Source organism: Calonectris borealis, chromosome 2 (assembly GCF_964195595.1).
Source record: "Calonectris borealis chromosome 2, bCalBor7.hap1.2, whole genome shotgun sequence".
NCBI lineage: Eukaryota > Metazoa > Chordata > Aves > Procellariiformes > Procellariidae > Calonectris > Calonectris borealis.
Window position 1 is genome coordinate 10,481,408 of NC_134313.1, and position 288,358 is coordinate 10,769,765.

The 288,358-nt window shown below is 41.4% G+C and overlaps 1 protein-coding gene across 1 annotated transcript; it reads left to right on the top strand.

Moving 5' to 3' along the window:
• Nucleotides 1-33,904: 33,904 nt before the first annotated feature.
• ADCY8 (adenylate cyclase 8) lies at nt 33,905-165,964 on the top strand. Its single transcript, XM_075141155.1, is given in 18 exon segments — nt 33,905-34,837; nt 63,911-64,060; nt 84,262-84,392; nt 87,016-87,127; nt 98,153-98,280; nt 109,858-110,016; nt 114,059-114,329; nt 120,528-120,725; nt 127,422-127,522; nt 135,515-135,716; nt 139,031-139,120; nt 140,484-140,662; nt 143,591-143,672; nt 149,848-150,006; nt 153,624-153,770; nt 159,776-159,868; nt 162,203-162,317; nt 163,822-165,964. Coding segments are annotated over 18 exon segments (3,738 nt in total). The 3' UTR covers nt 164,310-165,964.
• The last annotated feature ends 122,394 nt before the right edge of the window (nt 165,965-288,358 follow it).

Sequence of the window (288,358 nt, forward strand, 5' to 3'; positions counted from 1 at the left end):
CACTAAGAAAATTACTGTTATAAAGAGATGCACAGGCAGTGTCACTGAGCACTTTACAAGCAGCTGCAGGTATCAAAGTGCAGCCATCGTGGTCAGACCTTGCTAATCCTTTCCTATCCTTTAGCTCAGTACTGGGTTAAAGGTGCATTGAAGCTGGAAGGGGAACAGCTGGAGCATGTGGCCAAAAATAGAAAATATCTACAAGCTGCCAAGGGTGAGGTGGCAGCACACACGGCCACGTGCCTTCAGCCAGTGCAGCTGGGATGTGCTTTTGGCAGTGCAGGCAGAGGACAGGCTCCTCGCAGCGCTTCCCTTGTGCTGCACTGACCTGCAGTCTGCAGCATGGTGGTTTCCTTATGGAGGAGGAATCTAGAGGTTGGAACCTGTGAGAGGATGAATGTCTCCCTCCTGTGCCTCCCATGGTGGCTGCACAGACTGCATGCGCTCATCCTGGAGGTGACCATGTCTTTCCTTGTGCTCCTGCTCCAAACCTCTGCTTCTGCCTTTGCAAACCAGATTGCTGCTTAGCTTGGTGGGTTGTCATGAAGCTATATTAATCAGTCTACCAAAGCACCTTCTGATTCTGAGCAGGCAGGTGTTAGAATGATGCCCATGACAAAAAAAAACAACATAGGAAGGCCTGGAAAAACCATGCTCTGTTGGCAGGAGCTGAGTGTTCTCTAAACCAGGAGCTTTCTCCTAAACCATGCTCACTGAGAGCTTCTATCTCAGGAGTTTTGCTCTTTGCACAGCACAGGCTTTACCTTTGGTGACAAATGAACAGGTTTCAGGGGAGTAGAGGATGCCTCAGCATCTGTTGTCTGTAGCCATGAATTAAATTCTCAGCATCTGTTGTCTGTAGCCATGAATTAACTTCTCGATGGTGCTGTTGATAGGCTTGGCACACTCACATACTAGGAACAAAGCAATGGCTATTGGCAACAGCAGTATGCTCATTTATCCTGGATTTTCCCAGCTGTAAATGGGCATCTGGTCATTCAGCCTGGGAGACTGATATCCCTGTTACTCTCCTCTGTGCCACTGGATGCAGGAAACAGGCACACTTTCCATCTGCTTGGACTGCCTGGCCACCAAGCCTCAGGCTGCCATTTGCTATGGAGGTATCAAATTTCGGTGACCGTTTTTGTGCTAAACCAGTACAAGGACAAGGTGAATGACAGTTTTCTCTTCAAATACAAATGGATGAGACAAACAGCAATTCAGAGAAGGCTGAGAAAATAAAGACGCACTCTATTTTTAGCTGCTGGTGAAGCACTATCGCACCTAAATCCCTGTATGGCTGTAAGCCTATCAGACAAGATTTACAGTGGTATCTAGACCTCTAAAGATAAAGAGGTGTCAAGGGAGAGCTGTTACAGCATTCAAATGAGTTTCCCCTTTACCTTCTTTGAGATTTAATGTCTTACCTGGATGGATATTTTCTGCAAGTCATCCAGACATCTTTAAGGCACTTAAAGACTCGAGAGTCCTACAGGAAGGTCCCATTTTAAAATCAGGCGCAGTGCCCAGGCCCTACGCACAGCAGCGGGTCGCTTCTTTCAGGAGTGCTTATACCCATGGGGCATATTTCGGTGGATCCCTGTATGTAGCTGGCAGCTAACTTAGGGTTTTGTAGGCACCTGTGTGCTGGCTATATGTAATATACTGGTCCCCTGCATTGTACCTAAAATAGCCATATGGTGTGAGTATTGCCCTCCATCCCAGACAAAATGTCTACCTTGTTATCCTTATCACTTATGGCAGAAGCTAGAGGTAGGATACATCACACCTAACTTCAGCCAACTAAAAGCTAAATATTCTTTTTAAGTTTTTCTAACTTTCCTTGAGAGTGAGAAGAAAAATCATTCAAAAAAGCAATTCATCCCTGTTATAATACTTCACTCTTAAGATGGCCTGGGTCACCCACCAGAGCTAGTTAGTTGTCTCCAACAAGTAAAGAGGAGGCAAGATGTTGATCTCAGACAGTGAGTCAGGCTTTTTAGAAGATCTCAATTTTCTTTTATTTTAGCATTAGATTCTGTTAGAAAAAGAGAAAGCTTATAGACACACAGACCCTTGACCTGAAGAAAGGCTGGTGTACCCGCAAACTTGTCTGGGTTCTTTTTTGTTTGTTTTTCCAGTTTTATTAGTTAATCTAATGAAAGTTATAATATTTTTTTGACATGGTCATGTCTATACACCATAATGGCTATACTATCAATTTAGAATAGATAGCTGATAGATAGAATAGATAGCTATTTAGAATAGAGAGCTGAACAAGAGCTTGTACAGAACGAGTGTATGTTGTGTCAAATCACAGTTAACTTCATGTTACAAGAGAGGAGCTGCAACTGTGGTGGGTTGACCTTGGCCAGCACCCAGATGCCCACCCAGCTGCTCTGTCATTCCCCCTGCTCAGGAAGACAGGAGAGAAAATAGGATAAAAAGCTCATGAGTTAAGATAAAGACAGGGAGATCTCCTACCAGTTACCATTGCAGGCCAAACAGACTCAACTTGGGGAAAATAAATTTAATTCATTGCAATTTAAAATAGATTCAGGTAGTGAGAAAAAAAGACAAACATGAAAATGACACCTTCATAACCACCCCCCGACTGTTCCCCGGTTCCACCTTCCCCCCCCGACTCCCGACCCCTCTCCCCCCGAGGGGCGCAGGGGGTGGGGATGGGGGTTGCGGTCGGTCCCCCCCAGCCCCTCTCGGCCGCTCCTCCCTCCTCCCCCGTCTCCCTGCTCCAGCGCGGGCCCTTCCCGGGCTGCAGCCCTTCAGGGACAACCTGCTCCCGCCGGGGCTCCCCACGGCCGCAGCTCCCGCAGGAAATATCCCCCTGCTGCGGCCTGGGGCCCTCCCCGGGCTGCAGGGCGGGTCTCTGCTCCCGCGGGCTCTCTCCAGGGCTGCCGGGGATCCCTGCCCCGGGCCTGCAGCCCCTCCTGCCCTCCTCCTCCTCCGGCCTCGGGCTCCCTCTGCTGCTGCTCCCTCCTGGGCTTCCTCTTCCTCTGCCTGTGCCGCCCGTGGCCCTTTCGGAAACCTGTTTTCCCCCCGGCGCCCCGGCTTGGCTGAGGGGCTCAGCTGTGCCCTGCGGTGGGGCCGCTGGAGCCGGCCGGGACCGGCTGGGACCGGCTGTGTCCGGCACGGGGCAGCCCGGCCTCTCCCCACAGAGGCCCCTGCAGCCCCCACTGCAGTGCCTGGGCACGGACACCCCAAACAGCGACACAGACCACTGAAGGAATTGCTCACAGCGATGTGGAGACAGGACCAGACCCCCACTCCGCGAGGCACCTGCCTGCTCCCCCAGCCCAGCCCTGGGGATGCAGCAGGAAAGGTGAACAGCTCACCAAGGCAGAGCAATGCTCGGCAAGCATTGACGCCTGATGGACCCGCACGGTCCTTCACTCCAGCCTGGAGCTTCTCTGTTCGCAGCAGATGAACAGTTCAAGCTGTCTCAGTGTTTGAAATGGCGTCTCTCCCTGTAGCAGCGTCAGCAGGGATTTTCTTCCCCTTTTGTCTTGGTAACTCAACACAGAAATCCCCAGACATCGTGGGGAACGCGGGATATTCCTTCCTTTTTGTACCTTGCCCAAGGGCCACAGGCAAACATAGTCAGTGGTGCAGGCAGTGTTGAAAAAAAACAAACAAGTTGAAAGAGATGTTGGAAGGCAGTTGTCCACACAGGCAGGATGTCACTGGAGGTTCTGGATGTCACCTGTCAGCTCATGCAGTCGCGTGACCCGCGGAAGGTCCTTCTCTCCACCACACCTTCCTCCAGGCTGGCCCCAACCTCACTCCTGTTTATTAAGAGAGCGATTTTACATGAATGCCTAATATTACTCAGGCTTTCCAGCGCACATCCCACCTGAAGTCATTATCCTCTGTCTGAGCCTTCCTAATCACTATTCCACAGCAATCAATTAGGAGGTAACTAACAAACAATTAGGACTTCAGGAGGGTGGATAAACACTCCAGACATTAAGATCTGGCTTCGTGTAAGTATGCTTTGCAATCAAGAATGAAATCAAAGAACAACAAAACGTTCCAAAACCAGAATCAGTCCTCAAATAGAGCAGCACAAGATAGATGAATATGGCCTCTTGCTGGTACACAGGAAGGTGTCATCTCTGCCCACAGCCTCTTTCCAGGGCTGTCAGTAATGGGCTGAAAGAGAAAAGTTGCTCGTGGAGTCATACCTAAGGTGGTTTTAAAACCAGGAGATTCTTAGCCCTGTAGCAACAGCAAGAGGGAAAACAGCTTAACCTGGGTCCAGCACAGTTGAGGAGCCGATTAATACCATAGTGGCTGGCCAGCCTCCACTGCTATTTTAAAGGCGACCCAGGTGCATCTGTGTAAACAAGCTTCATTTGGTACATCCCCACGGCCATGAGGTACAACTTTTCAGTTTTCCTGGGCTGTGGCAGGTCAACCCAGCCATCAGCCCCTTGGCTGTATGACGGAGGTGAAAGTTGTGTTCCTTCTTCTCAGAGACAGGAAAAAGGGCTTAGCTGGTTATGTTATTTGGCAAAAAAAAAACCCCAAAACTCACCAGGACTCAGTTGAAGGAAATTATTTGCAAATTTAACCTAAATTCTGCCAACTAACATTAATTGGGGAAAGCAATGAAAACGAAAATTAAACTGTTGATGCTTCTGGGCCTGCTGATTTTTCATAGACAGCATTTGATATTTGGCATTTGGCAGTGGCATTTCTAGACACAATGGACCTACCTTTATCTGGGGGGGGGGAAGGGAAAATCAACCAACCAAAAAAAGTATCCAGGCAATCTTTTTAATGATTATTATTATGTTGGCTTGATGACTGAATCAAAGATGGAATCGCTTGCATATTGTTATCATTTTCATTCTTTCCCTCTCTGTTTTTTTTTAGGATAATATGTACCCTTTTGGACTTCAGGAAAGGGAACATCCTTGGGGTAAAGCTCCCAGCTGCCTCAGTCCTTTGTGTGGGGTGTGCTTTGAGTGGGCCAAGTGGCCTCTGTGAGCATCTGGGTAAATACCAAACAATCTGACCCTTATTTCACTGCAGTCCACTGTAAAGGATCAGGCCCAGGAGAAGTGAGGATCCTAAGAATGAACAATTTCATCAGCTCTTTGCAGGAGATAGCTCACTAAATATCTTTTGGGGATGTTTCCTTTAGTGACCTCCTGAGGTTTCAGGGCTGTGGAAGCAGCTGTCCCTACAGGGATCCTTCTTCTCTGAGAAAGCTCTCCTCTGAAATTAACAGATGGGGACACAGAATGAAGCTGGAATAAAAGTTCAACTATTTGTAAATTGTGAGTTTGTTTTTGTTTTGTTTTCTTTTGTTTTCTTTTGTTTTGTTTTATTTTGTTATTTTAGTGGATGGCCCAGAACCCTGGTTCTTCTGGCAGTAAATCATCTACCGAGAGCAAATAGCATGGGAAAACCTAGATGCAAAGCAAGTGTCAGGGAGGTTTAAGGCAATGTGTCAGCCAGAAGAATGGAGAGTTTGTTTCAAGCGTGAGAAAAGGTCTGGCACAGAGAAGGTCCCAGGTGGAAGAGAGAGAAAGAAAGACTGTGAGAAGAAGAAATTATTTTTTCCAAACTCTCTAAAGAGATAAAACAGGGAGAATACTGGATTTGATATTGAATAGAAATGGAAATGATTTCTACATGCAATGTGTTCGGAAAGTACAGGTAGTGCTGGATTCTCTCTAACAATAATTTCTCTTCTAGCCAGTGGTAATAGTAATAGACTAAACCTTGTGTTTGTACCAATAATTTCACAATAACCAGACTCTTGGTTGGAGTTTTCATCCTGACTTATTATTAGAGGAAGAGATTTGCTAAAACAGAAAATCGTGAAAGGATATTGCGAATGGAGAATCTCAGTTTGGAGGGTTCAAAAGACCCAGAGCCATGTCAGCAGGGTTTTATGGAGTGATATTCTGTTTGATTGCTCACTGAAGAAAAGCAAGGTCTGAAATCCAAGAAGATTTTACATTCAGTTGGAGGATTAATGGGTACCAGAGACTTCATCCCCAGATTTCACTGCAGAAGAACCAGGGTCTTAACCTTCACAAATCAGAAAGAGGTACAAGTTCATGGGCTTTGTATCTGCCTTAGTGGATGTGGCTGAACTGCAGGTGTTTTTCCTCATACAGGATAGGTAACAAACCTACAATGTGGGTGCAGGGTTAACAACTGCAGTGATTAACTGCCAGCCTCACAATATCTTGTATTTCCTGAAGCCCTAATTCCTAGAATTATTTTTTTCTCTTTTCTTTTTGTAATAGAAGGGACCTTCTGAATATAGAAGTGTGTTGTATATTTCTAAGACCAGAAGAGGAATTAAAATCTCAATACTCTTACTTTTCCTTCCGTTTCAAAATACCTTGCTGCTTCAAGCAGTCTTGTATTTTCCCACTGTCTGTCTCCTGATTCCTGGATGCCAAGCAGGAGGACAAGGAAGGGATGAGCCATCACACAGGGTGTCCACAGAGTACTAAAATAGGAGTAGGCTACTCCAGTGCTTGCCCCACTCCTACTCTCCACTTCTTTCCTCCAACGCAAAGTATCAGGCATCACTTAGTTCTGCTCCTGCCTGCCCTCTTCTCTAAACCAAAGTCACTTTGGGAGCAGAGAATTGAAGAGATTTAACCTTCTTCCCTCCCTGCAGCTAACAGGGGGCTCTGACAGTCCAGACACTTTTCTCATTGGAAAAGGCACTTAGCCTTGCCCTGTGTCTCTTCACCCACCTAGAAAATGAAAGCAGTGGACTCCAGCATGAGCAGTGATTGTATTGGTATTACTATTATTATCGATATTTTCCTGTCAGACTATCCGACAGATGTCTCTTCTCTCCATCATTTTGGTTCTAAAACACATAGGCCATTTGAACCAGAAGAACCAAAATGATTGCTAAAACAAGGAAAATTAAACCAAAAGTCAAGAGGTTATTGTTAGCTTCGATTCAGCTTGGTGCTGTTACAGTCATGCTCCTTTTTGTTCATTCAAAGTACAGGACAAAACTTGTTTGCCCAAATGTGAACTGTGGCATTAAGATATTCCTGAGCTTAATGGGCTAGTGAAGTGAAGGCATACCGTTTTCTGTTGTTGATGACATACAAAGAATAGCTAGGCACTTCCAATGGCACTAAACCACTGGGTTATCCACCCTAATGTAGGTCAGCTGGAGGCAGCCTTTAATACAAATCTGGAGACTTACTAGAAATTGTGCCTCTGTAGCAAGGGTCACGTAAATGAAAATCTTACTTAGCTTTCAGCTTTTCCTATGTATTTCTTGCAATGTTGATAATAAACTCCAGTTAATAAGTCAGCAGTTTGTATGAACATTCAATTTTCTTTGCCTGTCTGAGGCAAGATTGATCTTGCTGCCAGTCTGGATGGTGTCTGGGTTTGCGTTCTATTTTTAGATTAAAAAGGTATACTTTAAAATTGAGTTTGATAGTAGAAATGTTGAACAGTGAACGCTTCCACTGAGCACACCTGCTTAAACTATTTTTGAGCACTTAAAATATACTGGACCATGACTTCCTGAGCTCAAACTTCACTGAGTCCGTACATTTCCCAACTCCCATGGGAAAGAAAGGAAACACAAAGCCCCACATTCACCCTGGCTAACTGCAGGCACCAGGCAGAGATGCCCACATCAGGGAACTGTCAATCTAAATCTCCCATATATTCTGGAGAGAGAGACATGTATCTCCACGAAAGCAGTGTTGTCTACCTACCTTGTATATAAGGGACTCCATCTCTCTCCATGAGGAAAAATGGGGCCATCTCAGCTCCTGCTTTACATTAAATCACTCAGTTAAGTGCCTACTAGCTGTAACGAATCTGGACCAAGGAAAGTGGAGTTTGTTGGAGACAGCAAAAAACCCTCAAAGGCTTAGGCTACTTGCCTAATAAATTAAACAGAATGAGGGAACATCAATGGGTACCAGACCCAGACTGTATGTATTGCTGTATTCTTCAAACCGTCATAGTTTTGGTCTGGGACACCTAGCACTTCCCCTAGGACCTAGCAGAGGCAGAAACTACTCTCAGTAGCCAGTCTGCACACAGTCACCCTTTAGAGAGCAAGAAAAGTTAACAGTATGGACATGGGCTGTTCTGTGCCAGTCAGCCAGAGTACCAAAGGATGATTTTGGACATGGGTAGTTTACTAGGGTAGATGTAGCTGGGGCTTGGATCAGTCCCAGCTGCCTCCAGACATCCCCTAACCAATGCCAGATGCAGAAATTTTCAAGCTTCTCTTTTGTTAAAATATCACTGCCCATAAATCCATACTATAACAGCATCTCATTTGAAAAATGTGGGCAGCACTTTTCCATTACCTTGTCACCAGGTTATGATCTGCTTGTGATTTAAATGTTCTGATTGTTTTTATTCAAACCAAACAATTTACGTCTCTCTCTGTGACCCTGCCAACGTAAACATGTCAGGGATGAGGAAGGGTCACAGTGTGACAGACCTGCTTGCATGGACCAGACAAACATGACTTAGAGAATCATTTGCTTTTAATCAAATGGAAGCCTGCACTGGAAAAACAGAGCTTGCTGCTTAATAAAATGTCTGAAATAGAAAGGAAAATAATAAAGAATGCCCTGGGCTATTCTTCAGGGAATAGTATCACCAATCCATCATCATCAAAGGAACACCAGGTGTCCCAAGAACCTCTGACACTATCGCAGAATGGAAAATGTAAACTAACAATGAATGAAATCAGGTGTATCTTCTTTTTTTCTTTTTTATTCTTTTTTTTGTGTGTGTGTATGCATGTTCACATTGTCCACAATGAACACATTTAGAGAAAGCAAACTTATTTTCCCAAATTCTATAAAAATACAAATGAAATTCTGTATTTTCAGACAGGTGATCTGTCTCTGTACCATATACGAGTCAATGTATGAATGTAAGTCAAAATGAGTATTGCCATTGAGCTCAGTGGGAGTATGGCCATGAGCATTCTGGACTTTTAAGAACACTAAGAAAGGTCATGGGTCAAACATTCAAAACTGTTTTATTTTGTTTTTTGTTGTTTTTTTTTTTAATTATTATTTCTGATGCCACAGTGTCTGTGACCTACAGTTTAGACATGCAAGGTCAAATTCCAATACTGTTCAAGCACTCACATCAGGTAGGATCTTTAACTCTGAAAATTGTATCTTAACTAAGAATCACTTGAAACATATGCATCCGAAATTGAAGATAATTTTTTAAAATAATGGCTTTACTTTTTCCAATTATCCCATGTAAAATAAGGATGAAAGTTAGCAAATTCCTGCTCTGTTACTCAGATATCTAGATCTTATCTCTTTCCCCACATCACGTTAGTATCTATCTCATATTCAGATTGCTGGATTTGTTTGTGCTTACTCTCAAGATTATTCAGTAATGTTCACTAGAGTAATCTCTTAAAAAACACAGACATAGAAAGTCTCCTCTAATTTTTGAAACTGCACAAGTTTCTCTGACATGTCAAAAGAAAAAAAAACCTCAAATCAAAATTGTAATGACTTTTTGATATTGAGAAATTCAGCCAGTTTTGTAGCTCTTTCATTTATTTTTCCCAAAAATTGTCAGTTGACCTTTTCAGGCTATTACGATTAAAACTTCATTATTATTGTTTTATTATGAGTAATGTTCTTGTAACCATAACTGCAGAAGGTTTTGTTTGCCTTAGAACTTGTTTATTTTTTCCAAGAGTATCAGTTGAAATAACAAAAAGAGACTCCTTTTTTTCTGTAAACCTTGCTTTTTTGTTGTTTTTGTAATGAACTATCTCGTCAGCAGCTCAAATATCAGAGAATTCCAGGCAGACCTCATTTCATATGCAAATTAATTTGTCTGATCTTCATTTATTTCAAGTCATTTTTTAATAAAAATCTTGGGAAGAACTGAAGCAGAATCTTACTGTCTTGTTTCTAGGCTTCACATAGCTTTTAATTTATGCCTTTCAAGCAGCCTACAGACTAAGCAAAGTATAATCATATGTTTTATTTGCATCCTGAATTGCATAATATTCTTACTACTCTAGTAGACTTTCCTGTATTTTACCTAACGATTGTTACTACAGAAACATAAGCAATAAAACACAGAAGTCGTTTTTGGGAATTAGGAGCAGAACCAAGTTTTTCCCCCTCCCCAGTTGTGTGCAACAGCCACAATACCACAATTATGTCCTCATTTGTGTGGTTTTTCTAGGCCCAGAGGCCGCTTTTTGGAAGGATGGGGAGAATGCACTTCCTTAGCAAGGCTTGACTGGCTGGTAACTTCCAAACCTTTAAGGTGGAGGAGAAAATGCAAGCTGAACCTCCCTGGTTCTGTGCCGACTCCTCTAATCATTCGACTTCTACATAAAAGGAGCCAAGGAGCTCCATGATGGGCACCACTGTTGGTTCACTAGGGAACAAAAACCGAGAAACATCCTCTTCTGAGAGTCCCAGTTGGGTTGAGGCCCTTACTGATTGCAAAGTTGTCCATAGGGTTTAGGAACCTACAGGCTTTGGTCCATGGACTTCACAACATTAATTCCACCACTTTTTTACTATCTTGTACAACGTGCTTATGAATTTCCAAAGATACTAAGGAATGTAACATCTTCTGTGCCTGGACACCCCCAATTTTAGACAGAAAAGCCCCTCTTTTTACCTTTTATCAATTAGTTTCATCTGATTCCACTGAGTGACTCACTGTTGCCTCAAGGGCATCTATGCAAAACCTGACACAGCACTGGTCTTTCCTGGCTCCTGAGGAAAGGAAAAGCTCTTTCCCTTTCCCAGCGACATGCAGTTGCATTGATGCTGTGCCGAGGCAGCACCAGCTCCGTTCATGCCCAAGAGCTGCATACACTTCTTGGTGATATGGGTTTAAGACGTGCCCCCATATTTTCCACCCACTTTATAAAACCTTTTTACTAATGTACAGGGGTGTAGGCCTCAAAAGACAACCTCTAAATGTAAAAAGAGGTGTTTGAGGCCTGAATTTCTTCTTGGACTCGGTTCAGGACTTCCTACTTTGCATAGCCAAAACTCTGCAAGGGTTCAAATTAAATGATTGAATGACCTTTTCTGCATTTCAGTACTAAATGGAAAAAAACACGCTAGGATAAGAACACAATCATGGAAAACCTTAGGCTAGAAAGGACTTCTTGAAATGTCTAGTCTCACCCCCCTGCTCAAAGCAAGGCTAGCTTCACATTTGGATGAGGCAGCTCAGAGCCTGATTTAGGGTTCAGTCAAGGTCTGAACATCCCCAAGGATGGAGCTTCCACCATCTCTGTGGGCCTTTCTTCCAGTGGTTAACTACTCTCATAGTGATTATTTTTTTCTTTATGTTCTCATGTTCCTTATATCCTAACTGAAGGACAAAGAGTTCCCAATGATCAGGAAAACAAGTGGGGTTCATGAGGAGAGGCTGATTAGAGAAATCAGGTAAATGGGGTGCAGAGAGAAGGCTTGAAGTGCTGCTTGCCAAGGGAAGCAGTCATTCGTATCAGCACTCTGGGATCCTGAAAGGACTGGCAAAGGAAGAATGAGAGCAGTGGAGGACTCGGGGAATAATCCTGCTCATCAGTAGGCCATGAGCCAAGTTCTTCAGATGAAAAGCTTGATCACAAGGTGAGCTTTGCAAAGCTTTCATGCTTCTCACTCTCACAATAATGCTCCAATTATCAGAATCTTAATTACCAAAACAAACTACAGGGATTCCATTTTTAGCTGCAGCCAGCTGCAGCTGGGCATGAGTATAATAGCAATGATTAGTTGCCCATGGAAATTACAATGATGTTTGTGAATAAACTTCCACAAGTTTGTATTGAGAGATTATTAAAAACAATATGGTCGGTTGCTTAGTGGGGCCAAGCATTTAGAGGTTCCCTACAGGTGGCTTCCCAGACTCTCAGCCATGTTTTTAAAAAGCAATAATTTTATTGCTTCTCATCATCTGCTAATGCTGTGGACTCACATGAGCTCTTCAGACATAGCCAAATGATCTTCACTTTTCTACTTATTCTCTTTATGGCACATGGATTTCATTTGGTATTTCAGAGAGTATTTTCAACAGACATCCAAACACAGCTGAAATGTTATTGAAATCTTTCCCTCCTGCAATACAGAGAATAACTATCAACCCAGCACGTCAGTGTCATTTAGATTGCTGGTGAGACACTTCAAACTGCTAGGTCTGTGGAGAAGCTTGCATTAATCTGTAATGCAGAGGACTTCAGGGAGACTATTTTAATGTGGCACGACCAATTAATTAACAACAGAATGACCTTAACAATTCACATTACACCGGGATAATTGAGTGCATGAGATCATGCCTCTGAAGTGATATAAAAGCATAGCTTGGACATACTGCGTGACAGCAGAAGCGCAGAGACATCACCATAAACTGATCTACAGGTGAAAGTTGCATCAGTACAGCTGCTAATGTGGAGTCACACCTGGATCATTAAAGTAATCCCAAAGGCTGTGTGAGTACATATTTCAGCAGCAGGATTGCTTACTTTAGACTATCTTATGACTGGGTCTAAAAGGCGTAAGCTGTTTGCCAGAGCTATTTTTGGAATAACTCTTGCACTAAAGCTATCCCAAAATAAAAATCTCCATCATGATACAAACCAAACTCTGCATCACACTCCTTTAGTCCCTTTTAAACACTGCTGTCAGGCAATCAACACTCTTTCTTTCACTTCTGTCAAGGTACAGCTGCTCGGGAACTCGGTCTCGCTCTCTCAGCCACACTTACACCTCCAAGAAACTCCTCCGGGAAGCTTTTGACCAGCTGCTGAGGAAAGTGATGTAAAAGAGCTTTGTCAAAATGAAGGATTGCTTATTTACTCAAACAGCTGCCAGAGAAGAGAGTTAGCCCAAGAGCAAAGCTTCATCAAGTCTAACTAAAGTTCACAATCTCCTCACAAATTTAGGATGCCCCTGCTTAACTCGAACAGCCAGGCTCATTGCCCAGAGCTCTCTGGTCCTCCTCTGCCTCTCTTGGTCTCACTCCTGCAACATCTTCCTCACATAGTTTTTTTGCTGCCTCACTTAATCCCTTACGCGAGCTCCTGCTTCCGCCCAAACTGTCTATAGAAATGATTTGTAAGACTTCACTTGTTTTTTGATCTTAGACCCCAACATTGGAAAAAAACCCATGCCTGTGTACTTGGCTGCGGCCAGATAAATAGGCACTTCCCCTAAGCGTCCTCTGTTCTTTTAAGGCCTTCTGATATTTTCTTTGAAGATATTTTATCTCTGCCCTTGTTTCATTTCTGACTGCTCTTACCAACAGCCCTTTGTCTTTAGTTCCTTGTAGCAATATAAACAATACCAAGTAGGTAAATTGAAGGATGTACACAATAGTTAAAAATGAAACAGACAACTCCATCATCTATGAACTCTTTTACAAGATACTATTCCAAAAGCTGGCTCTGGGCTGAAATAATTACGGTACTTTGAAAACAAAGTAATTATTTCCAATTAAATCACTTTTTACTGTGCAATTAGAGTGCCATATGGAAGAGTTTTTGTTTTCAGAACAGCTAGAAGTCATCTGAAGGATTGTAAAGAGGCTGGTCCATTCCCCCTATGGAGGCAGGAAGAAAGTTCCTCGGGAACAAACCTAACTCATCTGCTCACTGACTTTTGCAGCCTCAGGTGGCAGTTCAATTGTGATGAATTAAAATCTGGTTCAAACTCATTAGCACTTCCTTTAAGCTCCTTGAGAGAAAAATCACAACTCCTTATTGCAATGTTACCAACTTCCAGACTGCTTTAAGACACTAATGACAGAAAATAACCTGACATGTACTTCTGACTGGTAAAAGGTGAGTAGGAGTCTGACAATTTTTTCATTCTACAACTGGAGAGGTTAAGAATAGAAATCCCGAAAAAAAGAGGATCTGGCATGTACAAAACTAATAAGCTTTACTGTCCATTTCTAAGAAGAATGAGAAAAAAACACCACCAGTGTTGACACGAATAGGCAAGAGTGAAGGCAGGAGAAATAATGAAAAAGCACCCCCTCCCCACTCCCAGATTAGGTAATTTCAATGCTAACTGTTTCCAGGCTTTGTCTTTTGCCGCAGATGTTGACTGTGCAGGGGGAGCAGAGCAGCAAGCTCTGGTGTGGCAGCTCGGAGGGACGGCTGTGAACTTTAGGGGCCGGTCCGTGATGGGAAGGAGCTATCTCACATCAAAGCAGCTGTGTCCTGCCGTGCAGCTGTTTCAGTCCAATTAGTCTGCTCTTCCTTGCATTTCCTAGGTAAATATCTGAGGTTCTTCTAGACTTGTTTTTATCCTGCAGGATCTTAACTGAAGAGACCATTAAAACTAATGACCTAAAATCTGGACTACAGCTGCTTCTATATCTTATTAGATGTGTAATGGCAGAAATTACAAAGGGTTTTTCCTGCCCTTTGACAGACATTTGGGTGAAGCCTTGTTGGCTCTACCAGTGTACAGCTTACAGATTGTATAGTGCAAATGCAATTTGTTTGTATGCACCTACGTACATTGAGCATGTGGCATCAGACATGTTGAGCTGCCAGTATAGCTTCATCAAAAGCAAGCACCAAAATCTGTGATCAATTTTTATCCCTTCTCCAGTGCTGTAAACTGCTTAGAACTGCTTTTTGACATTTTCCAGCCTTGCTCCAGAAAAGCCAACAAGTTATATTACATGCTTCCAATTCATTATTGCAGACAACTTTTTTTTTTTTCCCCATACATGTTCGTCTTTCAAGGTTTATCAGGAAGAGATTCTAAAATTCCAGGCTTCGCTAATACAGTTGCCTCCTCAGTAGAGCATCTTCTTATGGTTCTTAACAAGACTGTTCTTTTTCCCTGCATCTAAAATAAGCTTTAACAAAGAGGGACCAAAACCAGTCATGCTCTACAAAAACTTTCATCAAGGGAAAACCAAATGAAACCTTTGCATGCTTTTTTTTTTAAAGTGTTTAGCTTTGGCATAATTTTGTTCCCACTGATTAGACCAGTTTTTTAATCTCATCTTTACCTTTTCCTGATGTTAAAATTTTGAAAGAATCATCTTAAACAAGATTATTCCAAGTGCTAGCTGAAAAATTTTCGTCAAAACTACCTAGTAGAAGAAAATTTGGACTACCAAGGAAATTATTATTTTTATGATGTCTGGTTTCTGCAGAACATTCTGGCTTTTTACTGAAAATGGAGCACAAGTCAAAATACTTCCCTTGGTTCTAAAATGCTGCTGTAGTGACTCATGATGATTATAGTTTAAGTGCACTGCTCTCCTTTCTGGACAAGCTTATCTGTCAACATCCCAGCTTCCATAGTCAAGGATGTGCTGCCAATGTAACAAAGCTGGTTCTGAAATGAGGATTAGAGCTATAGCATGGAGGCAAGCATGGGGCTGGAGCTCATATAACTTAGGAGGAAAGAAGAGGATTGAATCAAAGAGTTTCCAGGACAAACATGGTCTTCTTCCCCACCCACTGACCATGTTCCTATAAAATCCCTGTCCTAGTTTGAGTTCAGTGGATGGTTTGTCCATGTGGTGAAAGGAGAGGGAAAAGGAAGAACATGAATCATCTGCCAAAATCATTATGAGATAGGGATTTCCAGGGCTAAGCATAACAGGCAAAAAAAGATAAGACTATTATATCAACCTGGAAAGTTCTCATCTCCATATTGAGTTTGTCAGACAACTCATCCATAGTGCCTAAAATGCACTTAGATAGTGGCTATAGGCATCTAAATTGAATGTTATGAACTGTTCAGCTCAGTATGTCTGCAACAGCCTAACAACATAACTGTCTAACAGGGATGCCTGGGGCCAGCTGAGTTGCCCGAGGGATTCCCACCTGGCCTACAGCACTTCAGAGATGTGCACATGGTCTCCAGCCAGCTCCCTGTACACATTTTAGATATCCTTATGTGTGGCCAATAACCTATGGCCTATGTTTAGACAGATTTATTAATGCACCCTTGGTGCATATCAGCTCTAATGGAGCTTGGACAACTACCACACATGCACATGGATAAGAACATTTAGGTGCCTTAATTTTCAATCAGTTGCCACCCTGAGTAGATGAGTGTCAGAGCCCTGAGAGCACTAATAAGCATAAATGCCACTGACCAGCCTCAGTTGGGGTCTCTGCCTGTATCCTCTGTCCATGGACCCAGGATCCCCATTTCAGCTCAGCCCTGGACCTTCAGTCCCTGCTTGTGCTCTATCATAGGAGTACCAGTCTCTAGCCTGTCTCTGGGCCTGACTCCTGGATGGACCTTCAACCTACACTGTAGGTAGCTTCCCTCCTGGATGGACCCAACCCCTAAGATGTATGCTGAACTTGTCCCTAGCCCTGTCTTTAGTGCCCTCTACTGGATGGACTCAGGAGTTCAATCCTGTGGTAGCCCAGCCTCCAGTCCTGTCCCTTGCTCCATCACCTTCTGCTCATCACTGAAACTCCTGCATGAACATTGGCTCTCGTTCATCATTTGCCATGTCTGGGACTGCCAATGGACCCTGTTACCAGCACCCAACTCTGTCCACCATGTCAAGGCCTTGCGGGACTCTGAATTATTAGTGATGGCACTGCCTGCTCAAGGATCACCCTTGGGTCCTGTCTCTCTCTCCCTTAGGGAACAGCCAGCCCTCACCACTCCCTGACAGCAGACCGCGTTTGATTGGTGTTGTAGGTGCTATTCACCTCATGGACCTATGGCAGATGCAGAATCTGGCTAAATATATATAAATTGGAGTACACAGTGGGATCACAGACAGCAATGAGATATCTTCCTCCCATAAAGCAACATAAAGGGGGTGTAATTAGTGTGTGAGAAGCTTTATAAGTGTTCTCCAAAACCCTGCATTCTGAAAGGTTGCACTGACAACTTTCAAAACATCAGGCAGAAAATACTCAATCTGTCCGAGACTACAGAAAGCCAGGAATAACATATCTGAAGGAAGAAAAGTATTTAGCACCTGTGGGCCAGCATATCTTCACGAATACTCAGTGCCAACATGTGCTATTCTGCTGTTTGCATGACATGAGAGGAGAAAAAACTTTTTCGCAACACAATAGCACGTCAAAGTTAGCTTAAGTATTCCAATATGGGAAGAAGGAAAGGCTTTAGAAGAGTACCTGGCAGGAGGAGACATGGAAAATTAAGCTGTTGTTAACATACAACACAACTGTGGGGAGTCATCATCGGTTTTCGTGACATACATGAGCCAAGATTTCCAATATCAAGAAAGCACTGCCCACTGGGAAGTTCAGCATTTGTTAAATCCTAAATTAGACAATAAAAAAGCACGTGTATGAAAAATTTAACACAACAACCTCCACACGCGGCGGGAGCCTGAGAGACTACGAAAGTATAGCACTGTGGCTAGCAGAGTGATAGGGTTCCTGTCATCCTCAGTGAGACATAAGTTTTAAATTACATGCAAGACTGCATGTAAAAGGCAACTGAATCTGAACACCCTCATGGGCTAGTAAAACTTTACATTTTGGAAATCCACATTGCCTCAGCTGCAGGAGTTCATGGAGCTGTCCTGAAGAAGTGACTTGTCCTGGTCTGTTACTTCTGGACCTACTGTGACTTACTCTAATCAGAAAAACAAATAAATAGAGCCACAACAATGGGATAAAGATATAGTGCATCTTTGATAAAATACTTGCTTGAACTATTGACGACTTCTCTTTCTAGATGCTGCCAATGCGTCTGAGACACAACCTACAGTTCAAAACATTATAGATTCTAATCAAATTTATTCAGCTTTCATCCTTATCCTTGGCAATTATATTAGAGGTATAGTTATCCCAAGAAACCTCTGTTTTGGAGGCAAGAGAATTAGAAATACAATGTTGTGTACACACAAGCTGTTCTTTTCCCAACCTTGAAACTCCTTCCACCTGCTCTGCTGCATACTGAGGAGACTGTTGAAAAGGCAGAGGGTGTCTCTAAATTGGAGGGTCTTTTTGGTAGCCCTGTCAGGGAAATAATTAAATCTATCCTGTGTATTCTAATGCTCAAGGCATTTGCTCTTTAACAGACTTTTAGGATCTTGAAGAATGTGTGGGGCTCAAAGCCAGGGAATATGCCTACTGAAGCAAGTTAAAGAAACAAAAGACGGGGGGTTGTACTATGTAAAACAAACAAACAAACAACAAAACTGAAGAGGTGGTGTATTACTTGATCAAAGATAGGTAAATACACAGGAGACAAAAATATCTGTTATTTTGTTCTGGAGAGGGAAGAACAAGAGTTATTTTATGGTGGAGGAAGAGAAATAGAAGATATAGAAGGACACAGAGCAAAAATACCTGTAGATTGACCTCTAAGAAATAGACTAATGGTAATGTCTGTAAGCTGGAGAGAAACATGCCCATGGTAGGCAGCGCTTCATTTTAGTCATTGAAAACTGGGCAAAACAGAACAAAAAGTCAATCTTGTATAAGCAGAGAAATGGAGGAGGTTACCGAATATCAAAACTTTCCCTTCAGTCTTATCTCTGACTTGAAAATATGACAGACAGTCAGGAATGAAGCTGTAGAACAATACGAGCTAAGTTTCATTGTCTTCGGAAGGATGTGTGTGGGATTGATTTTCTATTTGGCAACTGGAAACAGAATCTTATTCAAAGAGAAGAAATAAAGAGCATGGATAATTTTTTGATTGCAGCTGAGTCAGAAAAGTCTCTAGATCTCAGTCAAAACAGACCTGTTAAAGGCACTGCAATAGCTGCTGCTAAAGTTGGTAAAAGCCTGGAGACATATCAGCCCATCTCTCTGCCAGTCTGAGTTTCATCCTCAGGTATACTTGTAGGACTGTGTTCCCCAGTTTAGTCATGGAGGCTGATAACAGGGCTTCTGGACTTATCCCTGTCAGCTCAGGCTGCACATCATTACTGACTAAAGAAGAAGAGAAACTTTCAATAAGCAGCTGCAGAGAAATGTTTGGATAGTTTGGGCTGAGCGAGTGTTTCTGTCACTTAAAATTCAATCATTGTGGTATCCTTAACCCTTCACAGTAGTGAACTTCGTGATTGCTGAGCTGCTCCTTGTTTTCTCTGGGTTTCTCTGTCCCTGCCCACTAGATGGCCTGATTGGGGCAGATGAGAGAGATTGCTCCAGCCTTGCAAAGGGAGTTGGAAACTGTGCTGAGGGAGGTCCTGACAATGTTTCTGCCATGGCGGATGGCACACCAGCATGTCACCACACATCAGCTGCCATCAGCAAGACACCCAGAAAGCGGCAGAGTCAAGTAAATGATGTTCCAGACCTAACAGCCCATTCATAGACACAGCTCCAAGCAGCTCCAAGCAGCTCTGACAGAACCCAAGAGAGAGAGGAGCAAGAAAGCATCCCTTAGAATAAATTTCTCCTAGCTATGTGTCATGGAGCATTCAACCAAGATATCCCCTTGCTCCTGCCTTCTTTGTGTGGCACTTCTTTACCCAGACACTTCCCACTCTTCTTCTGTGCTCCCGGGCCTTTCTAAGGGCGGGCAGCCTTCCTCCCCTAATTGCTCTTCTTAACACAGAGGGCCCTCTTACCCTATTGGCAGTCTCATTTCTCTGAATAGAGAAACATCACCCTTCTTTTCCTTAAAAGTACGAGGCAGAAATGCAAGAAACTCACTCCATTCTCCCTGGACACTCAATTAATCCTCATAGCCTACTTCCCAGCACTTCAGTGTAGTTTTCACCTCCAACCCATCAGCTATGGAGGAGCTATATAAGTTCAGATCTCATTTAGGCAAAAGATCTCTTGAGTGTGTCCTCTGCCTTGGCAGTTGAGATCTTAGCCACCAGCCCTCCTCAAATAAATGGGAGAATTTAACTGTGACATAGATAATGATCTTTTATTTTTCTAATCTGCTGACTTGAAACTCTGCCTGGTGTTTTTAGGATCCCACAGCTCTGCTGAAACCACCTGTTTTCAGCCTAGATCATTCTGCACATTTACTGCTCATCCAACTAAAGTGATTATTATTCAAATATTAGAAATATTTGTTTGCATTTCACCCTCTTCATTGCACTGAAATCAAAGGCCTAATACAATACAGCTCCAGCCTTCCAAATTGTTGTGAGGACGGCAAACACCTCTAATGTCAAAGCGTATATTTTAGGGAAGACATTGCAGGTATATATCATCCCTGTTGTTTTTACAAAGTTTAATGGCACGAACCATCCAAATTGTACTATCTCCAGCCCATCCAGCATTCCTCTGGCTGCACTGTACTTTTAGGGGGAAAAAACCATAAAGGTCATTCTGTTTTTCTGAGGCAGCTACTCTAATATAAATGGAAAAATTGTGAGGGTGCCCAGCAGGTTTTCCTGCATCCAAAGGACTCAGAGAGTGAAGCGGTTTCAAATAAGATTTTATCAAAATTATCTTGGTAATCCTGACTAAATGTATGACGTGAATCAAGATTATCTAGAATTATCAAGATTATCTAGAATCTAGATTATCTGGACGAGGGGATCGAGTGCTCCCTCAGTAAGTTTGCAGACGACACCAAGTTGGGCGGGAGTGTTGATCTGCTGGAGGGTAGGAAGGCTCTGCAGAGGGACCTGGACAGGCTGGATCGATGGGCCGAGGCCAAATGTATGAGGTTCAACAAGGCCAAGTGCCGGGTCCTGCACTTCGGCCACAACAACCCCAGGCAACGCTACAGGCTTGGGGAAGAGTGGCTGGAAAGCTGCCCAGAGGAAAAGGACCTGGGGGTGCTGATTGACAGCCGGCTGAACATGAGCCGGCAGTGTGCTCAGGTGGCCAAGAAGGCCAACAGCATCCTGGCCTGTATCAGAAATAGTGTGGCCAGCAGGAGTAGGGAGGTGATCGTGCCCCTGTACTCGGCACTGGTGAGGCCGCACCTCGAATCCTGTGTTCAGTTTTGGGCCCCTCACTACAAGAAGGACATGGAGGTGCTGGAGCGTGTCCAGAGAAGGGCAACGAAGCTGGTGAAGGGCCTGGAGCACAAGTCTGATGAGGAGCGGCTGAGGGAACTGGGGTTGTTTAGCCTGGAGAAGAGGAGGCTGAGGGGAGACCTCATCGCGCTCTACAACTACCTGAAGGGAGGTTGTAGCGAGGTGGGTGTTGGTCTCTTCTGCCAAGTAACTAGCGATAGGACAAGAGGAAATGGCCTCAAGTTGCGCCAAGGGAGGTTTAGATTGAACATTAGAAAAAATTTCTTTACTGAAAGAGTGGTCAGGCCTTTGAACAGGCTGCCCAGGGAAGTGGTGGAGTCACCATCCCTGGAGGTACTTAAAAGACGTGTAGATGTGGCGCTTAGGGACATGGTGTAGTGGGCATGGTGGTGTTGGGTTGACGGTTGGACACGATGATCTTAGAGGTCTTTTCCAACCTGTATGATTCTATGATTCTATGATTCTAAGTGCTTAGGTGAATGAAGCCTGCATGCCAAGGGGCAGAGTGAATGACATTGCAGTATCCCCCTACAACTCCTGGTACCAAGTACTTCAGTGTGAGGCACAGTGACGGTTAGTTGGGAAAGAGTGGAGTCACTCTGGGTGGGTCAGTTTCCTGCTCCTGTTCAAGCAGTTCTCCTTTGGATAAATGGTTCCACGCTCAGTGGGTCAGACAAAGATTGTCCCAGCACCTGTGTGATGAGTGACCCACAAGACATCTGAAGATGTAACTTCAAATCCTGCTCTGCATAAGACAGAATAGGAGTTGGAAGATGAATTTCCCTTATTTCAGATGAGTATCTGAACCGCTAGATCTCTGCTAGGAATATCTTTGAAAGCCTTTCTCATTTTGACAAGAAATGCCAACAAACATTTCCTTGGTAGGGTTTTGTGGGAAAAAAAAATCTTCGGTCAAACATGCCTGACTATGCTATGACTAGCGCTGAGTAAAACACCAGCACTGTTCTTTGGTGCTATCTCAGGCTCCTGCCTTGGGCCATACCTGTCATATACTTCTCTGATATTTCCTCACTTAAATTTTGCATCTCCTTTCAATGGTTTGAACCACACCTTCTTCAAATTCCTCTCCTAGAAAAAGGACAGCAGAGTCTGGAGTTTTTCCTTTGGGCTCTTCACTTCATGTAACGTGCCACAAGTGCATAGTGCTGACCTTCTCTCATGAATGTCTTAACACTGGCCCCTCGCAAGGGACAAAGATCTTCCCAAGCTGGCAGCTCCTCCGTCTTCCTAGGTCCTATCACTGCTATTCTCTTTCTCTCCTTTTCTGGACTCACGCTATAATCGTTGTGTGACTCAGGAGACCACTGGAGTGAGAATTTCCCTGTGTGCTTTGGTCTCGCCACACCATCAGCTTCTGAACAGCCATGACAAAGGAAAGTAACATCCACCACATGATCCTGGGGGGATCTAGGAGAAGTTCATTGGGAATGCACCTCCTCAGTATACTTTCTCTGTGTGAAATGTCATTCTGCATTAAAAAGGAGGAGCCAAAATGGAAGTTCTATCCTAGATTAAGATTTACCCCAGTGGGTCATTCCCTGAGTGTCCTCAGCTGGTGTATAGCGAGGAGCCAGGCTGAAACACAGACGCACAAATTGTAGGCGTTCCCTGATGTCACACTTCAGAATATGTGGAAGAATTGACTCTGCTTCCTACTTTGCAAAGAGGCAGCAAAAGCTCTGCAATGACCTATCTTTGAAATGCCCTTTTGTTTGGTTATAGGCAGTAAGTCCCATTCCACAGTGTCCACGTAAAGGAATTTCAGAGCATAGAGTGTCAGTAAAGGCATCAATCCCTCAATGATATCAATGTCAGAATTTTATAGCTTCAGGCATCTGGAGTTCAGCATAGCACTGATACCCCATGGCTATATAAAAATAAATTGGGAGACAAGCTGGCAAGGTGGAATAGATTGACTCTTTGGGTGAAAATAGTACTTCTCAGGAGAGTGCAGCAAAGCAAGATGCTTGCAAGCATTTATGTACCAAGGAGACCAGAACAGGTGTCAGGGGAGCTGGCTTGGGAACAAATGAGTTCAGAACAACTAAAGGATTCAGTGCTGGCATTCAGCAGCCGTTGTTCTGCCATTCCCAAGGAACCGTTACAGCAAATGAGAGGTATTAAAAGGAGGTCCAGCTGAATGGTCATTCATCCTGCTACACCGCTGCTCTAAGATACAGTGAGAAATAAAATACATATAGACACACACTCCACCCCGAAGGATGAATCCTGCCTTCTGGGGATTAGTCTCCTTTCAGGGATGGGCGACTATGTCGGGTCTGGCCCTATGCCAAACACAGAACTGGAGAGAAGTAGTTGGACTTGTGCCAACCTCTCTCTGCTGAGTCAAGAGAGTCTCAATGGAATGAGAACATGGCCTTGTATGTTCAGCTCATACAAAATACTGAGGTCTGCAAAAATACAAAGCGTTATGAAAGTAAATGTACAAGCATCTATGACTCTGAGCTATTGAAATAATGAAAGATGAATAGCTACATTTCAACAGTTAATAGACCATTAAGGATAAAAAAAGAATTCCTCCCTGTGCTGCAGAAATTGTTAAAATTGAGCTGCTACAAGCTGATGTTTCTTTAAAAGGAAATTCTTAACTTGTCCCCTTCCCATACTACTGTATGTACAATTTAAATTAACACAGAGTAAACAAAGTTTTGAAATGCAAAGGTGAATATGAGTTAAGAATACATTATGCATAAAGTTTACATATGGTGATGACAAGTGTCATCACATCTAATAACATCCATCGCAGTCTTCAGAAAATTACTAATGCAGTTTGAATGCCTTCTTTCTTTAGTGAAATATGTATGTCAGATAGAAATATCTAAATAACAATATCCTCTACAGTTATAAAACATTAATACTTCCTTTGTGTTGCTTTACTTCTTTACTATTCTTATAATACTGTTCTTTAATTTTATTAGCACACAACATTTGAAGGTAACACCAGAACACAGCCAAACAAGTGTTCCTTTCAAACTTTCCTGCTGGTTACATTTCCTACATCTCAGTTCACGCTTTTCTTAACTCTTTCTGGAAGGTCCAGTATTTCTTGATGTGCACTTTCCAAAACTGGTGTCTGGCCCCTGAGGGCACCAACAGCTCTTTACTGGCCCTGATCCACCTCACCCAGGGCCTCCCCCACCCCTGCCCATGGCCCAGGACCCCATCACAGCCCATCCCAGGGCCATCAGTCCCTGCCCCAGCAATGCCATAGGATGCAGGTCCCCAGCTCCGCAGGCTGGTGTCTCAGCCTCAGCCCGTCTCTGTCCCCACAGAGGTGCCCGATGACCTGGGCTGGGCCCCCACGGCCTCACCAGGGGAGCGTCCCCCGTACCCATCCCCCAGAGAGTCTCCGACCCTTGCTGTACAACTGGACAGGTTCCAGCTATGACCTTACCAGTATTGAACAGAGTGGAAGGATTATTTCACAAGCCTTAAAAGACTACCTTTCTGCTTATGCACCACAATGTTTGTTTTTCCTGCAACAGCATGACATTGTTGGCTCAATTTCAATAACCCCCAGATCATTTCTTGCAGAACTGCTATTTAAGCAGCTGTTCCCCATCATGTGCTAGTGTAACCAATTATTTCTGCCTATATACAGTACCTTCCACTTGCCCCTAGTGAATTGCATCTTCTGTTCTTTTCTTTGTTTTTCTAGACCATATCTTGAATTAGCCAAAATTATTTTTAAATCTGGTTGTGTCCTTCAACTACTGGTGCTCCTGCTTGGCCTGGTACTTAGTAAGAACAGCACTTATTCCATCATCCAGGCTGGTAGATATTTTAAAGTGTAAAATAGATATTTTACCCCTGGTAGATATTTTAAAGTGTAAAATAATGCAATGCTACTGAAGTTAGATAAAGTCAATGATCTATGATGACAGACAAAATGGTCCACCAGGGTGTTTGTTAAGAGTTCCCGCTTTGAGCTGGCAAAAACATACAAGCTGAATGATCAGGGGTATATTTACTGCTGCAGTGGTTTTGGACAACTCTCAGTTCTAATCTGGAGAAAGACTTCAATTTTCTATCCTGAATTTGTGGCACTAAAGCTTCACCACTTTGCCAGCCTTTTGCTAAGACTCTGTCAGCTTCTGTAAAAATGAGGAAAGCTATCATCTTGCCCCCTAAATATTTAAATACTTCCCTGCCATAATTCCTGCAGAAATCTCAAAAGAGGTCAACTGCTATGTAAAGGTCATTGCTTACTGCAGTGGTCATAACTGCTCCCACAGATACTTCTCTTGTTCTCTACAATTCCATACTGTTCTTCACTACATCTACGTGCTGTGTCCCATCCTGGGCTGCAAATCCATTGGAACCAGAAATGTTTCGTTGTTATACATTTGCAGAGAGAGTTATGCAATGGGGTTGTAGTCACAATTTGAGACTGTAATTCAAAGAAAAAAAATATGCAAAAGCTTAGAGCAATCAAAACCACACTGGGCTTTCATTTCAGAGGCATCTCTCATATATTATGATGTGAATTGTATGGGAGTAACACTTGGGATCAACAGGCGGTAGTACCATAGAGTTCTTTTATTGCTAAAACAAAATGTCTGAGCTGCTGCATGCTGAAAACATCCACTGGACATGTCTTGATTAGAGAGATACCAAAAAACTTACAGCAGAGTGTAGTGTAATGTGGAGCTTCCTCCTTACAAAGCACTGGAATTTAAGATATTTTGTCTCCCTTTATGATTCCAGAACAAATAATTTTGTTTGCTTCCCCGTACAACTGAGAGCAGCCACAACCATCCTCTGTATAAATTATTCATGTTGTCATTATAAATAGTATTAATCACAATAACCGTACTTGTGGTTTGATTCTCATATGAAGCTATTTAACCTGGCTTTAGAGCCCTATAGGTGTCATAGGCGTTCTCGACGCCTATTTCCTGGAAGAGGCTTTTGGATGTTCTGTAGATCCCTGTGTGACCTGGAAATGAGATGATATTCTCCTTGGCTCTTAGTAACCTCACGATGTTGAAAACAGAGTAGACGCCACCTTTAAGGCTGACATTGCCTTTTCTAGTCATGTAAGAGAATATCAAATTGATCTCATGCGTAGAGTAGACCACCTACAGGCCAGTTTTAAATCTTCGTCTGGAGCACCAACAACCTGCCATTGCTATCAAAAGGAGACCAGACTTAATCTGCTACAGCAAATCCTGCAACACTAGAAAATGACAGGTTTTGGTGATTTAGAGAAATGCAATACAAATAGATTGCTCAAACATTAATCTGTTATCCTCCCCCTATGCCAAGGAAGATGTTACTGAATGTAAAAACAAGATAATAGAATGGAGAAACAAGTACTCTGCTGATCCCATACACATTAATAGTATCATTTCAGAGAATGACTAAAGATTGCCATGAGTCAACGATTCCTCCTAAACATTTTGTCTAAGAACACCTACCATCCCCAGCTTGACTGACAATGAGCGGATTAACATGCTTCAGTTATGATGGGAGCTCAGTTTGAAATAAATCACTGTTAGTATCAGCACACCAGGCGTAAGTGCTCTCTCTGTGATACAGCAAGTCACTTAAAGGGTTATTTTACATTCTATCCATTTTCTAATGCAAGAAACCTTCGTATAGAAGATAGGAGAGGGGGGGCAAGAGTTTTGTTGCTGGGGAAAAGTACTGCCTAGGAACCCAGATGAATTAAACCTTGGGCTTATCTACAGGCCAGAAAAACACAGTCGTACACATTTGCATATGCAAAGTATCTGATGAAGCAATGTTTCAGAAACATAAGCCAGGTTCTTTCAAAAACCTGCCTGGCATCCTGTCAGCTCCGTAAACAGCTGCTTGAGAACTCAACTGAGGGGCTCTGCATCTAAGATGACATGGTGCAAGTCTTTTTTGGCCCAGACTCCCAGCGTTTCTGTAGCTTTTACCATCCTCACAACCCCAACATCCCTGGAAGCCCAAGCTACAGTCCCAGGGCTTCCCTTCTTTCGTGAAAGAAATAGGGATGCAAAGAAAGGAGTTCCCAGGAGCCAAAAAGTTGGCTTCATACTTTATTTAAAAATTGAATAGAATTATTTTCCCCCAGGCAGAAGAAGAAGGAGAAGAAACAAAAAGGAATTTCCTTTCCCTTGGAAACATGAACGTTTCTAGGTTTTGTTCCTGTTCCAAGGTTTAATACACACACATAAGCACATGCATACACAACCCTAGCAGACTTTCCCCCCTTTGATCTGGCTGACAGGGGGATTTCCTCTTAGGATATGTCTTATACTGCAGTAACTGCAGGATACTGATCTGGATGGATTTAAAATCTCATACAATATAACAGCTCCCTATTTGCAGCTTAATTAGATTTATTGTATACATCCACAGGAAACATCTCCATCCTGTAACAAAAAAAGCACTTTGAGATCTGCTTGTGAAAACCTCTACATAGAGCTAAGAATTATTATTCCAAGTGAAAAAGTTATACAGAATAGCCTTACGTGTGCTTTTTTAGGTTTTTAGTTTCTTTTGAATGTCTCAAATTCAAGTCTCCTTTCTAGTATTAATTTCAATTGTAGCTTCACCCATCAGGCTATCACTCCTGCCACTTGCTGCTTCAGATAGCAAATCAAGAATAAAATGCTTGTGAAAGGTTTTTCTACTGTAGATTATAAAGATTTCACTTGTAGTGCATTGAGAGGTGAATTTAATAGTTCATTTCCTTTTAACTTCTATTCCAATTAACATGCAAGTTAAAAGTCTTTTGTAGTAAAAGAAAAAAAACCTCTTCTTCAAAGGAATCCCATAAAGTATCAAGAACTCTCTACTGCTTTGTAAAAAGGATTATTCATTCAGCAGTGCAGGTGCTCCAGGGATTCACGAGTCTTAACCACATTACAGGAGAGTGATGGCATGCGTAGAGGAGAGAGACAAGTGAAGAAACAGTTACTGTCTGAAACCTGGTTGGAAAAGGGTGAAAGGGTGGCCCAGAGAGCAACGCGAAGGACAGCAGTTCTGTTTTGGGAAGTGTTTTCAAATTATTGAAACTGCACTTGGTTTTGAATTAGGATAAACCCTCCTTTCCCAATGAAGAAGAATGGTCTTCTTTTCTAATCAATCTTGTTTGCTTTAAGGACTCCATCACATTTCATCTCTGATTCTGAAAAAAAACTATCATCCACAATGAAAAATTAAAAGAATCATTTGAAAATGGGAAACTTAAATTCACTGTTTTAATTTTTTTTTTTCTAAGAGTTGAAAATTTCCATCATGTTAATGCCTTTCAGAAGGTTAATTTTCAGGGAAACCGCAACAATTGCTTGAATAGACAGACCAATATTTTTCAGTACAAAGCAGCCTGGCTAATATATTCCTGGTCAGCACCAGTGCCTACAAACTCATAAGTAAAAGACTTGCGATGGTCACAGCTGCTAATCCATTTTAAAAACTGGAGTAATAGCTGGGTGAATGAGAAAGAAGTAAACCTGGAAGAGAGAGGGGGAAAACACAGCTCCACCCATTAGTTAAAAGATGAATTATTCATCTCCAGCCCCTTATCTCCCTCCATGAAATCCACATGCTTAGACTATCTTCTGACCCTTGTATGTGGGTATGTGTATCTGTGAAAGGAGGGAGAGAGAAGAAGAAATTCATTTGCATATGAGAGAACTGCTGCTTCACAACATGGAGAAGCAATAGCATGCACAGGAAAAAGAAAAACTAAAAGTAAAAAAAAAAAGTAAAAATCATCTTTTCAAATATAGACATTAAAATTTACATTTCTTGCTACCTCTTTATACTATAACTAACCTAAAATATTTTCCCTTTCTTTTTTTGGTCCTTTTTTTCTTTCTTTTTTCTTTTTCTTTTTTTTTTTACCTCTGCCATATGGTACCCTTGAGGTATGCAATAATTTAGTTTCATTGCCTGCAAACTTTTAAATATTTCATTGATACTTTCACTGTACTGAGAAAAATCATCTGCAAACCCCAGCAAATGTTGATTGTTTCCATCATCTGTTAAGCTATGTGTCCTCGTCCTCTTTCTCTCTGATCTTTCAGTCCATGAAGCCTTGCTTTTCTTTTACCACGGCTTTCATTAATCAGTCTGAGTGCTTTTACTAGCTAGCGTTACAATTTTTAATCCATTCCCTTATGCCCTTTGCTTGCTTTCATACAGACATCATACTGAGATATGCATTCATTCGAGAAAAAATGATAGACAGGTTTTAAAAAAAGAGACTCAATCAATACCAGAAGTTCTTCTTTTTTTCATTATTATTAGAATGTCTAAATTGTTGCCAAGGAGAAAAGAAAAAAAAGAGAGAGTTATAGGGGAAAAAAAACCACAAACGAGTAAGGAGGAAATCAAAGTTAATTTGCTCATAGTCTATCCTTTCCATCATTCCTGAAGTTTCACATTTCATGTGTGCATGGAGAGGTAGATAGGCTATATGTCGATTGTTCACTTTTCCTTTTTTTAATTATTCTGTGAAATCTGTATTTAAATAAAGAAGATGTATAGTAACACAAGTGTTCCTTCATAATGTGTTAGATATTGAGGCTACTTTTATTGGAGAACCCTGGAGTGCTTTGCAGAGCACAGTGCCAGGCTTGCAATCCTGAGGACATAAATAGTCCCACTAAAGTGAATGAGATCATTATTTGCATGATTAAATACCATAACATTAAACTGTACATAAATGTTACTGCTGTGGGTAGAGAGGGGGAAGGAGGAGAGGAGTGTGACATAAACTTTCAGGTGACAGAAGAGGAATGAGTTCTGCCTGATTTCATCCTTCAAAAGCCTTCTAGTGACAGTATTATTTTTAAATGGCTTTTAGTGATTTTGTGACACTGCCAAGTCATTTAGCTCTATTAAAAAAAAAAAATCCAATAGCAACAAAGATTGAATAATGCGGTACTAATCTAGGGCCAACTGAGCCCTATCAGGACTTACAGGACTCAGGAGGTATGTGTGAAATTACCTTGTTGGACCCCCAGCTCTTCCACCCTTCAGTGGCAGCCAGGGTTTTGGCAGTCTGATCCCGCTCGGCTCCCCAGGATGGTCAGCCTTCCTTCCCCCTTGCTCCGCAGAGCCCAGAGCCTTGCTGCAATGGGTCCCTGTGCTCAGAAAGATCTTGTCCCCTCTTGGTAGCCCTGCACAAAGGTGTCCAGTACTTCTGAGGTTGAGATTCAGAAATAGACACAAGAAATGTGCACACTGACTGTTACCTCAATGCCCTGCACTACTTTGCCATCACTGCTGAAGAGGGAGTGGGCTCACCAAGCACACAGATGGCACAGAGCTGGGGAGGACTGCTGGCATGGAGGAGGGCAGGTTTAGTATTCAACATGTTCTAAGCAAATAGAGGATGGAAAAACTACAATGCATTTTAGCGAGGGCAAATGCAAGATACTTCATGTAGGCTGTTATGCACATATGGAGCAAGTAACACCTGCCCAGGCCTTGAGGACAGTAAAGAAGTTTCAGTAGGTCATCAGTTGTGGAGAAGCCTGTGATGGGAGGAAGGCAGACATCTCACAGGATGTATAAATAGGAGTGCAGGTCATAAGACATAGTTCTTAGACATAAGACATCTTTCCACTGTAGAACCGAGTTGAGTTGTGGGCATCTCACAGAGGGGAAAAAGAAAATAAAATCATGAACCAAGTGTACAGAATCCAGAACAAACCAAAAAGAACAATCAGAGACCTAGAAAATGTGACCCGTGGGGAAAAAGATGACAGAAATTAGGTTGTTTAGCCTAAGACATTAGAAGGGAAAGAGGGAACGGATGGAAGAGACATTCATTAAATATGTATAGACTACTGCCAGGATAATCTGTTCTCCCTGTCCGTGGTGGACAGGACAAGAAGTGATGTGCTTAGTGAATGCTGCAAGGAAAATTCAGGTTAGATATGAAAATGCTAAGGATGGAGAAGCATAGAAATAGACTCCCTGGGGAGGTATAGAGCCTCCATTGCAGGAACAACACTGAGGGTAGAGCTCACTCTGCCATGGGGCCCAAGGACCCTTCCAGCACTGTGATTGAGTGATTACAGCAACATTAGAGAACTGAGAACTCCCTATCTTCGCTTCATCTTATCTCTTTTGAATGTGTGTCTCCTTAAGCTGCATTATATATTTGTCTCCTTTTCCTTTGATTTAGCATGATTTGTGTTGAGCCATCTGAACGAGCAAGATGCTTGCTTTCTGTGCTCTGGGGTAATACCACTAATAATTATAATTTCTTTTATAAAAGAAATATATGTCTTTTTATAAGACTTCCCCACTCATAGTAAGATTTTAATCTTCAAGTAGTGCTGTGATTTCCATGGGATTTATCTAGGAGTAAGGATGTGTGTCTCTATTATTATAGTGAAACTAATATTAACCCTTTCCAGGTTAGCAGGGTCATGCTGAACCACAGGAAAGACCCATCCCTGTTCACAAAAGCACCACTCATTCCTTATCTGGGCTCTCGAGAACAAGAATTTCCTCTGCTTATATCTGTACAAAACCTGCCTCACACATGGGACACAGACTTGGCTGGAGTCCCCAAATCCATTGTAGTGCACAGAAATAATCAGTGAAATCCTTCCTATTTCTCCATGCCTTCCTTACAATAATAATAAAAGGTGAATTAAATAATGACGGTTGGAGGGGTGTTCATGGAGGCTCAGACCCACTGAAAGTCAAGCATCACATGCTATGTTCAAGCACCCGGACTCCCAACAGAAGCCAGAGCTCCAAGCTGCGTAGCACAGCTCCCTTCCAGGCAGTGCCTCTGTCCATGCACATCCTCACTGCCGACAGAAGGCAGCTGCACATTTATCTCAAAGAATTCAGCAGACATCACTCTTGTCTTTTGAAACACAAAGAAAACACCTCTCCCTTTATTTGCAATAGTCTAATGTGTAGACTATTTCTGTTTCAGCTGATTCTAGCAGCAGGGTTTCAGCTCCAAAACTGCCTTGCCCCCAGGACAGGGTTCAGCCACTTTAGCAAGGTTTATTCTGGGCAGAGGAGGGATGGGAGAGGTAAAGACGGATGCCTCCTACCCCTCTTCTCCAGGCTGTGCCACCGTGCACAAAGCATCCAGGTTCGCTGGCACAGACAGAGCCCAGAAGCAGAGGAGCAGGGACAATGTCATCTGCCAACATGGGCGAGTGAGGAGCAGCTCTAACTCCAGTCTCTATGCACGGGACAGTTTCTGTTCTTTATCCGGTGGCTTTAACGTAAATAGGCTGAGAGGATAGGAGCCATCAAATATACAAACACGCTCACTTAACACAGGGTGGTTAGAGCCACAGCCCTGGCAACCACAGCACCTTTCTGAGAGGGTCTGAGCTGGCCCAGGCAGAGGTGGAGTGGTTCCCAAGGCTCCTCACCCTGGGCAAGAGCGCTAACTCCCAAGCAAGGCCCGACGCGGCTCTCCCTTGTGCCTAGGCAGAGGGATACCCGACTTCAGCATCAGCTCTCGCTTAGCGTAATGGATGGACGAATCTGCTAGGCACTGCGGGTCAGTCCGGGGCACCTATAGAAGCGCAGCTTGCAGAAACCGAAGTGACCCACGGAGGAGCCTCCTGGGACCAGGGAACCTGCCCCGGCCCCGGCCCCCGCCCCGAGCCGCCGCCCGCTGTCCCCCTCCCGGCGCCGCGGCTGCGGCTGCTTTAACCGGGCAGGGGGGGTGCGGGCAGCCCCGCCGACGTCGTGGGCATCAGCTGACCGCGCCGGGCTCTGCCTCCTCCCGGGCCGCCCGCCCGCAGCACCACTCCGGCGGCGGCGGCGGCGGCGGCGGCTGGCGGCTCCGCCGTGCCGGTCCCCGCGGCTCCCGGGGCAGCACCCGCCGCCGGCTCCCCGCAGCCCCGCAGCCGCCGCGCTCCCTGCGCGCCTGCCCCTCGCCCCTTCCTCCTCCTCCTCCTCCCTGCTGCCGGGGGAAGCCCCAGAGCCGGAGCCCTCCCTGCCCTGACCCGCGGAGAAGTTGGGATGCTCCCAGCGGTCTTCCCAGAGCTCTGAGTTTAGGGCGGGATTTTCGTTCCCCGCTCTTTCGCTTTTTTTAGGCTTGGGTTTTGGTGGGATTTTTTTTTTTCTCCTTTCTTTCTTTCTTTCCCTCCTTTTTCCTCGTTACCGAGTAAGCCGAGCGTCTGCGATGGATGGCAGCCCCGAGCCCCCCCCGGGCAGAGGCGCCCCGTGAGCCAGGGCGGCGCGCCCGGCGGGGCATGCCCCGCCGCCGGGGGGATGCGGGCGGGCAGCCCCCGGCCGGCGGCTCCGGCGCCGTGACCGAGGATGCCCGCGACCTGGCCGCCTCTCCCCTCCCGCCCGAGCTCGCAGGGCCCCCGCTGACCGCAGCCGCGGGGATTACAGCAGCTCCCGGGCACCAGACCTCGGAGCGGAGCCCCGGGATCCCCGGAGGGAGGAGCTGCCCGCTGTGAACGGCTCTCTGCAAGGCGGCTCCCCCCACCCCTCCGCGCCTCCAGCCTCCGGATGGGGCCAAGGATCGCCCGCCGGGCAGCGGGGCTGCGCCCGTAGATGCTCCGCTCCTCCCTCCTCCTCTCCGGACCCGCGGCTCGGCTCCCTCCCTGCTCACCGCCCCGAGGAGGGCGCGCACCCAGCCCGCCGGGGCCCCGGGGCCGCGCCGCAGCCGGGCTCCGCGGGATGCGGCTCCGCGGGGCTCCGCGGGAGCGGGCGCGGACGCGGGGCGAGGGCCGCCTGCGCTGAGCCGGCGCGGCCGCCCCGCGGACCCCAACGGCCAACCAGCCCCGCCGCCAGCCAAACCGCCGGACCCAGAGACCTGCCTATAAATGTGATCCCCTCACCGCCACCCCGCCGCCGCCACCCGCCCTGCTCCATCCCCTCCCTCCTCTCCCGCGGCTCCATCCCTCCCCCTGCTCCCCTCCCCAAAGACGGTGTCCCCCCCCGCCCCGCGCCGCCGGTGCTCTGCCCCCCGCCAGTCACCGCCATGGAGCTCTCGGAGGTGCGGTGCCTGAGCGACAGCGATGAACTTTACACCATCAACAGGACCCCCCCCGGCAGCGGCAGACCCCAGCGCCTGCTGTGGCAGACGGCCGTGCGCCACATCACCGAGCAGCGCTTCATCCAGGAGCACAGCAGCAGCAGCGGGGGCAGCAGCAGCGGTGGGGGCAAGGGCTTCAGTTCCGAGGAGACCTGCTGCCCTAACCACCACCCTCACCCGCCGCACCACCACCACCACCACCTCCGGCGACAGTCGGCTGGCCGGAGTTTGGGCGGCGAGCGCCACAACAACGGAGGCACCAAAGTCTTCCCGGAGCGCACGAGCAGCAGCGGGGACCTGGGCTTTCTGCCCCTGGACTGTGCCCCCAGCAACTCCGACTTCTTCCTCAACTGGGGCTATACCTATCGCGGGGTGATCTTCCCCACTCTCCGCAACTCCTTCAAGTCTCGGGACTTGGAGCGCCTTTACCAGCGCTACTTCTTGGGCCAGCGGCGCAAATCCGAGGTGGTCATGAACATCCTGGACGTGCTGACCAAGCTGACCTTGCTGTTCCTCCACTTGACCCTGGCCTCTGCTCCCATGGACCCCATTAAGGGCATCCTTTTGGGCTTCTTCACCGGCATCGAGGTGGTGATCTGTGCCTTAGTGGTGGTCAGGAAGGACACGACCTCGTACACCTACCTGCAGTACAGCGGTGTGGTCACTTGGGTGGCCATGGCCACACAGATCCTGGCGGCCGGCCTGGGCTGTGGCCTCCTTGGGGACGGCATTGGCTACGTACTCTTCACGCTTTTTGCAACCTACAGCATGCTCCCGCTGCCACTCACCTGGGCCATTCTGGCTGGGCTGGTCACCTCTGTCCTGCAGCTCGTCATGCAGCTGGTTATCCCCAGGTTGGCCGTGACTTCCCTCAACCAGGTACCGTGGTGAGGAAAGGGTGGGAACCCTCCTCGTTCTCCATCACTCTGGGTGAGAGGAGGTGTGGGGTGTCCCAAGAGGTCCTCTCCCTTTTAGTCAGGTTCTCAGAGGTTCGTTACCTGGAGGGGAGACCATAGGCAAAATGCAACCTTCTCCTCTCCCCCTCCTCAGTCCCCCACTGCCTATCCCAAGGTTTCACCTCAAGCTGGGGATGGGGACACTTCCTGACCACTCTGTCCCCTCTCTGAAGTGTACATTCACTTCACTGTTATCCCTTGAAATAGCTTTGAGGAAGGGAGCTCCTGGGGCAAGTGGGGAGGATGGGTCATTTATCATTCCCCTCCCTTACTTCCAGCAGTGGTCCATGGCATGAGATGACTCTGTCTTGGCCAAACTCTCCCACTGCTCATCTCTCATTTTACTTGCTCGTGTTTTGTCGTTGGACTCGATGATCTTAAAGGTCTCTTCCAGCAGAAATGATTCTATGATTCTGTGATTCTATGCCTTTTAGCTCTGGATCTACTGGGAGGACTAGTACTTTCCTATGTGCAGCACAGCTTGATCTGGGCTATGGGAAAACAGGAGCAAAGCATGCTGCTCTTTTGCCAGGACAGCAAAGCAATGCCCCAGTGAAATCAGGGAAAAGCTCCCCTTGGAGGTTTGGTGTGAGATCCTAGGCTGTCTTTGGAGGGCACCAAGAAGCTTCTTCTGCTAGTGGTCATGGGGCAAACATTGTTGTGCTGCATCCTGACAAGTGATGTCTAGGACGGAGTACTGGTTACATGGGGGAGTGGTGGTGCAGTGCAAACTGCTGAGAGGCGCCGGGCAAGTGTCTCAAATGGGTCTGAGGAGTTAAAACCAGGACTAACCTGGCTTCACATTCATCTGGCTTTTTCCACATGAAAGTGAGAATGCACCGAACTCCCGACATCCCTGCAAGGCAAGAAAACGTTGCCTTTCTAGGGCAACTTAATCCTGGAGATTCTTGCTACTCCCTTTCCCCCTGCTTCCCAGACTGTCACAGCTCTGTGCTACCAATATTTCACAGCAGATTATCATCTCCATTTGGCCGGCTCTGGGGAGTAGGGGAGAAGGGGGTGGAGGCAGTAGCAAATAATCCCCTCCTTTGGGGAGGGTGCAGAGGAATGTGATGTTGGTGGCACGTTGTTTATATGAATGCTGGGAAGTGGCTGATCTTGCACCTGGATGTTTTGATGATGATGGTCCTTGGGACACATCTACCTCCCTCAGACCCCTGCCCACCCCTGTCCATCCCCTTCCTCCACGCACTTGTTAGCTGTGGGCTGCCTGATCTCACTTCCCAGAGGCCAGGCTCATCCTGTTTTGGGAAAAGTGCCTGGATGAGCCCTATGGATGTGAGACAATTAGACTGCGCAGAGTTGTTCCCCAGTTCTTGGTATCGTGCTGATGAATGAACTGCAGCTGCGCGCCATGTCCCACTCCCATGCGCTGCTGGTGCTGGGTCAAAAGCTGTGTGAGTTATGCTGATTTCTTAATTTACTTCCATGTCCTACCCTAGAGCTATGAGTAATGCACTGCTATCTTATTATGCACAGGTATCACGGCTGTTTAGCCGGTCCACACACGCATTTCCCACAGACATTCCTAACAAAGACATTTCTCAGGAGAGATACTAATATCTTCATTTTGCAGGCCGGTACCTTGCCAATTGTGTGAATGAACTGCCTTTGAGCGGTGCATAATGAGAGATTACCAGGCAGATGATTGCCTTCATGAACTACGTATATAAATCTCCTTAACAGGATCCGCACAGCTTGCCACACGTCGGTGTTGATTTACACCGCTCCCGCCTTCCCAGAGCCCACTTAACGTCGCCTAATTACGCTCCGCTTCGGCCCTTTGCCTCCGACTCCCCGTGGGAGAGGCCGGATCCTCCCCTGCCCTGGGCTTTGCTCCCCGCCCCGAGCCGAGGGGGAGCTCGGAGGGGGACGGGGACCCGCTCCCTCCCGCGCAGCCCCAGCCAAGGCACCGCGGCCAGATGCGCGGGGCGCGGAGCGCGGCCGCCCGGGCGCTGTCCGCCGGCGCGGTGCTGAAGCCGGCGCGGCGCTGCGCGGCGCTGCGCGGCCCGGGGGCTCCCTCCAGCGGCCCCGGCGGGAGCCTGCCCGCCGCCTCCCGCGCCTGGCCGCGGTCCCGCCGGCTGCGCCCCCGCGCAGCCCCTGCGCAACCTCTGCGCCTGCCGGCGGCGGGAGCCGCGTCCTCACCGCGCGGCCACCCCTCGGGCGAGGGGCCCCGCGGCAGCCGAGCCTGGCGCCCAGGGGGAGGCGCAGCCCTGCTTAGTTATTTGTGGTGTTGCACCATTTTTCTACTTTTCCCAGAGAATTGCAGAGCGCTTTCAGGTGTTAGGGAATGAGGGCTTTTACGGCTGATGAAGGGATGTAACTATTGCTTTACAGGTGAACACAGAGAATTTAAATGACTGTGTCAAGGTTATATAGGAAATCTTTGGGACAGCACAGATTTCTTGATCTTGCAGGCAAAGCACTCTCTTTTATCACAGGGCTTATTTTCCCAGGTAAAATACTGCATCTTCCCTTCAGAGAAGCCTTACAAGACTAAATGAACTATTTCATTATGTAGCAATACCTGTGACCGTCTTGCTATGCCTCAGGATGCAGACAGCTGCTTACACTGGGCCAAAACCAGGAATTAAAGAAAAAAACAGAGGGCAAAACTCTGATCGTGGTACAGATAGTGGGTTTTCCACTGATTTTTATGAGATCAGGATTTCATGCAGAGAAAATACTGAATTCAATTCTGAACAGAAAGAATTGTCTACCCTGGAGTCAGTTTATTACTGTACCCAATAGTATCCATGGGCACAATTGTTCTGATCCTCTTCTCAGTCACACATAAATCAATTATAAGTCTATTTGAACTCATAAAGTTGCAACAGTTTATACAAGAGGAAAATCAAGTGCTGTGATCTGTTTTCCCTTAATCTCTTAATTAATCTTAGTTTTCATTGATAAATATGTTCAAATCATTAGTAATGCTGAACACAAGCATGCAGTACTACGGCCTGATTCAGCTATTTGTTGAAGTTAACAAAGTATGCATTATCATGTATACAAATAATGCCCACTGTTCACCATTTTTTCTTGCAGTAACACTTAAGAGGTCATCTGATTTTTCTTCCCTTGCATCTCAAAATTAATTTGAACCATCATCCTAGGTAAAGGTGAAGGAGAAAGTCTGTCTTGAAGTTAGTTTTTTTTTTAAAAAAAACAAACACAACAAAGCTAAGGTAGACTCACTAGTTTGAATCCTGCCAACTGCTCAGTGCTTCTGGGGAGCACTACAGCTAAACCCAGCTGACCCCAGCCTGAAATGCTGAGCAATGTGCTGCTGCTCAACCAGGGGAGAGCCGTGAAAAAGGACCTGACACCATGATTTAGGTAAAGGCAACACTGGTACTGACTTGACTAAAGATTCCCTCAGAAAACAAATGAGAAATGCAAGATCCTGCTGGTAAACAAGTAAAGTGCATTGATTTATGTGCCTGGTCAGATACCGTGCTGGGGGTGGTGTTTGCCTCTGACATTCCCCAGAATGAAAGCTTCATTTGTGTTGCATTCATTCTTACTTTTTCCTTGGTGATAATGTGGTATACAATCCCAAATTTCTAAGACCATATATGTGTTTCAGGCATATGGGGAAGAACAAACAACTCAGAGCTCCTTAGTGTTATGTAACATAGGCAGATGATAATATGAATATGAATTTTGACAGGCTTGGAATTATGTAAGCTACAAACATACTCTGGATTTTAATCCTTTGTGCACTCTTCACTCACGTGTGTAAATTCCACTGGAGTCAGTAAGCCTACTCTTGTGAGTAAGTCACCTGCATAAGGGATACCTTGAAGGATCAAGTCCTAAATTACACATATTAAATAAAACTTTAAAAATACATTTAGAAATAACTTTGAAGTGGGTAATACCAAGACTGGGGAAAGTAATTTTTTTCTCTCTGTTAACATCTGTCTTTCTAAGTCTAGGCAGTTCTGTGAATTAATATAGCGATTTTTGCTTGCTTGTTTTTTTTCCCCACACCCTCTCTCAGGGTTATTAGCAGAGGAAAAGGCAGAATTCATGAAGTCACAAGGAGTCCTCTAGAGATAAATCTGTATAACTCTACAATGGCAATTGACAGGTTTTACATGCATATTTCAGCTACCTGTTTTCCAAAATCTGATCATAGATATCAGTATATGAGTATGTACAAAACGCATTAATCTCTTCAAAATTTCTGTCAAATGCTTGTGGAGTATCTGTTAAATCTGTAAGGTATAAGGATATTTCAAAGTTGACTACCATTTGAGGATCAGAATCAAAACACTCCACCTTTATTACTATGGTTGCTTTCGTAGCATTACTTATTATTCGTTTTTCTGCCATAGTCCGTTATGGGTGACTTATAACCTGATTGTGTGATTTTAGACTGGATTATGATCTGGTTTCCTTTTATATCCTGTAATATCACCTGACCAGTGTCAGTGGGTCACAGCATAATTAGATTAGAATTGGATACACTTTTCTCAGAAGCAGCTGCACCATTGTTTTGCTAAGTAGGGCAAATGCATTAGTTATATTTACAATTTGATGATTAATTACCTTCAGAGAGTTTCCTCCAAAATGGAGGAACTTAGGCAGAAACATGAATGAAACCTTTTATCAGTGAGTTTCAGCCTACAACAGTTAGTACACTTGTTCTCAGTGAAAGTTACTTTGCTAGATTTGATGTGACATTTTTTCTGCTGTCAGAACACTTCTGGGTTGGTTTTAAGGTTTTGTTTATTGCTTGCTTGTTGTTTTCATGGCCTATAGAAAGGTATATGCTCTAAAACAGGAGCATCTAATGCAAAATAATCACAGACCAGAGCAGCGCACTTACAGCTGACAGTTAACAACAGATCATGCTGGAATGATCCTTATTAGCCTGTACAGAAGATTGAAGGGGATAAACATCTCCATTCCATCCTCTTACTGCACTTCTTAACCCTGTCAATGATGTGATCTGAACGGGAAATAGAAGAGCACAAAACTAGAACTGTTTAACGGATTCTTCTCTTTCCAGAGGGCAGAGAAGGTGGGGAGTGGAAGGACTCCTTCCTCCATTTTCCTTATTTCCAGAATATCTGCCTAAGCACAACAAAAACTAGAGTGTTTTCATGTAAAAGGTGAATTTTAGTAAACAGAAAGGAATTAAGCTTTTAAAGTGATGCTTAGGCTGATGGAAACTCCAAACCCAAACCCCCTTACTCAGCTGCTGCCTAGCACCCCATCCCTGCAGGCACCTTGTTAACATCACATTTCTTTAAGTGCAGTCTTCTTGCACTTAACTGCACTTCTGTTTCTGAGCATCCCGTCAAGTGCCTCAATGACTCAACGTTCAAGTTGCCCTTCCGCCTAGCCAGAATCCAAACACTGTTCTAGTGGGAACACATTTTGGGGTTGTACTACACACAAAGTGCCTGCCTGATGGCAAAGCCAGATGAGAAGGGGATTGTGCTCTTCCTCTGTGTAACAAATGTGGTGATGAAGATGTTCCTCGGATGTGACAGACCAAGGTTTAAGTCCCTTTTTCCCCAGAGGGAAATGAAATCCTCCTCTCTTACCTCACCAGAGAGTTTCCAAAGTAAACCTTCCCCTTTTCCTAGCACAGCTGTTCTTCTGGGAAGATAAAAGTGAGCCAAAAAAAGAAAGAACAAACAATCCTGACTCTGTAACCAACTGATTAAGGAATTCATCTCTGGTGGTGTCCTTGCTGAACATTTTAGTGTTTTATATAACGCTATTAAGTCATTCCCTCAAGCCCGTGTCCCAACCAGCAGACTGTACAGTCTGGTCGCCTCTCTCTGACCTGATGAATCTTGAATCTCTTTTTCAGAGTGATGCAGCTTCCCTAGTGAACTTCTCTCCCTCTTTATCTGCTGCCCCTCCAGCTCCTCAAAAGCAAATACAGCCTACAGGGAGGCATGTCCTAGGGAGGCAGGAGATACTGAATAAGGGGTGAGCCTCCAGTCATTGAGCTGCTATACAGAAGATATATAGCTATTTTAAAAGACAATAATAGGCTCTGTTCAGTGTTTGAACAAAAAAATATAGGCAGTGTCCTCCGGGGGGGAAGGGAAGTGGGCATGGGGCTGAGAAGCCCAAACATAGGGGAAAAACTTCACAGTGCATCTCTAAATTCTGGGGAAAAACTAGGTTTAAAACATACTCCCTGTCTTTGATCGTTCCCACCTAGCTAGCTCTCCTCCCATTCATCACACTGGCTATTTTGTATTCAATCTGAGACATTAGATTCTTTTTACATGTTGTGTAAGGACCCGTAAGAGCGTGGTGGCGTTCAACATAGGCTTCTGGCTTAAACTCTAGTAGTCACGTGTCTGCAAATGAGGTGCACAAGGACCTTGCTTTGGGACTTCTGAGCCTTTTTTTTTTTTCCATCTAGCCCTTCCTTCAGAGACAAACTCTGTTTCACTTTCTCTGTTCCTGGTGCAGTGCAGCTTGTACCCGTTCCCAGCGCAGAAGGGACGGTAGAGTTGCAACCTGTCCCGAGGAGGGAGATGAATGCAAATGGCCGAGGTAGTGGTGCAGTGAATCTTCAGCATTTTAGTACCAACCTTGTGCATTCAAACCAGAGATAAAAGAGACCTGGCTGGTCAAAAGGGATCAAGCACAAAAAGTACAGAGTACTTAGCATTTCTTGGAACTAAGGATCTTACTTAGGGATCTTATTAGGGACTGACTCAGAGACTCCCAACAGCTTGATTTAGGGACCTTATTTAAAGTCCACAGAGTGTAATATAAAGAATCCCACAGACATTAGGATTTTTAGGTGAAGCAAGAAGATCACTTCTCGGGACTCTCTTTAGGGAAAACGTTGCTCTGAATCCACCTGTCTTCTGAAAGAGAACACAAAAGTGGTCATCCAGCTCCTTCAGGAATCTCTTGGAGTGAGCCCTGTCACTCTTATCTCTCCAAACCCCCAGGTCTGCAGACAGAGGTACGAGTGTGGTGCTGCTTAATCTAGAACAAAAAATATCAGGAAACGTACACAGGGTGAACTGCAAAGCCAGGCAGCTATTGGCTGGAAGAGTAATATTTCATCAGGCGAGTTTTGTTTATTGCCAACTATTTTAAGAAGTGCTGCTATTTCATTTGCCAACTTCTGCTGCTGCAAGGTTTCACGCAGTTAGCCCTAGAGGAGAGGGGAAGGTTGCTGACTTCATTAATTAACCATTGCTGCAGTCTGAGAAACAGCTGAAGCATATCAGTGTAAAAAATAAAGCAAAACTAACCCAAGCCAATTTTTTTTTTCACAACCCCAATTGTACTTCTCCCAAACAGTCTGATGATGATGTTATAATTTTATATGATGCTCTTAGTTTTAATCTAGAGAACAGTTGCCCCCAGTATAAACGAAAGACTATTTGAATGAGTTTAATGATTTAATTCTTTTACCTACTCAATTTTCTTTTTCAATTTTGTTTTAATCATTACTTTACAGTTTTGGATTTTTCTGTATCTTCACTTTCTTTTGTTTTAACAGCAGAGTCCCTTAAAAATAAAATGCAGAAATCCCTCTTCACTGAAATCAATGGAAGCATTCAACAGCGCCAGAATGCTAATTAGGAAAACCAGTTTGTTTCTTTGGAGAGATCTGGTCTCCAGGCACTTTATTGTTTCTCCTTTGTTAAAACTCTGCTCCTTCTTTTACCTGGGAGCTACTCAGGGATGGAGCTATCTATTCTGTGCTGCATGCTTTAGGTCTACCACAGTAGGAGCCTCATCCATCAATCCAGAAGAACGCAATGCAAATAAGGAATAATAATAATCAAGAAAATCAATCAACACAGAAGAACTGCATGATATTATACTGTGTACCAGGTGTTTTATAACTCTGGAGTAAGGATCTTAGATAAAGAAATTAGTTAGATCTCATGGCAGTTACTCAAAGAACTGTACAAGATCTAGATACACACATTCTTTTATTCTATGATTCTCTGTCGTATGTGAAAGTATCTCTAATGCTTATTAGTATTAATAATCTTCATAAGCATACTAGATAGGGTTATAATTGACATAGAAATCATCCCATACGTGCTCAGTATGGATCTAATTTAATGTGCCAGATATGCATATTCTTTTAGAGGAAGGAGTGATATTCACCACAGATTTCAGCTAGGGGCTGGGAATGAGGATCATTCCCATTTCATCACTAAATTTATCATTGGCCTGCGCTGACCCTCACACACCACTTTATGTTTCTGTGCTTCATTTGATTTGAAAATTTGCCTTTCTCAGTTGCTGTAATATGTGACGAATAGATTCAATTGCTTTGAGGTTTTTGTGCAAAACATGCCCGACACCTTCCATGATGCATCAAAAGAGGAATACTGTTCTGACTTCTGTCAGCCACACACATTTTTTGTTAAATAGTGAATACATTGAATGTAGTGGGAATGTTTGCATATAACTTTACTCTTTTTTAGAAGACCACATTCCACATAATTCTCTTAAGGGCTGGAAGGCAGGTCCTATGAGGAGCGGCTAAGGACTCTGGGTTTGTCTAATTTGGAGAAAAGGAGGCTGAGGGGGGACCTCATTGCTCTATGCAGCTTCCTGAGGAGGGGAAGTGCAGAGGGAGGTGCCAATCCGGTATCCAGTGACAGGACGCGTGGGAATGGTTCAAAGCTGCATCAGGGGAGGCTTAGACTGGACATCAGGAAGCATTTCTTTACTGAGAGAGTGGTCAAACACTGGAACAGGCTTCCTAGAGAGGTGGTTGGTGCCCCAAGCCTGTCAGTGTTTAAGAGGCATTTGGACAATGCCATTAATAACATGCTTTCACTTTTGGTCAGCCCTGAAGTGGTCAGGCAGTTGGACTAGATGATCGTTGTAGGTCCCTTCCAACTGAAACATTCTATTCTATTCTATTCTATTCTATTCTATTCTATTCTGTTCTGTTCTGTTCTGTTCTGTTCTGTTCTGTTCTATTCTACTTCAGCCCGATCATCAGTGACTCCAAGATTCCTTTACATTAGTCCGTCTATGCTGAGGGGACTTTAAAGTAGATGCCATATGGTTTATACAAGCCTGAGCTTGCAGCACTGGGCTACAGAGCCAGCCACCTCCTCAGCTGGCCTCCTTGTGACCCCATGCTTCTTGCTTTCACATCCATGCAATGGACCAGTTTCAGTGAGAGGAATGGAGAAGATTCACACCTTGATTAATTTGGTGCCTTAATAGGTCTCTTTCCTAGGATTGGGATCCATAGATTCAAACTGCCTCACCTAGAACTGAGGGAAAACCAGAATTCAAGTCCCGATCTTTGTGCAAATGCTGTAAGCTCTTGAGCAAGAAGAAATTCCATCCTTCCTGGGCACTGAGTGAAAAGATTGTAGGTCTCAGGTTGAGCTCTGTGCTGCCCAGAGAGTTAAGCAAAGATAGGACACATTTCAGGATTCAGTCCATCCCTCTCCTCAAAGGCTGTAGCTATATTAACTCCTCCCAGACAGGGTGCCTGCACCCAACCTGTGAGGTGGGAAAAGCAGGTCTATGATGACTGCCGAACTACACGTGGGAATTGCGGAGGGAGGGTTGGTTGACCGAGGCCAGAACAGTGCCTGCGACCGTTCTGGCAGTTTAGCAGCATAGATGGTTGCATTCCAAAGACGTTCTGTTTGGTGCACTGCAGGGATGCAGCCTCCCCGCCTGCCTGCCCTCCTCTGAATTGCAATGAAGCTGAGTGGGAGGTGTATACTTGTTTTGCCTGTTCAAGGTGCTAAGCGCATATAGTAGCCTATACTTGAAGCATTAAGGGAGCAGTGTATCTCAAAATGGACGGAGAGATTTATAGTAGATTCCTCCAAGATCTGAAGGTCCTTGAGAGCAGCCAGTGAAAATTGTTCTTTGAGACTTAGGCAGGACTTAAGTCTTATGAATCTTGCCCAAGAACGTTACTGTAAAATTTTTTTTGACATTTCCAGAATGTAGCTAAATGCCACTCTGACTGATACTATGATAATTTCCATGTTCTCCCCAATCCCTAGAGTAATAGCAGCTTGTTGACAATAATGGGAAGAGAAGAAGAATTTGTTGTATGTATTTCATTTGTGCTAATGTAATTGCTTTTGTCTGCTATGTTTCATTAGCCACCTGAGAGGCTACAAGAAATGGTAGAAGAACACATGAAGTGTTCCCATTTTCTACGCGATGGTACAGGACAACAGGGCCTCCAATAATCTTCTTATAATTTTAATAGCTCTTCATGCTTAGAAATGATTTTTCCAATGACTTGTCACTTTCTTTCCTGTAAAAATATACTTGTGTCTACTTCTGCTTAAGGGATAGTTATGTACATTATCTGATGACAGCCACTCTTCTTTACTATTCCTCCATAGTAGAATATCTAATGTAAGCATTCAGTTACTCCAACTCCCATCAACAATCAACACAATAACATTTAAAAGCTTTAAAGAGAGGACTGTCAGAGGTAATGTGACTTTGGAGAAGGAGTGTAAAAGAATGCATCTTGACATTATGCCAGTTATTTTAAATTAAAGAAAAACACTCATACGCATAAAGATGGGTATAAGTTTAAGTTGTTTGACGGCCTGAGGCCTTGAAACTTAGTACAAAGATTGTTAAGGTAACTGTTCTTTCCTCTTCAAGCAGCTAACAAAGCTTTTGCTGGACAGATTGCTTTCCATGGCACCAGAACATGCTAACTTCCTTATTAAATTTACAAGTCATCTATCCCAGTGTCGTTTATTAAAGAACACTTTTGATGATGTACAAGAAGGAAGAGTATTTGAGATCACTGCTCGTTTTCTTCTGCAACACAAGACTTCTGTAATTAAACTTGACATAGTTGAGTTTTTAAAATCCAAAAGCAACCAATATATCTAATAAAATTGAATAACCCATATTTAAATTTCTAAAGTTTCAAACCACTGATATGATAGATTTACATATATTTGTATTAGATAGATACAAATACCTAGCAAAGGCAATGCTGTGGAATTTATGCTTTATTCCTTTTTTTGTAACTTGCTTTCAGGTTCAGTAATTACATTTGCAAGTCAAAATAATATTTACTATGTTCCTGAAGTTTGTGTATATCTAAAGAGGGTTTATAGGTGCAATTTAAAAATGGAAAATACACACACCATTAATTAAAAGACATTTTTTTCTAATTACTATCATTAAAAACTCAAACTATAATCTAGAAATCAAACTGTCATCTTCTGGCTAACAGCAATATGGATTCAGCAGTTGCAGATTTGCAGAGAACTTGCAAGGTGCTTAGTCAGAACTTAGTGGCCTTTACGATATAATGACATTTCAAGGAGTCTCAGACAAAAAAAAAGAAAATGCTAGAGCATCCTACAAATAAGGAAAGGTTTAAAGATCCAAATCATAAACACACACATAAAAAAATTCTCACAGACTTTGTATGAACTCTGTGGTCTACAAAACATGGAAAGAGAGGTGGTCATAGCAATTATTCCCAGGATAGTCATCTGGCCTAGAGCCCATTTTTCAATGATGTGATCTAGGGACTTAAAAATACAGGGAGGTCGCAAGTGAGATTTTCAACACTCCACAAGCTAAGGGACTCCTTAAATCACTTAAGTGGTTATAAGAGTATCTCATGGGACTCTTTAAGTCCCAGTAACTCCCATCAAACTCAATAGAGTTAAGCAGTCTTACACAGTGCAGACAACACAAAACTGGGAGGAGTGGCTGATACACTGGATGATTGCACTGCCATTCGGAGGGACCTCGGTGGGCTGGAGAAATGGGCTGACAGGAACATCATGGAGTTCAACAGAAGGGAAATGCAAAGTTCTGCACCTGGGGAGGAATAACCCCGTGCACCAGTACAGACTGGCAGCGGACCAGCTGGAAAGCAGCTCTGCAGAGAAGGCCCTGTGGGTCCTGGTGGACACCAAATTGAACCAGCAATGTGAAGGCTAACAGCCTCCTGGGCTGCATTAGGCACAACATTCCCAGCGGGCTGAGGAAGGTGATCCTTCCCCTCTGCTCATCCCTAGTGAAACACATCTGAAGTGCTCTGCCCAGTGCCGGGCTAGCCAGTACAGGAGAGACATGGACATATTGGAGTGAGTCCAGAGAAGGGCTATGAAGGGCCATCTGACAAATGAGGAAAGGCTGAGACAGCTGGGACTGTTCAGCCTGGAGATGAGAGGGTCGGGCGGTGTGTGTGTATGGGGTAATCTGACTAAGTATGTATAAATACATACCGGGGGTAGTAAAGAAGACAGAGCCAAACTCTTCTCAGCAGTGCCCAGTGACAAGATGAGAGTCAATGGACACAAATTGAAACACAATAAGTTCCACTTAAACATAAAAATACCTTTTTTACTGTAAGGGTGATAGAACACAGTAACAGGTTGCCCAGAGATGTTGTGGAGTCTTCATCCTTGGAAATATTCAAAATCTGACTGGACAAGACCCTAGGCAACTTGCTTTAGGTGATCCTGCTCCGCGGAAGGAGGTTTGACTATATGATCTCCAGAAGTCCCTTCCAAACTCATTTATTCTGTGATTCTGTGATAGCAGTACATGTATTTTTTCAAGTAGACAGATCTGAAGATCTGCTGAGGATCTGGAGGGCAGAACTAACATCTCCAGATCCAGCCTGAAGCAAACACACAGCCAGCGCAGGGCACAGCTCCTGTGATCGCAGTGTGAGACCTGGTTTAATATACATGCCATGCATTCTGCACCCACTTCAGTCCATTCCAGCCTCGAGTCCTACTGTGGGAATTAACTGCAGGCCTGCATCATAGAATGATAGAATCATTTAGGTTGGAAAAGACCCTTAAGATCATCAAGTTCAACCCTAAACCTAACACTACCAAGTTCACCATTTGTCATCACCTGACTTGGCACATCACTTCTTCGTGGGAGTTGTTCTATGGGCTTATCACCATCATATGGTCCAAAGCTCAAAGCAGTATCCTTGCTTTCCCCATGCCCATCTGGTGACATCAGGCAATCCTGGAGCAACAGCTTATAGCAAACATCAGGCACACACACACTCTGTGCTTCTTTTGGGGAACAATTCTGTCTCCACCCGCTAGATCTCTGTGGTATGTGCAATATTACAGGTGGGAGAGCTTGAAGAATATCAGTAACACATGTCCTTTCTTTCCACCAGCAAAAAGAGCTCCTCCACCAGTACCAACCACTCAGTTTCAGATGATCAGATTCCTACATAAGTGTTAGGACATCTCTGATGAACCTGTGTGTGAACTGTGGTCTCACTATGGTTTTCTCAGCAGTCTTAGCTGCCAAAGAAAGCTAGAGGCAGGTGAACCCTTAGGCAGCCTACCAATGCCAGGACAATATTCTGAGCAACTGACACCATCCTTCTTTTAAAAAGCCAGAAACTAACCTTCTCCCAACAAAGCACTGATGGTCTTTAAACACACTGTTTTCAGTTGCAATGGATACTGCTCATTTTCACTACTTCTGTAGGAAGAGGATCGCTCTAGAGCAAAGGAAGCTGAAGGAAGACTGTGACAGCCTTCAAATATGGAAGGGGTTGCTACAGAGAGGAAGAAATTAATTGTTCTTTGTTTCACCTATAACTATCAAGAGATGATGGGCTTAAGTTATTATAAGGAACATTTACATTAGATAGTAGGAGAAACCTTGTAACCAATAACCTAATAACAATAACTTAAATAACCTCATTTTGCTTGGGAGGCTTTATCCTGAGGTATGATTAAGCAGTTTAGAGAGGCATTTTTTAAGGAGTGATTTTGATAATATCCAGGACCTGGAGCATAGGTTAAATGACCTGTCAAGGTCCCCTCATGCCCTACTTTCTATAATTAAATGATACTGGCTCCTAATTCCAACTATGATGCAAAGTGTTCTCAACCCCCAGTTTCCAACGAAGCAAACCATTTTGTATTTCTAATGGTTGCTACACTGAGGCTGATGGATTAGTCTGAACTCGCTTCATCTATGTAGCCTGAAATGCCACAGCTTCAAGGCTTTATATCTGTTGTTTGCTAAGGACATGTTGGATCAACCATTAGCCAATAATATTGCTGATGGTGCAAGAAAATGACAGAATCTAATCATGTCTTCCAAGAGGCTAACAACTGATGAAAGGACTGTATTGTTAATAAAGTCCTGTTGAAGGCAAAGAAACAGCAAAGAGAGAATCTGCTGAATAAGGAGGGGCCGTTTTTACACAGTGGAAAACATTTTTCAGGCCATCATCAGCTCATTTTAATTGACCTTCAATCTTCCTCCTCTTATGTTGTAAACCTGGTCTGATTTGTTTTATTTTTATATATATATAAAAAAATACATAAATATATTCAGAGGATCGTTGTTATTGTAGATTCTGTTCATTATATGTATTTGTGGTGCATATGCCACGTAATTACAAAGAATAAAAATTTTCCTGGTTTTTCCTGCTCTAAGCAAAGTATGTAAGTACCTGTGTACATTAAAAGATACAGATATTGTCTGTGAAATCTTTGGGACTACAGCTGACTTTAGAACTATTCTTAGATATATGGTACACATGAAAATAATGGAAACAATACAGGCATACAGTGCCATAAGTAAATATAGAGATTAGTTCATGCTTGCTGAGTAGCTGGAGCATTGTTAAGAGGTGGAAGAGTCCTGGCTCTTCCTTTGCATCTATATCCACCCTACGCACTGGGAAGCCTCATGGGACAGTTTGTCTCTTGCAAAGTTTCTCCATGTGTAACACCCACAATGGGTCCATTAGACCTGAGGCTGCTTTCTGTTGCTGGAGCAGCATAGCACCTTTCCTAGGGCCGAGCATCCCACCCTGCCGGAAAGCAGAGAATTGGGCTTTTACTTTTGAACAGACACAAAATGTTCCCTTCCTTCTCCAATAAATAAAAAGGCCTTAGCAGCACACAATTGTAATTCAGGGAACACGGTGGCTAATGTTCTCTTCAAGGGCAATAAACTCTGACCTTGCCAGGATATTTTAATCACGTTTTTCATGTTGTGAAGGGCAATTCAGTCTTTCAGCAAAATGCCTTTATTTCCAGACTACAAAATCAGCATCAGCAGTTCAGAGCAACTATAGAGAAACCTTTAATGAAAGATTTTTAGACAGCCATTTCTACTCCTGCTGGATACAGGAATCTCTTTGTAATGATGAATACTTTGCAAATTCATGCTGGGTTTTCTGTTCAAAGTAGAGGATGGCATAAAACACACATGTGCAGTACAGGTGTTCTTGTTCTTCGTAGTGAAAGTAGGGTGGTAGGTAGAGGTAGGTCATCCTGGGTTTTTTTATCGTTATATCATTTTGAAGACAGGCACATCGACAGTTTATGGATTAGGACATATTTTTCCAGAATGTCTGGATGATCCCATCCAAATCTAGCGGTACTGCTGTGTTCCTGCAAGTCCTGGACAGGGCTTGCCTCACAATTGCAAGTCCTGCAGATCAGCAATGTCCTGGACAGGGCTTGCCTCACAATTGCAAGTCCTGCAGATCAGCAATGTCCTGGACAGGGCTTGCCTCACAATTGGAAGTCCTGCAGATCAGCAATGTCTGCCTTTGTGATTCAGCAAAGAGTTTTTAGTGAATAAGTGATGGTCAGCAGGAGCCCCCATCTCCCAGAGGAGGGATTTTCCAACTCTGAGTGGTAATGACTATTCCATTTCAGTTTCCAGTTGAACTCAGTGAAAACCGGGAGCTGAGAGTTACTGTATGCTGCCCACATGCTATAGGTGTCTTCTGAATCTTAAATATCTCTGGGTAACCACATTTTCCCTTCTAGGTGCCACCAGAGTTGTACCAGCCTTAGAAAGGCATTTGTACACCTACAAGGCTGAGCTGCTCAGAAATGCAGTAGTTGCACCTCTTTGCTACTAACTAGAGAAAGAGAAAAAACTATGAGTGTTCTAGGTTTTTGTAGAATTTGCCAAGAACTGAAAATTTTAAAACACACACACAGACGCACATACTTTTTGGCTTTCATTAAAGAATTTTTTTAAAATAACCCTTCATTAAACTTTTCCAGTTATCCAAATTTGTCTTGCCTGTCTCCAGACATCGTTCCCAAATCTATTTTTTTTTTTTAATCTCATGAGGTATTTAGTCTGACTGGTGCTAATTTTTTAGTAATATTTTTCTCCTTAAAAAAAATAATTGGCATGAGGAGGGCAACATGAAGAAGTCATTTGAACTTGTTCTTGTTTTTACCCAGAATTTCATATAGGTTACACATGTGGTTTCTGTACAGTGTTGCCTATCAGATGTCAGCTTAATACCGACAACTAGCATGTTTGTAGTGCTGTCTGTAGACATGGGTTTAATTGCTTTCGGCACTGCACTGAACAAAAAGAAAAGAACTTGAACAGTGGGCCCTGGCTGGGGCCTTATTTTCCTTTAAGAACAGAAAAATCTCATGTTTTTGCCGTTTGAAACTTTTGTACGTACCTTGGAAAGGTACGCACTGACTGGCTGGGTGGCAAAAATTACACTCTAAGAACTGACTTCGTCCTTCTAGGGAAAAAAAATAATTCAAATTGTTATCAAGAAGGAGACATAAGCGATTCCCTAGGATATCTGAAATGCTTCATTTCACTTGTGTTCTGATAGCTATCAAACCAAGATCGTTGGAGGAAACTGCTTAAAAAGCCATCAGAGCCAGCAGGCATATCTCCATCAAACAGAACATGCTTTGGATCAAGCATTAAACACCAGAAAATGTCTCACCCAGTCATTAACTGTGTCCTTTCTCCTTGAGCCCTTCCATAGATTTAACTATTAGTGCTGTCTGGTTCCAAAAAACATCAACCAATTGGGCAGGTCCGTTTCTAAAACTGATTGTCTTTGGTTTTCTTTTTTAAAGCTCAGAAGTAATGTTCTCTCCACTGCCTGAAATTCCAGTAAGAAATCCACTTTGACAGCTGATTCTTGACTTAAATTCTGGCGTGGTTTTTGTGCCACGAAACACAGCATTGTCAGCCTTGGTATTCATACCCCAGCATGTCCAATCCACACACGATTTCTTTTCAAGCACTCATCTGCTGAGTGCTCCTAAGAGAGCAATGTTTACGTATCATGACTGCTGCTACATTGATCTAAACAGTAGACACATAAGCTAAATCCTCACTAAGACCAAACGCTGCTTTGCCCAAGCAAATTTCCCTTTCAAGCCAATGAGCTTGTGTGAGAGCCGGTTAAGACTGACCTTACTCCTGAGTGAGTGTCTTTAAACAACCTGAACTGCAAAAATGTGGACAGCATTCATGGCCGTGCATTGGATCAAACCCTGTATGGACTTGTACACAGCTGTGCTGATGTAGAACATCTGGGGGGCTTCTCTTGTTAGTTTATGTCCGTCAAGATTTAGTACTCTCCAGCAGCTCTCACTGGTATCAGCAGGATTCATTATTCAACGTCAGAGACAGCGGTTGTTTTGTCTTGTCTCATTTATTTAATATTCCATGAAGAGTTCAGTTTCTATTTCTCATGCTTACACAAGCAGTGAAAACAAAGGCATGGCTTGTATTGTCAGGCAAGGAGAATTTGGCCCATGGTAAATATCAGGGTTTGATGTTAATCCCATCCTTGTTTTATACCAGAATAAGCCACTGCCTTCAAAGGAACTAGTCCTAGGTCACACCAGTGTCAATGCAGAATGAATCCTGCGCTATGTCTCCTCTTCTAGCAAAGTGGCAGAAGAAACCTAATCCTTCATTATTTGTCTGTGGTGTATTCTGCCAGCCAAAAGGACTGAATCAACTTTTTCCCACAGCACACACTGTACTTTTGACGTCAGTCTGACTTCTTCTAGCTCACCACACTGAAGCATACACCGTGACTAATAGCAAAATAACACCCACAGGTTTCACAAAGGAAAATGTTTGTCCTCGCCTAACTCTCTGAGATAAAGTTTTAATCCAGCTGGTCTGGAATGCTGTAACCTCTCATGGCTTTTGTCTGGTACATTTCCACTTGCTCCCACGTCCCTTCCCTATTTTCTTTCCAGGATAGTTCCTAACTGAGAGTTAAAAAATTTGAGATAAAGCAGACTTAATAAGAATAGTGAGTAATGTTCGATAGTTATCAATAAAATTCCCATTTAACCTTGAGCAATTCATGTCTTCCACTGTGCCTACGCTGTGTTCAGCTCAGCTCTGGAGGACAAAGGCTCCTGGGCCCTGTTAGCCCATTCCCAACCATCCTAAAGTTTTCCTTGCAGCTTCATCCATATCTTCACGGGCTCTCTATTTCCTGCGGTCTCCCAAGGTCACATCAGCGCTGGTTCTCGGTGTGGTTAAGGATGCCTGAAATTCTGTGTACACTGAAGTCAGACTACAATCCACTACCTTTATGCTACCCAAGATTTCTCCAAAGCGAGGGCAGGCCTCAGGTGCTATGATCTGCCATGTTTACAGCCCAACGTTAGCGTCAGGGATAACTGAGAACGTAGATGTTCGGGTTTTTTGTTGATTTTTTTTTTTTATGTTTTGCTAGGAAAGGACTCTAAAAATGGCGTTGCTAAATTTTGTCTTTTCTTGGGTTTCAGAGGATCATCATAGTCAACAACAAAAGGAGATACTGAGGGAAAAAATAAACACAGGGGATATCAAATTGCTTTCATTAGCGTTTCCAGGTCATTTTTCCAAAAAAAATTTAAAATGGATACAGAGCAGCCAAAACAGAAAATTTGGAGAGAGGAGGTATTTTCCGTGTTACTTCTGGGCTAGCAAACCTACAGCCTGATCTGGGATCAGTAAGTCTACTCGTGTCGTCTCACACATCAATCAGCTGTAGATTCAGTGGCGAACTCCGTCTCTAATGACACCTGTGCAAAATGGCACAGGTGCAAGTGGGAAAAATTTTGGCCTTGCCATTGGCCTTTAGTTAAAAATGCTGATAATAAAGTCTAAAGAGCCTTTGTTTCCAGCACTGTTTTGGCTTTTTGGAGGCAAATAGTTTAAAAAAGGAACAGCTGTGGGGGGTGGTTTGTTTGCCAGCAGGTATAACTGATTAACAAAACCAGCTGATCAGCAAAGCTTCCCACCAGAGTAGAAGCAGGCTTTGAAGGACAAGGGTTGTTTGCAAAAGGACACTCAACACTATGATATCCCTCATCTATTTTTCATTACTAGTATTTTCAGTGCTATTTCAGTTAAACCAATTTACTTTTTAATAGGTATTAGTCTCACTCTCACCCGGACTGGAGTGGCTTTCATAAGGCTGTCTTTATTTCTTGGTAAAGAGTCCAAGAGTAATTTAAGATCATTATGTTTTGCTATTACTTTCTTTTTCCATTGCAATACCAAAGGGGAAAAAATGATTTGCAAAATCTTGCTTCTTTCCTCCACCTATTGCCACAGCTTGATAATTTAGAGGAAAACACACATGACCTGGCCTGACATAGCTAGGAAGAAAAATGAAAAGCTGCTCTTGTGCAGGCTGTTGTTACAACCCTGCAGAATGCACCAAATCAGGGTCACCACAAATCATGACGATTGCCAGTTCCATTGGGAAGAGACATGGAATACGTACTGCAGGTAATTGCTGGGATACGCATACATTTGATCAGATGAAAACAGCAATGAATTGTGTCAGAAAAGATGAACTGTTGTCAGCCCTACAAACATAATTATTTCTTGCTCAGTTTTGACATCCTACTTCGGATAAGAGCCATTATCTAGAACAATAAAAACAGCTGTGCAGAACACCACCCCAAACTCATTTAGCAGAAATGCAGACTACCTAATTCTGTTTTCCTTAAAATGTAGTTAAACTCTTTCCAACGCTGCAAAGCAGCTTTGATGATTTTTTTTTTCTACCATTACTTCTAATCAGTTGTATAATCTATTAAGGGAAGTACTAGGAGTTCTTCTGCCTTGGCTATCTTGCATTGACTTCGACAGAATTACTGTCGATAATTCGAGAAAAATTTCCAAAAGTGACTTTCACTTTAGACGTCCTAGTTTTAGGGTGTCCAGGCTCACCTTTACGCTCAGTGATGCTCTCAGACATTTCCAGACTGGGTGTCAGACGGAATTTTTTGTCACTGAGAAGTTATCTATGATGTCTGATGCCTGGTCCCCAAACACCAGTACATCTGAATTGGGAGACAGTTATTTACAATTCAGACATCCATGTATGTAATGCAAGGGGAAAAATTAACATTTGGTAAGGGTTGCTTCAAAAAAACCCCCAGGAATTATTTTTAATTCTTAATATCTAGGCTGTTGTGAGTGTGCTTTCCCATTTTAGATTATTTTCTCATAAATCTTTGTTTAGATGCTGTAACTTTTATTAGGAGTAATTTATTTCTCTAGTGGCTTTAAATAGAATGTGGCTGCTATTGAACATAATTACTTCAGTATTTGTTTTGAACAGTAAATGCGCAGCTTGTAAGGGAATCAGCTTCCACACTAAAAAACTGTAGGGAAATTTTCGTGAGCTTCGTGAGTCTGAAATATGGAAGTGCAGAAAGGGAAACCCCAAAGCTGCTTTACACTCCCTTCTGAGCAGTGAGCAGGGGAATACCATCAATTCAACAGTTTTCTAACCTACCCTGATTGCCATGGGCTGCTTCCAGGGTGTTCTCTTTTGCACAGGCTTTTGTGCTGTGCCTTGGTTTTTGCTGGTTTTTGTGGGTTGTTACAGGATCTACTCCTGGCTAGACAGCACAGGTAATTTAAAGTAACTCTTTAGTACATGTACTGTGGTTTCAAGGTTACGTATATTTGGAGAAGAAAATAGAGATTCCTATCCGAGCCTTTTACATTTACCTAAACACACCAAATGAGGTGAAGTTTTTGGACAATAAAATGATGACATCTGGAAGGTTTGGCTTTAGATTTCTCCTTGTAATTACCCTGCAATGCAGCTGTCTCAGAGTAGAGGGAGAAGGTACCTAACCAGCACACAGAAAACACTGAATAGGGGAGGTTGTTCATGTCAAAGGATAACATCGTTCATTCTAAATAAGAACATTTCAGCTATCTGTAATAGCATCCTGTGTGCAAAATGATGACAAAAGAGTGCTGTGCTGCTGAGTGAACAGGAGACGTGATCACCAGATTTCGTTGTATAGTTCAGGATCAGTTCCTAGATAAGGGTCCAGCAGAGTACCCTGTAGCCATGGAAAACAGTTACTAAAAACTGAAGATGATTTACCCGTGTCTGTCCTTTTGCCTGTATGCATGGGCTATGACCCTACTACTGACATTGTCCCAGCCATGCCTAGTCACTTTAACATCTATAAAAAGAAAAGCACCAAAAAAGGTTATCCAAAGTCCCAGAATAGATTTTTTTTTTAGTTAAGATTATGCCTGAATCCTAAATTTTAGACAAACTCAAGGGGAGTTAGAGGAGATATGCTGAAAATTATTTGCCATTTGGGGCTGCTTGATGGCACTAGCAGGGTTATGTATTTGCTTGACTGCCTCTATGCATCACTCAAGTTATGTCAGCCCTTATGTGTCTGATATGATATGATATGATATGATTTTTCTGAAAGATCTCTTGTACCACACCATGTTGCAGAAGTCTTGCCATAGTTGATACCTGACTTACTAAATTGTATGGTTTGAGCTACCTATGAACAACTTAATCAGACATTCAATTTTCCACATTTCTAGTGGATTCAATGAGAGGAGGAACAAGAAGGAAACAGCTATTTTTCTAACAGCAAATTAAACTCTTGTTCTGAACATTAAAGATACATATTTCTGAATTCTGTCTTGAACTAGAACAATTGATTTTATGCAAATGTATCATTGTTCAGAGGCAAAATGGTCTTTGTTTTCTAAATCATTAGCAGTGCAGGAGCAATAGGCATGTTGGGATATTCTGCAATAGGATGGAGAAAACCATGTCTGACACCAGTTACTTTCATTGAGGGTAATCTAGTAATTCCTTGGGGTACACCCTGTGTTTTGATAGGGCCAACCTGCCTTGCAGGCTACAGATTTCATGCACATTAAAGGTCAGACTGTGCCCCTAAGTACATAATGAAGTCCTCTAGTGCCTGCTCTGGAAGCAGCAAGACCAGCTTCTTAAAAGATCTCAGCTCTCCTAGAGGCATAAATGAGATCCGAGTTTTTGAAGAATCAGCCAATGTTTCCATGGGATCTGTGCACAACTGAACCACAAAACTCGGTTCTAAACACAAAATCAGGAGGTGATGCTGATACAAATGGCTACTTTCACTTTTAGCAAATCAGGGGTGGGTGGGGTAAAGCACTGCTCTTAACCATCATCGTCTGTGCTTGACTAAATTTACCATGAATAAACAATATACCTTTCTCCATCCCTGACTTCTCAGGTGTATGGTATATGCCTGTCTTTCAGTAAACTATGTATATGTAGATCAGATAAAGGAGTTAGGTCTCCTACTCCCAGGGTGAGTAGGAGTTAAACAGCTGTTGTACTTATGCATTGGACAATATAGAGGATCAGGGACAGATGAACTTTCTGGAAAGTCATGGCAGTAGTTTGGGCACCTTTGTGGGACAGTTGGTTTCTGATAAATGTTGATGAAGAAGCACCCACAATCTAAAACAAACAAAAAAACCTCTATCATGGCCATTGGCATTTAGCAGTTAGACCCAGGAGAAGTCAGAAGGAATGAACCTGGGGAATAAAAAAACTCCTTACAAGGTGATTTAACAATAAGGCAGCAATGATTTCAGCTTAATGAGTTGGCAGCAGTGCCAACTGTGAATGTTCACGTGCTTCCTCTCCCTGTGGAGGCTGTGCTGTGAACTCAATCAGACGGCTGCTCTAGATAGGAAAATCACTGCCAACGCCAAATGTTTGTTTTTTAAGTTGGCCAAGTTCCCTGATACAGTTCACAGTATGGTCCCACAAATAATGGATCTGGCACGACAAAGAGGAAGCTGTGCTGAGGGATCAAGGTGGGCAAGAGGCAGTACAGAGATACAGGTACTTACTAGTTCTGTTGCCAGGAGCTTTGATTCATAAAATCATGGTCTCAGCTGGAGATAGAGGCTTGCTGCAGCCCAGCAATGAGACAGTGGTAGAGTCTGTGCTGCCAGATGTTCATATTCTATACAAAGTAGAGCATTTTGGTCTCAAATCCCACACTTCTCATGCAACCCTCAGTTCATTCCTGGTGACCAGTTCTTACGAGACCATACGTTATTTTCCCTCGAAGTAACCCAAGCACGGGGGTGATGGAGAAGGGAGTCAGGGCAATGGGGTTTCTAAGACATTTTAGTTACAAAAAACAACCTTGTGGTGAGCTGCTATTTTTAGTTAAACAACTAATGATGAATCAAAATGCTTCTCCAAACCTAATTAACCAATAATAATTACCATAGCAACCAGTTCTTTATGTGGCACATGCTGAAAACACTCTTAAAGAAGCACAACAGCTTTACTTTTCCAGTTTTCCCAAAACAGACAAGAACTACTCTAATCTGTTGTTGAAGCCAATCCAAAATTAGAAAGCAAAATAGGAAAATAATTAAATAATTTCCCACAGGCTCATTTCAGGAATTAATGAAATTACTGCTCTTTAGGACTGATCTGCCTTGAGAATATCCAACTGGAGATTACATTGAAAACCATTTCTTTACTTTTCAGATGTGTTTTGGCGAGATCAGCCCCAGCACTGCTCTGTTTCTCACAGCAGAACAAAATTACCTGCTGAAGAGGTTAATAATAGGTTTCTTTCTGCAGACCACACTAGGGTTTCTTTCTGAAGGTAGTAACTACCTCAGAGTTCTTCCTGAGGTAGTAACGCACAAGTTCAGCGTCCCCCTGGATTTCAGAATTGATTCTAAATTTTTTCAGCTTTTTCTCCTCCACCTCCACTGTGCTTTCCGTGTGAATGTATGCTACCATTGGTTCAACTATTCATGAAGAAGATTGTCTGTGGCAATTACTATCTTTTAGGGCTAGCTATCAATCACCATATTTCCAATCTGCTGGGTTTGTTGAATGTTCCTAAATATTCACTTTTCCTCAGGTTATGGGCTGTTTGGAAGTGCTGAACTCAGTCAATCACTGTGCACTCCATAAATGTCTATTAATGGCAGGTGTTAAAAAGCACTGAATTAGGAGACTCTACAGCTGGCCTTATGGCTTTATGTTCTGTGATGGACAATTGCACCTTTTCAAAGAGGAAACTCGTGGCAAAATTAAAACACTTCAGTTATGATTTCTGAAGTTTTGAAACTTCTGGCATTTGCAAACCCTTCTTGAACTCACTCCCAGTTGTTCATAAACTCACAGGAATCTGTGTAAACTCCAAATCAAGGCAAACACAATTAGGTGCTCTTAGCAGAAATGCCTACAGATTGTTGTTATGCTTAGCCCAGCTCTGCTCTCAGTAACTCACCTGTACCCTTCTGAATTTCCTGTTTCCTGAGCTACATTCAGTTCTGTCTTGAAAAGCTGTCTGTGGCTGCTTCACCTACTGCTTCACAACAGACTTGTGAGCTACTTTACCGTCTTTTCAATTCATTTTCCTTTTCCTGTTCTCTTACATTACTATACTGTACCAACTTTAGTTGATACTTCTTCCTGACCAGCTGTGTCCAGAGCCTTTTAATTGTTTCTTTGGCTGAGAGCTGGTACTTCCCAAAACTACTCAAAATATCATCTTGGTTTCAGTTGTCCTGGCAAAGCCCTTTTTATACAATGAGTGACAGATAAAAATGAAATTATTTGAATCAATATGTGTACTATCAAATTTAAACTTAGTTTTCTTGTCTGACCTGCCTCCTCTCCTTTCATTGCCTTTGTTTTTGACTAGTTTTTATATTGACTTTGCAAAGGGCCCCGAGGCGCCTGCATGAAGGACACTTTATAAATGTAAATTTATTTGACAAATGATTTCTCTGTGAACTAAGCTCTTAATCACCTCCTGTGAGACATATGGGAAGCAGAGTTTTGGAGTAAAAATTTTAATGGCTGCTTCTAACTAGCTGCATGATCTTGTCAAGTAACTTTCTTTAGCTCTGTTCATCCTATTATGCCATTATGTGCAACTGCAGGTTCAGCGGGGACAGTGCTGCTCCTGTTACACAGATATTCCTGAGCAGCAGGTGATGGGTACCTTCTTGTCTGCATTTTTTAAATATTCGAGAAGCAGACCTCCCCAGAGCCCTATTTAAACACCAAAACCTATCAGTCATGGCTTTTTAAGATCACTTGCTGTCTCTGCTACAGTTGCTTATTTGAGTGCTGTGCAAGGTACAAATAGACTAAAGAGCTTATAAATGTGAAAAGATTTTCTTTTTTTCACGTTATACCTCAGCTTTCCTACTGTGTGAGCATTGATTATCTTCAGGTCAGTCAAAAAGAAATGAAACTCTGTACATCTTATAAAATCAGAGTCTGCCCTGACTTGTGGCCCTGATAAGTCAGTATAAAATCCTGCAAGGCTTCTGGAATTGGCCACAATAAGCTGTAGGAAAAAGGAGTGGCAATGAGAGACTCAAGTCTTATACGTCTTTTTTATTCTTTTATTAACAAGAGCCACAGATTAGTATCCTTGCAAGGCATAGTGCTTTACTTTTTAGATTAGTTTCAGTCAGACTACTATGTGTAAGAAAAACAGATTCTGCTTCTGAGTAAGCTGTTGTTTTACCTGTAACATGTTTTCCATAATTCCCTTTGTCCAAATCAAATTATGTGCTCCTGAAATCTAATTGAAGACCAAATTCTACTGCATTTGCTCTAAGGAGATCTACTGAAGTGAGTGGCACTAGTCCTGAGTATTAGCAGAGACCTGTGGCTGAACTGGGCTCATTAGGAACTTGCAATTGAATTTGCAATTAAAGGAGACCACCCTGCCACTGCTTTCACCATTGAAATGCACATTTCAAATGTTGTGAAAGGCTTTTCTTTTTTTTTTTTTCACCCTATACCCTAGCTTTCCTAGTGTGTGAGCTTTGATTATCTTCAAATCAGTCAAAAATGTATAAAAAGTTGACTCCTCCAGCCACCCACAGCTGATTTCAGTTGTCCTGCTGAACAACGTAATTCTGAACTGGTCTTATGTCAGCTCATCATATGCCTCTTAGTAGCCTGCACCTGAAAGGAGTTACCTCATGGGCTGAATTACTGCGTTCTCTCTTTTATCTTGGAGCAAAGGTGGAAAGTGTCTGGGGGAAGCTGGCTGGTCCGGGGGACCCTGTCTCCAGTAAAATTGGGTGAGGTAGATAGCAGGGAAAAAGCAGTAAGCACAGAGGTGGAATAGTGACGAATGCAGTGAGACTAAATAATCTCAAATTCCTCCCTTTTAAAAAATAAAAGGCTGAGGGGGGTAATGCTATAAGTCAGTAAAATCAGGAATGGTGAGAGGAAGATGAATTGGGAATGATTAGTCACTGTGTCTCATTATGAGCATGATGAGGCACTCAAAGAAAAGATAAGGCTGCGAATTAAAGCAAACAAAAGGAAACATTTTTATCACAAAGTGCCTAATTAAATTGTAGAAATCTGTCAGTGAATGCCATAGGGGCCAAAGGTACAATTAACTTCAGAAAAGTATATCAGAAAAAGTTAAGCAGACGGATAGAGTATGCCACCTCCAGCTCAGAGGTGCTGTAAACCACAGGATCCTGGAGGCCAGGAAGGTGCAAGGATCATGCTAATCATGCCCTATTTCCACAAGCTTTGCCTAGACGTCTGTTACTGGCAAAGGTTAAACCAAATTTCAGCTGGAGCCAGGATATGCATTCTTATCTAATCATGGCATATGAATTGTAAATAAATTCCCTGTACTATTGTAGAACAATACTCCAGATTCAGAAATATGGGAATATATAAAGCTGAAGTTTCTGCCAGATGCATTTGGTTTGATATCAAATCTCACTTTCAAACCCACGTGAATGTGAGGAGCGAGACCTGCAGATCTGAGGCACAGCATCACAATGAGATTAGGGAGTTTTGCTAAATGTTTTCTCTCTTCTATTAGGACAAGAAACACCTTGATTTTAGGGAGACTGATTAACAGATAATACTACAAAAATGCAACCTCTACCCCACAATGTTCCGCAACCGCAGATTGCTGGAGTGTTCAAGACTGTTTCGACAAAACATCACTGGATGCTGGCTTTATTCTTGTACTTGTATCTACTGTTTTATCCTTGTACTTCTATCAGGGCACTCTCTGTTGTCCACTATCAGAGGCAGGATCCGGAACAATGAACACTTGATCTGTCCTGGCATGGCTGTTCTGATGTTGTTATGATCCTGTGGGTATCACCCATAGCATTATGGTCCATAGGTGTCAGAGCCTGGGGACAGCTCTGCAGGGCAGGCAATGTGGCCACAGGGTAAGGTAGCCCCCGCCTGCTCCACGGCTGGTCTGCCACTGGGAGAGAGGTGTGATCCTGCAGGACAGGGTGCTCAGTGGGACCTCATCAGCACAGTGGCTGTGACTGGACCTTGGCAGGAAGATGAGGAGCTGCAGTTTACAGACTTCAGCTGGTTCACTGTGCCCTGATAGCTTCTCTAGCTAAGGTAGCAGTCAGAGCAGTTTTGCACTACATGCTGCATTTGAGGAATATTAATGACTTCTGGACTTATTTTTCACTCTTGACCCTCTCACAAATTAAAAAAAAAGCAGAATGAAGAATTTGGCATGTCCAAAGAAGATTAAAGCAGCTGGTGAAGGGTCTAGAGCACAAGTCTTATGAGGAGCAGCTGAGGGAACTGGGACTGTTTAGCCTGGAGAAAAGGAGGCTGAGGGGAGACCTCATCGCGCTCTACAACTACCTGAAAGGAGGTTGTAGTGAGGTGGGTGTTGGTCTCTTCTCCCAAGTAACAAGCGATAGGACGAGAGGAAATGGCCTCAAGTTGCACCAGGGGAGGTTTAGATTGGTTATGAGGAAAAATTTCTTCACCGAAAGGGTTGTCAAGCACTGGAACAGGCTGCCCAGGGAAGTGGTTGAGTCACCATCCCTGGAGGTATTTAAAAGACGTGTAGATGTGGCGCTTAGGGACATGGTGTAGTGGTGGACTTGGCAGTGCTAGGTTAACGGTTGGACTCCATGATCTTAAAGGTCTTTTCTGACCTAAATGATTCTATCATTCTATGATTCTAAGTAGGAATTGAGAGGAGTTTGTTACATACGGGAGGGATGAGGTGTTGGATAAAGCTGCTGAAACTGCAGGTCTGTGTTCTGTCTCTAGTGGAGGCAAATATTATGTTTCTTACTCGTTTCCCAAACAATCCTCACTTCAACGGCATTGATGTGCTCTGCCTTACAAACATAAAGAGCACAAAGAGGTATCAATGAAAGACAAATAAGCCACTGGAATTTATATTGTCCAAGGATTCACTCCCATTTGGCTCTTAAGTTCATATTGTAAAGGAAGAAGCTGTGATGCACCTTTTACAAGGAAAGAGGGCAGCTTTTACGTAGGCATCAGTGAAGAAAAGGTCTGTGTGCACAGGCACAGGCTATGCAAGCATTTGGTTATCCTTTCAGCTTCCCCTGTTGAAGGGTTCAGGATTCAGATTGTGCAAGCTTGTGCTTTGGCATCAGCTGCAAATGAATTCATTTAATTTGGTCAATAACAGCAGAATAACTATCACTGATATTAATTCTTAGCTAACTGACACTCTTTGTTTTCCTTAACATGGCTTTGTTCTCAAACTAAGCCATGGAACAAATCACAAAGTTGCTTTTACAGAAGAGGCAGTGCAAAAACAAATTGTTAATTATGTTTGTAATCATTCCTGACTAAAGCCCTATGAGTCAGTTCTTGGAAACATCATTTGTGGTTCAACTAGAGTTTAATGCCCCCAAATACTGCATATTTCTTCCTCAAGGCAGAGAGAATTTTACACGTTTCATGCCTCTAATTAAGATCCAAGAGATTCTTTTATGCAAACTTTCCTAACGGTTTAGTTTTACAGCCTACATGACTGCAGAGCATTCTCTCTCTCTCTCTTTCTCTTTTTAAACAGATATTTTTGCTTCTCTTGTCTGATCAAATCCTATTTGTTGTTCGTTGCAGATAGCGGCTCAGGCAGTGTTATTTATGTGTATGAACACCGCAGGAATCTTCATTAGCTACCTATCAGACAGAGCACAACGTCAAGCCTTCCTGGAGACCAGAAGATGTGTAGAAGCCAGACTGAGACTAGAGACAGAAAATCAGCGACAGGTATTGGAGAAACAATCCTATTTTTGTATTAACTGGAATTGGTAATTGGACGAGACCGGGCTTTTGTGGCCTCGCTGACTCCAATGTGATGTCACCTGATTTGTGCAGGTTAAGTGAGTTTCATGCTGTTATTTTCCTGGTGTGTATCGATCTGATACGACATCTTAAAGATTTTCGCTGGGAAACAGGATGAATAGAGAATGGCTGTTCATTGTCCTTTCCCACACAAGAAGAAGAGGCCATCAAATGAAATAGCAGTTGGCAGGTGTTTAAAAATGATTCTTTACACAAGAGGGGTTAAACTGGGGAACTTCATGTTTCAGAGTGTTGTGGATACTAAAACTTGGATCAGTCAAGTGAAAACTAATAAGTTCGTGGAGGAGAAATCTGTCTAGGGAGAGAAAATACTAAAACATCATTTCTAGCTCACAGATGAATATTTGGAGCTGGGAGGCCACTGCAGGGAAGTATCGCTGTATGCTTTCTCTGTTCTTAAACCATTCCCTAAAAATCTCCTTTTGGCTACTGTGCGCTATAGCATACTGGGCTGGGTGAACTTCCGATCCGAGCAGGCATGGTTGTTCTTAGATACAACCACCTTGCCAATCCAGAATAAAAGGCGGTGAACAAAAAGAAGTTTGCTGCTTATTATTTCGTACCAAGGCAACAGAACTGAGATGTAGCATGATATACATATTTTGCATTCCTACTGAAATATCAGAAGGTTCACCTGCTGTTTCAAAAGTTGCATTAAGATCAAAATACAGCCTGTATATATATACGTTACACTGCTATTTCATTCTCAAATAAGCTTAGCCATTCATTTTGTCCTGTTGTATAGATACATGTATTGCTTCTCAATTTTATTTCATTTACTTCTCGAATGCCTCTCGAATGCTCTTGTACAGAGATCTAGGAAGATGTCATATTCTAGACTTTACTGACTAATGACTCAGTATGAATGCATGACTGTGCTGAGTAATGCAAGTTACCTATGCCAGAATATCTCTCCGGCCATTGCTGACTGAAGAGGCTTTGAGGGATGCTATCTAAGATGCTGTGTTCTCATTTTAACAGTAGGACCACATTTTTATGGCTTTTGGGTTTTTTTTTTGTGAGTTTGGGGTATTTTGCATTTCTCTTCTTGTGTAATCTTTTATAAACTAATATTTTGTAAGCTTTACTTTGATCACTGTTGTGTAGAGTTCATTGTAAAAATCTTTATAAAATGCTAGTAAAAGATTCCCCTGTTCCAGATGATTCTGAGGATTTTCCATTAGAATTATTTTATTTTCTCATGGAAAATGAAATTTCTACAAAGACAATGGGTTTTTTTGAGAAATTAAATTTTGCTGAAATTTTATTTCCTATTAGGAAAATGAAGGCAGATTGTTTCCATTTGGGTGGGTTTAAAAAAAATCAGACTTTTTTTTGGTGAGGGGGAAAGTAGAGGTTGGATCTGAAATATTTGTTTCTAATCAATCAGTGTTGAACTGTGCATTTTGTCTTGGCCCAGTGCCTTGCAAGGCTTCAGGGCTGTGCTGTCCCCTGAAGGCAGAACTTCCTGGAGAGTTACCTCATTGCAGTTGAGCCTCACCTATAACCAAACAAAGTAGTGTGTCATAGGCATCATATGACTGGAAACGCATAAGGGAAAATGTATTCAGGCCAAGGAAAATGGCCACGAGAGAAAAATACAGACATCAGGACACCAAATGGAGATCTCTTCTAAAACTCAATTTAATGATAAACTAACCCAAATTTTAGGAACCAAATATTTTGAAATATTTCCTATTAATTCTGTTGGAACTTTGAAACTATGTTATTACGCACACCTATAAATATATGTACATATAAAAAATACTATAATATACTTTTCAGTTTTTCATTTGTTTTTGGGACAACAACAATGACAAAATATTCCAATACTGGAATGTCTTGAGGAATGGAGAGCCTGTTTCCCTCAGTCTTCTATTCTTTCTCTTTGCCTCTGGAGTAGCGGCTCATTTAAGCAATTTCTAAACATACCTTCTTTAACAAGACTGGCAATGTCACATTTTAGGTGACTGCTTTTCTTGAGCAGTTTATTCCTGCTCACTTCATCAGTATCCTCAGGAAGTAATCCAGTGACTACTAGCATTTTTCTATCTTGAAGACATATATTTCATGATACAGGGGATCTGTAGTTCACACAAATGTAAAAATCATATTACCTGTTAATGCATATCATGTTTTAAAAAGTAAGGATTAAATCCTGATGAAGTTTAATAACGTCATTCTATGACTTCCCAGAAAATAGCTCTGATATATGAAGGGGGGGGGGGGGGAAGTGCGTGGAGGCCAATAGTTGTGATGTGGCTTCTGAAAATTTCTAAAAATATGGCTGAAGAGCTAAAACTGTGCAGAGAAAATAGAGGAATAATTATTTGTGTAATTCTTCCAGATAATAATTCCAGGAATTCCAATTCTGTTCCACTTTGATTTCTTTCTCCTCCACTTCTCATAAACTGTGTAAACTTAAGGTTTCTTACAGCAGGGTCATGTTTTTTGTGGCTTTCAGTGGTGGTACTGCTACTTTTTATAGTAATGGATGAGAATTAAAATTTCTCAAGGTTTGTTTCCACGCTACACAGCTTCCACTTCTTAAACTGGAAATAATAAATAATTACAATGGGTAATTGTATTGACATGTCATATATATATTGCACGTCATATGAAGTATGACAGGGTGCCAGACAGGTCCCACAGGGTCTGGTGTTGTCCTTACTTTGTTTAAATCGGAAGACCAGTAAAATTGAAGTAAGAAAAAACAGCATGAGTTAAAAAGTGCAGCAAGGAATGGTATGCTTTTCCATAAGTAATTGCAGACTAAGACTCCAATTTTTTATAATTACAAAGGTTATATAAATGCTTCAGATATACTTTTGTTCACTACTGTACATTGTTAAAACTAAGAAATCAAGTTTTTGCACTCTCAAAATGACCCTTCCAATTTCTCAATATCCCTTATGTTTGTCATCTCTAATCATCCGTCATTCTAATAACTATAAATGCTATTGCTATCAGTATTCAGTAGTGCCTAAAAGAGCCAGTCATGGAAAGTCACCCAATTGTGAGCCAAACATTTTTTATTCTATGTTTTAGAGACAAGCAAGAGGTACCATCAGACATGTGGAGCTGTACAAGGAAACAATAATACTCATAAGTAAGGATCTGTTTGGGTTTTGGAGATTTTTTAGAATCCACTAATGAGTATTTGCAGATTTTCTGGAATATAAATATAAAGTTTCTACTGGATCAGCTTCTGTCTTGTAGTGGAAAGCAAGAGATGGTTCCGTATTTTCTGATAAATTTCATATAGATTAGCTGAATTTTTTTCAGTGAAAGCAGTTTCATTCATTCATTTGCCATCATACTTCTTTGTAGAGTGCGACGAAAACAGAAGGTAAAACCTCCAAAATCCCACTAGGAGGAAAAACCTCTTTTTTGTTGTTTGTGTTACTCTGAGCTGAAATTTGGACAGTTAGATGTGATAGTTTGTTTTCTAGATGTCGTTATTTTCCAGCAGTCTATGATCTCTTCCTTTTGTGAGGTTTTCAGGGTTTAAGGACTCCTTGCTCTATTTCAGTATTGCTATGGAGTTTTCCAGTTTGATAGTCAAACCCATTTTGCTCTGTTGAAATGTCTGTGTGCCGTGTTATGGTCTCAACTGAATAGCTGTAAATCTGAATTAGCCCCATTGGTTCATTGTCCACAGAAAATATCCTCAGGTGCAAGTTCAGCTTTTTGCTAATTGCAATTCATTCTCATACTGCACAGGAAGGAAGAGGTCGAAGTGCAGACCTGAACGATGGAAAAGACTTTAAGGAGCCTGGTCAAAGTTTTTCAAAGCTTTTAAGTGACTTAATTTCCAGTTTCTGTGTTTCCAAAACTCTATACAATTAAGCTCCTACATCTTTTTTCATCCGTCCTCCCCCAACACCATTTACTCTCAACAAGAGTTTTGAGTAAAATTTTTGGAAGTATTGCAGAAAGTTAGGATTTTAGTCGCATTTTCAAAAGTGACTCATTCATCAAGGACGTGACTTTTTTATTATTATTTTTTATTTTTAAGCACCTGGGGTCGTTAACAAGTACATATTAACATTTTCAATTGCAATGAATTTTCTATCTCTAATCACTCTATTAATGAAGTGAACAGTGCTGTGGATACAAGGGAGAACTACTCCAGCAGTCATTGCTAATGATGTTTATGCACTTAACTGTACGGTATTACCTGTGTGACACCATTTGGAAATCCCAGCACTCTGTGAAACGGAGGCAACATCTGTGTCTACTTCCTTCCTGATTTTCATTACAAAATTAGAATTTTGGTGAAGATCTAAAACATTTCAGAGCTTGGCTTAGTTAAATGAGACCCCACTGCTGATGAGTACCAGAAAAACTGTATCATAGAAAGATAGAAATATCAGAGAAGCAAGCTAGAGAAGGTAGCATAGTCAAAATAATATGTTGTAAAAACAGTCTCAGTTTACCAGTTATTGATCAAATCATTAATTTAAATATTTTCTAATGAAATATAGTTAGCTGCTTGTGCTTAATATATGTAGTTATATCAACCAACCAAAAATGACAGCCATAAAATGTCCTCCAGTTTTGTTTGCAACGCATTGTAATTATGAATAAACAACAAACACAAGGTTCTCAGCTTTCTTAAATCCATTTCATTCCAAGAATATCATCACTTTCCACTACCTGTTTGAAATTTTGGGTCAATATTTTGATTTGATATCTATATGTTTCAAAAAGGTTGACACCCCATGCTGTACTTTGTTAATAACCACTTCAAAAACACTGTCTTCCTTTTTACCTTGATTTTATTGTAAGTACACAGCAGGTAATTCTGCTTTCATCATATCTGGGCAATGAAAATAGAAAGTATAACTTACTTTCTTAATTAGCTACTGCAAAACTTTGAAAACAATGAATGTGTCATTTCCCTTATTGTGAAAATGCTGTGAAATTGCCCTCAATGAAGAGCAGGAACCTGCATTAAATTTCATTTTCATTTCTGTTTCTCATCATACAAAATCCCTAAGTTTTAAATGAATGACATATTAAATCCACACACATATTGAAATGATGACTTTATGAAGAATTTAATTTATAATATATCTCTGGTGTCCTTACCTGCTTTTTCTCCAGCAATTCAACTCTACTTGAAATTTGTCTAACATTTTAAACCATTTAATTATAAAGAGTCTCTCAGATAACTTTGTCGCTGTCATTTTACTCATAATTAAGAGACTTCTCTTATGTGATGGCCACACTTCTCTCCATCCAAGACGTCTCTAGACCAATGAAACTAATGAAGCCTGGGTAAAGCAATAGGGAAGTATGGGTGGGAGGCTGCTTTCAAGCTAAGCAAAGTTGTTAGACTGTATTCTACTAACGTGAATGACTAGTGTTCAAAAAAATAACATAAAGCCTCTCTGAAATATTTTATTTGCATTATCTCTGGTAGATTTAGAGCACCTGATGGTGTCTTCTGAAAGAAGGATCTACTTTGCAGTTGTTTGAGATGACAGGTGAAATCAGTCCAGATCTGTGTGATGCTTATATTCATCCTTTGGTGAGCTGTTTGTTCTTGTTCTCACTGTAGCAGGTCCTGCATCATTCATGAAAAGAAAACTCCCCAGCTGGTGCACGGAGCTCACCAGCAAAGCTGCGCTGCCGCTGCTATGCTAAGTTATTGGGACTAAAACTCAAATCAGAAAGAAATCCCCTAGTTTTTAAGCCCTGAGAAGCCAAATTGAGAACATTATTTACTATAACACTACATTTGTGCAGTTTCAGTGGAGTTAGCTAGTGCTAGAAGGTACTAAAGCCACAATGCATTAGTATCTCTAGCTGTATTTTTTACATCTCCCTCCAACACAGTCTTTAGCAAGCAGACCCCTTTCTCTGCAGGCATCATCTCAAATTCCACCAAGAGAAGGTCCTCTTATATGGAAATAAAACTCTTTCTCAATGTCTTCCCTAAGCCTTATGAATATTTTCGTGGGTGTCTAGCACATTGGCTGAGGAGATGGAGGTGAAGGTAGAAGAAGGAGCAATTAAGACAGAGAGTTGGTGGGGAACGACCACTGCCTGCCTCTTGTCTTGCAAGGAGTACTCAGGTGAGAAGGTCCAGGCTGGCATCATACCTGATCCACCCAGCTTCTAGGGATGCTTCCCATCAAGGTAGGGTGAAGACAGGCATCTGCAGGCATAATTATGGGTTTGGTCAGATTAGTGGGGAACAAGAAGAAAAACCTTTTCTTCATTAAATGGTCTAATGAGAAGAGTCCGCTATGAGAACACCCTAGCAGACATTTCCTCCCTGCAAGTCCTGCCACTGGCTTACTGGACACCTACTTTCCAGCTAATCTCTTTCTCATGGGGATTCGACAAATTCAATTAAAGCTCATTTTGAAAGTTAAAACAGTTGGGATATTATTTCATTCAATTTCCACAAAGGATTTGAGCTCAACCACCCTAAAGAACCATTTGTTCAGGTGAGAAGGGGGTTGTTTTGTTTTCTGGGTATGAACACACATTCTGTTTTCCCAGTGTAGGTATGAGGGCTGCAGAAGGAGACACCCCTTAGTCTTCAGAACAGCCTGCTGTTGGCATATTTAGTCTCTCCTGCCTATTATCTGTGGAAAAACTGTAATCCTGTCCTAATCTCTTTTTCCATTAGAAAACTGTTCTGTTTGACCATTTGTTTCCCTTCTACCTCTACTTCCAGAGGATTTTTTTCACACTTTCCTCTGCAACAATCTCTATTTCCTACAGCTTTAAGAAGCTCTCTGCAGATTAATGAACTCTGGGTTGTTTTTTTTTTTTAAAGAAGCTTATATGTTGTGTAGGTTTTATCAAGCTCTTACAGATCTAGATTTTAATCAACCATCAGTACTTTGCAACCTCTAAAGTAAGAGCAGATTGGACTGGGATTGGAAAGGACACTTTAAGAGGGTTAAACACTATAAAGTCATCTTTTTTGATATTGGCGCTAAGAATATGAAAATCCCTCTAAAGTGGCATGAGGATAAAGTTCAGATGTGGTTTAAAAAAGGAGTAATCTGAATTTTAGGGATCACATGACCTTCCTTTTTCATTGTAGAAGTAGTTTAAAATGCTTCATAAATAAAAATTTTGATCACAATATTTTTATTTTTAAAGGGCAAACAATAACTCCCCAATTGAAAATTCTGTGTAAACCTCTGGTTAGACACTGCATTTTAGCCAGCTTTCTTCTTGATAGGAAACAGTCTGTTGAATATAAGATGCTCAGAAAGGTTTCAGAGTTATCCAGATTTTCTTTCATCTTGGTGCCTTTCTTTAAAGAACCATGATCCCAATAGAAATTTGTTCTTGGAATTGCTCCTTTGGTACTTAGAGAATCATACTCAAAGTATAACATACTGGTTAATCCAACAAGCAAAGGAATATGCAAACTTTATATTATTCTTTACAATCCATATCCATATTGTGATTCAGAAGATGGTCTGTTTACTAAGTTCACTGACAGAGTTTTCTTATTTATTGGCATGGGGAGAAGCAATATTGACATGCAGTTATCCTTTTGTAGGTACCAGGGAACACATCACAGGATCAGCATGCACATTTTCTACATCTCTTTGACTCAAAACACCCCATCTGCTCAACCCACTTGCAGTAGGAAACACAACATTTTACATGTCAGATTTTAGATGCTGTTCCTTCACATTTGCTGCTGATGTTTGTTTCTTATTATCAGAGCATAACCTCCACATTTTGCTTTCAACTAGAAATCTAAGGTAAAATCAAGATAAAAAATCATCCTCTCTCTTCCCTCCCATTCCTTGCAAATCTGGGGTGGTCACATGGACTCAAACAGAATAATGAGGTTTACAGCCGAAGCTAGAGAAACAGACCCTGAACTGCAATTCATACAGGGGAAAAATAATCCCAAAGAGTGTCAGGACTTCAAGCATAGGGGCTTTCCCTAGAAGAAACTGGTGAGAAGGAAACCTCTGCTTCCCCTCCCTAGAAGATGGCTTTTGGATTCACTAGTGATAAAACTACTTTCTGAAAATCTGTGTGGGTTTTTTCACCTCTAAACCAGGCTGTTTAAATGCTGTGCTGGTCGATAGTGAATGGGACTGATTGATAGCTCGTTGATCAGGTTTTGGTGGCCTGTGCCTCCCATGTTCTCAGCTCCTTGCTAAAGAGAGAGGTTTCTAATAAAAAAAAAAAAAACCACAACACATTATCACAGCTGCCACTGACTAGCGACCCTTGCTGATTGTCTCAGGAAAGTGGAGAAAGATGAAATGAGTAAGGGGAATGAAATAGTTTCAGCCTCCTACAGTGATGAAACACTTCTGCCAGCTGGTCTGCAGTACAGTCATCTCTGCTTAAATAAAGAACTCCAGGGTCCAAATTCATCAGGCTAGTACCTTTCCTGAGCTCTGAACATACTTACTCATTTTAAGGTAATTTTTCTTTCTTGTTCAGGATCAGAATTTTTAGGGTACTAAGGAAAGTTTATACTGACTTTCCTTTGCACCCTGAAATGACTGTAGGAGGACTCTAAAAATGTCCTTACAAGATTCACAATTAATAGAGAGACTCTGTGGTCCAGATAATGGTTTTAAATTATCTGACCATGAGCAGTGCCAATTCTAAGCTAGCCAGAGTCAAGTCACTGATGCCATTGCTGAGATAATTTAAGGTAATATAAAATTTTTGGATTAACGTTTATGAAAAGGCTGAAGGTCTTTCACACCATCAGTATTTAAGTACCCACCTACAAGCCTATTAAAAGGGATTTGATTTTCAGAAAGTCACCATTACTCCCAGCTATAGAAACCTCCCAGGGGAAGTTTTATCCAGCTTGTGCTGATTAGTATTGGAGTCTTGTAAGTCTCTGACAAGGTGTATTCCTTGTTTTGACCAGAATAGATGAGCTCCCTACTCTTTTACATCTTGTTCTGCAGTGATTTAGTCATATGAAGCTGAAAAATAAATGACATGTGAGCTTGCTTTCTGCCATTTTCCATGTCATTAGCTGCAATAACTAGTACTGTTGAGAAATGTATATTTTGCTGACGTTGCCTAGTAATTTCTGAAACAGCAAAAAAGTAACAAAATGGAAAAAGAAACATCTAAATGAATAGAAAGTAGAAACAGTGCAATACAGTTACATGAAGATTCAACAGCAGACGAGTCAAAGCAGTCCTAGAGAAGTGAAAGTGTACCGGGGCATAGCACTACAGACGTTAAAGTCAGATGGGGCCATTCTGATATTTTAGAATAAAATTGAATTGTAGAAGCTGTTTTGCTCTCATTTTCTATTCCTGTAAAATAAGGAATGGCTTAAGGTTATGCCATTATGGAATCAAGTCTCCAGTAGATGTGTCTGTGTTTCTCCTGTTCTTAAGGTATGGTTCCATCCTTCCTGTCCAAACTATCTGGAATTTATTGCAGCAGTACACTAGAAGACAGTACAATGCTTTTTGTTGAGATATGTGTCTTATTTCCATATAAATGTTTTTCTTCTGGATATTTTTCTTCTCTACATTCGTTTAATGCAGAATAAATAAAAAAAAAAAATCATAACGAGATTTGGAAGAAACAAAATTACAAAACTATAAAATTTGCCTTTCCATGTATTAGATAAGTCTAATGGATCACTGTGGGGTTGGACGGTGTTACTTGTAAGCATAAATGTCCATGTAAACAAGGCAGAGTCATAATACAAATTGTTTTGTAACTCCTGCTTTTCACTGCATGTCTTTGTTACATGGTTGGGTTTCACAATGGAATGTAAGTCAGTCTAACGTGCTCTTCACTCAGGAGGTAAAAAATCATGTGTTAGGATCCAGAGGATCTGGGATTATTAACCTACTCCTACTCAATATAGACACTGGCACTGAATTTGAGACCTGTAGTTCCCATTGCCTAAGCTAAAAGACAGCTGAAATGACAAAGCAGTGTCAGGAGATTGTTTCATGATGTAGCCTAGCAGATCTAACAGCTGGCCACTGCTGTCAAGGAACGCAGACTTGCTGCCTGCGGCTCTTGTCCCCAGACATGTGCTCCCACCCACTCCCGTGCAAGTTAGTGGTGCTCACGGTGAGCTGATTTGCTGTGCCCGTTCCATACAGTGTAAGCATCGGCTGCACTTAGTTTCAAGGTTAATCATGTTACTTTTAAAAATAATTTTATAAATATTTTTGTAAGTATTTTATGGAGGAATACAATTTTTCACTTAAAAGATACACGCAGCAGCAGTAACAGGTACCACGTCAAAAAAATCGACAGGGAGGATGGTTCCACGGCTTCCAAACATGCCACAAGATGAGCTAAGTGTTTATGAAGCCAAAATGATACTGGGAAGGCATGAAAATACAAACTGGCAGCCGCAGAATCAGCCTTCTACTGCTCAGGAAGCACAGGGCACGCAGGCATTAAGATTGCAGTATTCTTACATAGCCAACTGGCTCGTGAGGAAGGCACCTCCTTTGACACCTGGCAATAGACTGGTAATCATCAAGCCCTGCCAAGATTTTGTTATGTGGCTTCAGGTACTTGAATCTTCAAACCATTCATTACCCAAACAAAGCAAAGGACCAGCAGTATCTTGCAGTCCTTCCCTTCAGCATGTGCTACATATCTACATTATCTCATGATGTTCTGGAAAATAGTATTGAGAAAACAATGGGATAAAATGTCCTTTCTACAAGAAGTGTGTGGAAGAAGCTTGTTTCTCCTCACATTACCACAAACTTTATATTACTTCTCAGTTAACAATTAATTAGGCACTATTGTAAAAAGTCATGGCTCATAAACACTGGGTTATCAGTTTGGATGAGACCCTAGTTATGTTTCATAGCCAATAGCTAAACAAAGGGAGATTCCAAAACCACCTGTGTGATCTGGCCTTGTTTCTCTCTGAGAACAGCAGATGCCTAAATAGCACATGCAGCCAAGGATGGGGTGAGTGGGAATGGTAACTGAATTCAAATAAAAGAAAGTTGATATAGCTCATATCGCATATTGCAGCAGTAAGTAGTAAAAGCTAACAGGCAACCTCATAACGCCACAAGTCTGAACATGTTAGATATTGCAGTTCCTTCCATATTTCTTAATTACTTGCCATTGTCTCAATAATGCACGAGAAAGAACAGCTGCAAATAGACTGTCCATTGTGCATTAAGTAAGAATGAAGGAATTTCTCTTCAGAGCTGTTCATCATAATGAGAGGTGCTAATTCCCATTTTCTAGAGTGGCATCTACAACAATTACATCTATTCTGAACATTGTCAGTTTTTCAGTAGAAAACAATACCATTTTTATCTACTTCCCTTAAAGTAACAAAAGCTTACGTGCTCTGGAAAGGCTAAAACCACTGCTCTGAACAGCCCTTTTCTCATCCTATTAAGTTCAGTGCTTAAGACAATAAAGCCTCTATGATATTAATTATAAATGTTGTTAAAGCCAAGCTTGACAGTTCTGGCAAAATGATTCTTAAAAATCAAGATGCAAAGTGTGGAGCAGTTTCTCTCAAGTCTACCAAGTTAAACATTTCTGGGGTATGTCCACTCCAGTCTTACAGAACTGTCTTGGGAATAGCCATAAACAACTTGTTACACAATCCAAAGACTTCCTCCCGCAAGATACATGTAGATTCACCCATCTGAAAGTATGTGTAGAGGAGGAAGAACAAAACCTGAACTGTCATTCAAGAGGGGCTTTTCATCCCTCGGCAAAGCCAACCCTGATAAAGATGTTGAGAAACAAAGGAACATCCCAGGGCAGTGGAGCAACATTTCATCATTTGCTGTGTACCATCTAAGGGGAGTTGGTGCAGGGAGCTTATGCAGACAGCAGACCCTGCAGGGGTGATGCCCTCACATGATCTGCAGGGAAACCTTGGGGAGTTTGACCTTCCTCTTGGAAACCTCCTGCAGGCCCCAGACTGCTTGTTGGTGTTTTGTGCTTGTTTGTATTTTGTTTTCTTTGATCAGCACCAGTGGAAAGGTCTCCAGTTCAGTTTTTATTCACAAGACTGAGACCTTGTGCACTGGTTAATTGACTCTTCTCAAAAATTGTTCCAAAGGTTGTTATTTACTCATCAAGGACATGTCCCACTTTTCCATGAATGTGCCTAGCTGTATTTGTGCAGTTGTAAGCACTGCTGATACTCCCTGATTTCAGTATGAGGCACACAAAGGATCGGTGCACACAGACCACAGAGAAGTTGTTCAACAAAGAATGACTATTGCAGATGCATAAAACAAAAAGTGGGCATTAGAGAAAGTATCAGTGTTACAGTCTTGGGACTTTAAACAGACATATGTGACTCATGAAGTCAATTTGCTTTATCACTGCAGGATTTATTTCACTGTTCCTAAATTTTCCTGAAGGAATAGATTGGGTAGGAGTCAGCTTAGACACCTCCTAAACTAGGTGACTACATGCTCTTTACACCTCTGAGCTCCCGCTAGAGTTAGCTGAGATCTAGTCAGTACAGACAATGGAGCCCAGAGAAACCTGTAGTGTCACCAAAGTAGTCATTTACACCTGATCTGTTGAGTATCTCTCCAGATTCACTGGATAAAATGGAAGCTTAGGCATACCTACCTTCTAGTCACCAAGAGACCTGAATTCTACCATCAGTTTGTTACATTTAGTGATTTCTACTGGTCTTTTTTCTTTTACTTGGTTGTTCTTTGGGTTAAAGGTTCTTTTTTCATTTATTTACTCTAAACGCTGACTGCTCCATCTTAAAGACTAGGGCTGATTCATGTCATGAATAGTTAATAGGAGAATAGGTCACCAGCTCTTTTATAACATCCTTTTGTTGCTATCTTCTTTCTTCTATGTCTTTTCTCTTGAACAAATATATCTCTGTTCCTTTTCAAACCACTTACCACTACTGCTGCTCACCTTTGAATTGTCTCCACTTAGCCAATTGCTCAACTAGCAAGCTTTCAACAAAGCTGGATAATGCAGTTTCCCTCACCCTGGAGTTCATGACACTTCTTTATTAGGCCTTTCTCTGAAAAAGAGAAGATTTTTTTTTCTCATGTCTTTCCCTCCCTCTCTGAAAATGCCTTCCAGGAGAGACTGACTAGAAATATGAGGACTCTATAATCATGTAAATAGTAAGGTACAGAAGACTATAAAAAAATTGCAATTTTCTTCTCTGTGATTTGCTACTGCTCTTTTGCACGTGACCTCCACACATTTGCACTGTTCTGTGCCACGGTATCTAAATCTGTGAAAGGGGAATAATAATATTTAACTAGTTTAAAGGGGAGTTATGTGGCAAGGATCTTTATAAGAAGGGGACGCTGACCTGACACTCATTCTTGGGTAATCGAAAACCTTTTTTAACTGCTGGATTGAAGCGAAGTGATGTGAAAGGCCTGTCAAGAGGGGCACATCCTGGTCCACAGAACAGTAGCATCAGCTGTAGGAAAAGAAAGGATGGACATGATCTACACTAGAGCCTGTCTCTCAGTGCTCAATATCTGGAAGGGGCCTGGTTCAGCATCCACCCCCCCTGTCAATCTGGCGTGGTGTAAGAGCAGTTTGGAACAGCAAAGGACGGTTGGAGCTCATAGAGGGAAAAATTTTCTGTCCTTTGACTGTTTCGGCACTAGGTGAATGCAAACACACTTACACGTTATTTTTCTTGTCATAGTTCCTCCATAGCATGACATACGTAATACAGAATAGTGACATGAGCTGCATATGTGCTTTCAGTTGTGATCCTGACAAAAGCTCTTCACATGCTACGGTATTAATAGAGGAGGACTGCAGCAGAGGCACACTAATTAACCTCTGTTTTTATGGATCATTGCCAGATCTTATGTGCAGCCAAGAACATTTAACTTACCTTAATGAGTAGCATGAAGGTTAAGATATCAAATGTGCCGGGCACATTTTCCTTGGCTTAGTGAACATGTGCCAAGTGAACTATGTTTTATTTTAAACAAACATGCTAAAGCCATTGCTTGATACCTTCTTAGGTGAATGCAAACAAGGAATGTAAGCTTTTCCTGTTGTGAAAAAAATACATTCTCCATTTTAGCCATATGTCTATGAAGAAATGGCCTTTTTTATGTTCTCTTATCATAGATTTCATAAGCAGTTCAATAATAACCAGGATTTCTGTTTGCTTGCTTTCTTTTATCTTATTTTCTTTTTGCATTTGTATTCCTATTTGTCTTCCTACAAGGATAAGGTAGGAAATAACATATTTCTTTTTACAGTAAAAAGATTTTGTGCTATTGTGAAAGTATCTTCACAGGAACTCATCGAACACTTTAATCATATGGCTCCCTGAAAGACTGATCTGATTTATTCAGAGGGTGGATTTATTATCTGGTCATATTGAGCAATGTATCTTAATAGTGAAAGAATAAGAGAATTTATAGCTAAGTGCCTTCTGTTATAGGAAGCTGAAGGACACAAAATATCAAAAATATTTCTGGTTCCTGGAATATCAATCAGCAGCTGTTCCCCAACACGCCATCTTAAGATGCCATGGGACATTTGCTTGAGAGTGAAACTACCTTAGGGCTAGACATTCCTGTGAAAACCTGGTTTTGCAGGAGTGTAAAGGACCTCCTGAGGGAATGGGTTTCTTCTTGCTATCACAAGCACCACATCAGAAGAAGCGTAGAGGATAGCAGAATTCCCATGTGGGAAGGGTGGAAAAAAATCAAGACAATGCAGATGTGCTAAAATTAGTACAACCTGTATGGGGAAACAGAAGGTCTGATCTGGGCTTTTTACCAGAATAAAGGATGAGGTCACTGCACGATAGCTCACTGCTCTATATCAGCTATCACTGCCTCACACCATTTTTTTTCTCTCCCTTCTGAAGGCAGCCCTTGGTTTAGTAAACCTTTGTAGAACAGGTGGATTAAAGATTGGTAGAGTCTCAATTCTCTCATCTTCTGTGTTAGCATGTTATGCAGGCAGGAGGCCAGGAGCAAGCTGCCATCTCAGGGTGGAGCGTTACCCACCTCCACTCCAGCAGAAGCTATTAGCAGTATGTGCTTTGTCTTCTCAAGTAAACGTACAGTTCACCTCAGCTGGGGCTGCCATCTAGACAAATGAAGGTGTTTATCCACAACAAGTTTTCATCGTAGCTGAGGATTGTTTACTAACTACTGACTAAGACTGTTCAGAATGGGAATCCTTCATGGTCTTCACTGTAAACGTTGTAAGTTAGAAACGATATTGCCTCCTACGAATGCTGGGGAGGGGTTCCTTCATTTTTTCAGATGTTTCATCTATGGCTACATTTCATCCACAACATCTAATCCTGCTGGCATCAGAAACAGCATTTTCATGATTGTTTTACCTTTCTCTCTCATTCTACCTATCATCCCTCTTTGCTTTGGCTTGTTCTCTCTGAATAGCTTTGTCCCCTCAGGAAGGCGCATACCCCCACAGCCTGGATAATATTAGTTCATGTTATATCTTCTTAATATCAAGTTGCCTCACAACAACCTCAACATCATTTTCTCTGGCAGAAAACAGAAAGTGTATATAGCATGTTTAATCTTCCACAAGAAAACTGATAGTACAGGGAGGAACTAAGGCCAGGACTCCTGGGTGCTACGCACTTTGGTACTTCTGAAGAGTGGCCCAGTCTTCATCCTTAAATATGGACTCACTGGAGTGTGCTTAAACAACCATGGGGGTAAGCAACTGCAGACAGAAAGAAAGCTAAGCAGTGCCAAGCTAGATGCCAAGATACCATTATGGTGATAGGAGAACCTGAAAGCTCAGAATCAAAACCCTTCGCTTTTGTAAGATTTAGGAGTTCAATGCCAAGAAGCATTGTATTGCCTGTGGAGTCTATTTTCACTTGTATTTACTCTGTGGTACTCAGTAGGGATGGTGCTCTCCTTACAGCTGGTACGAGAATTAACCATATTATTCTAAACCAACCTAAAATTGCTTTTTAACCTCATATTTCTCCTGAGTGTGACCAAAATAGACCTTTAGGAGACCAAAACTCTTCTGATGTCTGAGAGGTGAGGTACAAAAAGAAGAAAAGACTGCTCCTAATGTAAGGAATAAGTAAGAAATAAGCATAGAAAATGCAAATGCTGTATAAGTTAGGGTCTTCAGCCCAAGTTAAAGCAATAGGAATCAAAGAAAATGGCCATTACCAAGTAGTGATGGCAAGAATGAATTTTTCACTTGACTGGCTAGAACAGGACACAAAGCAAGACCAGGCTGGCTTAACTGACCAAAAAAAAATCAGAAATTAATGTTAAGATTTGAATCAAGCCTGCCTAGAAATGGTCATAAACAAAACATATCTATTTACCATGTGATAACTTAGCTTCATACTGGTAATTAGATTTTATAAGATGGGTCTGTCCTGAACCAAGGCTCCTCTGAAATTGAGCTTCTGTCCTACTTTGCAGCTCCTTCTCAGTTAAGAACTTCTTGACAATAGTGGTAATGAAACATTTGTTTCCTTACAGTTTAAAAGCTTGAGTAAGACTTAGCCCTAAAGAGCTGCAATCTATTAGAATTTCTGAACATCTTAAAACTTACAAGTCTATTTCCAGGACTCATGCTTTTTCTCATGAAATATTTATATGACATTATTTTGAATTGCTTATTTTATTCTATATTCATATTTTCAGTAAAGAGATTTTGAAACTTTTGGACATTTTCTTTTCTGAAACTGATTTCTTGATACTTTTTGCTCCCACTTCATGTCTAGGTTCAACACTGATCTCAATTCCCAAACTTGCAAAAGGCCTTTCTTAAAGTGTGATGGATGGGGTGGAGTGGGATGGAGAAAGGTTTTATGGAAATAGCTGCCTTTCCTAAGTATGAAAGGGAAGAGTTGATCTGGAAACCACCTCCACCCCCCCATTTGGCTTGGTACTATATAAGTGCTTTCTCCACAGTAGTATCACTAAACTTTAAAATACAAGAAGAGATTCACACTGCACTCTATTTCCTCTGTGGGCATTCCCTGGGAGGACTTTCTTCGTTGGTGTCTTCCACCTCTTTACATTCTCCATATGTGCCTGATTTGGAAGTTCACATCAGGTTCTACCTAGATCTATTCTATTCCGCAAAATGTCATCTGAAATTTGGCGATAAGTAGCTTACAGAACTGACATTCTTTTCTTTAGTTCAATAAGATTTCGCTTTTTGCAATCCTGTAAAGCAAAAAATGGTTAATAATTTGGAGCCAGTTCAGTGAAAAACTGCTAGCTTTACCTCAGAGTGATTTGAAGTGATCTATTCCAATACTGGACAAATCTGGTTAATCTAGAAAAGAAAGACTGAGGGCAAGAGGACACAATAACAGTATTTCAGTACAGAAAGATTGTTACAGAGAAGAAGGCAATCAATGATTATCCATATCCACTTTGAAAGGATAAAAAGAAAGCTTAATTTGCAGAGAAACACATTTGGGTGGGATACTTGCAAAATCTGCCAAAGCTGTCAAACTGATGAGTCACTGAAACAGGGACATTGTAAAATCTCTCAGGGGATGATCTAGGGCTTTTACGAAAGAATTCAATATTCTTTCAAGGGGTTGCCTGGCCCTGCTTAAATGTGGTTAGTCGTTATATTATGACAGGGCCTGGGAAACAGCACTTTTGTGTATACGTATATACATATATTATACATATATACATATATTATACACTAATACAATACATATATGTACACTAATATGCACTGATGTACTGTATATACACACTAGTAATAAACTAATGTACACTGATACTCTACTAATATACATTAATAATATACATTGTTAATAAATATGTGCATATATATAATTATGTCACTTCAACTTGTCTCAAATGTTTACTCTTCCTGAGTGTTCCTGAGACACAGACAAAGCTCATTAGAAGTGCTGAATATGTTCTCCAGTCTTCCTAGTAGAGAGGGCCAGTTTGAATGGCTTTATTTAAATTAATTTGCATTCTTCCTTACCTAAATCAGTCAGTCAAGAGACATGCTACCCCTGAGTCCTGGATGCACAATCTGCAAATGCCAGCTCAGGGAGCTCATGCACCTTCCTCCAGAGGCAGAGCACATGACTGGACCTATTGCACATGAACAGAAGAGTCAACCCTTCTCAGAACTGTATAACACATCTGCATGTGGAAAGAGCTAAGGGACTCAAAGTACAAGTATAATTAAAGAATTGATTTTCACAATTGTGGTCTAGCACCAGACACGTGTGTGTGTGCGTGTGTGTGTGCTTACACAGTAGACTTACGTCGCCAGTTCTCTGTGTAATCCAGCAGCTTCTTGCCTAGTCATCTGTATAGATGAGATAACAGACTGGTTGGACACAATGGACTAACTTGAAACCACCCTGAAAGCAGGAGATTGGCTGAACCTTCACAATTAAACATTGACAGACTCTTACAGGATCTGGGAAGTTTGGGCAGGTCTAGAAATTCACAGATGTAACTCCTGCTTTGTCTAGTCCCATTTACATGTTTAAGTGTATTAATTAATACTCTGGGTGGAGTGTCCCATCCAGGACCTTTTCTAGGTGATTCCTGCTACTGAAGTGATTAAATTGTGCATAGATAAGACATTTGTAAATACCTAATAGAAACTGTCCATGCAGAAATGGTCTATGGAACTAGTCTTTTGTAGGTAATTTAGATACTTAAGAAATGCTTAGTATGTGGTTAAAATATACCAATAGTGATGAATTATGCAGGGCTGGGGTTGTCACACGGGATCATGGGCCATCCAGGTTATAAGAACTGAGCAGAACAGTCATGAGAGGAATCTCTGCTGACCTAGCTGAAGACACTGACATGAGGACCCTTGCAATGGAGACTCCCTCCACCACCAGCAACCAACTGTCTGTTCTGGGAGATTTGAGACTGTATGCGAGCACCACCCTATGCAAACATCCCAATAAATTAGTTTCTTCTTTCTTGACAGGCCCTCTGCCATGTATGTCCATACAACGAATGAGTGAAAGCCTATATGCTCCCTTAGGGCCTAAAAGATGTCCAGGAGCAGACTGTCATCTGCAGAAAAACCCATTCTCCCCACTCCCACATGCCTTTGGGTGTAGGAGAAGGCTATATATTCCATGAACTATTCCAGTAGCTTCTGTTGTACAGTCCTTACTGTATGATGTGAACAGATGTGAATCCATTATGGGAGAGGGAGGTCGTACAAGGCCTTTGGGAAAAAGAACGATCAGCTCTGGGTCAGCAGAACAGCTCAGCCCACCATCTGTCCTGGGGGGATCTTCAAAAAAGAGGTGAAGTGGGCCACAAGCCAAATGAGTCATCCTGGAAACCTGCTTCACTGGCACATATCAATGCTTATTTCTGAGATTATATAGAGAGTTTTCAAGGAACTTTGAAACTCAGTCCCATTTGTCAAAATGATGTAAGCACTTCCTTGACACAGACTGTTGACAAGACTCTGAGATTCCCAAGTCTAAAACTTAGTTGCTGTTAACTATTGTAACCCTGTTAACATACAGACTAATCTATGGCTAAATCTTTCCCATAAAACATTTCTTAGGTGTGCATTAGTTTATATTATCCCTGTCTTTAATCCCTGAGAATACAACTAAGCTTTGTCTAAATGCTGTCCTTTTCACTAAATGAAGAAGAGTCAGGTTCCTCTGCATATTTTTTGCTTTATTTATTCTCCAACTTTATTATTAATTGTACAGTTTATGAATGTTAAACACAGTCTGTAAGTTCTGATAAATAAGCAACAATAAAAATCTGATCCTACTTGATGCTGAGGACTTTCAAATTCCTCTGACCTGTATGTGTTAATCAAGCTACCACTGCCTGAAATGCAGTGCTTGATATGTTCGTAAGTGATGTTTAGTGAGAAGCTTGTAATGGAGGTAATAAGTAGTATGGATCTTTAAATAATCAACAAGTAAGCTTAAAACATTAGAGGGAAGAATGTCCAGGAAGGGGAAAGAAGGGTCCATATTCTGCGCTCAGGCTGGCAATGTGAATTATCACAAATGGTCTGAGCTAGAATTTTTAGAGGGGAGGGTCACATCTTAAATTGCCGCTTATCCAGCTCTTTACATAGGGCAGAGCTCAATCAGTTTCCTGTGAAGTACTGACACTGACACTTTGGTTTCCTCTTTGTTTTAGGAACGGCTGGTGCTCTCTGTCTTACCACGGTTTGTAGTTCTGGAAATGATAAACGATATGACCAACGTAGAAGATGAACATTTGCAACACCAGTTTCATAAGATCTACATTCATCGTTATGAGAATGTCAGGTGGGTGTAGGAACCTCTCTTTAAAGTTTAAGGTCTCAGATGCTGCTAAGTCTCTTGTTTGAGAGTTTCCCTTTTGTCGCTGTATTCATTCATGAATTAGAAAATTAGTGTACCCTTGTTTAATCCCTGAACAGATAAGCACTTTGGTGCCTTCTTTTACTCATCAAGATGGCTGGATGCCTTTGCCATGGCAAGACCCGTTTGAACTGAACACTGGGCCTGGACCATATGTGGGTTTTTTCACTTTAATTAAGTGGTCGGGGTTGCACAGAAAGGGGAGCCCTGCCTGCATGTGAACACATATTCTGCCACAACCTTCTGGTTGACCCCATATGCTGAGAAATGAGATAGAGACTTGTAAGATGCTCTCAAAGATGTAGACATGTCATATAGTGAGGAGATGATAGTTATCCTATGAGCTGCCACTCAAGGTAATAAGTCCTAATTGTACATTTACACCAGAATGATCAGTTTCCACTCCATGATGTTACAGAATGTCTGATTTTATTGTGGTTCCCGACCATCAGAATATTTAGCTAAGCCAATAACATTTTCCATAAGTTTGTCCCAAACCACAAGGGCAAACGATTGAGTGGCCATCACTGAAGGAAGTGAAAAATAAGCATCCTTGGATATGATGGGAGATGGTTTGCTGGGAAAGCATGTACTTTGCCTTTCAATGAAACCCAAATATAACTTTGTCTGGACAAGTTCAACAAACATAATTTGAACTTCTGCAAAAGAGTAAATTGATTATCTGCTGCTTCTGTGGCCTTGCAGTAGCTCAGACATATTATTTTATTAAATCTGGTGGAAAGTATCAAGGACCCTTACAAAAGATTTGAATTGTACTAAATTAAAATGTCTTCCATTACCCTTTTTCATTCTCACATGTTGCTGTGGAAGAATCAATGTAGGGAGAAGGTGGCCCTCCTGTTTGAATGGAAAAGAGTTGTAGTCAGGGGTGAAAAGTCGAAACAAAATTTATGCTTGAAAGAAATTTAAAATTAAGTTTCTGTGTGCTTTAGAGCACAGATACTGGTTGGTTCGTATGCATGCTGCCAGGGACCAGATCTTTTCAAAACTGTGTTTCACCTTATTTTTTCCTAAATGTTGAGCACTGAACACTACCTAAACCAATGCTATATGAATCCCTAAAATTAGTATCTAGTTAGAGTTTTTTGTTGTTTTGATAATGAAAACTGTAGAAATTAGTTGTCTGAAAATCTTATTTTTATCAATTTAGGCTATTATTAATATTCATTCCTCTTCGGGTAGTTTGGTACTTTACCTTTTAATTTTGTTTTTTCTCACTGGTAAAAATCTTGCCCAGTTTGTTAGCCTCTTACTTAATCCTCACCCAAACATCTACCAGCCCGTACATTTGAAGATGAGCTTAATTATCATTAGTCATATTTTACTGTCCACCTGACCATTACTATAGTTATTATTGGTTACATTAGTGATTCTCAGACACTGTCAAATCATGATCTTGTTCAACACAAATGAAAGATCTTCAGCTACTCAGATTGTAACACCAATTATCAGTTGACTTTGAAGTGCTGATGAGGTTCATTTGCGTTATTTCCAGTCTGGGCCAGCATAATATGTGTCTTATTGAACATTACTACTTTTTAAAGTAGACAATACTTTCCTTTCTTCAGCTGCTAAGTACTGAGCTATTACATGCTTTGGTCTGGGTGATAGCTTGCACACCACAGACTTTGTGTGTGTGTGTGGGTGCGTGTGCGTGTGTCTGTGTGTGTTTCTCTATATTCACATGCGCTCATTGTAGACATAACGAACAGCCAAAGTTGCATGGCTAGATAATTCACTGGCTGCTGAAATATAGGTTAGAGCTCTGCTTGCAACTCGTTGACTAAGATCCTACCATAACATCAGGCACCCAATTTGATGCACCTAAACTGAAAGTATGATCACACCGGGCTCCCTGTGAAGTCAATGGAAAGGACAAGGACTCATACAAATAAAGATTCATACCTAAAATAGAGGGTACTATACTTCTAACTCAGGTACTTCTGTCAAGTCCCTAAAATTAGATGCAATAAATCTGGCCCGAACCTGATATATATCAAGACTGTCATGAGTCTGTCTGTTGCCTTAGAATTTGAGTCTTGTATGGCACATAGATAAGTAAAGCCTGAAAATCACACTAAAATTGAAATCGCTGGAGTCAAACCCACTGTAAAAAACAGTTATATATAAACCCACCCTCAAAGAACACTGTCAGATACTAACACACAGCTGGGTGCCAAGTCTAACTGATATATAGTCCTCTGTATTAAGGGTGCACTATGCCTCAGTCTTCTCACTGATAAATGGGAACAACTGTGCTTATTAAGGCTTAACTATATCTTCCTGAACGATTTGAAAATCCAAAATTGCATAACACACATTCTTGGCAAAACTCTTTCTCATACTTGGTAGTATTTTTTTAGTCCCTTCAATATTTATAGTCTGTACTCCAGAATCTCCAAAAGTCTAGAGCAAAGGTAGCATGACTTTAAAATGATCCTTCACTAGTAAATTACTAGATGGTAACTTAGGACATTCAGTTACCAAAGGAAATAGACTGCAATATTAATATCTTTTCTTTTTTTAGTATTCTTTTTGCAGATGTTAAAGGATTCACCAACCTCTCCACAACTCTGTCAGCGCAGGAGTTGGTCCGAATGCTGAATGAACTCTTTGCCAGATTTGATCGACTAGCACATGTGAGTTAAACACAGTTTATAAAAGGATATGAAATCAATGCTGTATTTAGGAGCTTTGGGAAATACCCTCTGATCACTTTGAACAATATTGATTCAGATTTTCCCCATTGGAATTTTATACAGCCATTAACATTGGAAGACACTGACAAGTTTTATCAAAAGCAATGAGTTCTGACAGCAAGTGAAAGCTCAGATAGTCATCAGAACTTTGTGCTTCTGTAGTGCTAGACCAAGAATGATATGAAAGCAGATCACCTACCACGGTTTCTAAGGAAGTTTTATAGTTCTGGTCCTTGCTGGAAAATGAATTTTTTAAAGACCATAGCTTTGTTTTGACTTTTCTTCTAAGAACCGAGGAAGGTTAAAAGACCTATTCATTTAAAGGTCATATAATCAGCCACCACAGTCATTGCAATGGTTAGTTACTATCAGGTTTTACAATCTTTAGGTTGTATTCTGTCCAACTCAACAATGAAATTAATTAAACACAGTAGAGGAATTTATTACTTTAGGCAAATTAGTTGTTACTTATTTAGTACTGATTAGAAAAAAAGCAAAGCACAGAAATAGAAGCAGAATACATGCTCAATTTTGCTAGGCTTGCATTTTCTTTTCTTTTTTATGTTTCTTTGGTGAAAGTTTCATTTCATGTGACTATCTTTAGGTGTCAACATCTGAGCTGGCTAATAAGGCTGCTAGTGTAGGCAATGATGTACGTTTAATGGAGTTTAGTTTACAATTTATCCAACCAAATGCAGGCACCTACTATGGGAAACCAGGAATTACATTCTGAATATCATTGACCATGCTCTCTATTTACTGTAAAGGGAGCCTAGAGTGACTTGGTCTGACGTACACATCTACATCCCTCAGTGATTTTTATACCTTTCTGGTTCAGGTATGGGTATGGGTATGGGTATTTGTTCACGTATTGCACAAGCATCAGTAAGACCCTTGGAGTCATCTCTTAGCTTGCAAATTAAAGTCAAGAAAGGCAAGACTTCCGTAATTATTCAAAGCTCTTTTGAGTCAGCTATTTTTATCTCAAATAGCAATGTGTTTTCTCATGTACAGAGTGATGCCATGACCCATTGCCTGGACACTGGCAAATTGGTAAATGTAATCTACAATATTCGTCTTGCAAATAAAAAAATCTCATCAACTCTGATCTACATTAAAAACCAAGCAGGGTGGAAAATTTACCTCAGTCCTGTCTTTTAGAAAGCTTGTAGGAGTAATGCCTGCTTTTGTGTGGCTTGACAAAAATAGCTACCCTAACTGAAGAAACATATTTTAAACCAAATTAAATGTATGTATGTCACAGAAGTATTTTAGGAAGAACACGTACACAATATGATTTATTGCCTTGCTTTACATTTCAATTTTCCCTAGCATTCTTGGTAGAATAGATTCTTCTTTCATGATCATTAACCATATTTTCTAATGATTCCATTCCAATGAACTATATTTAACCAATAGAGATTTTGTGTAGAAGAACTAGATGCAATAAAGGAGTTAAGAACAAGGAAGGCATTTACATCTAAAAGTGTAATCCAGAGAATCCTCTCTCACTTGCCACTTAACCCTGAAGACACTTCCCTGCTTGCTTTTAATAATTTATAGGAACTGAACATTTTGCTTCTTTAAATGCCCAGAGGTTTCCCCCTTCTTTGTGGTTTGTCATACATCTCCTACTTCAACCTTCTAGAAATCTTTCTGTTGCAGTCCTAAACTCATAAATCTTTATGGAGAACACTGAATGTGCCCACATAGGAGTGAGTATCACAAAAATGTAGGTGAGTTTATTTTAAAGAAACAGTAATAAATATACCAGTTTCCCTAACATAGCCAAGAATTTCTTACCCAGAAATTTGCAGAGTTTGGGATGAAGGAACTTCTCTGTCTGCGAAACTTCATCATCAGGACAGTCACCTCTCAAATGAATGTCCCAATCACTAAATTCAAGACTCTAGGCTGCTTCATGCATTTTCTTTCCTAGTCTGTGAATTTTCTTTTCTCTTCTACACATCATTGACTAGACTAACCCAGTTGTCTAGATCAATCCTCTGAAAGGTGGAAGACACAGAGAAGAATCACTGCAGAAATTGAACAGATTTGACTATAAAGATTAGAGTGATCTAACCATGACTAATTAAAATTTATTAAAAAGAAAGGCATTTTGATTGTGTTCCTTGTTTGTGGCTTCTGAGACCTGGATGTCATGATACCTGCCTGATGTCCTGACAATAGAGAAGCCCAACAGCCCTAGAGGGAAACAGAAGCTCTACATGGCTTTTGCTGTTTCTGTCCAACCCAAGGAGATGAACTCTCCCTCTGCACTTTACAGGAAACCAAGACTCCTCACTCAGGGTTCTGGACTCTTATGGAAGGGCCAGCTGCCTAAAATATAAGGGCCTAAATCTTGTATTGAATTTAACCTTTGCCTTTGGAAAATTTTGGAAGTGGACACTGACTGGTCCACGACCCAGATTTTAAGGACTTGTGATTTACATAGATCTGTCAACCTACCCAACAGATATTGTATGACGTTTTCACACCTGGCAAAGGTGTATCTTTTGGAAAAATGCCCAGTCTTCATCTGAAGGTCCCATGAGATGGAGAAATACTTGTGTATCTTGGGAATTTATTCCAGTGCCCTAACACTCTCACTGTTAATTCAGTATGGCTTGTTTCTCATTTGATTTTTTCTGACTTTGAATTACATCCATTGATACTTGCTATGACCTATTTTTCCTAGACGAAAGAACCATCTTGTAGCCACTGATTTTCTCCAGGAATACACTGGTGTGCTTTAATCAAGCCACTTTTCATGTTCCCTTTTGTCAAAAGAAACAGACCAAGCTCATTGTGAGGCTTTTTCTCTGTAAGATTTATTCCTTCAAATAATTTTTGGGACTAGGTTTCTGGACCACTTCCAATTTTTTAGAATCTTTTTTAAGGCATAGGTACTAGCACTGAAAGCAGTGTTCCTGGACTAATCTCCACTGTTGTGGTGGAGGCAAATCATCACCAGTCTTCCTATTCTCTCTTTCCTTGATCACTGTCCAAAGATCACGTTTCTGAACAGTGATGACACTATTGTACTGAAACATATTATTTAGATTTTTTACGATCTTGCTGTCTTGTTATGACCACCATGCCTGCATGGTAATTGATCATTCTACCAGTCTTATTCCTTCTGCAGATGTTATTAGCAATGGTTTCATACCTGCCTGTAAATCCTTGACAGGCCTTTTGGAAAGTGGTCCTTTCAAGACCTCCCTAGAAGGATCTTCCACTAATGAGGATTACACATTCACATCTAGATTTCAGATCTATCACTTAACTGGTCCTTAATCAGCTTAACTAGAGTTACTATAACTCTTTAAAATCGACATTATTACTCAAACTCTTGGGTTTTGCTAAGAATTATCATCAAAGCAAAGAGGTCAATTGCAGAAAGCTTGAGGCAGTTTCTTTAGATTTTAAGGAAAATCCTTATAAATCCTTATTTACTTCTAAATAAAAGTAGTATTATATAATCCCATGTAAAGGATTGTTTGATCTGCTCTATCGTCTTATATAAATCATATAATATTAAAGAAGACACTGTTTCGGTTTACTGAAGAATGTAATTCAGCTTAGTTTTTTGTTTCTCTTATTCAGCCTTCCTTTTTCTTGTGCAATGCAGAAGCAATGAGAGCTCTGAGATTTTTTTTAATCTTCAGTCAGTTACATCAAGTATCAAGTCATATGTTGATGCATATAATTAATAACAACAAATTTCGTAATATTTGTATCGTTACCACATAATATTATGTTATTACAGCTACTTTCCCTTTCTAATCACTCTATGATATTTGTAAAAGATTTATAGGTATTAAAGAGAAAAGTGACAGTTAGAAAGAAAGAAAAATAAGTTGGCATAAAACAGAACTGGAGAAAATATTTCCCTATACATCCATCTACTGAAAAGCCTAAACAGAAACTTAATTAATATTAATATTTTCCTTAGACAGAAAGTTTGAGGTGAGAAGGGAAATAAGATGACATTTGGTAAGATACTTAAGCCTAAAAATGGTCCTGCTTTGATGGAGCATTTGTTTTTCCTCTGCCTTCTCTGCAATGCTAGATGTCAGGTGATACTATGATTTAAATTGTTTGTTATATTTCTAAATGTGTGTAGATTCAGTTTCAGATATGACAAAGAAGAAAGAGTAAAACCCTAAAGAGAGGAGCAGACATCTGTAAGCTTTGTCACAACAGCAGCTGAGATGTAGTCCAATATCACTGAGACCTAAAGATAAAATCAAGCCACAGCATTTTAGTTTAGGCACGTACAAAAAGACAAACACACAGACAGTCTTAGATTTGAGTTTGGACTCATCCTTAATATGAAGCATTGATGTTGAAACAGAAATCTTCTCCTGAAAGATCAAAATCCATGGATTTCATGTAAGAATAAAATGACTGGCCTGTAAGACACTTAATCTCTTTACAGTCTCATCAGCTCTTATATGATAAACCAGGATAACAGTGCTTCTTACTCAGAGGAGCTGTAAATGCTGAATGGAAAATTCACACTTTAATATGAGCCTTTTTTCTCTTTATGTCACTAGCCTGGTGTTAGCAGGAGAGTTATTTATGTAACGTGAATAACAGGTTGCTTATTAAAGAACTGATAATTTTTTTTTTCTAAGAGAGGTGGCCTTTTTCTGTAACCTTGGTTAAATTCTCTCTTGGGAGATTGCAGACAACCTGCCAAAAATTCCTCCAACAGTGTATTACCAGTCTTACTTGTGACTAGCGTTTCCAGGGGTGGAAACCAGCCTAACTAGCAGGCTCCACAGGAATGCATCATCGCATAGCCCCAGCACAATACCTGCACCAGCTGGGATCAAAGCGGGAGGAGTGGAGGATGTTAAAGACTCTTTTGTCTCCTCAATAAAGACACTCCTGTTGCAGTGCTTTACTGTTCCCAGCCACATTTAACCTCTGAGCTGGCAGTGCTTTGTTCTTTTGTGAAATGATCTTCAAGCACATAACCCGCAGGACTCCAGAGACTCTCTAAAAAAACCTGTCTGTTTAAACATATATGCCAGTAAATAAAGGTGTGAATTTCTTCATGCGTATATGTATTAAGAAGCAGAGTTAACTGGATTATGAGTGTACATATGTGATATTTAGTTAATTATAAGGACATTGTATGAATTTATAGTAATGGGAGGGCGTGAATGCTCTTTTTCCAGTGCTTAATTCTACGGTGTTTTCCCTCCTCACCAGTGTCAATAATTAATTGTCTAATACTCATGAATAAACAACACTATTAAATGATGTTCTTAGTAAAGTTATAGTATTTCAGATGCTAAAGAACCCAGTAAATCATCAAAAGACCTGAACAGTCAAATAAAACCCCAGTCCACAAAACACTTTTAGAAGTGATAGTCTACAGGCATTTTATGAAAAAAGTCAGATGAAAATGACAGATTAAATAAAATTTCAGTTTCAAAATTTCTCAGTGATTTAGAAACTAAGAGTTAAGTAAATCCAAACGTAAAAAAAAAACCACCTCACTTTTTTTGACTAAATTGGGATTTGAGTGAGATTTAGGCTTCACAAGTGTATTCTTGAGAAATGTCCACCTCACCCTTTATGTATCTGCAGTCCTAGAAATTCCTAAGGGGCAGAATTTCCATGCAGAATTTCTCCTACCTTCCTAACAGGAAAGAAACACACCTTGAATCTTTCTAACAGGGATTTCTGTGCCTTAAAACACTTATGGCGTAATCTACTAATTAACACTAGCTGGCAAGGATGGTTGCTCACCAGACACAACAGCCACAGGTGTTTTTCTTCCACAGTATGGCAAGGGGCAGAAGTTTTGATATAATATATTAGAGAACTCATGCAGAAACGTGCCTCAGTTCCTTCTGCAGCATGAGAGACCCCAAACCCATATTTTCTGTCAGCCTGGAAAAGTCCTAACCACCCCACTATAGGTTATTCTGAAAAAAGAAAGAATTCCTTACATGATCTGTTAAACTATGTAAAAAGTATTTAATATAGGGCTATATTTAAGTATTCCCTGGTCCAGGCAGAGTGTGAAAGATTGACATATTTTTCCCTTTATGTGTACAAAAAATACAAATAGTCCTTGCAACTGTGACCCAAACCTGGTCCTCCTTTCTGCCTGCATCACAGGACTCGAGACCTTCCCTCCATCTGGCTCTGTCAACGTCCCAGCTCTGTTTTCCAAAGCAACAGAGCAGCAATAGGAGGAATTTGGATGGAACTCTTCTCCAGCCCACTCCAGAACAGCCTGCTGATTAAGAACTTTGGCCTAGACCCCATTCATGCTGAGAAAGGCCTTTTATCTGGGTTTCCTATACCTTTGGCAAATGTTTCAGGAACTGAGCTGTTGTACACAAAGGCCAAGTCCCTGCCTCCTCCCACTCTGGCCACCTTTTGAAAGGAGATTTATGTGTACGATCTCTTTGTTCTGCAGTTCAGCCTCAGTAATTTCTCATCCACAATATTCTACATTTTTAGCTTGAAATTATAAAAATTGCGAATGTGGACTTTTCTGTGGGCTGTTCGCTAGCCTATGGGATTCCCTTCAAAAGTAGGTGCAGTGATTAATTCACCACAGGCAGAATTGAAAAAGTGGTGTAAGTTATAAAACACAATCACTTTTTTTCCCCTCGCCAGGAATTTAGCCCAAGGAAACAAGAAATATTAATGAAGTTTCTGACTATGTCTTTCAGTAATTTGATATTTGAGCAACTCATTTCTTCAGCTCCACTCTATGCCAATTTGCTTTGCTCTCTTTCCAGTCACTAAAGGTGTATTTAATAAGCTTAAACATAAATCACTCACATGTATGAGGTAATTATTTATGAAAAATCTGCATATTTTCTTTTGCTCTGGATTAAGGTGATTTGGAAAAAGATTTCTTATCAATTGCCACTGAATTTATCTAGAATTATGATTATTAATAGTTGAGTGTTTGAATCTGCTCAATATCTCCAGGCAAAATTTCTACTCATTTCAATTGATCCTGGCAGAATCGGGCCCCTTAATCTTTCAATTGTAGCAAATAAGGAGCTGCAGATAAGGGGAAAAAAAAACCCCCTATTTGTGACATGCTGAGAAACTAATTGATACTTTGAGTAAGTGGCGTTAATAAGTGAGTATGGGGAGGAGTGTGAGGCTGGTGGATACTGATGTGAATGTCTGTATAATATGAGCTGTCATTTACATGCCCAAGGACAACTTCTGGAATTGCTTATGGGAAGGGGAAGAGGAATAAATAAAATAAAGAGAAGATCGCAACAGCCTCACAACAGTGTAAGGATTTAACACTGTAGTGTATATCTGCTGCATCAAAGTTCCTGTATGGCCATTTTCTTTTATTTGAATAATTTACTCATTTTATAAACACATGTTTATATTTTTCATTCATTTTCATTTAATATCAACTTGCAACTCCTAGATACTGTTGTGGTGAGACGGTTTTAGGAAGTGGGTTTGACCTCTAGAGTGTGAGGAAAATCTTGAATGCTATTATTATCATTTTATACCACTGAAAAGTAGGCAGGCCCTTACAAAACTCAGTCTCCTATTTACAGCTACATGGCTACCCACATTAGCCATGAATCTAACCTTAATGTACTAATACAACCAGCCTGACAAGGCATCTAGTCTAAACTGTAGATGTGATTAAACTACAGAGTCATCAGGGGGAACCTCAGGAGACCATGCAGTCCTCCTCTGCCAAAGGCAGATACCATTAGCCCTCTGTCCTTCCTGGCAGTTGCTGAATTATCTTCTTCTATCTGAAACATTTCCAGTGATAAAAAATCCACAGTTTACTTTTGAAATAGGTATGATGGGAATAATAAGGGGAAGAATAAAAAGGGTAAGGACAATATAGTCAGACTGTGAGAGAGTTCATGTTTAACAGTCATAATGATTCGACTAACAGGAAAAATAAGGAAGACAAGGAGTCATTTAAGTGCTCCTTGTGGCTTCTTGTGCCAATAGAGACACCCTGCTGGCCCTTGCACGGCTCCAGAGGGACATACGTCTTATGTCATGTCTGTTAGTCCTGTGTGGGTGCCTCACATACCCAGGGGTCTTACCAGAGCACCATAAGCTTATGTGTAGACAACTGAACTGAAGCCCAACCAACTGCTTTATCTGCGAGCTGAATCAGTACCTAGGCTTCACTGACTTCATTGCCTGGCTCTCCTTTGACTGTAATGGCAGCCTTGACTGCTGGCTGACATATGGACACTTATATATAGTCATCTCCGTTTGGATATCTCACTCCGTAGATGACTTCCTGAGCTTTGGCAAATGACAAAGAAATGTCGTGACAAGAAAAAGCATACATTCATGTGCAGCTGAATGGATTTCCTGTGTCACAGACATGCACTCACATTTGCATACATCAAACCCTCGTTAGCAGGTCTTGTTATGCATTAAGATTCTTCTTTCTTATTCTTATAAAAATCACATCTTTTTGAAGTGGCCTGCCTTGTTCTGATTTTCAGCAAATGAGGAGAGTGCAGCCAGGTGACAGAGGTCTCATCTGTCTTTAACGGAATCATCACTTCAGCCACTTTAAATGAGTCATTAAGAACCAAACAGCTGAGGTTTTTTTCTGTTGCAGACTATGTTTGCCAACTGTACTGAATTAGATGCTCGCTTAGTAGGGGATTCCCACATCATCAGATAGGCAGGTACTACAGGTGCAAGACTGCATGATAAATGTTGCATGTAAAAATGTAATTATAATACTAAAATATGATACTACTTGAGACTTGTCTTTCTTTCTTTCTTTCCTGGAAATTGACTGTTTTTTCCTTTTTTTTTTTCTATATTATACTATGAAGTTATCAGTTGTAATGTATTTGTAGTGGGTCTGGATGGAATTAAAGTGCTGCCACTCCACCTCAGTCAAACCGATATGACGTTATAAATGCTCCTTTTACTCTGTAAACGTAAAAGCAAATAGCAACTAGAATATGAATCAATTGAATGGCACTATTAGAAAAGTTAAAGAACTTTAGAATCTGTGTTTTACAATATCTTTATCTCTTTGCATTTTGTTTAACCAGGGAACACAGAGAGAAGCTTAAGGAAGCCCAGTAACAGTTTAACATGTACTGATTTATGCCATTGAGTCCTACTTGTTGATCAACTTTAACGTTTCCTAGTTTCACTCTACAGAAAAAAGAATTAGATGGAAAGTGTGGTAAAATAGAATCTCTCATTCTTTCCCTTGAGGAGGAAATGTGTAAAAAATGAATATTTTGGTGGATTTTAGGATGTACAATTTCAGTTGCAACCATATGAAAAATACCCAATGTTCGAGGGGTTGAAGAGAAGGGGACAAGGAAAGAGGAGAGTTACATATGAATGTTGACATTTTAGAAGCCTGACTTTAGTCTTGAGTTTCCTTGTGAAACTTGGGCAGCTAGGTGTTGCACTCTGAGAGCCAGCAATGGTATTAGCTGGAGACTTAGCCAAAGCTTCAAACACAGTCAGCTCCTACTGATGATTTGAGGAGATTTCAGGGTGAATCAGCTTACTTTGGCCCTGTGCCCAGAGCAGATTTTACCCTCGCTGGCATGCTTAAAGCTTCAACTTACTTCTGCAAAAGCTTTGGGTACAAGTGTTTAGGTTCACTTTGCCACTCTAGGATTTGTAGACTTGTCTGAGGTTGACTACAAAGCTTCATTCTTCCTAGGCAAAATCTTGAATAATAACCTGGAGTCCCATTCATTTGGCCAGTACTCAATTCCTGAGGCACAGTCAGCATTCACGTTTGCTCCTAGGTCCGACTTAAAGTTCTCACTTCCCCAGTGGGTTTAGTGTATCCCCACTCCTTTGATTAGTGCAGCCTCCACCACAGGTTGCCAGAGAGAAAGAGAAGAGAAAAATGGAAATAAATACCACAGGCCAAATTTTGCTATCATCTAAGAACCAGTTTTACAAATCATTATCCTACTCCCCAGTAACGACTGGTCTTCATTTTAATGTTCTGTCATCGCAGCCTTTACTGATCGAGCGCTAATACTGCACTTATTATTTCAATGATTCTCCATCATAAAAACACTTCCCTGACTCAGCTTGTAACACTGTCCACCCCTAGACACTTGCAGCTCTGTCCTCAGATTATTGCGCTCTCTGTTCCTGTGCATTGATTGTCCCCTGTGAGGGCCAAGCCAGCAGAACACATTGGGCAAGTTTACAGCTAATCTTGGGCTCTCTTGTTTCGCTTGCCTAGGAACTGCAAAAGTTTTGGCCACTCAGATACTTCTGCTCACGAGAAAAGGATCTTCTAAAATAATGATCCAATCACTCAGTAATATGTTGTTTCAGTCTACAAAGATACTGTTAATATGTCTTTAAGTAATGAAATTCAGTATTTGCTCCTAGGGTAAAGAATGTCTCTAGCTGGATGCCAAATAAATGTCATTTCTCCACAGTACAAGCCTAATGCAAGACACCTTCTTTGATATCTTCGGCTTGCAGATACTTGATCAGCTCCTGTAGGTGCTGGGAATGCTTCAGTGTGACAGTGGAAGCTTTAGGTGGGAAAGGATTATCAGTGGGAGGAAAGAACTTTTTCATTTATTTCCAGTGTAAAAAGGGGGTAGAAGGGATACTCTGGAGAAATACAGTCTGAAATGGGTTATTCATTATATCAGCTGGCATTTCTGAATCCTTGGCCTAGCTTCCAGCTTAACTCTGATGAAACCTTTCTCACTGTCAGCAGGGACATCTCTGACTAGCATGACACAAAAATCACCATGTCCTTTTCTACTGAAAATGTAAAGGTATTTTATTTCAAAAGTTCAATAAATCAAGATTGTACTAATCACAAGTAGGAAACATCCAGCAACAAGCTTTTAAAATCTTTTTTCAGTACTTTTTTCAACCATTTTCACATTCCTCTTAAAATCATGACAACATAACTGCAAATCTCTGCTTTCTCTTTGATACATTTACATATAGGAACATCATTGTCTCAGAATAAAGATCCTGGGGGACTGTTACTACTGCGTGTCGGGGCTCCCAGAACCTCGCCAGGACCATGCACACTGCTGCGTTGAAATGGGGCTCAGCATGATCAAAACTATCAGGTAATGTTGGGGTTTTTTCCTTTTTCTTCATCTTGTTTCATTGTTTCTGACAATGTGTTCAGTGTCCTGAACTTCTTATCTGAGAATGCTATTACTAGACAAGTAATTCCTATGGTGATTCAGAGACCTCAGGATTATCACTGTGAAAAGGGCAGGACTTCTTCAATCCATGTAATGCGTGGGAACAAATTCTAAATGCATTTTATTAACCTGTGCTGTTTCAGAGCAACACAATAGCTGTGTGTGCATTGAGGGCGATAGGTTTCACGGATCGTAACAGTTCTTACTTTGTACTGTTGTCATTTTTAAGAGGAGGTTGATGAGGAGGAGACTGAATCGCTTCCCATAATCCCTTTAATAAAATAAAACAACAATATAAACACTAACTAGACATCTGTGGCAATACTTTAGATTGGAAACTAGCTCATAGACAAACTCATAAGCACTAAGATTTGCCAAATGAGCAAATTTTACTTGTTAAATTAGGTTGGTGTTTAAATCCACAAGGGCTGGAGATGTTTTAAGTACGGGATGTGTTCCCATCATGTAAATATAGTCGTGTTGCTGATAGATTACTGTATTTTGATACAATCAGGATTAATAGTAACAATGTTTCAGCAGTCCATGTATAGAGCTTGTCCAATGAGTTACTGTGACAGTGGCCAACATCTAATGCTCTGAGAGAGGTTTTCTCCACCTTTTTTATCCTCTATATCAATGTTGCTGAGTTCCCCTTTTCCAAATCCCTCTTACATTGCTGTCTTCCCTAAAACAGTGCTGCCTAACCTGAGCACTCTCCTCTTTCCATGGACGTTTTGCTGTCCAATCTCTTTGTCTGCTTCTTTTCCAGATTGCTTTCCTCCTTTAATGTGAGTGTATCTCATTACATACCGCAGACAGTTAATGCGTACTGCAGCTACGTTACTGAGATCTTAATAGAAAAAGAACTTGACAAAAATTAATTAATGGAAAAAGTAACTGAATAATGATTATACAACAATGATCTCTAAGAAGATTGGATTCAATTATCACAGAATAAATGTTGCACAAAGTAATCAATATTTTGATTCTGGAATCCCCACAGTGAAAGTGAAACATGAATTAGAGAACATAAACAGATGAAAAAAGCTACCAGCATTCTTAAAAATTCTTGGAGACACACATCAAATCATTTGCATTTGCTTGATGATACTATCTGCAGCAAACCCATTGTAAGTCATTTTTCTTCTAAGACAGTAAACGTCTCTGAATCTCCTTACACGTGTGGAAGTCTCTAACACCCCGGTGCCCTTTTATGAAACCGGGTCTCAAAGGCAGTAATCCAGTAGAAATGGTACTGTAGTCTTAGTATTTTAAATGACAGTTATATTCGGTGAGAGCTGAGAAACCATTAGGACTTTGGTCATCCCAAGCTAATTCAGTTCAGATTGCCTCCAATTTATTTGATAATCTCAGTATCTGAATTTCTGGCCATTCAATGAACACGATTTTTTCCACAAGTTTTTCTGTCCAAAGTATAGGAGCCTTATGTTACTTATCTTAATGTGTACTCATACAGTTCACAGGGAGGACCAATGGTTCCATAGGATATTACAAATACTTCAGTCCACATTTCTAAGAGAATTTGGAGTTATCTGCAGTCTAACAATTAGAACTTAAATTAGTAGCTATCTTTCACAGTTAAAATGAAAAAAACCCCTTTCTTTAGAAAACTGAGTTTCTACTATATTGGTCACTGCAGAATTTGATCAGATCTGAAACCTGCTAGAAATGACATTTGATGATTATAAAATTTTTTGTCTTCATCTGAAGATTTCACAAAATAAATCTTTTCTATGTCCAAAATAACAGGGAGATGATCCAAGATATGAGAAACCATCATTCAGACTTCACAATTATATTGAAGTTACATAGACAAACTCAAAGCCTTCTTGCAAATCAGAGGATATTTACAGGAAATTTCCAAAAATTTCAGTACTCATAAAGCCTACATCAACAGTTGTTTCTCCTCCCTCTTGCGAAGCTACATCTTAGCTGTTAAATCTTAGCTATATTTTAGCTCAGGCACTTAGCCTAGCTTAAGAATTAGACATTGAAACAAAAACTGGTATTTATGCTACAACATCCCACCTATAATTGGGATTTAGATACCTAGATCGTGGAGAACAATCCAGGTACTTTTAGAACTCCTGATTCTTGTACCGGTTTAAATTCTTTATGCAATTAATGTAGAAGGAAGCATTACATTAGGCAAACCAGATTTCCCCCTGCAGGTCCCCCAAGATTCCTGTTCTCTCCACTGACAGCAGGTAGTTGGTAACATTGGTAGTTGGTAACATCAGTACCAACACTTCTGGTGAGGCAGTGCCCAAAAATTTAACATCTCAGGGTACCATTTCTGAATTTTCCTTCTAGTCGTCTTGATGACTGCATGGTCAGCAGGAATTGAACAAGAATTTCAAATCTATTCATTACACAACATGTAAAATAAATCTACATGGACAGATTGACTCACAAGGGACTTCTGACTGTTTTAATACAACTTGTATCCATACAGATATAGTGTTAAATTATTGTTAATTCAGACTCTACAACTGGATCTTAAGCTCATATACCAAGGATCTAGACTTGGTATATGCTGCTCCACTTCTCTCTTTGCAGATGTAAGGAACTGTTCGGAACACAACAAAACAATCCAAGATCATTATTTCCTCAGTAATGATTTTTTGCATCACGGTGTCTTGTTACAAATCTTAAAAAAGAAAAGCTATTACTGTTATTCTACTCTGTCTTCTTGTACATTGCTCCCTTAACCATGGAGCACAATTGAAATACAACTTTCAGCCATGGGAAGCTTCCATGAAATCTGATATTTACTCTAAAGCGGGGAAGCTTTGCTCCATCACATTTGTGCATGAGCAAGAATCCTAACTCTAGCTGTCTTGCAAAACCAAACCTCTTGTAAATTCTCTTTAGCTGCAGTTGGAAACGCAAATTGAAATAAAAACACCAAGCTCTTCACAATGGTTCATTTATTTAGCTGGTTCTCATATTTTTTTCACATGCAGCGTAATTCTTCCTCGTATTTAGTTTTATTGTATTAATGCCTGTCTGTACTGACAGTTGATAGAAATGAGATACTAGTGGAATGTTTAGTCATCAGATAATAATGTTTCATTTTAACAGTTATCACTCAAGCTAAATGGGTGTCAGAGATAACATTCAGGGAGACTAAATCTGCAACTCTCTTACCTACAAAAAAGAGCAGACATCTTATTTTTATCTTTATGTCTCTGTGGGGAGGGAAAGATTTGTAAGAAGAAAGCGGTCATCGACATTTTCATTGCGTGTTACTGAAATTCCAAAGCTGTGTTGGAGTGCCAGATGGATAGGATTATGGATGGGATTTGTGATAAAATTCAGGATGGAGATATCTATTTGCTGACAGTCAAATATGGAACATAGGCTTAAGACCTAACAATAAAATGAGGTTAGATTTGAGACAATTGCCTCCTCAAATATATTAAAATGGATGTAATATAGGTAAGAGAAAGATACAGAACATCATAAAAGTAATTCTGAACTGAGATAATTTCTAAATATCACATTATGCTCCTATCTCTTTCTATAGAAAGAGATTATTGGAGTTTTCAATTCTTTGGGTTGGGCTGTGAGGAGAGGAATAACAACGTAAAGCACAGTGAGGAAAGTTCAGAGGGAAAGTGAGGTAAAGGAGAAAGGAGAGGAAGCATGAAAGAAAGTGGAAGTAGAGGAAGGACTGTGAAGAAAATAATCATAAAGAAGATGAGAGAGTACTTCCAAACCAGAAATTATAGAGCATAGTCTGTCAATGTCAAGACGGAGATGAGAATAATGAATCTTGATGTGGTGGTCTCATTTTAAAAAGTTTGTTAAACATTTTTATAAAGGTTCAGGGAAAAGCCACAAAAATAATTTGTGAAGCAGAAGCACCTTTAAAATAAGAGAATTGAGAAGCTTGATCTGTTTAGCTGAGCAAATAAAAGGATTGAGAAGTTATTTGGTAACAGCACATAAAAAAAGTTATGGGGAGAAAACATTAGATTTAAAAATGGGTGATAGTATTACTAAGAGAAGCAATGGCTTTTGTGTCCCTCAGTGTTTTCAAATCAAAACTGAATTTCTTCCTAAAGTAAATACTTCCATCAGGCACAAGTTACTGGAATACAAACAAGCACGAATGGGTAAAATATACGAGCCTGTGTGGCACATGTCCTTATTCCTAAAATTCCTGTGATTGGGAAGAGCAGGGAAGGGAGGTTGTGTGAGGCCCAGCTCCTCAAGGACTCACTCACATGGTGTAACAATGGAAATCCAACAACAATACACATAACGGTGGAAATTCAAACAAACCTTTATGTCGTGGTTTACCCGGCAGGCAGCCAAACCCCACGCAGCCGCTTGCTCACTCCCACCCCCGCCAGTGGGACGGGGAGAGAATTGGAAGGGTAAGAGTGAGAAAATGGGGTATCTCATGGGTTGAGATAAAGACAGTTTAATAGAACAGAAAAGGAAGGCAAAATAATAATAATAATAATAACAACAACAACAACAACAACAACAACAACAATATACAAAACAACAAGGATATACAAAATGAGTGATGCACAATGCAATTGCTCATCACCCACGCTGACCGATAACCAAGTAGTGATCGCTACTTTCTGGAACACGCCTACCATTCATATACTGAGCATGACGTCACATGATATGGAATACCCTGTTGGCCAACTGGGCCAGCTGTCCCAGCTATGCTCCCTCCTTTCCAGAGCATGGAAGCTGAATGTCCTTGACTAGCAGGGCACTTAGCAACAGCTGAAAACATCAGTGTGTTATCAACATTCTTCTCATACTAAATCCAAAACACAGCACTAGGAAGAAATTTAACTCTATCCCAGTCGAAACCAGGACAGTATATTTGTTTGGTAAATCAAGGAGTTCTGAGTGACTTAATCTCTTGGATTATTTCCCACTAAAATACCAGAAAGAGTAATTATGACAGAAAAAATAGTCCCAGCATACAATGTAAGCTAAACTCCAGAAGTTAGATAACAGTTTGTCTCCATTAAAAGGCTGTAATTAACTACTAATATTAACATCCGTTCATGAGAGAGGAGAAAAAAAAACAACAACAACAACAAAAAAAAAACAAAAAACAAACTAACAAAACAAAACAAAACCTCCAAACCACCACAACTATTTTAGATTATCTCAGTGACCGACCTGGTAGGTTTCCTGCCTTTCGCAAGAAAAGATGTTTTTAACTTCATCTCTTGTGTACTAAAAAGAAATCATGAAGTGATCAATGTTTGTTAAAGAAGTTACTTAGTGAAACAGCCAGGAATTGCTTTCATACTCAACGACTAATAAATCATTATTTAATTATATAATTATATAATTGATCCAGTTCTTGATTCCTTCCACAAATTATTTCTTGTATAATGTATAAGGCTCAGCCTATGTTGTAATGAGCCCTGATTTACAGAAGACAGAATAATGCTTCACAAAACCAAAAACTATTGCTTACCTTCATTTCTGCATGGTGGTGGAAAGGGGCTTTGCAAGATATTCACAAGTTCAGCCAGCACTTTTCAGACAGGCCACAGCGTGAATAGGTTTCACACTGGGACTGGATCGCATCGTCACCTCCACGTATCCATTTCAGCCACTGACTGAGAATGAACAGAGCATCAGGACTGTATATCTTTCCCTGTTTTTGCTGTTGGGTGACTATATGAATTGACCTGAGTAGAGATTAATAGGTTCATGTACCTCTAAGACCTGTTTTTTTTGAGTGTACCACCAAATACAATCAAAGCTATGTTGGCAAGATGGCATAGGAGCGTATAACTTTTTATAGCTTTTTATAACATAGTTTTCAAATGAAAAAGCACACTTCTGATAATATTGTTTATAGTCCCTTGTGCTGTATTAGTTTCCTGCCTCTCAGAGCAGATAGACATAAGAAACAGGAATACAGCAGTGCTTTAATTCTGTCCATGTTGCTACTGCATCCATCTGAACTCAGAGCAAGTCAGTTATATCAATGATAAGTCTGATGATATGAAACTTCTCCAGATAATAGTTTCTGCTGACATTGGAATCTAGCTCTAATTCCAAGGCAAACTCACCCTGGAGCTATTTTAAACTGGCATTTTGGGATAATATCTACCTTAAATTGTAAATTCAATGCTATGTAAAGTCCATCTACAAAGTGTGATATCCTGTGAGTCATGGTACCTGAGCTGTATTCTTCGAATGTTCAGTAGTTTAGTACACCCTGTTACCTAGCTTTTTAAAAATAATGGATATCTCCTTCACAAGCATGACACAGTTCTCAGAATCACACCAAAAAAACCACTTACCTCTGTTCACCTACTACCGTCTCATGTCAGCACCAAAAAGCACTTGAGTTCATTGAGGAAAATTCCACGAATCTGTTGAGATCAACCAAGAAGTTGTCTATGTAATTGAACCTTAGGATCATAGGACAGTTCAGTTTAGAGGGGACATCAGGAGATTACTAGTCCCACCTTCTGCTCAAAGCAGGGTCATCTATGACCCTTATTTACTTCAACCAGAATACATAGATTTTCCTATTACATCTGCATGAGGATGATAGTGGCTATGTCTTGATGGGTAAATTACACAGCCCCAGGGAGTGTTAGCTGTCACCAAGAAAAAGTGGCACAGACTGACCAACTCCATTCTTCTAAACTATTTTTTTTCTTCCAAAACCAGGCAGTTGCATTCAAATTGCATACTGGAAATCGTCTTCGTCACATGCAAACTCCTGAACCTGGGGACAGGTTGTGAGAGAGCTAGTTGGCCAGGAAAAAACATTCTGGGACTGTTTTAAATATCTCAAAGCATAGACAGAATCTTGCACAATTAAACTGGCCAGCACAGATGTAGCCAGTGTGTCACTGTCTGAACCTGCAAGGCGTGAATTCCAAGGAATTCAGATTTTTGGCAGCTACCGGAAAGGTTGAAAAGCAGATTTCTGACTTTTGGCTCACCTCCTACATGCAAATAGGAAAACCTCTGATTAACAGCACAAAAATCAAATACCCATCAAAGAATGCTGGCCAGAAGGAAACGCCAAGATCCAATTAAAATCAATGAAATTTTTATCACTGACTTGACTGAAATGAGGTATGGCATGAGTGGCATCAGTCACAGTTGTCTCATACTGGATAAGATATCAAACAGCTTGTGAGGTAAACAGGGCTGCTTTATAGATTATCAATAATGCAACTTCATGAACGTGCTTTGTCAAAGTGTTTGCAGAGAGCCTGTAAAACAGTTGAAGCAAATACATTTTTTTAATTAGAACCTTCATTGATAGTTGAATAAATTTAAGAGGCAGAAGAACTAGGAAGATGTGGAACACCTGAGCTTATGCAAAATGAACACTCTTCATTTTTTCAGTATTTAGTACATGTTATTATTTATGAGAAGTTTTTTTCTGAATAAATGAGAACTATTCCTATTGATGAAGATGATCCGGTGTTCATTGTTTCGAAGTTTTCAATTGCTTTCTTCCTATAGCAGTATATAAACAAGACCTTTTAAAGTATGTGGTAGTCTGGCTATTAGGGAGATTGATTTGACCATGGTGAAATCCCCTTCTCTACATAATTCAGAAATCTGTTTCACGCCACATCACTCCAAATTTTAAAGAAAAAGAATAATTCCATAGCTTTTTACATACTAATCAATCACCTCACTTTTAAACTATGACCATTTATTCTTTATTCAGTGTAAAACCTTACAACAAAAGCTTAGTGAAAACTAATGTCTCCACAAACAGGTTCTCAACCGCTCTGCTCTCAGTCTTGTGTTGCAAATAATAAAGCAATGGGAGCAGGACCAGATCGCTGTTCTGCTTTGATTCATGTTCTGGATAGGGTCTGTTTAAATATGTCTCAGACTGCCTGTGGCTCGATTCAATCAGGTCCCCTCATGCAATTAGTTTCCTACCTATCAACATAAGAGCACATTGCTGTGAAGGGCGAGTAAGAGGAGGCTGTGAAGGTGGGGACCCTGCAGGTACACCAGCACCGCAGCAGACAGAAAAGGAGAACAGCCTTCAGTCAAAGGATGCAGGCAGGTAGCCAAATCCACACTGACCGCAGATGAAGAGCTGACATCAAATATCACCTGAGCAGCACACAGGAATAAGTTGCTGGGAGGTTGTGAAAGACAACAGATGAGGCAAGGGAGACAGGACCTTGATTAGGGTCTGGAGTGTCATGCAGGAGGCAGTGTGGGCAGCACAGCTATGTGAAGTTTTGAACAAATGCAGAAGTCCTATGTGGCTGATTGAGGTTGATGAAGCCTTTTCAGGTCATTATCACATGTTTATGACAAAGGAAAAGTTAAAATCCAGCAATCCTTAGTGAACACTCTGGAAACAGAGGGATGTATTGCTCGCTTGCACCGTCATTTGTACCTGGTCTCTCCAATGAAATCTTTGTGCATTAGTTCTCATACAGGGTACAAATACAAACCATAATTTAACTTAAAAGAATAGAATAGAATAGAATAGAATAGAATAGAATAGAATAGAATAGAATAGAATAGAATAGAATAGAATATTTCAGTTGGAAGGGACCTACAACGGTCATCTAGTCCAACTGCCTGACCACATCAGGGCTGACCAAAAGCTAAAGCATCTTATGAAGGGCATTGCCCAAATGTCTCTTAAACACTGACGGGCTTGAGGCATCGACCACCTCCCTAGGAAGCCTGTTCCAGTGTTTGACCACTCTCTCAGTAAAGAACTGCTTCCTAATGTCCGGTCTAAACCTCCCCTGGTACAGCTTTGAACCATGCCCACGTGTCCTGTCACTGGATACCAGGGAGAAGAGCTCAGCACCTCCCTCCTCACTTCCCCTCCTCGGGAAGCTGCAGAGAGCAATGAGGTCCCCCCTCAGCCTCCTTTTCTCCAAACTAGACAAACCCAGAGTCCTTAGCCACTGCTCATAGGACTTGCCTTCCAGCCCTTTCACCAGCTTCATTGCCCTCCTCTGGACGCATTCAAGGACCTTCACATCGTTCTTAAATTCTGGGGCCCAGAACTGCACACAGTACTCAAGGTGAGGCCGCACCAACACTGAATACAGCGGGACAATCACCTCTTGTGACCAGCTGGTGATGCTGTGTTTGGTGCACCTCAGACTGCGGTTTGCCCTCTTGGCTGCCAGGGCACCCTGCTGACCCATATTGATCTGCTGTCGACCAGCACCCCCAGATCCCTTTCTGCAGGGCTGCTCTCCAGCCGCTCCTCTCCCAATTTATACTTGTGCCCGGTGTTACTCTGTCTGGCATTTGGACTTGCTAAATTCCATGCCATTGATGATTGCCCAATGCTAGTATTTATCCAATGTTAAATACTAGTATTCATTACCAACTAAATACTATAGTACATAAAAGCTAAATTGGTCTAATAAGAGTGTGTGTGTGTATATATATGTAGAGAGAGATATTACATAGATATATGTTTTTAGACCATTTTATTAAACTTAAAGTCCTCTTATGGTGTCCATTTTTCAATGAAAAGCTTTTTGCTCAATTATTCCTCTGGATCCAATTAGCTTTTTATTTCAAGATAAGAAAATCAGACAAAATAAGAAATAATTATCTTAGTCTGAACAAAAGAAAAAGGCAGACTGGGGAAACGATTATGTTGGGAGTTGTGTGATAATTCCTCTGACAGTTATGAGTGTTAGTTTAGATATTTTTGTAGCATATCTATAAAATTCTTCAAAACACATTACAAATTGCAGTGCATTCACTTCTTTTAACTCTTCTCACATTTAAGGCAGTACTTCAGTGTGGAGTTGTTTTCATGTCCCATCTTCCAGAGACAGGTGATTGTTTGTTTAATTTCGATATTTCAAGCCCTCTTGCTTGCAAACCAGTAAAGCAATTTGTAAATGAAAACTATAAACTTGGAGTATCAGAATGCAGATAAATCCTTTCTTAAAGCTAAGTTTTTTTATTATTTTATGATTAACTTTTTAAAATTCCTTCCTTTTAGATATCTGAAATATGTTAGCTTCTTGATACGACGAACAGATCTTCTTGTAGGCAAAAAACTGCACTGGGACTTATCATATGCATGCTTTTCTCCAAGGTTTCAGAGTATGCAGGAAAGGGAAATATAAATGAATTGTTTATTTTCAATTCCTCATATTTTTATATGACTAGTTTCTCTCCATTTTAAAACTCTCATTTCTTTTTTTTTTTCCCCCGCAAACTGAACTGATGCCCTGTTGCAGCAACGAAAGGCCAAGTATTGAATGCAGTCAGCAATTTACCCTTTTCTCCTCTAGAGAGGGTCTGTCAAGGTCACGACTGAGGCATCTGAGGCAACAGTAGTTAGCTTCAGAGTTGTGAAATAGAGCTGTTTATTCTTTGCCTGCTCTGTTGTGTGATCTTGCTGTGCTGCTATTGACTTCAGTGACCGTAGAACTGGGTCTCTTTACAGAGAAACAGCAGCCTTGTTTGTAGACCAACAGTAGCAACGCGCTTTTCCTATCCTGAGCATGCTATTCAAATATTAATGAACGCTAGCTCTAATAGTATTTCTGGTGCAAATAATTGTTGCCACACAGGCAGAACTGGAAAAGTGCTCTCTTTGTCTTCCCAGTGGATACAGCTCCATTATTTTAGTTGTGAGCTTCTCACAGTGATGTGCTGGAGAATCTCAATACTGATTTGGAAGAAGCAGTCCTAGGTCTAAGACACTACTGAGGTGCCTGTGGCTATGAACAATATATGTTGTCTTGAATCAGAAGAAGAAGATACTATTTTAACACAGTAAAATTCCCTTTTACTATTCTATTTACCAATAGACATATTGGAAACAGTGCTGGGACAAAGTCCCTTTTTTGAGACTGTTAACAATATGCCCGCATGTGTTTACTTTTGAAGAGGTAAAATGGTCTTTGCCATCACACAGAATAGAAGAAACTGATTTTAGAATCACACCATTATCATAACAGAGCAAATGGTGTTCTGGCTAAATCTACTGAAAATAATTCGCCTTTAGACAAAGAGTAACTCTGGAAAATTTCAGCCAATAAAGTAACATTTTTGAAGTATTGAAAATTATTCCAAAACTACAATAGAATATAAAAGTATATGCAGGCTTGATGATAATAGTTTTTGTAATGTTGTTGAATGCTCTTTTATGATTCCAAGCTAAAGGACTCAATGAGTCCAGACACTTCACTCAGACATGTTTTTCTCTCCCTATCTTTCTCTTTCTGTCTGATAGGAATAATAACATGTGCCACTGAACCATGCATGCAATTAAGCACTTAATGATAATCTGGCTTTTAGAGTCATTTTATCACTACCTGTACTTTGCTACCTAGAAAGTTATCTCTTCATTCTACAGACTAAGTGGTTCTTTATAACAAATGGCATTGTATTTTACATCATACCCTTTTCTAAAAGATATGAAAAACCATGGCATATGCTTTCATGAGTCTGGTCTTTTTCCTTTTTCTTTGTTTTGTTTAACAGATATGTTAGGTCGAGAACGAAGCATGACATTGACATGAGAATAGGGATACATTCGGGATCGGTTCTGTGCGGAGTGCTGGGCCTGCGCAAGTGGCAGTTTGATGTCTGGTCATGGGACGTGGATATCGCAAACAAACTCGAGTCAGGTGGAATTCCTGGGTAAGGCAACGTGTATGTCCCACAGTCAGGAAACAATGCCAACAGAGTACACTGTTAACCTTGCCAACAGATTAACTGTCTTACATTATTTCATTGACTATGACATTGTTTTTTGTTTTGCTATTTTGCGGTTGGCAAGGATTTGTGAGGCTATAGTCAAAAAAGGTAGAAATGGTCAGCTTGCAGAGACATTGGAAAAGACAAAAATATTTCTTTTTCTTTGCCAGCTATGATTTCCTTAAAAAGGTCAGTGGTTGTATTCAGCCCATATAATACTCAGAGGTAGCCCAAATTTCCCAGTTAGGTGTTGACCATTCCTGAGTTTTCCCAGGCTTCATTCTCTCGTCCTTTGCATTCAAATGCTGTTGTGAGGCACAAGGCTGTAATTTATTTTCTTTCATAATGCACAGTGTGGGAAGAATTATATGTTTATAGGTCGTTACGCTAATAAGAAGGTGTTAGGGACAGCAGGCTCTCTAGGAAGTCTTTTAAATAATTTGACGCTTTAGTAAATGTTTTGAGACATTTATGTCAGCCTGTCTATATGTGAAAATATATGGTTTTCCATTAGGCTGCCTAGTTTTTCTTTGTCTGAGGTGGCTGATTCGCCTGGAAGACAGAATGTTATTTCTGCCTGACATGGTCTATATCTCACAGTATTTTGCAAGTTGCAGGTCCTAAATTTGAAGCAACAGTAGCAGTTGCAGGGATCCTCTGTTCACTGTCAGTTCCATCTTCCATTGATGAAAGATGTAGCAAAAGATCCCCAACAACAATTTGATTTTTGGCCATGGAACATAGAAGCAATAACAGTGGACATCTTTATGCAGAAAAAGTCTAAGTGATGCTGTCATCTTGAGTGAGAGAGGTTTTAAGTCATCAAATCTGAGTGATGTGCTGTACTCCCTACACACACGTCAGGATCTGTCAGAGCTGTCGTGTTCCCAGGAAGTTAGAAATTTGCTTTATATTGTATTTGCAAATGCAGACCCTTTCACCGTTCCCCATAGTAGACCTTTATACTAATATATATTCTTAGAATCAGCAGAAAATGAAACATTGCACGCTCTGAAAACAATTTCTATACTCTGCATGTGTCACCAGTGTATAAAACTGCAGAAAAAATTTTCCTTCCTTGCTGCTTATTCCACATGACAGCCCCAGATGACGAAGAAAGGTCACATGCTGCTTTGTTAACATGAGCAAATCAATCACCTAAGTTTCACCATCCGCACCTACAAAAAGTCTAGTTTATTGCTGTTAATGTGTGCAAGTAGTATGGCTATTAATGAATAACCTAGAGAATGCACCACCTTGCTGTTGCTGATAAAATGCCTGGCTAGGTTGCAGTCTACTGAAGCAGAGTGATTTCCACTCCTGTGTATCAGTTTGCCAACAGAGCAAAGCCTGTATGTGACAGCAATTCACTAAAAGTCTCTCAAAACAGTGATTTACACCAGGCTTTCCTAGTGCGCAGAGCAGATTTAACAGAGCGGTTAAGTTCACTTCAGCCTCTCCTTACTTCTCCTGCCGCCAGCATTGAAATCCCCCTTCCTGCCACAACACCGGGATCATTCCCATTCCCAAAGCTGCTCTGCTTTCCTCTGTTTTGTCAGAAAAGCTGCCCTGGGGTTATGAATGGTCCCGCTCCCCCAGTCTGGAGGCAGGAGAGAAGGGGCTCAGCTCTTCCCCTCGCCGGTGGCATGTCACCCGGACACCTCACAAGCCTGGGTGATGCAGGGACAGATTGCCCCCGAGTGAAGGAGTGTGAGCGGGCAGCCCAACTGTCGTGGAAGGAGGCACTCGGGAGCACTAAGAAAAAGCAATCATTTCTGGTTTTCTGAGAGGAAAAAAATGCATCCACAACACCTGAGAAGGAAACCATGTAAGATCCTACAGTGTTATTTCACAGACACTCTTCTGCCAGGACCCCATCTTCTAACAGTCTTCACCTAGTGTATCTAGGTATTAATCTATGCTATTGAATTGGCACAAAACCTAGCTAATAATTAGTTTTCCAGGATGTATCAATGACAGGTATCATCTAAAGCTTTGGGTCTGATATGTTTTCAACAGTAGGACAGGCTATATCTTTTTACTTCAATGCTCAGGTTCCTGATTTACTGCATTCATATAAAATTAGAAAGACATCTCTCCAATGTACATTTGAAGTTTTTTTAAGTAAGCTGTACATAAGTTGAAACCAGAAAATATTTTTAATCTACCAACTATTTATTAATATTTGGTCCATTTAAGGGTATTACATCAATAGCCAGCTCCACGCTCTAGTTAAAACTGTTATCATTTCCATTATAAAATCCATATGTCAGGGCTTTATAATGCAATCTTCCCAAATTATATTAGTGGAAACTCAGCACAAAGATAGTCACCCTGGCAACTAATGTATCATTTTCTTTTTCTTTCTTCTTTTTTTCTTTTTTTTTCTTTTTTCTTTTTTTTTTTTTTTTCATTAGTACTTTACTTAAATCAATTCAGTCTATTTGGGCTTCTAAGAGCTAGGAAATCCATTGTCTTTCTGAGAGATCATATGATCTAGTTTTAAAGTCCAGGCCAAAAGTTGCTTATATGTGGGAAACATTCTTACTGTTTTTTATTGTCAGTTTTACTGACATTTGACTACAAAAGAGTACTAATCTCTGTGGACATCATAACGGAATGGCTTCAGACAGTATAAGTTGTACAAAACCTGTGTTGACTTCAGAGGGAAGCTGAGACAGGTTAAAAATGGCTGAGATGATACAAATTTTTGATCTTTTAATTATACATTGACATTTAATACTCTACATAGACCCAGTTTGTGCCAAATTCTGATACTCCTGGGTATTTCACAATGCTTAAAGACAATCAGCACTTTATTTTCTGGCAATACATGCACATCATACACGTGCTTATAGCCTTTCTACTCCAGCAGTATTTTATCCAACTTAACTCTGTTGTGGCATCCTGTAAGTTCCAGAAGAAAGTTCCTAAGGGGCGTGCTAGGACCATTTCCTTCAGTGGAGACAAGCTAATTTGTGGTGCTTGAGAAAAATGCCTCAGCATGTGTCATTAAGAAATGATCAAGAATTTTAGCCGACTGAATTTTAGGAATCTGCCTGCAAGCCTGACTTTCAAAAAGTGCCATGCATGCAAATTTGAAAAATGAGCTGATTTTAAAGTATCTTAATGGAATTGCTACATTTATTTGCTTAACTATGAAGCTGCATTGTTTTAGAGGTGTCTGCAATTTACCCTACATGTAAGAAGTTGAAGATTTCTTAAAAAAAAGAAATAAAACCCACTTTTTCTCTCTTTTTTTTTTTTAACTTGAAATTTTTTCTGTCCTTCTCAAGCAGTCATAATTATGGTTACCAAGCACCTCCAGGTTTGGTTGGAAGACGTCCAAAGCCTTATCATGCTTTTGCAAAATTTGAGCTTTTTGTATCTTATCTCTTGGATTCAACTTCACTTTCGCAAAAGCTTTTTGAACTCGTCACTTAGTCTTACCAGAAATTATCCCCCCACCTGACTTTATATCGTTTCCCTATTTCCCTAATTCACTTCAGATGCAATCAGACCACTAATTTCAACTGTCTAAGCTACCTCAGGTAACTGAAGGAAATTAAAGAGCTTTCACACAAACTGCTGTAATGTATACCATATATTTTCCTCTCACTATATTTACCTGAAGTGGCAATTTTCATTCACTCTGAATAGTATTTTACTCAGGAAGGTCTCCCATTAAACTATTACTGTAAGCAAAAGTATCAGGTGTGAATATCAAAGTGTTTTTCCTGTGACAGGACTTTGTGCATTCATGAGATCCTATTGATATAAGCATGTCTTGAGAGTATTTGTCCCCAAATGAAGCTCATGTTTGTTGAATACACTATTTCATTTTCTTTATAGAAATCATCATTTACAATAGAAAATCTTCTATTTATCCATCATGTTAAAAATGATGCAGAGTTCATAAACTCCTTCTTATCTATGCATACTAGAGCACAATCAGTATTTGCTACTACTTATTTCACTTATGCAGGAGAATTCACATCTCCAAAGCCACTCTGGACTGTCTGAACGGGGATTATAAAGTTGAAGAAGGGCATGGCAAAGAGCGTAATGAATTCTTGAGGAAACATAACATTGAGACTTATTTAATTAAACAACCTGAGGAGAGTCTGTTGACTTTGCCTGAAGATATTGTGAAAGAGGCTATCAGCTCCTCCGACAGGAGAAACAGTGGAGCAACATTTACCGAAGGATCCTGGAGCCCTGAACTTCCATTTGATAACATAGTGGGAAAACAGAACGTAAGTCAAACTTCCTTTAATGTCATCAAGTATGAACGCATGCTTGAATGCATTTCAATAACGGAAGCCTCAGAGGAGACAAATTCATCTTTAACCTTTGTTCTAACACATACTGTAACAGCAGAGGACTAAAGAAATTGTTTCAGGGCAGAAATAAATCACATATCCAAACTGGGGAAATGCCAAGGGACCAGAGGTTTTGGGGTTTTTCCAACTGAAAGTAAATACTACACAGCTTAGTTTTAATTGAACCAGTCCATAAAGAAGTAAATTAAAAGTAAAGCTAACGTTACTAAACTAGCTGGAACATTCTAGTCAGAGTGTGTATCTCATTGCACAGCTTCACTGCACTGCCATCAAAGTAAAGGGATGACTGAATGGATGTTTTGCCAGAGGAAAAAGCATGGTGTAGGCTGTGGATATGTAAGGGAAAGAAAAAAGATCTGTCTTTAAAAAGCACCTTGTGAAAACAGTTTGTCCATTCCTTGCTTTTCTTTTTTTTTTTCTTTTTTTTTTCTTTTTTAATAAAAAACATTAAAACCTTAGATTCTGAGACATAATTAAGGTTCACTAGCAGGTGAGTTAGACTCTAAAGTCATGCATAGCTCAATAGAAATATGAGATAATAAAAATTGCTCCTTATCCGATCTTTTCCAAAAGCATTGCATGGCTAATTGCTAGCACCCTGGGAACCAGCAATTCTCGTACAGTCATAAAAATCACTTGTAAAATCTGCTGGCTTAGAGGAATTAAAGATGGAAAGGTTAAAATGCCCTCAGACACCACTCTCTTCACTGCATTTGAAAGATTGATGAGTCTTTATGAAACAAGGTCAGCTGGAGTTTTCTTCCATTTTTCTGAGGGATCTGCAATGACATGACATATCCTTTCTTCTGCTGCACATCCTTAGTCCTACTTGTCTGCACTGTCTGTTGAACTTCAAACATTGTTGTGTGGAGGTCTTGCTTTGTCAACCGTCTTCTGCTTACAAATCTGCTCAGAAGTGATAAACCTTCACAATCAATCAGCCCATGGTGGTCTCTTCGTCTCTTCAACCTGAATTGGAGCATGGCATAGTTTGCTGTTATATAAAACACCTGTTTTATATATGTTCTGTACATCTGTGTATCTGCATGTACGCTGCCTTTTAGTATTCACTGTAGTCTGTTGACCTGTCTCTATACTCTCATTTCATTAGGAATAGAGGTATGAGTGCATGCTGCTGTGAATATCTTCTGATCTCTGTTTCTTCTTCTTTCCCTTTAAGACATTCCAATTTCTGTAGTCCAAAAAATCTATGCAGACTAAGCTATCATTTAATTGATCATTTTCCCAGCTAAACCTGACCTTGATACTAACAAAGAGGAGGAATGAAATAAGAGACTAGTGTTTTTATTCTATTATTGAACAATCTCCACTCAATAAACTAGTAAAAAGTCCATAAATTTTTGAAATAGGTATAACTTAACAGTTGTTTTAAAGCAGATTTTTGTCTTATGACAATAAACAATCCATTTTTAGAATAGTTTCTTACTGTTTTTTAAGAACTTCTTGATCTACTGGAAGTAATTATAATTTTATATTACACAGCTTTACAGTAAGCTGTTTGGTGGAGACAAGATTTAAATAATCTGTTATTCCATGTGTGATTCCATTATTATGTAATTTACAATTTTAAAGTTGAGACAATAGGCATTACTGCTCATAAATAATGTATTTCATCTCAAAATTCAGATGATAGATTTAAATTATATTAGGATATAGTAGCTTTTTCCAGAGGTGTGTCAGCCTTGGACAGAATAAGCTTTTAATAACATTAATTATGCCACCTAAAGGTCACTGGCAGCAGCAGACGTTGAGAATTCAAGTAGCAGCAACCCAACAATTAATCACTCCGTATGTTTGAATATTTGCCAATACAATTTAAATAGTTTCTTTACCCAGTATAAGTTACAACAAAAATTGAGCAACTCTGATCACATGTGTCTTACTTTTAGCTGTAGTTATGTTAGGAAGAATATGAGATGGCAAAATCTCTTCTGAGTTTTCTTGCCAAATTCAAATTCATCACAATCCATATTCTTTACCTCAACCTCATTTTCTATGGGCAACCTAAGACAGTGAATTGAAGTTGTGTTGATATGAGTAAGGAACAGAATAACCACTCTTTATGTACATAGTCACAGACATTAACAAAAGCTGCATGTGTCTACGGCACAGTTAGCACCACATGTCTTAGCTCTGGTGGTGAGGTAAGCCAAGGATGCAAGTGTCTGCTCTGAAATTCAGACCATGCCCAATATGGATGGAGTTTTCTGTTTTTGAAACAGGTGTCTGGGCTTCTTTTCTAAAGTACAGGAAGTTGGACAAAAGTTATTTTATGTTAAGAGAGTGAAGGCCCATTTGCCCAGAGAGGTGGTAGATGCCCCATCCCTGGAAACATTCAAGGTCAGGTTGGACAGGGCTCTGAACAACCTGATCTAGATGAAGACGTCCCTGCCCATGGCAGGGGGGTTGGACTAGATGACCTTTAAAAGTCCCTTCCAACCCGAACCGTTCTATGATTCTACGACTCTATGATTCTAAGGCCTCCTCCTCTAAAATAAATTAATAGTTGATGAAGTTGGATTTCTTCTCCGGCCCTTCCAAAAGAAGTAGCTGAAGGTGTAATATGGTCACTGTATGTGATGCTAGAGGCACCTGATGGACCTGTAATGACGTGACTTAGGGAAAAAGCAAATTAAAATGTCTGTGTCTTGTATAAGGATATTCTAGTAATGGCTGCAATGACTCTTACCAGCTATCACAAAAATTATACTTAAAGACTGTCAAAATGACAGACAAGTATAAACAACATGGTGGAATTCAGTTCAAAACCAAGGCACCTGCATTTGTGTATCTACTGACTGTCCCAGGTGTCGATCTCCCACACAGCTCAGCTCCTAAACATAAGGGTCTAGTGCTATATACAGTTCTCTAGGGTGCCTAAGACATCCATATGACAAGGGGCCTATAAAAGATCACTGGACTATCGGTTAGAAGTCAAGTAAGAGACTCTGATGTCCCAAATAGTGCTGAACATCTGTGCTGAAACGTGCTGAGTAAGAGCTTGATTCAGCTTCTTAACCGTGGCTGTCTATTGCAGTTTGAGACACCCCAGCACAATCCAGCTGGTCCCCACCACCGCCCAGCAGCACATGGGGTACCTGTAGGTGTTGTGCCGTATCTCCTAGCTCCAGACTGTTGTCCAGGATACCCTAGGACACCTCAGCTGACCATAGCTGCATATGATTGGGCAACTGAAATTATCCAGGGTGTATATTGCCAGTAACAGAAGCTTAGACACCAAGCACGTAGACACCTTCATTTAGGTGTCTTCCTCTTGAACCAAATCCTATCTGTAACCTGTCTCTTTAAATATGTGACCTTGTATTTCCCTATTTCTGTCCAAGACTTGGTGTTTGGAGTACAAAAAAAATAATTTGAAGCCTTCCTAGAGTTTTCTAAATTAAAAATTTCCCTTCTTGTTAAGGTCAGGATGTTTGGAATTGTTGCATGAAAACTTTGTAGGAAGGAAGTAAAATCTAATCCCAGCTACCTTTTTAAAATCTCTATAAAATATCTCTAAAGTTGGCGTTTTATTATTTGTTTGTTTTAATTCATCCTATCTTTTAGTCTCTCATGCAAGTTTGGCTGGGCTTTTTCCTAACAGAACCTTGTATGTGTTCCTGTATGATGAATGGTTATTGTCAGCATCAGGGAAATTCAAAAGCCCATTGTAGGATTCATAACTGTATCTTCCATACAGCTGTTCACAAAAATGTAGGGGAGGTAATAGGGAGAACCAATATTTCTTTACGTTGGCATAACACAGTCTTAACAGATGCAGAGCAAAGAGGGGGAGACAGGGAGAAACTGTGGTTGGAACATATTCCTGGACAATAATTTGCATGATATTTTTCATTATTGTTATTACTAATTACAGGGAAGCCTTTTTCTTAAGTATGTGTAGGGGTGTGAGGGAGAAAAGACTCCACTAAACTAAAATATGAATTTCCTTGTTATCCTCTGAAAATAAATGCAACTTCAGAGTCCATTTTTGCACCAATACTACTGGCACCATTGCCATAGTGCTGATATTATGTCATGTTCATCTACCACGAATTGTAAACCACTTCGTACGTTCAGCAAGAAGACAGTTCTTCATATTAATCAAATTTTAAAATATAATTTAAAGCAAAATGTAGTCACTTACTAGGGGGAATTGAGATAGCTCTCCTTATGTAAATAAAACACAATGCCCAACTTAAACATTAAGGACTTTCTCCACTCTCACTTCCAGTGGAGATATAGCAATATGAACTAATTCTGAGGAATTAATGCACCGAACAGCATCTGATGTGATCTCGTCCTTCAACAGTGACTTCAGACCCACTCGTGTGATTTCAGCCACCACAAATTGATAATAACTTTTCTGTATATCTCAGTTTAAAAGAGTTAGGAACACCTAAACTGAAGTAGTGCCTTAGTGTTAGTAATACAGTATTTATCCAGTTGACTCAATGGATTGTTTTCCTGGGATTTGGCTTTAACCTTAGAGTTTCCACCTTAACTCCAAGACTAATATATGGATTCAGGCATATCTGAAACCTTAGTATGAGAAAAGTTTCCTTGATACTTTCTTTTCTCCAGATGTTGATGATATTGATTTTCTGGAGGGAAGATGGGGAGATTTTAGTAGAGTGGTTTGCCAAACCTTCTCTACTGAAGTCCTTTTTCTACTAAAGCAAACAGGAAGATTGCTTTTCACTTCAATAAACAGAAGATTTCAGTCCTGATATTCTTTTCTGCCTAAATATTGGACTCTTAAGTTACTCAACAAAAGATGGAATATGAGAAAACAAGATACTGTCTGTGACTACAGTGTCCTTGGACTTTATTTTAGGATTGTAAAGAAAGTTGTCACTTGGTGTTTGACAGTGGGTACTTGAGATCCACCCTGTGTTTTAACGTGCTCTCCAAGATTCGTTAGAATGCAATTGCTGACTATACTTTGAAAACAAACAAGGGAAACCTCCCTATATCTTTTGCTGTACGTAATGCCATGATCCAAAAGAATTGGCTTTCCAGAGAAATCTAGTGATAAATCCATTGCAAACTCCTGTTCCCAACAATGCCCAGTAGGAGATATAGCAGAAGATCTTTCCAGCAAGGACCTATGGGATAACTTTTCTCAAGCAGAAGTCTATTTCTTGTCTATAATAATTCTGAAATGTCTTGTGCTGTGATGTATGAAGGTTTATAGCCTTTCCATTCATTAACATTTATTAACCCTTGGGAATATCACAGGTAGTAGAGTTTATTTTCCCATTCAAGCGGGAAAGTGCTGCTTCACTCTGGTTTGTGTCATGAAATGATACCATGAAACTGCACTGAGTTATTGTCTTTATGAAAGCACACTCTACCTCTTTCCTGAAGGTGAAGCACCCTTCATACTATGTCCGCTAGCTTTCCTTTGCGGAGCTCTGCAAATTTTTTTTTCTTTCTTTTGATTAGTCAATGAAATACCAAAGGAATAATGCATTTGAGATAATATTTAAAATAATAATATGAATTGCAGTTAAATTAAATCATATAGCCTAACTGTAATCTAGACTGGCTGAAATATACCAGTAGTGAAGAAGAACATATTATTTGAACACCCGTGCTGAAGTAATCAGAAATGTCACCTTCTTCACTCCTGCCTAACTGATCTGTTCCTTAACTACACAAATTCAGTAACTTTAAGATCAAGAAAAACATCATTACTCCTGTTTTGTGACTTCTGTTTTCTGTAGCTTCTATTCTTAGTTGCTAAAACACGCCATTGAGTTAGATACCCTGCTGTGATTTTGGTGTGTACTCCCCTCATGCATGCTCTAATAATTAATTAGCAGAATCTGGAAAGGGGAATATATTCCTAGTGTTCAGTGCAGTAGCAAACCTCAAAGTGTATATAGAAGAGGGCATTAAAGTACTCCCCTTAATGTACTGTATGTGTTTAGTGGAACAGACTTATTATTTTACACTTCTATAGATTTCATTGAATGTATTGCATGGAATGCTGTAATGGTTTGCAATGCAACATGATCTAAAACATTGCATTTTTAACCCAAGGGGACCAGCAGGTTTATTCTGTTTGCATGTGCTTTCCCCTAGACTCTGGCTGCCCTAACAAGAAATTCAATAAATCTGCTTCCAAACCATCTTGCACAAGCTTTGCATGTCCAGTCTGGGCCTGAGGAAATTAACAAGAGAATAGAGCACACCATCGACTTACGGAGTGGCGATAAATTGAGAAGAGAGCATATCAAGCCTTTTTCACTGATGTTTAAAGACTCCAGCCTGGAGCATAAGGTAGCTGGGTCTTGGTAGCTGCATTATTCGCAACTCAAATTGTAATAAATGTCCACTGAAATAGAAAAGCTGTAGGTTCTAGCTTGCGTTGTTTGTTTTCTGGTTTTGTTTTTCATTTGTTTCAGTTTTCAGAAGTTGGGACCGAGCTAGAGGTCATAACAGACAGTGCCATGATGCAGGTGTTATAATGCTGCAATAATTACATTTCATTGTTGGAAAATGCCTACACTGAGCAAACTCTGCTTCTGAAAACAACAGCCATTTGCCAGGTTTCATTTGCTGTCTAGTACAAGCAGTTTTCTGTCAGATGACAGGTTGCTTTGGCACAAATGGTGATTGAGCATATTAATAAACTGACACTTCTATTCAAAGCATATATCTATATTTATATAGATATGTTTCCTTCATTCAGTGATAGGATCCACCTGACATCCTCTAGGCAGCTGTTATGTTTATTTCAAGTCAAAACGAATTTGTCAATTCTTTCTTTTAAACATCCTTTTTTTAACATCTGCTTCTAAGAGGTAAATATTGTTCATGTCTTTGCTGCTTCTCAACAGCAGTATGATCTCACTAATTTCTATTTCAGTCTACATCCAGATGTAAGTTATAAATTAAAAAAATAAGGCAATGGGAGACTTTTCCTTGCAAACTGATGACATGGGGCGGGGTTGCACATGATTTCATTAACTTGTATGCTATTACAATGCAGCAACAGCAGGTCTGTGATAAAATGTGCACTTGGACTGAAAAGAAAGAAAAATAATGGGGAATTGCAAGCATGGAGGCCCACTTCTCCATCATCACTTTAACCTCCACTGGAAAACAGACTTTTTTACTTGACTTATGGGAGACCAGGTGGTACCAGTGATGAGAGCTTAATGAAAACCACTGGAAAAGAAAAATTCTTCTTGAAGTATATTTAAGCCCTTATTTCACAAGCAATCCTGCAGAAGGAAAAGATTCAATTTCCCCATGAGGATATTTATGACACTGAGACACAAGGTAGAATCCCCAAACTTGAATTAGCCACTACTGCTGCAACAGAAGATATGAAGATATTTCTTTCAGTGCAATCATCATGCAAAGCTGACAGGGACCCAGAGGAAGTGAAATCCAAGATTTCTGATTTCCTGTGAATTACCATCTAAAGGCCCAAAAGTCATGAGTAATCTTTAATCATTTCAAGGCACAAGGTCAAAAAATAAGGTGAAAAAGTCTAGGCAAAATAGCATTTATCCTAGAAGGTGGGGGATGGTATATGAGAAATTTTTTGTGCAAAAGAGGAAACAGCCTGGTCATAAACAACTTGCTGAATGAGCAAGTTAATCAATGGTTCACTTGGTCTTACATTACTATTTAATAAAAATGAGGCCTGAACATGGGTTGGAGTAAAGGGACACTGCCCAGAATCAGATCCTGTATTCAGAATATAAACCTTCTTGTCATTTTAGACTTCACAATTAGCAGCCACAAGGAAAATCTATACAGAAAGGGTAGATTTTCATTTAAATGCAATTTAAACAAGAGGAGGAAAAAAAAAACCATGTTCTAATCCATCACATTACGTAGGTCAGATTTTAAATATTAATAACATTTTGAATTACATCTGGATGACAAAAAGTCTATTTAGAAGTCAACATTTTGAGCAGTTTTGATACATTTTCCTCTCAGTATGACATTTCCCATGCCAGCCTCTGCTGCAATGCTTAGAAAATGGTGCTTCATTCAATATTTCCTTAGGTGCTAGTCCCAACCAGTAAGCAAAGGCAATACAAACACAAAATCCTTTCTGTAAAGTGGACTGAATCGTCCTTCTGTCCTCTAAATCAGGCTGGTTTTTAGCATTACACAGGAGTATAGTTTTAAAAAATATCAGCACTGTTTTACTTGCTCTGGTTCATCTACCTCCAATAGCTGGATAGCTGCTGGTCAGCCACCTCCTTGCTTGTGTTCAGGGTGCCAGGCACCATAGGTGTGCTCAGAGAAGGATGGGGAATGCACCAGGATGCAACGGGATGATGTGGATTAAGGAAATATGAATCACAGTGTCCTCTTCATTATAGGTAGGGGCAACGTCTTGTGGGACAATGTGGGAAATGTCCCTTCCCCCCTTGTTTGCCTGTGCAGTAATTACAGGTTTGTCCTGGTAGCCTTAGTCCTAAACAATAGTCTACAGGCAGTCATGAAAAAAATAATGTGTGAACTGTTTTGCTACAGAAAGTAGCTATTTCCTCCATATTATCATATTTATCACTTTCTCCCTTCTTCCTGCCCATTTAGGAAACGAAACAAAACAAACTCAGATTTAAATTGGAGTCTCATAAAGTTATTTCAGAAGCCTTTTCCCTCTGCTCTCCCCACCCCTAACCTTTCAGTCTGGAATTATGCTTACTTCTCGTCATTAACATTTTGCAACTTCTTACATGACCTTCTACGTCAGCATCTTGAGCTGCTCCCTGCAGCGTTGCTGAGCAAGCAGACACTATATGTCTGTGGACCTCCTATCCCACACTACCACTTTCATTTGCTGCCATTCACCTTTTGTTCAGACCAGTGCAGCTTCAAGTCAGAGGTAGCTCTGAAGTAAAGTAACTTCTCCTGTGTAAAATCTTGTGCCCTCACATTTAGCCATCACACTTTCAGGCAGCACTGACATCTGCCTAATACTTATTTCTTTTATCTGTAAGTACTTCTCACCCCAGACTTTACAGTTATTCAGTAAGCAGAACAACCAGTACCCATAGCTGAGATTCTGATCAAGAAGTATTACGTTAACCTTGTTCAATGAGAATTGTGTTAATGCTCTGTACCTCAAACCACAGAGAAGGGAGTAACCATATGAACAATAAACTATATTTCTTCCTCCTGCATTAGTAACAGAACTACCATGCCGTGGGATCATGAATCTTTTGGGGTGACTTGAATAGATCTGAAATGTCATGCTGGACTTCTGTTTAAACAGTCTGGGTAATTTTGGGTTTTTTTCATCGTAAAACAGTTGCAGACAGCAGATTTGCGCTAGCAATGAAAGTGCTATTTTTCTTCTTTTAAATTTCAAAAGGTAAAAAAAAAATAATTTCTGGAATCAGCGTACCCAAAACTATCATGAGAACTAGTACAGCTCCTGGTCTGCAATGGTTTAAACGACTGGTATATCACAGAAGTTTAAGCCATTGGTACATCTTCCCTCTCCTCTCTTATCTCATTGCTGTATGTCCTTCTAGGTGATAGAATAAATGTAGATTCCACAGCAAGCAGTAACAGTTGCATTAGCGAATGGGTTATCTCCCTGAGGCAGTCTGTATATTTCTACATGAGTTTTTTAATACTTCATTTTTCAGAGGATTTGTGCAGGATCCCCACCTGCTATATTTTATGGACTCTTTACCCAAATGGACTAGTCATTACTAACCTGCATTTCACTCATTAGCACTTGATATCTCATTTAGAGACTAATTCACTCTCAATTTTGCTAGAGGTTATTTTCAAAAATAGGATGTAGGCAGATAGAGCAAAAGACTCATCACAGGAGAGTACTTCTAATGGTAGCATGAAAATACACTAAGGGTTTCCAAATATGTAATAGCTCATAAAGAAAATCTGATACTACTTCAGATGGTTTCCAATAATTAAAAGATATCATTATGATGCTCTACCTTAATAGCAGTGACTTGGAAATGTCAGTACCATGTACTTTCTTACAGGATAAAGCATAGTAACAGGGCAGAGGATTTTACATTCTGGTAGGGGTTTTGTTAAGGAAAGTTTCCAATGTAAAGATTTGTATAAAGATATTCTAAGTCTTCCTGCATGTTTGTATTTGGATCATAAATCAGGCTGGGCTTAGAAGTGTCTACATATTTTCTGTGAGGTGAGCACACTGAAAATATCAAAAGGGCTTTGAATTTCACAACACAGATTTTTCTAGGTCAAATATTAGACCTAAATATCCGAGTTTCTCTGTTTCAGAATATCTGATGGGTGAGATAAATAGAAATTAAATGAGTAGGAAATAAATTTTGCCCTTCCTGCATGCTGTATCCTTGCAGACATGGGCCTCACCTCTTTCCTTCAACCCAGAAACTTCCAGTGGCAAGAAGGTCTGCAAGAAACACTCTGGGCAAACACTGGGCCTGTTAAGCATCTTCTTTTCTGTCATTGGTCAACAACTACATCTTTGTCTACCCTTTGGTCTTCTCAGGAGTTCATCTATCTCTTCTCCTGCCTTGGGCTTCCTGATACATCTTCTTCTGTCCCTCCTCTGTACTGCAGAAGCTTTTCCAGTGGCACAAACACCATTTCTCTGAAGGAAAAAAAAAGGTCTCCCTTCTCATCCATAAGGTCCTACCTGAGTCAATGAGCAGCAGTGAGGATAAGACCAAAAAACTTCCCAGTGCACAAACACCTTCTCTAGGTGAACATGTAAAGCCTGTTGTATTCCTGGCACTCCCCTTTCAAAGAGACCTGGGAAAAGAGAGGAGAGGTGGGGAATAAACAGCATTACTTGACAGAGGAAACTTGGCCTTTCTTACACAAGCTCAGTTTCAGCTAGCCGGCTGGGCGTGCCGGTGGATAAATGTGCCCCCGCAACAGCGCAGGCAAATGGCTGGAGCCCCGTGGGAAGCAGGGTGAGCCTTCGCTACGCCATGAGCAAGTCACGCCAGCGTAGGTGGGTCTGTAGGATGTTGCAGCTAAGGTTGTCATTGCAGAGCAGGTCACATCACGATTCTTCCTGCCGCTCTACGTGACTCTAGTTGGCTACATGCCTCCCCATGCTTATGGAAGTGCCTTGGGGCTTGGTCTACTCTTCAATTACTTCTCCAAGTCATTAAGGGGTAGGCTGCTACAGAAGTGCTACATTTATCATTGGTGTTTGTGCTGCCTCAGAGATGCTAACAATTTCTCATCACAACATTGTTACTGATTAGACCACAGCATTCATCCTTTTGACATAATACTAGACACAGCAGGCAATTCCATGTTTGTCTTTCATTCAATTAGTTTGCTATAATTTCCCTAAGGAACAGTTAGGATTTCATGTTTTATTTTAAGGAACGTAACTTTCTTTTTCCCTTTGGTTCTTTCTGTGCTGCAACAAAAACAAGCCCTGGTCCATTATTTAAGCAAACTGATGCAGTTCTGTTTTCCTGCACATGAAATCAGGGTCAGTGACTCCGTGCTTCCAGCAGCAAAATGAAGTGGAGTTGCCTGTGAGCACCATCGAAAATCATGTCAAAGTGATACTGCTTCTGCCAACAGCAGACACAGGGTAAAATCACTGCAGAGGAGGATTGAAAATGAGGGGCACCTCATTTTGAATAACAAATAAACCCGTCTCTTACTCGTAACAAATGGGAGCTGGAAAGAGAGAAGCCTTTTTCCCATTTCAGGAGCTTGAGACTGTTTTAACCAGATGTTTATAACCAGATGTATGAAGTCCCTATCAAAGGTCACCAAAAGTGAATATAGTCTAAGTCTAGATAGGATCTTCTTTCAAGAGCAAATTAGCTATAAAATGCATGTTCCTGATAAATTTCTTAAACTTTTTTCATGTTTCTCAATTATAATGCTCTCCAGGCATTTATAACTGCAATTTGCCTTATTTTCAAATTGCTGGAGAAAGATTCTGATATCTGATATCTCTTTGACTCTGGTTTCCTTTCATTCTGCACATGTAACTCTTAGCTCCCTCAAAACTGAAAGAGATTAAATAAAACAGAGTTATTGTTCAGAGGAGGAAAAATGACCAGGGCAGGCATCCGTGGGATTTTTTATTAGGTGAAGAAAATTTAGTGGCATCAGTATAGGATAAAGAGATTTACAAAAATATGGCTATGGACCAATCTTCATCCGCTGTAAACAATTCGAGTTTAACTGAATTAACAGTGAAAAATACCAGCTGAGGACTTGGGTAACATTTCCACTTTAACTGATCCACTGTGATTCACCGATGTATCCATTACTCCTTTTCTTGGTAACTCCCATAAAAGGGGAACCTGCTAGCATCTTCAGTGGTTTGATATGCTGGAGAAAAATACTTTTGCAATAAATCATAATAATAATACCCCTCAAATGGTCTTTTACATAATAATACCTTCATTTTCTCCCTGGGAAATGTCCACATTGCCAAGCTTCTGCACAGCCTCTGGATAAGTTAGGATATAGAGATCATGACCCACATCCCAAATAGTCACAGAATGTCCCAAACTACATACTTTTCTCAAAAAAGAACAGTAAAAAAAAAAAAAAAACAGAATGGCCTCAATTTGGCAAGCATGGAGACACTCTGTAACGTCATGCATTCAGACAGTCACAGCTGACTTCAGCATTTGTCTTCAGGTGAAGAAACTCATGGTTCCGCTGGTTAAGCTATTAAGTGTTTAGTATTCTATTCAACAGCACAGGCCCCTAATATCTATCTGGAGATTTTAAAAGCAAATAATATTGAAAAAGAGGCAACCAAGTAAAACAACTTTGTATTGCAAATTACAGAGTTTTGCTGTCTTGGATAAAGTATTTTACCAGCTTATTAATGATTTATTTGTTGTGTTTCATTTTCAAAAACAAATTGAGTTTTATTGATTTATTAACTCGTCCTGCTAATTTCCACAAAGCCTCCTATATGCATCAATCTTTATGAATCCACTGCATGGGTTAACAGCTAATTTCTTCTTCTTTTTTTTTTTATTCTAGTATTCTCAAATGCGGGACGAAGTATTCAAATCAAACTTGGTGTGCGCATTTATTGTTCTTGTATTTATCACTGCTATCCAAAGCTTACTTCCTTCTTCCAGGTAAATACAGAAAGATATTGCTATATAACTGAAGGTGCTCTTGGGGAAACAGTGGGATAACATTTCTAAGACTGACATGGAATGAGCCAATAAAATCTGCTTGTCCTCCAAAATGTTTGAAATATTTTTGCACTTTTTTCCCATTGTTATCTATTTTTGTCATCACGTTATCTGCAGCTACATGTTTTCAGGTGAGACAGCAACATCTACTGACATTATGTTGTTATGTTTTTAAGCAGAACCCCCACTGAGATAAGTGGGAACCTTGGGTTACAAAAGTTTGACACGGTATGGCCTGCTGCTTCTAGTGCTGAAGTAAAACTTTATCCAGGCTTATAACAGTGCCTCTTTGCTAAATGACTGGTAATCACCTTCAGAATCAGTGACTGTTTTGGTTTTGTTTCTTACATGTTACCTAAGAAAATTGTACTGTTCTGCTTTGTTGGTAATGATATGTATTACCCAGCCGGGGAAAGCAATCTTGTGCCATTATGAAGAAGCAAGCAGGTGATCTGGTAGATCTTTTCCTACTTCTGCTTTTATCTGGGGCTGACCAAGAAACAACTTCTTATCAAGGTGACGAAAACGTGACATAGCTGTGATCTGTGTCCACATGTTTCACACAGTCAAACCCATCAACTGGTATTTTTGTCTACTATTTAATAATAACATAAGGTGTATACAAGGACTATGGTCAGTATTCTAGCATCATAGCAGAGCCAACAGAACATGACTGCTGCTAAAACATGTCCCTGGTCCCATCTGGTCTTTGGCAGAGCAAGTGCTAAAGTGGAAATGCCCAGATGAACATAATTCTCAGGTGGTTTCTAACATTCAGATGAACCTTAACTTATGGCTGCCTGTAGAATAACCTTGAAAATACAGTACTTGCATAAGAAATAGGATCTTTATTGTGTTACAGTAATGCAGCAATATTTCTTGGACCATTTTTGGAAGACCTGGTTCACCATGTTTATGTCTAAGAATACCAAAATGGTGATAAGATGCACTCTGCAGCAGTGGCGTCCCATGTAGAATCATAGAATCATAGAATATCTTAAGTTGGAAGGGACCCATGAGGATCGTTGAGTATAACTCCCTGCTCCTCGCAGGATTACCTAACACTAAACCATATGACTAAGAGCGTCATCCAAATGTTTCTTAAATTCTGACACGCTTGGTGCAGTGACTGCTTCCCTGGGGAGCCTGTTCCAGTGACTGACCACCCTCTTAGTGAAGAACCTTTTCCTAATGTCCAATCTGAACTTCCCCTGATGCAGCTTCATTCCATTTCCTTGTGTCCTATCGCTGGTCACCAGCACCTCCCCCTCCGCTGCCCCCCTTGAGGAAGTTGTAGACTGCGATGAGGTCACCCTCAGCCTTCTCTTCTCCAAGCTGAACAAGCCAGGTGACCTCAGCCACTCCTTGTAAGTCTTGCCCTTGAGGCCTTTCACTATCTTGGTCGCCCTCCTTTGGACACACTCTAATAGTTTGATGTCCTTCTTATATTGAGGCACCTAAAACTGCACACAGTAGTCGAGATGGGGCCACACCAGTGCAGCGTAGAGTGGGACAATCACCTCCCTCGACCAGCTAGCTATGCTGTGCTTGATGTACTCCAGGACATGGTCAGCCCTTTTGGCTGCCAGGGCACGCTGTTGACTCATAATCAACTTGCCATCAAGCCAAACCCCCAGATGTCTTTCCGTGGGGCTGCTTTCCAGCCTCTCATCCCTCAATATGTACATATAACCAGGATTACTGCATCCCAGGTGGAGAATCCAGCACTTGCTCTTGTTAAATTTCATACGGTTGGTGATTGCCCAGCCATGTATTTTGTAGTTGTTCTCAGCTGGGAACATGCCCATAGTATCTAACTTCCTGCTGTTCTTTATGAGCTCTATTGCTCTAAGACTAGTAAGTTTGTTTGCTTTTCTGAAGCCCTTCTCCCAAAACACATTTAAAATTTTTCACTTCTGGTAGCCGTTATTTTTATTTTTTTCTCAGTATGTACATGAAGATTTATGGATCTTATTAATGGAACCTGTTTTCCAAAAAGATTTCTGCTGCTATATCAATCACTGTTATACTAGCAAAAAAACCATGACATTTTTTCTATCTGCACAGATTCATCTCTGTTAATTCTTGTGAGGGTGTCTAGTGCCATCGGAATTAGGGGAGAAGGAGTCACATAACCACATTGCCTGCAGTTATCTCACTTTCTGGTTTCCCATCTTGCACAGTAGTCTTCTGTTTTTCCCTGCACTTTTTGTGGACTTTTTGTCACTGAATGTTAAAGAATAAATAGCTTCAAATAAAGATTAGATAAATTCCTACAATATAAGATCAGCAGAGGTTTTTAAACAAAATTATGGAACCTTGGCCTCAAGAATGCCCTTAAAGGTTGATTGCTGGAACCTGGGAAGATATTTAGGAAAAGAATATTTACCACTATCCCTTTTGAGAGAGAAGATTTGGAGCCACATGGGTGCTTTATGGCAGTTCTTATGTTCTTTCAGGAACTGAAGATCGCTGTCAAGATTTATGAAGGCAAATTTTGGTCTTTGATTTTCAAGTTCTGACACTCTGCTTCAAAAAATGTATTTCAGTTTTAAAAAACCAGGCCTGTCAAATGAGTAGTGGTCAACAGCTGAGCAACCCTAAAATAACAGAAAGAGGGGTTTTGAGTAAGAAGGTTTCAATATGCTTAAATATATTGAATGAGGAAATAATCTGGAAGTTCAAATTTCTTAAGTTCCAGTTCAAAAAATAATCCAAGGTGTGAGCACATAAACAAGCTTTCACAAAGTTAGGCAGGTTTTGGATTCAGAGAGTCTTGGAGATAACTGCATGCTCATCTGTTATACCTCCAGTAGGTATCAGAGAAGTAAACTACCACAGTGGAGGACCATGGACATAATTTCCATGGAACTAACAAACTATAACTCACACTCCTCATGGTAACCTACCCATTTCCTAACAACACATTTAAGTGTCTGTCAATGAATGTTTCAGAGCTCTGTTGAACAGGGATGGAATTTTGTATTTGCTTAAGTACATGTTTGAATATTTTTCTGAGCTGAGTCTTTTGGGGATTTCTGGAAACACAGTGAAAGAAAACATTATTTAAATCATCATAAAACATATCTTACTAAGGATCTTCAGGGACTTTCCCAGATAGGTTGCCTTAGTCTGTGTGTTAAAGAAGGGAATCATCTTTTTATTACTGCATCTACTTTATATGGGAGTTTCAGAATTTTATCTCAGTTTATATGTGTCTCCCGCAGGATAAATATTTGATCCATTCATACTTTTTCCTGACAGGGCAGGCACATCACTGAATTTAAAAATCTTTGCAATAGTTTTCATTCTTTGAAATATTGAGTTGAGGAAATTACTCTAAATGACATAAATTAATGCCATATTTCTGCTGTAATTATCCTCTATGAAGCCATTAAGTTACATTGCCAGCCTTCCAGTGATTCATCTTCTCCACCTGAGAGGCCTGGGAGTTTGATTTATTTCCTGCAATGAACTTTCTATATGCTCACATAGGCAATAGATCATACTAGAGTAAACTGCTGAACTACTCTTAGTTGTGTCAATTTTTCAGTGGGTTATTCTTGTGAGGGGAGAAAAACAGATTTCAAACTGTTGTTCATTTAAACATCTGCATCTTCTGTTTTACATAATTTTTCCTTCTGGCTCAACTCTTGATTTGCAGCTGTACATGAGGAAGAGGGAAGGCAAAAGCTCCATTTCAAACTTCACTTGATCTTGACAGTAAAGGAACCCCTAGAAAGAAAAGCATTTGGTCTTGAATCTCTTCTTGAATGAAGAGGGGATCCAACCTAGGTGTCCTAGTTCTGGGAGAAGTTCATGGACAGAAGAGTATTATAGCTGTTTGTTCCTATTTCTCTAACCTTGGCTGTGTCTTCTCCTGTACTTGATCCTATCAGCATGCTGCCAACAAAATCCTAGCACAGATACCGGATTGATCGTCTAGGAGGTCATAGGTGTGCAGACTTCAGTTTTGGTTTTATCTCAAGTGGGCTTAGACAAGAGACAAACACATTAATGTTCAACTGAACAGCTACAGTGGAAGAAAATTTCTTGCCTATATATTTGTTATGAACAAATACAAGGCCATGGTTTCTCAGGCACCTAAGCAGGTTATGCTGCATTTTGGATTGATATCCCAGACTTAGGTCCCTAGGTGCTCCCTTTATATTACCTTAATTCAATAGCACTGGGTCTTACATGTAGAGTTTGGCAGTCCAAAATAAGAACTCATGTTTAGTGTCCTCAGGTCTGACCTCTGGAGGCTTGACCCTAATCTTTTTGAAAGCCTTAATTTGGTTTCATTTAGAGCTGGGTCAGGCTAGGTCTGCAGAATCGGTAGGCTACATTTGCATATATCGACTGTCTATATATATCTGAGATATAGGTAGAAACTATCATTTCCAAAGAGGATCTCAGTCATTTGGTTTTGGAAAGCAAGAAGGCTATTTTAGAATGCTGCTGTGGTGTGGGAAACTGAAGGAATTAATCTCACATAACTATCTGTAACCCGGGTTCAAAGTATAGCCACTGGAGAACAGGTCAATCAGTGGATCTCAAGGTGCCTTCTATCTGAATAAATCTAAGAGATTGCTGTGCAGTGAGAGGAATTGTGTCCTAAACTACACAGCTCTCTTGATAAGTCCTTTTGACTCCCTTCACTAGTTCTCCATGAACATATTGTCCAGCTTTTCCCTGGCTTTATTGACTACCTATGTCTTGGCTTTCGGTGTATTTTCACAGACAGAAGCTGGTCTCAAGACATCGTTGCGTTGTGTCTCTACTTGGTAGTCTTGGGACTTTCAGCAAGTCCTGAGACTCTTCCCACAAAACTTTTAGTCGCACAGGATGAAATCTGTGGCTCCTGCTCCAATCTTTGTTTCTTCCCTTCATAATACAGTTTGTTTTTACTACAGTTTGTTTTGGCTACATTGTTCCCTCTTTCAAAAGCAAGCTTTATTTCTGGGTGAGCTTGCTGGAGAGGATGAGACTTTTTTCGGGAAGCTCCACTGTGTCCTGTATTCAACTCACACACAGAACTCTGACAAAGCTTGTGGAGTGAAATGCTGACCCAAGTGTAAGATAACATTTCATACCAATGGTACATCAACAGGACAATATCAAAGCTAATATTACCACATGGAAGGTCTCAAGGGAAGTTAATGTGTAATCCATCTTATTTCAGTTCATTAGGGAACAGAACTTCCATTTTGATATTTTTCACATCTTATTTCAAAATGTTTTGTAATATAATTTGGTACTATGAAAAAGTATCATCTTATGCATATATGTCTTACTTATAGCAGTTCAGACAAGTTCCAAAAGAAAAACTCTGTTAACCGCAGCCTCATCTTCTGTTTGTTATCTGTTTAACCCATTGTGTTTTCTGGAATCCTACACTGCAAGTCTCATTAATTTTGAGGTTCTGAGAGTAGGAGCTGTACATATAAAGCATAGCTGCATTACTGTAAATTATTCTGAGTCTTGCATGCTGTTTTCACAATCTTATACCTTGATCATACTTCTGTGCTAGCTTGATTAATTCTAGTAGGTGATAGGCAAAAAGTTTGAAGTAAATTGCATGTTATTCTGTCCTGATACTTTAAAGCAGTCATTGTCCCAGCAAGTTTGTTTGGATGATCAGAAAGGAATAATGTTTATGCAAATATTTTCTTCAAAACACCATGAGATTTAATGTATATGAAACTCTATTGTCACAGCTGAATTAGGACATTAAAAATCAAAACATTTTTGTAAAAGATAATATTTAAAATTAAGCAGGCTGAAGCATACAGGGGTACAGTTCGGCACTTAAATCTTTTTCAATTTGACACCTGTACCTCATATGTTATTTATATCTTTTCCCTCAACATGACCAACATTTCCCAAATGTACGCCTACTTTTTTCCAAAAAAATGTATTTCCTTTTGAACATAAACACTTTCATTTATCCTGTTTTCTGAAGGTGTTTTCTACAAACGTCAGTACTGTGAGGAAGATGTACTCACAGTTTTCACATAAACTACCCAGTGCATATTTGGTGTCTCCTTGGTGCAAATATTTTGGACTCTATCCATCAGCTGCAAACGTGGCCAGAGTTAAGAAATACCAGTTCTGACACAGACTGATTCTCAGGCTTGTCCTGCTATGTCCATGTATCCTCTCCTGCCATTATCTCAGTGTGGTTTCCTCTTCTCGTTGGCTACATACCTATTAGCTTATGGTGAAACTTTCTGGAGCAAAAGCTTTAGTTAATAGGCTCAAACCACAGATCTGAATTCACATCTGTATGGGTTTAGAATTTGCTCTTCTAAAGCTAAATTTGAATAGCCTGAAATTGAGAAGAATTTCAGGTAGGTTGAGATATAGTCCATTCACATTCAGGGAGTAGATCTGGCTGACCTACTGAAAAATGAGGAAAGAAAAGCTATGTTGATGTTTTCACTTCTATTTCCACCTTACACCCTTAAATTTGTCTTGCTGTAGGGCACAAGTATACAAATAGCGTTGCACCCTACCAAAAGAGAAGAGGAATAGGTAGAGGAGAGAAGACGTGTAGCAAAATCTGAAACTTCATGTTTTCAATAAGACAAAACCTACCTTTACAGAAGGCTTAATGAGCAGAGTACAGCTTACCTCCATTCAGCCACCTGGAAGTGCAGAAGCCTCCTTGGAGCACCCTGATAGTCCACTTTCAAAGATTTTTTTCTGTGGACATTATAATTAAATCACTATAGTGTGCTGGCATGTATACAACTAGATTACTAGAAATTGTAATTACTTAATTCAAAGCCTCGAGTTTAACCATTCTCCTTATAGCAAAAAGGCAAGGGAAAGCCAAATGAAGAGAGGAGAGGTTTGCAGGAGCAGTGGAGTTCCTTTTATTTTGCATGGGTTTGATCTTTGGGAAAAAAGACACAGAAAGACAATGACTGGCACAAATGGGGACAAAAAAACTTGACTTGTGAAGTGCTGAGTGCTTTCTTCTCAGTGCAGTAAAACAATTTACCGCATTTCCCAACCACGTCAGTTACTTGATTGACTTCAGGTCCCAGATTTAAGCAAGAAAAAGGAATAAATTTAGAAAAATATAATGGAAGTTGGACCAGAAAAACTTATGTTTTTTAATGGTTTATTCAAAGGAATTGAACTGTCTATTCTGTGTATGCACTTAACAATACTTGATTAAGGATCACCTTTGCAAGAACAAAGTTTATAGTGTATGCCAAATTATATGTTTTATTTAAACATGTTTGGATCATAAAACACCTTTTCATCTGCTTTACATCTTAAAGGACTTCCATGAAAACAGTAGATCAGTTCTCTTGCTTTTTTAGAAATCAATGAGATTCTTAGCTGCAGTTGATCTACTATTAATTAAAATGGGGGCAATCTTGCATTTCTGTAATTATTATATCCTGACTTACTCAAGAAAACAGGCCACATTATTGTACTCACTTTAGAGTCTATGACCCTCAGTATAGTGTGAATTTAAGACACCTGTGTTGTGCTGTATACAAAATAACACTCTACTAAACTGCCCCCAAACTAGCCTACTAGAGTGGGAACCAGCTTATACACCAGTGGCGTCAGGATCCTACAGGCTGAATAGATTTGCTCTGAAAGAAACTTAAGGAACAACTGAGTCCTGAAAGAAAAGACATTCCTGCCGCTCAGACTCTATATAGACAGATAGAGGCACTGGCAATGGTTTCCCTGGCTTGTTTCTTCAACAGCAACAAACCATGTGAAGCGATGACAGACCTATGGAACATGAACAAATCTTTGCTTTCTCTGGGTTTTTTCTAGACTAATTGTCTCAGATTTATGACAAATGGTTTTTCCTAGTCTTAACTGTTTACACATTTATTTTTATTAGCAGTGGTATTGTGTTGAGGTTTAATGCTGGGTTCTCTTTTTTTTTCTTCCCAGGGTGATACCAATGGTCATTCAGTTTTCTATTCTGATTATGCTGCACTCTGCTCTTGTGCTAATCACTACGGCAGAGGATTACAAATGTTTACCCTTAATGCTCCGGAAAACTTGCTGCTGGATTAATGAGACCTACTTGGCCAGGAATGTCATTATATTTGCATCCATTCTGATTAATTTTCTTGGAGCCATCATCAATATTGTAAGCTTATAGGGAACCAGGGAATATTACACAGGAAAAGATGATTTATGAATTATTAAGCTTGCTACAGGACTTGCTAACTAATGTGTTTATAAGCCAGCTGTGTTTTAAATATAAAAGGCGAAGTACCACAGCTTCAGGAAATTCAGTCTGTTGCTTAAACTATATATTTCTGAAATATCTAATTATTTCTTCCTCATAAGTATAATCTATTTTTAAAACCCTTTTGCTACTTTCTGTTCAATATATCTACCCTTTGAGGACCAGTTGTAATTTTGACATGATGATATACTTTCTAAAAGACTGTCAATCCAAGTAATGTTTATAGATATCAAATTCCTCATCTCATGGTTCTCTCATTAATTAGATTACCAAAAAAATTAAAAGTGTCAACGAACCCAGAAAATACCTTCAAAGAAAGGACAGAGCAGGTCAAGCTGAGCCAGTAACCACAGCATGTAAAAAGAAGATAAAAAGCATAAATTCTTATTGCTCCTTTAGTGGTTTGACAAACCCCTTTGGCCCGGATTCACCTTAGCTGAAGCACCAAACTATGGGCATAATCACTCTCAGCTTTCGTTACAGTCAGTGCAGAAAAACAGGCATCCCCAAAGATTTCTTTTGATCATACCGGACCCAAGAAAGAGATTTTTCTCTCTCCGCTGCCCCCACAGGGAGTTTAGTCTCATTTGACTCCTAATTTGTACATCTCCACCAAGACTCCAAAGTGTGACAAATCTAGAGCAAAGTTTATCTGTATATCTGTGATGAAAGACAGGTACCAAGCTTTGCTTAGCAGCTGTGGTTAGGTAAAAATATTGGTAATTGAATACCGTGGGCCTAGCTCTATACAATGTCACAGGGTAAAAGAGTGGGGTCTTGTATGCAAATACAATAGAGCCCTGGTTATCTGGATGCCTTCAGAAATATGAGACAGCTTTGCATAAATTAGGCACATTACCATGTCAGACAACGTGGCAGGCGTTGAAGCCTGAGCCAAGAAGGTGGTAAATATCTCACTGATAGATTAAAAGTAACATTTTCATAACTCTCTCCTCTCATAGAACACCTTTTGGCTGTGGATGTAGCAGTGCTTTTTCATCAGAATTTTATACTTTTTAAATACTTATTTCCTTCTAAATGAGACCAGTAAAACATTTAGTGACAGTAATAACAATAGCAACTATAACAACACAACAGCAACAATAATTATCCTGTAATAATTAATAATAATTATGATTATTATATCATTGGAGTAAGTATGCTGAAGTCTGATACTTCAAGGGTTTGCCTCATCTTTTGCTAACAGCTATGAGATTTTATTACATTCTATTGCTGTCATTCTTCCATGACTGAATTCAGGTTGCCAATATGCGAGGACTCGGCATCTGTCTGGGTTATTTAGTGATACCATGCAGTCACTGATAGGAGAGGTTAGTCGGAGAAAGAAGAATGTAGCCACTGATTTCTATCCTTACAGAGAACACACAAATACAGTAAATGACAGGAAGTTCAATAGGGCTGAAAACTTCCTGAAGATAAGGACGGTGGTACGTTATAGTACAGATCACTAAGCAGTGTTGTAGAATTTAGAGTTTTTTAAATCATGTTTGACAAATACCTGTCAGGAAAGATTTTGGTAGAATTAATCGTGGTCTTGAAACAAGATGATCTCTAACGGGCTATCCATACCCAATTTGCTATGGATATGATGATTTTTCCCTGACTTGTTGGGGATTATTTTTTAAGATTATGTCCACTGAAATCTTGTGGGATGGCTAATCCAAAAACAGTCAAAAGAAATATAATTCTTTTTACTGTCATACCAGTGGGTTTCTATAAAGCAGTAAACAGTTATAGTTATTGTCATATATTTAGAATGGCAATGACGTGAGTCACTGAGTCCTGACCTCTACAAGAAATCACAACATTCATATAACCGCATTATTTCATATGTCAAAATTCTGCCATAATAATAATTTGCTCAGGAGGGACCTGCCTGCATTTAAGAACAGGTAACGCAGCTCAGCCTTGCAGCTGTATACTTCCACTGTGTTCAAATGCACCCAGTCGGAGGGGACTAAGACCCAGATGCTTTCTAACAAGAGCCAAAAAGCTTTGGTTTCAGCAGGGGAGCAAATGAGTCTTGGGGTTCTTTACATCAAGTGCATTCTTATTGTTATAAAATCAGAATAAAGTTTCTGATCCTGAAGGTCTTTTAAAAAGACACCCAGAGTGGTTTTCACGGCACTCTGCCCTGCAGAGAGATGCTGTACACCTCATATGTTTTCAGAAGGTACCATTAACTATCTGTTGTCACGGAGGATTGCACAGACAACCCAGATAATGTTGCTGCATTGCAGAGGTGACTGAATTGCTGAAAGAACAAACGAGAGAGTTCCAAGTTCAAAATTCATTAGAATTTAATTATAAGAAATTGGGCCTCATTAAACAAACTCTCTAACTCTGTTGGAAAGAAAGACAGGGGAACTAGCTTGTACATACCAGGTTGATGAAATGACCTAGTATAAACATCCAGATTGGATTAATATATGTAACAGGAGACTCCATCTGCTTTGACTGTCAAAATACGAAACCATTAATGATTTTTTTCCTGTGTTCTAAGACCATGATGTCTTGCAACTCAACACTGCTGTTTTGTTTATAGTTAATACACTTGGTTTGAAATACCATTAAATGAGTGCAGTTCATAACAGCAAAAGACAGTATTACATTCTCAAAACCATTGTATCATGAATGAATTTTCATTCCCTTCCATTCTAGGTATCACAGTTGCAGTTCTGGGACCACATTATGTTTTGGCACAAGGCAATTCTGCATGAGGCCGTGGGAGTTTGTCCCACATCTAGAAGGATAACACTGTCCATAGCAACATAGCAGAAAAAAATCTGCTTGCAAACAAGTGCACAATGCAGTCTGATTTTATGCTCCCAATTTAATAATTTTCTCTACAGTTTATAACAAAATATAAACAATTTGAGAGGGTAATTCTTAAAAGTCCAACATCAGTCCTCTGAAACTCCTGCAGAAGCTCATCTTTCACCTTTGGCAACAAGAGAGCATAGGAAGGCTACTCAGATGCTGAATGTCTATAGTGTGAATAGCTCCCCCCTTTCCATTTCACCTCCACAGTATGTCTTCTTACTGTCCATTTAGTCCTTAGTGCCAGTTAGGGAGCTGGCATGGAGAGCAGCAGGTCAGCCAGTTCCACCCCTGAACCCAGCCAGCCAGCCGCACAAGCACTTAGTCACCAGTGCACAATATAGCCCTGATTTTGTTTTCTTTCTTCACAGCTATGGTGTGATTTTGACAAACCAGTCACCCTGAAGAACCAGACCTTCAATTCATCTGCATCTTTTACGGATATCTGTTCCTATCCTGAGGTATTTCTGAGGGTACTTTTGAATCTGAGGCACAGATCCTCAAGGGTTACATGGCAACCACTCCCTGGAATCAATGACCTGTGTACTGGTGGTGGAGCCAGGTGCCTCAACAACACTGTGAAGCTAAACCTTAGCATCTATCCATATGCTGATAGAAAAAGCAGAGGCGGGTTATAGAAGAAATTAATCTTATGGCCTAATGGGGCATTACAACCAAGTTTCAACCTTTGAGCTTCATACAGAACCTTTATGCTGGAAACATATCCAGCAATGATTCAATAAACCTAGTGCAATAAAACACACTACTTAATTCATATGAAGCTAATGGAGACGAATACTTCTTACATAGCAAAACCAGCAGTCATTCTGCTGTAGTTATTTTAAATTTACATTTGGAGCAAAAAAAAAATCCTCTCTATGATGAGCAAGCAAGCAACAAAATCAATGGGTTGATCATGTGTAGGTAAAAGAAGAATGTTGGTTAGAAAGTCATATGGCGCTGTCATGATACTGCCAGCAGCATGCCGGAAATTGTGGGGATGCAGCTTTCCTACAGAGGAACTGTATAAAGAAAACTGTACTCAGAAAAACAAATGCTATCTCTCCTAAAGCTGTATGATAGAAGTTAATTTAAACTACATTTGTACTGTGGGTGTTGACATTGCTATTTTAAATCTGAATAGCTCATAGCCGTGATTGTCTCTCTATATCCAGTATCAGCTGCATGGATTGCATTTGACAGATGACTAATCATTCAGAAAAATGAGACAATGAAGAGATTAGAAAATGAGATATGAATAAAACTTCCGGGCATCACATTTTAAGAGAGTAATGTAACTAAGCTAGACCTGTAATATTAAAAATTAAAAAAATAAAAATAAACCCCCAACAAAACCTGTGGCTTTATCCTCTCTTCAAGTAGCACGGGAAAAGGATAAAAGCAGGAATATGATTCTCCCATCCTGATTAATGTGGGTCTTGTGGAAGTTCAGAATCCAAAGGAATATAAATTAATTTCTCTCAGTTGACTTTCCATTAGCAAACTACTACATCTCTCCCTTTCCTCTTTTCACTATACAGGATGCCCTTTCCCTTCTAATACAATGAAAGGGCATAAAGGCTCAGAGGAGGATTTCTGCTAACATGGAGGTGGCGTGCAAAATGGGGAATTTGTAATTTCACGTTCTATTTTAGCAAAATCCTTATTTTCAAAGTACCCTGCACCCTAAGAAGACTTAGCTGAGCACTGAAATCCAGAGCAATGTTTTTATACTTCTGATCACCTGATCGTCTGTGTAGATATTTATGGAGTTAGTATGTGGTCACGGATTACCGAAAGTAACTACTACTGTTTTCTATTCAGTATTTTGTCTTCACTGGTGTGCTGGCAATGGTGACTTGTGCAGTCTTTCTTCGTCTCAACTCTGTCCTGAAGCTGGCAGTACTTCTCATCATGATTGCGATCTATTCTCTGCTGACTGAGACCATTTATGCTTCCCTTTTTCTGCAATACGACAACTTTAACCACAATGGAGAGTAAGTGTTCACAGCCCCCTCTAGGAACTGCTTTTTAATAAGGTAATAACTTGCCAGAGTATACACATATAGGATTGCACCATAGTTAAGTATGGAGTAATGGTTGCAAGAGGCAATGACTAATCCAAAAAAATTTACAATGTGATTCTTTCTCAGGCCTTTTTATTAAAATGTTCATTTCACGAAGACATTTAAATATTGAGCAGGCTTTGTCTTTTATGAGTCCTATAGTCTATCCATGTTGCTAAAAATATGCATTACAAGTGCATATACATTGGTTACTTCTATTCTTGAAAACTCCAGAGATAATGATTGAAACTCTCACCTCAATTTAAGAAAACAGGAGTGAACAATTGATTTTTAGGGGCAGGGTTTTAACTGAATAAAATTCAAACTATAACATGTAGTTGTGAAAGATACAAGGAATACAAGAATGATCCCATTTTGTAGGAGTGCATTTGAAGGACAGACTCGTCCCCCCAGGCTTCCTTACCAGCAAGAGGAGTTGAAGAGGAGAACAGAAGAGCCTCAGTAATTTGCAGAGTCAGAGGTGCACTAAGTGTTGCAATAACTGAATTTAGAGCAGCAGTGATTTAGCTAATTCAGAAAAACACTTATTCAATCTTTGATACTTGACCAATTTAGTATTGCGGTTGCTTGTGCTTGTAAGTGCGTGCCAGATTAAGATCCTCAGAATGACAGAAAAGCATAGATTTGCAGTACGATTCGTTCTCACAACAGCCACATCTTTACACATAGTAAGGCTCTGCATGCATATCTTTCCTTGCTAGCTTCTTATGGGTAGCAAGGTACTAAAGATTTAGGATGCAATTCCTTTTTCTAATGCTAGTTATGTTCCTACAGACTAATGATATGACATATAGCATATTCACGGCAGAGCCCAGCAAATATGACAAATGACAGTAAGCAATACTTTGGTTAAGTAACTAGAAGTAGAAATCATGATCATTGCCTTTAATTCTTGTCACTATTCAAGAAAGATTCTCCCTTATGTGAAAATCTTAGAGAATTCAGGGTAGTTTCTATTCCTTGTGTCAATGAAAGTCTTTAGTGACTTTCATCACGGAAGAGTAAGAAAAAGCCAGGAATATCCTCTAGAGTAGCCAACAGCCCAGGACATAGAGAACTCAGCTGAGATGCACAACGCTCAGGACAAGGACCTGAACTTCAGCTCTGACATCAGGGAGCATGAGGTCCAAGGCTGTGTGCCCAGAAACTTCTATGTTTTCTTAGCTATATCAATTAGTTGCATAAAAGGTTTTGCAACTCCCTACAAAACTCACTAGCTCATGTATTTGTGGCTATAGCTACATTACCACAATATGCAATAACAGATGAGTTCATAACTAAGACCCTTGAGGCTGTTGCCCTTAGCCAGTGTAGAAGGGGTCCTTCTGGAATGAAATCTTCGGGAGGTTGCATTTCAGACAACTTCAAAACGGGAAACATTTGAATTCCAAAATATTTGCAGATGACAAAGATGTACCCTGCCTTTTGTTCTGTACTGATGACTCATCCCATAGTGGTACGTTTCCTTGCAATAAATTCTTCGTTAGGCCCACAAAGTCAGTTCAGTTAGCTCTCTCACAAGAAAGTTTCCTTTTGGTTTAGTCTCCATCAAGGTCTGCTCTTTTCTCTCTAATTCCTCTGTCATAGGAGACCTCCTCTGACAAATATTACCTGATTTTTTTTTTCAAAATTACTATGGAAAACGGATTCAGGGTCTGGACTTTGCTTTATTCTTAGACCTCAGGGTAGACAGAAGAGTTTCCCAAAGTTTCTTCCAACTTCCGCTCTTTGTTTACTCCTCTATTAACTTTTTTCACAACTTCAACCTTTAAGCACCTCTTAACCATTTCCTCATCTTTCCTCATCTCCCTACAACAAAATAATTGCCAAGTATCCATGTTCAATTCACCTCCAAATTTAGTTCTTTCTCCCTTTTGTTTTACTATAAGATTGGCCCTACCAGTTCCCCAACCTCTTCATCTATGTCTTTTCCCCTGGGAAACACGCCTTTTTAAACCCCCCTGACATTGCAGAGATGATACTCACTTTCTTCAGTTTTGTCATCTTTCCACATAACTGTAATTTCTCCTCATATGTGAAACCCCCTTTAACTGCTCTGGATTCCTTTCACCTTATTTTGTCACACTTTCTTCATGCTCCACACACAGCATCTCAGCAATTTCATACAGCAGATTTCCTACAGTCAGTATCTTCTTGGCTCATCTTCTTTGCTTCCCTATTGTCTGCAAAAGTTTCCTTTACTTCCCCTGTCATAGGCAGACATTTCTTCTCTGTGGTCCTCCTTGTGGCTCAGTAAAACCAGTCCTAAGTACTGTTTGCCATTTTTTTTTGATTCCCCTTTGATCCACACCTCCTTCCTTAACTCACCTGTCATCTTCTCTGAACCTTTCTCAATATATGGGGCCGTTTAACTTCCAACACCTGCCTTGGGATCCATCTTTTATCTCCAGGCCCATTCACTGGGCTTTTACTTTTACAGTCTGGAAGTTTCCCTTTCCCAGCTCCAGGCTCAACCTTTCCCCATCCAGATCCCACCTCCTGTACTCCGCAGGGGCTGTGGTGTTCGTGGTTGTTTACCAAGCTCCAGGGAAAAGAGAACGACTGACACACAGCTTACATATCACATTTGAAAGAGAAAGATCATCACCTGTGTACCTACTGTAGGCTACAATTTAGTTGTTTAATACATTTGTCTCCAAACAGTGAGCACTCTAATTACACTCCTGTTCTCTTGAACTAATTATTGCTAAGTTAAATTTTCCAATACAGGGGATTTTTTAAAGAACAACAAAAAGTACTAGGGTGCATTATGAAATGAAACATCTGAACAATTACAACACTGACAAATCAATAACTGTATTTTACTTTGGATTTTTTTTCCAGCACAGACTTCCTGGGTACAAAGGAGGCATCTTTACTACTGATGGCAATGTTCCTTTTAGCTGTATTTTATCACGGTCAACAGGTAATGCAAACATTTGCTTTAACCATTCCCTATATTACTTGCAATTGCAGGATGTGACAATAATTACTTTCAAAATACCAACTGCCTTTTTATCCACTTGAGCATATGACCTTTAACAATTTAATAAACCATATGCAGAATCTGATTAAAGAAAGCCCACATCTGACACTGCCTAGCATTCTTAAAGAACATGTGCAATATTATATTCAGCAATACGCAAGTTATATTGCATTCTCTAATAGAAATTGAAGGAACAAACGGGACTTCATTTATCTTAGGTACATGTACAATTCAGTGGCATCTGACTGCCTCAGTGTACTTGAGTAGGCATAAAACCAAAATGAAGAAAGGGAATAACAAACAGTAAATAATAAAACTCCCACGAAAAAGCTTAGTATGTTCATAGCAGAAAAACACCAGATTTGAGGAAATGAGGAAAATTTGCGGTTAAGCACCAACAGTAACTTCTTTGGGTCATGGACCACTTGCAAGAATTCTTTCACGTGGACCTAGATCATAACCAGAATTTAGAGCTGTAGGATTGAAATCCTTAAGGAGGAACTGAGAAACTGAGTATTTCAAGAATCCATACACAGTGCCCAGGGAGAGTGAAGTATGACAAATTAAGATTTAAAACAACAAATGCATTGAGTAAAAGCCACCTAAAGCAGGATGTTTTCTCCACCGCTTCTGTCTGGCAACCTCTAGGCTGCTGTACGTCAAAAATGCTGACTTCAGGCAGTTCCTGTTCACATAAAGGTAAACGGGACCGCTGCATTAAAGGAAGCAGCAACCACATTGCCTTTAGACATTGTCTTGCATGTTCAACTTGCTTAAAGATTTTCCCTTCAAGAGCATTAGGCTGATTAACATCAGCATTTCTCGATCCTAATTTGAGTAAGGCAATAAGAGAGGAACGTTGCTGTGATGAACAACACAATATTATACACTTTATTACAACATTACAATAACTTTATAAGTTGTGCAGGTACCTACAGGCTCCATTCCTTCTATAGGAGGGCAAAAAGAAGGCAAGACCTAAGTATTCTAGTAATTTTCTTCCTTTTTTTCTTCTTTTTGAGGAAATGAGGAATGAGTGAGTAGGGGAAGCAAGGGATGAAATGCGCTTTGTGCCCAGACGTAAGTTTGACAGAAAACAATGTACTTTGACATATCTTTATCAAGACATAAAGCCCATTTAGGAAAAATATGCAACAAATAAGAACTGAACATCCCAAATTTGTGATAAACCTTATAATATTCCCAATGATTCTTAACATATGCAAAGATACATATCTAACGTTTGGGAATGGTCTAAAGTGAGAGTAAGTACTAAGAAAGAAAACACTAAAGGGGTTTAGGGAGAGCAAGGATCAGGCAGAATCCAAGCAATGCTCTTCAGAATTCTGAGTGTTAATGTCTGTCTTCTACATAAGCCAGATCTGGGATGTTTAAGAGTATTTTCCAGCCCAGAGGCCTGTTAGCACAACGCAGTCTTGTCCTGGTTTCGGCTGGGATAGAGTTAATTTTCTTCCTATTAGCTGGTACAGTGCTGTGTTTTAGATTTAGTATGAGAAGAATGTTGATAACACACTGATGTTTTCATTATTGCTAAGTAGTGTTCACATAGTCAAGGACTTTTCAGCTTCCCATGCTGTGCCAGATGCACAAGAAGCTGGGAGGGACCATAGCCAAGACAGCTGACCCAAACTGACCAACGGGGTATTCCATACCATATGACATCATGCTCAGCATATAAGCTGGGGGGAGTTGGCCGGGGAGCAGTGACCACTGCTCGAGAACTGGCTGGGCATCGGTCGGCGGGTGGTGAGCAATTGCATTGTGCATCACTCATTTTGTATATTCTATCAACATCATTATTATTATTATTTTCCCTTCCTTTTCTGTTCTATCAATCTGTCTTTATCTCAATCCACGAATTTTACTTTTTTTTTTGATTCTTTCCCCCATCCCACTGCAGGGCAGGGGAGTGAGCAAGCGGCTGTGTGGTGTTTGACTAGCTGCCGTGTTAAACCACAACAAGTATTTTTCCATCCTATTCATCTTCCTTCTTCCATAAAACAGGGTGGCTGCACTCAAACTACCCTTGGAAATGGTCCCTGAGATGTTCTCCTGCATGTTCTCCCAAACAATTCATAGGACCACTCTATCAATTTGACAATATCCAGTGGCAGTGTCCAGGAACATTTCTTGTATTGTTTAATTTCCTATTATAGAGTTAACGTAAAGGTTTCTGTATAAATACAAACTAAAAATATATATAAAAATTTTGTCCAGAGCACATTAAAAAAAAAAATCGCTTCAATAGTCTGAATTGATAGGGAGCACAGTAAATCCAATGAAGTTGTCCTCCAGCACAGTTTTGCTTCTCACAAACTGCAAAAGTATTCTGAAGAAGAATAGCTTAAAACTTGCCTCATTTTAGGTGGATTTACAAAAAAGATTACTTTTGTAAGATCAAGCTTATGGACCTTTAATTTCTGAACAGCTAACTATCGTTCTTTATCCATTGTGATTTAAAGTTAATCGCCACTTTTGCACCCAGAATTTTAAGTTAGATTCAAGAAAAAGTGTGTTCAAAATCAAACTCAGAACTTTCTTAAAATCTTACCTGTACTTCAGCCAATAAATCTTGAGGGTCTCTGGTGCTAAACCCATAATTAAAAGTAGTTGTGTTACTGTTACATGACATCAGGCTAAATAAACTAATTCCCTATTAGAAATTTAATTTCATCTAGAAGCACATCTTTTTAACACGAGTAATACATATTTTACAGCAGTTTCTGCAAACTAAACTTGAGAAAAAGCACATGACAGAAGTGTTGTGGATCATTTCGAGCCTAGACTTATTCTGTTCTAAAATGTGTTCATTTACTGCTTTATCTTTTTAATGAGTTAAATAGAACATTTTGTACGAACATAAACTATCCCTTAAAACCTTTTCAAAATACAATACCACATACAGTCTTCTTTACTAGAAATACATCTCTAGTGAAAACACACAATATAAATATCCTATTAACCTTGAGTGAAACCTTCTGCCATGGCTTTAAAAGGGAAGGTTTTAACAATTGCAAAGAGGGAATAAAACTGCCCACAGCAGACTCAGTCCTTCCTCTCCCTCCACCCCAATTAGACGTAAAAAGAGGTCGTATAAAACAGAAGGCAAAATCTTCTCTGGTTTCTTTTAGACTGTAGATCCGAGTGTAGATCTTGCCTACACTGGATGAGTGTTATTGAATTTTGACAGGGCAGGCACAGACAACTATGTACCTAATAACCTCTGGATGTCAGGGCTGTAGCTTAGCTCTACAGAGACTTGTGGGAAAGGAAGAAGGACTGATATCCCTACACAGCAATTTATCTGCAACAAACACAACACCCTGAATCTTCTTCATGCTCGGGAAAAAGGGGAGGAATGAGGAAATACAAAGAGGAGATTGTTCCAATTGAAAGAGAAAAGGAGAGGAAGAGTAATACCTAATTCTGGTATTATGCTTCAGGTCTCTTCATTATCCTTTCTATATTCAGATTTTAGCATAGTGAAGAAAGGATATTTGCTTGTTTTATCTGGAGTTAGACTTTTTTCAGTGGTTGAAAGTGTCCCTTTGGGATGTAAATCCTCTTTTCTCATTCTCTAAGAAAGAATATTCTGCCCCTCAAACACTGATCCTTACCTTGTGCTTTCCTTGTATGTGGCAATTGTCTGCAGAGAGGTTGGGTTGTACAGCATTTAGAGGACATAGGTAGCGTTAGGCTTTCTGTGTAATACATCTTCTCTATTTTCTTCACTCACTATTGGAATTAGGGGTGTTTTGTAGAGCTACATATTAGGTCGAGAAAACCTGGACATTTCAAGATCTATGCTGCAGTCATTTTTATTGGCACTACTGTGCCCAGGAACATTTCTTTACACAATCAAAAAATAAACCCAAAACTCAACCTTATAATTATGTTAGTTTTAACAAATATCAGAACTTAACAAAGCATTGTCTTAAAATATTCTATTTTCAAACCTCATATGTAGTATGCCTTTTATCTCTGAACCGACAGTGTCATCTCAGTTGTCCACTGATGATGCAAGAATATTTCATGATAAATAACCAGAATAATGTTATCTAAAATGTAAAGATTAGCTGCTGCTATTCTGAGCTAGGTTTAGAGATGTGAAATTTTCCTGTACAGCAGCATTAAAGATCAGCTGTGAAAAAAATGTACTACAGTTTTTTGCAAAGCTCTTATTTTAGTGACATTAAATGTCTGAAGCATCAAAGAACTCAGAATCCACTAGCAGCACCTGCTCCAAGCTAATACCTTTAGAACTCCTTGCAAAATTATAGTCAAAGTTGCCTTCACAGTCAGCTGGTAGAGATAAAAGTCAGTTATGATCTGGTATGGGCTCTGTCTTCTAGCACAAAAGGAAGGGGGAAGGAAACTGAAAAATCTTGGACAAAATTATTTTAAAATACTTTTTCCTAACAGGTTATTTTTGTGCAGTTAATTTAGGGAATTTATAGTCACAAGAAGATCTTCCACAAGAAGTGGAAGATCAAAATATTAGGACTAGAAAAGAGACTAATTGTTTATAAAGGTAGCAATAGCATCCAGAGGGCAAGTAAATCACTGCTAAAATGCATACAAGCTTTGGAAGTTTATATCAAGCCAGGGTGACTTTTAGCTGTTAGGAGAGAAAGCTCTCTGGAGTACACTCAACCTATAAGGCCCCTTGCAAGGTGCTTTGCATTTTTTTCTGAACAGTTTGCCATTGGTCACTGCTGGTGACGAAAAATGTGGACAAGATGAGTCACTAAACAATGTCTGAACCCCCTTTTAGTCACTCCCACCCACTGCAGGCTTGCCTTTTATTTCAGCTTGGTACATGAATTATATCCCAACCACTTCCTTAATTCCAGCACCTTTTGGCAAACCATTTGATGCCTCTCCCAATTTTAAAATGCATTTATTTGCTGGTATAATACGTTTCTCTGCTGGGTGTTTGATTATTATCTCTGATGAGAACATCTCAAGCCTCACAAATATATTTTCTTTTTCACTTTACTGCACACAGGTGGATTTCCATAATTTTCAATAAGGCTGTAGCTTAATAAGTCACCCCTTATGCAAGCTACAGTATCACCTGCCTTAAAAACTGATTAAAACTCTCCATCAGTGTAATGCACCCAAAAGTTCTGGCAGTGTTGGTCTTGTCCATCTGGCAGATGTGCCTCTCACGCAAACAACATGATGTTTCGACATGTTCCCCGCTTCAGCTAGCAGACAGTTGCCGTTTATGTATATGAATATGCATATTTATATATATATATATAAAAACAAATACAAAATACATATATATATGCATATATAAGCTGTGCTGTGCAGGAATCTTCCTTCTGTTCTGTACACACACAGCGCTGAAAACCATTTAACTTTGGTTTGTAGCTGAGGGTATCAGGCACTGCCACTGTGCACATACTAAATTGTGTCTGCAGACTGGATCCACAATACATCAGGGACAGAGTATTCGAGGGGGTATCAAAAAACATGTCTTTCACTATCTTTTAAAAGACTTAAGTTTCAAATAACTGCATGTCCCAACAGTAGGAATACCTCATTTTGGTGCCACAGATTTGAAAGTCCTCTTTGGGAGTGTGTTGGGCTGTTATATATAGTTTTGTTGAAAGACACTCATCCTTGAGAAGTAAACTACCTGTCTCTGAAAAGTGTTTAGAATGACCCTTGTGCTATTTTCTCATGAAACCCATTTAATTTGAAAACACATATGAAAAGGGGAACATATTTATTTCATACCAATACCAATATCTTCCAATACCTTATCTCCTGTCTGGCTCCATTACGTAACTAATAAAAAGGTGTTTAAAAGGAAAATAATTTTGTGACATTTTTTAGCCACTGACCGTAGCAGTAATATGACAAATATTATTTTACCAAGATTCCTCTGAGACAGTCACCATACAGAAGGCAAAGAAATAATCTGTGTTTCTGGCAAGGAAATAAAATTCTTTCAGTGTCAAAGATCTTCAGCAGCTCTGAAGGCGGTTACATGGCAGGAGCAGCCTGCCAGGATGACAATACAATGTTTACTCTTATCTTGTCAGGTTTTATTTTTGTCTTTTTTTTCTTTCTGGAACTACAGCTTGAATACACAGCAAGGCTGGATTTTCTTTGGCGTGTTCAAGCAAAAGAAGAAATCAATGAAATGAAGGAGTTAAGGGAGCACAATGAAAATATGCTACGGAATATTTTACCCAGTCACGTTGCCCGTCACTTCCTGGAGAAGGATCGGGATAATGAAGTATGTATCAGGTTTTTTTCTGATACTTTTGTCTAGTTAGCAAAAGAAAAGCAGATTTGTTAGGAAACTGTTAGAACTTAGCTCTTGATAAGATTCTTTACACAAATACTGCCAATATTTGGTAACTGGCCCACATTAAAAAAACATTCATGTTTTAAAGTAAAGGGTTCTGCACTTCTAGGACCACATCTGGAGTGGTGTTCCCGGGTTCAGGCTCACCAGTAGGAGACATGTTGACCTACCAGAACCAGTCTAGCGAAGGGCCACCAAGATGATTAGAGGCACATGGCATGACAGAGGAGAGGCTGAGAGAGCTGGGTTCATTCGAACTTAAGAGGAAAAGGCTGAAAGAGGATCTCATCATTGTCTTCAACCACCTAATGGCTGTTTATAGAGAAGACATAGCCAAACTCTTCTCCAATGTGTAAGTGGAAGGAAAAGAGGCAATGACACAAGTTGCAGGAAGAAAAATCCCTGTTAGATACAAGGCAGAAAAGATCCCTGAGAAAATGATCTTTGCATTTGGGTTCAGAGAGGTTGTGAAATCTCCAATCTTGGAGATATTCAACCCTCAACTGAACAAGGCCATGAGAAACTTGTCCTAATCCCCTAATGAGGGGGAACTGTATCAGATAACCTTCAGAGGTCCCTTCCAATCTATGAGTCTATGAAAATCTAGAATTCCTAAAAAAGATATGCAAATTTAACAGAATGCCTGTGCTACCTTAAGATAGCCCAGTGCTGCAGAAGTATTGTTACAGCCCTGCCAGTTATTATGGAAGGAATCTGTGCAACAGGCTGCAACAGACCTGAGCCTTTCACATCTTCAGACCCAAGAGAACATTTCTGCCATTTCAAATTGCCCCTGAATTGCCTCTTTGGGGCAGTTAACAAAATACCCATTTCAGAAACATAGTTTGTGGCTGTGTTCCTAAAGAGTGTTTGTAGTACACAAAGAAAAGCTTGATAATGGAGTCTCTGGATATTCCTAAGACAGAATTTGAAGAGAGGTTGCTGAAGGAATAAAGGAAAGTCCCGAATTCGTTTCTGAAAGCAGCAGTAAGTCACTTACTCCTTATCTGAAATAAAGCAAATATGTATTATAATATTATCTGTGAATAAAGGCCATTGCATGATGAAACAGGAATTTTCTCATGTAATGTTGGAATTATGTTTTATAATGAATAGGTTACAAATGTTGCAAGATTCAGGTTGCCAGCACTGACATATCTATTCATTGTGCAGCAAAAAGGAATCAAGGCTACCCTTTTCTGATTGTACATTGTGGAAATAGATGTAGCCAGATAAATTAAACTGCACAATGAGGAATCATTATGTTCTGAAGATATGATTTCAAATATCACCGAGGGAAGGACGACATAGTGAGAAGCTACAAGAAAAGGCACTTTAGAAATCAGCCTCTTGAGAAATTTTACACTCTGTGGGTATTAAACTGCCATAAAAACACTGCTCTGCACATGAGAAAATGTGTGTGTGAAATCAACCACGTTAAAATGCTTCATTGCAAATGGAGCAGGTCCCGATACCAACCATGAACGTGTTCTGGAATATCTGCATTATGGATTTTCAGGGAATACATGTCCTCTCTACACATTCATTCACATACACTCACATGCATAACAATCTTCAAAAGCAAACAGATGCCCCATGGATCACTGCTGATGCTTCAATAATTTGCCACTGAATTCAATTCCACTACCCCTGCTTTTTGTAAGGCAATTTCCAGGGTGACTATACTTGGGGATGATTTATGCATGAGCCGGCTGGCTGTAACATCTATCAGATTTCAGTACAATCAATCCTGCAGTTCATGTCTGGCCATTAAGTTAATTTCTCTGCTCTCAAAAAATGAATTCCCAAATGTGTACTGTAAGTGTTTTCTCGTGGATGTATTATTTCTGTCTTGATGCTTCTTACCAAAAATAGAAAAACTGAGCAGCTGAAGGCTCAGCCAGTTGTTTTCTGTCTTCACAGAAGACAGTCTGAGGAAAGAATACGCCTGAGTGTATATATGCTTCTCCTAGCACATATTGTCTAGTCTTCCATAAACATCCACGAACTAATGAGTGTATTACTTTTTTCTATACCTATGAAAGGGAATAAGAGTGTCCTTAGAGTACGGCTTCCATGACCCTGCAGACGTTCTTCAATGAAAGAAAGTGTAAGAGCAGGAAGGGAATCAATCATGTTTTTTCTCAATCAAAGCTTTGCAGTGTCCTTGGAAACCAGCAGAATTTTCCCGCTTTTTCTGTAGGACACATGATTAAAGAGTCTAGGTAAGTAGCAGCATTAGCAGCATATCAAAGTGCAGGGCAGGGGTTCAGGATGCTTTTCTAGGGAGAAGCAGGATGAAGGAAGAGGAGCCTGAGGTGTTCACATTAGATGTATGGCGTCCAGCAGTAAGTCCTTTCATCACGAGAGCAAAGCACTAAAATTTCCTAAAGCACACTAACAAGAACATTGAGAAGCAACTACTCCAGGTCAGAATATCATAACAGAAGTCCCAGAACAGAAATGAAAGTATCGGCCATTGGGTAAAACTACAGAAGTTGAAGCTAGAAAAAAATTAAACAAAAGAGAATGCATGTGCTTGTGGTATATTAGCCACTAGAAAAGCATACCACTGGCTACGTCCTTGGCATTTTTAAGTTGAAATTAGTCTTGTTCCTAAAAAATTGTTTAGGGTCAGAGAACTGACCGTATTTTCACATATATAATCACAAGAACCCATCCATAAATAAATCTGACATTCGGTACCAGAGTGAATTATATGAATAACATAAATGGAAGCTTATCCCAGGGCATACTTTATCCTAATAGCTTCCTGTGTCCGATCCCTTATAAGCTGCTTTCTGTCCTCAGTAACTCCATTATCACCCTCAGTTCTGTTTCTCCCTCCTTTCCAAGCCTAATAGCAGGAACCTCTCCCAGAGCCAGACAACCAAATGGCTGCAGAGTCACCAGGAGAACCACAGTTATTACAGAGTAAGGCTCTCTGCAAACCTGTGGGTAAACAAACTCGTAAAGAGCTGCAATAGTGTGAAGTATAAATTATCCACCAGAAAATGTGGTAACTGAGAGGACTCTTTACAAAGAGGTCATATTAGACATTTTAAATGGTCCCATCTGATTCCTGTTAATCAACAAATTTAGAAATATATTGTCAACTGCAAACATTTATGTGACAGACTTAAACAATAATAAATAATAAACATTAGGTTCCTTTTACTTGCCTAACAGTGTTTGATTCTCTGGTATTCATACTTGCAAATGAATTCTTCATATCTTAAAGTGGTTCCCCATATAAATCAAAATGAAAAATTCTATTTCATTTTTGCTGGTGTAGCCCCCTGACCTCAGATGCAGAAAGAGCAGGCTTACAAAGAAAGGGCAAACCCTGCATACAATCTGTGATAAAAACGTGAGAGGTGTCAGCCACCTCCTGTTGAACTTGGCTAACACTTAATATATGAATGCTCACCTCAGATATTAAGGTATTATGCATGGAAAAAATAAGAAACCTATTTTAATTGCAGCCAATTACGTTCTCTTCCCTATATTACCACTTAACTTGTTTTTCTTCATTGTTCTTTTAGGAATTATACTCCCAGTCCTATGATGCTGTTGGTGTGATGTTTGCCTCTATTCCTGGATTTGCTGACTTCTATTCCCAGACAGAGATGAATAACCAAGGAGTAGAATGTCTGCGCTTGCTGAATGAAATCATTGCAGACTTTGATGAGGTAATACCAGCTACCAGAGGAAATCTGATAGCGCTTAAACAACGAGTTCCCAAATACCAAATATGTCATCCTAAATTATCAAATTTAGTAACTGTTCTGCTTCCAATAATTGTCTGATTTTTTTACTCCAATTACTATTACAATTGTCTATTTTGCTTTTTTTGCACTTAGTCTTGCCAAACTTTGGTCTGAATGACCTAGTGAGATAGAGACTGAAATCAATAGTTAACTTGAGTATAAACATGCATAAATAAAAGCACAATCTGCTGCAGTGTATCTAGAAGAAGAACATGCCTTAATTCTGTAGGAGAAAGAAGGATGAACATATTTGCAACAGTTCTGGAAAGTAGTGCTCTAAATTCAAACAGATAAAGATACTCTTTTGAAGACATTGGTCGAATGGACTCAATGAATGTTAAAGGTAAAATGGTGTCAAATTAAATGTGAAGCACACAGCTCAGAATCAAATGTTGGGTAGAAGATTAACGGAGGAGACTTGGCTGGTCAGGTAGCTATGCAGAGGTAAAATGAAGTAAAGCTGCTTGCTTAACTGAGGAATTCATAGGTGAAGGGAAATTTTTTTAAAAATGGAAAGGACATAGAGAGGAAAAAGAATTTATTTAGGTGTCCTGTCCAGTTAATTTCAGGAAAGGAGTTGAGGAGGGGATAAGATAAACAGGAGAAGAAACGTCAGATCCCAAATGTACTATTGCCAGGTGAAAGCAAGGAAAAATTGGAAATTGAAGAAGAAGTCAGGAGCAAGTTGCATAGTTGGTATTGCATACTCTGCCAACGAGTTAGAAAAAAGACAAGAGGGCATACTTAGTCTTTGCATCTGGACCAGGATTCTGCTCATAGATTAAGCATACAGAAAACTTTTTTCCAGAAAAATAAAGCATTGGCAGAGTTCAGACCTCTCCAGGGTTTAGAATGCAGCTGAATAAAGATTTAAGAATCAGTGACATTTTTTTAAAAATTTATTTAGTTGTACCTCAGCCCTACTTTAAACACCTATCTCTCTTTGAGGATCTAGCCTAGAGTTTTTGTTTTGTTTTGGGATTTTTGCTTTGAAGATCAAGTGTCTCCAAGGGCTTCAGACGAAGGTACTGGAGGAAAAGATGAAAGTGGAAGGCATATGACTGAGAAAAAGAGATTAGGAAAAAAAAATTATTCTTTTCTCCCCCCCCCCCCCCATCCTGAGCAGCAAGTACCTAAGGCCTCTCACAAGTTTTGAAGAATTTATTTTCAATTTGCTCCTCTGGTAGAAGTTATGTTATATTCACTTCATAAGTGGAAAACAAAGCACCAAGGGGGAATTGACTTTCCTGCATTTTTTTGAAAACGAAGATACCTGTGCCCACGCAGAAGCTAGAACCTAAATATGAACCCAGATCAGGGTCTTAATTGCACCTCCATCATTCCTTTTTCTGGGCCTCTGCATGGGGAATGTTCATACAGTGGTAGCTCATAAAAACTGGACCAGGGTTAAGATTACCAAACTCTGAGAGACAATGAAATTGAGAGTTTATCCATATAATTGGTCAGATACCAAAATTACTAGTGGGAAATAGAAGAATTCACAGGGGATGCATCCCTGTGCGTTTTAGTAGGAAACAAAACTACTCTCCTATGAGAAGAGCTCTGTCACCTGCTAAGCTCCTGCACTGATTTCCCTACAGGTATAAATACCTGCTTCTTATCTCTGAGATCTTGCACAGCTGTCAGCATACTTCTTGATTAATAGTTTTGTTTTTCTTTCCAGACCTGATTAAAATTATTATGGCTCAAACTTAATGCAAAGCCTATTGCTATGAATTAATTTAAGATAGTTTGTCATGCACGTTCATATAATCTTCACAACAACATTCCGTTGCTGTCATGGTGATTACTGAAGACAAGGTTTTCATCAAAAGCCCTAACACAATATTACATTCAGGCCTTTAACACCTGCTCCGTAATTTATAAAGGACCTAATTAGGGACTGTATTATGTCCCAAACATGTTTAGTTGAATAATAGATATGTTCTTGGTACGGATAGTAAATGAAATTGTGTGATGCCCTGCTGACTGCTAACCTACTTCCAGCATGGTCATGCCATTTGTTTATTCTGTCTAAGCAATCTGAAAGATGATATGCCAGGCAGAATAACTGAGGTGAGTAATCCTACCCATGGAAAAGGAACCAGAAATAATTTCAGGTACGGAGTTTCAGGGCCAGTAATGTTTCCATGTAACTGTTGGCTGTAACATGACGTCACTATTCCTTCTTTTTCATGACGTTTCTTGCCAAGATTGTCTGCTGTCTCAATACAGCCCTGGGAGCAAAATGCAAATGTGCAGCTTGAGAGCAGAGCAGATCTGTTAGCTGTGGGAAAACTTTGCTCCTCAGCATCACGTGAACACCTCTGTAGAGATACCCAAATGTAGAAGTCTTAGCACAGGAGTGTAAGACATTGGTACCTAGTGCCATTTGAGATATCCTAGGTGATTTCAGTCACCCACGTGGGATCGCCAGATCCCATACTGCACCATCAGAAAACTCATGCTGTTCTGGAGCAAGCTATTGGAGGTTTTTCAGTTCCTAATCTCAAATCAGATTCTACACTGTGAGTCCCTTCCTCTCCTTACATAGATAATAGTAGAGGGATGCTGTGTCCATAGGGCCAGGAAGATGTTTCTGAATGAAAGTAGTGGTAAAAATACAAATTGACCTGGTTTGGAAAATGTGATAGGTGCACGAGAAGGAGATCTGGGTTATTTCTTTCTTCCTTTTAGAGGAGTTTCCTTGTTACTACAAAACAGAAAGCTTACAATCCAGATCTGTTATTTTGTTTTCCAGGTAATGGATCTATGTTAGAGTCAAAGCCAGTCAAATGAAAAATAGTAAACGGTGGAACAGAACCTGCCACCAACAACTGCACAGGGTAGGAGCCCACAGGAGTCACGTTGTGACTGGGTCTTTCTTAGGGAGCTGGGGGAACCTGGTCCGAAAGTCGGTCTTGGGGAGTAGGTGATTGACTCTTCTCAAAGCACAGGCCTTACTCAGGGCTTTTTTTTTCCCTGATGGCTCACAAATCTGTTGATTTCCAAATTATCCAGGCTTTCAGTCAACTGAGGCAGAATGGGAGGTGTTGGTTTCTGGACTAATAAAAGGAGATCTTTTTTTTTTTTTTAATTTGACATATAGCATCATTATAGAATACAGTTGTATATAATTTCCTATTTTGTACCCAAGCACAGAGGTGCTGACAGGAACAGTTCATACATCAAAAACCAAACATGAACATTGTGAATCTACTTTTATAATTACCTATTTTTTATATGACTGTAGTCTTAAGACACATACAGGGCTAAACTCCCATTCTCGGATATGTTGCACCAAAAAAATAATATTGGAACATTTCTCCTGAAGATTATGAGTCTTGAAGGAATTTTTTTTTTTAATGTAATATTCTTTCTAACCTTTTTAATCCATCATTTATGTATCTGAGTAATGTTACATTTGGGATTTGTGCTTTAATAAGAGCTTTCTAGTTCATGGGCTCTTTTTTCCCCCATTTTCTTTATCCTGCAGTGATTTACACGGTGTTTATGACAACAGATTTTAATATATTATGTTGCCACAAATAGAGGTTTTGGCAGAACTCAGGATCCTGCTTTCAGACTTCGCTGATTACTTTGCAATTGTGTGCCATGTCCTGGAACATTCTTTTTTGTACGACTTTGTACATATTTCATTGCATGTGTATATCCCAGGGTCTGACCTCCATATAACCTTGGCTGTACATGAATTGCGGCATCAAGCCATTACTTGCTTTTCAGAGACCAACCACATTCTAGTGTTTAAAAATGTTCCCTGGACTATCTTGGTAAATTAATAAGCCTATTTAAAATGTTGTAACAAATAGCAGCTTATTTAGGACTGAGTTGGAATATATTTCCCCAATATCAAAATCCATCATCCTGTCATAGTGTGGAGAAAGTAATTGGTAAATAAACCATTATTTGAAGAAGGAAAGAAGCTATCTAACAGACAGGATAAAGCAGGAAAAAAATAGAGATTTGGAAACAATAATGAATGAGAAGAAAAAAGATAACTTGAGATTATTTCTTCTAAATTGCCTCACAACTGATAGGTTCTTTCTCTCTTAAAAAGAGTCATTTTAGATATTTATCATACATTTTAAATTACTGTGCTGCTTGCTGTTGCTTTCAGTAACCATCTGGAAATGAAAATATAGACTGTTTTTAACCAAGGCCATTTTCTCCCCTTGCCCACACACCTGGTGAGCTCAGGCTGCTCACAAAAGCAGAGCTAAAAGAAATTATCTTTTTCTTTAAGAGAGCAGTTGGAAGAGCTGCCCTTGTAGGAGGGAAACATAGATAATGGGCTTTTCTGGCAGTCTGAAGAAAAAAAAGAAGCAGGTCAAGTTTCTGGACTTTCCTGACTTGGAAGGGAGCCATTAACCATATGGCTTTGTATTCCCTGCGCGCAATGCTGTGCAGCCTCCCATTAGAGACAGATGGTGCGATATCTGTACACGAACAGCAAAGCTTCCAAGACCCCGGCGCTCCGGCTGACGTACGCTGTGGTTAGTTCAATGGCAGGGGATATTTCGTGTTAGGCCTTTGGTATGTTTCTCCCTTTGAATGAAATAATCCCTCTAGTTTTTAATTGACAGGAAACTCAAACCCACAAGATGGAAAAAGAATGCATGACAGTGTATAAAAGAAGGGGGAAATGCTTTATTAAATTTTTGCCTGACCACAGCAATAATTTTTTTCATTTAAATCCCAACTAAGTTGAGCCTTTAGAACTGAAAGTTTTAAATTCCTTGTCTCTGTGAACTGTTTTTTTTTTTTCTTCCAGGACTGCCTAACCATATTGACACCTAAATTTATTAGATTCCATACTGCTTATCATGAAGTTTCCCGGGGTATTTTGGTATTAACATCAGCAATACACACATTTTTAAAGCCTGTGATGAGGTGATATGTGCCCATATCCCACATAAAGCTCTGTTGTCATTGATAGAGTTCACAACTTGAACTCTGCTTAGGTCTTTCAAGGAAGGTAAGGCTCTGGCTTCTATTTCATAGAAAGTCCTAAGAAGTTAAACTGTTAATATGGACTTGGAATAGGAACCAAACTGTCACTCCCACTCCACTCAGTGCTTTAGTCACTAGATTAAATTTATTCTTCCTCTTGCAGATTCTCAATCTGACAAGTTCTTTATGTCTACTTATCAACTATAGCTACCCCAAATAGATACAGGTGTTTACCACTTCCCATTAGTTCCCTGTATTTTTTGTAGAAGGGGAAAATCATAGAATCATAGAATCATTAAGGTTGGAAAATACATAACAAAAGTGCAGATTGAATGATACAATGGACATACCAGTGTCTGGTGTGACAGTAAATAGAGAAGCATGAGATGCAGGAGGACTTGATCTCTCATAAAAGTTCTTTGGAGGTATCTACCTCTATTCATTGACTGTGTAAGATGGTTAAAATGGTTATTCTAAGTGGACTGAATTCCCTTTAACACTGGTCTCATCACCTGAAATGTTGCTGTAGCAGCACTTAATTTGTAAACTGAGTTCCTCCAAAAGAGCTTTAGGAACACTTTTAAGTGATCAAGTCTTCTTGTATTCACACCTACATGTGCAGAGTGTTTGTCTTCACTAATTTGCAATGACTATGCCTCAGGAAATGCAAGACTCATCTGCATTTAAGTTAGGTTGGAATATGCATGTCTTGTATTATCCATTATGTGATTTACCAAACAGCTTTACAAGAGCACAGCAGGATTTAGTTTGAATGTTCTCTGTGAGTAGATGATGTTGCAAAGAGTCCCAGCTCAGTGTGCCCCAGAACCCAGAATGAACCGTGCACCATGACCAATTGGAAGATACCATGAGTGTAGTGATTCATTTCAATGTCTGTAGAAGCATTCTGCATTAAGAATTACAGAAGTAACTGTGGTTTTTTACATATGTATTAGTTACTAGGTGAAGAGAGATTTCAAGACATTGAAAAAATTAAAACGATTGGCAGCACATACATGGCTGTGTCAGGATTATCACCTGAAAAACAGGTAAGAGGATAGTTTTCTTTAAGAAGCAAAACTTTTGCTGTGTCCGACCACTCATGTTAGAGAATATTAATGTTATCTTTCTGATGTTCATAGAGCTGTGTTTGCTAAAAGAAAATAGACTTTTGGGGCTTCTGGCAGACAACAGCTGCACTTCTTGATGAATTGAAATGCCATCTTGTGCTCGGAACAAGAACCATATGGATTCTTTCCTCAAATTTAGGTTTATAGTAGAGAAAAATCAAGATCTCCTTTCAATCACACTGATGTGAATCTAGAGCAGGTCTATCTATATCTTCGGACATACTCTAAAGTTACCACTGTCACTCAGACCAGAATCTGGCTGACAGCTTCCGATAATCTATGAAGAGAGAGGATCTATTAACTGACAGCATACTTATGCAAGTGTAAGGTTACATTCATACATTTTTGTGATGATGTAGCTGTATATCTACAGACAGTGCAATAAACTATACATCAAAAAGAAAGTAGACCCATCAGTTCAACTGAAGAACATCACAAAGCCAGAAGTCTGCACGCTGCTCTCACTTGCAAAGTGCAAACCAAGCTGATGGAAAAATCACCCACGGAGGACACAGGCACAGTCACAGCCAGAAACCTCATATAAGTCAGCTGAGAGAAATCCATTCATAATTACACCCAAGAATATGCCTGGAAACGGGGTCTCCAAAGGAATAAGATGAGGCTCTAAAATACACCCAGCGAGAAGTTGGCTGTTGCTGAAATCTGTCTTGCTTGGCAACCGGTGCTTCTCCCCAAGGAAGAGCACCGCAGAAAAGGGTGTGCTGCCCCAGATCAACCACAGAGCGGGAATCAGATCTGCCCACGTTGACTGCCAGGAAAGCAGAAGCCAGATTAGTGTGAGCTTTATAAACTAGAAAATTTCCATTGTTTCTTTAGAATACATTATAAAACATGTGGAGTGTAACTAGCTGAGTATCTCCCACCTACAGAGTAACAAACGATACTGACAGCTAGAAATCCACAAAACTAGGCATGCATGAGATTTTTGCTTGTTCCAGCTCAAAACGCTTCTGTGCAGAGATGAGCAAAGAAGGACTGAACACCAGGGAGTGTCAGTCCCTGTAGTTATAGCTACACAGCTCCTAACCACTTCTTTTGACTCTTGATGTGGGTAAAAATTCAAAGGGAGAAAATCTTTGCTGCTTTTCCAAGACTCATCCTTTTTCTTGAATTCTAGTAGCCTAATGGAACTTTTATGTATGTTTTAAATATACTTATCTTCATATATAGATGTCTATCACCTTGTCAGCACCTAAGAGGTGAGGGCTGCTGAGAGAGGTTGGCATGCTGTGAACGGCATGAGGCTGAGGACAAGGTTCGAGCACGGTGTGAACAGAACAGGGTGATGCCAAGGAGATGCTTATGTTCAGGATGAAACACTGAGGATGACGAATATTGCAAAGGGCTGGACTGTATTTCCCAGGGGGAACCTTGCAATGCTTCATTCCTATGGACTGGAAATTTGTTTAATGAAAGAGTTACCCAGCTTCAGAATAGATGAGGTGACTCATACCATTATCAGGCCAAAACCACGGCTGGTCCTTACTCTGCTGCCCACTCAGAGAAACAATTAAGGATCTCCTCATCCTCCCTTGAGAATCTGCCCTACCATCTGTCTGTTGGTGTTCTGGGAAGACCAAAAGCCAATCCTGGTCCCCATCTGTATATTGACTGCCCTGGAGGAACGGGAACACAGGGGAAGGAGCAGGGAGTGACTTGACTCCTCTAAGCAGAGGCGATTAATGAACTACAGAATAGCCTTTTCTCTCTCACTTAACCAGTCCCAGGTCGCCTGGCTTGCCTTGTTGTTCCTGTCACTATTCCATCCCTCAGAGCACTGGAATTGGTGCTTTTCCTGGGTGACAGTTTCAGCAAAGGAGAATTATGTCTTTCACTTCTTTCGCTCTACTTCTTGCTTATGTGGGTCATCCCTGGTTCTCACCAGTTTTTCTCCCTTGCACCTAAGCTAGCTCAATCCTCTCCATACTTTCTTTCTCAGCCTTAGATGGATTTCAGATGACTTATTAATTCCCATGATTGCCTGTCAGATTATTGACAGGAAATTACTTTCTTTGGTACGTCATGCTAAGCTTCTCTGTATCCAGGTATACAAGTGTTGTAATATAAACAGGAAGCATTCCCATTAATAACACCCTACTTCTCTTGGATCTAGTGTGTTGAGACTGTTCTTACAAATTCTAAATTCAGATACTTCGTACTTGTTAGGCATGGGTGGGAGCTGGGCAAATTGCAAAACCTTTCTAACATATTGGTTTATAACGTACTCCTCAGCAATGTGAAGACAAGTGGGGGCATTTGTGTGCTCTGGCTGACTTCTCCATAGCTCTGAACGAAAGCATACAGGAGATCAACAAGCATTCATTTAACAACTTCGAACTCCGTATTGGTAAGCACAGTTCAAACAAGAGAATTAAAATGTGGTTTTGTCTGCAAGGATCTGACTCTGTAAGTGCACCCCAGGAGCATGGCAAAGACACGTACAATTTAAAAGCCTCCAAATACTGTACCCTCTGTTTCCAAATTGTCTTAATCCCAGGCAAAGTTAAAAATAAGAAATACTCTGTTTGCAGAATATGGGCCCTGATTTGGGGACTGCAGAAGTTCTAAGGCTTAGTGAAATGTAAATACATAATTAAGCTTCTATCTTTAGCAAGTCTAGCCAAGAGCCCATAGGTATAACACAAAAAGTGAACTGGGCAGCCCAGACCTAACCCCAAGCTTGATACTGGCTTGCCACAATCTCTAATTAATCTCCCTGTCTTAGATTTTTCTTCAGTAAAGGAGTAATAGTAGCTTATCCTAAACCCTGTGTGTAGTACTTTGGTTTTGCACAAAAATTGAATTCCAGTTCTGACCTGACCTGTCCCAGTGGCAGCAGCTCTGAATTGCTGTGATGGGGAACCTATTATCCTGGATGGGGTATCCTGGATGGCTAGTAAGATGGGACATGAAAAGATGGCCTGAATATATGGCATGTGGCAGGAGCAAATCTGATGGTTTTTCATGCTGACTGGATCACTGGCCAAAACCAAAAACCACCCGGAAGAAATATGTCCTTTATAGACAACCCTGCCATAAAAAAGCTGAAGTGTACTCATCAGTCACAGCATGGAGGGTCACAGCATCACTATCTGTGATCTGCACTTCCTAACAGTTTTGAACAGAAAACAGAAAAAAATCCCAAGATTTCTCAGGGAACATGCATCCACTCTTAGTAAGTGTGGATCACGTGCAAAGATTTCATAGAGCATGAATGCAACAGTATTTGGAAACCATTTCTATCACCAATTTAAAAAAATATTCTCTAAAAAAAATAATCTGAAAAACTAAGATCCTTTTCCCAAAGATGTGCCTTTCACTATCACTAAATGTATTCTTAAATCACTCTTGTAGAAAAAAATAGTCTCTTCTATATTATTGCTTGTCTTGAATTTATGCAACAACCTTACAAGATACAGTCTTTCTATAACTTCACAGAATACTTTCATATTTTCACTTCATGGAACATAAGAATGTAATTGCTTGACTGTATAGCACTAACAAGGTTGCCTTCAACAAGTGTAGACCCAGAAAGATCCTTCCAGAGAGATCTTTCCTACTACATAAGAATCAGTTTGCAGGAGCTTTGGCAATAGTGTGCAGAATACAGATGTTACGTAAGTACTGTGGTTCCCCTGTGACGGACGTCCTGTAAAATAACTCTGTGGATATCATTTTTCATGTTTTCTAGCTTTTCTGGCCTTTTTTTTCTTCCTTGCTTTGTATATACACGTCTTCCTTAAGCTTTGAGATGAATGTATCTGAACCAGGCTTCATCTGGTTCTTAAGTGGTTTTTAACCATTCTGGTCTAACTGGCTAGCTCTTCTCATTTTTTTTTTTTTTTTAATAGGGATTAGCCATGGCTCTGTCGTAGCAGGAGTTATCGGTGCTAAGAAACCCCAATATGATATCTGGGGCAAAACAGTTAATTTAGCAAGTCGAATGGACAGCACAGGTGTTAGTGACAGAATACAAGTGCCTGAAGAAACGTATCTGATCCTGAAGGACCGGGGATTTGCCTTCGACTACCGAGGAGAGATTTATGTCAAAGGTATCAGTGAACAGGAAGGAAAAATCAAAACATATTTTCTTCTAGGAAGAGTTCAACCAAATCCTTTAATCTTACAACCAAGAAAACTGACTGGACAGTATTCATTAGCAGCTGTTGTATTAGGACTTGTACAGTCTCTTAACAGGCAAAAACAGAAGCAAATCCTTAATGAGAACAATAACTCTGGAATCATAAAAGGACATTACAACCGGAGGACTTTGCTCACTCCCGGTGGATCTGAGGCAGCAGCCCAGGCAGAGGGGGCTGACAAAACTGAATTGCCATAATCAGCATTTTGTTTGTGTTCTTTTTTTTGTATTTCTTTTATATATAAAAATAAATATACAAATAAAAAGGGTTTAATTTTTTTAGAAGGTGTGATTATTTCTGTGAGATTCAAATTCCTACATTTTAATAAATGGTGCCAGCATCTCTCCCTCCAGCTGTGATTAACCTCTGAATGTCCAGACATAGTAGCTGTAGGCCACCACTCTGCTGTGCCAGCTACCTGCAGAAAGGGTGAAGAATAAACCTCTGACTGGAGGGATTTAGAACATAAATTGTGTAGGGGGTTAATGATGGAGAAAGGATGGAATACTGTCCACACTTTTTGGATAAAAGCAAAGGCACGAGGAGATTGAGTAGGTTCTTCTCACCTTTAGTTGACTTCAAGTAGGGTTATACACATCTAAGCTAATTTTCTGGTCTCCATAACAGCCAGGGAAAAGCTAGTCAATACAGCCAAAGGATTTTAAGGTGTGTTATCTGCCTAGATGTGAGGATCTGGGAGATAGAAGTTGCCCTAAACCCACTGATTCCACTGGCTGTGGGCTCTTAAAATAGCCTAAGGTGTCCTCCTCACAAGCGGGTGACTGCACTGCAGACAGATAAATTGCATGTTGGTATCCACCTGCCCTCTTGCACCCAAGCCAGGAGGTCAAGGCTTTCCTGTAGGCACTATGTCATATCTGTCAGTCCCATCTGGAGGGCTCAAATTCACTATGGTATCCTGACCAGCACAAGATACCTATGAACGGATGACAGAATTACACCTTGAATGACACGTCTGGAGCCTACAGCTGAGTCTATTGTCCAGTCAAGGAACTAATCAAATTCTCTGGAGTCACTTTCCAGAGCTTAGCTCTTAAGCCCATCACCAGTCTGAGTTCTCACCAAAACAAGGGTTGTCTGAGGCTGTAAAATGAGTACCTGCTGAAGTACGGTAGGAGATGAAGCTCACTGCTAAACTCCTGCTCAGTTGCCTCAAGAGGAGGAGAGGCCAAGACTGAGGACACGCCAAATTATTTGTGTGCCAGCACAGAGGCAGTCCTGCTGGGATGCTACAGTAGCACACCTCGGTGTTACAAGCCCGGCATCAAAAGGAGGATAGCTTTTTGGGGGATGGTTAATCAACTTCGCCTTGGAAACAATAAATATGTAACGCAGGTCCCCATATGCATTGGTGCCATGATTCCTACTGAGCTGTAAAGTGCACAAATGAACCTCTCATCAAGTCTGTATGCTCAGAGGAGTTGGGTTTGTCTCAGTAAATATTATTTTTAAAGTAAATCACAGATGGAAGCAGCAGAACCTGTAATCACACAGCAATCCCCAGATGAGACCCCATACAACCAATACAGTGCAACACACGGATTCTTTGTAAATACAGGCCTTGCTTTTTGCAGGCTGTTACCCAGTCTTAATGAAAACTGGAGTTTCTTGGGACCATCACCACTGGATCGGGCACATTTTTAAAAGATGGCCAATAAGGCTAGGAAATTTTGATTCCTACATTTTATAAGAGACGACTGTTTACTGACAAAAGAGGCACCAAAACATGAAAGTGTTTAATTGTAGTAAGATAAAAATAATGCTTTTCATTGTAAATAACTTGATGAATGGGTTTGTGGGGCAAAATTTAATCAGCTAAGTGCAGTCTTCAGAAATCAAAAATAATAAAAATGACCAAATAAATTCCACAGAAAATTGTACTGCTGAACGATGGGTCTGAGCACAGAGACCAAAGAGCAGTCTGAAATGTTACACCCAGTGATGATGCTACCAGTAATTGAGTTCTCATTTCAAACTGATTACTCCTTTGCATCCCCAAAATATCATTTTTTATGCCACACAGGGAAAAACGAACCCCTCAGCTCACCCAGGCCAGTGCTGATATTGTAGGAGATGAAGACAAGGAAGGGCTAGCATCTGAAGCAGTTAAATTAATTTCACATTTACAGAGTTGTTTGAAGCACGAAAGAAAGAAGTTTTGGCTGTTTAAACAGCTCATTAACAGCTGTCCTCTCCTTCGCAGCTTATTTCTGTGCTGGATGGGTTCACTTCTCCTGGTTCTCTGAACATTTAATTCTTGCTAATATCCCAGCTGAACTGGTTTTCTAATTCTCAGCACTGCTGCCAACCTCTGTAATGACAATTAGCAGTGAGTGGAAGGTGTTAACTAGATAACAGGATTGGAGACTGGAGCTGTGAGGGCAACTTCACTGCTCCTTAACACAAGCCCAAATCTCCTGCTTCTTATCATAGACACGGATGGCTTTCCGTGTTATCCCTCTCAAAATCCCCATTAGCATAACTATGTTCCCAAGCAAAACTGTCTGCTAATGAAGCCTGAGTCTGTGTTGACCAGATAAATAGTTTGCTAGATCAGCTCATTGCCATGAATAATTCTTCAGTGAGGAATTTCACCTGTGACTGCGCAGGTAAATCCCTGCTTGGAACTATTTGTCTACACTAGGTGGCTATTTGTCACCCCAGCAATTACACTGCTTGTTCCTTTTCCAAGTACGATGACCTTAAAAGTTCAGCAATGTTATTTCTCCTTGTAGCATCTGTTTTCAGTGGAGCAGCAGCTATTATTTATGCTCTTAGTGTTCTGGTTTTACTCCATGACTTTATGGTACCTTTCGAGTACTCAGCTTTCCCTCACAACTCTATCTTCAGGGTTTCTTGTTCATACAGGATAGAATTGCTCATACAAGAAGGACCTATAAAGCCAAAACACCTGGTTAATACCCTTTGAAACATGCATGCCTGGGTTAATAAAGGTACATTGCCTTGATATTGTAACTCTTTGCTCAAACCAGCCAGCCAATACCGAGAGCTTTCCTAGATTTTCCCCATTAAGAGGAGAAAGCCTTGGCAAAAACTGACTATACTCTTTGATGTCACCTTATTTGTTTCTACAAATGTGCATTACAGAAACAAACAGCAGCCAGCTGCTTGCTCAGAAATTTGTACCTCGGTCCCTCCAACAAGCTTGGTGCCATAAGCTCTGCTGACTTAAATGTTTTCTAAACAAACAGGCTGAAATCCACAGCTTTCTTCTCTGAAAAGCAACACACAATCAACTCCATCAAGGGCAGATTATGCCAGCTTTGAAGTACTCATTCTTAAACATTAAGGCAGATGGAAAATTGACTATCTGGACAATACTTCTGGACCAAAATCATTACTCTGTAGTGCTCCAAGTGCATATTTGCAACCATCACTCCTATATTCTAGCAAAGATCGTATCTGTGGCAAGAGTGCTTGTCTGCAGGACAGTGAAAAGGGTTGATTAATTTATGCCATTCACCGATTTTAGTAATATCTATCTAGAAAGTCACAGTTAGGTACAGATACCTGTCAAGGTACTTTCTCTTAGCTCACATTAAGACTCAAGACAGAAGTGAGTTTACCTCTACTGAGAACGGTGTGATAGGTGTGATATCAGTTAGAAGTGTGTGCTGAGAAAAAAAGCAATACAAAAAATAGCCCTTGCGCACAGGGGAAAAATATCACTCACCGTCCTCAGATTTAATCCATTCCTGATTACTTCACAGTCATTTGCACCTTTTGAAAAGCGCAGCAAAAAAAAAAAATCTCCTCTAATCCTTTTCTCATTAACAGAACTTCAGCTGCCTTTCCTAAGTGCAATGGGAGTCAAGGAGTTTATACAAATACACAGCACAGCAAAGGTGGCTAATAGCCACAGGTCCTGTCGCTGCACACTGTCAAGCTGCAGCGCCGGGAGCAGAGAGCCTGGCTCCGGAGCTGACTTGACGACCACGCAGTGAAATGATCAGAGGAGCAGGAAATAACCACATTAACCATCGTCAGTGGTACATGGTAAGAGGTATAATTGCACAGTCAACTTATTAACCTCCCCATCAATCTTTTTCTGTTGCTCAATGGCAGTGACACGATTAAGCGTTTGTGGTTTCCCCAGCTCTGCGCTTTGCTGGAGGAGGGGAAAAAATATGACAGCGGAGCCGTCGGCAGATGGGAGGTAAGGGGTAAAAATTCAATATGCATATCTCTAGGCACTTGAAACTTACTGCAGTTCAGTTAGTATTTAAGGAATGCTCTCATTAGCTCTCACGGTAGAGCAAAATATTTCCTTGGTTTACGTAACTTTAGTAGATAAGGCCCAATTTTTCAAAAAAAAATCTTTTTTTCTGTCCATTTTCCACTAAGCTCTTTTTTAGGCGATGGCTGTCAGAGTTACAGAACCATCCAGAGACTGATTCATTCAGCTGTTTCATGTGAAAAGGACAGCAATGTGCAGGGCTGGTTAGGCAGCATCTCCTGTAAAATGCCACTCATGCCACTTCTCCTGACCCAGATCTCCCTCAGCCCAAGGTGTTTTTTTCTGGCTGATAAATATGTTAATATTGATAAGCTGAAGATCTCTCTGTTTCATAGTGCATGTACCTTTTGAGGGTATTGAAATCAGTGCCTCCTTCAGCTTTGCAATATTAAAAAAAAAAAAAAACCACCGCTGTTGCCACATGGAGAAAAAGAAGAAGAAATCTCAGCTGGTTTGCTGAAAATCTAAGGCTCTAAACCAAATGACATATGTGTGAAATGACTTTTGATTGCAAAACCCACTCCCAGCAGCAGTGACATGGGATACGCCAAGGGATATTTTCACAGCAACAGGATATTAATTATCTTTTTAATTAACTCATCACTTCTTAAAATAATAAAAATGCAACAGCCTCTTCCTACTTATCTTTCCTCGCAGAGACTATTGTGACAGGCTGTCAGTTTTCTAAGTTTCTATAAATCACCAAGTAATTTTGCTTCAGATGAGTGATTACCTCCTCTGGATGTGCCCAGATCGATGCTCTAAAGCTACGTCCAGGAGTCAGGAGTCACATCCCCGTCTCTGGGGTCAGCACACTTTGTGTGGGTAAGACCAAGGCTCCCAGTGGCACCAGCTCTTTCCCCGTAGCCCTATTCCTGATAAAGGCAAGCCCAGGGACTTGGGCAGGCTGGGAGCTGTAGCCCAACACTTTTCCCATCTGAATGAGGGTGGGAAGAAGACCCTAGCAGGACCTATCCCACAAGGTAAGTCAAGTCGCTGCCTTTACAGCTCATTCCTCGTTAACAACCTGCAAGTTGTTATAATGGCCACTCAGCAGCTTGGCTGGCCCAGATCTGCTCACAGGGTAATGAGGGCACAGGGAATTCTTCGCCTCCGTGCCACAGCTGACACTGCATTATGCAGTCATCTGCCGCCCCATTAAATTCCCTCTTTCCTGGCAATTAACTTGGCAGGACCCATTACCTCTCAGAAACCATTGTATGGATGTTAGTGGGCAAGTTTTCATGGAACCATCTCCGACAAATCCTCTTCTGTTGTTGGTTTTGGGTTTGGGTTTGTTTGTTGGGTTTTTTTTTTTTATTGCTTCCTGCAGAACAAACAAAAATCTGTGTTTTCATAGTTTCCATTTTTTTATCCATTCGGAATTTATTCGGAAACAAAAACCACACTTGTGTCCAATACTTCAACATTAACATAAGCAACAACATGCCTTCCTCTCACCCTCTCAGACAAGGTTGATCATGTGTCCACTGCAACTTAAGGATCTCCACCATACTTCCCTCCCAGAGGTATTCCACCCTCAGCTCTATGAACTGAGAAGTTCATATACAACATGTTTGCAAGGAGACCTTAGCCACCAATTCACCCCATCTTTCTGCTCCCATCACTTTTAGAGCCAGAGGACTAGAGCAGAAGGGCCATCATGGGCCTGAGAATTATGTAAAAAAAGAAAAATTCTCCATGAAACAAGTTCCAAGCTATTTTGAGCTTTACAGATAAAGTCAAGATTTTACCTTCAGCTTTAAACTCACGGTGAACACAGAGAGCGCCAGTATCACCCATTGCCACTAGAACACAATTTCACAGGTTTTATGTTCACATTTGTTGCTGCCTCCACATTTAATCTGTATTCCCATGCAAAGCATATTAACATTAGCCAGTCTTGGTTAGGCGTAGCAACCCATGCCTTTGTCTTCTCTGTTGTGGAGCATCACCTGACATAGAAGAAACACAGAAGAAAGCAAAATTTGGTGGCAACATCTGCAATTTGAACTTCCATTTTCAGACACTTAGTCATACCCTAATTTGTATTCTTTGATTAAGAGTCCAAAAAGCATCCTTACAGCTTCAATCTATTATCCCCTTTTTTTTAACCCTATGCTGGAATATGTCTTGTGGATGTCAGAAAATATTGCATCTTAGCGTCAACACAATTGGGAAGAAGTTAGTTTTGCTCCATGTTCCAATGGTTAAGAAATTACCAGTAAAACAAACAAACAAGCAAACAAACAAAAACCCAAAATAAACAAAAAAAACGCCAACAAAACAAAACCCTTAATCTGTCTTTGGAGCAGAGGCTGGTATCCAACCAGAGTTCCTCCTTTGAGGTGGAAGCCACTACATCTAGGCAACAGCCATTGTCACCTTTGCTCAAGGTCATAACTTCAAATTTGGGCACCTGTCTTCTGTGTAAGTCCATTTTAGATGTCAGGCTCTTTCAGCCCTGGTTCACAGTTTTGTTATAGTCTTAGTTACTCCATGGCCAGCAGGAGTAGGGAGGTGATCATGCCCCTGTACTCGGCACTGGTGAGGCCGCACCTCGAATGCTGTGTTCAGTTTTGGGCCCCTCACTACAGGAAGGACATGGAGGTGCTGGAGCGTGTCCAGAGGAGGGCAACGAAGCTGGTGAAGGGCCTGGAGCACAAGCCTGATGAGGAGCGGCTGAGGGAACTGGGGTTGTTTAGCCTGGAGAAGAGGAGGCTGAGGGGAGACCTCATCGCGCTCTACAACTACCTGAAAGGAGGTTGTAGCGAGGTGGGTGTTGGTCTCTTCTCCCAAGTAACAAGCAATAGGACGAGAGGAAATGCCTCAAGTTGCACCAGGGGAGGTTTAGATTGGATATGAGGAAAAATTTCTTCACCGCAAGAGTCAATCACGGGAACAGACTGCCCAGGGAAGTGGTTGAATCACCATCCCTGGAGGTATTTAAAAGACATGAAGATGGGGTGCTTAGGGACATGGTTTAGTGGTGGACTTGGCAGTTCTAGGTTAACGGTTGGACTTGGTAATCTGAAAGGTCTTTTCCAACCTAAACAATGCTATGATTCTATGATTCTATGATCTTGTGATCCTTAAGACTGTCAGAGATGACAAAAATGTGTTCATAAAAATTCTGCTAGAGGTCAGTAGCAGAACTGACTCAAGCAGTGTGGCTTATGGAAATGAAGACTTCACTGGAGTTAATTGATTTAATTGCAATATATGAATACTTTCATGGGCCAAAAATAGTAGATTCTTAAGACGCCTTTAAACTAGTGAAGAAAAGCAGAATAGAAATGATGATGGGAAGTTAAACAAGGTCAAACTGGAAAAAAGCACATATTTTTGACAGCAAACATGATTAACCACTGGAACAAAACACCATGAAAAACAGTGAATCTATTATCTCATGAAGAGTTCAAAACAAGATTATATAGACCTTTGTGAAAATTATGCTTTATTCAAATACAAGTGTCTGGGTCCACTGATAGGGGAACAATGAGGCTTTCTAAAATCTGTGAAATCCCGACAGGCAGACTGGATATTTCAAGATTTTTTTTTTCTAAATCCATGAATTTGGAATTATCTCTTCACCACTGAGATAAATAACCAACACAGAAGATGGCAAAATCTTCAGTCCTGGGAATGTTTCACAGCTCTTGCTAGTACTGGCTGAAGATGAGGAAGGCAAACCTTTTCCATTTCATGCATTGATTCAGAGCCCGGAAAAAACATAATTTGTTATATGTCTCCCTTTGTGGAAGGCACCGGAGGTGTTGCAAACCAGAGGCTCAGCTCACTGGCAGAGACTCTACCAAGCTATTTAGCTTCCCTATCACTTATATAACTGCATCATTGATTTTAGCAAAAACGCTCTGCAGTCAAGCATCAGGAAAGAAATTGAATTACTCCCCCAGTTGCATTCCACCATTCCCACCCCACCACCTCTCTCTGTGCCATTTCTCCTTACTTACCCCAGTGCTCACAGCAGTAACTCCCCATTGCATTTGTTCTAAGTAAGGGCTGTGAGACCCACTGGGGAAGAGCATTTTGTTTCTTAACAGGAGTCTGTTCACAGAGGATTTAGTGAGATCTCACGAAATCTTTGTGTCCGTTGCGTTGTGACCTTGGCTACAATGAGGGTGTTCATACTTTCCCTTATAAGTAAAAATGTGGCCTTGAGTTAAATGGATGAAGAGTTCACTACAAGAGTAGGTTTTTATCATGATGTCTCCCTGTCATTTTTACATAAATATATGATATTATGTATGTAAGATACCCAGCCTGACAAGGCTTCTGGAGGTTTTTGTTCCACAGCCAGAAAAGCTTCTGCTGAATAGAAAACATGGGATGCAGTAACAGAAGAATGGAAATAAAAGCTTCCTCTGAAGTTGTGTGGAGGGAAGAAAGAGCTGCGTGTTAAATGCTCAGAAAGTATCTTCCAAATAACCCAATTACCTATTTGCAACCTGTGATTCATGATGCATTTCTCAAACTATTCACAAAGGCTGACAGGAAGAATTTTTCCCCTTCCCTCCCCGAAATGCACCGCTACCTAATTCTGTCACCAAGATTAGAACAAGTTAAATCCTAATATTTCACTTGGATTAGCAGTTCCCACCAAATGACAGAGGTGAGAGATTTGTACTGGAAAGCAACAATGGCAAGGCAGAATAAAAGCCTCTGCTGCTTTGAATTATTAATAGTCGGTCACCGCAGTGCACATACCAATCACACTGTTCTCTTTTCTGGTGCCTCAGGAGAAAGAAGCATAGTTTCCAGCGTACTTCAAGCCTTTTAAAACTGCTTTGAGTCCATCCAGCTATTTTATAGGATAGTTTCAGGGCAGGGCAGACTTCTTAAAGACATATCATTCTGCTTAGGGGCATGAAATGAGGATTTCACGTGGCTTGTTTTGGGAAGGCATTTTCAACAGCATCTAAATGGAGGGAGAACAGTTTAGTGCTCCTAAACCCCTAAGGCTCTGTTAAAAAAAATTTAAATTTGTCATTATATAAGCATATAATTGTGTCTGAATTGCCATGCACCATAAGTCCCTTCTGCTGGTTGTCTTCATGCAGCTTATCCCACAGGTTCTGACATTTAATCTTTTCCTAATGCATCTAACAGGCTTGAACGGTATTTTTGAGGCAGAGGAGCAGCTTCTTGAAGACAACCAGAAAGTACTTTGCTGGACACCTATTAATGGTGTCCTGGAATCATTGTGACTCACGGGAAACACCAGCAAGCACAGCTCAGGGTGTTGACGGAGGTGTAGTTGCTGTGTCCAAATAAATGTTCTGAAATATGATGACCTTGCTTTCTAACCAGTTTGAGGTTTAAGCTGCAGCAGACTAGAGACACATCTTTACTTACCACCTCTCCTCTCTCCTCTGTCTTGATTGGTGAAAAGATTCAAGGTGTGACAGCTTGCAGGAGAATCATGAATCTCTCTTATTAGATTAATTTACCTAGAAAACTTAAGATTGTATTTCTATGGCAGAAGCTCACTTTTTACTGATTGAAAGAAAAAGAAAGCATTTAAAACCTGAAACAAGTATAAATGACACCGCAATATCTTTTTGCACCTGCAGACAGGATGAAACTATTGGCTCAAGAGATGAAAAAGATGAAGCACACAGAGCTGACCAAGTTACTAATTTTGACTCCCATAGCAGGGAGTAGCCTTGCTCAGGATAAATCCAATCTGCTTATTGTGAGTCAGCCAGAAGCTGCTTTTGTGTAGGGACCCTCTTCACAATGCCACGACAAGGAGCTGCAGGGATAATATATACAGACCTGTGGACATTGCCCATGGGCACAGTCCTGGAAGTTATGTCCATGGACCGAGGTATTTATTATCTTGCACTGAAAGCACCTAGGGCTGTATAATCTAAATAAATGAGGCTTATGGCCAAGCATAAAATTAACGTTTATTTCTGACCTCTGTTGCTTTTAATCTATGACCTGAAGTCTGTCAGTCCACCGAGTCCTGCAATTTCTATCCCGACCAGGGAGACAGCAAATACTTTCCTCAGTGGCACACACGTCGCATTCCCTTAAGCATTCATGGGAATGTAACTCCTCCCAGCTGCGTCTGAAGACTCCTTTTTCAGTTCAGGCTACTGTGCTGATGCAAATCTCAGTCAGAGAGAGATGGACTGGAGATCCATAGGAATAAATAAGCCCAAAGTTTTACTGGAGCATCAACCAGCTCAACTGAGACCCTTCTTCCCAAACCAAATGGCGTAAAATGACTACCAGCATCTCAGACAGCCCTGTGAATTTTCCTCCTAATCTGATCTTTGCTGTCGACTTTCCCTCATGATCGTGATCATGATCCTACCAGTATTGAACGGCCACTCTAGGGACTAGTCTTGGCACTGTTTATGTTGAATCTTGTACTCCTGCTGGATTCAAGTCCTCAAGAGCGTGATGTTCATTACTGTGGTTGCCAAAGCACATTAGGGACTGTTAAAGTTGAAGAGCTTTTTTATCCAGAGCAGTCAGATCATAACAGATACCTTTCCTGACCTTTAGTATAGCACTTGGCTACATCACATCAAGTTTGGTGCTGAAACACTTGTATACATTTTCTTATAAAACGAATTTAGCAGATGAAACTTCCCACATCTTCCCATCCCATAAGACGGATGGTCCCATGATCAAAATGATGGAAGCTATAAAGACCCACAGGTACAGAAACAGAAAGGATGCAAAAATTGCATGCAGAACATGCACATGGACAAACACAGGCTCAGACCAGGGTATCTGAAACAAGCTACCACGAAATCAAGACGCTTCTAAGTCTCACCTCAGTTTTAAGTCAATAAAGACCAAAACACCTAGGATGTTGGGTGCGGGGGGAAGAAGAAAAAAGAGACAATACAAGCTCATGCTGGAGGCAGGGAGCTTAAAAAAAAAATCAGAGAATTTCAGTAGGGTTGTCTTAAAAATGTCTCTGGAAAACAAACACATCTGCTGACTATCACAGTCTAATTCATCTGAAAATCTGTCATGCTGCTTGCAGAGGAAAACCACTAGCATTAGAAACATTTCCAGTATTTTCTGAGAGATCCATTTACTGTGTAATCATTGTTTAGGTAGCTACGAACAACTTTGCCTCTTTCTTGCTTTCCTGTGACACCCTTAAATAGCACTCACTCTTTTACCAGCACAGAATGCTAATGTGCAGAAAGGTCAGCTGCTTTCAGTCCTTTACAGTGCATCATTTTTTAAAAGGAGCTCTTAACTCACGTGGGCCTCTAACAAACAAGCATCAGATGATTTTCTCATGCTGAACACCCTCTGCCTGGAACAAGGAAGGCAGATATGTCCAAAAATATAATGCTACTGTATTTATAGCTGAGAAAAAAGTTTAGAGTGCAAATTAAAATGCATGGCAATCATCTGACTTTGCTCAAAGATCACATCAGTTTCCCAGAAGGTCACATAACATTTCCAAGGTTTTCAGGTCAGCTGTAGGGTCCAAACTAACCTGGAGAGGTTTGGCATATCAATTGGGAAATGTGTGGTTTTGATGTGAAATCATCATGATTTGAATGAGGTAGGAGTCGAAATGAGAAGGAGGGGGACAGGGAGAACAGACGGACTTTTCTAACCTGATTTCTTCCTGGCAATCCCCAGCATTTCCCGTGTTTCCCTTCAGGCTGGGACGGGGATTGTTTTAGTATCTTTGTCCTTTACAGCAGCCAGATGTGCCATGAGGACTTAAATGACAGTAACTGAACAATAACACCCAGGACGTCACCATTCTCCCTGCTGGAACTCAGTAAGCCCTGAACTTTATAGAACTGCAGCTATCCAGTGTATTTCTCTCTGTATGTTTAACACAAGATGCTGCAGTAATCAACACAGCTGTACTCCAGCTGCACAGACAAATTGTTGTACCCCAGAAAGGTACCAATTGCCGCTGACTAGGTGCCTGCTGATAGCCTCTGGCAACTGCAAAGTAAAGTCTGTTTGTTTAAAACAACCTTCATGTCATATTGCAACTCATGAAGTTCTGGGACCTCTGTTGCCTCTGATCAGGAGAACATAGCCTGAGACCCAGCCCAAGTCTGTGAATGGCATCAGTCATCGGGAAGTCATCTCAATCACCTGGAAGAAATAAAACTTGCTTAGTAGTTTCACGTTGTGTAATACATAACCCAGCACTTTCTAACATTAAAGTAGGTTAATATTAAAAACTCCTTCTACTGAATTATTGTACTAGAAAATCCTGAAAACTCTACCCTATGCATTATATTCTCCAAAACATTATCTTCCATGAACAAAATGCAAGGTCCGAGCTGTCTCGCTAATTCATCCTACACTGTTTTTATATAACACCAGACTCTTGTTGATTTATAATACAGTCTCTAGCCAAGGTTGGAATCCCACTTTACTCCACTCCATATGGTGTCAATGGAATTAGTCATCTCTTCAGTGCCCCTGGAAATGTTATCGGACACAAGGTCATGTGCAGTCACATTGTACATGAGGAGAAGTATTCAGCAGTGCTCTTGCACTACTACAATCTCATCAGAAGGCACTGCTAAAGGGAGAGAGGCTTCTTTGGTACCCCTCATCTCCATCACTGCACACAGATCTAGCATGGTGGGACTCCACAAGACTCCCTGAGTGGGTTTCAGGTTGTGTTAATCACTTCACCAGCTACTTCTGAAAGTGTGTCTATAGTGATAGCCTTGAAGAGTTTGCAACTGAAGTAAACAAACGGGATGAATAGGGAAGGAAATGAAAAGCCCTAAGCACCAGAGGGATTTGTTTGATGCTTCTTGGCCTGTTCATGTCAGAGTCAAAATTGCATTTCAGGTCCTTGATCCCAACCCAGACCTAAAGAACCAAGTTGTATCACTTCAGATAGCGTACAAGGTTTTTACAGGCTGCTTTGTTGAACTGACCATATAAGTCTGTCAAACTTTTCTTTCTCCCCATAAACAAATGCTTATAGAAGAGTTCCTGAGTTCCTGCCTGAGGAGTTTAATCCTCTTAGTCTCAAAAGAGACTCACATGGATTTTTCTCTGTTTTCTGTCACTGCTAGGGGATGTGATTGATTCTTTCATTATTCTTCCAGCTCAGAATAATGGAGACTGGCATTTTGCTTTGGTAGATGCACATTGGCTTAAAAAACACTCCACGTCCATCCATCTGCTAGAGCTCTGGAGAGCCGAGCAGTGCTTCCTATTTTATACGTTCAGTCTAACAGAAAAGATTTCATTTTCCTTTGCTTGAAAGAGTTACACTGAGTGTGTGGTTGTATCCTATGTGCGTTTCTCTTTTGGTCTTAACCAGGGCTTGGCCAGGGCCTTCCCTACCCTGGAATAGATTTAGGGTTGATTCTTGCGACCCTGAAGGGACAGGACCATGCACCCCATCCCAGCAAGCCATAGCATGACACAAAGACCACATAAAGACATGGTGCGCTGGTGCCAGGCAGATCTACTGAGAAAACTTTTGCACAGCTGCAAGGAGGTCCCCAGCAGGACCCAGCCTGCTGCTCACAGCAGTGCATAAAGCGTGAAGTTGTGCCGTGAATGTTGGACCATGTCAGTCTATGAGTAGCAGCAGACAGGGCACAGTGGTTATCACTGCCAGTTTAAGTTTGAGCAGTGGGGCTTCGCTAGGAAATCAGAAATAGGCCAGTTTGCAGCAAAAAAGGGGGGACAGAGGCACACTGAGGTGACAACCTTCTTTAGGGCAACCTTCCAGGCAGCCAAAGTTAAGACCCAGTTAAGACATCGGCTCCGTATGGCCACATCTACCACAGATGGCAGTGGGGACACGGTCCACTTCTCCATCCAAGCAGCAGGTTGGAGCATGTTGGTGCTTCCCCTGGGGCAGATGCTCAGGTTTCTTTTCTGACAATCAGGCACATGGTGGAGGGATGCCCAGGTCTTGCACCCACCATCATAGCTCTTGGGCATCATTTAAAGCAATAGTTTATCTGCTTCCTCAGCTTCAGCTAAATTGTAATACTTTTGGTTACACTTGTGGCTTGCTGCATTTCACGTCTCATTCTACCCCATTCATTGGAAGCAACCAGCATGGAGTGGGATCCTGCTTTGAATAAACAAACTTGTCCCTGTGTGGTCCCTCTCATTTGTGTTCCGGTGTCACCCAGAGCACGCTTTCTGTTAGGTACAATATGGCAGCGGTGGTAGCAGAAAACACCACCATCCTGAGGCTACAGAATGGCTGAGATTTGGGTCCATATCCAACCTCTAATACATCCCTTGGAAAAATGCCTTCACTTTCCTATGCTAGTTTTTTTTCTCTGCCTTCTGTTTGTCATTTATTTAGAAGCTGAAACATTCAAAATGGGGAAAAGTCTCCCGTATATTTTAAAGGTAATTAACATGCCGGTGCCCTGGTTGCCTGCAGGATTGCGGAACACATGAATGAAAATGCAGGATACGGCACAGAACCACTTCTTTGACTAAATCTCTATTTGCATTCAGCACAGCCACTGTGGCACGCAGACACTCCCCCAGCAACTCGAACCAGTTATAACACCCTGGCTCCTGCTTGAATAGCTCTAGGTAAGGCTGCTGAACAACAAAACCCCCCAAATCAGGATTCCTTTGTTACTTAGGTGGGATCTGGGGATAAAACAGCCAAAAGTGAGGTAGTTTTGTTGTCTTCAAGTGTAACCCTTCCCATTTGTGTCAGTGTTTCCTAAGGCAAAGAGCGGTTTAGAAAGGGAGAGAAAGATTTGGGGGAAAACACTTAAATTCTGTGAGAATAGGGCAATTAGCACTAGAGATGAGGATGCTGAAGCCCAGGAGACCTTGCCTAGCTGCTGTGCTGTTATCACATGACCGGGTAGCATATTTGAAGGTAATAACAAGTAACTCCATTAAGCTCTCAATAGATTGGGAAGCTTGGAGAGCATTTAAAAAAAAAAATTCTCTCTTTCTCTCAGCAGGTGGCTTTCTACAAGCTCTCCTCGTTCCCACACAATGGTATTTTCAGTCTCTTATTCAACACAGTAGGAAACTTAAATGCTTAAATGTCCTTGAACGTTTTTGTCTTGTGTTTTGGCAACCATTTTCCTTTGCTGCCCTCTTGTGGGATAATAGACTAAACGTCCATTCAGAACAAAAATAAAAGCCTTCATTCACCAAAATACATCCTGACCTAAATTCACCTAGACTGGAGATAGATCTCTGTGAAAGAAGCTTGTTTTATTTCATGCAGTTTATTCACGAGAAGAGTTTTTCTTTGAGTGGCAGTCTCTATATGGTAAAACAGCTCAAATGTGAAATATCCATGTCGTAAAACATCATTGTTCAGGCCAGGTGAAACCAGCACGAAACAATTTTTCCTTGAGCTGGTGGGGAAAATACATATATGCATGTACACAGTATATACTGTATTCACAGGTATTATGTAAATGTATACATATATATGTATACATATATATGCATATATAGAGAAAGTACAATATACATAGGAGTTTACTTAATGCAGCTCAAGCATAATTCTCATTCCTACTGCCATGACTTCTAATAAATGTTCTCGGATTAGCTATGAAGCCAATCCTGTTCTTGAGAGACTAGTCCCATATTATTTTATAACCATAGTAGGTTCCCTTTCACAGTACTAGTTTATTAACACCTTTAATTTCGACTGAATAATGGTGCCATGTGATCTTTATTTATGAGTAACCAAATGTTATTATCCAATACAGGGTGGCCCAGAGCAGATAATGCAATCATCTCTGGATGAGCGGCAGCCAAGGCTGCCTCCAGCTTGCTTCCCTGTCAAGGAAAATATCCACAGACTACGTGACATAAACCTGTGAGGCCTAAAGGTCTTTGTGTCATCCCAGTAAAACAGTGCTGTAAAAGCCTGGGGGACTTGCAGGGCTCTGTAGGTACAGCCTTGCAATGAGACACAGTCTCTCATTAAGGCACTGAAAACAGCATCAGCTGAGACACTTCAAATGTGTTACTTTGGAATTATTTCCGCCTCTTTTTTCCTCTCCAGTTAAAATTTATCTCTTTCGGAAGACAAAGTTTGAATCCCGTAAAAAGCAGGCAGATGTTCACATCTTTCAGAAGTGGCTGACATTTCCAAAACTTGGGCATTTTATACTACCTTAAACTCTTCCCATGAGTTTTCAGCAAGAAGCACCAAGTCTCTCTTTCCCTGGGCATGGTCCGTCATTCGCCTGACAACAAAACCAAAGCTTTGGAGTGGTCATTAACCCAAGCAGAGGAAGAAACCCTCTACCGCAAATCCACCGCAGACCCCTTTCAGATGTCTCTTTGGGTGGCACGCACGAGCAGGACACGTTAGTTGTTTGGGGGTGCCTTGGGTACAGTAAATGTCGTCCCAAAGGGAGATGGATTTGGGGGATTACCCCACCTCCCCCCTCTCCCAAGCAGATTTATTCGTGAAACCAGTGCATTCTTTGGGGTACTTCACAGTCACTGTTGAAGTAAGCCCAAACATTAGACTTTTATATAAAATGTTGGCATTTTGAAACATAGTGAGTTCACCTGAGGGGATGTTTTCAAAGATCCCTATCAGCACCCTGCTATTTTTAGAGGAGGGTATCACTACAAGTCTTTCTGTCAGACTGTGCTGCATCTCAGTTTTTAATATATGCAAACTCCAAAATCCAGGACAACCACAAATGCTTTGTGTTCATGATTCTATGATCATTCAGAGAAACACAGAGCATTCTTTATGTAAATTCACTGAATTAATTACAAAAAGTTTAAAGGGGGAGACCACATATCCTAGAAGAGGAGATGTGGCAGACGGAGTGGGAAATTTAGTCATCAGGCAATTCATTCATGATGTTGGAGCAATGTAGAACAGCTACTTTCCTGTTATTTTTGTAGGAAACAATAGCAAATATCTTGTCAAAAGCAGTAAGTGTTGTGAGCCAGGACCTCAGTTCAAGAGGGTGAATCACTGCAATGGAATGGATTCATCTATTATGAGCTTGGCACTAAAATTTAAAGCACTCTAGCAAGGGTCTGTTAGAGATAATGAAGTAGGCATTACTAGGATGTCCTTTTCAGCAGTTTATCCCAAAATGTTTTCCAATGGAGATCAGCAATGCAGCCACAATTCTACAGATGAGAAAACTAAGGCACAGTGAGGCAAATCAGTTTATTCAAGGTCATGCAGCAGGCAGGAAAACTCCATTCTTTGAATTGGAGACCAGTACTCTGCCCACTTGACCACACTGCATAATGTTTGCATTCTCTGAGGCCAGAAAATGCTCTATTTGTTCATGTAATGCCTAGCATAACTAGCTGTGAGCGCCTTTCTGAGGGTGATGAATGCTATTCAGTGTGCAAAATAGTCTGGCAATTCACTGATGCTCTCCACCCATGTGAACTCCAAGCTCTTTTTACCTCCTCTGTCTATGTAACAGCACACAGTAAGAGACAGCACTACCTTACGATAGAGCCAGGCAAACGTTATAATCAGTAATTTGTTACAGTAATTACTGTTTTATTTAAATCAGTTTCACTTCAATAAACCCATGTACTGCCTGTCATATATCTCATTAACAAACGGTCCAAACATGAAGAGCAAAAATATATATTGCATTGACATGTGGAGAAGGTGTGCAAAGGGAATTAGGATGCCTTTCTAAGCCAATGCAAATTTCTGTAAATCACCTATTGGTGCAAATTGGTATAGATTTGTTGCATCGACTGATGCTACATTAATTAACACCTGCAGAAATTCTAGCCCATAAATCATCATTTTCCTCATGTCTAATTTAAGGAACAACCTAACCAATCTCATGCTCTGAGCATTAAAAACAAACCAATGCCTTCAGGTCCTAATTTTCTGCAATCATTTTTCTTACGTCCTCATACAGAATTTGGTAAAATGGGTGAACTCAATGTCAAATCACAGTTTTCCACTCACTGACCTCACAGTAGCATTTAACACCCACAACACACAGCATAAATGACGAGAGAAGGAAGTGACGCCAATTAGTATTTGACCTGTTGATTTTCTGTAATAAGAAACACATTCAGGTCTGCAGCAATTCAGGGACACAGGGAAGAGTCCTGGTTGCCAAACTGTACAGACAGCCCTGCTTATTCATACTTTGTAAATTCACCACATTATTTTGTTTGGGAACACTAACAATACACTTTTTCACTGGAGGAAATAATGTATCTCACTTCCAGGCCTTTATTTTGCTCTGCTTCTTTCTTTATTTTTTCTTTTTTTTTTCCCCCTGACAGCAGAATCTGTCAAAATCTAATGAGTTTCAGAATCACATTGTACTATGTTATGGCTGGAAGAGTCACTATGATTTTCTCCTACTTACTTTCATGTTCCAAAAACTTGTCATCTGTGTTGCTCACGGGAGAAGGGAAGCGTATATTTTTCTTCCATTGAATACATTTATTATTGTCCTATATAGCACCAACAAAGAGTAAGTCCCTTTTACCTTTATACTTCTGTAAGCTATATCCTTTATGTGTTATCCATGGAGTATAACACAGAGTATAGGATAATCCCAGTCCCAAAATTCTCAGATTAAAAGGAAAGGACAGGCACAAGCTTAGGGTGGGCATAGGGGGTATGAAGGGAGGCAGCTCTAGTGCCTTCTACCCTTATGGTAGGTGGTGGTCTTCACATGTGAGGTTTTGTAGGGAAGAAAGAGCCAAATAGAGAAATTAAGCCAAGGAGAAAAATTAGGTGCAGAAGGAGGTTTAGAGTGATATTTGGGGCTCAGTCAGAGAGTACAGCAAAGTGCCTATTCTGTTTATGGCCTCTGCTTTCAAGAAGGGGCTGCCCATGCTCACACAGAAGGACATTTGGTGCATCCCCAATTCCAGGCCTGTCTGACTTGTCTCCACATCTACTCACTCCCAGCCCCCCCCCAGAAAGCAGAGTGACACCTATACATGCCACATTGGCTGCATGATCGTGCCAGCTAGCTTCTCCCAAGAGCCCTCCCTAAGCCCACATAATGGTGAAAAAGAGGTGTCGCTGCAAGGAGATGCTGGGTAGGTCATCTCTGCACGGAGCTGTAGGCTCCAGAAGAAGGAGTCCTTACCTCCACCAACACTCCTTTGTTTATGCCCTCTTGGGGTGCTATTAGTCTGATCTGATGAGATTTAGAAATGTTCAGAGAAAAACAGCTCAGTAGGACCCCAAGGAGAACCTCATCTATTCATCTCAGATTGACCTGTGAGGTTTCTAATCAACAGATCTGTTTTTGAACTGGGTCTCAGCTAGTGGTTGAACAGGACTGCAGTTGCCTGTGATGGCAGGACAGCAGCCTGCAGTGTTATAAGCCAGGTGCACATAACCAAACAGCTTTGTTAGAGCGTGCAGTCTCTGCAAGCCACAGTTTTCTCTGCCCCACAGACAAGTGGGAAGTCCCCTGTACAGCATCCAAAACAAAGGGAGATCAGAAACCCCTGTCCTGCACCTACAAATAGAGATGCTGCTTTGTGTTGGGAAAGATTACCTACCAAGGAAGGCAGGAATTGATGTACCATTTTTTTCAATCCTCAAATATTCTGGGGGCAATGCAGGTACCTAGTGCCATTTTTGATTCGCCAGGGTATCCCATCCATGCATCATGAAAGGTGCAGGGCCTCCACCCGCACCATCTCTTATCTGCTCGTTGTGTTTGGGAGACCTGCCCTACGGTGGGCTGACATGTCTGCAGTGCCACCGCTGAGCCACGGTGCCATGGCATGGAAGAGCAGTTCTTGTCCGCCTGCTCTGCAACTCCACCTAGCCCTGGTTACAAGATTTAGCTAGATTAATTTAGCATCTAATCTTTTCTTTTTTATTTAATCCTTCCAGTTTCCCAAATGCCTTATTTTTTGTTCTTTGAATCTTTACCATTTTGAATGCACAGCCCTCTGTATGGTGATGCACTGGATACATAGATAAGACTGACACCTCTTAGCTAAATAATCACTTTGCTTTGCTCAGTTTGTTTATGTAGACCAGAAGTTTCAGTAGTAGCTTGTTGAAAACTTGCAGAGTCCTAGAAAATAGGACTGAAAGGAAGAAAGCATCTGGGCCAGCCTCCTGACACAAATGCTGTCAACTCTACCTATAACATTCCCACAGATATATTTCTGTCTCTACATTTTATTCAGCACCATTAATTTTTAATATTCCTTTACCCACTGCCTAAAACAAAAATCATTTTCACTGGATCATTTTGCCTCTTTTCCTCTAAACCGAACCTCATTTTGTTATTTGCAAGCAGCTTTGTGTCCTTTTGTCGTTATTACTTTCTCCTGCCTGGTGTTCACATTTCCCTTCAATTTAATAGTCTAAGAATCCCATTAACAAGCAGCCTACTCAGCCTTCTTAGACCATTAACATGGGTGTTAAACAATTCTGACTCTAATGGTGACCCATCAGCCACATCTTCAAAAATGCTGCAGTTTCAGTGGTTTTTAGCTAGCTTGCCTGCAAAGCCATTTTGAATGAATGTTTTGGGTAAGATTTATTCGCAACCATTCACAATATCTCCTTGAAATCCAAAGTTGATTCTCACATTTCTTTCATCCATCCACATCCTGATGTTTTCGGAAAGTTGCAGATGGCAAATCTTTGCAGTGTAATTCTGTCAAAAGTCAAGTCTTCAAAATGTCCCATGCTTTTTTGCACACAGTGCCAGTATTTTCTTCATTTCAGGACACCCATCACTTTATTCACGGTTTAAGGAACAGCAATTGCCAGGATCATTTTCCCTTCACCTTCTGAGCACTCTTCTCTAGATTTTCAGAGCTATCCCAATTTCCAGAGCTGATGCTTTTCAAGTTACGGTGTTGTTCACCTGAATGAATGTATTTCTTTGTCATTCAGACAGTGTCTCAGCTCAAGGGAGGTGAGAAGAAGAAAGAGCTTCTTTCATAATACTTGATGGAGCAGCTGGACGCTCCATCTGAGCATGTGGGAGCTGACGGCAGTCACTGCTCTGAGAGGCAGTGACTGTAGTGAGTGTAGATTCAAGACTGTTGTTTTCCAGCTGATGTCTGCATTGCCTGGGCCACAAAGCTGGACATCAACAGCTACACAGACCTGGCAGATGTCCCTGCCTTGAGATGACTCACCAGCTTCAAACCAGATAGTTTAAACGCTTGGCTAAGAAGGGGTAATTAGTTTTGGGAGATATTCTTCTATGTCCTTAATTGATTTTATTCTTAAGGAAATTTAGGTTGTAAGAGATTTAGATTTTCAGATAGCAGATAAATTATTTATTCACAGAAATAGGAGACTGCACAGATTTTGCCCAGCTCTGTGAGTGGGAAAAAATATTCCAAACCTGTGGTTAGATGGCTTGAAGAACAGCAGGACAATTATACATTTACCAGTCTTAGAACAGGAAATGATCTGTGTAATAGACCCCTAATTCAACCACCTGCTTTAATTAGGAGAGAATGTAGTTAACATTGAAATCACTGCCTTGAGACATAGGTTTATAGGAAGAATAAACTAATGATCTTAGAGCCTTAGCCCACTGGTCAAACTCAAAAATTGAGGATATTTAAATGGCAATTTCACATCCAGAAAGTGCTTCTGAACTGCTGAACAGTGACTTCTTATACTCTTGACCAGTTTAAATTTTATTCTTTCATTGTTGTTGCATAGGAGACATTAGCAAAAATAGTGCTTTCCTGGAAATATATCAGTCATACATTGTCATCTGCTCAGAACTAGCTCTGAGCAGAGATTCATGGAGAACCCACCCAGCCTTGCACAAAGTCTCTCCTCTTTAAGGTGACAGAAGTTTCTACAAAAACTTGTATATACTTCTTTAGACATCTTTCTTAGATGTCCCCACACACAAGCTCCCATTTGTGCACGTCAAGTCTAGGAAGACTTTCTAATGAGATCTGAACTAGCACACTAAGGATATGTATTTTACAGAACTGGTAAAACAGACAGACATTTTCTAGAGATACATCAGTAATTGATAGTCCCTGAAAAGGACTCATTTTTATTCCAACAGAAGGCTTCCCATGGCAGGGTTATAAACCCTGAATCCCCTGTCAGCTCATAGCAAAGACTCTCACACTTAATGCCTAAATAAAAGCTTCTCTTCTATCTCATTAAAACCAGCTGGAGTCTTTCCATAGTTTCAGTGGGCCCCAACCAGCTACAAAGAGATTGTGATTAATGTTTAACATTGGTAAATTCAATACGAACGGCAGCAATGGTAGTAACTGACTCTGAGAGTTTTTAATCCCACAAGAAACCGGTTGAAATTAATTCTACTTGAAGACTTCTGGGCCTGGTTTATTTCTGTGTCAACCCACGCGTACGATGATGCAGGTCCACTCTGTCAAAACACCAAACCTCCAGAGCTGTAACCAATGTCCTGGGGTAAGTGGTCACAAAAAGCTATGGGAGAGCACAGTGCAGGACTAAGAACAGAGTTTAATCCGCAGTGTATCTGTCTGCTCACTCGTGGACTGGCACCTTGCAAGCCAGATCCCAAGAAGAAATTCATCCAAACTGTTGGCACCTATCTTGACCAGCTGTCTAAGTGCCCTTGTAGTCAATGGCGAGTCAGTGGAGCCTGGATTGTGACCCATCCGGTCAAATGTGAGCACCTACTTTGCAGTGAGACAAATCACACCCCACGCTCCTTTGACTCTACTGAGCAGATCTCCACTGGTTATAAAGGGATCCCATGGTCCCATACAGGAGTCTATATTATAAACACCTAAAACTAAATAAGGTAATTCTTTCCCAGATACCTCCATCCTGGCATTTGGGGGCAGTGGATGTCATACAAAGTTGCTGGTAATGTAATGCGAAGCTGAACTAGGATCCTGGAGAGGAGGTCAGCTATTCTGTGCAAGGAGAACTGCAAGGTCAGAGGTCTGGCTCCAACCTTTTGTCATGAATGGGTGATTGAGATCGCCTAAAGAACCACTGTCAAAGGTATTGGCAAAAGTGGTTTTAATATGATGTTGTAAAAGTGCAACTTAACAAAGTTTGATGGCAAGGTTCACTCTATTACTGTACAGCACAATCATTTGAACAACGATTCAAAACTACCAAGACACAAAGCAAAGTTACCATGACACAAATCAAAGTTACCAAGGCAAAATCAAAGTTACCAAGACAAAACCAAAGTTACCAAGTCACAAATCAAAGTTACCATACTACAAGGTTATGCGCGATATTGGTTGCTTACCAAATATCTGCTAATGGTAAAAGGTCTCTCTACCTCAAGCAGCAACCTTGAGAGGCATGCCAGCTCAAGGGGACATCGGGACCATAGAATCATAGAATCGTTTAGGTTGGAAAAGACCTTTAAGATCATTGAGTCCAACCGCAAAACTAAGACTGCCAATTCCACCACTAAACAATGTCCCTAAGCACCATATCTACACATCTTTTAAATACCTCCAGGGATGGTGACTCCACCACTTCTCTGGGCAGCCTGTTCCAGTGCCTGACAACCTTTTCGGTGAAGAATCATAGAATCATAGAATCATAGAATCATTAAGGTTGGAAAAGACCTCTAAGATCATCGAGTCCAACCATCAACCCAATACCACCATGCCCACTAAACCATGTCCCTAAGCGCCTCATCTACATGCCTTTTAAATACTTCCAGGGATGGTGACTCAACCACTTCCCTGGGCAGCCTGTTCCAAGGCCTGACCACTCTTTCAGTAAAGAAATTTCTCCTAATGTCCAATCTAAACCTCCCTTGGCGCAACTTGAGGCCATTTCCTCTTGTCCTATCGCTTCTTACTTGGGAGAAGAGACCAACACCCACCTCGCTACAACCTCCTTTCAGGTAGTTGTAGAGCACGATGAGGTCTCCCCTCAGCCTCCTCTTCTCCAGGCTAAACAACCCCAGTTCCCTCAGCTGATCCTCATAAGACTCGTGCTCCAGGCCCTTCACCAGCTTCGTTGCCCTTCTCTGGACACGCTCCAGCACCTCCATGTCCTTCTTGTAGTGAGGGCCCCAAAACCGAACACAGTATTCGAGGTGCCAAGCCTGTAGCATTGCATGGGGTGTTGTGACCCAAGCGCAGAACCCAGCATTTGGCCTTGTTGAACCTCATACAGTTGGCCTCGGCCCATCGACCCAGCCTGTCCAGGTCCCTCTGCAGAGCCTTCCTACCCTCAAACAGATCAACACTCCCGCCCAACTTGGTGTCATCTGCAAACTTACTGAGGGAGCACTCGATCCCCTCGTCCAGATCATTGATAAAGGTATTGAACAGGACCGGCCCCAGTACTGAGCCCTGTGGAACACCACTCATGACCAGCCGCCAACTGGATTTAACTCCATTCACCACAACTCTTTGAGCCCGGCCATCCAGCCAGTTTTTCACCCAGAGAAGAGTGTACTTGTCTAAGCCATGAGCAGCCAGTTTCTCCAGGAGAATGCTGTGGGAAATGGTCTCAAAGGCTTTACTGAACTCAGGTAAACAACATCCACAGCCTTTCCCTTATGCACTAAGCGGGTCACCTTGTCATAGAAGGAGATCAGGTTAGTCAAGCAGGACCTGCCTTTCATAAACCCATGCTGACTCGGCCTGATCACCTGGTTGTCCTGTACGTGCCGCGTGATTGCACTCAAGATGATCTGCTCCATAACCTTCCCTGGCACCAAGGTCAGACTGACAGGCCTGTAGTTCCCCAAATCCTTCTTGCAGCCCTTCCTGGAGATGGGTGTCACATTTGCTAACTTCCAGTCAACTGGGACCTCCCCGATTAGCCAGGACTGCTGATAAATGATTGAAAGTGGCTTGGTGAGCACTTCCGCCAGCTCCCTCAGTACCCTTGGGTGGGTCCCATCTGGCCCCATAGACTTGTGTGTGACTAAGTGGTGTAGCAGGTCGCTAACCACTTCCCCTTGGATTATGGGGCTTCACTCTGGCCCCCATCCCTATCTTCCAGCTCAGGGGACTGGGTACCCACAGAACAACTGGTCTTACTTTTAAAGACTGAGGCAAAGAGGCATTAAGTACCTCAGCCTTTTCCTCATCCTTTGTCACTATGTTTCCCCCCACACCCAATCCCTGCAGCCAGGCTGCTTAGCGGGGAGAGCTCAAAGAAAGCTCACTTAGGCTGTCGTATTTATGTAATCAAGTGGCTGTCGCGTAGTCAAATTACATGCGATGGGAAAGGTACGCATGAGACTCCTTGTACCCACAACTTTCTTTGTTCCTTGATAAATGAGTCTTGGAAAAACCACCCGCTATTCATGTGTTAATCGCATGATCAGTGTTCCAAGCTCATATGCATCGATGCTTACTGTGTCACTCTGCTCCTTTGCGGGTTTTCAGAGAACAGATTGAAACTAGAGGCGTTCTTGGCCCGTTTGCAGCTTAGGCCTTCACCTCCTTTGAGGCTTGTACCAAACTGCCGCTAGTTTGGTTAAGGGGTCGAGTGCATCCGTCACACCTTTGCACAGGGACTGGGTCAGCATTTCAGTGCTTAGTGTCCATACACAAATCTTCCAAAGTCCTGCCTCCCCTCACTCTTTAATGGCCTTAATAAAAGGTAATGATAAAATCCTACTATGCTTTTATTCTTCAAGGCTTGATGGCTCATTATCTTTCCAGCTTTGTTTTTCACCAAGCAAATTGTTTATTTAATTCTCTAGCTAATATTGAAGCTGATATTAATGTACTTCTGTTCAGAAACTCCCTTTTTATCATTGTTATTAATATGATGTCTAGCATTCAAGCAAAATTCAGTTTTTTCATAAGGATACTATACAAAAAATTAAAGATGATCTCTCATGGCTGCTGGAAAAAAGTTCCTCTATTATCCTTCATTATCATAATGAATTGTCACCACTGACAAGAAGTGGTGTAAAACGAGGTTTAAAAATATCCTGCTTCTCAAACTCAAGTTAATCAGGTCATCCCTAGGGATGGAAAGTTTTTAGTTTGTGGTATCTGTCAAACCCTTAGCAAGGGAAATAATCTGTACAGGGATGTTAGAGGGAGACTTTCAGCCAGGGGCGTTTCTTCATTAAAAGCAGGATATGAACCCCCAAATGAGATTAACCTCCTTTAACTTTTGTCCTTGAGATCATGCAACACTTTTACTGTAAACAGAAGACTACTGAAGAAGTGTTATATCTGTATTACTTCAGGAGTGCTAATGTATGAAAAGCCTAATTTGAGAAAGATCACAGAGAATGTGGTAAAAGTCATAAGTGACTTGAGTCCTGAGATGTTGCCTTACTCACAGGATCATCCTCTAGTACATATTCTACAGCTCTGGCCCATGGAAAGCTCCCTCTGATCTTCTACAATGTCAGTTTTGATCTACGCAAAGAGGAAAGATCCAAGGTCCAATCCTTCCAAATCAATTAATGTGGTTGTTTCCTCAGCCCACACAGAGTGGATTTAGAAATTTATCTTTTAATAATGTTTCAATTACCTTGTTTAAGCTCCTAGAAGTGCAGCATGACAAAGAACTGAATACCTTGTTTCAATGTCATTATTTACCAGCCATATACCTATACCTTCTTTAAAATCCTGGAAATACTGCATAGCATTAACATCCGTGTTGCCGGGGTGTTTTATCAACCCCTCACAACTACATACTCAGCATCAGTGAAGACATTTCACTTGAACAGCAATTATACTTCTTGCCATCTAATCAAGATAACTGTGATTGACATTTCTGCATCTTCAGATGAAACAGATTAAGTTTTCCTCTTGTTAATTTATGGAGAAGGTAATGCCTTATGCAACATCATATTAGAACCTCTCCTCACACATGACATACAGATGCCTATCTGCTCACACAAATATGTTTCCTTACACAGAAATGTTAGTTTTATCCAGAAGATGCACACCTTGAAAACCTAATGTAAATTCATATTTTATGCAAAGTGAAATTTATGAAGTTAAATTTTGGAAACAACTCACTAGCTCTGGCTAATGATGCCTCTAGTGTAAAAAAAGAGCTTATAAAATTAATGTAATTACTGAGCTAAATTATTTTACACAAGCTGAAGAACAATGAGAAATAAAACATTTTAAGCTAAAGGGAGAAGTTTTGTATTTCCATGGAAAATGAACCTGCCAGATGTCCATTGCAACAACTGGAGGGGGCTAAGTGCTGGAGTTAGTAAAAGACTTACTCTTTTACCAGCTATGTAGATGGTCAGCTGAATTAGCACCTAAGAAGAGCACGCATACATGTGATACATGAAAATTAGGAAGTTATTTGAATTTTCTCACATGATGTTCTCATAAATGAAATATTGTCTCTATTAATCCATCTTAAAGTGTCTGAACAGTTGGTTGATAACTTCCTTGTACAGCTTCATATCATTTGCTGGCTATAATGCAGAAACATTTCAAGTGGAGCTTTAAAAGGGTCTCTTCTGCCCTGTCCTAGTTGGGATTCTCATTAACAGCTTGGCTGATGTAACAGCACACACTTGTAAAAGCACTTTAGACGAGGGACAGAGTACACATGACCTTTTTATACGTTAGATGAAGTTCAGTAAACAGAAGTGTCACATTGCATTTCTGAAGGAGAAAGAAAATACGCAAATACAACACGAAGGACAACAGGCTTAGCAATAACATGGAAAAAATAGACTTTGGAAGACACATTTGGCCAGCGCTTGCTGCTGCTGTCCAAAAAGAAAAATTTCCTTCCATGAGGAATAAGCAGGTGTGGTGTGTGTAAGCTGTGGGACATCATCACTCTTCTAGACTTCACATTACTGAAACAGCAGTTACAGAACCAAGCTCAGGCATGCCAGTGAAAGTCTAAAGGAGAGGAACAAAAAAGAGAAACATTCTGCAAAATATGGCCGCTGAGAATGTTTTTCAGGAATTACTGTGCTTAGTCCAAGAAAAGATCAATGCTGAAGGAACAGAAGTGGAGAAAAAAAGGAAGGAGTGGGAACGAACAAGAGCAGATGAGACTTAATAAACGACAGTTGGTACTAGAAGGATTCGTGATCAGCTGTTTGCTAACAGTGCTCCTAATTCCGTTTTCCACATGCTCCCACATTAAATCCTGAGTTTAATTTCCAGCATGGGAAATCTAGCTAAATCTGAGGAAAACCCTTCCACAACACAGGAAGAAGATACCTGCAGAAGGCCATGGACCCTCCTTTTCACGGAGTTTTTGAGTTCTGACTGGGCAGAAAATGTCTTTCCCATGAGATGGTCAAAGTTTAACGCCTCACTAGAGCTACAGCTTATCTTCTGCCATTATATCCAACACAGCTTTGCCCACATTCTCTGTTTGCTCCTGCAGTGCTGCCTTCAGGGACAGTCTGGAAACACTTGCTCTTTTTTCAGTATCAAGGCCCTTCTGGATTTTTCTCCAGTGACAGACAGATACCTTAAAGTATTTGCACATGGTGGCAATAACAACAGGTTATTGTAGTCATTGTAAATGCCTTCAGTGAAAAAAAAAGTTAAAATTACATGACAATTCCAGCAAGTGATTGCAGGAGTACTACTTTTATTGCTGTAGATCAAAGTTATGATGATTTATTATTAACATTTATTATGATTTATTATTAACATTTATTATGATTATTTATTATTTATTATCTATGATTATTTATTATTTATTATTTATTATGATTATTAATTATGTTAATTATTATGAACATTTATTATGATTAACATTTATTATGATTTATTATTAACAAATAAAAAAAATAAATGAAGTGGGTTTAAAATAGACAGTGAATCTTATGAGACAGTTACAGGGCCCCAGGAATGAGATTTCATCAGGGCTGTGACTAAATTAGCTTTAAAATTTACAGTTTTCTTATTCCCTTAAGGGGTGAATTGTTCATTGCCTCCCTAATATAATTTTCCACATCTCCAATCTGCAGCCTTAAGAGAAGATATTGCAACTAGAGAATTTCCTAATCTTTGTTGCCAGCTCTGACAAATGTTCTACTTTTGGTGAATAGCCCTTCATCGTATGTCAGGGCTGCTTCCTCCCTTGTGTTTGATGGCTTACCTGTTCTGTATGGATATCACATCTGGTTTACAGAGCTCACTCATTATAAATTAAAATGTGACTTAAAAGTAACCACCTGCTTAACTTTCTGTTATCCTTCCAGTTTCTGGTTGCTTTGTTTCAGAGCACTTCCTTGGATAGGTAACATCTTTTCAACTTGTGGAGGAAATTATGACATCATTCCAAAGGGTGACTGATTGGATATGTGATTGATCTTAGTAATAAATGAAAATAATAAATGATAATTAATGGAGAAAAAGAACATTTTAGCTGCATATCACTATATAAGATTTTTTAAAATTACTTTCAATTCCAACTTCATGAGACCAGAAGGAACCTCACTTTGTATAGTCATTTTTTATGACTTGTGGGATCAAAAAGAACACATTGATTTTCCACCCCTGTGAAATGCCACATGCCAGAAAAGAACACAACTTATTTCCTGTGCAGAGCAAGACAGAAGCAAAGGAGGAATTGCAAAGTAATGTGACAACTTCCTCAGAGCACTTTTGAGGGGGTTCAGTGAACCACCTTCAGTGTGTATGGCCAAGCCAAAAGACTTGATCCAACCACAGCAATTAAAATTCAGATAAATAATTTAGTAATGGGCTTAGCAGGGGATTTTGCTGTCCACTTTCACACATGCATTTTTCCAGAGGTAGCCAGAGGTGTGGTTTGTTTTCTTTTTCATTGCCATTGTAATTCCTCAGCCTTTGGTCATTGCAGGGAGGCAACTGCAGAACAATAGAAGTTTGACAACATCACCCATAAAAGTGTTACAGCTTCAGCTAGCCTCTCCTCCACAGCAGCACACCTTTTGCTGCCTTCACGCAGGTTCCTGAAAGGTTTTGCAGGAGTACTGTTCATTGTCCTGGCCCAAAACAAAGCAATGCTCTCACAGATCACAAACATATCTGCAAATACTCGGCAAAGCTCTAACGCAATAAGATATATAGGGTCTTATCCTATTCTACTGCCAGTTGCTAAGGGGAGCATGTAAGGAAGACCATATGCAGAATGAAATAAAGTGCATTGCACAGTTATGAGCAGTGATTGGAAAATTGCAGCTGCAGAGGTATAATCTGATTCATTATTTAATAGATCCCGTATCAAGTCTCTACCATAGCAGCAGACTACAGCTCATACCCCTCTTGATTCATTGCTGCAAGCTTGCCACTGAAGATAATTATTTTATCAGATTTTATACATAAAAGTGTCAGACTGCAAGATTACTGGTGTGTCTTAGTGGTCTCTTGGTTCCACCTAAAGGTGAAGAAGAGGCTGACCTGGCTCAGGGGCATAACCAACCTGTGGAGACAGTAAGTCAGGGGGGAGGAAGGAAGTCTTTTCCTGCAACCTGCATGTGGGATCAGAACTCCTCTTCCCACCTTAGGCTCACGTAGCCACCTTGCACTGGGGCACAAGTCCCACTCTTCCATGGGAAAAACACCCAGTGTCTGGCATTGCAATTCTAGCATTTCATAGGCTTTGTGGATTGGACACTTCAACAGAAGAACTTACTAACACATTTATGAACAAATTTTACCTGCATTTAAAATTACTAACTTTTTAAGGACACGTAGGAATCACATTTCTTCATATATCTTAAAAAATTATAACCATAATGATAAAAAAGTAACTACACCCTGAAATATGCTGGTTAAATACTGTATGGTAAGTAGCCCCACTAAATGCCCTCCCTCACTTCCTCATATGCCTTAGTGTTTGTTACTTTTATATTGTTATACTGAAGATTCATCATAATTATAAACTCTATGTCAGAGTTTCCATTAACCATCATTTAACAAACCACAGATAACCCTAATCAGATTATGTAAACTTGTAACTCTTTGTTGTGGTTTAACCCCAGCCAGCAACTAAGCCCCACCCAGCCGCTCACTCATTGCCCGCCAGTGGGATGGGGGAGAGAATCAGAAGGGTAAAAGTGAGAAAACTCGTGGGTTGAGACAAAGACAGTTTAATAAGGAAAGTAAAAGCCGCGCACACAAGCAAAGCAACACAAGGAATTCATTCACTACTTCCCATCGGCAGGCAGGTGTTTGGCCATCTCCAGGAAAGCAGGGCTCCATCACACATAACGGTTATTTGGGAAGACAAACGCCATCACTCTGAACGTCCCCCCCTTCCTTCTTCTTCCCCCAGCTCTATATGCTGAGCATGACATCATATGGTATGGAATATCCCTTTGGTCAGTTGAGGTCAGCTGATCCAGCTGTGTCCCCTCCCAACTTCTTGTGCACCCCCAGCCTCCTCGCTGGTGGGGTGGTGTCCTGGTTTCGGCTGGGATAGAGTTATTCTTCCTAGTGCTGTGTTTTGGATTTAGTATGAGGAGAATGTTGATAACACACTGATGTTTTCAGTTGTTGCTAAGTGCCCTGCTAGTCAAGGACATTCAGCTTAAGAAAAAAAAACAAAACAAAACAAGCCAGGACAGCTGGCCCAGCTGGCCAAGGGGATATTCCATACCATGTGACATCATGCTCAGTATATGAATGGTAGGCATGTTCCAGGAAGTACGATCGCTACTTGGTTATTGGTCAGTGCAGATGGTGAGCAATTGCATTGCGCATCACTCATTTTGTATATTCTATCATTATTATTATTATTATTTTCCCTTTTCTGCTCTATTAAACTGTCTTTATCTCAACCCACGAGTTTTTCTCACTCTTACCCTTCCGATTCTCTTCCCTTGCCGCTGGGGGCTGGGGGGAGTGAGCGAGCGGCTGCATGGTACTTGGTTGCCTGCCAGGTTAAACCACAACAGGTGGGGTGAGAAGCAGAAAAGGCCTTGGCTCTGTGTAAGCACTGCTCAGCAGTAACGAAACCATCCCTGTGTTATCAACACTGCTTTCAGCACAAATCCAAAACATAGTCCCATACTAGCTATTGTGAAGAAAACTAACTCTATCCCAGTCAAAACCAGCACGCTCCTGAAATCTCTTAATTGATAGATCACTAGCTCAGCTAGTTACTAGATAATAGTCCGTGTACTGTTTTAATTGATCCATCTTGTTAATCATAATGGTTTCTTCAAGAACCTGCAAACGCCATCTGATTACTTCTGGGACTGGTCTCAACAGCACAGGCTAAAAATTGTTTGAATCAAGGTAAAACTCTGATGAGTTACTTCCAAGAAAAGAAAAGCTAGGCAAGCTTTCACATGGGACTTTTCACAACACAAGGAAAATAGGCTACGCCTGCACTGCTGAATGCAGCTTCAAGACCAGACTCGTATATAGTCCATATTATGAGCTTACACCTGCGGTGTGCCCGGGGAAGTATCCCATCACCATGTATATTATTCACTCAGCAGTTTGAGGAAGAAAAACACAGAACGGGAAGCATGCAGTGCTACAGCCACACTTACCAGGCAGTGTATCTATAAGCTAAAAGAAGTTAAAGTGGGAGAGCCCACAGACTTCATACTGGTACAAGAGCAAACTTCCTCACCCTGCCTCCCACTTACACCCTAACCCCATTGGGGCAATCCTTCATCTAGCTCTGTGCTCCTCTGCATCCTCAAATTAATGGTCCATGCACAACACTGCATCACAGGGTGGAGAGCCATCATGGAGGGCACCCAGCTTCTTTCTCTCTGTCCCAGCAGTCTGAGGGACAGTGATGGGTATGGATTTTTCTCCGCTAAGTGAATTGCACAGTTCAGGAAGCACGGAGGGAAAAGTACACTGTGCTGAATATATAAAACTGACACAGCTTTCCCCAGACACGAGTGGGAATCAAGGAGCATGTTGTAAAACTGACTCAAATGATCTAGCATATAGCAAGTATGTGCCATTACCTCTTCAGAGATTTGATGAAAATCTGAAATCTGAAGTTGCATAGGCACAACTGGCTTAAATAAAGGGTATCATAAATGGAAACAAGTTTTGCAGCCAAGACCTAAAAATAGAGGATACTAAATATACGGGCTCTGTTTGTTCTTCTTTTATCTTTTATCTAGTCCTGTTGGATTAGTATATTAAATTATTTAGGCTGGATTGATTAATTAAAATCTCTGATTTTCCTTTAAATCTTACAAACTTCTTTCATTGCCTGCAGCCTGCAACAACTGTTGGCTTTTTCCCCCCATATGCACTGCAAGGCAGAAAGTTAATATGCTCTTTGCAAACAGCATAATCAGCTAGGTGATATAGGAATGCCTCCGAACGTCTTAGCAAGTGCAATGTGCTCAGATCTCTTCAGCAGCAGCAGAAGCCTTTAGGGATAAATATTAAATGTGGTGTGGTGGGATTTAGCTCCACACCTCCTATTACCTTTCATGGGAGGCACACAGCTGAAGCTTTCTGCACCATGTTAAAAATTTAGGCGCTGATGTTTAAATATTGAACAAAATGTTTAATGTGAGAACATCAGTTGCTCTTTCTTTGTTGTTCAACCACTATGGAAATGGGACGGAAACAGTTTATGAACTTTCATATTGGCTCCTTTCACTGATGCTGTTATAAATGAGGGCACCATTCAGCCAATGACACAGAAATGCCAATTTTAATTTCTTTCGTAGTTCATAAATGCACATACAGGGAACGTTAAAATTCCCACCCTGCCTTTCAACATCACAAGTGCGGACGACAGATTGCAGGGGAAGACAAAGGTATCAAATTATCATCTCAGGAGGGAAGGTTCTGCCTCCCACCAGGTTTAGGAAGTACTGGTTGATGGGAAATGGGTCACCCCGGGGAAAGTGCAGCTGCCATATAAATAACGGGAATAAGAATCATCCCTGCACATGGACCTCTTGCCACTCGCTGTGCCCTTTTATCTGGAATATTATTGATATCTGCTCCCGTGTTACTATTTCACTGTGTATTTGTCATGGAAAGGACAGCAGCCACAGAATTTTCTCCTCTTGTTTCACTGTAAGAGTCAATTTAGGCAATCAGTAGAAGGGGGTTTTATGTGAGTGAGGATTATTGGAGTTGGCTCTTATGTGATAATACAAGTATTTAGCACCCATAGGCTAATCACGATCTCCCAGGACCTATGGAGCTACGAAGTTCCCTTCCTATGAAGGGCATGAGGAGATAAAACTGCACACAAAGGATCCAAGCCCATCAGTCAGTAAATTGTGGGAGGACAGAAATGGCCAAAGGGTTTAAATAGGTCTATTGCTACCTTATAATGCTGCGATGTACCTATTTCTCACTACTGATTTCCTCTTCCTGGTGGTTCATGCTTCTATCCCACTTGCCAGAACCTCTGATCTCCAGGAAGTGATTTCATCCCCAGAGTAAAGAACAAGTGCAAGGTAACTGCCTAAGGGTCATGGGCTGGGAAACAGAGTGGTCTCCTACTTAATGCAAATATCCCACTTAGGTGGACTGAATTGTCATTTGGAAGAAACTTTTTGCTCAGCTGATCTTGTAAGGAATTGATCAAATAATGTAACAAAATAGCTGCCATCCCTCAGGACAGACGGAGCAACCAAAGGAAAGAAAATCGAAGGAAAAGAATAGTGGAGAGAACTGGAGAGTGACAGAAGAAGAAAATGATGGGCAGAAGGACAATAAGAAAAACCCCAAAACAGAAAGAAGAGGGGTCAGATTAGGCCTGGTGCTTCTGAAGACACAGAAAAAAAGTGAGAAGATTGGATGAAAGTAAAGAGCCATGCAACTGGGAGACTTCAGATATTGTTTAATGCTGCACGTCCATTTTATACCAACTGCATCCCACGAAGAATCTGGGTTGACACATGGTGAATATCAGCCTACGATAATCCATCAGCACTTTGGCCAGAAATCCTGGAAATTTGTCAGCGTGGTCTTCTTTCCTCGTTAGGGGTGTAAGAACCTCAAAGTTTGGCAGTAAAAAACAAGAAAATAAGTAGAGAATAAATGATCAGATAGGTCTTTTGGGGCAAGTTAACAGGAAAACGTACTGGAAGCCAGTTTTCCTCCATCTTACAAGTAAGTTGACATTGTCCCGAGAGTTCTTGCCTACAGGTTCATTTTATCACTCGTATGGCTACAAACGGGAGCTGAAGTAAATCACTTGGCAGTGACAGTAACCCTATGTGTTTCCTGAATAAATGGAGGAGTTATCTCTTAAGCAGTGCATAGAAATGAAAGTCAGACACCTGTGGGTTTTTTCACAAGTCATATACTTAATGATGGTCATGTGACAGATTCTCCTGTGCCTTTTGGATCCTAGCCTGCAGAAAGGAGACAGTAATCTTTTTTTTGCAGAGGCCTCAGAGCCTCCAAAGGCAGCATAACCACTATTAACGGAATTGAAAATGGAGAGAAATGCCTGCTTTTGCTTTTTCTTCATCTACTTTAATGGCATTCTGAACTACAGACACACTCCTAAGTGGTTTGCCCGTTCATTTTCTCCCTGTTTAATAAGAAACAACTCTATCAGAACCAGTTAAGCTTAGCCACATGGATTTTAGTAGGAAACATTAAGATCATCAACTTCAGTTGTATGGCCTAAGGCTGCAATGGCCCTGCACAGTCCTCTGCTGTGATGCCAACAGAGTCTTCCACAGCAGCAGCTGCTGCTGCTTTTTAACTATCTCCTCTCATGGAAAGCCTTGCCTGCTTGGGCCACTGGTTTCTGAAATCCAGGAACCACATCTTGAGGCAGCTGCTTGTCTGTCTTAAATTCTGCCAGCCGTCCCAATAGATGGGGATGCCAGGGGACAACTGGTGGTGCTGTTAGGTCATCAAAGGCCTCCAGCTTCAAAAGCATGAGCTGGGGCCTTGCTGGGGACCGGCACTGAAGGCCACCTCCAAGTGTTGTAAGCAGGTACCTGATCTCTCACACCAAGAATTCAAGATGGGCAGATGGAATGCTGGTCATACCTTCCCTTGCCCCTGTGTGCTGCTAGCTGTGAAACTGGAGTGTCTTCTGTCAGACAGCCACTGAACCTCACTTGATTGGGACTTTTCTTAGACATTAATTGCGTGCGTTAAGCGGGATGGATTAGATATAACCTACTGAAGTCCATGCTAACCTTATAGTCTATGACCACTAGTTATTAGCCAGAAGAAATGATAAAACAGTAAGCAGTAAAAATGTAGAATGACCCAAAACCTGATAAGTTTATCTAAAGGAAGATGAATTATACAGTGTGATCTAGAACATATGCAAGATGGACTCGTGTAATACGTCATTTAACACAGGCTACATTAAGGTTCATCATAGTGACTAAGAAGCGCTTTCATGATAAAGAACTGTGGTTTAAACAAAGGCAGCTCAGACTTCCCTGAGGGTAAACAGATGAACATTGACTCTTTTTGTAATGAATAACTAGAGAGACTAAGCCTCATACCCAACTGTGGAAAGGAAATGCTAATCAGGAAAAGGAAGAGGATATTACCTTTGCATGAGGAGCTCAGTGCTAGGATATTGAGCCCAGTGCTAAGGTTTGCACTTGGAGAATGATGGATTCCACCAACATAAAGTTTGTGGGATTTTTTTGTTCTTTTTCTTTAGTTCTAAGAAGTTTCTTTGTTCTAAGAAACAAAGGTTCCAGAATGGTCTAAGGAAAGGTTGGAGAAAGCACTAGGGAGAGAGACTACAGAATCACAGAATCATAGAATCATAGAATCATTAAGGTTGGAAAAGACCTCTAAGATCATTGAGTCCAACCGTCAACCCAACACCACCATGCCCACTAAACCATGTCCCTAAGCGCCTCATCTACACGTCTTTTAAATACTTCCAGGGATGGTGACTCCACCACTTCCCTGGGCAGCCTGTTCCAAGGCCTGACCACTCTTTCAGTAAAGAAATTTTTCCTCATATCCAACCTAAACCTCCAATCTAAACCTCCCTAAAGAAGGTCAATAGAGAAGTTTAACAAAAAGGAGTGTGAGCAGATGATTTAATGACAGAGTATAAATGCTTCCATGAGGAAAAGATTCTTTAATGTAATAGAAAAGGACAGAATACAATCTCTAGCTTTAAAGCTAGGCAAATTCAGACTAGAAATAAAATATCATGTTTTAATAGATAATTAAGCACTGAAAACCTTTATTTACAATGTGATTAAATAACCAGCACCCTTTAAATGTATACTCTGTGCCACTCTGCCTCTGTAAAAAGGTATTTTTAACTCAGTCATGGATGTGAAACAGAATCACTGAGTGAAACTCTGTGGCCTGAGCGAAACTCTGTGGCCTGAGCGATCCAGGAAGTCAAATCACATGGCAATAATGATGGGTTAAGACAGTGGGACCCAATTCTTCCAACTCCTTGTCCACAGTCCCTGTCTACTATTATACCCTGCTTCTCTAAAACTCTTGCATAGACCTAATCTTGCTATGTTCTCTACGTAACCCTTCCAGTAGGTGAAGTTTCACTAATGTCTGTAAACAAAACCTTTGATCACACCGCAACAACAGTAGGTAAAGGATATTACTAGTGATATTATGCTAAGCCATAGTCCTGTCTTCGGCAGATCCATCTTCATATCTCCTTGGACCATTTTTGACTTAACGAGTATTAAAAGGCTTCCATCCCTGGAGCTATCTTCCAGATCCTTAGACTGCAGTATAAATTCACTATGACTAGCAACTTTTTGTGCATCTGCCACTGAGAGGTCCTGAAGCAAGGGCAAAACAAAGAAGAATGAGGTAGTTTCCCCAACAATTTCAGTGTGCATTTTCTGTTTTGATCTCCTTGACAAGATAATATTTAGAATTTCACTGGTTATCGTCTTGGTTGCTAAGTGACAGCAGAACTGGGGATGAGGAAAATTCACTTTGCAGGAGAGCACCCAAAGAACACTGTTGTCAGGATAACGCTTTTACTATTACAGTGCAACACATGTCATGGAAAATGATAAGCTAAAGAACATCCAAGAAAGGGACTCCTCCAGCAAAGCTGACAGTTTGCAAATTTGAACAGAAACAGTCTTTGCTAAAAAAAAAGTGGGTTTTAGAGTGAGATCCATGCTGTCATATTCAATTGATACTTCCAGTTCATACAGCAGCCACCCTAGGGCTCTGATTCAGTGGATCCTTAAGCATGCTGCCATAACCCAGACATGCAAGGACATGTGTGGTATCAGTGGCTAAGTTTATTCTCCAGAAGATTTGATCCCCATGTAGGTGCAATCAAGGAGTGCTCTGTCTCCATGTGACTGTCTCAGAAAGGGCTGAGGACTGCCCCTACACTCATCATTTGGTTTACGACTGGACATGTTCTGCATGCACCATAGAGTATATATTTAAATCTATGTTTGCTGGTTTATGGTACACATGGACTATTATCCTGAGAAGGCCTAAACTTCTCAGGGGCTTATCCAGCCCTACATTCAGTGGGCAACCTTGTTGTAGATTTGGACCATATGACAGTGCAATGACAGAGCAGAGCAATATCTTAACACCACACAATTTATTTTTTCAGAGCAGGAAAGACATATGTGTATATCTGAAAAACAACAGGAATCCCATGCCAAAATTTTGCGTGGTGAGTCATCTTTACAAGTATAAATCTTCCAAGCTTTCAGACTGCATAGAGTGCCACTTGCCTTCTCCCTTTCTACCAGTTCTTGTTCACATGAAGCCTGTACACACTCCACCTGAAGAAGCATCTCTAATCTCAATTCTAACACGTCTGCATGTGTCCGGACTGAAAACCTAGACATCTCCCAAATGGCCACTAGATAGACAGCCTTTTATTCCAGAAGATTGAGAAGCCAGTTGAAGGACAATCAAAGCTGATGTTTCCAGACTGCTCCCTGTGTATTGGGTTTACATGGCAATGTTTTGTAGCAGGGTGGGGGGGAGGGATGTGGAGGACTGCAGAGGTGGCCCCTGTGGGTTCAAACCAGGAGCTTGCCCACATGTCAGACAGAGCCAGCTCCAGCTGGCTCCAAGATGGACTCACTGCTGTCCAAGGCTGAGCCCATCAGCCATGCCAGTGGCACCTCTTGATAACATATTTAAGTAAGGGGAGAAAACACTGCCCACCAGCTATGAGAGAGGAGTGAGAAAAAGGGAGAGAAACAGCCCTGCAGACGCTAAGGTCAGTGGAAAAGGAGGAGGAGGAGGAGGTGCTCCAGGAGCTGGAGCAGAGATTTACCTGCAGCCTGTGAAGAAGGCTGCATGGTGAGGCAGGTTGTCCCCCTGCAGCCCATGGAGGCCCATGGCGGCGCAGATGTCCACCTGCAGCCTATGGCGGACCCCATGCTGGAGCAGGTGGATGTGCCCTGAAGGAAGTTATGACCCCATGGAGAGCCTGTGCTGGAGCAGACTCCTGGCAAGAAGTCTGGCCCGTGGAGAGGAGCCCACGCTGGCGCAGGTCTTCTGGCAGGAGCTGCGGCCCATGGAGGACTTATGCTAGAGCCGTTCATTCCTGAAGGACTACACCCCATGGAAAGGACCTATGCTGGAGCAGTTCTCAAAGAACTGCAGCCTGTGGGAAGGACCCACTTCTTCTGTGAAGAACTGTATCCTGTGGGACGGACCCCATGCTGGAGCAGGGGAAGAGTGTGAGGACGAAGGAGCAGCGGAGATGAAGCATTATAGACTGACCGCAATCCCCATTCCCCGTCCCTCTGTGCCACTCAGGGCGGGAGGAGGGAGAGGAGTCTGGAATGAAAGAGTGAAGTCGAGCTTGGGAAAAAGGAGGGTAGGGCAGGTGTTTTTAATTTTGTGTTTGGTTCTCACTATCCTACTCTATTCACTTAATTGGCAATAAATTAAATTAATCTTCCCCACGTCGAGCCTGGTTTGCACGTGATGGTAATTGGTAAGCAATCTCTCTCTCCTTCAATCGACCCACAAGCTTGTCCTTAAATCGACCCAGGAGCTTTTTCATTTTCTCCCCCTGTCCTGTTGAGGAGGAGGAGTGAGAGCGCGACTCGGTGGGTGCCTCGCAGCCATTAACTCACCACACCCTGATGGCATCTCCACATTGTTCTTCAACAAGACATCGAGCTTGCTTTCTCTGAGCAGGCAGCTATAATGAATACCTGTACCTTAGGCCAAGGCAGAAACATGATTAATCCACTGAACAAAATGGATGTCATACTTTGATATAGATATATCTCAGACTCACAAACATGCCTGCTTTAGCACACAGGCCCTTTCAGTGAGACTGTTCTACTTAAAACTGCTCAATATTTGAGACTCCTGTTTAGCTACAGTCCACAGCCAGCACAGCAATTGATTAAACTTAATTGCAGTCTAATCTTAATTGTAGTCTAAAGACATTGAGGGTGTGAAACTGCCTATAGGAGGCAACCTCAACATTAATTCTACCATGAAGCCAAATGCCTCAGACAGACCTCTTTAACAATCAATTCTAACTGAGACTCATGAACGGTGGTGTTCACTGAGTATAACTGCATAGTTATGTAATGCTGAAGATGGCAATAATAGGGTTTGTGTGCATTCTTTGCCTGTTTCTATGCTTTGCTACACCTGGGTCTTTTTTCAGTACAAATATTAATTGTACTCCCCCCCCCCCCCCCGAAATTACCTTTGTAAATATTCTAAAAAAATTATTGGAAATTTGTATTGTCCTAAATTAAAAATATGGGATTTATATAAACAAATGACATATCCGTTAGTCTTAATCAAACAGATTAAGATTACCCATTCCAAAATTCTTACTCAAAAAAAAACCCCAAACAACATAGGTATATAGGTATATTATAGGAATATAGGCTTTATGTTTTGCAATCTGGCAGAATAAGATCCATTTAAAGCTCCAAAGAGCAATTTGGTTTCATTTCTTGTTTTGCTTTTCTCTTGAATCTTTCAGTGAGGTGAAAAGATTGTATCCCATCTGTTTCATTTTGCCCTACTTGTCTCCCTGTAGCACTTTAGTATTTTTCTGTGTTGCCTTGCCCACTCATGGGACTGACCAGCTGGCCACAGATCCAATTTAGCCAGCTGTTAGATGCTCAAAGAGAGAGAACCTGTGCTAGGGAGGGGTACCAAACCGATTTGCAACCTTCATCTAATGTTGCGAATACCTACTTGTAAAATAATCCTTCTCTTGCTGGTTCAGTCAGTGGATTAATGCAGTACTTCTCACATTTCAAAGTGGTTCACAGCTTGTTGAGTATTAGTGACTGATTTATAAATATGACTTCAGAAGACCAGCTTGGTTCAATCTATTTATTGGCTAAAGCTATAAAAGACCATAACTAATCAGCTTTAAAAAGATATGTGTTATAAAGTCCTTTGCTTTTGTTCCTGCTATAAGCAGCAGATCAAATTAAGAAAATTTTTAAAATGCGTAGTTATATTTCCAGTCACTGTTTATTAGTTAATTGCATGTTTTCTGTAGCCTGACATACTCTCTATCTGACTGTCGAATAAGCAGCTGTACCAATCTACTAAAATATTAATCATAAAGACCACCTACAGGCCTTCCTGTTTTCTAGCAGCCATCTGTCTGGTAGAGAAAACCTGGCTCAGAAGGGAAAGTAAGAAAAATGCAGAACTTCGAAATAACTCATATGGGGGGAGGGGGGGGGATGGGAAAAGCAAGCACTGGGTTAGCAATCTAACAACCCCCCCAAACTGCTCGGTAAAATATGAGATCTTGAAAAGTTTATCCAGGCCTAAAGCTGCAGAGCAAAGCACCTTGGAAGTGCATGACACAGCTTATCATAAGCACAGAAAACCTTATGCTAATGAATAGCCAAAATAATGGATGATAACAGGAGTAGTTGAGACAATATTTCATATTTTGAAAGAGGCAGTGGGATTTTTATAATAAACTGTGACTTAATATATCAAAGTGTCTGTGTCAGACTTTAATTTAGTAGAAGTATGAATCCCAAAAAAGGAACAGAGCCAAAAGCTGTGTTAAAACTACGGACTGGTTTTATGAGCAGATCTTCATGCTACCTGCTAATGGCCATTTTATTGTTGTTTCACAGCAGTTTCTAGGTTTGGCTTGCAGCAAGGAAGGTAGGACATGGGCTTGTACCTCTCACCTTCAAATCAGCCACCAGGCAGCCAGCACTGCCCTATACATCTCTGTAGATTTACAAGTTGTTAAATGTTGTTCCACCTCCTCTCTTCTCTGCATATGTATGTAAGTGCACATTTGCACTTGTATATACAGGATTTTTATTTATGGTATAATTGCAGATTTTGCCACAGCACCTTGAGTATTTAATGTTCTTTTGAAAAAGCCAAAAGTCACCTTATAGCCTTACATCTGGCCCTCTAACAGATTCTCTTCATGAGTTTTCTCATCTGTAAAACACTTTGTTGGCAATTATGAGGATTAATGAGTTGATGTTATGAAAGTAGATGGAAAGCAAAAGGTGCTACATTAGATGTTAAATATGGTTTGTGTTATTATTTATATGTTAAAGGCTTTGGTTGAGCTTTAAATGCCACTGGCTATCGGGTGGATATTTGCAGTCCTGTTATGTATCATTTCATGGAAATATTTTAACCAGAGCAAGATAAAAGTGATTTCTTTGAGAATAAATTTCATTGCTCTTATTTTCTTACCTTAAAATAAACCTAAACCTACAAAATCTAAAAAACAAGACTGTGTTTTTTACAAGACGCACAAATCTTTTTCTCTCATGGTCACCCAGACTGGGCCATCAGGTGAGCAGCTACTTCTCCAAGTGTTGACCAGAGGCCTGACTCAGCCCTGGAAGCTGTTGCACGCTCTGTCAACCCTGTGCGACAAGGCAGGACTAAGATGTCTCTCACCCAGAACCACCTGGACCGCTTTGCCTTGCTGCCTGTAGGAGGTATGATTGAGAACCTGAGGTGATGTTTAGCTGGGATACTGTGAGTCAAAGACAATTCATATGAGCTGAAGGAGGCTGTCCCTCTGTAAGGAGAAGATGATTATTTGGAAAGAGTATCTGGGAACCAGGCATTGCCTCCACTGATTTAAGGGATGAGAAGGCAAATATCTTTGAGAACTTAAAATTTCTCTGTCCTATCTGTTTTTCCCTATCTGTTATTTTATGCTCCTCACATACAGGTTTTGGGAGATAAAATGAATGTCTATGAATTATTTTGAGCATCCCAGATGAGTGATTTGAACCAGGAGCTGGATTATCACTGGATAAGGTACAATATGGTCACGGTGATAAAGAGAATCATCTTGACACAGGGTAAAGTTGACATTTTTGTCTCTTTGGTTTCCTTTTCACATTCAGTTTGGAGTAAACTGGGTGATTTTTCCTGGAATTATGAATTGTCTGCTTGGACACTTGTGCGTAAGCTTAGATGAAGCATATCCAGAGCTCTACATAGATCCAGCTTTCCTTCTTTTTAAATTAGTGGGAAACCTCTTGCTGCCTGTATTAAAAGAAAAATGAGGCCTGTGTTCAACTGTTTTGTCTCCAAACTACTTAAATTTCACTCTTGAAGATAAATGCAGTACCCTTGCCAGACAGCTTTTTGAAGACTGCGGCAATTAGAAATCCAGGAAGAACAGATTTGTTGCTCTATTCCTATAGCTAGCCCAGACACTGTCAATAAAAAAAGAAGCTGGCTGAGAACAAGATGGAAACTCCGAAGTTTCAGACTTATCAGTTCTGGAAGTTCCTTCTGAAAAAAACTGCCTTTTCAGACCTAGTACTAGCGAGATGGAGAATGTTTATTTATTTAAAGAAGACTGAGAGGTTTGTTTTATCATATTCAGAGTAATTTTTTTTTGCCAAATGCTGATCTCTCTTATTACGGTATAAATGTAAATATAGAAATGTTTTGGGTTTTTTTATTGTGGTATAAATATAAATACAGTGGTCAATATTACACACGGGTAGAACTTGCCCCATCAAGTGCAAATTTTCTTTTTACATTTACCCATTTCATGTCAACAAGCCAAATGAGGAAGATTTAAAATAACTCTTGAGGATGAATAAAAAAATTAGCAGTGTATGTTTGTGTGTATATAAATATATATACACACACATATACACACACATGCTTTCAGATCCTTGTCTGGGTCTGGTTTCTGTTCTCCCCCTGTCATATTCATTCTAATTTCATCAGATGGGAGAGAAAAAGCCTGAGTTAAATGTTAGTGGTTCAGAAACTCCAGAAACAATACCCTGACAGCTCTCAGCAATTCACTTAATGAGAGACTGGTGCGGGATTTGGAGAGATGCACAAACTGTCTTTTGATCTGACCTGTTTAGGACAAAGGCACGTTCAACAGGAGCATGCACGGGCAGACATTGTCCTTAACATTATCTGCCAGTTGCTAATTCCAGATTTCTGATTAAAAAGTAATTCTGCTCTAATCCAGGGATGGCAAATTAGACATTCCCTGAATTAAGAAACACATTACATGTTCTGCTTTCCCCCTCACCATTTGCCTGGGGATATGAACTTGGATATGAATCACTGCGTGTTTGATTTTTCCATTGAACCAGACTTACCTGTAAAGCAAAATTGCAGTTATAAAAACATCACTTGAGAAAGAAGTCACCTGGGCTACCTGCGTGTGTGTACCAATACTCAGCACCCCAATTTCTAAGGCCTACAGTGAACATGTGATAAAAAGCAGGAGAAAAGGCCTCTGGAACAAAAAAAAACCCTCATAACAGCGTCACATTGTTTCTGCTCTGAGGTCTAGCAGAAAGTCAGGTTTTCAGCTGGGAACTGCAGCCCCGTTCAGGACAGCAGTTAGGTGCCCATCCTTGTCCCACACCGACATTCCCCATGGGATGAAAGCATCTGTTTCACTGCTTGGTGGAATGGTCTGCTACCAGGTCCGCAATCTCCTGAATGCAAATGTCTTGGGATTTTGGATGTCATAGGAAAAGATATTTATTTTTATTGCAACTAGCTCTGCCTTCCCTGTTTTTATTTCTGTCTTGGCCCCTTTCTTACCTCTGTCTTGGGGACTAATGCAATACAAGTCTCTCTGCTCTGCAGACCACTGTGGAGGTCAGTGATGTGCGCTGGCATTTCGATCTTCTCAGGGGAAGAGAGGGAGAAGAGGAGGATGGGAAAAAAAAGCCTATTTAGCATAGGAATACATCATTTTCCTTTTTTTCCTAGCAAGGGCTCTCTGTGAGAACAGGCATGTGTTTCAGAGGCCTCGTCAGTCTGCAGGCAGGTCCTGCTATCACTAGGGCTCGCAAGAGAGCTGCTGGAGCCAGCCTTGGTTTGCTGCAGGAATTGCTGCTTCTCTGCTAAGCCCAGGCTGTAAGGCGGTTAACTGTGTCTGCCTGCTGCCAGGACGAGATGGAAATCTTGGGGAGGCAATCTGCACGGGGGGAGTCTTACAGCCCTTGCTACAAGAAATCAGGGGATGCCGCGGTACCCAAAGGAACCAGGCTCAGGGATGCTGCCAGCTCTGCCTGGTGAAGTGGATCAATAAGAGGCTCGGCCCTGCCCTGATCTCTGCTGCTTGCTGCCCTCCATCTGGGTGTGCTGCCACTGTTCCTGTGCCGTTTGTGAGCTCTTACCAGGCAAACACTGGTATGACGTCTCTTCCTTAAGTCTCATTCCCATGCAAGCCCTGACAGAGTGAGAAAAGGATTTTTCCAAAACAACCACGCTGTTCCACCCAAACAAACACCTCTGAGCAGTGAAATGCCCCGTAATCATTTCATATTTAATCTTACGGCTTCTCCTGGCACTGTGGATAGCACTGCACTTTGACACCAGCACCAGCATTTCACTGTCATCTCCCTCCCATTCCAGCATCCCCTGGCAGCGCTGCCGGGAAGGGGAACACGACCAGCTGCGTTCCTGAAGCACATTCAAAGTCATTTCTGTATGCCATGTCTCTACAGGGCTGGGATAACTTGACATAATTATTATGCCACAGAAACCCTTTCCCAAACAACACGGCTGCTGTCAGAAAGCTCTTTGTTAGGCAGTCGCTGCTGGCTTTTAAAAATAATTGGTTCATATTTTCACAGGTGCTGAGCTTGTGTAATCCCAGTCATTTCATTGCAGGGTACGGTGCGATGAATGAAGAAGGGGAGCTGCCACAGCATCACCAAGGAAAAGGGGATCACCCCTGGACTTACAAGAAGAAGAGAGAAAAGTGTTCCTACCTATTCCCACTTAATTAACATCTCATTTGCATTTGGCTGTACAGCTGCTCAGCTGCATTCCCTAAATGTGCAGCTCTGAGATATGGGGGGCCCTGAAAACAGCGTTTGGGCAAACATTTATTTCACGTTGCCCGTTGTGTGCCTCAGGCCCTGCTAAGCCAAACAACTGATAAGACTGAAACCCATGCGCTGGGATGATTTGTGGTCTACTGGCCATGGCAGTAGCTTGAGAGGGGCAAAGACATGGTTCATTCCCCTGTCTTAAATCCTAAAGTGCCTTCCCGTGTGTGAGATGAGTGTCTGAGCACTATTTGGTGGAAGAGGGACATAGCAGCATCTTGTCCCTGTTTTAAGACTCCGTCCCGTTATGACTCTGTCATTCAGATGAGGACATTGCCCCTAGGAAATACACAGTTTTTGTCATTCCTAAAAATTGTTCATCACATTTGATTTAGTTGAAATTGCCCTTTGGGGGCACACAGATGACTCACTAATAGAAAGTCAGTCTGAGCTCAAGACTGCCTTAAAGAAGGGGGCAAAGCAACAGCCCCACAGCCCTGCCGAAAGCAAGCCTCCTGCTGATGTCAAAGGCCTTCACACCAAAGCTTCTCGGAGCCAGGATCTTCTTGGTCTCCATTTCAGTTGTCTTAGACTGGTCTTCTGAGTTGATGATTAAAGGAAGGTGTAAGAGCACTTTGGGTTTTCTGAACCTGCTGGGTGGCATCTATAATGCCTCATAATCTCATTTTCCAGGGGAGGCAGACAGCACAAGAAAAGGCTGGGAGAGCTGTGTCTGAGGGCTTCTGTAAAAAAGAGTGGTCTGGGAGGGATGTGGAAAAGCAGAAAACATCCAGCAGCATCCAGCAGTCGCTGCAGCTGTGTGGCTGCAACGTGAGGCACAGAAGGCTGGAGAGCTGAGGAAGAAGGGTCTTCCAAGGGCTGACATCCTGATTTCTGGGGTATCTCTCCAAGCCACTCAAAAACCAAGAAGCTTGCAGGTGATCTGTGCATTTAGGAAACCCACTGACCCAGAGAAAACAGCCCCAGATAGGGCCTTCATCGTCTTTCCATTTGTAGGTTACTGGTAGGAACAGCTACGTTCCTTATGGAAATAAAAAAGATAAAACAGCAAGAGTTCCACCCCAAATATATCACTGTATGAAAGAAAAATAGGCGCACTGAAGTGTTTGACTGACTCTCATACCAGGGCTGTTTGAGCAAGACACAGAGTAGAGCAAGGGGTCAAGGGAAGAAATCTGGGAGCATAAAAAAGTGAAAGATCATACTGATTGAGTCCAAGAGCTCATCCTGGGGACAAAATTAAGAACTTTTGTGTTAAGAGCTGGGGTGGTTCTTGGACAGAGAATAGGCATGTTATTACTCATTTAATTTCTCCTGTGTTCAGGAAACAAGGATTTTTTTTTTTTAAAAATATCAACAATTTGTGTCTATAATCTCTCTCTCCTTTTTAAAGAGATGAACAGCAATTTGAATTCTCCTGTCCATGTGGGTTATGAAAGGCTGATGCTCTTTTTCTGGCTCACGATGACTCTGTGAGCTATTAATTAAAATGTTTGTAGAACCTCATATTAATGACACAGTATCTATGCATTTTATCACTTGTTTTATTGCAATCCTGGAAGCTAGACAGTAACATTTCTCTTTTCTGCACATTTTTGTCCCTTTACATTTTGGAAGCACTGTTCTCTGTTTGTTTTCTCTCCTGGTTTTTAACCATGATGAAGTTTAACTTGCCATCTTTTTTGTTTACATCCCTATTCAGCAGCATCCTCATACATTACCTGTCAGCATAACACCAGGAATAGCAGAATTTCAGAAACCACTGCTGCAAATGTCTGCCAGTCCTTTATCAGAAGCAATTAGTCACTTTGGGTGAGAACCATCTGTCTAGGTGCCCTCCTTCTAAATATATATGCACTGTTATCCCCTTCAACACACTTCTTGTTTGCCAAGCTGACAAGATAGCCATGAGAAAGTAACCTCCGTAAAGCAAAGCAAGTCTGAGTCCATGATACAGAACATGCTGCTTTTTTGAAGTAATATATGACCTCCGAACTTTGTTTATGCAAACAGTTGAGAGCAGCTCAGGTACACCAGGTACAGCTGCTTGTGGGAGAGGCAAAGTTCAGCACATTGATAAAACATGGGGCACTGGGAACTTGCTTTCCCAAGCAGAAAGCTGGGGCAGAGGACAGAGACAAAGGTTCTTTCAACCTTAGTGCCAAGGGTGAGATTCAGCTCCCATGACTTCATCCACCTCAAACTCCAGGTTCCCTCCATCAGTAGAACCAGGCACCAGATTGAAAACTTTCTTCCATGATTCCTTCCCAGACATGCTCTTCTCCACTGACTCCAGAGGGAGCCTCATGTTTGCCATCTCACTGAGGGCTATCAGCTGAATCCGACAGTTCTCACCTTCCCAGCCTGGTTAGCAGATGCAAATAACTCACCACCTCAGAACTCCAAGGGAATTCCTTTAGCGGGGCTGAAGGTCCCAAATACAAACCTTATTGCCTACCAGTGAAGCAAAATAGTACATGGAGCTTCGCTGGGAGATGACATGGGAGTGCAACATCTTCCTCCTGATTCTGCCGTGGCAGTTTGTTCACGTGGGGCATGCTCAGAGAAGCAGTTCCACTTGCCACTTCTGTCAGACTGTCTATGACCTGGTACAGGAGCCAAAATGTTTAAATGGGGACCTGCTGCCTCACTCATTGCAAAAAAACCAAAGCAGAAAACAGTTGCTAGACACACATACAGGTCATCCCTGCTTTTGAATTGTTCTCCTGCCTCCTTCATCCCTCCCCCCCCAGGTTTTATGATCATTTTCAAATGTTTTCCTGCATGCATAAATCTGTCCTTGTTAAAATTATAACTGACACTATGGAAAGTAAAATCAAAAACTCTTATCCCGATAGAGATAATGATACAGGAAAATGTTGAAAACAAACTGGTGCCATGTAGAGTAACTAAATCTAGTAATTAGAAAAGTAGATCGATTTACCAGCCGGTATGAATCAGTACAAAGATGTAGAGGCCAAGGACTACAGGTATAAGCTGACATTTGAGTTCTTTTAAGGACAAACTTACTCTTTCTATTTATGCAGGGAAAATAAGAGTGACAAGGGCAGGGCAAAGGGAAAAAAGTGCAGGATAAAGCCACAATGACCACAAGTCACTGTTCATTTAGGCGATCTTTTAGGAAGATAGACACAAGATCAAAATTTGCCTAACTGAAAGCAATGGGCTGAGAAACTTGTTTATTCCTTTCATGTCCTCCCTCCTAGCTGAAGGACAAGTTACTGCTCCATGGTTTTGATTAGCACGTCTGAATTGCTAGCACACTGCAAGTAATGAGGGAGGCAGCGCTTGGCAACCCTGACCTGGGATCTGCTGTGATCTGAGCCTGGTTTGTCATCTCCTGCAGGGACCTCACTGATTCCCCGGAGCAGTCCGAAGGTCTGCCTGGATATTTTTAGAGCATCTCTGGTGACAGTCATTCAGTTTTCCTAAGGACTGAAAAAAAAAAAGACAAGAAGACCATCTTTGTAGTTAGAACAGGTTGGGGCCAACTGAGGCTCCTCAGAAAGAAATGCTTTTCCCTTCCCCCTGTGATGAAAGGCAAGCACGAGTTCTCCTATTTCTTCCTCTCGTTGTTAGAGAGGGTCGTTTCAACCCCCAGCTGCTCCCCAGGGCTGCTGAGGGCCACCACACACAGAGCCCATGCAGACGTACCAGGGACAACGACAGAGTGCGGGCATCTGCCTGATGCCCATCAGATCATGGCCAAGGTATTCCAGAACACCTATTTATGAGTTTGCTGAGATTCAGGAACAGGTAAGCTTTAACAAGTCTGCTATGACTCAACATAAACAGGCACCAGAGATCTTATTTAACTAGCTGTTCCCTCCTGCAAAATGCAAGGCAATGCTTCTGCAGAAGTGCCTTGCTCTTCAGCTGTTGTAAAACCTCAAAGCTCTACTGAAATTAAACTTTAATTCCCCTTTCAGGAGTTTTACAGTCTATTGTTGGTTAAGATCCCTCAAATTATCATGCTAATAAGTTTTATTCCTGGCTCTGCCACTGACTGGTTTACCAAAGAAACTTATTTCACTTTTGTTTCATTGTCCCCATCTGAAAACAGATTTACTAATATTAAGAACCTTTCTTTTTCAAAGTGCTTTCAAGCTTGGAGATAATTCACCACACAAGAGTTAAGCATTGTTATTATAACCTTGGCCTACCTTGAAAGCAAGGATTGTATTAAGCCAAAGATCTGTTTTGAAGACATTACTGTTGCTGAGATGGGTCAAAATAGCAATGTTTTTGCAAGAAGGTTACAGGGTAGCCTCGCATCTCATCATTTCTGTCTTGTATGACTGGAGGGAAGCTAAATAAACACACAAGAGAGGCTGCATACAATGAAACAGGGAATACGTTTTACTGGGCCTGATCACATTTGTTCCTTTTGAACTCGGTGGTGCTGCATGCCAGAAAACTTCCATTCATCGCCGCCAATTCAGAGGTTCTTTGGCATTTGAAGTAAATAGCAAAACAAAAGGAAGATAGTGTTTAATAAATGGCACACTGACAAGCCTGAGCCCATTTTTCTTTATATAAAGAAATACTAAGTTATTCTATTTTTTTTCCTAATGGTTTCCTTCCTTTCTGTCCCTTCTTCCCCATTGCTGGTTTACAGCAATAGAATAATCACTGGGCCATTTTAAAGCTGATATTTTAAAATCTTTTTAATGTTTATATCTTGTTGATAAATAGTAACAGCAGAATGATCTTTCTCTGTGTTCCATATTGCACATGAAAGAGCTTCCTGGGGACACTACATGAGGGAGACCACACTTACATCCAAGGAAAATATAAGCCAGAATTGTCTATGAGGCTCTTGAGCAGTGCAGCACTTTTAGGTTTATAAATAGGAAAGTAGTTGTTTATATAAGTACATATGGAGAAGCAAAGTTTGGGGAAGAGGACATGTCTTCTGTCAGACCAGCTGATAAGGTCAGAGAAGGAGATGAGCTTCATCAGCCCGCTTAGGCCAGGTGGCAATTATTGCAGATGCAATAACACTGCTACTGCCAAGGCATACACGTTTAAAACAGACCTGCAGAGCCTCACGTACTGAACATGAGGCTCACAGTTGGCTTCTGCCTCATGTTACCCTACAGGTAGGACATACATAGCATCACAGCCAGGACTTCCCAGCCACTGTCTTCATCAGACCTCCCAGGTTCATCTCTTCCTGTGAAGAGGACCATGCAGGATGCGCTGCTTCACCACGGTGTGGAAGGGGGCACGGCCTGCATCACAGCTGCTGATGTGCCACGAAAATGGGAAGCTGTGTCTAAAGAAGCCTTGGCTGTGAACCTGGCAATGACATGAGTCCTGGCTATTCATCAGGGGAACTCCTCAAACAGGGAAATTGGTTACGCAGATCTTGTGTGTGACGCTAAACTTTGAGAAGTCCAACATGGGTAGGATTTAACCCACAATTTAGGGCCTAGCAGAAGCAGAATGCCTGGAATTTAACTGACCTTTTTATGTGCTTTTTGAAACAACAGTAAGAACCATTGCATATACCAGAAGTATGAATTGCATTGTTAAGTGTAGGAACAAACTATAAAGCCAATTAGCTAATCTGCAACACAACACAATGAAATGGTCCATGAGTAAGAAAAGTCAGAGCTGATAGTCTTTGTGCTCTGGCGTGTTGTCTTGTGGCTGCTTCATGGGTGGTTTCTGACCAGCTGCATGCAAGTACTGTATTGCTTGTCAGACAGTATAAATAAAAAACAGACATCATAACAACACAGATGTCCCTGTGAGAAGTGTCAAAGCCCCTGGCTGAAGAAGACCATGGAGGCTGTCTGAACATATACCACTAGAAGGCAGCCCAGGCCAAGCATGACGTAACCCAGCATATAGTCCAAGTCCCATGACCCAGGGCATAAAGTCTGGTGCACTTAGAGACAAGATACTTGTGAGGTCTGATAAATGAGTTATGTCTGTATATAAAACATTGATGGTTTTCTTCAGCTATGTTGTGCATTGAAGCTTTTGGGGTTTTATTTTACCAGAGCTGCTTGAATCAGCCCTGCATTACTGAGAGGTCAAGGAGACGCTGTTTTCCACCACTGCTCCACAGCCTGGGTGGTCTTTGAAGCTGACCATCGCAAGAGCTGGACACTACAGCTCTAAGTAAACTTAGAATATATTACCCATGAAAATTGTCTATGGATTGGAGAAAGTAACAAGGATCTCCCTACGTAAAGACAGACACTAGAAACATCCCAGCTCCTCCACCATTCTCTCCCATTAAGGGTCCTTAATGAAGGCATCATGGTAGAGTGTCCCTTCTCCTTTGATCCAACAAGCATAACCTAGCAATTCACTTAAATTCCAGTCCTCTGGGACTAATGAAAACATTGTTTGGCCCTTTGCACAGTGTTTGTGGATAGGAAAAGATGAAGGAAATCTGATAAGGAAACTGTAAGTTACTCCACCACACCTCAAAATAGTAAGTGAAGATCAACAGCTCTACCCCAAACACTACACGTGTGAGACATTGGCATACGCAAGCCACTTAAATATGCTGCTCCCTCTTAGACTTTGTTATGGCTATCAGTCATGTGTCAATACTGATCAAAGAATGAAAGTGTTCAGCAAAACTTCATCTAACCCTTCTGTCCTTCTCCAGTAATAATCAGCTGTCTCAGAATACTGGCAAGCTAACCACTAATTTCAGTGGGTTTCCCTCCTGATACTGATGTCTATTGAAACAGACTAGGAAAAAAATTCTTCACAATATTAACATTAGCATTTATATAAGCACCACTAGCCAAAATTTTCAGAGCACTTTGTGAACACGAATTAATTAATCTGCATTGTGGAAATAGAAGAGAAGCGACTTTGACTATTGTCCCCTTAGGTTTAAAGCAAGAGTGTACAGGCTGGTTTTGCATGAATTTATTTCTGGGTCAAGCCTTGCGTTCTTTGCCAGCATCAGTATTCATTAGAGAAAGAAAAAAAAAATGCAAGTATGGAAGAGAGTGGATTAAAAGTTGCTTTCAAAAATGGCCTTGAAACATAAGTCTTACAAGGAAAGAGCCAGTAAAAGCGCAATAATACCTTCAGAGTTAATGAAATAGAAATAGCATTTTAATAAGTTTAGGTCGAAGGACTTTCATTGATGCTGTGCTAGAAGGGAAAGTCATTATAAAAATCTAGATGTGTTCTATTTCACAAGAAATGAAAATGTAAAACCAGAGCTATACCTCAGAGTAAGGAGATCCAAATTCTGTTCTAGACTGTCATGTGACAAATTACTTAAAACCTTTATATCTCTATATACCTTCTTATGCCCCCTCCATCACAAGACCCTAGATGCTATCCGCAAGGCTGAATGATGGTGTTTAAACAGGTCCTTGTCCCTCAGAAGAGCCTGAGGACTGCACCCATTTTGCCTGGAATACTGAACTCAAGAGATGACTACAATATTTGTGTTTTGCTTTTAGCATAGACACATATTTGAAAAGTTTTTCCAAGCTTATTTTGGCCTTTCTCTAGAATGAGGTCCAGATAGTCAAGACATGCAGAGGATCAGGAACTCAAATGTTAGGTGTGGGTGCTGGGCAAAGCTGGGTACCAGGGAGAACACTGTAGCTCTAAGGAAAGATTGGGTGCACTTCATTTCATTATCCAAAGTTTACTAACTTCTGAATCACTATCGTGGAGAAACATTGACATCACATGTGTCTCCTTTTGGACCCTTCCTGATTGCCAGCTTATGGCCACAAGGCCACAGTTTTCATCCCCTCTTCTGTACTACACTACCCCATTTGCTTCATTCTCTCAAGGCTGACTGCAAATTATCACTTGGATTTGTATGTATTCGCTGTTCTCTTAAACTTTCAGTTTAACTTCTTCCAGCACCTTTTTTTCAGTCCCAACCCAATAGCTTCAACGAGATGTTTACAGAGACAGGACGAGTTGCACTGTGCAAGCCATATCTAAAAAGTCTCAAGAAATGGGCCTCTGCGGTTCTTATCTCTACAAGCCAGAGTCAGTTCCTTCCTGATGTTGCATCACAGCCACTCCGTCCCCTTTCCTGCTTCAGCACATGTTTTACATGCATGCAGCCAGCGTGGGTGGGTAAATTAATTTCATCGCTTGATCAGGGATGCGTGGAAGTATAGGACCAGAAGGAATGACAATAGACCATTTTACCCTAAGGACAGGTATTTATATTTTGATCATGCCTGAAAAATTTTTGTCCTGCTATTCTTAGAAATGATTAGTGAAGGAGATTCCACAAAATCTGCACACTGTCTGTGCTTTGCATCTTTCAGATTTTGAAATATTTTCCTACTATGTAATTTACCTTTTAATAGCTGATTAAATTGATTAAAGTGAACTGATTTCTTGTTATCCTACCACAAGCACAAATGACGACATTCTCATTGGCCTCATCGCACCGTTTTGCACGCTGACTGACCACAACTTAACCTGCTCTTTTCTAGATTAACAAACGCACTTTTTCCAGCCTTTTCAAACTTCACTTCTTTCTGTGGATTTCATCTGGCTTCTTTTGATGTTGCCTATATCTTTTTTTTTAATTATTCTGGAACCCATACTTCTTCAGTCTTACATCCAAAACCTTGCTCAATACCTTTTTCAATCTTGCAACACCATCTCATTTTAACGTAGATTCAGTTTGTGATCCACTATACTCACCACACTCTTTTTGGCAGTTGTTGTACTAATGCAAGCATTAGCCGCTTTGTATTTGTCCGTTTTTCTTCCCAAAGTATAGAACTTAGCTCCTGACTTTCACTGAACTTCATCTGACTGGTTTCAAACACTCTCTCCAATTCATCAAGACTATTTTCAAGGCTGATCTTCCACCAAGAGCTTACAGCCCACTTCCATCCAGGGGTGTCTTCAGCTGTCCTGGGCATGTTGCCTCTTCATCATCAAAATCACTCACAAAAATAATGACCAGCACCGGAGCCCAGACTGGGCCCCACTGAACCCCTCTTTCACTGTGAAAACCCACTCTTTCTCCAAGGCTCCTCAATCCGTATTTACATCCACTGACATCATTTAGACCCTGATCTCTAACCTCGGACCTTCTTAATGGAAAATGAGGAGTTGGAAATGAAGGAGAACAGACTAACAAAACCCATTATTTATCCTGCTCCACTCCTGTGCCGGTGAACATTGGCTGTCAGGGATCTAAATGGTATTCTCCTAGTTTACGTGTTATGGTCAATTGGGAGATCATCAATAGCATCACTAAAGTTGGACCTATAATTTACTAAACAGATCCCATCTTCTGTGTCCACACGATTTTCCAATTCTCTTTCAAAAAAGGAAATTAAATTAGTTTGGCCCAATTTGTTATTGACACATCTATGCTCATTGCTTTTTAAGCATCCTTTTATTATTCCACAAACCTGTGGAAATGGATTATTTAATAATCTTTTCTGGTACCTACCTGGCTAACAAAGTTAAACTAGCTGATCTCGAAATCCCTGATACGATATACGCTTTCCTCCAGTCCTCTGGGACCACAGTGCCCTTGCTGAGTTCTCAGAGATAATCACAAACAATTCAGAGCTGCCTCAGCTAGTTCTTTAAATCTGCTCAATTTTATCAGGCCCTGCTGAGCTGAACGCATCTATTTTATATAAATAACCATTGACTTTTGGTTCACTCCCTGATGTCATTTGCATTTCAATCTCTTTGTTAAAATTAATTTTGTCATGTATCTAGGCATAAGTAATCTATTTTGGGGAAAAAAGTGAAGCAAAAATGGCAATTATTTTCAGCCTTCTCTGCAATAACCCCTTTTCTTTGTTCTTCCCATTAAATGGTGGGCCGCTATGCGTTCTTTTTTCCTTCTTTATATTTCTAATGTATTCGCAGAACATTTTCTTGTTAGTTTGGTGATTTAAAATGTTGGATTAGAACTTGGACCTTTTGTGTTCAATCTTTACTTTGGGAAGAATTTAAAGAGGAACAGGGAAAAAATCAAAGGAGAAAACCAGTGAGAAACTGAGGTAAAAAGAAAGGACAAGACAGGAAAAAAACAGAGGAGATAGAACAGAGTGTAAAATAAAATAACATCTCAGTAACTGACATTCACATTTTATCTCATTCAGTTTAAAGATTTCTTCTGTGTGTGAAGATAAAAAATGTTAATCTAGGAAAACTATACCGATGTTTTAAAATTATTTCAATTTCTGGGGACACATGAAGGGGGAGAGGTGATCTGTGAATCTCAGTCACTCTGTCATCTTAAAAATTAGTTGCTGTGTTTTCCCAAAGCATGACATGAGTCACCCAGGTCCTTTTCAGCTCTCCCAGCTGACGCAGTGGCAAAGGTCACTTTTCAAACACGCTTGATGTCGGCAGTGACCCTTCGATACCTGGTACACTTGTTTAAGCCCATCTCTTTCAGAAGTGCACCTACGAAGAAGCAGCTAATAGAACCGGGTTATTGTTTCACCCACTCCCAAGGCCTTGCAGAGTATCCTGGCAAAATCCCCACCGGCTTCGCAGGTGCCAGGATTTCACCACATCCTCTTCCAAAGGGAAAAAGGAGACAGGTTCTCTGCTGATGCCTCCGAAGAAGGAATAGGAGTAGGTCCATCAAGCACATACAGTGCAGAACAGCCACCTCAGGGGTAACATTAATACAAGGACCCTTTGTTATTTCTCCAAACGGGAATTTGTTGTTATTCAGTGCCATAGGGCTGCAGGGCAGGTGTCATTTTAAAGATGCTGAACTACAGTGACATGCTGTTTATTTGACCGCTGTCAGTATGCTCGACACTGGATACTGCAGAAGAGAGCTGGTCTGCTGATACTACCTGCAAATTTGTCACCCCTGGAGAACAAATGAATGATCTGGTAGAGAATTATCCCTCCACCTGCCTCCTTGATGGCTCCCTGCCTTATGTGAGCGTGTGCGCAGGTAAAAGATATTTGGCTGGCAGGTTGTGAAAACCTGCGGGCACTTAGCATGCAGTGTTTGCAGCGCACTCCTTGGATGGCTTTAGATGCTTTGCTCTGACTTCACATTTCAAATTTATAGAACGACATTGAATTTTAACTACCAGAGAGAAACCTGGTAGAGCATGCTTTCCACACAGCAGACATGTGGAACAAGTACAATGTGGATCACATTTAGAGTAAAGTTGTCAAATATTTGGTAGCTGTTACTGGGAGCTCAGAAGACTTTCACTACTCCATTAATTAATGGTTTTTTATATCATTCCTCTCCTAGGGTGCTTTTCTTATTTAGAGCTATGACACTGAGCTTTTGTCTTTGATATCAACTATTACTAATATAACGGTCCGAGCACGTTGGACGATTTAGATCCAAAGCAAGAGGAACAGACCCGGGTCTAAAAGCGTTAATGATTTTTAAAAGTGTGACCAGAGAGGAAGTGGGAGTGAGGGAGGGGTAGGTTAATGGGCTCTGTTCAAGCAATTCCTCTTAACCTACATATTTGTCCCTAAAAGGCATTGAGGTTTTGCAACAGTTTCTTTTTTTAATAATCAGTGATGAGCAACTGCTGAAATAAGGCGCTTTTTAATGCTCTGACAGCATAACTAATCATTGGCATAACTAACTCAAGGCCAGAGCTCCATCTTTAAATCAGGAAGAAAATTATGTTCCGACTCTCCACAGAAGTATATATGTGACACAGGATCCCATGGGTGACATCTTATGGCATCTGGTAGAGAGAAGATTAGATTGTTTTATCACAGTGTTTCTTTTCAGTCTTAGTATATTCTTTTTCTGATTTCAATTTTGTTCCAGGAAAGCCTCTCTATTTCAGAGACCACTTAGCCATATGCTTACTCTGGAAAATGACTCTTGCTTAAATCCTAGGAACTCCTCAGTGACACAAGTACATACAGAAGAGTTCATCTGAACTTGATTTATGTTAAAGGCAGGATTCACCATGCTGGTAAACTGGATCCTAATTTCTTTCCTTTTCCTGCATCATCATTAAACACGGTGTGATCATTAAGAGCAGCCTGAGTTTGCACTTGTAACGTTGGCTCAGGTCTGCCCAGCCCAGATCCTGTGGGTTCTGGAAAGCCAGGGATATGTTAGGATCCTTACATAACCTCCACGGCTTTGATGTGGTTTAGTTTATTTATAACAGCTAGCTCTTGTGAATAATAATTCCTGTTTCAAAGAGTTCATAGTCAGCTTCAAGTTCTCGGCCCTACGCTACCCACCCTCCAGAAAAATTGTCCGTTTATCAGGGCATTTTTCTACCACCCGTGGGGGGAGCGTGCACAATGACAATACCTAGTCCTCCAGTTTGATTCACTGTGGGTTGGTCAATGCTCAGGACAATACCATCCATCAGGAAATTAATTCACTGGATTGTGACATTTTCAGCATTTTCAGACATAAGTTTGATGTTCAGCCCGAGCCTTTTGTCCTCTGCTGTGTATTTTTACAGGCTCTTGCCGCTGGCATTGGTGAAATATTTACAGATTAATTCTTTGACTTTTGTTGGCATCCAAATGCTCTAGGTAGCAATTAAACATCAAAATAGAGCAGTGACAAATTCAGAGTTGTGAAAAAAGTTTCTTTGCTTGGGACAATATTTTCACTTCAATCTATTCACTGAATTTCTATTGACATGTACAGGAAGTTTGCCCAAGAGCCCTTGAAGAGAGACAAACCATTTGTGCCAGTACTGCATAAAGATTTTAAAAGCATTGTGTTTTACCAATAGGATCTGAGTTTCTGTCCTACGAGAAAGGCACTGAATTCTTGGAAAAGAAGAGGCTGAAGGAAGAAATTCAAAGGGATTTTCCAGCCCTTGGGTTTGTGGTTATAAAAACAGCATTTCAGGGTCAGAAGGCATCAGAAATGAATAAAGCTTCTGTTTCTGGATTAAACCGGATTTTTACATTACTAACTAACATATCAGAACTGGCATTCACCTACACCGTGGTCCTTTGAAGCTCTGGGTGGTGTGGGAAACCACATGTGGAGCCCTTTGTGGAGCAATTAGCTCATCATTTCATCTTTTCAAGGATGTGCTTTAACCTACCTCATCTTTTCTTCCTAGATCAGTAATTTCAGGCCCCTAATCATTTTTATTGCTCTCTGGAATGCCTTCTAATTTCCAGTAGTTAGAACCTAATGCAATATGCCCAGTGCAGTTACAGCAAAGCCTCTAAGAGGCACAAAGAGCTTCAATTACCTCTTTGGTCTTTAACTGCAATTCTGCTTTGCTTTATTTGCTGATAATATCAAACTGACAAATTGTATGTCCCCCATCATCGTAATGCCTGTGCTCAAACTATTTTCCACACACTCTATGAGAGCAACAAGTATTTTTCTGACACTTATTGTGTTACTTCTTCTTCCGTATTTCTAGCCTGTTTCTCTGTGTCTTATTTTTCTGGTTTCATTAGCATGCACAGAAGCTCTAGTCCATTTAAGAGCTGTATTCATCTGCTCCAGGTCATGTGAGTGATCGCCTTGTTACGAAAATCTGTCAATTATAAGGAATTAAGGCAAAATGCATCTGCCATCAAGGAACAAACCAAATCTGGATACAGCCCTGCCACAGCACACAGTTCACCTGAAGAAAAGGAGAACACTCCCACACAGGCATCAACATCTGGCCTCCCTTTACAGTGAACAGAAAGAAACGGGTACTTTCAGGGAGAGTTTTGTCTGGTCTGCTTTAGGCATCTATTTTGGCATGCCATGCCCTGTAGATGCTGTATCTCTTCACTGACTGAATAGAGCAGAGGTTGCCTCTCCGGTGGGCAGTGCTCTACGGTGTAGGTGTCTAAAGCAGGGTGAAATGAATCCCATTTTATCTCTCTCGAATTACAGCCCCGTTCGGAGTCACACACAGGTGCAACAGATACGTAATTTCAGCTACAGCAGCTACCCTGACATCTGAAACAGAGGGGGATGATAAATGAGTCGGATCAGGACTCAGCTCCTAGGATCTGCACAGACAGTACCGTATTCTTACAACACCTAAGCAAGGCTCACAGAAATGGCTAATTACCAGCACCTCTGGCCCACTTTCACATTTTTATTGCTTTGATCGTGAGAGCCTTTGAGCCAGACTCCTGACTCCTACATTACAAACGTACAGAATCTAGCACAACGAGCCCAGTTTGTCTAAGGACCCCCTGGGTGTGACTTAAGAAATAATACTAGAATAAAATGGGATTTTTGGTTTTTTCTAAATGTAATTCAAGTGGCCAGGCACATTGGATACTTGTCTGATCATTTGATCAACCATGAACACCTTCTGTAAATATCTTGTCTGCAATGAATGTTAAAGAATTTAGTTGGCCGTTATTCCTAAAGGCAAATTTCAGCTTCTGGAATCTGAACAGCCTGAGCTGCAGCTCGGGATGATAAGAAGGACTGAAAAGAGAGGGTAGACGTGTCCAACAAACCAAGCACCACAATACCTTCACACAGGTACTTTCTTTTTAATTAAAGAAGGCTCTTGTAAGCTACCACTGTGCCTCAGTCTCCCTCTCCTTAACTAAGAGATCACAGCAGAGCTGTGCTCTGCAAGGTGAAACATGTTGAAATGGAAAATGTTGTTCATTCAGTGCTGCTCTAATACTGTCCATATTTCAAGGTCATTAACAAATCTGCCTAAAGCCTCATTTGACAGGCACCAAAGTTGCACAAGTCTAAGCACTGTAAGGCTCAGTGGAAATGATGAGATTTCACAATCTATATTCAGCTTGTTAAGATATAAGCAGCTTCCCCCTGGACACACCAGCTCTCTCAAGCTGAGCAAGCTAGCCTGGGAGCCAGGGTTGACTTGACCACTCTGTGACATGTTCTCAAAATGACAGACCAAAAACCAGCAGGTCAGAATGATAGCCATGAGACTGTTTCAATGCATACAAAGTTTTATATCACCTTGGGCTCCAGATTCAGTATTGCTTATTTCAGGAACAAGCAGTAATGAATAGTGAGAGAAAACACCAGGTTTTTACAAGACAAATAGTCCCAAAGGGGCATGCAGGACAGGCTTCTTTTTTTTTCCCATCTCTTGTGAAAGAACTGACTTCATCCTCATTCTTTGTTCATTTGTCCTACTTCTTGCAGCAGCATCTTTGTTGAGACTTTAAAAAATGGCACTGACCTCTATTTACATTCCTGAGCTTTCCTCAGTCATCCTCAGGGATGACTCTATACCCCAGAAAAATGGGAGATCTCCCTGGACTGGGCACACTGGAGATTGTGGTAGCCTGGTGACCCAGGCTCTTCTTGTCACATACAAAATGTTGGCAGGAAAAAGCCCCCGCTGGAAATCCCTGCCTCCTTGAGACGTAGAGAAGGACAACCCTGTGTTTAAACAATCCCGAACATCCCCTAGAAACAGGAGACTGGAAGGATCTCCCAGGCCAGGTCTCATCCCCAGCTGCCACATATCATGGAGTTCAGTTTTTAAGTTGACCATATTCCAATTTAAAAAAAAAAATAACAGGAGGAGGGATTTTTGTCCTCATTGCCACTACCAGAGGGTTTTCCAGAATCTCACTGCCACAACAATTAGAAACATTCTTCTAACTTCCAGCCCAGATTTATCCATAAGCAGTTGGTACCTAATTGTTCTTCTAGATGTATCCCTTAAATTAATTCATTCTGATCTTTCCCTGGTGTTCACCCGTTGGTGTATTTATAGCCAACAGCCACATCCCTTCTCACTCTTCCTTCTGCGAGACCAGACAAGCCCCCAGCTCAGTTAGACTTTTTTCAGATGATGAACTCTCCCTTCTGTGGTCACCACCGTGACCTCTCTCTGTGACTCCTGCAGTATAAACTCATCTTTTTTTTCAAATGGGTGATGAGGACTGTGCAGTATGCAGCACAACTTAACGCTTTCCTGCTGGAAATGCTTTCCTTGAGATACTCCAGGACTGCCTTTGCCTTCTTTACAGCTGAATCATTTTTGTGGCTCACGCTCAGCTTTTATCTGACTGTTGCACACAAGTCTTTCTTCTCCTTAGTTATTTCCTGCTGAGGAGCTCTGAGCTTATAACAGAAATCCATCTTATTACTCCTAAGCCCCTGCTATAACAATTTAGGTTTCTAATTCCTATTTAGACGGCTCCTAACATCCCACTGAAATCAGTCGGAATCAACTGATGCTACCCTGCTCCCACTGAAATCAGTGGGAATGAGGTTTTGTAGTATACAATAGACTAAGTTATAAACTTTTCTTTAGAATAGAAACATTATCAGCAGGAGACCAGACACCATGAGCCTTAATAGTTCTAATAATTATTCCTGCAGTAACAAATCAGAAGTTGCCTTTAGAGACCTAGTAATGAATTCAGAAAACAAAATGAGCATGCACACTGATTTGACAGCATCCATTCTTTTAAAAAAAAGCTTTACTAACTGAGCAGCCCTGTGCTGTATCTTCTGTTTGCTAAGGGGAAGAGTGTTGATACAAGGACAAAAAAAAAGGCAAAAGACTGATGATAATATAACAGTTCTAGCTTTTCTCACTGAGCCAAGCGGAACTGCATTGAAAAGAAAACAGTCCCTCCTAGCTTGCTGGTCCCCTAAATCAGTACTGGTACCCACAGTAATATTTCAGTCTCAGGAGTTCCTATGAGGAAATCTTGCAAAACAGTCTTTGCAGAGGGGGTGAATGTTGTTTATTGTATTCTCCGCATCACAGTTCATGACATTATCGAAACCTGCCATACATTTTTCTTAGTGCTACAGTCTAGCCTTGCCATATTGCTAAATTATTACAGGATGACACTGCTTGGGATATCACTTGAAAAAATAAAGCACAAGAAGAAGAGAAAATTCTTTGGTGCAAAAATAACAATAATTTAGGATTGAGTTGCTTCCAAACAAACCAAAACCAGGTAATTATTTCTTGGAACTAGACTGTAAGAATATTTCTGACCCTTGGGTTCTGCGAAGTAATAAAAGCATGCACTTTACTTCCAACCTGCTTTATAAACATTAAATAATGTAGTAAACTATAACTATGAAACAAGATTGTATTATAATAATTACATGACTGCTCAGAAGCAAAGGCGTATTAATTTTCTTCTAAGACTCTTAGTTTCTTGGAATTTTACCAAAGATGACTGGCATTTCTTCATATGTCAGAGATAAGCCTTTGTGGCAGAAATGGGTATGAGAAATGGGAAACCAGAAGTGCTGGGAGTGCTTCTCTGTGGCAGCCCATTGCAGGGACAGGGAGAGGCTGCAACGTGCAGAGCGGTAGTTTGGCTGCAGCTCCATCTCACCGCGCAGCGCTGAGCCCTAGGTCTGCACCCAAAACACCAGTCTATTCACCCTTCAGTTAAATAAGGAGGATTCAATTCTAACATTATGTTCTTTATTCTACCAAGTAAAAGGTCTAAAATATCTAGCTGCAGCTAGATTTTCCTGACACAAGCATTTTGGAAGAAAACTGCCATACTACCTTAGGAGAAGCCCCAAGACAGACACAAGGGGTGACAGAGGGAAGTAGTTAAGATGTGTCCAAGACCTCAGGGGATACACAGAGCAGCCTGAAGACACAGCTGAACATTTTGCCACCCCATCAGGCTTTTTAAAATACCTCAGCCCCTAGAAAAGTCTAGATTTATAGTTTCAAAGGTAACTTTGTGAAGATAGTGATATATGTTGAAGAAGCACCTTGAAGAGACTTAACCTCAGGATTGTGAATATTAAATTAATAGAGGACAGTGAGATGCTCAGGTACTATCTAAAAAGTCAATCAGGGAAGTGTAAGCAGCAAAGATATGTTGACAGAAATATTCCCATTCTGTAGATTAACAGTCAGGTTGCAGCGGCCACCAGGATCCTGCAGGGTGGCATAGACGATCGCATACTTCCCAAAAAACTGGACTAAGCATGTGTTTAATAGAGGCAGCAAACCTCCTTGTAAAGACTTCAAGCGAGGGCGAGTTCAGCTCCTTTGCTGGTAGCTGTTCAAATGTTTAATTGATCTCACAACTAGGACATTGCTATTTTTTTCTTATAACCCATCTTGTCACAATAGAATAGAACTTATAGAATAGAACTTATAACCCATCTTGTCACAATAGAATGGAGGACAAGGCTGGAAGGGACCCTGAGAGATCTCTTGGTTCATCTTGCTCCAGGAAGGGATCAGCTTTACCTAAACTGCTGATGTACTCGATGCCTGTTCTTAACAATCTCCAGGGACACAGGACCAAATCCCTCATTCCCACTTTTTCTTGAATAACCTGAATAGACTGTGCTCTTTAAACCTTCTAAAGGAAGGCTAACTTCCTAGCTCCCATTTAATGTTTTGGCCTCTTCTGGACTTTTTCTGTTATTTCCGTATCTGTTTGGAAGGATGGTCAGCTCAATTGGACGAAATATTTTGTTAATGAACCACACAATGTTGTGTCCAAAGAAAGTATCACTCCCCTACAAACATACTCTCTTTTTTCCTATATCCCCTGTGGAGACATTTGTTTTCTTTCCTTCCTGTCCTTGTACCTTGATTAGGCCATATAAGACAATTTTCTGGATGAGAGGTAAAAAAGCAGACATTTCCAATCATCCTTCTCACAACATGTGTTAACCAGCAAATATTTATTATCACCTGCTACATCAGTGATGAAAACATCATATGGTATCAGTCCAAGAGCCGGTGTCCAGACAAGTCCTGTACTAATGGCCTCACTCAGGAACAGCTACATTAATAACTCCATTTCAAGGTCAGTGAGCCAGGTTTTCATCCATCTATTTTGCGCCCTGTTGATTCCTTTTAATGCAAGATTTTAATCAGTGTGTCAGGCAGTATTAAGTGAAACGCCTTGGAGAAATCCAAAGGTACCACCTCAGCACAGCTGTCTTAATCATCCAAACCCATAATCTTATCAAAAAGAGATAACGGACTTGTTTAACAAGATGTACCTTCCATTAAAACCATTTTGCCTGGTGTCAATTACCTTCTTAAGCTCTGACTCTTCATTGACAGAGTCCTGAATTCACTGTCCCATGGTCTGGCCTGTAAGGAACATCAGGCTGACCGATCTTCTCTGGTTTATCCCTTTTCTCTCTAACTGTAGGAATCACAAGAGGATTCTCTGATGATACGGCATTGCCTTATTTACCAGGATGAATTACCAACTAACCACAGAGGGTTAGGGTAAATCTCGCCTCAGTCCTTCTTGACTCTTAAATGTAAATTGTTTTCTTGATTTGTTTATTTGAAGAAGTCTGGTATTAAATGCTGCTTCATAGCTTCTTTTGATATGGATATATCAATGAATTATTTTTCATCCACAACATCACTTGGGCTGGGGTTTTCTTCTTTGTTTTGTGTCCTTCAAATACGGAACAGAAATATCTGCTGAACATTTTTGCATTACTAGTTATGATTTTACATTTACTTATTACATGATTTTACATCTGTATCCAGTAAATGACTTATACCTGACCTTGGGTTTTTTTCCCTCCCCTAAAATGTTTCTTACTATCTGTAATCTTGGCAATTGTTGCTATTTCACTGATTCTTTAGTTTTTTCTAACAACCACTTATATTTTAATATTTGTAACTTACATTCATAGTTATTAACTCCCATTTCTTTCCTGTTCTTTACATTTGGGAAATGTTTATGTTTCACAGGTGTTTTTTTCCTACAGGATGCCTTTTTTTCCCAAAAAAAACAACTTTCTTGAGTTCAGAGGATCATGATTTTACGGACCTTCAGGAATATTCAGATAACCAATTTACAGCATTCATTAAGATTTGCCACTTATATTCCCACATTGCAAACAGATGTTTAAGGAGAAGACAGCTGTGTTGTCTAATGAAAGCTGAGCAGAAGTGGTAACTGCTAAACATCTTACACTTTAGTATTTCAAACTGTAAGTATTCAAGCATTCTCTCTGACCTGGAATCACATATGGTCCCATAATGGTAACATGAGCTGTGATGAAAAGTGTCTCCTCTTTTTCCTTTCCCTTCTGTAACAGAACCAAAAGGATCCTCCTATCTTCCCCAGCATCTTGCTTCTCTGCTACTGAGAGAGATGTCTCCTCCCATTCGCGATGTCTCCCGGGATCTGTGCAATGAAGCTTCCTATGATGTCATCAGTTCCAGTGCAGACCACTGCCAGGGGACTGTCCCTCCACACCTCAGGATCGCATCTGTAGTTAATAAAAGATTCCCCTCCTTCTCCTGGAAAGTAGCTGCACTATTCTACTCTTCTCCTTGCAGGACACCTGCTCAAATTTCCTAAGACTTGTCTCCTCTTTTGGCCAATCCTACCTACTTTTTGAGTTGCCCAGTCTGAGTTAGACAGAAGTTATTTCCTTTCCTTTTTTTTTGAACCTGGACTCCAGTTAGTTCTTATATATTGTTCTCTATCTGACCACATAGAGACATCATTTCCTTTTCTCTCCTTTTCCATATGGTTTCCTACTCCCTGTCCTTGTGATACCACCTCCACTTCTGTGACAGGATGTGCTGTGCTATTGCTTGGATCTGGATGTCAAGGAAGTCATCTCTACTCCTGACACATACAAAGACGATCAGCTATTCCTCAAGAACATAATTCTTCTATACCTTATAGGCAAAGATTCTTCCTCTTCAGGCAGGAATATCCAAGGCATGTCATGATCATTGATTTCTCTATCAACCCTTGATAGTGAATTAAACTTGTACCTAGAAAGCAAGACCACCAACCTTTCTCCCATTAATCACATGTAAAATCCATTAACTAAAGACATCTTATTTCTTTCCATAGCCCCTTACATCCTTCAGCAGGGAGAGACTGGACAAAAATGTTAAATAGTCTCTTTGTCTCAAAGACAACTGAAGCAAACTACTGTTTCAGACCTAAAGCAAAATGTAGCTCTTCGAGAAGGTTACCTGAGTTTGTTTCACTATAAAATTCATTATTTCCAGAAATCCAGACAGGCAAATTACCCACTTTCCCTCAGTTCAGCTGAGATGTATTTTGTAAATTTTATCAAATAAAAGACTATCTTTACATTTGAGTATACCGTGGCATCTGTATAAACAACATACACTGGGGGAGAAGAGAAAAGCACTCTCATTTCCATTTAAGATTCAGCCCTCAGCCCTGCTATCCTGGCATACACAAAACTTCATACATTTTCAGCATATGGATACAGGATCAAAAGAGGGTGTGCACAGTAAAACTTCCTACCAGAAAATGTAATATCGAAAGCTGTCTATTGAGTCTCCTATTCTTTTGTGTAAATTGCAAATTATTAAAATGTCACAAACAAATCTGCTTCTCAAATCTGGACTTCTGAAATGAGAAAAAGGAGATGCAGAATCTAGGTCATGTCATTTCAGAGCCTGCAAATGTCAACAAAACTTCATAGTCTGGGGTGATTAACATTCAACTGCAGCAACTGCTACAAGTAAAATCTTTTCTTTTGTTCCAAAGCCTTAAGGCTGTAGCCATAAAACTGTCTTTTCAGCAATTATTGACGCTGGATTGGGTTTCTCCTGATTGTTTGGGGGATTCTGCACACAATTTTCAAAATGGTGCAATTCATACATTGATTTTCAATACCTAGTCTATAAAACATTGGAGGACGATGAAATGAGCAGTAATGAACCTATTTGTGTGCATCATTGAGTCTATCTGAGTCTTGGGTGAAAACATCAGGCTACTGCAGTCTTAGGTCTGCACCATCGGGTTTCTGTCAGGATGAGGGCACACGGGAGGGCAGAGTGAGTTTAACTATACCTCAAAAACTTGATCCCTTGAGTTACCCTCCATGATAAGGGAGGGAAAGGGATGAAATCCTCTCCTGCCTGGATTAGCTGGGAAGGGCAGGCTACTGCAGTTCCCCAAGAGCCATTTGCTAGAATAGGAGGTCAGGTCCACAGCCATGGGCCGCTAAATAGGTAATTATTTCAGTGTATGTATGGAAGGAGAGATAGATCCAAAACTCCTCCAAGGGCACCTTGTGTTTCAATGCCTTTCATCTGCCAGGGTGAGCCACCTCAGTCACTGGTAGATCAATGCACCATGCTGGAAAGCCACCAGCAGAGGAAAGGGGCTGCAGTGCAGGAACAAGTCTGGCCCTGTTTGTTCAGTTTTCTGTTAGAGGTTTTGAGCATGGAGCACCTCCAAGAATGGACCCTAAATCAGCAGGTTATTGCTTGGCAGGCTCTGCCATGTGCAATTTACTCTTCCTTGGAATTCCTCTGTGTCTCTTTTGCCCTGCCTTGAAGAAGTATATACAGTTAATTTATTACCACACCTGCTGTCCCCAAGGTGTGTTTCAGAATGACCTCTCTTTGACTCTGTGTTATTACCATTCCCTCCCATCACCATTTGAATCATATCCCCTTCCTGCATTTTTCCCGTCTGAATTTCAAGGGGCTGGGGAAGCGGAGTTTAATTACAGTTTCACTGGCTTTATTATGTTATGGCACTGAACCCCAAGGCTTGGTTATAAGGGGAGCTTTATAATAAGCCATAATGATCCATCTTTTCTTACGTACTGTGAATTTTAAGCCCCCCTCACCGATTATTTATTATTTCAACTTGGTATATGAATTATTTAATTCTCCCAAGCTCTAGCATGTATGAAAAAATGCTATGAAGCAATAAAGATCTAGACTTCCTTCCACTGGACACAAAAACCCAGCCCCTGGCAATTTCAATGGAAGCTGCATTAACCTGTACGATTGTTTAAATGGAAATTGCTTCATTACCATGGTGACCTACAATGTCATCTACAGAGTTGGCTTTCAAGACCCATGTAGACACATGAATAACATCCTGGTGCAACTCCTAAAATCAGTTCCTGCCACTGCAAGATTGTGTAGCGTTGCTGGAACCTCACCTTCTCCAGTCCTCTCTGACTTGGTCCCCCAAACTCTAGCTCAGCTATAGTCTGGGGTCTGAGAGAGGGCATTGGTATGACATTTATGGTCTAAGCACTACATGCTGTGAAGGTCTATTTTGGCTTTAAGCCTGGAGTAGGTATGAAAGATCATTCCTCGGGAGTGGCATAGACAGTATGCTTCCAGGAAGTAGTCACTGTTTGGGAAGGGTCCAAGCTCTGGCAAAGAAAAGGAGTGAGTGCCAGAAGGGACATTTATGCATCTCCTGGAAGGCATCTGCATCTAAGGGAACAGATTCCAACCTTCTAGGCAAAGGATCCCAAAAAAAAACCTCTGCAAAGCTCAAATCAGAAGCTCACTTCCCTTCAGCAGCAGCTGTCTTTGAGGGGGGGTGGAGATGCTGCCCAAGCCATGCTCCTGTCTTCTGTTACTATGGTAATCCCGAAGTTTTTTAGGACAGAACTTTACAAGTTTCATTATTTACATTAGGTTGCTCTCTTTGTTTCCTTCCACTCATCTTGTTGATTTCCCACTCTCCCCATTCCCGTGGACTGCCTGTACACATCATTAAATAATTAACACTCCTTTGTGTTATGCACCTGGGAGAGCATTGCAAACATAAGCTGTAAAATGCAATTTGAAAGTACAGAAATTCCTCTCTGATTTGAAATTAAGCGGGGGAAATGTTCAACCCTGAGATCATATTTTTCAGTGCATTTACATTTCTATGCTGCTCACAGCAAATAGTTTTAAAAACTTAATTTGCATTTCAATTTTTGTCATTCTGTACTTACTTTCTGTATTTCACTCCACATACAGAATGAAAGTAGACTGTGAAACTTACTGGAAGCTAACAAATCTGGCTCTTCTTTTCTAGCAAAATGATGCAGTGTTTGGCTTACAAACCCAGCAAGGGAATAATTCCAATAAAAATTGTTTTCATTGGAATGCTTAAATAGGGAAACATTTCTATTGGTTTGAATCTTCATTTCACAGAACTTAAATTCAGCTCTAACCTGACTTGTTGGTCTACTTTCTGAAAAATCCTTCTGCATATATTTTCTTCCCAGCCTGCAGTTGACTAACCCTCAAACAGAAGTTTTTAAGTGAAGTTATTGACACTTGTTTGGGGACAGAAGGATCCCATATTGCTTTTGAACCTAGTGATAGGCTTTAACACTTCTACAAAGAAATAAATTCAAGCAATAAATATATTCCAAAATATATGAGAAAACAAGAAATTAGGAAATGTATTGGGAACAAACCTGAAACAAGACAGCCCTATTTTCTCCTAGTTAGCTGGAAGTGGAATATGAATTTTTCAGGTTTTTCATCTCCTCTGGGCTGGAGTTAACCTACCTTTCGAAGTTCTTTAAATCTAAAAAAAATGTAGGAGAAAATCCAAAATTGGCTCTGCGGACTGATTTCCTTCCATTAAACTTTATTTTTTTGTAAAACAGAAAGCTTAACTTCATTATTTTCATGTCCAAAAACAACAGAGAATGCTTCCAAATGTAGACATACGGATTTAGTGTACTTCCACTGAAAACATGTGTAAATCTCCAGCTACCTTTCTTTGCCTGGAGGAAAATTCCTTACTCTTCTTAGCCCTTGAAATCAACTGCAACAACAAAAAAGGATGATTTTTTACAATTAGGAATTGCTTGTGATAGAAGAAGGTAGCTACGAGGTCATCTCAAAGGAATATCTTTAACTATTTTTGTGACTCTCTCTCAGCTCCAGAATGACTCTCAGTTATTGCCCCACAGAAATAATACTTGTCCCTTGTGACATTGAACATCTCTCTGCAACATGTTCCTTCAAACGTTTGGGTTTGTTTGGGGCTTTTTTAAACTGTCCCAGGACAACTTCCAGTGACAGTCCTTGCACTGCAGAAATGGGTCAGGGCTGAGTGCTGGATCTCTGGAACTCACTGTCGCTACTAATTAGTATATATCCTTGGAGGATTTGAAACAATAGCACCCGTTCTGCCACTAGCATGAAAACAGAGTCTAACTGTTGTTCAGCAGAGAAGAAATCTCTTTTTCTGGCTACCTGTTAGTACTTAATCACAGGGCCTTTCAGAGGAAGAGAAGGTGGCAAGCGGAACAGTTTCCCCTGCTTTGAGCGAGCAGGGGATCCTGACCCAACGCTTCTTGCTACCTTCTACCATAGATCAAGCCACAGTCTGAGATTTGTATCTCAAAACTTCTGTGCACCATATTACTCATTATTATGCATGTATATACCCCAGTGGTATGGTATGGCAGTTCGTCTGCTGGACCTGAACCCAGGGAGCTCTGATGGCATGCACAAGGGGATCTGGTCTCTCACGAGACATGAGTGAGATCACTTCCACATTGCTGGCCACCTGAAGGCGAGGTGGGAAGACTAATCCCCTCTCCCTGCTCCCAAAGTGCAGAAAGAAGGTGCCACATGGCTGGGGTTGGCTGGTATCCACCCGGCTGCTGAGAGGCTTTGGACCCCGCTTGCTTGGCAGTCATCTCCTTAACCGAGTGCCAATTCAGTGCTCTTTAGTGCAGCTCAGAGCAAAGCTCAGAGCCTGAGCTCTGCTGTGAAAACACTGATTGAGAAACAGAAGCAAAAGATGAGGTCCCCCTAGGCTTGCAGGAGGTAGCTGTAGAGATGAAGAGGTCATCCAGCGGTGAGACCGCTTGCTTCCAAGGGGGGAATTTGAGCTAAGCTCTTGACCTCCCACAGACTTCCAGTGTGGAATAGAAGACAAATTATATGGTCTACTTATGTTTTAGGTCCCCATGTACAGCATGGGTGTAATTCTATTTTCCCTGCTTCACAGAAGTGTTGGGAGGATGAAATGGGGAGGTGCTGCCACAGTGCAGCAGTGACAGCCATGAAAGCATGTAGGATCTGAAGCCCTAGATGGGGCACACGTCTGGATCTCCTGTGAAACTGGGGGCAGCTAGCATGAGTCAGTGGTCTGCGAGGCCAGGCTTACCACAGGAGAGGAACTGGGGTGCAGAATGATGACTTTTTACACTCCCACAGCAATTTCAGAAAATGATAATAATACTAATAATAACCATTCACTGCACTGTTACACCCAAATAACCAATGCAAAGATCAGCTAAATGTCAGATCTCCTCCACTGTCATGAAAGAGATTTGTGCAATGCTGACAGAAACAAACCATTTAGGGGAATGAGGAAGATTGTAATGAGAAATGTCAGGGAGACAGAAATAGCTGGTCCCCTCACAATTTCACCCTCAAGAAACACTTTCTTACAGGACGAGACTAGGGATGGCAGGGGGTGAAGGAAGGTTATGAATTGTGCTATAGAAAGTCCTTGTTAGAGAGAGCTCTATATAAATATGTCTTGTAAAGAGGATTTTTTGCTCAGCATCAGCAAAAAGGCAACACTGTTCTGTGAAGAATGTCACAAGGAATGATGTCATAACTGAGAAGAAATTCAAAGTTTAATTGTTTGTTTATTTGTACCAGAAAGAACAGTATGCACATTTTCGATCATGTTCACACTTGCATCTGAGACCTTGTCAAGTGTTAGTGTGTTTAACCTCATGAAATCCTTCAGTAGGCATAGGTACAGTTGGAGGACACAGTTTCTAGGACAGCCAACTGCCAAGAACAACAAACATCGCCAGTTAGAAGGCAGCCATGGCCTAGCTGCCTTCCGTGCTTATGCCAAGATGCAGGATAGCCAGCCAAGGATGGGATAAATGGAGGGGGAACATGGTGGCTGCAAGGAGCCGTGGGTAATACTTTGCCTTGCTTAAGACACCAACCTCAAAGCACACAAAGAAGGAGGAACAGAAGAGGAGGATGGTGCATGTTCTTCAACCATACCTGGGGGCCCCTCATCCAACCCAGTTTACACCTTAGACAGACCCACCCATCTTATACCTGAATTTCTTCACCACGTATATCCACATTGCTCATCCTGCCTGAGGCTGCTAGGCGGTTTAGAGCAACCTCCACCATGGCGACTTAGACTGTGAGCAGTCACAGATGTTAGCATTCAGTCTTCTAGCCCCATTAGAGCCTCATTCGGTGAGAGTTTAAGGGGGGTTGTTGAAAACTCAGGGTGTAGAGGGAGAAAAGAAGCCACAACACAGAAGGCCATGAGTTATATTTGCCCTGCAGCTGCCTTTCATCAGCTGTTCTGCAGGAATGTGCGCTAACTCAAGAGGGAGCAGCCGGGGTGGTCATGCTGAGGGTGTCGAAGGACATGGTTGAAGCGCGGTTGAGCAGCCAGGCCCCACGCCCTGTCGTCTCAGGGGCTTCCCGGCACCACATGCAACACCAGTGAGGGTTTTCTCAAGGGATTAGCAGCTTTCCTATTTTTAAATAATTTACTCAAAAGCATCTTCCTTCCCTAAGTCTGGTTATTTTTAGGCAGAGAAAAATACACACGCTTATCTATACAAATAATCAAAACCATATGGTCTAAGCATTCCAAACAGATCAGTTAAACCAGCTTTCTGAGAGAGGGACTTTATGTGTGCGTGTGTGTCTGTAAGTATGCTGAGCACAGATGAACTGTGTGCTAGCCTGGCAGCCTCGGAGTCCTGAGTACAGGATTGATCCACTACAGACTTAGAGCAGCCTTTGCAGCCAAAGCAGCTTCCTACAGCACCAACGCAAAGGTGCCTCAGGCTCTATAATGGAGGAGACAGGTTATTTTCTGCGGCATATTTATGCATGGCTGCGTTTTGTGCCTGACCCAACATGGCCAGTAAGTGCCAAGATGAGTACAGAAATGAAGACAAATGCAGTTTGTCTTGGAGCCGCTAAAAAACGTGAGTCAGTCCAGGCCACCAAGGTAGTCAGAGGGTTGGAGAACTTGACATATGAAGAAAGGCTGAAGGAACTGGGTTCGTTCAGCCTTGAGAAGCGAAGTCTGGGGGGCAATTTAATCACAATCTTCCAATCCCTAAAGGTAGTTATAGAGAAGATGAAGGTACATTCTTCACAAGGATGCACAGTGACAGGACAAGAGGCAATGGGCACAATTGGCTTCAAGAGAAGTTCCACCTGGATATAAAAAACATGCTTCACTGTAAGAACAATTAAACAGGTTTCCCAGAGAAGCAGTGGAGTCTTCCTTGCTGGAAATATTCAAGGCTCTGCTTGGCAAGGCCCTGAATAACCTAATCTAAAGCCTGCTTTCAACAGAAGGTTGGACTAGATGATCTCCAGAGGTCTCTTCCAGCCTAGACTTTTTTGTAATTCTGTGATTCAGAGTTCTTCACGTAGGCCAACTCTCCAAGCGCAGTAATTAAAAAAAATAAATCCCCTAAATCCATCAGCTGGGCTCAGAGGGTGAAGTAGGGCTCATAGCCTGTTTCCTAATGCGCTGTGTTCTGCAGACCCAAAGGGTTTGACAGTCTGAGGGAACTGAAGGTGCATGCAAAAAGGAATGAGTTTCCGTATTTAATACAGGTGCATACACAGTGACTCAGGTCAGTTTATTTTTCACCATGTTTTGCAATAGAGCCGGTCCTGAGGCCCCAGCTGTCAGGGGAGTCCCAGTATAGAAGGCCCTGTACCCCACAAGAGACTGACCATGTCAGTACCAAACACAAAAGGATAAGCAAGATCAGTCCCCATGTTTCTATGCAAGACAGTGTTCCCTGTTATGCTAATATCAGCAACTTCCATAATTCATCTGTTGGCTTCCACTCCCATTCTGCCACATGGCAGGTCTGTGCAGAGCTCTGGGATATAAATCTCCATACAGCCAGCAGGAATCATGCAGCAACCTGCACATGGGAGCTGAGGAGACAAACATATACCCCAGGAGAGCTTGTTTATTTTTAGGGCTGAAGAACCCACTAAAAATCTGTTGAAGAAAATAAAGAGAGAGTCCCGTGGTGACAGCTAATGCTGTAAGTAAGAAGACAGATGCATGTATGTGCGGAGTAGATTAGTTGAGAGAGCACTGCCAAAATCAGTTGGCGTATAATTTTCAGGTCATAAAACTGTTTTTAATAGTAGGGCAGAAGCAGGCTAACATTGCTTCTCTGTTTACTTGTTTGTTTTAATTCCTAATCCCAGGAAGTAGTCACTCTGAGCGTTCCGCACTGTATATACGCAGTCAGCGAGTCTAAAAATTAAGAGCCTCCACTGGGGAGTGAAGGAAGGTCTTTGTGCTGCCCAGCCTCCAGCTCTCCTTCTCCAGCTGAGATTTTCCCTCGTGTGGGGAGCTCTTTGACGGATGGTATGACGGGGCTCAGAGGGGTACTGATCCCCCAGGGTTTAGGAGGGTTGTGCAGAGGGTATGAAAGGCCACACTGAAGCAGACTCCAGCAACTCTCAGCCAACAGCCACTTTGGCACCATTCCCAGCCAGCGTAGGTTATTGCAGTCTCTGGAGTATTTCTAGCTCTGATGGGGGTAGGAGTATAAGAGGGGAAGAGGAGGAGAGCGAGTAGGCTGCAGCATCTGTAACTCCCTCAGTAAAAAGTACAGTCCCAGCCTTCCCTTTATAGACACACACACGTGCACATGTACGCCCATCCTTGGCCTCACACGGCCAGGAGCAACTGAGCCCTGGGTGAGGGAGGCTGCCAGCAACCACAGCCGCGATAAGCTAGAAAAGCAGATTCCCAACGGCTGTCGGGTCCCCAAATTCAATAGAAGATTATTGATTTGTGCTTACATTGGGGGGTATAAAGCCAATCAAAGCGGGGTGAGCAGCAGAGGTGGGATGCCCCTGGAGCAGTCCTTTTAGAGATCAGGAGGATTTCAGAGACTTGATCATTGCTGCCAGCAAGGGGCAGTGGTATATTTATAGACACCAAAAGTTAACGGGTGACCAGACATCAGTATTGCTAGTGCAGCTGTACAGAGCGGCAAAACAGTGAAACAAGACTACGTGGCTCATCACTATGTTTTCCCTCAGCTCACAGTAAATTAGACACAGAACAACTCTCCTTTTCCCTAGCTCTCCTCTGGTCTTTTCATTTCCATCAACATGATTGCAAACTCCAGTCCTTTTGACCTGTACTGAAGGAGGGAGAAAATCAAACACACACATCCCTTAAATTCATTACTTTAAAGTTATTTACCTCTGTTATCTCTATCCGACCAGAGTACTGCAGGGGCTTTCTGTCACAGCAATATTTGTCACTGCTCTGGCTTCAGCCTCCTGCTTTTTGTTGATTCTTTAAAAGGACTGGTTTTCCTTCTAAACAGGCGCTTAGTTTTAAATCGGCGTTTAGCCCCATTACTCATCTAAGTATCCATTATTTCTCAGTTCGCTGATATTTATTCATGCACATTTGATAAAATTGAGTTCTTCTTCATCTGCTCTTCACAGCTTCTACACTTTGACTCTGGTCTCTGGTGTACCCAGCTGCTTTTCTGCCTATAAAATTTCTCTATAGGCATTTTATTTTTTGCTTCATGCGTAGTGAGGAGCAGGAGATGAATCCTTCCTTTGAGTGATTGCTTTAATATTCATCCCTTTTTGTGCCTTTTCGTGTGCATTACTTGCTTTTTGTACACGTGGGATTTGTGTCAGGAGGTGCTAATTTCTTCCTCTGACGTGGGTGTTGTAAGTGACAGGCGTTAATAAGGTTTGATCTGTGACTTTTACTTTATTCAACTTAAGGGTTTTTCTTCTCACTTTAGCTGTCTCTTTAACACCTTTGATAGATGGCGTACAACTGTGTATCAAGGCATATTAGAGAGGTCTCATTGATATTTATATGTTTAGGATGTACTCCACTCACTCTCGCTGTGAACTGATCCTTTGACTGCAGAGCTTTTCATTTTATGCTCATACTTTCACATTTCTGCCTTGACTTCCAAGGAAAATGCATCCAGTCCTTCCCAAGGGAGCCTTGGAAAGGGCAGGAAAAATGAGAGTCCCAAAGAAAGCAGTGTGACAAAGAAATATCGACATGTATGTTTAACCCTTGCTCTCCCCACAGAAATTAGATTTTGTTTTTGCTGAGACTGAGGTTTTTCAGTAGTTACTAACAAGGATTTCCTTCCCAAAAACCTTTCCCTCAGGTTGAGACTTAGCCCTGGCAGCAATGACTCAACTGCTACAAATTCCTAACTGGAAATAAGCCAACCATTAACCTGGTTTGGAGTCTTTGCAGAAAACGATGGACAGAAAATGACTTTGCACTTGCCTCTGGGAGCCCCACAGACTCCAGCCTTTCCTGCCTTTGATGTATTATCCACACACCGTTGCAGGAAGCTGCTGTGAGATTTCAGGTGCAAGAGTGGTTCATTTTTCTGCATCAAGTTCTTGCAGTGAAAAGAGATGTTGCCTTCGGAAGGGGCAGCATGGTCTTGTCAAGGGTTGGTGCTTGTAGTGTTAACTTAGATCTTGTTCCCATCTCCATAAGCTGCTTCTTCTGCTAGCTTACTTGTTATATTAAATGCTACCTTGGCTAGTATCAGGGCTTCAGTGTAGATGTCTGCGACTGAACTGTTTAGCCTCTCTCTGTAGTCACTGGAAAGAAATGGCAATTTCCACAGGGCAGTTCATTGCATCTGGGAATAGGTGTCAAAGCTGAAAAGTAAACCTGTCAAGACACAAGGACTAACCCAGATGTTGACCTCTGTCTGGTGTAAGCTAAGTGCCACATTCAAATTCAGGTGACATGAACTTTGCCTTCTCTTCAACGACCTTTTGCAATGCTTTTTACCTTCCCATAACGTTTCCTTGGTACAGAGGAGCACAAGGATCAGCCTCACAGCTCTCTGCAGATATGCTACTCTGGGTTCACTTCATTGGCTTACTGCTGAATATTGGTCCAAATTTAAACATACTGGCAAAGCTTTGAAAAAAATCTTTTAAAATCTCCAACCTACAACACCCCTAAATCCCATTGGTTTCTGTGGCAAAGATCCTAAATAGGAGTTGAGCTGTTCCGTGTTTATCCTATTTGAGCAGCAAAGGCCTGTATTATCTACAAGACCTCAACTTCTGCATTTTGGGATGCCCCTGAAAACTTCCAAGAGAATGAGAAACCTGCCCACCATGAAAGTCCACCAGCATGAGGACTTTGTCAATGGCCAAACCATGTCTCTGCAGCCTCCACCATCTGAGGGGAACTGGACATTTGCTGTTTGCCAGTACTAAAATAAATCTCCTCACATTATTCTCCTCACCAAGCAACAGGTTATTAAGGTAGTAACAGTAATTTTAAAATATGATTATCCCACCAGCAGGGAAAGAGAGAACAAACTATGGAAGAGCCATTCATTTATTCTTACTCGGTGGGGCATCCTAACACTACAGAATATGCCACCCTGAAGAGAAGAGTCCCATTTTCAGTGAATAGGAACCCACATCACAAGAAGTCACATTAACAGCCATAGCAGAGAGGTCAATGAATTTACATTGATCCAGGGTACCAGCTGGAAATGGCAGGGGGTCTCTCCACAGCACCATGTCCTGCCGTGCCATTGCTTATCTTCCATATGCTGTGGGAATAAATAGAAAATAAATAGCCTCCAACTGCCCTCCAGCCAATAAATGTCACACAGGATTTTATTTTAAAATAACCATTTACATTTAATTTGTAGCTGTTGAAATGGGAGAGAGGAGGAAGGAAATTCACCTGCACTTACATATCTCATGATTTCTCGATGATTCTGTCAGACCTGCCTTGAGTGAGTTACACATTTTGCTGTCAATGGGAATGTTTCTCTCCTCAGATTTTCATTGGGTTAAACACACATTTTGATTGACTGCTGGAAATTCCTCACTATAGCTGTGTACTGAGGGGAGAATAAATCTGCAGTCAAAGAGAATAAAACTCTCGCAGACTCAGTTCTCTGCTACCCTGTACTAAACATGGCCATTCACAGCTGTGCTAAGCAGATGTAAAACTCACAACAGGAGTAGGCATCCACTTTGCAGTAACTTAAGTGACCTTACAGGGTGCCAGGCTTCAAAGAGTCGAGCCTTTGTAATGGAGAGTCTACAGATTATGGAAGAAAATGGACTTTCTGCATGTATGTATTTTAAGTAGCTCTGTGTGTACATGTGTCCATAAACAGAAAATAAGCATTTCAGACTAGCCTTGCCTCATCCCTTTGAAGCTACATCATCTGAGTCATCAAGAAACTTGTTGAGAGCTCCATGTTAACATGACTGTGAAGAGATGTTGTTTTCTACTTCCAACACTTGGAAGAGGATTCTTCTGTAATGGTCAGATGGGAGGTAGTCAACAGAATCAATGTTGCCTGGGGTGCCTTTCGTCTCATCCCAAAGTAGACATCTCAGGTAGCCAAGATGAATCATGCCCGATCATTAGTTATGTAAAGACATTAAATACATAAAATTAGGATGAATCTCACCATTGAGGTTTACATCTGAGTAAGAAATCTCCATGATCTCTGAAGAAAATAAGGAAATATCCTCAGGGATTTGCTATTTCTGTCCTGCCAAAAGCAAACATAATTTGGTTTGGCTCTTATTGATAGGCTAGAGAACAGAATAACTTTAGAGACCAGAACTCCCGAGATCAGTAAAAGGGACTCCTGTAGACATTGGTGGGTTTTGAATCAAGCCTACAAGAAGAGGCTGAAACAGATCTTTACATCAAATACCTACCTGAGGTAGAAGCAATGTCTTCTGCCCCACAGACTTGCTGATTGTCCCCAGCCAGGAGACCCCCATAGGGCTGCTTTGCCCCTTTTCACACCTGCATTTGTTCCTGACCTTTTGCTGGACTTTCTGTGTGGGTGTGGTGGGTTGACCCTGACCGGACACCAGGTGCCCACCAAAGCCGCTCTATCACTCCCCTCCTCAACTGGACAGGGGAGAGAAAATGTAACGAAAGGGTTATGGGTCGAAGCAAGGAGAGGGAGAGCACTCAGCAATTACTGCCATGGGCAAAACAGACTCGACTTGGGGAAATTAGTTTAATTTATTACCAACCAAAATCAGAGTAGGGTAATGAGAAATAAAAACTAAATCTTAAAACACCTTCCCTCCACCCCTCCCTTCTTCCTGGGCTTAACTTTACTCATGATTTTCCCTACCTCCTCCCCTGCAGCGGCACAGGGAGACAGGGAATGGGGGCTGTGGTCAGTTCATCACACGTTATCTCTGCTGCTCCTTCCTCCTCAGGGGGAGGACTCCTCACACTCTTCCCCTGCTCCAGCGTGGGGTCCCTCCCACGGGAGACAGCCCTCCATGAACTTCTCCAACGTGGGTCCTTCCCATGGGCTGCAGTTCTTCATGAACTGCTCCAGCGTGGGTCCCTTCCACAGGGTGCAGTCCTTCAGGAACAGACTGCTCCAGCATGAGGCCCCACAGGGTCACAAGTCCTGCCAGCAAACCTGCTCCAGCCTGGGCTTCTCTCTCTCCACAGATCCACAGGTCCTGCCAGGATCCTGCTCCAGCACGGGCTTCCCATGGGATCACAGCCTTCGGATGCATCTACCTGCTCCAGTGTGGGGTCCTCCACAGGCTGCAGGTGGATATCTGCTCCACCGTTAACCTCCATGGGCTGCAGGGGACAGCCTGCCTCACCATGGTCTTCACCACAGGCTGCAGGGCAATCTCTGCTCCGGCACCTGGAGCACCTCCTCCCCTCCTTCTTCACTGACCTTGGTGTCTGCAGAGTTCTTTCTTTCACATATTCTCACTCCTCTTTCCCGCTGCAATTGCTGTTGCACAGCATCTTCTTCCCCTTCTTAAATACGTTATCACAGAGGTGCTACCACCGTCGCTGATGGGCTCGGCCTTGGCCAGAGGCAGGTCCAACTTGGAGCTGGTTGGTATTGGCTCTATTGGACATAGGGGAAGCTTCTAGCAGCTTCTCACAGAAGCCACCCCGGTAGCCCCCCCGGTACCAAAACCTTGCCATGCAAACCCCATACAGTGGGTTGTGTGTGTCTGTGAAGCTGTGGTGGACCAAGCCCACTTTCACAGAAACATTTTTCTAAAACCAGTTTAAATTCCCTAATACAGTTCATCACAAGGGGGGGTTGCAAAAACATGTCAAGAATTATGTGGGAGTGAGAGCAGAAGGGAATAGATATACCTTGGGCAGGCATTGCTGCCAATGCTCCATCTTGGGCAACCAAAGCCTGGGGGTTTTGATCATGCACAGGAGTCTCACATGCTTAATGGTCTGATCACCACTGCTCAGAGTGCTCTTTGGTACTACAAGAGAGACACTCACAGCAAAAATTCCCCTCTGATATAGCTGCCTTTTTTCCAAGTATCATATAATGAAAAATGCTATGGTGTTCCATGGTAATGTGAACCACTTGATTCAATATTTAGCAACTTAAACAGGTGCCAAGCAGTAAAGTTATTTGGGTATTTTCCAGAAACATAGTTTATCATTGGAAAATGCCAGTTTGTTGAAATGGAGACTTTTCTTGGGAATATGCCAGTTTTGATGAAATTTTCATAAGAAAGGTTTCCATGGTAGGATAGGATTTCTGGTCAAAATGCCAAAGAGAAAGAGAGACACTTCTCCCTCCTCCAGGAAAGCCAATATGCTATTGTTAGGGCACCTGCTCAGGTCAGGACATCCAGTCCCAAATCCATACCCAGACCACAGCTTTGGACCTGGCTGCCCAGGTACATGGTTGACTAGCTTAGCAGCCCATTTGGTGCACTCAGTTGACTGTGTTTCAGCATCTCCTATAAAAGCTATTCTGCATTCTCTGAATAACTATTGGTGTAGAAGTTTGAACCTTAGTCCAAACGACAAGGCTTAAGACTCAGCCAAGCTCTTTCTCCTTTTCTGGCCAAATATTATTTATTCATTAGAAATGTAGTCAATGGAATGAGTAGATATTCCTCAGTTTAGCCTTAGTGTGTGCCCCCAAGTCTCATTAGTTGTGTCTATGCAACACGAAAGTGTGGTGTCCCATGTTTATACCCATGTCTAGTTTGCCTTCCACTCACACAGCAACTTTGTAGATAGCCTGCAGCTTGCGTGTTGATGAAAAAGTGCTCAGCAGCAACACGTGAGCCAAAAAGTTGCCTGCGCAGTCCCACATGCTCTGGCGGGCACATCCCAGCTACACCTAAATCCCACAGAGGACCTTAGTAAAGGTCCAGTGGGTGGGTCCCGTCTGGGCTGCAGACTAAGGGCCAGCTCAATAAAGACAGTAAATGCAGACGTTGACCTCAGCAGCAGTTAAGGACATGGAGCACAGTGGAAGAGGCCTGTTAGGGTTGTTTGGATCCACATACTTAAATGGATTAGTTGAAATTAGGAAAAGGCTTATTTATTTGAATTCAGTGAGAGGTGCTGGATATCAGCTTTTGGTTTTGGCTTGTCTCTGACGTCTCCAGCTGAGTGAACTTCTGACTTTTTTTGCTGGTAAATTTCCACAGTTTTACATCCTTAATGTCATCTGAGCAGACAAAAACAGCAGATCTTTTTTTTTTAACCAAGAACCATTTCATTATACCCAGAGCTAGTGAAGTAACCTCATTGTGGATAATAATCGGTGAGAATTTTTTTAAGTTTTCTCCATGGAGTAAACATTATTTGCAAGTACGTGATCTGTCAGGGTTCTCTGAGGTACAGTAATGAACAGCAGCATAAACAGGATTTTTTTTACCATGGTCCCAGCAGGCTCTTTTCTTATCTACAGACTCAGTGCTTTGGATTATGTAGGAAAGGGTACATTGGAAGCCTACAGTATCTGAAACTTCTTCATTCTATATCCCACTGCCCCGTGTGTTGAACCGAGGCAGAAGAAGTATATTTATATACTCAGTTATGGGGAGGGGCAGGTTCTCACTGTTGCTGAGTCAGAAAGAGTAGGTTTAGCGGGGGAGGAAGGGGAAGCGTAAAGACTGCAACAGTTTTTTCCCCAGTCTAATTTCCAGTTACACCACTTGACATCCCCCCAGTCATGAGATGACAGTGCGAGAAAGAAGCCGCACAGTGGCTGCCTCTGCCCTGCAGCAGCGGGCACCCATTTCCAGAGAGCTGAGATGTGGGCAGAGCTTTGGGGTTTGCTATGTCAAAGGGGAAGTTGTGGGAGCAAAGGGTACTGGTAATGGTGAGGAAAGGGACAGAAAACAACTGAAGGGAAAGTCTTTATGGGAAAACTTCCACACTTCCTTCACTAACAGCTGCCAAAGACGCCCACCATGGCCCTGCAGGTAAAGACAAACTAAGGCACTGGTTGCTACCACTGTCATTTCTCACTTTCACAGTGCCACTGGTATGTTGGTCTTTCCTTAAAGGGTGAATTATAGGTTGCATACATGGTGCAAGTGACACTCAGCTGGCACTTGGCAGTTTTGAAATCTCAAGTGCACACACCCCGCACCCCCTTACGTACCCAGGCGAACATGCATTTCCTTCTAATGTAACAAAGGGGTCATCAGGGGAGTAATAGATTATTGATTTTTTTCCACTGGTAAATTTAATAGAGGACAGGCAGATGGAGCTTTGAAGATGAAAAGAGTAACATTGTCAAAACAAACAGATGATAAAGAAGATTTATCTAGCAAACAGTTCACTTTAAGGCATTAGTTTGGGGCAATCTATGGAGTGTAAGATGACTTCTATCCTCAACATGCCATCGGTTTCTAGACAGTCTGTGCTGAAATAAAAATTGACTGCAATGCCACCACCATGATGAATGTCTTCTACAGTATAAGCATCTTAAATATTTATGTTTTCGATCATTATGGTATAGTCCCATGCTTCATTACATTTACATAGACTTGCAAATATCTAATAAACAAAAAGAAAGACTAAAATCCCAGTCCTAGAGAAATCTGGACATTTGTTACTTCCTTTAGTCATTTGGGAGGGAGCATGACAAGAGTCTCAAAGGACTGGGCCTCTGTTGCATAGCTTATAGACAACGTCTTATCAACAACAACCAAAAGATCTTAGGCACTAGTTTAGCAAAGCATGCAATGAAATCCAATCCTGATTAACAAAACACCTAAGTACATGTCTACGTTGCATTTTTAACATCAAAGAGTTAAACGTGTCCTCAAGTCCCTCACTGGCCAAGGAGCTGAGGTAGCTAAGTGGCTGCAACACACTGCTAGGTGCCACATCATGCCTGACCCACGCGTCACTCTGCCATCTGGCTTGGACCCAAAATGCAAGTGAAAGCATTTTCATCTCTTCCCAGCAGACTGCAGCCACACCTGGGGTCCCAGGATCTCACCTGGGAACGTGACAGCTCGGTGGAAGGGCAACAGCCACAGACTGTTGTCACAGGAGGTACCAATCTCCACGCACTGCTTTTCTTCAGAAAACTGAGTCTTTCTCTCTTTCTTTAAGAAGTCATAACACAAAGGAAAAAGTGTTTGTTTAGATGAGGTTACCGAGATGTAGCCAAGTGTTTGGAATGAAGGCAATATAGTATTTAAATTGTGGTTAATCATTTTGCACATTGGAGTAGAGCTGGAAGTTCATTGCAGTCATTTCAGAGGTGGTCATAACGCAGACTCTTACTTGGGTCTAAATCAATTGCTTCCTTCAAATCATGAAAGGGTCTTAAATATGTATAGATGAGAGGCCATCAGTAAATTTTTATTTATTCATGAGCCTCTGACTCTACTAATTGCTATGTTTGCAAGTATAACAGAAAATGCAGCACAGTCCTTCCTTCCCTGACCTCCTTCCTGATTATAGCAAGATCTGATGAAATAATTAATTGCTGCAAAGATCGTACAATTAAATGCCTGGCTATTATTTCACAGGTATGAAAATAAATCAGGATTAATTTCATTGTATTCAAACATAGCTATAAAATTTACAAGGGTGGCATCAGTACCAGACTTTATATACAGTTCATTCAATTTCTATGTTAGTAAGGTTTGAGGAAATTAGAGCTTCAACGCAGTTTATCTGGCAGAATGTACAAATTCCACCAGAGATCCCAGCAGGAATCACAAACTCCACAAGTACTGAGCTGTGAAAAACTTTGTAAATACTACTGAGCTTTTAAGAAGTTCTCAGAGGTCCAACTATTTGCTGCAAATTGTATCAAAATGAATCAATCAGCCTCCAGGGTAAACAGTTGAAGATTTTAGCTAGGAATGAAGTAAATATTCTCTCTATATAGATAATATTTAAGGTAGTTTACACTAGTTCTGAGATCCAGAATTTTAATTCCTTCTTTTTTCCCCTCCCTCCCCCAAAACCAAAAAGAGAATGAAAAACCTCTAATTTTTCATAGTCCTGCCTCAAAAATGCCTACTCTGATTTAGCTAAAACTTCCTGGGGAACAAACATGTTTCTCACAGAAGACCATGCACCAGAGAGCAGAGCAGAAACGGAGGGGTTCCAGGAAACATTTCTAAATCAGACTGGTAGTGCAGAATAAGCTTTAGCCAGAGATGACTGAGGAGTTCTTCTTTTTTGTTTGTTTATTTTTCTCATTGTTGTAAAAAAAAAAGTCATTTCATCAAAATGTAAACTTAACAAGGAAGTCTACTGATTTTTTCTGGAGAGACTTCGGGGCCTTTACATGGGCAAAACTTGAACAAAAGTAATTATTGTGATGCTCTGAGGCCCTATAGCTGGGACAATGATATGGAATAAAGGTGAAAAACAGTAGGTTCAGTCTTTACTAACTTGTGACAACAAAATCAAACCTTGGTTCCCCACCATTTGCCTGCCTTGCCTATTTTGGTGGTAAACTTTCTAAAATAAAAAGATTATTTATCCCTGTATACGCAGCAAAACAGGAGCCAGATTTGGATTGGGGCTTCTGACCTGCATTATTTTATAAACAATCATGCCCATGTGCATTTATTCCTAACTGTTGCCAACCAGCTATCCGGACGCTGACCATGTTGTGCGTGATGAGTTGAACGGAGAGACTCTGAGTGTCTCTGCTGCTGTGGGAGCCACACGGGCAACCGATGGAGTAGAGGCTGGAAGCATCCCCCGACCAGACAAGGCTGCAGGTGCCATTTCATCACAAGGACTCGCTGCAAGGAAAGACTAAGGATGCCACTTTGTTTCAAGGACAGAGATGAGGATTGGAGTTGACCTTAATGAATCTCCTCTTCTTAAGATACTCTGAGCATGTAATATTAAACTGGGTGCTGGCTATGCTAGGATTACCATGGTAGTTCCTAGGTATTTAAAAACCTAAAACCCAGCTTGTTCCTGATTGTCTCCCTCTAGACGCAGACTCTAGGACCTTTTATCTTTGCAGTAAAATCTTATGCAGTGTTTTTTTATCGATCTCCGAACACGGGCCACGTCAGGCCGAAAAGCGTCATTGAGAATACTTCGGCACTAACTGCTAACTTCAGCCTCGCGCGCAGCAGGGCAAGCGTCGGCGAGAGCGGATCTGAGGACGGGCACTGTTATCCTTGGATTCACAACTCACTTCTGCTGCAGCTTTTAAAACCTGCCTTGTTTCTGTTCTCCAGTCCCCAGCCTTCAGCTACTTTAGGCAGTGTAGTGTCAGCTTGAAGTCACGCAGTGACTTCAGCTCCCAGATCCAAATTTAAGCTGGTTTCTATAATCTGACTACAGCGAACCTGAGGGGTTTGGCTCAACATGAAATTGCAGAATTTGACACAGAGAGTTAAACCTAGCCAAGGAGGATTTGGGTTTGTTTTCTCTCCTAAAAGGAAGCTGTAATCCATTCAAAGAATTACCAAGGTATTTTGGAATCAAGTTAGTCCATTTCTGAAGTTCACACTGAGGTAATGTGTTATTAACCTCAATTGTTCCATTTTAATCTTCTCGGTCCATGTGAAAAAAGTTGGGTTTTGGCTCTGGTTTAATTAAGAAAATATTCATCTACCATCCTGACAAAATTCAGAAGTGAAGGGAGCTGTGTGAAGGAGAGGACAGCAAAGGGCACGGCAGTGCTATATTCTGCTGAGGCAGAAAAGAGAAAGATAGCCACTATTTTCCAGACCATTTAATGCCATGGGCTCGTATATCATGGGCTTACTCGAGTGAGCGGAGGTTACATCTTTCACTAACACTGTCTGACCACTTCAGCCCTTGGTGCTGCGGTGGTTAACCCACCCCAGGGTGCTCCCAGTTTGGGAAGCAGGGAGAGAGCCCAGAGAGAGGTGAGGCTGCTGGGCTCTGTGATCTTTCAGAGACAAAACTACCGTGGAGCCTCAAGTCCTACACAGATGCCACAGATGCTAATCCCCTGCTTTATTCAAAGCACCAGGGAGCATGACAAACTAATAGTGACTGTGGCTGAAGAAGTTCTCCAGAAGCCACCAGTTGGCACTTTTCATCAATAGCTATAATCCAGGCTTACTGGCCAATTCCTTCTGAGCTGATTTTTTGCCATGTAAAATGGGTCTGCCTGCTCCGCTGTACTGATAGGCAGAAGTAAACAGGAGCCAGAAAGCCTGCGAGTGGAGCTAATAGGAAATGCCAGTTAGCACTGAGAGACATGATGTGCTTACTGCAGAAATGGTGGTGCTTCATGGCCTGTAGCATGCCCCAGGTCAGGCTAGAGGATCTTAAAGACCTTCCCATCTAGGAAATATGGATGACTATTTTGCTATTTCTTAAAAAATATTAGTTTTTTACTTGTTCTAAAAAAAATCAGAGGCAGTGTCACAATCTGGGTATAGCTTTACCAGTTCACCAGCCCTCCTCGCAGCAGGAAGGAAAGGGTGGTGAGGGCAGATGCTAGTAGGAAAACATCTGACACAACACCTGGCAGGGCTACAGGGTGGGGATGTGGGTGGCTACGTCTTCCTGAAGGGGGCCTCAGCTCTCAAAAGACTGGAAAACCCTTCACAGGATCGTGCAAATGTCGTTTGACAGTAACAGCGCGACATAGTCTAAGTAGAGTCTCCAAATAGCTGCTCACACTTCTTCTCTCTGTCCTCTTGGCAAGGAGATCCAGATGCTGATTTCACCGAAGTCAGCAGATTTCACACTCCTTTTGCTGTTTCCTATGAAATGCAGTTTCTGTCTTTGTCTTTCTCTCTAATTAATTCTGCATCATCAAACTGCCCCTTTTGGCATTCCTGATTTTTAATGTTCTTAGATTTATATGGTCTTCAATGATAATCCTTAAAACTAAAGTGTATAGCTATTTATTTAATCCATTTTTCTGCCTCCCTTCCTTTTCATCTGTGTAATATGATTCTCTCCCTCCTATTTTTTTCTGCAGGCTGCCAATGTCAAAACAAAGCTAGTCTTATTACTCTGGTCATACATTTTTAATGAATTTTTGTTTCATGCTCACTATTCCATTTTTGTGAATAGATTTCTATCTTTCTTTCATGTATTATTATTTATAAAGCTTTCTCATAGGTCTCCCTGCTGAGACTCTTTGACAGTATGTCTCGGAGAAGCAGAAAGATGCACATTACCCAGCCAGAGACAAGCCGGTTCCAGCGCACAAATTGGCTGTTTTCACTGGGGTTGCTGGGAGCCCAAGTGCTCAATACTGCATCTTCACTCAGGCTCAGCACGGCATGAAACAGAGCTCCGCAGTTTCTTGCTGGAGGTAGCTCAGGTGCAGCCAGCTCGGAAGAGTGTCAGAGTGAGCGTGTGTCTGCACCCATCGCACAGCTACACCCCCACGGCATTAGTCTCAGAGGTTGACTCCTCTTGGTCCTAATCCCAAGGCTCTCTGGTGTCAGCAAAGGTGGAAATTCCCACACTCCTCTCCACCTCCACAACTCTATACCATCTGGAGCTGCTTTCAGGACTAGATGCTTTTTTTCAAACAGCATTGCATAGACTATCACTCTGTCAGCTTTTCTGCCTCTGTTAGGTGTGGTTACTCCAAGAGCATTTTTTGCATGCTGCCTCTATACCTTCCATTCAGGCCTAGTTTATGTTTGTTTAGTATTTTGGTTTTGAACCTCTGGCTCTTTTGTTTGCCCTTTCCCGAGAAGCCTGCCAGGGCATTTGTATTCAAAGTCCTTGGAAGGAGTCATTTCCTCATTATGATTCTCCATCTTTTCGTTTCCATACTTGGCTGCAGTCAAGAAGGTGCAAAGTCTTTGGATTCTGGCTATTCTTGCATTTCAGACAAAATAAGTAGCACTCTTTTCAGGTGGACAGAAGGCTTCACCTTACCCTGCCAGAGAAGAACCTGATAAAAAAGTCTTTTTTTTTTTCTTCTCCCCTGCCACTTTTATGCTGAAATATTCCATTGCAGAGACATTAAATAAATTGGTCAGAAAACTTCAAATATATCATCTTCATCAGGACCATTCTTTAGCAGCTAGGGCCAAAACCACTGGTTTGTCAGTCTTTTTCATGACTCCAACACAGTACTATCTAATCTAATTCAAAACCCCAAATCTAATTTTAAGGGCCCTCCATGGACCGTGGTTAGCCTATATCACATATCACATCCCCGTCGCCAAAACCATTCTGTCTTCAGAGTCTATTCAGACAGAAGGACTTATCCAAAAATTCACATTGAAGAGGTTGGGAAACCAGTCCATGGCTTCATGTTTCATCTCCATTGGACATGTGGTTCAAAAAATCATCATTGTGAGCAACAAATCCCCCTGCTTTGCCTCAGAAGCCATTTGAAGTAACTAGGCTTAGATGCTACATAACAAGAAAAAAGAGAAGAGAAAAGGTCTAAGGGTGTTCTGCAGTAGTATACAGAAAAGCAAGATTCTTCAAATATAAAAATATGGATTTTTCTATGTACTTTATTTCACACAAAGTATTTAACCCATAATTTCTTAACTTCAAGTTTAAGCTATCTAGGCTGTCTTCCTGAAGTGCAATTTTACAAAATCAAATATCAGTAAATACATTTCATGTGGGCAACCTGTTTCCTGGAAGCCAGGCAAAAATGTTATAGGAAGAGAACATTCTCACAGCATTTTTTTTTTTTTTTAAAGAAAACTAGTTTCTGGAAAATTCTGCAAGTACACTGTAAATCTGGCTGCTCTGTTGGCTTCCTCTTCCAAATTCCACAGTGATACGGAGGACTTTGTACACAATAGTGGCTGACATTTGAATAGCTTGCAAGAGGTTTTACTGTTAGCATCCCAGCCTCAAACACCCGGCAGTATTTCCATTTCCCAAAAAAATGTTTAGAAGGAAAATAATTCAGAATTGAGTTGTCTGGAATTATTTTTGGCCTGAACTTGAATCACCTTTGGCATTAAACATGCCTTTTATTTTGGCACTTGAACTTTGTTCAAGGAGATGGGGAAGCGCACAGGCACAGTGCCGTGTTTCAGAACAAAATACCCATTTCACATTACATTCCCACTGCCTGTATCTAATTGCATGTGAATATCTGACAGGAAATGGAACAGGATGCTCAGCATTCAATGCTTTTAGGAAACAGATAATCAGTAAATTGCTCTTTGCTATAGTTAAAGGAACGATTGTTTTACTGGACTGACCAAAACCAAATTGCTCAAGGGATGCCAAAGACGACTGACAATCTGTACCCTACTGGGTGAAAATGGGGTAATTCTTTTTTTTTGGGGGGGGAGGGGGGTCTGCATTTCTTTCCCTTAGTCTGATGCTCTCTCCTTGTACATGTATGATTAGAAGGAAAAAAAGTTTAACTTCAAATGGTGTTAAGATAATTAGCTGTCACATACAGTTTTTGCTTATTCCCCAGCCAGGATAATGTCATTTATAACAAATTATCAGGGTTGGCCCTGCATTACAGAAATGAGCTGTGTTCCTAATGATCATTTTCCAGCCTTTGAGATAGAAAGAGGCTTTGTGCTTTTTGAGTGTCTTGAGACAGTGATCTATTTTAATAATGGTAATCAAGTGGTTCAAAGACATGTGAAATGTTTTTCTTTTCTTTTTCTTTTTTTTCCTTTTTTTCCTTTTTTTTTCTTTTTTTTTTTTTTTTTTTTTTTTTTCCATACTGATAAAGAAATGAGGGGAAAGAATCCTTCTGAAAAAGAAGCCTTCCAAGGAGACACAATACTCTTAACCTCTGCCTAATGGTGACTGTTAATGATCTTCCTATGAAACTTTCCCCTAAGAAAGTTTCTCCTAGGCCATTCTAGTGTGGTTGGTGACTCCACATTTGAGTACAAGGCTGCTTCTTATGTGGGCTTGTTCAACCATTGCTCAGCATGATGGGATCTAAAAGGTTGTGGATGGGTCATCACATGTCCATGATTGACCTACCTGATCTTTCCTTTTCCAATTCACTAGAGATCATATTCCTACATAGTTCAATAAATTACAGAAACAATTGAAGTGACTTTTTGCTATTGTCTTTGCAGGGGATCAGGAAAAAGAAGCGCATCAGCTGGATGGCAACTTTTCTTGTCTTCTTTACACAACATGATCTGCAAGTGGTGCAGATGTCATTGGAGTGGATGTGGTTTGTGTACCCACTGCGGTCCCAGCCTAGGAAATGTAGCACTGTTTTCTTGGAGAGTCATCAGAACTTGTCATTGTGCCCAGTGTGGTTTTGTTAGTGTTCATCACATTAAAATATAAAACACCTATTAAGGAGCAAAATTCTAATTGAATGATACAGCTAGGTAGGAAAATTCAGAGATGAGCCCAGGGGACAATTTGAGTACCTTTTGCAGTTCTAAATCATTTCCCTGATAATGAGAAAAGGAAACAGTGAGGAAAAGAGTATGAATATCTAACAAATACATACGACTTAAAATAAGGCTTGTGGGCAGCAAGATTATATTTTACTTTGTACATTCCTGCATGAGAGAAATAAAATATTTATTTTAGAAAGCAGAGGTGCAGTTTAGATTAAACCATTTGAAGATTAATGTGCCAGATGACAATGAATTTAATGATACTTTACAGTCTTCGGCATCTCTAACAGTAGGATAGTGAAGCACTTCATTAAACTTTACAATGCCCCTGCCAGGTATTGCTATTAGAGGCCACTAAAAGGAAGGTGACTTGCCCAAGGTAGCACTACCTTGGCAATAAACCTCAGAACTCTGAGGTTTATTCCCTGGTCTAACTATAAAACCTGAACTATGTCAGCTGGGTCCCTCACCCTGGGGTCTGGCAGCGTTGTCAGACCTGCACATCATGGTGCACGTGCTGCTGACTCCTGCAATCACACCTTGTCCCCGTCTCTGTCTTTAGCCGATTTGGTGTGTCTGCTTCCTAAACACCATCTCAGCTGGAGATGAGCTGATTTTTTGTGGATTTTGTATGGACAACACCAAGTTCAGCAATCCCCGTCTGATGTATGATTGCATGGCAGCTAAGAGACAGCGTTGCTGTACAGAGTGAGAACATTGGCTTTTTCTCATAGGAGAAGCAAACACAAGCAGCTCTGAAAAATGATACAGATGTCCATTTGTTTTTTAAAGACACATTAATCTTTCAGAAAAGTGTTTCTGAAGTTGCATTTGGACTTGGCTTTCGTTAACATCCCATATTGCTAATTGATTTTTCTGACCTTCCCAACCCATATGAAAACAGGGCGGCTGGGACTGCTGAAGGAAAGTACTGTTTGCTACCACAAGAGCCGCATGGCTGGCAGCCAGCAGCACAATTACACCACGTGCCTGGAATGATAATTGAGATATTGCTCCCTTCTTTACTTCTAACCTTGATATTAGCACTGATGCAGCCTTTGCTTGACAGAGTGACAGATAAGATGGGCCACAAAGATTTATTATGAAGGCACTATATAGAAGGTCCTCAGAAGGCACCACAGTTGGAGTCCACTTGGGTTCACCTGATGATGGATTGCCTCTAGAGAAAAGAAGATAAATTGTTGTTGTTATTCTTATTATTAATGATTACTGTTGCTGCTGCTGTTGTTACTGCTGCTACTACTACTGCTGTTACTGTTATTACTTGCTGCATCCAAGAAGGATCTGGGAGGTGCTAAGGTGGTAGTTTCTACCAAGCAAGGAGTAGGATGGAGAGGAACATCTTGTCCCAGGAGGAAGATCTACCATTTTTTAGATCCTCCCACCCTCTTTGTACAGAGGCTTTTCCAGCCTCTCCCACAGGGCTGTTTCAGTTTTTTGCCTTCTCTCATCCCCATTTGCCTGTAGCCTGACCTCCGCCCCTCATCACTGGGGCCACAAAACGCCTGGGAAGCCTGAGGATAATTCCAGAAGTTGGAATTGCAACAAGGAATGAAATCCTTGAGCTGAAAACTGAAATCAGAAGTGGGCCACCAGCAAGGAATTTGGCAGCTTCTTTCCCTGGGAATTAGACCCTTTGGAGATCTGTGGTGCTCAAGTCTGCACAGCACATAATGAGAGACAGTCCCTATCCTCAAAAAAATTTACAGTCTAAGCTTAAAAGGGGAGGCCAAAGAATGGGAAATACATGCTGGACAATAATAATCAAGGACACAAAATAAGATTCATCAAGAGAGAAAAAACTTTGCTTTAAAATCAGAAATGAAGCAGAGGGGGGTAAACAGTGGTAAGATTGCAAAGCATTTCATATAGATGCAGACTGAAATAGGACTTCCACACTTTAGTATTCCTAATTTTCAGAGAGCTTTTTTTCTTGTAGGATTTTTTTTTGTTGGTTTGGTTTGGTTTGGTTTGGTTTGTTGGGGTTTTTTGTTTGGGTTTTTTTGGTGTAGAAGCCCCAAATCTGTTCCTTTTTAATTTTTACCTTTCTTCAGGCAGGATATTTGTCTTTTAGGTAATGAGATTTTTTTTCTAGTAAATCCTCAAGGTTTGCCCTGTCTTTAGGTTTAACATGTGTAAAAACTACTTCTACATTAGTTTAACACTTCTATTCTCCTTAGTGGATCCTTTTATCAATATTTTACACCTTTTACATTCATCTCATGGGTAGAAGGCTGGTAATTTTTAAGCCCAAATTTACCGTAAGAAGTCAGTCCAAATTTAATGATAAAATAACTTAATAAACATACACACAACACCAGCTGAAAAAAAAAGCCTCTGAGGCAATATGAGTCATAACGATCCATTACTTGCTGTCCTTTGCTTTTTTCCTCTTCTGCCTTCCACAATTAAATCCTAATGGTCATGAAGAGATTCTCTGGGGCTTTTTCACAATGTAATTTTTCTCAAAAGCATCTACAATTGCTCGTGCGGTATTGTTCAAAACATACAAATAAGCTGCCCCATCCAATATTTTAAAAGTATGATTTTAATGCCAGTTGGAGCAGGTTTAAAGTGCTCTTTACCAATTACTATTTGAGAGAAGCCAGGGAAGAGATGTTTATAGAGATGTACTGCACTGTAGGGGTGGATGCAGCCACAAACTCCGTGGGGGCTGTGCAGCCTTACTGCCTCTCCCGTCAGACCGAGCACTGCTGATGGAAAGATTAAATCCCATTAAACTACTACCTTTTCTTCCTTCTATTCTCTCTCCCCCAGGAAATTTGTCCTGTAGCAGGGTAGGCGTGCAGATCACATTTAGGGACATCTCTGGGTTTGCACCGGGGCTCAGAGCAGTTACTACAAAGACGTGATCTCCCAGCTACATCCCGACTCCTTCTCTCCCTGTCTCATCTCTGCTCGGCTTCGGGAACTGTAAATTTCCACCCACAAACGACACGAGAGCTGAGTGAGGACAGCTGATTTGGCCACTCCTATTGGAAAAAAGAGAAGGGGAAGGAATATTAAAAACACATCCAATAAATACGATGCCAATGATGTCAATTAATTAGAGAGAGGGAATAGTTTTGAGTTCTCCACATAGAGCAGCACTGGTTTAGCGACAATTTTTTCTTCTTTAAATAATCAAAAACTGTTGAGACTTCTGGATGGGATGTGAAGGAAAATTAGGGTTTTAAATACACAGAAAAAGAGGAAATTCAACATTCTTATGGACGTAGTCTGGCATAACACAGAGCTCAGTTCAGTATAAGCACAAGAGTTCAAGTTCAGAACGACACACTATGCTTTGCTCATCAGTGCTGCTCTCACAGAGCCACAGCCTACCATCTTTTCTGCAATACTGCCAACCTCAATGTTTTTTATTACATCTCACATTATTTCTTTTTTTTCTTAAAGACCCTGCTCCTGGAAACACGCATTGCACAAGAATCTCAGCTTTCTCTTGAAGAAAATTAAGTTTCCAGACCTCACTGTTGCAGGACAAGGCTTGGAAAACATGAATCTTAGTCAAACCTAAAAGCCTCAGAAACCAGAAGGAAACTCAGAAGAATCCAACCATATCTCTTTCTCTCTCTCTTCCTTTTCTTTTCTTTTTTTTTTTTTTTAAACACCTCCTTGCTTTTAAGCCTGTCACACAATTCTTCTGACATCTGACTCATGATTTCTGGGTGCCCAAATGGGGCACTCAGAAGCTGGGGCACTCAGAAGCTGGCAGACCACCTTCCCAAGATGGGGAAGTTTGCCAGCAAGGAGCTTAACAGCTCTGAGCAAGAGGCAAAATGAACGCAAAAACATCTCTGAGCTATGCAAAACTTCAGCCCACAGGGATGACTCCTTACATGCTTTGAAACCAAATGTCAGGCTGTGTCTGCTTACGGCTTCCCTCCAGGCTGCCTTCCCTTTCCGTGTCCAATGGCATGAGCTGGGCAGGAAGGCTCTGTAAATATTTAGCAAATGCACCTAAGTCAGGAACCTCTTCTATGTAATCATTAAAGAGGGAGACAGAGGCCTCTCCAGGATGTAAATCCAATCACTTTCTGGAAATGCTTCCATTGTCTGTAGAGGGAGCCTTCTGATGACCCCAATCCTAATCTAGGCACTTTAATTAAGTGCCTAAACTCAGGTTGAGTGAATCCAGGCTGAATCCTCAACGCTTCAACAGCTGCCTCTTGGAAAAGTGAAGACTGCAGAGATCTTTACTGCAATCATGGAGTGATTCTGCAACTAAGAGACAGCTCTTAAGAAGTGGGTGCCTGAGACCGCATCACAGAAGAGTGTAGATAATCCACTACCCAACGTACATATCCTGTTTTTCAAAGTGTGTTATATGGATCAAAATATCCACCAGGTTCATCCCTTGTGCCTGCAGGAGATCATGGTGGTACGTAAAAAAAAAAAAAAAAAGGTAATATCTTCCTTCAGATGTGCATTAACAAACACATGGGCTTCATACAGAGGTGCCTTTAAAAAAAGTCCTTTTAATTGAGTATTTCAAACCACAAACTATTGTGGTAGTTTGAGGGGTAGAGTATCCCTCACAGCAAGAAGCAGGGACTTTGACTCAGGGGTCACTAAAATAGCAAGAATATGCTTTCTGCTACTCTCCATGAAAATATCTAAAATACCTCCTTTTGCACACATTCCTCTCAGACTTGCTGAATCAGCTGAATTCAGCAGCGGTTCCTTCCACACAGGCTGTGCTCTGGGCAGCAGATGCAGGGGTTGACCAAACTATTCTCTCCAGTTCCACCCCAAATATTTGTGGTTCCAAATACTGGAAACAAGAACCACGTGTCCCTCCATGCCCAAGTGTTGGGGAGGAGAAGGTAGCGGTAGCCCTGTGGGATGTGGGTAGGTGGGAGTTAAAAGGATAGGCAGAAGAGGTTGCAGAAGCTTGGGGATGTTTAGGAGGAGGAAGGTGGTGTGATCAGAGACAGAGGGCAATACATAGATGCAAACAAACAAAAACCAAGGGGCTGAACAGAAGCAAAAGACTTTCTGAAGCCTGAAGTTTGGAAATACCAGAATTAAAGTTGGCAGGGCAACCATAATTGACCCCACTGTGTATAAGTTTTACGATACGGTCTTTAATTAGATGGCCACATACTATTTTTTCCACGCGGCCTAAAGATCATTTTCAGTGCCGGGACTGGGTGCGGTGCCGGGCGCACAGGCTGTTGTCCCCAGCAGCCCCGCTCAGACGGCAGGGGACAGCTGCAGGGACAACAGGGCAGAGCTGTGCAGGCAGCAGCAAAGATGTTCCCATGGCTGAGGAAAGCAAAGCCTCAGATCCAGCAAGGCAGGGCTCTTCTTCCCCTGCCCTCTGACACCATGTGGGGAAATCAGCGATTCCTGTATTTTCACAGCCGGTCGCTAATTGATGTTTTGCATTGGATATGTGGCTTAATACTCCCAGGTCTAGAGAGGAACGTACGCGCTTGAAGCCAGCAGGTGCTACGCTATGGGGCTACCTGATGCGTGAGGCTGACGCTCCTCAAGTACCCCGCTCCGTGTGACAGCAGGCTTTGGGCAATGATGTCCTTCGAGTAAACCCTCATAGAAGCATCAGAGAAAAGTAGTATTTTCAAGTCACTTGAAGGCTGGATGTTGCACGTTCAGTCCTGGGGTCACAAACTGCCCAGAGCAGATAAACTAGCTGCTGGGGCTTGGCAGAGAATCAGCGCGAGACCCTCATCCACACACATAGAGGTGTTTGAGAAGAGGCTGCACAGCCATCTTTGACATTGGCATTACCTCTCCTTTTGTGAGCACCACCCAGCAGCGGCCACGTTCCTTTAATACTGCAGGCGTGGATATAAGACTAGCACAAAACGCGTAGCAGCAGTGGGCCCCTGCTACGTTGCGGTGCTCCCTTGCTGCTGCTGCTGGGCTCAGATGTGCCAACAGCCACGGGGTGACCTTATGGAGGTCATTACCCTGAGCCTCTGCATCTCCTCTCCTCCTATTTTGGCTCTCTTTTTTTTTTAGACTGGTAGCTTTTAAATCGGGACTTATCCTCACTGCCTTTTCACACAATAAGACATGATTTTAGGCTGGGTTTTTGAGCCCTCGCATAATCCCAGGAAAACCATCTAAAGTACTCCCAGGTCTTTACCGTGTCACCACTGTTACAATGGTATCAGTACCGTCGTTTCAATTTTTCTGTTCAGCTTCGACACTACAGGAGCACTCTGGATGCACACACAAGCATTCGCGAAGGCTTTTTTTGCTGACCCGAAGAGGAGCGCGTTATTTTGGACCTTCCTTTTAAACGTTAACACAAAGAAAAATGAAGGAGAACCAGAAAGAAAGCAAGCGGCTCGCGCAGAAAAATCGCTTTTGAGCAGAAATGACTCAGCCATTTTCTGCTTAAACACAAACACATACACAAAAATATCCCTGCCACATTATGCAGAAATCACCCTTATTTCAGCTGGAAAAATAAAGAGCCGCTGAAGCATTATGAAAGCAGCCAGAGCCAGCCAGCTCCTGTGCCGAATCCGCGGTGCTGCCCTCCCCCTCCGCTCTGCTCTTCTGCGGCTTAAATCTGACCAAAAGAAAAGGGTTTTGAAAATCAGGAGGGGAGGGGGATCATTCCTGGCCTGAAATCAGACTTTTGCTGCCAAGTTTCAGCCAGAAGCAATTTCTTACAGCTGAGTTATAAAACTCTGGGAAGAAAAAGAGGCTGGGAGAGAGAGAAGGGAGGGAGACGGAGGGATTTATAATGGAAAGGCAGGCATGACCTTCGCTTCAGCAATGCGAGTGGCTGATGCTGGAGTCCTCCAGGGGCAGAAAGGTCTTGCATTAAACCAAAACGATGAGACACCTTCTGACAGCAACAAGAAAATTTCTTGAAATCTTTTTTTTCTTTCTTTTTTTTTTTTTTCATTTATTTCATTTTAAGGCCATTCTTGGTCGTTTATCCGAGTTGTTTTAAAGTACCTGTCAGTTGAACCACTGAGTCATATAATCAGATATAGTCATTTTACCGGTGACAATGTTTCTTGAACTGTGTTTTTGGCCTGTGTTTTACCTTTGGCAATTATTGAAGACCCCCCCCAAAATTTCAGCGAGCCCAAGGCCAGTAGGTATCAATTATAGTCCATCTGCATAAAAATTGTTTCTTAAAAATCATTTTCCATGTTTACTAATGTTCTCTATTAAATGGTAAAAAGCTGGACCTGTCTAACTTCAGAGCAGTGGCTCAAATACCAGCCATTAATCTTTTTGTGACTACTTAAATACAAGGCTGTGCTTGTAATTCAGGACTCCTCTGACGCCCCAAGTATACGTATAAACACTGAAGAAGAAAAATGTGCCGTAGACATAGGGGAGTTGTGAAGTAACTTGGCTAATACCACACATAGGCTTTTGGCAGATGGAGGACCTGTCTCATCACAGAGTCCAGAGCTGTGCACTTTTTATCGCTGCTCTGACCTCAGGACAGTGTTTCCCACCCTTGTTAATTAAAGGGCGCACTGTTCATTTGGAAACAAAATACAAAATATACAAAGAAAAATATTCACAGAAAGTTTGCTGCAATGTTGCAGCAATGTTTTTTATTTCCAACTGAATAAAAAATAGATTAAATGTTAAACATTCATTTGTTATTTTTATTTTGCCCCTGTTTTGCTCGCTTGCATGTGTGAGGGTTTCTGTGTAGGAGGATTTTGGATGGGTGGGAATAGCGTTTACCACACTTGTGAAAATGCCTCCTGATACTCCGCACCAGTCAGCTTTGTACAAGGGCTTTGCACTAACGTGAACTGCTTCTTAGTGAGCTTGAGGCTGACCCAAGCTGTCCATGCTGATACGCCCTCGCTCTGACCTGCTGAAAACACCACAGTGCAGGAAAATAGCAATTCTGTCTTCAAGCCATTTACGTCTTCGGTCTTGTGGCTTTTACCACTAAACATAACAGCATCTGTGATTTAGGTGGAGGTTTACCAGACAGAGATCAGCTAGCAGAGGTCATTGAACAGTCATTGACGATATCTTCTATGAGGCAGGATCTGATTTAGTTGAGAATGGAGATTTCTAGTCATTGCTGATCTTGAAATGTTTATTAGTTGCGTTGTATGAGCATAGGGCAGGGCCTTGTACTTTGGATCTTATATACAGCTGCATTTGGGCGCGAGCACCAGAAGCACCAATATTAAAGATAAATGATGTCTGGGTTGGTTGAGCAGTTAATTTCTTTTCGGTTTTGACAATGCTGTGAGGGTTTCATGTGTCCCTGGGCCAGTTTGGGGAACTGGTTGCAAAAGGGAACCTCTCATTGTTGGACTTTAAGGAAGCAGTGACTATGCCATAGCCTCAGAGACAGATCAGTTCAGCCGATGCTCAGGAATCGTCCTATTCATCTGCTGGTGGTTGTTCATACGCGTGGTCATGTGAGAGTCACTGATTTAGGGCCTGAATAAGAAATGTGAAGGAAATGCTCGCCTTGCAGTAACTGGGATTACGAGTCATGAAAAGATGTCTCCTTCCTCCAGACTTGGCATATTTTTGTAAAAGACCCTTCGGTGCACTCTGCTGCACAGCAGCCATTTCTGTAGCTAATTTCTTTTATATTGTCTAAAAATAGTTCATGGTTTTGTATCAAGTACCCTCTGCTCTGTGTTAGAATCAGGAATGGGACCAGACCATATCCAATTACCAAAGTTACCATCGATGCTGGAAAGTATGAAAAAAATAAAATCCAAAGTTATCCTTGGATTTCATTTTATGGCAAAGTTTTGCCAAACCACATTTACAGGCTACACAGTTTGAAAAAGAAATAGATTTTAAAAATCTGAAGATCTTTCAGAACTGAAGTCCCATTTTTATGTATCACTTCAGCCAGACCTTCAAAAACAGGTAAGTATCTAACTCCCACTGAAGTCATTTGAAGGCAGTTGGGTTCTGGGTGTCTTAGATATTTAAAAACTCTGGACTTCAAAGATGCTAGATCTTACATCTTTTTCAAAGTAAAAAAAATTGGGCTTGCAAATGACTTGTCTTGACTGAAACCATTTAACTAGCATCTTCCTGCTGTCAAAAAGACTTGGGGTTTGAGCTAAAATGATGTCTCTCACAATTTTTCCATTGGAAAACTGAAAATACAGCCCCTCTGATTTTGGTCATTCATAGTGAAGATGCTTAGCCTATCTTCTATGCAGTTTCATGGTCTTACATCACATCTGGTGTAAACTGGCCTCAGTCCTGGGTAGAGGTTCAAGGCTGGACTTCTCAGTGAGTTCTAGGGACTTGTATTGTCGCTGTTTGCCGCTCACATTCCGTGTTTGCTTCTTTTCGAAGTTTGGTGCCAGTTTCACACGTGAAATGTCCAATCCAGGATGCTGGTTTGACTTTGCACCTCTGTCAGCTCTGCAGAAAGTCAGCAATTACATCCTAAACCAAAACCAAAATGCAGTTATAAGTAAAATGCAATGCAGAAGGCTAACGGAAATGCTTCTGTCTGCTCCTAGATTATTCAGTCAAAAATCATTTTTAGATATCTGGCCCCTTCCCAGCCTTTCCTAAATGGAAAACTCAGTCAGGTCTAACTCCATTCCTTTTAGATGTTTGTCGCCGAGTTGAAATCGACTGGAAAGATGCAGGACAAGAGGCTCGCTGCCAGGAGGCAGGGTTTTCATCCCACTCCTACGCATAAAGCTATAAATCATATTCTGCCATCAGATCATTATTTTTCTTCTGTTTCTTATAAACACAGCAGCAGCATCAAATGAAATATGAGCTTTCCAAGGCTGTTGGATTTCCTTGTACGTACTGTAGAAGGCAACATTTGCAGACATATGGCATGCAGGCTACTCTCAGAGAAGCATTTTGAAAACTGAACTTGGATGTTTTTCAGTCCAATAATGTGTAGGTGGTCTGGGTTACTAACCCTAAATCACTTCAGTGGTAACTATTTTTCCTAGACCTACACATCAGTCTACATGACATTAGGTTTGAGGGTTTTTTATTAAATAGAAACCTCTGATATAATCCCCTGAAATGAACTGTAGAAGATTATCTTCTGGATGTGTGGCTCTTCTTTTTATTATTATTGCTCATTCAGTTACAACACCCAGGAGTCAAGCACCCACACGTGCAGTGCTCTGGTGAACAGGCTTCGGGCAAGCTGGATCTACTCCCCGTCCCTCCTCCAATTTGTCTTTCTTCCTGCCTGTTTCCTCTCCTTCTGTCACGGAAGCATTGTCGGGATAATAACATAACATTTGTCAGGACTTCCGTTGGTATGGAAGAGGAGAGCCACGGAAGCACCTCAAGTATTTTGTCAGTTTTGCCCTTTTGGCTTACATTTACCTCCTATCTATATATGTGGAGATATATATATATAAAAGTGGAGGTACATACACACATACATTCATATTCGTAGATAAATATGCAGAGCATATATTTTATAATGAATTTTTACATGATTGACTATTAAGTTACACTCCTTTATATGGGAGCTGGGCTGCATAAACCTTTTTGGAAAGGGTGCATTTCAGGGATGGCCATGGAAAAAAGCAAAGGAAGAACAGTGATAGTTTTTTTTGGCACAGGGATCTGTATGGATACAAGCCTGGAGACTACAAAGGGTGATGCAGATTGTTGTGGCGGGTAAGTAAGTGTGAAAAGCTCTGCGAAAAGACAATGAGGCAGGAACCGACCACATGGGACCTGGTGTGCGAGGGTGGCAACATCATCCTGACAGCAAGCACATCCAAAATCCTCCTAGGAACTCCCATAAGCTTCGCTTCTCACACGCTCTGCCCCTGGATGCTCCAAGCCTGCTGTCAGCAGTGCAAGGACTGGACCCAAGCCCAGAGGTCCCTGCTTGCAGGGGTGGGGACGGGGCACCCTAAACCACACCTGTATCAACATGTCACATGTGCCCAGGGTTGTTTCTCAGCTTTTGGAGAACAACCCGTGTCTGCCCTGTGGAGTAGCAGGGTGGCCACATTCAAACCACCCATGAAGAAGGACCCCTGTCCCATGCTGTCCCACAGACCGTGCCCAGGGTAGGTTTAAGAGACAGCGAATTTGAGCCAAGCCATAACAGTGCCAGGGGCTGGGCTGGTATTTTCACAGCACAAATGATCAAGTTCCAGTTCCTAGAAATGTTCCCTGACACCATTTAAGTTACTGGTATGAATACAGCCCTTCACCTTGCTCTAGCTGCAGCGAGGCGCTCAGACAGGCGCCTGGGAGGAGCTCACTCGCAGCCAGCGTTCCTCTCTATAATTCCCTGCTGTAGCGTACGGCAGATGTGGCCCATCCACCGCGAGATTGGTCTGTGGCCATCTTTTGTGCTGAGCGTGCAGCCGGTTTAATCACACCGTGCACCCTTTAACATGATTGCATTCATATTTATTGCTGCACTGACACGGGCAGTTTACTACATTGCTGATGGATGCCCTAGAAAACCTCATACATTAGCTCAGTCAGAAAACCTGATTTCCTGTCTCTAAGTGAACGGAGAGATGCTTTAGACACTGATAAAAATGTCTTATAATCTAGCTATAGCATACCATTAAGGAAATTGTCTTGAGACCAGATACTGCCAGATTGATAGTCTCTGTTTCATTTGCCAATAGCGCAGGTGCAGATGCTATTAACAAATGCATCGAGGCCTTTTTAAAAAAACTACTAAACGATTTGCTCCAAGGCTAACCTGCAGCAAGGAGTTCCTTGTGTTCACAGGGTCAGTGCAGACAAAATCCTGAAATTAGAATTAATAAAACACTAGAAAGTTAACCGTGAAGGGAATACCTCAGGGAAGGATCCTACACTGACAAGGAGATTGAGTAGATGTCCTAATAAGAAAAAGTTAGGTCCTTTTCTAATTTCTGTATTAAGACTTTAGGATATGTGCTCAAATCCTAAGCACATTAGATGCTTTGGAGAACTTATCCAGCCTTGAGTGCCTCTCGAACTGATTTTTTCTTTGGATATAATATTCCTCACTGTTGTTTCTTTGGCCTTATTACTGCTGACAAGCCTCGTGTGTGCATTCACGCTCAATTCAATTCAATTAACACTTACTGTTTGTGCTCGAGTGTTCATAGTGAAACAGCTTTAAAGAACACTTTGGATAAAGCATGAAATCTTATTAGGTATTTGCATCTCTTTGTTCTCAGCCCACCTCAACGTTTAATAGTGCCTGCAGAATTATAAGCATTTAATATTAATGAAGTAAAGAGCACAGGCAGAACCGAATGATCGAACAGGTCTTCTTCACAGCTGAACTCTGAGATTTTAAGTGGTGTTTAAAATTCAGCCAGAGCTGCAACCGCATTTTCTTCTGCTCGCTCAATCCTTGATCTTGAATTGGAAGCATTCATTTTTTATCCACATCTGTCATTCATAAATCTGTTTATTATGAAAGGGATTAGACACTTCCCCCATACAAATCCCATTATTCCATAGGATTTATAGTCATACCAACCTTCTCCTTTGAAAATGCCGCTCTCTGTCCTTTAGCAATGTTGAACAGTTGCTGCCATTTACACGAACACAGGATAAATTCCACATTGCAGTGGCCCTTCTCAAAATAGCTCCACTCAGCCACACTGACGTGCATCTCACCAGCCACTTGCACTGAGCAAAGCAGTAGTAAGACCATACACAGCGTAGGAGAAACACCTGAGGGTCCTTCCTCCCTCCCACACATGTGGTGGGGGAAAATCAGACCCTCAGACCGGGAAGGTGGAGTTACCCTGGACAGTTACCCTGGATCTATCACGTTGGCACAACCAGTGTCACCCTTGACGCACGCTGGGGTAAGTGGCACGGGTCCACAGGCTGCACGGGAATTAAATACTGGTAGGAGAGTGATGTCTGTAGTAGCAGTGAACAGATGACAGAGAAACAGCGCTGGGGGATCGAAACCACAGCAGACTTAGAAGTTGTCCATAGAAACTGAGGCAGCGAAGGCAGGCAGACAACCATGCCAGGTTTCTTCACCTGATAGGAGGTTTATGGTACATACCATTCCAAAAGCAGATCATTCTTTGAAAGGGAAGCATTAGAGCAAATATGCTTTTGAAATGCCAATTGTCTATGCAAATGTCCCCAATCAGCAGCATAGATCTGAGATTTTTTTTTATTATTGTCATGTTACTCCTGGACTGAATGGGATGGCGGCACCTTGAGTAACAGGGCAAGATCACTTAGTAGAAGTACAAGGAACTGTGACCATCTTGACAACAAGCTTGTTCTCCTTCGTTCCCTTGCCCCAGGATACTGCAGAAAACTACTGATATATAGTCTGCATTCAACTGCTTCTAGGCACTACCGCAGACACGCAAAAGCAGATCTGGTGGTGCTACTCCCTGCATTTTCAAGCACGCTGCTGGCTACATGTCTGAGCTGGGCGTTGTGCTCTGCTTCTCTCATCAGCCATCTCCACACAGCCAACACAGCTTTCCCCCAGCGAGGAAGCAGATGGCTCCTGGGACCAGAGTCATCCCCGGCGTAAGTCATTGGGTTTCACTGAGGTGGGACTGCAGCTACACTCATCCCAGGGGTCCGGACCTTGACTGCTCATCTGCATTGCCATATGCTCTGCTATAATTGTAAGCCGTAAAGTAAAAAACAAATATGCAGCTTAAAGAAGCCTGCTCTGTGTGGTGTTATTTCACTTAAGGATTAGGTGAATCAGCCTCACTGAAGACGGCAGTCTCTTGCCATATGCCCATACAGACCCACGGCTCCCCTGTGCAGGTGCTGCAGGGCAGAAGGGAGGTGCGTGCTGTAAGCTATGTGCCAGCTCAGTGTCTCTCTAACAAATGGTATTTAGAGAAACTGATCTATCTTTAAATGAGGCCTCATTGGGTAAATACCCGAAATCCAACAAGGACTATCCCGAGCTTTCAAAAGAGTCTTGCACCTTATTAACACCAATGTCAAAATTCCCACTGTCATCAGTGAGCCCAGAGCATCACCATCAGATTCCTCTATTTCAATGCACAAACTCAGAGCTATGAAATTTTAAAAATAGAACAACCTCAGTTCTTCTAAATGTTTGCATCTCTGAGGCAGCACTTAGTTACGTAAAGCTCTCCTTTCACACAGAGGAGAAGCAATTAGCACAATGAGTACCACACAGAGTCAGGCACATATATATCACTGAGCATCAAGCCGTGACAACGAAAATAATGGGACACCAGAAGACAAATAGGCAAGCACTGTATTTGCTCCTGAGACAGGGACGTAGAAAAAAAAAAAACAACTAAAAAAACCCAAACCTACCTACCAGTGAGGTACAGCAGAAAATACTGAGAAAAGATTAAAAATAACAGTCAGCTGTTAAAATTGTAATACATCTTGGGGAAGAAATGTTTAACCTGTGTATTTAACATGAAGACAAGTCCTACTGAGAGTTTCATAGGCAGAAGCCATATCCTTTATCAAACCAATTAGACTAATGGTAAAAAGGAGGCAGACTGGTGGGCACGCAGCCTTCCTTCAGGTCTGTGGACTTTTGTAGTTGCTTTTCATGGATGCTACAAGCTTACCTCAGACTTTCAGATATATGCCGGTTCCTTCCCATCTCCCTTTGAGCTGACAGAGGGTATGGCCTGACTTTGACCCGTGCAAAGCTTCAAATCATTGTCTGAAATATAACTCTGTAATTCCACTACTTTTATGGCTATACAGAGTGAATTCTTAATGGGACACTAGTCAGATATTCCCTCCATGAGGCAAATGGAAGGGCAGAATCCTGCTTCCCTCTCCCTGAAGTGCTGTTCTGCGTGGCTAGCAGAAATAAAACACTATTTATGTGACTAGCAGTGGCATATTTTATTCTGAATCCTTGCAGGAAACAGAACTCTAGAGTAATGAAGGGACAATAACTATAACAATTTCTTCAGAGGAGAGAGATGCTTTAAAATTACAAAAAAGTACTGGGCATGTTACTCTTACAGGAACCATTTATCTTGCATCTGCTCCCTCAACCTTCTCTCGAACTCCAGTTACATACAAACACACTCGCGGGCATGGAGAGTACATATCCACGTGACTCCGATAGCCCAAGAATTAAGAGTCATGTTTTTCTTCCCTTTGATTTTGTATTTCAACTCTTAACGCAGCCCTACTTACCCTATGGGTCTGACTTCAAAAACTCGGGCCGATAAAGTGACAGAAAATCTTTCTGCAACTAGCACGATAATTCCTATTGTCTCAAAATATATCCCAAACACAGCCGAAAGCTTTCAGACAGAGAAGAGTGGTCTTAGTGCTACAGGAATTTAGTTCATTACAGCTAGAAAATAGAGAATTTTTTTGCCATCAAATTCTACTTAGTTGGCTGTAAGATACTCATTGAATTATTTCACATAACAGTATCAGAAAACCTCAGTTGATATTAAAACAATAAACAAATGGCACTGATTCTCTTCTCATTTACTTTAATTTCATGCCACTTTAGCTTCAGTTAACCAGTTTTTCAATTAATATAAATGAGTAGGATTCTATTGCAACCAATAACTCCAGAGTGATTTCATCAATTGAGGGTTAGGTCAATTGAGCTCAGTGAAACTACTGCTATTTAAGCCAAAGTAAATAAGTAAACAATCAGGGTCCATATTTTATAGACTCATAGAATCATAGAATCATAGAATCATTAAGGTTGGAAAAGACCTCTAAGATCATTGAGTCCAACCGTCAACCCAACACCACCATGCCCACCACACCATGTCCCTAAGTGCCTCATCTACACGTCTTTTAAATACGTCCAGGGATGGTGGCTCAACCACTTCCCTGGGCAGCCTGTTCCAAGGTCTGACCACTCTTTCAGTGAAGAAATTTCTCCTAATGTCCAGCCTAAACTTCCCTTGGCGCAACTTTTTTTATTATAATTTTCCTTATAAAAATATTACTAGGTATATATGAAGGAAAGTATCAGAGAGGTAGGAATAGACAAATGCAGCACATCCACAGGATTTCCTAAGCAGAAAGATAAATACGTTTTATTATGTACAATAATTAGCACTAAAACCATTCTCAGCACTTCCATGGTACTGCTCACACAGCAGCTTGGTTACAGCTATCTCTTTGGGCTTGCTTTTTCCAATGCTCCAGACAGTTTAGATCTTAGTTTGCTGCATAAAGATGAAAAAATTAATTTAGATTAAATGTGTCAACAGAGAATAGTTCCACCACTGAAGTGCAGTTGTCTCATCTTAGCCTCTACAAGATTTCCAGTAGAGACATGCCCATTTACTCGCTTGCCTACTCACTCTGTAGAGCTCTGTAGGGTAGAGATAATTTTCTTGTACCTCGGTATGGCTTTGATTCTGAAAGGGAGAGGCATGGATTAAGGAAACACCCCAGCTGAGCAGCTGTTATTTGTGAATCTATCCCTCAGGCTAATCACGTAGCTCAAGACCTAATAAAGCAATGAAACAGGAGCCTCAGTGCTGGCAGGACATTTTTTGGCACAAATTGCAACTCATCCTAACCAAAAAGGTAAAATGGTAAAGAACTAAGAGGGTTACATTTAAAGCTGTAAGACATTGCTCTTAATAAACCAGATCGTGAGCCTCTTACCCCCACTTTGATCAAAAAATAGAGACAGGACAACCCCCAACAGCCTGAAATTTCAGGTACTTTGGTGTATGGCCAGGAGAGATTTTTTTATGCTGAGGTTTGAAGCAAATACAAAAAGTCATTTCTAAAACAGCAGCAATACGCTGAAAAGCATGTGTGCAGAAATAGTCCTTATTTGAAAGGTCCGCTCCCCATGTTCACGGACCCAACAGCTTTCATGTGGAATTTCTGTATCTACCAGTAAAGGGGAAAAAAAAGAAAACTTTTAATTTTTAAATGGACAATATTTGATCTTATATAATCAGGAGACAATCAGAAGGCAACTCCAAAATTGCTAACATCATATTTTGAACCGGTGCTTTTTGACCTTCACATTAGACAGCTGCAAAATTATCTTACCTTCCCCTGATATTTTTCCACTAATTATAAGTCAGGAGGCACACAAATTCTCAAGTTTGGGAACAAAACCTGGCAAGGTCCAATGAACTAATATGAAGCATTTACAGGTTTTCTTGATTAAATGAAAAAATAAAGCAATGCGTTTCTATTTTGGTCTCTTTTAAAGAAAAAAAAAAGAAGAATTGAAATAATATTTTTTAAAAATGTCCCAAACAGGCGCTGCCACCTCTTTACTCAGTGGTTGCAGAGTCCAGCCAGGAGGTAGAAGATTGGGGTTCAGTTCCCACTTTTCACACAGAAATCTGAACCTAGAGAAGGAAGTTACAGCTATTGCACAGGGGAATATTCTGCTGGGAAATACTTTCTGTTTTGGTTTTTTTTTTTTCCCTGTTGATGTTGTTCCACTGTATATAGAATATTGAAATATTCATTAAGCCAGAGAGAGCAAGTCTATATCATGGGGTTTAGGCTCTGCAGTGGAGACGCAGGACAACATTCTCATGAATATTTCAATATTGTAAACACAGTAGAACATACTCTATCGGAGGTATTGGAAAAACAACCTTTCTTCTCTCTCGCTCCCGCACTGGGAGGTACCGAACAGTCTGGTGATTAGGGGCCGTTCCTGGGAAATTGAGGTGGATTCAGATCTCCTCAGGCAGATGAGGAAACTAAAGCCTTATTTTCTGCATTTTGAATGAGTCCCTTGCCAAATGAACTACTGAAAGAAAGGAGACAGGTGGCTTTTAAATCAAGTAATCAATCATTATGTATCTCTTTATCTTTTCTCCCTCTCACCTTTAAAAATGACAAATTTATCCTGACTTTTGGAACAATTCTAAGCTCACTGAAATGCCACTTTTGGGCAGAACACTTAACAACCAAAGCTTACTCAAACCTGAGCATATTTTAAGTTTTTCATGTTTTTCACAGCTTTAGGTTCAACTCTAGCATTACACAAATCATGTTTTGGCTTCATTCTACACCTCCTCATACCTGGACATATCTGGGTGTGCACTGCAGATTGGGTTGGCAAACTGATGGAAAAAATGGTTCAGAAGGGGCCTCTGGTAGGTGATCGTTTCCATTTGGAGGTGGAAATCTCTGATTTGGTGGAGAAGTAGATGGATGGGTTGGAGGGAAGGAAAGTGGTGCATAGGAATCCAAATATGTCTTATCGTAAGTAAACAGAGATCTATTAGAATTGACACTTATGAAAAATATTCATCCGATTTTTATGTTACAGGATTACAACCTTAAACTTGAAAGTTACTACTAACTGTGCCAGAGGCTAGAATTGGTCCGTGATGTATTAAAGTCACAGCATCAGTAGCTGAAGAGGTAAAATTCTTGTGAAGTGCCTCAAAAAAGTCCTAATTTTCTGTCTTTAAAAAAAAAACAGAAAAAAAATCAACGTTCTCTGGTGAACAAGGCTCCCTGAATTATGTATGAGTCCACATTAAAAGCACAGCATGGTATTTCTTCACACTATACGGAATACAGTGCTCCTTCCTACCTAAAAGTAGCTAGCCTGAGAGAGTAGAATTTAGGCCAACCATTTAATTTGGTTGTGAGGTTTGCTTTTATGCCTACACAGTATAACTTGGGGGCATGAAAAAAGTCAGGTAAGAACTGGAACAACTGAGGACTTAGCAGAGCCTTTAGATGTTCAAAGCTTTAGCTTCCCTGGGTCTGAAGGATAGGCGTACTTAGATCAGGACAAAATTTCTTCTGTTGTCTTCAGAGCTGAGGATATCTCTATAAGAAAAATAATGTTTGGAAAACCTCTGCGTGAGATTATATTATTTATATTATTTATTTTGCCTGAATTTGTTCTGCAGCAAGCATTCTGGAAGTAATGCAAGTAAAATAACTCTGCAAGGAATGATATAAATGCAGTGAACTGTCGTTGCATATAGCTCCAAGAAACACTTTCCAGATATATTCACCTAGTTTTCTTTAATGCAGTTGTCACAGGAGAGTTTACTAAGAATCCTAGATGATAGAATTTTCACACACATCTTCCTCCTGCAATTTATTCACCAAAAAAGAATCCCCAGGCTCCTAAGTACCAGGGAAAGCATTGATGTTCTGGGAGACAGGCTGTCACTTAGCGGCAATGAGCTTGCATGTATGTATATGCTCCTTACAGACACACATGGATTCAGGCTATATCTGCATTGGCAAGTGAAGTGGTGCAACAGGAGCACCAGATTATCCTACTGCAGATTGCAACAGCAGCACAACCATTTCCTCTAAGGACCTGGCAGCTACACTGCACCCCTCGTGATTTTACTTCAGGACAGCTCTAATCTGGTCCTCAGGACAGAACTCCTGTTAATTGCTGGAGCACAATAAGTGCTTGGTTGTCTGGAGCACATCATTTGGCTTACTTTCATCTGAAGGGATCTGGCTTATGCACTCTGAGACAAATGATGCAAACCAAAATATGGCGAGTGGGGACAATCAGGAGAGTCAAAAGCACAAAGCTTGAAGCTAAAAGTTTGCTTATTCCTGACTTCAAACCCATCGTTTTTACACTGTTAACTCAACTCAGAAAACCACGTGCCTCATAGAAACCTCCAATCTTCTTTCTCACAATGGTGGATAAAACCAAAGACTATTCCAAGCCACCAAAGCCAGGACCACAGAGCACATTACAGCCCCAGGTGCAGCTCCCATGGTACCTGTGAGCCATCCTGGATGCCTTTGTGATGGCAGCTGGAGTGTTATGGACTCCAGGCTGGGAAGGATAGCCACGGGGTGTCTGCCCCTCCCTGGGGAGGAGCTGGTGAATTCATTCACGCAAAGCAGTCTACCAAAATGGCATTCATGCTGGAGTAACTTCATCACACATTAGATGTTCTGCTAGAATTATACAGCTACGTGGAGTTGGTGGCTCAACCATCCCAACTGGCCAGAGACTAACCTTCCTGGTCAGTTAATATCAGGATGAACCTCAGACCAAACCTGTGTATGTTGAAAGAGAAGCTATTAAAATTTAAGATAAGGATATTAAAATTACCTGAGAGATGTCTGATTGCAACTTGGTAGTGGTAGTAGCAGTAGAAGTAATACCATGATCTTTATTTATTTGGTTGTTGTGCTGAAGGACCCAGTTCATACACTGGCGAACAGCTCATGCCTTGTAATGCCTAAATTGAGGGAGATGGAGCATTCACAGGATTAGGACAATACCCAGGGAGCCTCATTTTATGTGGTTATCCAATCCTTTGAAAAATTCACATGGCTTTGGTAAGCCAAAACATCACACCAAGCTTCACTGGAGGTTCAAACCGATCTGTTTTTATACCCATACAAAGATAAAACTCCATGATGCTCAAGTTTTCCATGTCAAAACAAAAATACATACACTTTTACTTTCTGCAACTCTATCCCAGCCGTGGGAAATGCCCACTTCCACTACTCAGTAACATCCTGAAAAGGTGATACCGTGATTGTCTGATTCAACATATAAACCCAGTTTTAAATGCTATGTCAAAAAACTACAAAGAAAGAACTTAACTCTCACTGTTATAAAAGCAAATTGTCCTAAAAATGCACCTAAGCCTTTTGGAGCTGGGGCCCACATCTTGGCAGGCACAATGGGGTTGCAGCACATTACCATGGCTCCTCAGCATAAATAAAAATAATCTAAATCATTTTTGGTGTCTGCACATCTCACACAGTAGGGATCAGACCTGACTGGTCTCCTGATGACAGTGTCATATAAATATTAAATATTAATAGTACTGTTACTGTTAATTTGGCAAAACGTGATACTGTGTAAATGGAAGTTTGTCTCTTTTGGCTGTGCTGCAACAAGGAAAACACATGTTCTCAACATTTCTAGCTGGACGGCTTTCTTTTACAAATGTTTGCTTTTCTTAAATTAACATACATGAGGGGGTTGGTGAAGTGGGGAGCCTGTTGCCTTTACCTGGAGTCTTTCAGTCCCCTTTTTTGTGAGTCACATTTACACCTACTGAAGATCTGGGCTTGGGTGACACGTCTCTAATGCAAAGAGAGTCTCTTATTCATCAGATAAAAACTGGGAAAAGCTATCTAAAACCATTCCTGTCTTTTACTTTTGTATGTTTTAACGCAGTTCTTGACATAAATGTAGGTCAGAGACTGAAGCTAGCGGCTGGAGCAATTAAGTGCTCCATTTGACACAACTGAAAATCAAATAAAATACTTCAGTGTTCAACCATTATATATACACATTTATTCTTATGTTTTTCTATGTGTTAATTAGGAAATATTTATTTTCATGCAATCTGGAGCTACAGTATCAACAGTGAGAAATAATCCTCATGAACATGGCTATCAGGATATTTGCCGGCATTCTCTCTTCTTTAGCATAACAAAAATGTTTCTACTTTACCCCTTCATAAACGTACTTGAATCTTGGAAGATGCAGTACAGACTGGAAGAAGAAGAAGCCTGGAGGAGGTATCCCTAACCCTCTCTAAGTACATATGGTAGAATATGAATTGCACTCTTAAATAGCTCTGCTACTAAGAGCTTGCAAAACAGCTCTTGGTAGCAGAACTATGGAAGCCTAAATGTTATTAGTCGCAACACAGCACAAAAAGGTGAGGTTTCATTGGCCATTTCATTTTGAATGGGGAGAAAATGAGAAATAAACAGGAAAATACAGGAACAGCTGTGACCTCTAGAAAGAAAATATGAAGGCACAATGAAGAAGCACAAGCATGAAAAGAGTGAAAGCTGGTAATGACTCTGTGTTCAGAGCTGACTGTTGAATACTGGTGAGAAAATCGTGGAAAACTCCTTCATTATCTCACTGGGGAAAAGGGAAGAAACAACACACCACAGAAACAAATAACAGTGTTTGTGGGGATATGTGGCAGATTAATCAGCTGAGATAATGCTCTGGTACTTTGTAAACATGATGAGATAGATGCAACTGCCCAAACTGGGTGCCCCGTGAGATGCCCAGGGACAGCAACTGGAGGCCCAGGGCATCCAAGGGCATTTCAAGTAGCCCCAGACACTTTCCTGATAGTGACATAGCTAAACTTAGGTGTCTACACGTGTGGTAGATGTCTGAAGTCCTGTTTGCGGAGGCTGATGTGTCCAGTGTAATTTTACGTTCTGTGGAGTATCTGCTCTGGTCTCCATCTGCTGCTCTCTGTCATATTGGCCAATCCACCGCAGATGTCTTGGATATCCTAGGGGATGTCAAACAGCACTAGACTTGTTTTAAACAATAGCATTCCCTACTTTGTCACTACAGGCAATGGAGATTGCAATGGAGAGCTATTCAGCCATTCTGCCTCAAAATAGGCACCAAAAAAAGTTGGCCGGCTAAGTTCTTCTTTCAGCTCTCGGGACCAGACCTTCATTGACTGTAATGTAAGCTTAGACACCATGCATGTGTAGACCCCTACAGGTAATGTACATTTAAGTGTTTTACTCTCGAGGTGAACTCACCCTAAGGAAACAGAAGCTTGGAGAAATAAATCTAAATCTGGGGCAATTCTTGGAAAATTGTGAGGACTGCTGCTCTAGTGAAGGGAGAGGATCAGACAGTAGCAGTCATGAGGTCAGCAAAGATAGGTTGAAGTTAAAGCTGGTTAAGAAACACAATACAGACCTGGGCCAATTCCATTGACTGATGTGGCCTCATGTTGTCTGGAAAAGGCGACTGCCACCCATGCAACCAGTAGACCCACCGTGAGGCTGCAGGATCAACAACTGATTCATTTCCATGCAAATAGTGGATTCAGCTGCAGTGCTCATCCCAGCAACAATAAACGTCAGTACAAGGCTGTAAAAATGTGCCTACATGTTGGTGATATACAAAAAAGCCATGCTAAAACCATCAGATGAATACAAACCGTCAATAAGAAACTCTTACAAAATGCATTGCCTGGGGTTTATAGGACCCAGCAGGAGGCAGGACAATGTAAACCCTGATCTGGTAAAGCAGAGCCAGAGAATGTCCTCGGGGTAAGACAGCAGCCACCGTAGGTCAAGCACTCTAATGGACAAGGGCAGAAGACAAGGAAGTGAAGCTATAAATAAGCTTCCATGCAGCCAGTGAGGGATGAGAAACGCGCAGTGTAGTCGCTAAGGAAGGAAGTTACAAGGCTGCACAGAAAATGGATTGTTACGTCTCTGGAAACCAGCACAGACTGACTCACTATGATAGCACTGAAAGCCCTGCAGATACTTGGGTATCTGCATCGACCCAAAACCACTGAACAGAATCACAAAAAAAAAGTGTCACTGCTGATTACCCGTGAGTGAAGCCAGAGCACTTGGTTTGTTCAAGGCAAAACTGTCTGCGGACCATTGCATCAAGATGAGTCTTTTGGGGAAGCGGTGTGGATAATGAGTTTCTCTGGGCTTGAGCTTAGCCTCAGTGAGGCACAGGGAGGGTCTGGTGAACACTGAAGCACTAGTGGAAGCCCAACCAGCAACATTTACACACGTCTTTCAGAGTGCAATCGAGTGTTTGCTGCATTAGGGGAACCTCTCTGAGCACACAGTAACATGGCTATAATCTGGTGGGGCGATAGTACAAAGAGTTGGCATTTGGGAATTACACGGCTGGCCAAATCACGGGGAGTAAATCCTCCTGAATGCCCAGCAATATACAGAAAGAGCAAAGCATGCAAAAAAGTATCCCAGCTATCAAATCCCAACCAGGTTCTTGGAAAAGATCAAAACAGATTTTTAAAAGGGCAATTACATCACGAGAGAGAACTTTCCCAGCTTCTAGTAGGTGGATAATTTGGAAGGCATTCAGGCAAAACTCCGATGAGGAACCAGAAAACACATTTTGCAAGATATGACATAACCAGGTCCCGTACTCAGACAATTGAGCACATGACACAGTAGCAGAGCTCAAGTGACTCAGCACTCCAGGAGAATTTTAATACAAAACCTCTTCCCCTGGGTACACACAAAGCAATAGGAAAAACAGATCAGCACTAAATAGCCTGAGCTAAACATCCATCTGGACAAAAGAACAATCATGCAGGAAAATCTGGCAGGCTTATATGAAATAGCAACAGACTCGCGACAGCAGATGAAATGAAACCAGTAGCAATAGGAGAGGAATGGCAGGGAGCTGGAGCCCTTGTAGAACCAAGGCCAAGGCAAGGAAAGCGCTGCAAGACGCTCAGCAATCAGCTGAGTCAGAGGAAATGGGAGGTATGGGAGGAGAAGACCCTAAGGAGGACCTGGGGAGGCAGGGAGGTAAATCCTGCGCTCACAGCAAGCGCACACTGGTAGTGGCAGCTTTCTTCAGAGACCCACTCACGAGAAGGACTATGCAACTTAGTAGGCCACAGCAAAATGACTGTGAAAGGAATAACCATATGCCTGGAACTTCAAGTTAGCAAATGCTTTTTAAAAAAAAAAAAAAAAAAGAAAAAAAAATCCAAAAAACAGAGTGGTTAGTGCAACAACTGCCATAAAGCCGAAAGGGAGAAGTACAGGTTGCAAAAGCATGCATTTTGAAAGAGTCACTGGAGGACGCACTCTGGGTGCGCTGAGCCAGAGAGAGGAAGACAAAACCCTTTCGGGATCTCTGAGTAGGCCAAAAGGAAACATTAACCTGAAGCTCAGATCCCTATCTTTTTTTTTCCCTTTCCATATTCCCTCCTAGCTCTTGCAGTATGTGCTGCCCCTCTGTGTGCACCCACAGGCTCTGTGGGTCAGTACACCGAGATACCGCGTATCGAGCTGGAAACGCTGCAGTCTCTCTTCTGCTACTAAAAGCCTCAGTAATACATTCCTTTTTGCAGTTCTTCTGCTTCAAACTGTGCAGAGAGACATCAGCACAGTTCCTCCTAATCCTCTCTTGCTCAAACATCCCCTCTTGCTCAGGTGCATTTAACTGCTTATTAGGCCACTGCTACCTTAAGGTCAATCATGATTATGCCATTCAAAATTTCCGAGTGGTTTTTTCCTATTCACTAACCACATCATACAAAAGACTAATTAACCCACCAGGTTCTCATTAAGCAGTATTCCTTCACTGTCCTCCAGGACCACCAGCTGTGCTGCAGTTTTCCTCTGAGTTTAGGAAAATAACAAGATTCATTATCAGAAATGAATTTTTTTTTCCTTTGGCATGTCATGAGGCCCATGATTAGGTTTAAAATAGCAGCCCCCAGACCCTGGTGCTCGGGGCAGGATTTAGACAGCCTCTTGCAGGAGACCGGGATGATGTTTCAGCAATGCTGTGGGGAGTGAGGGGAGGATCCCATCACGAGAAGACCTGGATTCCTCCCACATGCCCAGGATGGAGGAAAAAGCATGTTTTACTCTTTCACAGACCATGATGTATTAAATACCACCGCTTAAGGTAAAAATCTCATTTTGGAGGCCACAGCAGGTCTCCAGCCAATGTGTTCTCCTGCTCTTGGACAACTCTTCTACCACATCACAGCTGATGCTCACCGACTCCCTTGTTTTCCAGAGGAAAAACTGCAATACAGATACTGAAGCCCACAAAGAGAAGGGTGCTGAGCGCAACCCAGCCTCCATTTACCCACCCTTTAGGCGTGTAACAGCTTCAGACATCACCCAGGATTGAGCAATTCCCACATCTGGTTTGGGCATCCATCCCTCAGCACACCAGCTGCCCTGTGTCCTGATGAAGGAGAATCTTTCTCCTCTGTCGGAGCCCTGCTCAACCCATGGATTCACACCCAAAATTCAGGCTTTGCAGCACAAAACATCAGGACACCAATGTCCTCTGGTCAGGCAGGCCAAAATATTTGATTCTCGTACTTACGTTGGTGGTGAACAAATTAGACACCAGTACGGAGACAGGTGCCTCGGGTGTGAACTGGCTTTAAAAACTGGAAAAACCTTTAAAAACTGATTTATTCAAAACATAATGGAGCATTTTGTTGTGTCTCAATAACTTCCAAGTCAGCACGGACAGTGTTTCTGATATTGTTTGCAGCCAGTTTAAGAAAGAAGGTTTCTCAGTTTCTCAATCATTGGCCTAATGCTGTGATTTGGGGGATGTTAAGATCGTATTCACCATTTAAAATATCACTGATGTGTTTCCATAATGAAAATTTATGTTAATTTGTATTAAGTGTAATAAAATGTCTATTGTAAATAAAAATTTCTATTGGCATGTTGTAAGTAAAAGAAAGAATTTTTAAACTAATTTGGGCATAGAAGTGGATCCCCTATTTCATGAGAATCGGCAGCACGTTCTCATTTTGAGCTGAAAAAAAAAAAAACAAGACGTCAAAAATGTTCACTAAAATACAGGAAAAAAATTATTTTGATCTGATGTGTTCCTTGATCTCAGTCACTTTGAAATATTTCATTTAAAATCTAATATTGCTTAGCTGTTTATGAAAATGTATTATTTAAAAAATAAGTTGTTTTGACTAAAATCATTCATTCTCAGCATGTTTTCCTTCAGGTTTTTTTGATTCTGATATTTTTTTGAATGTGACACTTGTAAATGAACTATTTCCTTTTTTAACTAAAGCAGTTGTTGTTTTTTTTTCCAGTTGGGCTATCAGAAAATAAAGGTATACAGGAAAATTACAAGCCCACTTTTATCGCCAATAAAAGATTTTCCTGCCATAGAAAATTTTAATTTTTAAAGTTTTTAATTTTTTAATTAAACTGTGCAAAAGGGAAATACAAGGGATAAAACATTCATAAGAAAGAAAATCCATATACAGCTAAAAGGCTGTATGAACTACATTAGAGTATATCGATTTTATGAAGTTATCTTTCAACTGCTAATTATAGATTTGTTACAGGATTGTAAATCTTAATAAAGCGATTGAGTCAATGTGTTAGAAGGAAGAAGCCCTTTCAAGTACATGATTTGCAAGACCAGACTCTGGGTTTCCAGCATCACACCCAGGCAGGTCCGCCGTGAGAACAGGTCTTCAGGCTCTGTAAGGTCTTTGTGTGAAGCCAGGAGCAGCCCGACGGGGCTTCTCCCTGCCGGCGCTGCAGGGGTGGGATTTCCCTGCCTCCAGCCCTCTCTGCAGAGGTGGACTATTTGAAGAAGGGCCAAGCTGCAGAGCGATACAACAGCTCACCAGGAACCTAAAGACTTCAAGTAACGTGTGTAAGAGGAAGCCGCTTCCTGAACACTGAACCAATGACTAAAAAAGCTTTTTTAACAGACGCTTACGGTTGCTTGGGAATATTTCCTGTTGTTCCAAAATCCCTAGACAATCAAAACTCAGACTTCTGCAAACCATATTATGCAGTGTAAACTGTTAATTTTGAGAGAGACAAATACACACATCCTAAGAGTACATCCTTATTCAAATACTGGGTTTAATTTGGCTTTCCCAAAAATCACAGCACCATGTACTATTTGGTGTTAAACAGGCAAAATGAGACCATTTGATCCCACAGAAATATCACTGTGAGCCATGGAAGTCCTGGGCACAAAGGACAAGACAGGCAGGTTCAAGTAGTTTTAGCTGAGAACTTCTGAGCTGAGAACTTCTGAGCTTTTTGCTCAGATGACCTTGAACTGGGTTCCCTACGCACAGGTAATGTGGATTACATAAAAATATAGTCCTGAAAGAGTAAGGACTACTTCAGTGAAGCATATGATATTCCACTTGGATCCCAGCACAGTCATTCAGGGAAAGCTTAAAGCAGTAGTGTCCTTACCGGTAAATGACAGTGGCTCACTTGTGCACCCTAAAAGCCACGTTTAACCCAGCTGGTGAACTCTGCCCAGCTCCGATTTACAGCATGTTCTGTTTTACAAAACCTACTTAGTCAACATATGGGAACAAGGATGGAGGAGGAGCCGGGAACATCTGCTTTCCTTGTCTTGGGCTTGCACTGTTACTGCGTACAGCTTTTTGCTCTGGAAGACTGTCAAGCCTGTAATAGTCACCAACCCCTTGGATGCAACAGTGAACAGTGTGCTCTGATGTTGCTGCTGTCTGTCTTCCTGCTGTGACTAACTCAGGATTTTTCTGGTTTTGACAGAGTGCCGACGTGCCCAGCAGTTTGCTTGCAGTGCTTGCTAGCAGGGCCGGTGACCAGGGTCCCACACCACATGTCCACCAGCCCCCTCATGCTCATGCTGAAGGTCATTGATGTTACCAGTGAAACAGCTGCTTCTTATTAAAGATTTCCAATAAAGTGATTCGGAAAACAGCTCAGTTTGTCACAATCTATACCACTGCTGTCACTTTCTATGTGCATTTCTGAGATGAGACCATTATTTTCAAGAAATAGCAGCATTTTCATTTCAGAGGCGGCAAAGAGGGAGAGGAGGCAGCCTGATGTGGCATTTGGCTTTGGAGCGCAATAGGGCTCGGGTCCAGCAGACAGAGCAGAAGTATGGCTCTGGTATGGTTGTGCTGCGGAGACTGGCTGGCTTCTGTCAAAAATAAGATGTTGCCTCAAGAAATTGGCACAAATCTTATGAAAGACTGGCCCTCAAGCCTCTTCTGCCCTGAGATAAAAAGGCTTGAAATGCTCTTTCTAGTCCTTGTGGTTACATCTATGAGCTCTTATCCTCAACACCATAATTTGTTCGGAGTGTGGCAGGAACTTGACCCTTCCCTTGACAAAACCCTTGCCCCAGCACATGCAAGTGGAGAAATTTCTGCTTGGCTGCTCTTGGTCAGAATAATGTGTGATCAGCAACTGCACGGAAGCAATCCCCCGTGTCTGTATGTCAGGCAGAGGGCTTTCCTCAGCCTCTCTGCGCACACCGCAGCCCTCCCACAAACATTCCTGCTCCCTGCCGCACTCCCGGTGCCACAGAAACCTCGCAGGGGGGAGCGAGGGGGCCGCTCTGCTTTGCTTTATTACCGTGATGATCAATTATGAAATCAGTGTCTCCCAAAGCACAGCAGTAAGCACTCCGTGATGTGTTAAATCACTATAATGATGCCATGAGAGATGGATTTGAAGATGCCAAGAGCACGGCTGACTTAAGGGAAAGAAAATGGAGCAGCTCCTATTGTTCCCACAGGGCCAGATCCTGCCGCTTTCACGTCTGGTCCTTTGAAATCACTGCAGCATTAAAGAGTCAGCAGCCGATTGGGCCGGCTGGTAGGTGATGAAGCAAGTTGGGGCTGAGGAGTAACCTTGAGCAAGGGAGGACATGCAGCCCATGGCCAGAGGCTCACTCAGATGCCGTTTGCAGACTGCACAACCGGGATGCTCAGAGAGATACCCAGCGAGAAGCACCAGTCTGTGAACTGGAACCGATTACTCAGATGCTGGTTGTCCCATGCAAACAAATCTCTTTCCAGTCCCACGTCCTCCAGCCAAAGGATGCTCCCCAAAGCCATGATCTGGGCTTCTGAGCACCACGCGGAAACAGGAGAACCGTGAATTGGAAAATGGGTCTGAGAGCCGCTGAATGCGCTTCCCAAAGCAGCCTCTGCTCCCAGCTGTGTAGGCACAGGCTTGTCTGCAGCTCAAAACTATTGAAAGTCACCACTAATGAGTATCTTCAAAAACACCGCTATTTTTTGTCTCCATTCTGTCTCTCTCTTTATTTTCAATCTTTCTGGGTCACACAATGCCAAAGCGTGTTATTTTGGTTGTCTTGCATGTTTTCTCTTAGTGCAGCAGATGAAAGGTTGCCCCAGACACTCTGTTGTCCATGGCTTTGTCATTTTTCTGGCAGGTTATTTCCCACATTGCAAGGTCATCCTGTACTCTTCAAGCCACTGAGCCGAAGGAGGACTTGGTCACCACTTTTCCAGTAAGTAGCAACTATGACTGCAGCTGTAGAGAAATGAATATCTCTATTTCCCCACCCCTCTCCTAACTCCAAACGGAAGTGTTTTTCAGAGGGCAAAGTACAGATCAGGACACTACCCCAGGTGGTGTCATTTTTGTGTCAGTCACATTTTTCTCACACCAAGAGTGAAGCAAACAACAAGGCAGTTTGATGCAGGAGCCCTCGCCAGGTCGCACGTCTCTCTTTTCCTGCCTCCCTACATTAAACTCAAGCTCCAAAACCCTGCCCTCCCTCCTGGCGCATCCTCCTTCTCCCTCCCCTGTGCGGGCTCATACACTTCTTTCACGTTGTTGGTATGCTACCAGTTTCTCACCTCCCCGTCTGTCAGCTTTTGGGGCCCGCTGGACCCGGAGGAGGGAGCACAACGTGCCATGGAGATGGCAACCTGATGCCGAGGTAGAGCATAGCATTAGTGAGAAAAGGGGCCACAGCCCAGGATCACAGCCTCCCTCCTCGACCTGCCCTCCCCTGCTCCTACATCATCCCTGCCTACGTCCATACCTTCAGGCTGGTTTTATCCATTAGTTCCCCCATTAACACCCGGCTCTGTTGCATTTTCCTGAGGAACCTGGTTGAGCCAGTGGGCTTTGGCATTGCTGTTACAACCAGCTCCGTTTAGCAACTATCACTGGATTTTCTGAAGACACAACTTTGCTTGGACTCGCCATCTGCGTGTGTCTCTGTGTGCATCCTCTGAGCCCACAGGCCAATCTCAACCAAATCCAGGAGGGGGCAAGACATCCCAAAGTGGCTGCATCATTAGCCACCTTAGAGGTGAGAGACTCAGCTAAGGAGAAGGCTGCAAAGCAAGCTCAGCCCTTGCTGGGGTACAGGAGAGAGAGCTCATTAATACTTGAACCAACATCAAGAAATAAATGTCAATAAGCCTCAAGGCAGAAGAGGAATTTCAGTGCATCATTTCTGATCATGAGGTAACTACTTGCTTTCAAAACGTCGTTTGAAGTCAGAGCTGCCAGGGCCCACCCATTACGTATGACGGCACCTGTGATTGCAAGAGCCGACTTGGCTTTTCCCAGCACTGCTTCCTCACATGCCCCACACAGTCACACATCAGCTCTTCAGGACCAGGGTCTGTCACACAGGGCTCAACCCCGCAGCCACTCCAGCAGCCTGTGAGTCTCAGTGATCTCCACCTGCCCCTGAGGGGCAAGGGTGACCTTTGGCTCCGGGCTTTTAATTTTGTTTTCTCCAGTGGGATGGCATTTGGCTTCCCGGTCTTCTGTGCAGAGGAAATCTGCTCTTCAGAAACATTTCTAGGGAGGGTGACAAATGGATATTTCTGTTCAGTTAACATTTTGGTTTTACTCTCATTTAACATTGCTGAAATTCCCAGAGCCATTCCAGATTATAGCCCTTGACTGTTTGCACCCCATTTTCTGGAGCCACTGGGGTGAGTGGAAGGCAATGGGAAGGAGGGTTGCAGATAGTCCCTCCAGAGCCCAGCGCTTCTTGTTCTCTCTCCTCCAGCCACTTCATCACCCCAGGCCTGGCCTTTCCTTTTAAGATAGTGTTGCATAGTGTTGCATAGACCCAGGCATTGATAAAACGGTAAAAGATAGGATCTGGATCTCAGCATCCAAATTTCACATCCACAAAGTTATTGCAGGCTGTTTTTTTAAAAGTCAGTTACTATCCAGCCTGCTTGTCTTCACACCCTGGACACTAAGCCTGAGCAGTGCTGTGAATGTTAAAATATTCTCAAATATTTGGGCAAACAGCTTCAACGAAAAAAAAATGCAAAGCACTGACTCAATCTGTGCTATCCTGAGTGAGTGACAGAGGAAACTCAGTAGCCTCAAGGATTTGTCAGATAAGGAACAAAACAACATGAAGATGTGTCCTGAGGAACATCTGCCAGTCTCAAAAACGTGTGCACATCTCCATCACGATGGTTTTCTGATAAGATCTCAGTGTGTTTCCATGGGTACTTCAACTTCTATTTTCTGTGTTATCCTTCCTTCTGTGCTGCTGTTGCCTGTGCAGCCAGTGAGGAGACATCACAGTGGGCTTCTGGAGGTACAGTGTGGATCTACAAGTTGGCTTGCACACCCCTCTAGGGAACCACCTTGGTCTGGACCATTGTTTGTCCTTGTACACCAGTGGGGGCCCACCCCTGGTTTCAATGGCCATCCCTGGTGATGCTCCTGGAAGCGAGGAGCCCCAAAACCGGATCCAGATTGAGAACGACATGGTCTCTCTCAGCCTGCCTAGATCCTAACATCATCCTAGATGTTACCATGGTGTCATCTGCTGAAATACCATGGTATTTTAGGCCCTCCAGGGAAACACAGGAGACAGCTGGGTTTCTTTTCACCTTCTCCTAGAGAGTTTTCCTGTTAAAATGGAAAGGAAATGCTGGGTTGAGGAAGAAAGGTTAAAAAAAAAAGAAAATAAAAGAATCATTGCATCTGGTTTATATAATTGCAGAATGTCTAATAAGAAACATTAATCTCTTCATTCTTTGATTCAACACTGTGCACATTAGGTAGAAATAGTACCAGTGACTGGAGCACACAACATAGGCTTTCTTTTATGGTATAAACATCTGAAGCTATTCTTGAAGGAGGAATGAGCTGGAGTTTTTGTGACAGCACTAGTCAAAGGACAACCCGTAGAAATGCAGAAACCCACGCAACCAAGAGAGACATGGAACGAAACCAAACAAGAGGAAAAGGCAAAATGTTGTGATAAATGCACCAACTGTATTTAAGAAAAATTAGAAGCAATATTTTGCTTGTCTTTTTAAGTGACTTAATGATAGAAAAACAGAGGAGAGGCAGCCTTGCAATTGAAAGCCTTCCATCTCGCCACAGGAAGGATTATCACAGGCATTGATCCTCCTCACACGGCGTCTACCAAACAGCATTCT